The following is a 237152-nucleotide window of genomic DNA, read 5'->3' on the forward strand; positions in this document are numbered from 1 at the left end:
TCGCTTCTGAAAAGAATTTCACCAAAGCAGAAAAAAGGTATCCATCCACACAACTTAAATAAAATGGTACATTTTTTTTGTCAGAGACATAAATTCATTAAGTCCAAAGTTGGAAAAACCAAACTTAAGAAGGAGAAGGGAAGGTTGAAAAAAAAACCAGAGGGCCGGGGCTAACTTCGACCGCGTCAAAGTTTGTATACCCTTGCAACTTTTTTGGTAACTTTTTTCTTACCTATAGCCATCAAAGTGGAAAAACGTTTAAGCTAAAAGGACTAATGTGTCCGAAAGAACGGCCTACAATCTTAGTTTTTCTTCTGCATAGGAAATAACGAAGATATTGATCAAAGTCACTGTTTTCCACCGATCGTTCCTATGGGAGCTATATGATATAGTTACCCGATCCTTATCAAATTTGGCACAGCCATTAACAGATATATTAAACTATCAAATGTTTAATTTGAAAGCAATCGCGTCAAAAGTAACGAAGTTATTGACAAAAGTCACTGTTTTCGAAAGATCGTTCCTATGGGAGCTATATGATATAGTCACCCGATCTTGATCAAATTTGGCATAGTCGTTTATATGTGTAATTAACTCACCAATATTAAATTTCACGACAATAGCTCAGAAAATAACGAAGTTATTAAGAAAAGTCACTGTTCGTGACTTTGCCATTTGTATGGGAGCTATATGATATAGTGATCCGATCCGGCTGAATCCGAGATATACAACGCCTGCAGTATATACAAGCCTACATGCAAAATTTCAGCTCTGTAGCTCCAACGGTCGAGGAGGAGTTTGCGTTGATCCAGACGGACGGACGGACATGGCTATTTGAACTCGTCTCGTCGTGCTGATCAAGAATATATATACTTTATATGCTCGGAAATGCTTCCTTCTATGCGTTGCACACTTTTGACCAAAATTAATATACCCTTTTTGCAAGGGTATAATAACTGAGCGAACGAGATTATATTATCTGAATAATTTAAAGGTAGGAAGCAAGGAATTTAAAACTTAAATGCTATTTGGAATTTGCCTAAAAATTAAAATATCATTAATAACTCGTTTATATCATTTTATGCCTCTTATATGAAATACAAGGATCTTGAGCTGAAAATGAGGCAAGTATTTGCCTCAATTGCGATTTGATATAAAAGGATAAAGGTTTTCAGAGACAGAGTAAGGACATGATGTGTAACGATAGTACATAATTCATATTGGACTTTATATTTTATCTACATATCTGTAAAATCTTATAATTAAGTCGCAAAAATTACTTCTTATAGGCCACATTAATTTAAATTTGGTATAGACATGTGTTTAAGATTTATTCAATATCTTATTCAATTGATTCAATACCTTTCGTGGCAATTATTTTTGTGGGAAAAATCAGGAGGAGCGAAAATAGTTCTTGGATATTAAAATTTGACCAGTTTTAGAAACAAAATCTCTATTTAGGAGAGGAAGCTTTGTGATTGCTAAAATTCCAAGCAAATAAACCAAATTTACTTTTAAAAAATTGTCTGAAACAATCAAAATTAACTAAGACCCACGCAAGATCTAGACATGATTATCACGGTCCAAACAAAAGACAATCGCCATGGAAAATGTGAGCCTGTTGAATCAATTTTTCTACAGTTTCTACGCCTAATGTTTCACTTGTCATAAGAAAAGAAAAACAGACAGCTAAACATTAGATGAACAGAAGAAAATCAGCCAAATAGAAACATAACAGATGTCCAAACAACTTTACACAGACCGAGAAAGAGTCGAGTCAAGTTTACTTAGCATCGAATTAATACGCTTTCATTAAAAAACTGAATGCTCGATTAGTCAATGAGACGAAGAAATGTGAGAGTTGACGGGGCACGAGGTACGAAACCGAGTTAAATGCCCACCTTTGACACGTGTGACCCACAAAGGAGAAAAACGAAAAAAAAACACCGATTGCCATAGACGTGTGCCTTCAAGTGTAGAAAATTCGTCTTTTGACAAATGTGAAAAGAAAAACCAAACACAAAAAAACATTTGTAAGTCTTCTGTTTGCTCAATGGACAATTCAATCAACCAAGCGTAAAACATCCAGAAAAAAACGAAACGAAAAAAAAAAAGAAAGTCAGCCTTGTAAAAGGCTTTTGGCCATATATGTATATACTTACATAGTTGTTTGCTGCCTGCCATGTTAGAAATTTATAACCGCAAGCGCTGCTCTTTAATTACAAACGACACAGAATTCATTTCGAGTGTCTCAATTTTGACATTATTAATGTTTGCCATGCCACCCAATATGCAAAAAGCGAGGACCGTTGTGGACCGATTGGAGACTGGAGGATGGATGAAGCCGGTTTGCCATACACACACAGACACATGCTCGATCCATACAAATCAGAACATGGCCATATGCGAGCAATAAGACTACGTCTCTGATATACGATTTTGGCTTAATCTTTCTAGAGCATGTGCGTTTGGGTCTCTGTCTCTCTATGTGCGTGTGTGTGTGTGTGTGTGTGTGAGACACGTTCAAGATTTTGCAGTTATAGATACCAATGCCACGCACCGCACAAGTGCAACACTACAAGAGAAGGGACCTCCCCCTCCCTCTTCTCCGCCAAAAACCAAAAAAAAATGTATACATATATCTGCATGAAAAAGAAAACGTAAAACGAAAAAGAAATATGGAATCAAGTTTAGCCAGCCTAGCCTTTATGCTCTCTACCCAATATACTCAGTGCCCAAGTCCACCTCCTCATCTCCTTCATACAGGCAAGCGGCACGTTGTGTGTTACTAGAAACCATAAACCGTTTCAATATCGAACCAAGCAGCGGGAAACGCTTAAAGATCCATCGGGCCAATTCTGAGTGCGATTGCCCAGGCAAAGTAACTAGAACACAGCAGGATGACATTTCCATTCAGCTGAAAGTCAGAGCCCTCAGTCTCTTTCTTCCTCTCTCTCCCTTAATCTCATTGCATCTCTGTCTGACATTAAGTAATGCTGTGGATGTATAGACAACGAGTAATGATTCTTAAATACCCTGTAAAAGTAAACAGTAGATGATAATAAAACAAATTAATATAAATAAAAGTTGTTCAAAGAGTTGAACTAATAAATGTTCACTGAGGCAGTACCAACTGATGGGTGAATTCAAAGAAAAGATCCCTGACTTGACAAAAAATACTATAACGTAAATAGTTTTAAATGCAGAAAATTGTGAAACATGCTATCTAAAAAAAATATATCCTTCTATTGGTCAGTTCATAACCTTTTTTAAGAGTAAACCAAGATTAAGGCTTCTACTATCATTACAATCTATAACTGTCTATAACTACAAAAGTTAAAAGTCATTTGGTCATTCAGAAGAAATATGAAGCCAATAACGATATCTCTTTAATTTATCAAGTGGAAAGAGCGAATCTTTGGCAGAATTGAATATAATATCTGTTATAAACGAAATGAATATACATAGATATAAATATATTTATTGCATAAAAATTTGTGTTTTAACTTTGATAATCTCAACCCAAATTAGACATTTAGAAAGTCTTAAAGTCATATGACTCGTAAGGCCTATCAAAATAACACAAATAGTTTATCGTTTTAATAATTATGTTCACTTTTAAATAAGCCACACTTCATAAAATTTATTTTCTTAAAAACAGGAAGAAAGGAAGCTTAAAAATGTAAGCAATGTTTTAGAAGTCTGTTATTATTAGTTTAAGTACAAAGTATTTTATCTTATGTTTAGAGTATATAATTTATCAAATAAAAAAAAACTATTCAAACTGTAATTTTTTAGAGATCATCTATAATTCTGTGAAATATTCTCAAATACATCATAATTATTTTTGTTCTGTCATAAGAAACAGTTTTTCTTTTGAAACTTTTTCAAGAGCTTATCTGCAAACAGATGAAACAAATAAAAATCTTTTACAAAAAAAATTTTGAATTTGAAGATAATAAAAACTTGTGAAATTTAAAGATAGCTTTAAGAAAACTGCTTTTTTGGTTAGGTGTAATCATAGAAAAAATAGTCTAAGCCTTAAACACCAAATATGGTAAATTTTAAAATAACAATGATGATATCTATAAATTCTATTGTAGGCAAAGTCATTGGAATACTTTTACTATATAGAGTATATAGTAGTTTTCAGGCATAAGGCAAACTAAGCAGAGAAGATTCTTCTCTTTTTTTTGCTGCTGCTCTTGCTGCATATTTATGGGCTGCAGTCGCAATAAAATTTATGTTCTAAAAGTGCAAAATATATAACACAAAACACGCGGCTTAAACGAGCAAAAAGAGATGAGCAAGACAAAAAATAATGGCAATCGCCCACCCAAAAAAAAAAAAAAAAAACATAACAAAGCATTAATGGCCATGAATGAAAGAAGCATTTAGCCAACAACAAAAACTTCAACGACGACGACAACCACGTTGACGATGAGTACGAGGACAAATGGCCATGTCCACATAGAGAAAATTAAGACCTCCTTGGCCTCATGTGCAACAGCCAACAACCAGCACCTTTTTGTGCCACACACACACACTCACAACAAAAAAATTTGTACAAAAAGCACATACAAATATATTTACGTACATTTATATACATATATAGGAGGAATATCCATTTTCTTGAGCACATTTTCCAATATGTGTGTGTGTGTCTTGGAGGCCACGAAAAACGTTTGATCATTGCCGACACACGCGTTCATTTACAAAAGATGGACAAGCAATTTTTCTCAAGTAATTGATACTCTGCTGCGTCGCATCCCATCGCATCGCATCGCATTGCCCCACATCCCATCGAGCTCTAGCTGTCCAGCCAGCTGTCAGGATGTCCGACTGTCAGTCAATGAGTTGGTCTGTCTTCTTGTACGATTCCGTCCGTTACCGCGTAACAGTCTGCTGCTGCATATTAATGACTTTCTTTAATGTCTTTTACTCATTTATTTTAAACACGGGCCACAGCCACGCCGAAAAAAAAAAATTAAACATCCAAAATGTAACCGGGGAAATTTATTTTGTGCTAAAGTTTGCTACCTTCAACAGAATTTTATGCATAAGTGTAAAGTAATTATAGTTGTAAATGGAAAAATAATAGTTTATTGAATCATATTCAATCAAATTGTGGGTCAATTAACTTCTTTTTTAGAAGAAGAATAATAAGACAGAAATAAGAACAAATAGTAAAATAATGAGTCAACAGTTATAGAAAACTTACTGAAATATTGTACTTTAAATATTTAAAAAAAAAAATGCTTTAAAAATGATAATCAACTATGCATTAATTTCTAAGTACTTGAAATGTAAAAGAAACCGAAAAAAAAAAATTAAAATGTCTTGCATGAAATATGTTTGAATTTTTAAATGATTTGTAATTTAATTTTTTCAAATATCTGTTTAAATTACGATCTTTATGATATTTAAATGAAACATTGATTTTAAAAGTATTTGTTTAAATGTTTGTCAATTATGAACGTTTTCTTTTTGAAAAATCTTTCCCAAAGAATTAAAATTAAACGAATTAATTAATATCTTTCGTTGAGTTATACTTTTTTTATAACCATAATGTTACAAATGATATTATGAAAATATCACATTGAAAGTGAGCTGATTTTAGTTTGCCGTTATAAATTAATACAATTTTATTTTCAAAGTGAGAAAATGTAAAATTAATTGAAAAATTGCTTTCAAAATCTTATACGTCTTTATTTTGCTTTACCATTCGTAAAGAAATTCAAATTAAATAATAAACTTCTTATAATAAACTTCATTAGTAATTTCGTTCAAATTTATGTAGCTATTACTGTTAATCAGAATTAATTAACTTTAATTAATAGAAATAAATACTTAATACTTTTAAAAGCCATTATTTTACTTGAGGAACAAATTGTACTTAAAATAAAAATATTAAGATTCTACGTAAAATTTAAAAGCAACAAAAACTACAAAATGTTTTTTAATTTAATACATCTCTACATCAAAATAAACTAAATACCTTTAGTAAGTTATTTAACTAAGAAACCAATAATTATTCTTTTAGTTTGTATTTCAAGTTGTAGGCAAATATTTAAATCAGTAGTTGAAGTAATTAAGCTGTTAAAGAAGTATGTAACTTAACTTAAAAACCAATTAAGTAAGGAAGTAATTATATTTCAAGTATTTGATTAATATTAAAGTCAATACACAGAATCAGCTAAAGACTATTTAGACTAATTATTATAAAAAGCATATAAAAGAAGCTTTAGCTAAATGATTATTATTATAAACTCTTTAACAATTTATATTGCTCCTAGTATATAACCGCCTGTTTAAAAAAATATAACCTACAAAGATAGAATTCTTGGAAACAAACGCATTTGAAACAAATTTAACTAGGCAGAAATTTCTAAGAATTATTTTAAAAAAAGATGAAAGCGTACTAGGAAATCGACTTGGGCAATTTTGTGGTAATTTTTTCCACTGCTATACCTGACTTTAAGCAATGCTGTGTCGGCAATTTGCCGCTTGGTTTTTCACAGTGCACACACTGTAGATGCCCGGGACCACATCGCAGGCCACCCAGATCCAGTGGCTATACCAATAATATCCGCCAGTTTCATGGCACTTGCACTTAAACTTTACGGCATTGCTGATGCCGCTGCTGCGGGCACGGTTACAGCAAATTGAGTTAGTATAATTAAATATGACATTGGCAAGCGTATATCCGGCAGTGTGTGGGTTGCCTGACAATTGAAATGAAGTGTTGACGCCCTCTCTTTCTCTCTCGCTTTCTGAGTGTGTATATGAGGAAAGAGGTGGATAAAGGGTGTGGTGGAGACAGTTGACGCAGTCAGGCGACAAATATCATATGCATATCATGTAATGAGCGGAGACGACACTGAAACTCCAACACAAACAGCGACACCATCACCAACTACCGCCACATTCATTCGAGTGCACAGCATAAACGCTTCACTACCGCCGCGCGCAATTCTCAATTAATGCATTCCATTCAGGGCAGCCGACCAGGCGTCCACTCAGCCACTTCGGTGGTAGTATTCAGATGCATAAGCATTCGAGACGTTCGAATTCATGCAATTTGCTGCGTAACTAAATCAAAATTCAGCTACAACAACAACAACAATGACCTTATAAAATTGGCACTCTTAGACTGTGTGTGGCAATGGCAGACACAAAACTAGGGGTATTCAAAGAAACTCCCAACTCTAGAGATAGGCAAATACTCATATCAAATAAGCAACAATTGAAAGTAAAGTAAGTCCCAAAATTAACAAGAACAAATTTTAGTTATTGCTTAATTTTAAAAACTTTATCTAATCGAATTCGAAATCGACAGATAAGAAACAGATAGGAATTACTTTATTGTACGCAGAGAAGGAAACAATTCTGACTCCATACTTAAGTATAAATATGTACAAACTTTGTATATTCTTGTTTAGCATGAAAAGTTGAGTCGATAACGATTTTAATATGACTTGCATTATTATTATTATTAACTTCTAGTTATTTATTCAACATTCAACGAGAGTTTTAAGTTACTTTTGTTTTTAAAACCACAAAAAAATGTTTCCAAAATCGCAATTGTATAAAAATTCCGTTCAAAAAAGAACGTTTAAACTTTATAACCTTGTATTAAACGATATCTTGTTCTTAACATGAAATGTTGGCCCTTTTTGAAATTTATCGGTTTACAAGTTTACATAGTTTTGTAAGTTCTATGTTTTAGCTTATCTTATAATATATAAAATAAAACCTCATCGTAAATATAGCGAACAAAATAAGAAACATTGTTAATTTTCGAAATGGATTATTAAATTTAAATTTAAGTTAACCTTTTTAGCAAGATCTTAAGCTCAGTATTAAATGCTATAATTCGATAATTGGTAATATAAATATTTTGTTATTAACCAACTTAAGTTGAAGACTCTTGCAAGGATTTAAAATTGACAAAAGGCTTTTTAATATGACTAAAAAAGATCAGCACTGAATGGAGTGATTAAGAAAACAAATTAGGTGAACACTTTTCGAGTTGAATGATTTACATTTAAACATTAAAATAGCTCATTTAAAATGTTAAAGAGTTGCCCATTCGGTTAATAGATATCAAATCTGTGTATATAAATACGCAATTCATAACTACAACTTAATAATATTATGATTTCAAACAATTTCTTTTTTTTTTTATTGTTGAGTAAAAAAAAAAGGACACAAAATTAAATTTTGAACTATTTTTTTTTTATGCAAAAATTCGGAAAATCGAATAGCAATGCCATTATCTCTTTGTTGCACTCCAAAGAGAGATAACGCTTTTATAAACGATTTAAACCAAATTAGCTGCCATTATTTAGACTCTATTAGATAGTGCAATATTTTAAACACAAATAGGTGAATAAATGAAATAGCATGCATTTCCCTTGCCCCAAAATGAACGTTTATCAATTTAGCTCGGTGCCCCTGAAGCGGAACTATTCCACTGAACACCCCCGCACACATGGACCCCTTGGATAGAGACGAACACACACAGCAATGGGAACATTAAGAGCAAATGCAAAATGCATTTGCACGCATTTTTCAGCGACAATTTCTCTCTGCAATTGTAGATGCAACATCAGCAGCTAATGCAACACGCCGCTGCATATGTGCGCTTCATTGCTGTTGCTGCAAAAGCGCCAAGGGGAACCAAGAAGGTGGAGGAGCCAGCCAACAGCACAGGCAGCAGCTCTAGAGAATAGAAGGAGCAGGAGCTGCAGCAGGATGACAAAGTCTACAATGATGCTGGCGGCAGACTAGGAAAACTTTTCCTCAACAGGGCGACAGCTGTGAAATATGCCGTCAGACATTTGAATTTTGCATATCGCACGCCTGCCGTGCAATTCTCCTCAGTCACAGTGGTACCAAATTCAATGAATATAATGAATACAAATGTGGAAATTAGTGACTTCAAAACAAAAAGTATGTTAACTCCCAAATACTTACATTGGTGTATACCAGATTCAAATTTTTTGTTGAGAAATCCTCTCCATGGGAAAAGCTCAACTGAAACTAGTCAAAAAAAAAAGTTCTGAGTCCAATTAGAATAACAGGAAATCTTACAAATATGGCTCAATATCTTACAATCTCAAGGGCTTGTCATTAATATGTAATCCATTATTTAAAATTATAATCTTATTCGTTATATGCGTTACTTTTCAGCCTATTAATTTATTCTAACAAGCAAAAAAGTTAATTTTATTCTTTTAAGCTTTTATCTGTAAGAGACAGTGTTTCGCAGAGTATCCTTTCCTAATTTTATCTAAATTGAGTGCGTTTAAGTCGTCTCGAGATCATACCCCTAAACATTAATTATTATTTAAAGAACGACTAATTGTAAGTTTTATCATCAGTCGACTTTTTTTCAGAAATTTTAGGTGAAAAATTTGACAGCTGTTTTGAAGCTTGGAAAATATAAGACAGATGAAATTGACTTCGATCCAATTTTTCAGACTTTTAAATAAGTAATAAAAAATCTTTATTAAAATTGATTATTGTTGTCCTTTTAAAATTACGATTGTTTATTAAGAACAATATTCTAGGTATTGGAAGCATTGACCTCTCTTTTAAAATACGTTTTAAGGACTTTGTCCTTGCTGCCAGAAAATGAGAGCTAATCGTAGCTTTTAGTGCCCACTGATGGAAATTTCAAGCATGTATATTTCAATTTTTGGCACTAAGTCTAAACTAAAGTAATAGTCCAATTTATCTATTTGAACCACCATTTCGAAACCCACTATACACAGGTCTACGATCTAGTCTTTATAAACAAAGTGTTTAACCACAATCTAATTAATTTAAACAATTCTAAAAATATAAACAAAAGTATTTTTAAGTAAGTATTTTTATGTTCCTTATAACATAAATTTGAGTAGTAATCAATTTCATTAGGACCTTAAACTATATAAAACTTTTACTGTATACTTTAAGTTTATTAGAAATTCATTCAACGATTATGTGATGATTAATAGAATCAATAGTTCCATTCTTGTCTAACAGTTGTCCTTCCCATTTTCGATTCAAACTACCTACACACTTGGGTTAAATGTCTGCTTTTGCTTTCTAAACAATTTATGGTTTAATAACAGAATCAATATCAAATGCTATTCAATTGAAACCACTGTGTGTTGGTGGTGTGTGGCTGGTCGTCGTCGTTGCCGCCAACGATGATGCTGCCTGATTTGTATGCAATCATATTTTTGGCGGAGTGCTGGAGTTAGTTTTTGGGAGGGATAAGCTACGGGATGAAACGTAGAGTACCCTACTCGCCTCGCTCGACTTGATGATACTGTTGGATTACATTTAGGATTGTTTATGTTGTCATCTCCTCCGCAATTGTTGCCTGTTGGCAAACGTACATCACAGAAAGAGAGGGAAGGAGAGTTGCAGTCGCTGTGCCATGATATATAATGGCGACAACAACAACGTCGACAACGGCAATGACAACGACGACGATGATGACGATGACAATGATAATGATGTTGCCATGGCGACATGAAATGCGCGTACAACAGCGCCATTTAGGCTGCCTCAGTTACCCTCAACATCCCACATGGATGGCAATGGGATACAGATACAAGAAGGAAGCCACTGCATTTGGAAAATGGACCAATTTGCTGCCTACTGTGCATTCTCCTGCCTCACTCGCTAACTGACTGACTGACTCTGACTCTGACTCTGAGTATAGCAAGCATCCATCCAAAACACGTGGGCGCCTCCCGTTTTCATGTTGCATTTGATCATCGGTCTCAGTTGCAGTTGCTGTTGCAGTTACTGTTGCACAGCTGCAATTGTTATTCATAAATGCGAATTCAATTTGAGAATTGCTTTAATTCAACTGCCCTGTCATCACCTACAGCATGAAGTCAGCCATTTAAAGATATATATATATACGCTGTGTATATATATATACATAAACGAATCGGCAACGAATTGTCTCGCTGCGGCAATTAGCATTTTATGTAGAGAAAATTGCAGAGAGAAAGAGAACTCTTTACTCACACCAAATGGCTAATAGGCCGGAAGGCAAATGTTTTTTTATGTTTATTCATTGTTGTACTTTCTGCAATTGCACCATAAAATTGTTGTATATTCGACCAGCTGTTGCATCTTTAAAGGGATAAGCTCGTTGTAGGTGGCGTTTTCCCTCCCTCCGATAAAGCAATATTTAAAAGGTAGTTTCATTTATTAATTTTTTTTTCTTTTAGATTCAAAAAATTTAGTTTTGATTACAAAAAATGCTAAAGCAAAATTTATCATCGTTATACGAACGATGCTAATTCCTATAATTTCTAAAATCATACAAAAAGATCAGCTAAACTTTTTTTGTTTAAATAAATTTAAGCTTTGATTTTTGTTAAGATTTAACTCTAAATAATGTAAGTGTAAGTTTTTTTGTTTAAATTTAAGCTAAATGTTTGAAAAAAAAGTTTTTCTTATTTTTTTCATTCTTACAAAATAGAATTGAAAATTTAGGACAAGAACAATTTTTTTTAAAGACTTGTATAGTATCATTTGTATTCGATTTTCTTTACCTAATAGGGTACATACTAAAAAAGATTTTTGAACCACAGTTTTAGGTAAAGTCCATTTCTCAGTTTTTTCAGTAAAATAATTTGAATAACTAAAACAACGGGAAAAACGGTCTCTTTCATCCTATTTTAGAAGATGCTTTAAGTAAGCATTTAAGTTAAAAAAAAAAAAAACGATATTGGTGGACGAAAATTACATCCCCCCAAGGATCCGCTACTGTCCTCTTTTCTATGTAACCAAACCTTACTATGTAAACAGAGCAAGGAAAAAAAAAAAGAATATTGACGCAAAACCTATGCTAAATATTATTACATAGCTATACAATGTAAATTTACACATTGCCTTTGATGCGTAAAAACAACAGATGGTAATTTTTTTGTTAAAGTTTTCCATTATTTAACAAAAATTTAAATTCGTTAGTGTTTGTGCTTAAATTAACAGAAACTGATGGTCAATGGCCAGCGGGTCATTTTGTCGCTCACTGCGTTTAATTCACTGTTCACTACGAGATGTTTTTTTTTTCCTTTTTTGCCTGCACTTGTTTCAGCATTTAACCGTATCCGTTACTGTTTTATTTTCATGCCCGTGTATCTGGATACTTACAGCTCAGCGCATTTGAAAAATCTGCATAAAATAACCGTGCAGAGGTTTCTGGACTCAGGACAGAGTTCTGTCTGTAAACCTGTCCTATGCCACCAATAGCTGGCTGGCATGGGAACCTGCTGAACAGATCTCAACTGGATTGTACGCTGACCACACGCAGCACACACTCACAAACACACACACACACAAAGAGAAAAAATGTAAAAAATTATTTTTCAATTTCACGCTTCAAATAATTTACTAATTAGATTTGCATTTAATTTTTTGGCAACCCGCATATGGGCAAGAGATGAAGTTAAAAACTCGCCACCAGCTCTCCCGCTGACTTAGCAAGTTTGTTTCGGATGAAGAGGTTGTTGCAAAAAAGTTTAGTTTACTAAATAGTTGGTTACAACTTTCTCAACTATTAACTTTTCATATGAATGAATGTACAAAGATGTAATTGCCAAAATAACATCGACAATGGGAGGTCTTTTCGAGTATACACATATATATGTGTATGAACATATTCTAGGCAAAAAGAAATATTATTTTATGATGAGGCTTTGAATAGTAGTAACTTTGTACTTTAAGCATGCTAAAGCTAATCGTTATATCAATATATCAAAAAAGGAGTTTATATAGTATAAACTAACTACATATCTATGTATATAATATCTAACTGAAAATCAAATTCTGCTACAAGGAATTTTAGGAAGTCTTTTTGATATGGTATGTATCAGAATCTTGATTTCTGCTACTTTTCAATGAGTGAAACTATTTTCTAACTTTTGTTTCCTTGATAAAAATAGTTTTTTAATAAATGAAAATAGAATGAAGCTAAGACTGTTTGCGCTGAATATTAGACGTGAAATCCTATTCAGTTTAAAGATAAATGTCAAATATCGAATAAAAGATCAGCTGGTTTCCTTTATCCTTAGAACTCTAAACTCTAAAGAATTTTCAGTACTCCAGTAAATTAAAAGTCTATTTTATATCCCTAAAACTGAATGACTTTAAGCCTAAAAAGAATGATGGCAGCAAATAGCTGAATTGGCCAATAAAAAATTACCAAGAAATTAGAAGATCAATGATTTAAAATATTTATAAATTATAGCAAATTTTCGTTAATCAAAATCAATGTATATAACAACCTTTTAAAGATATTTACTTCTACCAAATCTCGACAATAGGTTTCTATGTCGACTAACAACTTTTTTGAGCCAATTTAATCAAAACTTAAACGAGACAAAGACAGACAAGCCCTCTTTGCATTGGATGCAACGAAGTTAGGAGAGAGAGCGGAGATAAACGGAAAACTTTGGAGCAAACCAAGAAGACATTTAGAACGAGATTCCCATTCAGCGTAAAGAGGAAAGGAGATGAGAGACTTGGTTAGGCGGCATTTGCATTTTGAGAATCTTGACAAGATACCTGGACCGCTGCTCCATTTCAAAGCTCACAACTGGCAAGACAATGATGCGGCTGTGACTCTGTGTGCGACTGTGATTTAAAGAAATTCATTTAGATTTTGTTTTGGTTTAAGTTTTTTTTTTTTTTTTTGTATTTCTGCTGTTATTTTGTCTTAGCGATCGATCTTTCAATCAATGACCGAGAGTACAAAGCGTGCAATGGCAGGCAGATGACGATGACTGCTGACTCAGAGCCATGGAAATCGTTTCATTTGCCCCACTCGAATGGAGGAGGAGGTACAACAAATCAACAATCAAAATTAAGTTAAAAGCAATGCTGCAACAACAACAAGTCATGAATCATGGAGGTCCTAGAGTTACTCACTGATTCCTGATTTCCACACATGTGTGGGGGCTCACGTCATTTTAATTAATATGACAGATCAGGAGATGCCAGAGACCACCATCAAATGCAAATGCTAGAAAACTTTGACTCTATTAACTGGGTCCCAACCGTTAGACATTGCTAATTTGGGCAGGAACTGAAAGAAATGTCACCATTAGTAGCAGCCCAGTCAACAGACAAAAAAAAAAACCCCCCAAAAAAACCTAAAGTTGACATTTAAGCAATTTCAAACGTTTTGCTAACAAATTTTACAGCAGCAGCAACGGCAGCGGCCGCGGCAGCAAAAGAAATCAGCAAAAATCAGCATTGACCTTTTGACATATGGCTCTTTGCTCTTGCTTTGGCTCTGTGTCGCTTGGCCCTCCGTCTCTCTGTGGCTCTGTGTGACTTCTTAACTTTGTCGTCGTCGTCGTTGTCGACGTCGTGCCTGGCACTCATATATAGAGCCACCAGAGCAATGCTGCCACAAAAGCGAGACATTTTACAAATGTTTTCAATTGAATTGCTCTGATTTTTGCCAAGTCCCCCGTTGGCAGTGCCCCGTTAAAGCCAAAAACCGCTGAAGCCACTGCCACCGCCGCCGACGCACAGTGGAGCAAGCATAATGAATGTAGATTAAAATTAAAAGCTTAATACTGTTCAAGTGAGAAATTAATAATTATAAAAAAAGATTTATTTTAGAGTAAATTTGATAGAATAATTTTTTTTTATTTCAAGTTAAGTATTTACCTCATTTACAATGTGAAGAAAACTTTATTCAACTTATACGTAATGAAATCATCATTTTATTTATCATAAAACTTTTGCGAAATTTGCAAAAATTAAAAATTAAAATAAGATCATGTACGTTTGTACACTGAAAAAGATTTGAAAAAAAAAAAATAAAAAAATATAACAAACATTTAAAATCAACGATAGTATTGTTAATTTTGGTTTCTTTAAAACCGAGTTCCACCTTATAACATTGGGCCCACTGTGCCGTCTCTCCACCACCGCCTTTGCCAGGGGCAGCGGCGGCAGCAGCTGAAAATGTCGTGATGATGGCAAATTGTAAATAGCTTAAATGGTCTAAATGGTTTAAATGATTTCAATAGCTTTCTGCTATTGGACTGACTGGCAGTAGCGGTGCCTGCGGAGGCGGAGAAGAATATGGAGGTGGCTTCTGCATCCAGCTAGCAATAGAAGAGCAACTGAGGGCTGTTAGCTTCTCCGTTTTGTCCCGGCTCGATTTCAATGGTAACAGTTATCACACAAACTAATGACACGAAATTAGGTATTGCCATTGCCTAGCTGGATCGCTAGCTGGCTGGTTGTCTCTCTAGGTCTCCAACTCTCCGTCTCCAACCTCGTTTGTCGTCGTCTGTGTCGTCTAACTTTTGTGTTGACTGTGCTCAGCGTTTTCCCCCAAACACACTTACATATATACTTGCATATTTGAAACAAAGCAAAGTTGTCCACACGATGTACGCCATGGTTACCTTTGAATTTTTGTACAGAATTATCACAGTTACACTTTAAAGAAAAACTTCTGCTTGTCTAAGAAATTACATAGACAATTGAAAAAAAGATTCATTACTAATTGTAAGTAAGAAACTTGTTAAACTTATTTAAAAACAATTTTTACACAATCAAAACTTTTTATGTTAGAATCGATTTGAAGGCATTTATATTAGCTGCCCGCAAAAGACAATTTGCCAATTATAGAAATTTGATTTAGGGTATGAATTCGTTTTTTCACTTATTATTATCGTTTTATTGAAAATTCAAACGGAAGTCATGTACAGGTTTGTATATATTGCGAAAAATTCTCATAATTTATTTAGTATAAAACACTTTTTTCCACTTTATTCTGAATCATTAATATATAACGCACAATTAAATGCTACTTAAATTTAATTAAGTCTTTTGATATTTTCCACTGCATTTAATTTTTAAATTGTCTGTAAAATAGTGTAAGCGATATATATTTAATACTAACAGGATACTTACCACATCCTCATGCTATGACAGGCGAAAATTATTACATTGTTGAGGCAGAATTTAAAAATCATCCATGGTGTCAGTACCCTATAAAACGGGCATGGCCGGTTGCTTAGCTCTTGTGGGTTGAACAATAATCTAGTCTAAAAGAGATAGTCCAAGACTGATTCATCAGGATGCAGTACCTACTCCAATCATTTTCGATAGTAGTTACAAGACTAGCCTAATTACAAGTCAACGTAGATGAAGACTAAAAACATTTAAAGGTTTGAGAGAGTACCGAAGATATATGTACATCCTAGACATTCAATTATTCAGTTCTTACAGCCGTGATCAATACTGGTCGATAGTGTGGCTCTTTCAAGCTAAGCATTGCATATGAATGACCAATCTGTAGTCCGCACGGACCAGTCCTGGGCTATTCCATGGTCAGATCGAACCGCTCTAATGACATCTACATAAAAAACAGAATTGGAAAATGGACGTAAATAGTCAATAGAGCAGTACCTTACCGTCAGTCAAAAGTGTACTCCTTGGAACTGCAAAACCTGTTACCAGTTAAACTTGGTTATGTTTATGAGATTGTAAATCTATAAACGATATATATTAGATTTAGATATTTTTATTGTATGTTTGCAAATTCGATAGTAACTCTATTTCTTTTGTAAGCAAAAATTTAATTGATTTTGACAAGAAAAAAATTAGAAAGTGAGCAGAGAAACTATTTTAAACATTTATGCCCACTACACTGATCTGCATAGCCAAAAGTATCGTAAGGGATTTTTAAAAGCAAATTACATTTTAATTTACATTTTCCAGTACTTCATATTCTTCATCCGAATGTTTCAATTTATGATGATTGTGATGTATTAATATATTTTTGTTAATCATATATCAATTGTCTTTCTTTGTTTGAATTCCAACTTCTCTAAATAGAAAAAAACGTTATTAAAAATTTAAAATGCTAACAAAAATATTATTGCTAAAAAGCTTTAAAAATTATATTTTAAGTTAAGAAAAAAAACGTTAGTTTTATAGGGTTAGTTATATGCTTCAATTAACTTAGGTAATTTATATTCACTGATGTATATATCTCTCAATTCGTTGAATGGTTTAACGACTTAGAATTTAGTTTAGAATTAACGAGAATTTGCTAGTTAAAAATTAAAATAAATCAGATTGATTTTTATAAAATTTTTAACCTAATACACTAGAGTTGCCAGGTTTATCGACTTTTAAAAGAAAAAAATTTGTGTTGAGAAATTATTTATTTATATTGACATTTAAAAAAAAAACAATCAGAAACATGAATTCGTTTCACTATCATCCTACAATGCTATATAGACTATGAACTATAAAATCATCATAGACAGTGTATAATAGACACTCAAAAAATTACTAAATAAATTTAGTAGTTACTATGATTTAGATCTAGGATATGTTATAGTCGACACTCGCTATAACTATTGCCAAAAGGCTTTATCTATTCATTTTTATATTTACCTAAAAATTACTCTTTGTATCCGTTTTTATTGATTTGTGCTACTACAAAAAAAGAAACACAAAAAATTGATCAGAGACAAAAAGAAAAGCAAAGCAAACGAACAAACAAACAAGCAGACTACGAGCTGAAGTTCATGATCTTGGGCACAAAACAATAAAACAAAATAAATAATAATAAATGGTAAATTTCAGAGGACAATTGTTCAAACATTTGTAATAATAGCCTGGTGAAATTTTTACAAAAAAAAAAAAGAAATTCAAATTTGGGTCGTCGCCCTTGTCGAAGAGGCATTGAGTTATGGTAGCTCATTAGGCGGGCGCCTCGTCAACTAAAATTTTGGATTTGGAATTAGATTTTTGTTAGGATAGAGTAAGACAGGAAATATGCCCTTTTACTTTAATCACGCGAAGTGAAGCGAACATTTTACAATATTGCCATAAAAGGCCCAAAAAAACAAGCCGGAAGAGTCGCAACTTTAGTCAGACGACGATCGACAAGGAGGAGTATCAAGAACAAGAGACCGTGAAATCTCAGCTGAGTTGAGAAGGCAATGCAAGAAATAATTTAGATCACGAATTTGTTGTCGTATGCAAATTAATCAAATGTCGTCAGGTAATTCAATAATGTCAAAACAGACCAGCGATACCGATTATTTAACGAAATGAGCAAAGGGAAATAGCTAAAAGAACATTTCTTTGGTTTTTTTTTTCTTGTCTTTGCTTTTCCTTTGGGTATATTAATTACCACAAAATAAAAGAAAGAAAGAAAGAAAAAAAGGAGAGATCTCGATTTCTCTATAACTCAACTAAACTAAAATACAATATGAATATGTTAGATAAAAAAAAAAAAAGAATAACAAGCCTACAAACATACGTTAATATTGGGGTTCTTTCTTTCACCTGGTGGTCGGATCATCGTCGCTTGTCCAGGAATTGAATGTTGCAGTTCCCCCTCTCCCTTTCTGTCTCTTGACTCTTCTGTTTCATTCTCTGTCTACTTTGGGTAATCCAAGACGGCATTTAACCAATTTAATATTATTATCTATGATCTTGTTTAGCATTCTCCTTGCTTGGGTTTCCCTCTCCACCACATTGTCGCTCAATTCTCAATGTCGGCTCTATGTAATCAGAGAACCCAGTCGAAAAAAGAAACAGCAACAAGACATGGGCATTTGCTTTGCTTTTGGCTTTAACCATTGACAAACGAAAATGAGTGAAATATTTTTCCAGCTCGTTCTAATTGGCGCTTGTTCTGGCCTAGCATCTAGTGTCTTGTTCTTGTTCTTGGCCAAAATGATCTTAGGTAAAAATCTCTACAGTGTTCTTCTTATCTTACCCTGAAATGTGCAGTTAAAGCATTCCATGACTGTCACAAGTCAGTGACCGTATAGTACAGAATATACATAAAAGACATTGATGATGCATGTTAATATCAATTGATTTTAATTTTCATTTTACAACCGAGAAATCATTCACTAATATTATCATCTTTCCCATTATTTTAGCTTAAACATTTTGTTAAATTTTGTCTCTTATTAATAGCTCTGTTTGTGGCATATCTGGTCAATTGGTCCACATTGGCCTGCTTATTTATCAGGCTAATTGATTTTTGGTCGACTGCCGTGCTATGTGTTCGACATTTGTTTGAATCGTAATCATCATTGTTCTAGTTAGAAAAATAAAGGAAAATTAAATCACAATTTTTTTGTTGTCATGTTTGTTTTATTATTGTGGCTTTGCTTTTTTCGTCTCTTTTGTTTTTTTTTTTGATTGTTTATTATTTTTGATCTAAAACTTTAATTGATTTTTAAAGCCAACTCTGCATGTGGGCTGTCAACCTCTCCCACACACACACATACACGTACATCCATACATATATGTATGTATATATTTGTGCATAAATGCATATTCTATGGCTCTGTGGCTTTTTTAGGGGTTTTGGTTCTCTCTCTTTCTTGCATTCAAAATGCAGCCACATGCAATCAATTCAGTCGGTAGTCAGCAGTTGGCCACACACACACACACACACATACACATTTTTATGCTGAATTATTCATTATAAAATGTTGATATAAGTAATTTATAGAATTTGCACAAGTATTTTTTGATTAAAACAAACAATTTTTAGCACCAGAATTGCAATTCAATGAGAATTATTTCTCAAGTCAAAAAATAAATAACCCAAAAGAAAAATGTACACAATTTGTATTCTTAATATGAAATATCAATATTCAGTTTATATGGTGAATTTTAAAGAAAAAGAAAAAATTTAACTGAAAATTGTTTATAATGCAAATGCAGTAGCAGAATTTTATTTTAATAACATAAGAAATAACTTAACAAATATGTAACTATTTGTTAAGAAAGTTTCAATTCGAAAAAACTAATCCAAGTTCCTTTTAAAATTACTTTAATGTATTTACATGAGTATTTACTAGTTTTATTAGATTGCTTGATCATTAGGTAATTCTTTTGAGCCTTTTAGACTTTAATAACGTTTAGTTTTTTGCCATGAAAAAGACACATAGCAACTGAATCTCCTAAGAGAAGGCGACAGATGGCCAAATTAAGATTTCTTATTATATTTTTTTATTTTTTTCCACATTTTGAGATATTAGATTGTTATCCGTTCTGCATAGAAAGTCGGAGAATTATTTAAAAAATAAATCTAATTGCTCTTTAAGCAAAACTTCATGTTAAACCAATCGGAAAAAGTTTATTTTTAAATTCAAAACAACTACAGAAAAATATTTTTAAAATGAAACATTGTATTATTCTATAAATCTCTAGAATAAGAAAAACAAGAAATATGTAAAAAAAAAAAAAATTTAAGAAAAAGATAAATGAAGTTTTAGTATCAATGATCTTATTAAAAAACTATTCCTATCACATTCCTGCAGAGTACACCAATTCAGAAAGAAAATCATTGGTGACATGCGATCATTCATTAGCGATATGGCCATGGATATTGCATGCAATTTTAAAAGTACGGAAATAAAATGAATAAGGAAAATGCTTTAAACGTTTCAAAGCGTTAATGTGGTTGAATAAGCAATAAAATGATTTAAATTTCTAATTGAGGACACATTTTAAGGAACAAATTTGATTCTTATTAAAAAACTATTCCTATCACATTCATTAGCGATATGGCCATGGATATTGCATGCAATTTTAAAAGTACGGAAATAAAATGAATAAGGAAAATGCTTTAAACGTTTCAAAGCGTTAATGTGGTTGAATAAGAAATAAAATGATTTAAATTTCTAATTGAGGACACATTTTAAGGAACAAATTTGATTCTTATTAAAAAACTATTCCTATCACATTCATTAGCGATATGGCCATGGATATTGCATGCAATTTTAAAAGTACGGAAATAAGATGAATAAGGAAAATGCTTTAAACGTTTCAAAGCGTTAATGTGGTTGAATAAGCAATAAAATGATTTAAATTTCTAATTGAGGACACATTTTAAGGAACAAATTTGATTCTTATTAAAAAACTATTCCTATCACATTCATTAGCGATATGGCCATGGATATTGCATGCAATTTTAAAAGTACGGAAATAAGATGAATAAGGAAAATGCTTTAAACGTTTCAAAGCGTTAATGTGGTTGAATAAGAAATAAAATGATTTAAATTTCTAATTGAGGACACATTTTAAGGAACAAATTTGATTCTTATTAAAAAACTATTCCTATCACATTCATTAGCGATATGGCCATGGATATTGCATGCAATTTTAAAAGTACGGAAATAAAATGAATAAGGAAAATGCTTTAAACGTTTCAAAGCGTTAATGTGGTTGAATAAGAAATAAAATGATTTAAATTTCTAATTGAGGACACATTTTAAGGAACAAATTTGATTCTTATTAAAAAACTATTCCTATCACATTCATTAGCGATATGGCCATGGATATTGCATGCAATTTTAAAAGTACGGAAATAAGATGAATAAGGAAAATGCTTTAAACGTTTCAAAGCGTTAATGCGGTGGAATAAGAAATAAAATGATTTCAATTCCAAATTGAGGACAAATTTTAAGTAATAAATTTGATTCTATCGCAACGATTTAACAAAATAGAATGAGCTCTAGCCCTTTATGCTCCTTTATTTATACCGAATTTTCTTGACAGATTCTGACAGATAAATGTCAAGGCCAGCTAGATGAGTGTATTAGAGATGGCAAGCCATTGATCCCGCTATCGATAGTAGGCGATAGCTTTTTCGATAATGCGTTAATAGGGATAGGGATTTTCTCGATTTTATCCCAAAGTTATCAACTTTGGAGTTGATACTTTATTTTCTTAACTTTCATTTGTTAATAGTCAAGGAAACACAATATTCCAATAACTCTTTCGGTTTTTTAATACTACTGTTTTTAAAAAGGGTAAGAATAACACCCAAAAAAATCACGGTCTGTCAAATTTTTTCCTTTATCATTATTTAAAAAGGTTTTCTACATTTTTAAGTCGATGGAATTAGCACTGAAAAATCTTTAACATATCTGATGTCTCTTTCATTTTAATCCTGACAGACATCATGCTACACAGTTTTCATGTCAAGCTATTGCAGTCTTAGGCAATTTGTAAAGTTTTTAAAAATTGACAGATTTCATTGGCCCTGTTTACGGCTTGTTACATGGAATTTAAATTGAAGCAAAATTGTGCACAAATATTTAAACAGACATGGACATTGAAATAAAGTTGCAGATGAAATCTGAGTTGCATTCAATTAAAAGGATTTTCGATTTTACAAAGTGCGTTTTGTCAGCCAAATGTATGTATGTCCATGTCCATGCACATTCCCCCTCAAGGACGGCAACGAAGGGGGCGTTGATGCAACTGAACTGAACCAACAAACCAACCTAGCAACTGAACCGAATTTGGTTGAACTGAGTCAATCCGGAATGGGTTTTGGGCTTTGGGTTGACGGTGGTGGTGGTCATGGTGATGGCAAAAGGTAAATAAAAGAAGGCATGTTAAGCATTTTGTACATGACAACTACCTAGAAAACAACTACAAAGACAGCAATTTCTCGCATAGGCCTCGTCTCGACTACAGTTGGACAATGGCAGACAATTTAAGAGTTGGAATTTTAAAATAGATGAGAGAAATGAAACAAAACTAAACCAAGGAGGAAAGGAGAAAAAATGCGAAACAAACCACAAAAAAACCTGCAAGTAAGACAGAACAAATAAGGTAACTAAACTCGGGTCAACAAAAAGAAAAAACAAAGCAAAAAAAAAAATCTGAAGGTAAAAATGGAAAACTTACATTGAAAAATTTACCATTTCAAAAATTGATTAGAAGCCTTTAGCCAAGCGAATGATGGAGGCGACCAAACAGAGATCGTTTGCTAGGTAGGGTGAGAAAGTGCTTCAATAAAAAAAAAAATGTCTAAAGTCCTTGTCTAGGACATGCGGGAAGTGGCAATAGTGAAGGAAATACAACTAGCGTCTGTAGCTGTCGGCACAACCAAGTCCTGTGAGTTGTGTGTGTGTGTTTGTGTGTGTAAGTAAACGTGTTGCGGACAGCCCTAGCTTAAGTTGCAAGAAGATTTCTGTTTGTACATGGGCAAGTTGGTTTTTTTTCTGTTTTTCGTTTCTGTGTTTGTTTGTTTGTGCCTCAGCTTTGTTGCCCAATATCGACTCTGGCCAGAAACAAACACATCTACATATACGGGCCAAGGGATAGGCGGTGTTCACGGATATGTACTGTCTGTTAACTGGGTCAGTTGAAGAAACAAGGTACATATATATATATGCATGTATTTGGTAGTAAGGACACAACGACAATGACAAGCCACCTCACGTAGTGGCAACTATCTGAAAATGACGCCAAATTACCAATGCAAAAATATCCCATTTACCTTGCACAAAAACAAAAAAAAAAGACAAAATATAAGAAAATGTAAAGAAAACTAGAAAGAAAATGAAAATTCAAACATTACGCCCCAGTTACCCGTTTTTACCTTAACGTAAAAGCTCTAAAGGTAAGAAAATTCGCTGCCATTTAGGTTCTCATTTTCTTTTTCCATTTTAGTTTTTCCATTTGGCGGCAGCAGCTGCTGTCGATGGCTTCTGTTGGTTTGCTATTTGGCACTTTGTAAGACATTTTCCCCCACGCTCAAATGTGGCTCACATTGTCACAACATTGTTGGGCTAACACACACACACACACACACATGGAGATGGTGGTCTTGAGTATGATGAAGTTATCAGAGATGGATATAGAAAGGTATTCTCTACTTATGGATAGATTCTAAAATAATACACAATGTTGCTGAGCCCCTAAGCCACATCATCACATTCTAAAGGCCAAGTAAAATTCACTTTAGGGGTTAAGCAAGAATTTTATTTATATAGGTACATTTTGTCATTTTAATAAACACTGACTAATACTATATCTACATATATATTTGTCAAATTATGCTTTATGGGCAATTGGTGGGACAGTTCTTTACAGGGTCCGGCACTCAAAGTGAAACGAATTAAAAAGCCCACAAATTTAGTTTGGAAAATTAACTAAATTTAACTAAAAGTGAGTATAGTGCAAAATTTAGAATTAATTAATTGATCCTTATAACAACCTTTTGCCCAAATATAGGACTATAGTCAGGGCAAAAGGTGGGGGGATTTCGTAAGCATTGAAAAGGTCGACCAAAATCTATTTTAAATAAATAAAAATGTCTATAAAGAACTACGAAATCTGGACTAAATATATTTTTCAAAATATGCAATCTTTTAATAAAAAAATTGTATTTGCGAAATTCTAAAAAGTAATTTACGATCAAATAAAAGAAGTTAAATAGGTGTTCTTCAATGCAACGATGATTTTTTGAGCTACTGCGCTAAATCTCCTCTTTTCTTTATCACACAAACACGTTAATAATAAATTAAAAAAATTAAATAAATACCTTACTGTACCAAAGTCAATTATTCTTAAGATTCTAAAAGATTAAGAAATGGAAAGGATGCAAAAATAACTTTAAATTACTTTACTTTACCTTTAAAAACATAATGTATGGAATTCCATAGATGAAAAACATCTAAATTGTAGTAAATTGTAAATTGCATTGCTAACAAGTTATAAGCTTCTTTTAAGTTATAAAAGTAAAGACTATTCGTTATGTCAACCTTAGAATCAACAATTTCATGGCTAATAATTGCCATTAACATAGTTATTCAACCAAGTCGTGGCAAATTCAAATATAAATAATATAATGCCATCATTTGTTAAAAAATGTCGTTTCTATATAGACTTGTTTTAATATTCTGTGGTCTTTCGATCACATATGCAAACTCATTGCAACAGGACTATTGTGACTTATCGCTGTGTCCAAAAGGCAAGCATGTTGCATGTGACAATAACCTAAAAGTAAGTAAATTAACAAGAAAAAAATACCTCATTAAATTCCTAAGCAAAAGTCAATCAATTTGTAGCACTATGGCCAAAATTGTACAATGGATGCAGAACTTTTAGAAACACCCGAGAAACTTCGCGACGGAATTGTGCTACGAATGAATGAATTACGTAATCAATTAGCAGGGGGTGGATTTTCAGGTTTTACGCCAGCTGATCGCATGGCAACTGTACAATGGGATGATGAACTTGCACATTTGGCAAAATTTAATGTACTCAAATGTATATTAAAGCGTGATAGATGTAGGAATACACGTAAATACGGCCATGTTGGACAGACTATATCATATCGAGGATATAGAAAAAGGATTCCACGACTGGATAAAATCGTATTAAAACAAATTAATAATTGGTTTAGCGAACACGAAATGAGTTCAATGGCCGACATATTTGCATATAAAGGACCAACCCATGGGTAAGAAAACGAAAACAAAAAAAATTAAATTTAACTTTCTTTGTTTAGAGTTAATGGAAATTCCTTTCAGCGTATTCAAACGGAATTTCCTTCAAATATCAGAGGGAAAAAACAATCGCATAGGCTGTGCATTGCTTCAACAGACTCAAAACGAATGGTTACAGACCTTCCTAACGTGCAATTATGGCCATGCGCCAGTTGTGGGCAAGGATGTGTATACGAGCGGTGGAGTAGCTGCCAGTAGGTGCAAAACTGGCAAAAATCCATCATTCCCTAATCTTTGTTCAATCGATGAAGTCTATAGGAAAGATGAAGGCTACGAAGATGAGATTGAAACTAATACTAAGCGAAACCAATCAAATGTCACTAGTAGCACAGCAGAAGGTTCAACAAAAAATGTGACCGAAACGATAAAAGATTCAACCACAAAACCAACAGAAGAGAAATCTACTGAAAAACCTGCAAATTCTACTGCCGATAATAAGGAAACAAATTCCGATGGGTCACTTCAATCTCGTACATTTAAAATTTTACCAAGAACACAAACAGCCAACAAAACGGAGACTTCGGATACAGTAGCAACTAATATTACAGAATCTTCCGTAACCCCAGCATCGAATGAAACTGCAACTCAACCAACAGTGCAAGCAAATAGTACAGAAATTTCTACAACCTTGTCAACAAATCAATCGTCAACTGTAACAACGCCCACTACTACTGAAACAGCAAAATCAACTACACCAAAGCCTAGCAAAAATGAAACGGTTAACGAGAATAAAAATAATGTTTTTTATCGTTTCACTCGATTCATAGTAAAACTTCACGCACTCGCGAATAAGTATCAGATTAAAATCATTACCCAAAATCATGAGGTAGAGAAGGTTATGAAAGTCTTAAGCAAAGTTACGAAAACTCGAACGGAAAATATCTCTCGCCGTGAGAAGCACGTTGGCGATGCGCAACAAAATCGGCAATTAAGAATGAGGAGTCGGGGCATACGCGGAAGGACAATGAAACAAAAACACAAAGAAATGTGGCGATCAAAGCGTCATCAGAAAGATCTCAGCGATGGTTTGGTTAAATGGAGGACTATTTGAGCAACTTTTAATTCAATTTAAAATTACTAAGCGTGAATTGAGTCCTATTGTAGTTTGATCTACACAAAATAAAAATGCTACCAGTCCTTGAATATAAATAAAATATGTTTTTACTTTTAACTTTTTTTTTTAATTGTTTATATTTGGTTGTTGTCGTGTTCCAGAACAAACAAACTGAAATCATCGCGATCTGTAAATTGAAAATGAAACTTAGAATTTGAATAGTGGTTGATAGAATAGAAACGCACTTGTATAGAGAAGATGGATGATTTGAATGGATTGCATGCCTACTCACCTACAAAACTTAACATGGCATGTCTTCAAGTTCATTAAAATCTGAGGGAAAAACCTATACCCTATAAAAAATGTTGTCATTTTATCGATAGTCTATTACTAATAGCCGAATCCGTTGCAAATTTATTTGAATTTTGTTTCTTTCTGTTGTGTTTTGCCATTTTGTGAAGAGCGAATTTACATTCGAAAAATATCGTTAAAAAGGCCAATCGAAACGCCTGAGATAGGAAGGTCTGTTCTTAATGGTGATATGGATATTAAATTTCGGCACGGCAAAACCTTATGCCATCTCCTCTAAAGAGATGGTGCATGGTCGACTGTTTGCAACGCAGAGATGGAATTTTTTCCAACCTTATAAAGCATATATATTCTTGATCAGCATCAACATTCATCTGTAAAATCATTCTCACGCTTCGAATTCAAGATCTGATAATAAGATAAAGAAATGAATCTTATTATTCAAGCATGAACATCTTAAAATAAATTTTTTTGGGTTATTCAATTTCCCGAAAAATTTATTGCAAATTTACAATTTAACTATAGTTTGATTGTACCTATTCAGATATGTCTTAACTATTGATTTCAATTGTAAAAGCATGCATTAAGATGAAACCGCTTTCAAAAGGGGTTCCCTAGATAGTTTACATATATTTTTATTCATTTATTTTCCATGTAACAAAGATAGCTTGAAAAAAATTTAAATTGTAAACATATTCGTTGAACTAGTGTCAATTTTACTTAAAGTCTATATACAATATGCAAATGCTTGCTTCTTTGTCCCTTAAGTTAAATGCGCGCAGGAGTAAATAATTTTTTACTTTTATTTGATTTTTATGCATACACATTCTCAGTTTAATTAGACCAAATTAAGAGTGCACAAAGAGTGCACAATGAGCAGTAGCAGCAGCAGCAGCAGCAACAGACAAAAGGGACAAATGGGACAACGAAACAGTGAGCACAAAATGTTGTGCGCCAAGTAAAAGAAGAGAGTAGAATGAAACGATGCAATGTGGCGGTAGTTGTAAGCCAACCAAATGACTTAATCGCATTTCTGTGACTTTGTTACTTTACTATCTCGCTCCCCTATCTCTCCGCAACCGTCTCACGGCATTAAGCTATCTCTCTTTCTCTCACCCTCTGTCTCCGTCTTAGTCCAGACATTTGCTATAAAAATGCAAATGAAACATTCAAGTATAATGCAACGATGGAGCAACCAAGGAAAATGTTATTTCGCAATGTTACCGAATTGCTGATACCCTCTACCAAAAACTCTGAATTCTAGTGCTATTATAAAGTAATTTTTTTACCTCCTTTATAATCAATAATCATTTACCACATTTTTATACCATGCCTTCATAGGGTGAAGTGGTATATTAAATTCGACAAAATGTATGTAACAGGCAGAAGGAAGCTTCTCCGACCCCATAAGGTCAATCTCTCGATTACTAACCTATCGAGTTAGTTTCACTGATATTGTTCGCATTCCTACATGCAAATAAAATTTCTTATTGCGAAATCTACATAGGAAAGGAATTACCATTTGCATTCTTACAGTAAGTTTTAGAAATTTGTGAGATAAAAATTCAACAAAATCAAATAAATCTAGAAATGCCTTCTAGAACTAGAAAGTGATTATCACTTTAACTATATAGCAACCAGCGCCATAAAAAACAATGAAACGGGTGTCTTTAATCATTTTCATTAGATTTTAGTAGAATTTTAAAGAAAACTGATGTTAAGAGGTATTAATTTAATGAATTTGGAAAAGGATTTAATGCTGTATAGCTTGTTAAACAGATATTATACGAATTATTCAATTAAAAACTGTTCAAAAATTTGTTGTTCTTCTCTTTTTCAAGCCATATTTTATTTTAATTAGTTCAGAGTCTATTTGCAGCACACAATACAATACAAAAGAATCATTATATGTATTATCTAGAGTTCATAATATATATTCCATATAACTCTATAAAACATTTTTAGTCCAGGGTATTTGCATTTTTTTTTTTTTTTTTGGAGCAAAATGTACAAGCCCCGCGAAGAAGTGATGAAGTGCAAGAGTTACGCCATATCACGATGTTGTCTCTCTGTTTAGTTAATGCCATGGCTAATCCGCGTCCGTTACCTTAATCCCCAACGAACCGAACAATTTTGTTAACAAACGAACATCAAAGGAAATAAAATGTGCAATAAATTTAATTTGTACTGCAGAGTTCTTGGATTATCCAGCTTTCTGAATCGAGCAGAGCACTAAATGAGCACTATTAACATATCTGTATACAAAAGTTAGCAGGGATTTGGTTTGAGATTTCGTCTCAAAAGGAGAAAAGGCAAAAACCAGACCAAAACCAAAAAAAATCTGCCATGCCTTACGTTCGTTGTTATCGTTTACTTTTATCGGTCCAAGTTGAAGTATTCAAAAAGACAAACTCCCGCCCAAAAAACTAAAACACCAATATGGGAATAGTCAGCAACAACCGTGAGCTGACAGTGTGGCTTAAACGGACTTGGACTTGTAGCAGTGTCTACTCTCAACACTTGATCAAAATGCCACAAAGCGATTTGCATATTTTAATTAAATTCGCGCTCTGCTCCGGAACTAAAAAACAAAAAAAAAATGAAAAAAAAAATGGGTAAAAAGAAATGAAAAGTGCAGAAAAAGAAAAGCGCAACACGGCGGCGTGGGTGTCAAAGAAGGGACAGACGGGAGTTAAGGTTGTGGGTGGGGTTTTGTGGTGTCGCCTCATGCTGTCTTTGCCATTTTATAAATATGTAAAAAAGAGTGCAACACATGTGACCACAAGCGTATTAAATTTTGTGCGCGCACTCAACAAAACGAAGAAATAATAATAAAATAAAAGCCAACAGCCAGAAGCAAATCTAGCCCACGAAAAAAGGGCTAAGTGGGATGGCCTTAAAACCCCCAAAAAAAAAACCGTGTTGCTGTGAGGAAGAAAGCCTTTGAATCGGTGGGGTGCAACATAGATATGATTGGGTATGAGTTTTTGTGTGTGTGTGTGTGTGTGTGTGCCAAAGGTTGCCAACTAGCAAAGCCACAAAGCAACGGCGACTGCAAAAAGGTCACCAAAAAATACACTGCAAAATAATTACATATATCAGTTATCAGTTTCAAAAATAGTTGCAAAGCAATTAAAAAAAAATAGAATATACGTACATAAATCGTGGAACCTCGATTTATCAGATCTGACGGGACTCACAAAATGCTTTATTATATTTATTGATTCGCTATGGTATTAATACTTATTAGTTATACATAAGTAGGTAAGTATAAAGGAGATATTCTTGGTTGTGAATTTTTTTTCAAATTTGTTTTTGTCGATATTTTTTGATGCAATTTTTAGAATTTTGGAGTATTGGAAATTTTGTTATCGTTTGTTTTGAAATCACTATTCCAAATTTTAGGATTTTTTACAATTTTTTTTAAAGCGTTTAACAAGAAGATCGCTGACAGTCCAATTCAACTCCGGGACTGTATATGTATATACATACAATTTACTATATTAAAACACTTGATAGCCTCAGTCAATGTATATCAATAAAAAGAATCGCTCTATAAATGTAATAAATTAATACAATATTTTTTAACATATTAGAAGGTCAACCATTTTGTTCAGTGTAGGCGCCTAAAAGAACTGACCAAATTATACGAGAGGTAAAGAGGTACAGACTACCATATTTTGCCGCTGTTGCTTCCTACAAACCATGTTTGTACCCTTTTTGCTGCAATACCTGCTGCTGCTGCTGCTGGTGCTGTTGCACCAGAGCCAAAGCGCAGTGCAGCATAAAGTGTTAAATTGGATTAATCCACAAGATTTACGCTGCGGGTGATATCAACATGGTAACATGGCAACCAACCAGCCACTACAGCAACAACAATAGTATATAGACGATGGTATAGGAAGAGTTTAAAGCGAGAAGCAGCCGCTGACAACAGCAACAACATGTTGCTGCTGCTGCTGTGCTGCACAAACACTTGAGTAGCTACAGCAATTTATTAAAACCGGACGCGTGCTTTTACACAACCGGAAATACAAAAGCAACAACACATTGCACACACACCGAGTCACACACACACATACTCACATGTTAAGTGTGTCAATGTGGGTTGTTGTTGTTGGTGCTGTTGGTGTTCCTTCTGCTCGACGTCAACAAACCAGGCAAATTTCAATGCAAAATTGGGATTAACGACGTTGCCAACAATTGAGAAGCTTCAAGCTGATGTTCAGGCAAAATGATGGTGAGCAACAACAGGAACAACAACAGCTATAACTGCTGCAACAGCAACACAACTAGAGGCGGTTAATAATGATGCCTTGACAGCAGCAACAGCAACAGCAACATCAACAGCAACATTTCTGCAAGCGCGTTGATTATCCCAATCAGCAACACTTTACCAGCGTAAATCTATTTAATTTGCCATTGGCCTATGCATACCCCTCCTCATCCTTCCTCCCCCTAGAGACTATCTACCTACTCCCATCCACTTTTTTCGTATGGTGTATACCTAGCAATCAGCTGTTTTCACCGCATCTCTTGTTAAATATAATTGAACCTGTTCTTAAAGTTTTGTTTTGTAATTTATTATTGGCGCATGGATTTCAACTCGAATAGCGAAAATAGCTAAAGTCAGAGAGTTAGAGATAGAGAAGCTTCAAGCTGAAATGGAATGGAATGATCATGATGATGATGATCGAGCGGCATGGCATGCGAAGATCGCGCGCGCTCTTTTTTTTTTTTTCTTAGCCAAGATCGTGCTCGACGCGTAATTGATTATTACGAGAGTGTAAGACGATGCACAGGAAAATGCCAGCATAATGATGTATTAGTTAAACTTGACCAACCAGCCAACCGGTTGGCATTTCGGCCATGAAATACGGTTTAGAATTAGGACCTCTGATTACATGTTTCTTTTCTTTTTCTATCTCTCGGCAGTAGAGAAGTGCGTTGAAATTGAAAAGAAGTGGGCAACATATTGCTTAGGTTACCAGCTTCTTCCTCCTCTTCTTGTTGTCGGTTGGATTGCACTTTTAACAGCTCGAGGAATGCTGTGAAAACTCTTCTTGTCGGTTCTTATGCAAAAATGTGATAGATAATTGTGAATTGTGGTTCCTATATCCAATTCCAAAGCTCTGCGCTCTAGTCAATTCTTAAGTAAGTGTCGAAATGATCAATTGGTTTAGCAATAAAAAGTCATCTATTTAGAATTCTTTGCCATTAAATTAAGTTTTATTACTAACCATGACATTTGATTTACGGATTAATGAAGAGTAAACAACTTTTTGTAGAAACTCGAAGCCAACAGTCATAATATTAGCACAGATAATGAAAAAGGTTTATGAATTTTGGTCAAAAAGCTTAAAAGAATATTCGACATAAAACAATGAATGCATATTTCATTCACATTTCCGGTCAAAAATGGAATCAACAACTCAGTTGTTTTAACGGCATTAACAAGAAACTAGAGATTTCTCATTGTGTTATACAATAAAACTTTCGAATCAAACGTATGTGAGTTCCAACTGCTATAAAGTTATCGTAAGAAAGAAACGGCAGAGAATTCAGTTTAAGACTTTAAATAACTAAGAAATACTGAGATAACCTCTAAAAGGAAAAGACTTTTAAAATAAAAGTTTGGGCGATTGGCAAATAAGGTTTGGAACAAGTACCTACATATGTTTCCAATGTGAGGATTGAGTTGGGCTGTTCAGACGAATTTTTGCTATATGAAAGCCGAGTCAAAAACGATCCCATCTAAGAGATTTATAGGAAATAGCGGAGGAGTTGTTCAATTTCATGTTCAGGTCGAGGAACCGGACATAGGACCAAAGTCGCAAGGCTGTGGAACAGGTTCTGCAGATTCAGCACAGAAGTCAAGGACTTGGGAAAACACTATCAGTTTTAAAACTCTTCCTGCAGCTTATAGCGGCCCTAGAACACATCCTGCAGTTTAAAAGGCCGAAGGAGTCAAGGTTTTGCACACAGGACTAACGATGTTGGCTTTGTAAAACTGGTTACAGCGTTCAAAGCTGTATAAGCCAAAGTTTTGCACACAGGGGGCAATCCCCCGTTTTGGCACTCGAGACAAGCTTTCCAATTCAAAAAGTAAAGGGGACACGGAGGAGTCAACCAAGCGCGAAGCCTCCTTGTTGTCGAAGATCGAAAAGGATCGGCCCGAAAAATAGTAAAAGCTTTCAGAAAACTCAGAGACAAAAGTAAGTATACTTATCTAAAAGATTATGCTCACTTCGGGTCTATGATTCAAATATTTAAATTCCCTCTGCTTTAGGAGATGTCGTAACTTAAAAGTGCAAAAATAGTAGCGTGAACAATTTTGTATTAGTGGAACACAAAGAGAAATACTATTCGAAAGTATTAATTTTGTTCATTTATTTTTTATTCTTCACTAAAATTATAGCAAACTGAAATTTGCATGTTTGTGGTGTTATTTATACCTTAACCCCCATAAAGTAAATATTTTTATAATAGGACGTTATTTTTCAATGGCACAGTCAACCACAACATGGCACATCTAATGCAGCCAAACGATATTGACAGAACAAAGTACGAAAAACTAAAAAAAAAAAAAAAAAAAAAGAAAAAGGAAAATAGAAAAAGTGAAAAATAAAAGGGCCGCAGACCTCATAACTCATAATGTGCTACACAGACAGCAAATACCAAAGAGTCACAGTCAGAATCAGAATCATAGTCGATGTATATACTAAGCCACACAAAAAAACTTCAATTTTAATTGCTCAACATTAAACGATCGACAACGACAACATGGGCATGGCGAGCACGGCGTAACTTTTTGGTACTGTCTGTATATGCCACATAGTGCCATAAAATATGCGACTGCGACCGTTTTTCGTTTGTTTGCCATTCATTGGTTTGCATATGCTTCTCTTAGAGCTAACTAAAGCACAGGCTGGGCATATGGACGAGACTGGAGAGACCAGAGACCAGACCAGACCCAAGCAGAAAGCATTTAGTGTACGATTTGGCGGCGCGAAAAAGATAAACTCATAAATTATGGCATTGAATGTCACTTTGGTTGCAGCAGCAGCAGCAGCAATAGCAATAGCAACACCAGCAACATTACGACGGCAGCAGCGGCAGTTGTTGCCACCGCAAATGCCAAACGCCGACAATGCCAACGACAAGAGGCTCTCTATATCTCTGTCTCCCTCTGAAAGCAAGCAGGCAGCCAGGACGTGCTATAGTGTGCGGCACCGGCGATAATGAAGCCCATTTTAAAGTCACTACCATTCAATGCAATTTGATTTACAATCCCATTTCGATTATAATCGATGATGATGTGTGTGCGCGCTTCGACCAAGCCATGAACTTGCATATAAATACCAATCTGTGTCGTTTGCCTCACCAAATGCTAAGCAGAATAAGCATTCGATCGGAATCGGATACGAAATCAGGATCGGGTCGTTGTCTGCTGCTGTTGCTGCTGCTGCTAATGCCTGATGCTGTCGTCATCAGTGGTAGAGAAGCGGGAGTCTCTAGCGGTTTTCCAAAGAAATCGAATTTGAAGACAATCTACCCACAAGCCAAAACTCATGCAACAGGATGAACAGTGACCACACAAAGCCATTCCAAGATTAGGATTTATGAAAGTACTTTCTCCCTTACTTTTATAACTATAAGACAATTAAAGACTAATAGAATCACTCTGTAAATGGAAGAACTATAAGAGTAACTAAATAAGTTAAGCAAAGTATTTTAAATATTTTAGAATCTCTATAAATCGATTCTCAGTAATTTAAAAAATTTAATATTCAATTATATAATGACTTATTTACACCGAAAAGTATTATTATGTAATAGAGTCGTCATAAGTCAAAACCTAGCCATCGAGTTGAGTTCTGTTCTTTTAACAGATTTTCTTATAGTCGTCGCACGTAAATTTGGAAACAATAATTTAAGTTTATTTGTTAATATTGGTTAATATACTAATAATTGAAATAGATAGTGGCCTTCTCTGAATGTCTGAATTTATCATTTGCTATACTCAATTTGAATTAAGAAAGACTATCAGCAACAGTTCGAGAATTATCTTAAACAAATCTTTTAGATCAGTAAAGTTCCTTTAGATTTTGGGGGAAAAAGAATTTTTAAGGTTAGATTTAATATATGTTTAAATGTATTACTTAAAAACCTATGTGACTCATTTAGTACTCCTGTTCCAAATTGAAACGCGAAACATTTCATGGAAGTACTCCAAAATATTTTAAAAATTTAACAAATAAATCACTTTATAAATCATTTTCACTATAGCTTCCATTACATCGCCAAGAAATGTCCTGACAAAAAACAAACTGACTAACTTTGTTAAAAAAATAAAATAACAAAATACACATTTTTCTCGTTACATCTTCACTTGAACATTCTTTGCTCACCTGGAAACACTGTGCCGTCGTCGTTAGGTAATGTTATCCAATATGATCGTCCCGTTGTCTTTGCTGTCTTCGCTTTACCTGTTGGCGCAATTGAACTTGAATACGATTTAGCTTTGGCGTTTTAGTTTAGTTAGACCCGCCAACTTGTCAGACAAACGAATACAAAACTAACGAACCTACAGCCGCCAAACCAAGTCCACACAAGTCGGAGAGTCTCATCTCTCTTGAAGTTCTCCCTCGCCGCCGCGACGGGCCGTTGTCGTATTCGCCACAGTGGTGGCAATTGTTTTGATGACTGTTGATAACTGAAGCAGCAGGGGATGGCCAACAGGATACCACCAGGGAATGATGATGCGCTCACAAAGTGCAAGGAAACAGAACAAAAAAACAAAAACCAAAAGAAACAATGGGCTTTATATTTTGTCACGTGTTGCCGCTCTGCCCTTGTGTTAACGTAAGTTTTATTTTTGTGAAAAAATGTATAGCCTTTAATTAAAGAAGCTTTTAAAAAATCAACACAATCCATGCTTTTTAAATAATTTTTTTTTATAACATTTGGTTTAAAAAAAAAAGAAACACATTACGTAGCGCACATCTATAGTATTAACTGTATTTTTGTCGGTCTTAAGGGTGTTCACTTATGAGAGAGTTGCTTCAATTCAACTTTTTTCTTTTTTTCCAAATTTTCTTGCAAAATGTTGATGTAGAAAAAAAGCTACAAATCGATTGTATACAAAATATTTATAATGTTTATATTGAGGACCAATTCCAAATACTTTTGTCCATTACATACATAAATACACAACGCTTCTAGGAGACGATCTAGATCGTCGACAGTTATTTTTATTTTTTTTTTTTTGGTCACTAAGAACGATGCAATCAGATATATACCATATTTATTATATTTGAAGAACTAGTATTTATTTTGTATTATTTTTTTATTTTTTTTTTCATAAAGAAATATAATTTTTGAAATATAAAATAAACAAAAATACCATAAAATCATAAAATGACTTAAATTTGGCTTGTTCACCACAAAAATCGGAATTATATAAAAGTTGTAACTTTATAAATTTATTATTTGAAATTTAAACTTACGCAACATAAATTACATTTTTTATTTACTTTTTATTCTCGATTGTGCAAAATTAACGAAAATAAATCTATTAGAAACTCTGACTTGTGTTTTTGTTTTTGCCAAACAAGATAGACACTATCGATAAAATTAAAGATGATAGATTAAGTATACTAAATACCATTGACATAGTCGTCTTATTCAGTCCCTTAGAGAAGTGTCGGATGCAAGGAGAAGACACATTTAACATGCAATGCCATTAGGACAAATGCAAATACATACAAGTGATTAGTTTAGAAAGAGAGAGAGAGAGGCTGTTAATGTAATGTTGCCGTCTGTCTCGCCCACTTGGAACAGCCCCTTCCAAATACTAAAAGCCAAGTTAGAAATGGCCTAAAATATGGCCAAATGCACTTTCCACACAGCCATAATCCATAATAATTTTACGACAAATTTGCAAAAGTCAAGAAGGCCCGAAAAAAGGGAGGCTATGATCATCAGAGAGCAGTCTGCACAGGCAAAGTGCAGTGATAAATCAAATTGTCACATTTGGTTTATATGCACCAACTGATGATAACGATGACGACGGCTTGGATTCACTTTTGCAGATGCAGACAGTAATTAGAATTGGAAATTAGATACATATATGTTGACATAATTAGCAAATGCACTCAAAAATATGTTTTAGATACACATATAGTTATTTTAGCAATAAATCCATTCATTAAAAAAAACTCTTGATTAAAAGTTCATTCTTGGTAAAAGTTTTGTCTATGAATGGAAAACATTGTAAAGCATTCTGGTTTATTTATTTTCCTTTTTGGCTACAACACACACATACACACACACACACACACACATACGCATTCTCTATTGTTGAATGAACAAAAACATTTCGTGTTGTTAAGCTAAATGCAACAAATGTATTCTTTTAATTGAACAATGTGTACATCAATTTATTAGACAATTAATATTTACAAGATTCATTACAATTGTAATAAAAGTACAATATCATCTAAATAGTTTCCTGCTGGGCGAAAAAGAGACATTCAATTACATCTGGACATGAAAGTTATAAATATTTTGTAAGCCTCAATGGGCGAAAGGTCAAACAATACATGACATAAGGAAGCTGCTTTTTCGTCGAAGAAGACATTTGTATTTTGATAGCTTGCACGGTCAAGTAGAATGCCAAAGACGAGTGCTATACGTCGAACAGTCATAAACGTATGCCAAAGTAGATCCAAGCCAAACTTCGATTGTCATTCAGAATCTTGTAACCTTTAATAAGATGTATTTTTATATAAACCTCCTAAACAATAATTATCTTGCAAAATAAAACACGACAAATACATATACATAAATAGGCAAATGCTCAACATTACAAACTATTGCACTAGCATACACCAAAAATCAACGTTCAAAATTAAGAAGTCGAAAAGCGCAATGATAAATCCGTTTATTTTTGGTTTAAATGTTTCTGAATTTCGTGTAAACCGTATTGCCTAGCTATTAAATCGACCATTAAAATGTCCAATGTGTAAAAAAAGTGAAATAATCAAAGCTTAAAAGAAAATTGCTCAGATTTTGTAGGCTATTCGATTTTTAGATTTACTATGGCAATCGTTTGACTATCGTGAATCATTAGATAAACAAAGGATCAGCTATATATAAAAGTCACTGTTCGTTCCTATAGGAGCTATATCTTTGTATGATTTAACGATCCGACCCTGAAGAATCTGAAATTTACAAGGCGTTGTCCACTTCCAAATCCTGAGACGAGTTTGAGTTGAACTAGACGGACCGTCATCGCTATGTGAACTCGCAAGAATATGCTTTCCTCTATGCGTTTCCGCCAAATTTACTATCCCACTATCTGATCCCACAAGAAATACATAGTTAATTAATTTGTCTTATTTTATTGTTTTGAAATGTTTACTATAATGATCTGTTCTTTAAACTTTCCATTTATAATATTACAGAATGTCAGGAATTGAAATTCATCAAGCACTGAAGAAAGAGCAGGTTTAATCCGAAGTTACTACCAAATTGTCGTACCAATTCCTTGCACAATACGTTGGGCGAAATATATTGCAATCCAATTTAGATGAAACTCTTCAATTCGAATATCGCAAAGTTAACATCAAAAATATTTAAAATTAACTTGTCGATTCGAATTAAGAAATCATCTTAATTAAATTACTTTCTAGTAGTTCTGTAAACGTCGACTATTGGCGGTGACTGTGAGTTTCTTTTCTTTAAGATTTTTCCGGTTTACCGGGACTTCTTGTTTGGCTTCCTCCTCATGCAACTGTCTGGCCGAATCAATGCGAGCCACACATTTAGCTGGTAATGAAGTGGCCATTGTGTCCACCGTATTGTGCCAATTGGATGGCTTAAGCTGCTCCATAGCCTTCCCGTGACGATCGGCAGAGTATGGCTCAAAGACAATATAATGAGCATCATCGGTTGGTGGCTTGTCGTACATATGCTTTCTGCTAAACACTATGCTCTCTTCCACACGCTTGATGTACTCCATACGGTTTTTCGATAGTAAATTCAATGCTTCCCTATTATGGACTTCGTTCAGTGTGACCGTATCGCCACTAGGTGTTTCTGTCACAGAAACGCTACCCTCAGGGTCGGAGAAAATGGTCTGAATATACTTTAAAATATGCCAAATGTGATGCTGATCCTTTTTCCATTCCCTAAAACAGGGCGTTAGATCCAATGATTTGGTTACCGGACAAATGTGAGGATGGAAAACCTCCGTTTGAAAGATAACCGTTGGCAAGCTAACGTCCTCGGGAAAATGATCGGGAAGTAAAATGGAAAAGCGAAACATACTTCCAGCATAGATGCCGCTATGTATAAAGATAACTCCAAACCAATGCAGTCCACTGGCATAGCTTGGTAGGGCATAGATATTTTTAAGTTCCGCTTGTTCAAGTAATTTATATTCACCCAGAACCCTATAACCTTGGTTGATCAGTGCCATTTTCTGGGCATTTCTTAGTGTTCGCCACATTATTGACACCTTTCTCCTGCTTGGGAGGGTTCGTCACATACAGGAAACACTGAACTCACCACAATTTTTTTAAAACTTGTTAATTTACATAAGCGGAAAATCTATAAATGAATTTAGAAACAGCCGGTGTCAGTGGTATGGGTGTAATATGTTGAAAGTCCGAAGACTGAATATTTTTTAAAAGTGGTGACAAAATATACGAAACCCACTTTGTTTTGTGTTCTGTTATTAATTTTTAAAGGTAAAAAACATAAGGCATTCTAATAATATTCCTCGTGCTCTAGGGACCTGCCAAATCATTGGCTAGCGGTGAAATTCTATTCTACTCGATTCTTACATTATAAATTGGAGCATCTGGGAAAGTCTATTCACTTAAAACATATAAGAATGCGATTGGTATATCATGCACTACATAGGAAGGAGGTTTTTTTAGGCAAAACCTGAAATGGTAGGGTTTTATCGGTATCGATTTATTTCCATGATATCGAAAATGAACTATCACGAATGACCGGATATAATAGCAGTCTTCGATGCGATAAACTATTATTTGATCATGACTATAGTTCATAAATTTAACTAATGAGCAATTGTATGCGGTATGCAGACACTCGAGTGCAAAATAAAATTTATTTTACTTACATATTTTAGGTACTAAATGAAGTTGTTAAAATTTTTAAACTGATCATTATGATTAGACAAAAGCGATAGGTAAAATCAATGAACTTACTTATGTAAGTCAGTACTTATGTACTTATAGAAGTAACATTACTTACTTACTTGCATTACTTATGCAAGCTAAAATTTGATATGCTAAGCCCTATTAGTCTTAGTCTCATATATGTTACTTCTATTTGCAGCAAGTTCAACTTACTAGATATATATATATATATATGAATGTATGTAGATAAACCCAAAAAAAAAAGAAAACGGTATGTGCCCACGTCTCTGTAGGAAGAAAGAGACAACAAAAAAATACAACTATGTCCAACCGCGCACAACCCAGCACCAAACAACAAGAGACCAACAAAACTCGAGTATCTCCTCCTCGGTTCTATGGCCGTGGTGGTAACCGCTGTTGCAACTCACAACTGGTACTCAGCGGCATATTCAATCATGTCAAGTGTAATAATTTTACGAATAGAGCAGATATGGATATGGATATGGCCTGGCAGAAAACAACCAGCATACACGCATGCACTTAGGGAGAACTCTGATGCTGCATGGACAACGGCACATTGGACATTGCAATGCGAGGGTTAATCATAGAGTTTCAAGTGCTATCAGTTGCTGAGTTCATAAAGTTAAAAAATGTTTTGTAAGTCAGGTAAAGGTCTGAAACTCCAAAGGTCTACAAATGTTTTAGATCCGAAAAGAATTTTGGTTTCCAAATAATCAAAATAATTTTTAGCCCAACAATTTATATAATTTAGTTTGGAGAAAAATAACAACATAAAAAGAACTCCTCGTACTTAGAAGTTTTCGGACAACCCTCTTGCAGAAATTCCATGACCGTTTGTAGATTTTTGATTTATTGTTGCTGTGATGTTGTGATGTACGGTTCTTTCACGCACTTGCAACATAATGTGGCATTATAATGTCGCATGTTTTGAGCAAAACGCATACGCCAAAGCAAGAGAGAAAGAGAGAGAGAGCTAGCTAATGTGTGCGTATGTGTGTGTTTGTGTGATTTGTTCTGAATTTATTATGTGACGGAAGTGTCGGTGGTCGCAGCTTTATAAACTCCAACTGGTTCAACAAAGGGGGGTTTCTATCTGTCCCCCTCCCCACCCCAGTTTGTATTTTTCTTTCTCTTTTTTTTTTTTTGTTTTTTGCATACCAATGAACGGACGTTGCTGCTAATTGGCAGAGTGCGCACCTTCCTCTGACATTTGGCTTCAGAAATGCCACAGGGCAAAGTAGCAAATTAACTTTTGATATTTTTTGGCATTTTTTGTAATTTTTTCAGCAAACATATCCAAAAGACACACTCTGACAGCGACAGACGGACAGGCAGACAATGACGCTTCTTTGATAAGTTCAACCCAGAATATGAAAATCCAAAAAAAAATAAGAATTCACGAAAAATTGTAAATAAACGTGCAACAGATAACAGCAAACAGAGAAGGGCAACAGGAAGAAGAGAAAAAAAAAACTCGAAGAATTAAAATGAAATAAAATTTTCGTACGTTGGTTCGTTCTGCTGAAATGCAACTCATTAAAAATTATACTCTGTTATGATATGATATGATATGATACGTTATGATTCGTTCGCGACCAAAAGGACCAAAAGAAACTTTCTTTCCTTCTTCTTCTTCTGCTCTTTGGCGAACGTTGGTTAACGCCAGTTGTCAGATCATTGACATGGGTGTAACACCCAGGCGTGGAAAGGGTTATACCCACATGCAATCCCAGGGGGCGATTGCCTTTACCTCATCTTCACCTACACTAAAAACTGAATGTTGCGTGTGTGTGTGTGTGTGTGTGTGTGTGTGTGTATTTGTGGGCGAACTGTAACCCATGTCAAAATGTTTGGCCAATGGCAATTGCTAATACAAACACGAGGTAAGTTCTTGAAGTAAGTTGGCTTTAATCTATGTCAACAGAATCTAAAAACAACTCACATTCTTAAAGGAAAAGCATTTTCAATGTTAGGAAATGCAATTTATATCCTCAATTTTGCACATTCTTTTCTTTAAATGGTTTCTTGAATGGTGTTCCATGCTTCGGTTATTTTACCGAATAATTGGAATCGTGGTAATAATATTTTCCTAAACTTAATTTTTATTTAGAATTTTTATATTATTTTTATATTCAGAAAAAGCATGATTCTGACTTCAAGACTAGGATACGTAAATTTAATAACTGTGTTGAATTATTGTATTGACTTTTAACAATGTATAATGTATTTTTATCAAAATGAGAGTTATAAGGCCTAACGTATGTATAACCAACAAATAAAGCTAAGGTAAGAAGTAATTGAAAAGTTTTTAAAGTCTTAAATTAAAACTATAAAAAGGTGAATTAATAACAATACATCATGACCAACTACATCTGAATTTATAAACTAAGTACAAAGTTTAACAAAGTGTTTGAATAACTTAAAATTAAATTAATTACTTCTCATACACACCTCGTCGGTGGCTTCGTGAATTCGTGTTCAAGAGTTCAACCGTTCAAGTTTAGGCAGCACCTGTGCGAAATTGCTTGTCACCTGGATGGGGCCAAAACGCAACATTCAATTTTAGCTGTTAAGTATTTTACCTCAACCTAATATGCGGGCAGCAATATTTCTTTTTGCCCTTTTGCTTCTTATCAGCTTTCTTCTTTATTTATGCTACGTTGCATTTTGGGTTTCGCCTTTTGGGAGTTGAAACAACGTCGCCCCCTTCGCTCAGTTGCCCCATCGCTCCTGCTGAGACTCCACTACAGTCCACTCCGTTGGCATTTTTGTAATACGGTGGCATATAACACTTAAGTGCTTGTTGTTGTTTTATAAGATAAACTTTTTGGCGAGGCGGCCCACATCCATATCCCTCCACATCTTCAGTGTGTCCAAAAATAAGAAAGCCAGTAAAACAGAATATAACGCGATGTCAATTTCATTTACTGGCACTTTCATTAAACCAGCACACACACACACACATACAGACAAATGAATAAAAAAGAAGGGATAAAAGAATAAATACACACGAAATGAAATAAAATTTAAGATGTGGCATGCTTTAACCATTTGGCTGGCCATTTCGTCGCTTGAAATAAAGGAAATTGCTTTATTGCAAAACTTTATGAATTTTACTTAATTGAAAGTGTGAATGTGTGTGGATATAACTGAATACATATTTATGTATACATCCTTTTGACTACCTACTATGAAATTATATTCGCAAGTCTTCTTAATGGGAATAAGCCAAGAATAAATTCAATTGAACGGCTTTTCAATGTTTGTGTAAGTTACAAGTAAAGTTTACTCAAATAACAAATTATTCAAATAACAGCACGGTTGGCGTCGATTTTAAGGACTCAATGGATTTAGAAACAGAAAAGAAAGCTTATAATGCTACATATAATATAATAGGGAGGAAACGATCTCTAAAATGTCGTGGATATATCAATCAAGTGGCAAGTGGTCCGAGGTATTAGGCGCACATTTATGGATACAAATGATACACCAAGTTTAAGTTTTAAACTAATGTCCCAAAGAAGAATTAGGAAATATGTAATGTTTTATATGTATGTATACGTACATATGTGAAAAGATAACTTAATCGTTACTTCATCCATAATAATAATTGTTAGCTTCCGTCTCTCATGCCATTAAAAAACCATTCCATCAATTTTACACTTTTGCTTCGAAATTTCGTAATTAAGAGTATATATAATATAGACAACTCAATTGTCAAAATATATTTATATGTATAGACAACTGCAATTGAGTGCTTTGCTTCGAAGAGGCACAGCTAGCGCCATGCTGCTTGTTTTAGCCTCTTAAGTTACATAGAATTATTCCATACCCACTGGGACAGACACAACGATCAGAAGTATTTCAATCAGTTCATTGGAGATTTCAAAAGGGAAATCTAAAACAAAGCAAGCAATTATTATAGTTACATTAAAAAATAAATCGAAACTGTTTTGATAAGGCAAAATTGGGCAAAAATTTGAATTTTTATTACTATTGTCTTCTGAAATAAAATCAATTTGTTAAGAACGGTTTATTCTTACTCTAATGACGGCAACAAACTATTTTTCTCGCCAGTCTTACACCTGTTTAGGCAATCTTTACATAACGTCATACTTCATCTTCATAATAGGAAGACCCAAAAATACTTTGCCCTTAAAGTATGCTATTTAGGATTTTTCGTATGCCTTGAAACGTAGGCAAACGTACGTACAAAGCTACGAGGATCACTTTTATACACAGGACATTCCAAAATTTCTATACTTGCATACTTTAGGGGGAAAAGTTTCTACATTTCTTAGTTTTATATCCGCCACTGCCCTTAGAACTGTTTTATTATTAAATAACTTGAGCAAGAGTCGAATTTAATCAAAATCGGATGATTACAAACAATTTATCGCCATCAATTAAATATTATTGGTAGTTTTTGTCAAATGATTTAACCCTTTTGAAGAAATTCAGTTGCAAGCTTGACAGGCCATAATAGATTGTGAGAGTTTGGTCTAACTACGTGACCGCTCAAGAAAATTTGTTTTTTTTTTATTTTGGTTTGGGCCAAAAATTCAAGTCGAGCGGCAAATTAAAATTGTTGAAGAAAAGCATCTTCAGCTGCAACCCCATCAACTACACACCCTGCCTTGACCGCGTGGTCTCAAATCAGGGTAATGGCACGTGCTTATCAAGCGTATCAGTTGTTTGAGTAGTTTGTACTCAAGTATTATGTAACTATTAAGAAGCTATCGAAACCGATTGAGGACGACGATAAGTGCGCTATAGAAAATTGAAAAGGAGGAACTCAACGTTAAGTGTGGGTATAAAATGGAATTTATAATATTGAACTGAAGATTCCCAATTCAAATAATCGTATATATACATATTGAACTGGGATGGGATATAGTGAATGCAGAACAATTATGCAATTGTTTGTGAAGCAAATAAAATCAAGCCAACCAGCATCCGATGGCCGATGGTCGATGGCAAATCGAAGTCAGCAGCGCTTGAAAACTCCAAATCGATATGCAAATAAAAAAGAATGAGGCGTAGACACAAATCGCAAAACGACCATCCTCCTCCTTGCCCCCTTTCGTTCCTTACCATCTCTGACCTCTTTCATCAGCCCCCGGACCCGCCAACTCTTCTCCTTTAAGTTCCACCTAAAGCCGTTTTAACCAAATTCGTCGCTGAAAGCCTAAACTGGCTGCCTGGCTGCTGACTGGGCCTAGTGGACTTTGGTGGTCCGCTCTTGGTCGCCTGGCCTTCATGTGTATTGGTTTCAGTTTGCTTTTGAGTTTTTTTTTTTTTTGTTTTCGTTTTTGTTTTTGCTGCAATTGCTACCAATTGTGCATGCAATTTATTTTTAAAGAAATAATTGCTTTGCCGCATGTTTCGCCTCCCGTTTGCCTCTTGTTTGTGTCCTGGCCTGATCCAATAGCGGCTGCTCTGTGCGATTATGCAAATATTAGGAGTTTTCTTTTGTTGTTGTTGTTGTTGTTGGTGCTGCTGTTTTTGTATTTCATTCCTAAATAATAATAAAGAACGGGCAAGTAAAAAGAGTCGCAAGTTAGAGACGTGGTCGGTGTTTTGCATAAATTCCAATTTGAATATGCCACACACAGAGAGCGAGAGAGAGAGAGAGAGAGAGAGAGAGAGAGAGAGAGAGAGAGAGAAAGAAAGAGAAAGACAAATTGTAGATTGTTCTATTCCGAACAGCTCCACCTCAAAGCCAGGGCAAATATTTCGCATAAATCAATTAAAGAAATAATTCATTCAAGTTATACGATAATATGTATATTTTTGTGACAATTTGATTTTAAAGGCGGAGCCTAAAAGTAGGCAAGAATTCTATCATTATCATTATCATTATCGCCAATCTGTTTTAAGCAACAATTGGACTAAATCTACCCAAAAGGTAGTTTTTTAATACTCATTTGCCACTTCTACTAGTTATATCGTGATGAAGATAAAGCGGGACACATGACCAAATTATAAAAGGACAACAGAACTAGTTGGTCAAAAATGATTCCCAGCACCATTCTTGTTTGTACTTACACTTGCATTGTGCACTTTTTTGAATGTTATAAACGATTTGGACCTGTTTGCCCAAAATTTGCATCACCGAATTATCGGGCACGTGACAGATGTTGGCGGTGCTTTAAAATTGGACTTAAGGTTTTAGAATCAAATTTAGATCCAAAGTAATTCTTTTTCAAGTCGCACTTCAATAAAAAAAAAAAACTATTTTTATCCAATCTCAAAAAATGTGAGATGCTAAGACGAATTACAAGAATGATTAACATTGTTCATAGAACAGTGTCAATTGAAAATTAACCTATATATCTATCAATCTATCTACCTATTTATCTATCTATCTAACAACCAAATTTAGCACAGCTCTGAGAAAGTTGTATTGTATTGGTTTAACATAAAGAAACTAAGGACCTATAATAACTGATATTTCATTTTGTTTTATTAAAAAAATCGCAAAAAACAAAAAAAACAAGAAAGAAAATTTAATTTAATTTGTCGAAAAATAAAAATCAAACAAATGGCTTTTACTTTTATTTATCCAAAATTAAAGTCAAACATGACCTTTGTCAAGGTTTTCTTTTGACACCTGTAAGTAAGTAAAGCAGAATACCCTGTTTGGGGTAAAAACCTTAATAACAATTATAAATATGATGCTGAACCTGTGGTCGAGAAAAATATATTTTACTAAAATAATAATTATTTGGATTATAAATTTCCATTATAAGGTAAAAAAAAAGTTGTACATATTTGATGAATAATATAGAAAGATTAATGGAATAAAATAGAAAAATAATAATTATTATTTAATTTTCAAAATTAAGCTCAACAATTAAAGAATAACGAATTCAACTCACATTGTTTTAATATTATAAAACAATTTTATTATCCTTTTATCACAAGCTCCAGTAGCCCAATGGTAGGGCATCGGCCTTCGAAGCCGGGGGTTGTGGGTTCGAGTCCCATCTGGAGTGAAAATTAAGTAATTTTTTTTAATTCATTGATATAATAAATAAAAAAACATACCACGACGACGCACATGACATTTGCACTCACTTTGAAAATTCTAAAAACAAGAATCTTAATATTGGGATGAGTGCATTTTTGAGTATATATATATTCATATAGTATAGTATAATATTCTACAACTTTAAAGCTTTATGACCTTTATAATTTATTTATACAATTACTCTAGATATCCTGAACTTCAGGACCTAAAATAATGATAACCAAAATATCTTGACCGTGAAAACTCTAAATAATAATACCTCTTAATTTGTAGTAGTCGGATAAAAAGGTTTCAAAAATAGATTCGTTTGTGGCATAAAATTAAAAAACTCCGATATTGTGAGATGTTTTGTAAATTTTACAAGACAATTCTCTTTTTAGACTCGTCGTTAAATTCCTAAAACAGTATGATCAAATATGTATATATAGGTGTGTTATATATTTCACTAATTAAAGGCTTAATCTTTGGGTTTAAAAAAATAGTTTGTAATAGAGAATGAGTTCATGTCTCGTTTTGTGCTTTTTCAAAAGACATTTCATTTCAACTGGAAAACAATTTAAACAACCACGAGCAGGGAGCTTAAAATTTTGCAGCTTGTTAATAGCAATTTTGTGCAACATTAGTAAGTTAGTATGTCCAAAAGTGAGGTGGATAGTTCAACCCCCAGAAATAGCTAAAGTTAGGTTGAGGTTGTGAGCCCTATAAGTCATTCATTATGTCAGCTCAGTTTATCATGTTCGTTGTTGACATTCGCGCGGACGCAAATGAAGCAATTTTCCTGACATGCAAAACGTGCAACAGTTGCAGGCAGCAAAAAGGAAAATAACAAAAAATGCAATCGGATTTGCAATTGGGCTTGGAATTGGAATTGAAGCAACTGTTGTGTGTTGTGTTGCAGTTAATTTTCGTATATTTAATTCGCTTTAAATTATTGTTAAGCCACATGGAGCGACCGCGACCAAGACATTTGCCATAGATGAAACTGGCCGCGCTTTGATGTACTCGCTGCTCCCCATTAGCTAAGCCAAGACAAGCAAAAGCCAAATCAAGTCAGACCCAAAGCCAAAGACGAGACGTCAAAGGTAAGAGAAGCAGCAGCAGCAGCAACAGAAGTTACTTTGTCTCCGTTCATTGATTTGCAAGGCAAATCAAAGGCATAATGAATTCATTTCAATTAAACACAAAAAATAAATAAAACCAAAGCAAAAACCAAAGACGAATGCCACTGATTGTGAGATGGTTTAGTTGGTTAAAAGATTTGGCATTTGAATTGTTTGCGGAGAGAGAGAGGGAAGAGAAAATCCCGACATAGCAGTAGTAGTCGTAGTTGTAATAGAAGCAGAAGCTTCTTAATTGATTGTAATCTTTACTCTGTAAGATGGAGCAAAGATAATGCTGACAACAATCGAGAACCTGAAACTGTTGGTATGCAAAAAGGAAATCTTAAGTTTTTAACTGTCATTTTAGGAATTGCAGTGGAAATTTGATTGAAATAATGATCCTTTTTTAATGTTTTCTATTCCTTGATCTATGTATGTCAATAATTTAATAACAATGAATGAAACCATTTACCAAGATTTATTTTTATACCCTTGCAGAGGGTATTATAAAATTGGTCAGATGTTTGTAACGCACAGAAGGAGACGTTTCCGACCTCATAAAGTATATATATTCTTGATCAGCATGAGAAGCTGAGTTGATATAGCCATGTCCGCCTGTCCGTCTGTCCGTCCGTCTGTGCGAATGCGTTTTACTCAGCCGTCTTAAGAGCTATCGGGCTGAAATTTTTTCGGGGTTTTTTATTACCCGGGAAAAATAAAGTATGAAAACCATCAGGATCGGACCACTATATCATATAGCTCACGAAGAACTAGAAGAAACATTTTCATAAAAATCGGAGTATGCTATGAAATTTACATATGTGATTGTAAAATAATAGTAAAATGGAGAGTAAAATTGTTTTGTTTGTACATTGATGAATTGAGTTGCAGAAAACAAATTTTGAACATGTAAAATTATTATTACCAAGGACTGCAAGGGTATATAAACTTCGGCATAGCCGATCTTAGCTTCTTTGATATTTTCATTTAATAATGTTATTTAAAATTTAATTTTGGCTATTTAGTGGAGATTTTGGGTATAAATGGATAGATTTGGGTATCTAAATATCTCAGATTTATGGCAAAAAGAAAATATGTATATGAAAGAAAAGCGTAATACTCAAAAATAATATGGCTATTTCATTTTTAAGCTTTTATTATTATTTAAACTTTTATAATGAAAAAAAAACATTATATGGGAAACAGAAGTCATTTGAAAGATCAATGTCATTTAGTATATAAGTCAATCCAATAAGTTTTATTTTGATAACAATTAATATAAAATTCATAAATCAATTAACTTACTTCTTAGTTTCGGTTTTTTATGTAGAGGTCATGACCTTACGGCAAACCATTTTTAAAAGATTTGATATATTTTGTGTTTACTGTACTTTTCCTAATACAACATAGTCTTTGTGATTACATTAAAATCTCAAGGGTATAGCAAAAAATTTCAATCTGTTGCAGGTTCGTTTTTATTTTCTTAATGATGAAGGAGATTTATTTCTCTCTCTTTGTTTTTGTACTTAAATTGCATATCGCATTAATATCAATTTTTTTTGGGGTTTGCTCTCAATTTCCAGCTAAACATTCCACACTCTCAACGGGATAAATTTATGTGCATGTGAGAGGGTCAATCACCCAAAATCTTCACCCTACTTCCTCACTTCTTTGCTCTTCTCTCCAACAAGTTTTCTGTTTGGCGATAAGCCTTAAGCTGCTTAATCGATTACCAGGGAGTTGTCAAAAAATAATTCACAGTAAAGGTAAATACAGGAAGACAGTTCTGGCGTATAGGTAATGTTATCTGTTGTCCAGATCTACCCTTTGGTGCATTAAATGCTCCTCTTCGATGGGTCTCCCTGCCAGTTAAATCAGAGTGGCCGCAACGCTCCTTGGATGGAGCCCTTCTTCTGCTGCTTACATGAGAAATATTTTAGCGTACAATGCAAAAATGGTAGCAACTTTTTGAAGACTTTGCTTATCAGCAGCAGCAGCAGCAGCAGTAAAGAGGAAACAAAGCAAACAAAAAGAAACTAAAACCAAAAAGAAAAAATAAAACCGAAAGGAGAAGAGATAATGCCACAATGAAGACAGCATAACGCGCCGCTGTTGAAAAATCACTGCCGATGGAAAGATTCAATGCTTGAGTGGAGGGGTGGAGGGCAGGACCGCCAATCGAATCAAGATAAATGAACGTGCGCCTTGTTTACTTTTTGTTGTTGCTGAAACGCAGAAAAATCAAAGTTAGTTATTATAATGCATAAGTAATTTGCAGCAGTTGTGGCTATCAAACAAAGCCATCAGCCCCAGTGACCAAAAAGAAAGCAGCTCGTGCCAACAGGAGGACAGGTTGTCTCTTGTCATTACCATTAACAACATTAGTTAATCAAAGTTATTTCAGACAAAACTTAATTTAATGCAGCTACAGAATGAAGAACAATTATTTCAATAAAATATTATTTATTAGTTTTAAATCAGATAATATGGAGCTTCTGAGAAAGAAATTTAAAGGCGGATAGTGGCAGTTCCTGCTGAACTATCTAATATGCAAAGAAATTAATAATTATCGAGACTCGACTGTACTTTAAATTAGCATTATGGGATTACCAAGAATATTATTTTTATTGGTAAGATTAACCTCGAGCGTCGTCTAATACCCAAGGTTGGGTAAATATTTACGTTTAACACAATTTCTCGTAAATATTCCTGACCTTAGGCTGTATTTGACTGAGTTAAAGGATAAGACTTTGACTGTCTCTTAAAGAGACAGCAGAAGCAATATTCGCATTTACTTAAGTGAAATGCAAAAAAATTACAAAAAAATATTACAAAAAGTAGACCATTAAAAATATATAAAATAAAAAACATATAAACTGATATGCAAAAAAAAAAAGTCCCCGAATAATGCTTAAAGAACTCATTACATAAATATTTTGTGGACCGTTTTCCTGGCACACAAGTTGACTTAAAAGGCAAAACAATGATCAGATCAGATTCTAGCTACCACTAAACAACTTGGTTAACTTATTTTAGGGTCAATCCAAAAGAATGCCGCAACAGCAGCAGCAACTAAAGACAAAAGAAGGAAGAAACATGTGAACTAGATTTTCCAGTAGCCCCATCAACAAGTAGTAGAGAGAGAGAAAAAAAAAAGAAATCAGGAAGTGTATTATATAATTTTATAGATACTAAAGTCAACTTTGACACAAATCGGTTGAGTGCGGTCGGTTGGTCGGTCGGTTGGTCGCTCTGTAAACATGACATTTACTGTACACGACGAGAATCCAACAAGGCAACTGAACTGAACTGGCCAATACGGATATGTTAGCCCGCTTTGGGCCGCATCTTTACTTTATAGATACACAGTTGCAGCAGTTCTCTGAGATGATGATGCTTATCGCAAAACGTTCAATTATTTTATTTGGTGCAGATGTGGCCAGCGATAAAAGTGTCTGACGACGACGTCGACGACCATCGACATTGCGACAATCGCGAGATGTAAGAGGGAGTTGAGGGGATTGGTGGGTTAGAGGGGCTGGCAGGCAACTCAGAATGTATGTATGTGTGTATCGCCGGGATAGGCCAAGTTAATGCCGCACTTGTGAGAGAGGACAAAGTTGCCCTAACTACTGCAAATACTCGTACTGCCTGCCGCTACTTTGTATATGAGATTGAGATTCAATTAAAATCAACAGCAAACCAACAAAAAAAAAAAGAAATAAGATGCAGCAAGTAAAAACAAAAAAAAAACAGAAACTAAACAGCGGAAAAAGCTAAATAATTGACACAAGAAAGAAATGCCGCAAATTTGCCGACCAAACAAGAACAACAACAAGGCAAGCCAAAAAAAAACGAAATGCAAAAAATTTGTGTCATGCAATAAATGTATCTCTCTCTTGATGGTCAATCTCATAAAATGTGCTCCAAACTAGGAAAGAGGAACCCTAAAAATTCTAGAATTAAAATCTTAGTGGTTTCTGGTTGAAAAATTTAAAGAAAATTAATAAATTTATATGAGGGAACATTGATTAAACCGTTATTTGTTTCTTTCTGTGTGTTTTATTAATTTAAATTCATTTATTTTTAGCCAAGTTAATTTGTTGAATAGGGCGTCGTTAGAACCTGAGACCCTAGACTTTGGATTTGCATATGTACCTAATTTTATTATTAACATTTTAGCATTGAGATCTAGATCGGACTTTAGCAAAGTCTTGTGATAATAAAACTTGGTTGTTCTTGAAAAAGCTACACATACAGGCAATCTGCTTACCTGTTATATATGTCATATTTACTTATTTTGATAAGAATAATTGGTATAAAAGCTGTCCTCGGTAGATGAGTTGTCTAAGTGGCCTAGTCATTTAGTAGTCAACTGAACAACGAGGATCCGGGTTCGAATCCCAGGCTGCTAGTGTATGGATGTAGTTTTCGTCTAAGCCGAAGGCCTTAGTTGCCACTGCTTGAAAAATATAGTTAGGTTGATAGTTTTCAACTATATCCTATACTTTAATACAATACAATACAATTGGTATAACACGAAATTTCGATTAAAATAACGAAATTATATGATGGACGTCTATGTCTTTTATTCATTTTCGTTTCGTACTTTTAAGAAACTGCAATTATTCTGTCTTTCAATAATAAATGCAACTTCAAATATTAATCTAATCGCCAAAACAATGCTTTTGGGTCCCTTAAACCACTGTAATTTTGAGGTTTTCCTTAACAATGATTAAATTAAAGATGAAAATTATTGAATTTTTTAAATATATGTGATATTCTGTCTCAATATTTCTATGTTATTTAAATTTAATTTGTTCTTCTTTATTGATTTCTTATGTAGTAGCAAAGGAGCATTCATTTTCAACCCAATTTAAAAACAAACTTGTTTAGTAATCGTTTCGGTTACACATTGTGGATTTCATAGCTGCTGTGTGGGTTGGGCATTGATTGTTTGGAGTCACTGTTGCCATCAATTCAATTGCCTTTAGATTTCGTCGCACACTAACTCAATAATATTCGTTTTTTTATTGAATCTTTTTACACTTTTCAAATTGTTGCTAATGCATAAAACACTTGAAACAAAATCCTATTTTGCAACCACTAAACAATTTACGGCAGACATAAAACTTCACTTCACTAGCAACATTTTTTGACGCAAAGTGTGTGGGGAGGGAAACTAATTTCATCAAAAACGCAATTTGAGAAGAATACGAAGGATACGAGAGTGCGATTCTCAACAAGAGTCAGGGGAGTGAATCCAGTGAGTGACTGACTACTGAGCTGACTCCTTGCCGTTCGGTGACATGGTGACTGCTGGTAGCTGGCGGCTCTGTGGCATACCTTTTGGCATTTCGAAGCTGTTTGAAAACGCGACAGCAGCTGTCGCATATTCCGTCACTTTGTTATTAACTGCGATACCTTTTTTTTTACCTCAGACAGTGAATTGAGAGTGTGTGTGTGGGTGGGTGGGTGGTGAGAGGAGAGTATGTTTGGGGCACAAATATAATTCACTTTCAAATGCGAAGGGCAAAATCTGTCAGTGCTTTTCCATGACAGATGCGATTTGCATGCCCCGCCATGAAGAGCGCGCTCTGAGCAAGACAGAGAGAGATGTGGATTCAACATCTGTCTGGTTGTCTAATTTAAGGTTGACTGCCATTCCATTTGGTGTTGTTTTTTTTTTTATTATTATTTTATTTTTTTTCTTTTTTTGCCAACCGCAAACAAACTAATCTAATACCAATTTGCATTTGATTGCGAATTTGATTCGATTTGGCCGTTACGCGTGGAAACTTTTAACAGCAACAAATCTTGATGACAAAACCATAAAAAGAATAAATAAAATGACAGGGGAAAAACAATAAAATGGAATAAAAGAACAAAAATGTTTAAGGCCAACAGAACTTCAATTTAAATGACTGCAAACTGTTTCTTCCTCTCTCTCTTTGCCTCTCTCCCTCTCTCTGTCAGAACTTGCTGTGGTCTTTCCTTGTTTTATATGCTCCAGGAGATTTGACCCCCCAAAAAATAGAAGGAAAAAATAAAACACACTATTTTCTCTCTCTCTCTCTCTCTCTTTCTGTCTCTCTCCAAAGTTGAAGCCACAAACTGCGGCTTACTCAGTTCAGTTTTAGTTCACTTCAATTTTGTTTTCTGTTAAATAACTAAATCAAGCTGCGGCTATTCAGTCCACCCACACCCACATCCACATTTATAGACCCGCACATAATGACACACTTTCCGTTTCCGTTTTTGGCCAGAAAACAAAATGGCAAAGTTGGCAACTTTTCCTTTTCCTTTGCCTTTTGCATTCTATGAATGGCCCCTGCCGCCCACCCCCTCCCTTCACCACAAATGCTGCGAACGATAATTTTTAATTGTGGTAACAAACAATATCAAACAAATTGCAGCCTCCCCCTCAATATCGCCCATTCCCCAATGTCTTCCATTGCTTGTCCTCAATTCTCAACATCAGCGCTATCCACAATATCCGCTACTGGTTAAATTGGAATGATGTTAGCTTTATGGTCAGTTCCGCTCCTAAGCTCACAACTATTTTAATTGCAACTTTTGTTGCCAACTGTACCAAACTAAAACCTCTTCAACTTTTGCCAATTGGCTTTCATTCAATTGAACTGCTGTTGATTGGCCAGTTTTGCTTATTATTTTATAAGATTGATATATTTCATTACAAAATGGATTATGTTTGACCAGGAACGAAGCTTTTTAGCTTTTAAATTAAGGCTCTTCAAGTTGTTGTTTGTTTCAATGAAAATTCTTTATAATTTTCATTTAACCAAAATAAATTCACTTTATGATAATTTTAAAAATATTTAATATCTTGCTTGTAATAAAATTTTCTTAGTTATTGGTGTGTTTCTTTTTAGCTTTACATCACCATTTCCTTTTAAAGACTTTTCATGGGAAAACTAAAGTAAAACTATGAGCTCTGATTGAAGAATAAATTCTATCGCATTTGTTCTAGATTCTTTCGTTTGCTGTACACTTACATATATTGCATAAGATTTATATATTTCTAAATAGATTAACAAAAGATTGTATTACTTAGTGTTTGGCCCTCTTTCAATAGCAATCTCTCTCTTGGTTGATTCTTTTGTGGCCAATTGCCTTAAGAACTTATTTGCTACTGATTTGGTAAGACACAACCAAACCCAAACCCATCGACCCAATCCAAGTGCAACTCACTCAGTTGCAGTTACCAGGAATCGGTTGTTCATTTATATACTTATATGTATGTATGTATGTGTAGGAGGAAAAGAGTTTTGGTTGCCTCGACTTGTATCTGGCTTCTATTCGGTTTGCCTGTGGATGTTATGCTTTACTTTTACTTCGTTGCACACAAAAGGCTAAAGAATAGTGCCATTGACAAAATCTAAACAATAAGTTTGTTATTTTTGAGCACAACCAACGAACCGAATATGTCCTCCTCTGTTTCTCTGTGCCCCTCTCTGTCATCCTGTCACACCCTGTGGCTCGTTATGCAATTTGCTTAGACTTTCGTCTTTGCCTCTCCGATACACACACAGAAAATTTCAACTTTGGTTTTGACATTTTTCCTCTTCTTTTTTTTTTGTTCTACGCAAACTTAATTGATTTTTAGAATTGAAATTTTTTGGTTAGCAACTTTTTTTGAGCCTGCTCTAACCACATAATTTAACTAATATTTGCAATTGTTTCAAACTCTAGCAAACACTAATTGTTGCAGACCCAAAAAAGGAGAAGAAGCAGAAGTTAAAGTCGAGCATATGCCACATCCAATTACAAGTAATATCAACCATAGGAAACCTTGAAAACAATCTTACAATTCCAAAAACTATGCAACATTCTGTCCATTCTGTCTGAAGCCAAAAATTTGCATATTTGACAGTCATGTCAAGGTGGTCATGGTCAGAAGTGGTGGTGGTTGGTTGTTCAGAAGACTAGCCCAACAATTGTCAAATTGTTTTTGCATTACATTTCTGCTCTGCTTATGACATTTCAAAACCAGCAACAACAAAAACTATTAAAATATTAAACAAATATTTTGTCATTTGACTGACAATCAGTTTTGAATGCAAAAAAATAATAAATAAAATAATAAATTCAATACCATAAATAATGTTCATTCAATCCAATTTAAATGTATGAGTATTTCAATATATATATAAAATAGCGAGACTTATAAGTATCTCAGCCCAGGTGGATAGGGCCGGCGAATGACTCAAATTTGCTTTGTTTTTTGTGGTAAATAAGTCTTTAATTGATATTTAAGGTAATGGACAATTGTACACCTATCGGGCGCGAAAATGTGTTTTTTTTATAGACTTACAGTCTTACAGGACTAACATAAAAAAATGTTAAAAATTATAAAAAATAAGAAATAAATTTATTTGTATTGCCATATTTTGTCCGCAAATTGATAATTAGCTGGCAAAAAATGTAATAATAATACATAAAGTAGGCAAAATAGACAAAACTCACCTGATCATTAGATAAAACCACTTGAAACCAATTGACGTCAACAACGATAAAAGCATCCCAGTCCAGTTTAACTTACCCTGTAAAGAAGGGAATCGTAATCATATATAATATATATTATTTTGCACTACAATTTCAATAGTTCAAAGAATTATTTTTAGCAAATTCCACGAATATACCAATTGTAAGGTGTATACCAAGAAACAAGGCAGCAGTAATGCTAAATCGTTTAGTAGACGTCGATGAACCCAACTCAACTTTACATGATTCAGTATCATAATTTTTTTATTTCATTGACATCTTTTTGCCATGAATTTTTGAGAACAAGATGAAAGTGTTTTTTTTTCGATATTTAAGTCCAAGTCTTAGCTTAGTTAAAATTCAACATTTATCGCAATTTATTTTATCTCAAAAATGTTCTTAATGTAGTGATTTAGTGAGTGGAGTGGTGTTTATTTCTATTCGAACACCATTCTTATTGACCTCAAAAGCTAAGGACACTACGGACAAGGAATTCGTAAATTGCTTTTGGTATTTGACATCTACAATGCTTTTATTGAAACACCGTAAGAAAATTTATGCAACTTAATATGGCGATACGGCAAATTATGTACACTTCATTTCATGTACATACAATAAGAAAGGGAATAGCATGCCATATATTAGGCACACCCAACTTCTCACACTCCTCCACACCTGAACTTTCTTAGACCACATACACAAAAAAAAAATGGGGGGGAAATGGGCAAAATGGAAGGAAAATCGAAAGGAAAGAAGCAAATACACATCAGGTGCATGCAGAAGCTGACATAAACTGGACTAGAGGTCAGTTTATTGTTTGTCTAAGCAGCAAATACGAAAAACTGTGGACGTGCGAAATTGTTTAGGGGGGTGTGGCATTTTGTGGGAGTTAGTTTTTGGCCCTTATGTTTAGGGTGCGAGCTCGACAAATTCGACACAAATGTGAAAATGCGACAAGATTTATGCTAAAGTAATAAATATAAATGCGGTTTTGAGTAGAAAATAGAATTATAGCAACCACGTTCCAAATACAAAGGTGCGTATACATAATATATATACATATATATATATATGTGTGTGTTTAGGTGTGTGTATGTGTAGCTGGCTTGAGGCAGTAAATCATTGTGGTTGGCTCGGGCAATTTATATTTATTGTTGCTGCCATCCTCTTTAGTTGCACAGAATCACCGACCACTACTACCTTCCCCACCGCCTCCCCCGTCTCTTGCTCTCAGCCCTCTGACCATTCGTCCATATGTTACGCTAGCGTAAATATTGAAATAACTTAAGGAAGTCGGCTACAAAAAAAAAAAATCAAAATAAATAAAGAAATTCATCCAAGACCTACCATGTTAGTGGACATCGCTGGACGCCTTAATAAATCACACACACAATATACATACAAGTGTATGTACATATATATCTATTGGATTTGCACCCCTTGGCGTATACGTAATCTATTTTAAAATGATATTTGGCAAACAGAATTCTGCAAAATGTACACATGCAATCGAATTGGTGGTTAGAGCTAACCTAGAACACAACGAAAACTAAATACTCTCAAAAGTTTATCCTTCACGAAACCCATTTCGAAATTTTTAAAGTCATCCGATGGATGTTTGTTTGTTTTGATTAAAATAAATGGCAAAAATGGCGTTCCACAACAATTAAGTTTTAGTATTTGAGTACAAGAAAAAGCAGAAAGCAAACATTTTTTTGCTCTAATTTATGTACTTAACTTTTTTCTTCCAAAGAAAGCTTTAAGGCCCAGTGAACTTAGCGAGAAACCCAATGTAAATACTTCAGTTTCTTATTTTCCGAATTTCCTAAAATATTGTCTACGAATTTTTAAAAATACAAAGCAATGAAACAGAACAAATTCCGATCCTGTGCTTAGTTAACATTATTATTGTTTATATTTATTAATATATTTGTTTTCTTAAATTAATACAAAAAAAATGTATAAGCAATTCACAAAACAGTGATGAACTTTGCACCTAAGAGTATGCAATAAAAAGTCGAAGATGTATTTTTTGAAATTTAAAAGAATTCTTGAAAAATTATTTGGTAATGTTTGCAAGAAAAATCTTCTTTTTTTAACAGTGCATTCTACATTCTGCCAAAAATAAAAAAAACAAATATACTTTTTCTCTATGGCAGATTCTCAGATTTCACAAAATCTGATTTTGATGGGCGAAACCCGAATTTATATTCAGAATCAGCGTACGCTAATTAGTTGGGAAAACGACGTTGCTCTTACCAAAATAAATATATCCTTTCAATAAGGGTATGGAAATAAAACAAATTTGTATAAATTTCTTTTCCTTTTCCAATCAGAGTTACAGTTTTCCACCACCCACCTAGAAACCCTCCTCCTCCATCTCCTTGTGCATTCCGAATCGCACTTCATTTCAACGTCGACAACGACGACTGCTAGCAAAAATATGCAAAATTTGCAGCTTTTTCGAATTTATGGTTATTTGTGTTGCACTCTTAATGCTATTGAACTTGCACTTAACAAATGGCATCGAGCCCAACCACCACCCAACTACCACCCACCCACTACCCACTCAATGGGCTATCCAATCTTCTGCCACCCAATTTTTCCCCTCAAACTTCTCGTCATCCTCTTAGTCATACTCTCCAGCTGCTGTCCTGCATTTAGACGATGAAATAAACGTTGCAACTCTCTCTCTCTCTCTTTCTCACTTTCTCACTTTTTACTTCTCACATTCCGCTTTTTCCTTTCCTTTCCCTCCCTTCGTGCTCACAATCCTTTTTTCTTCTCTTGCCTTTTTCTGTGTTTTTGGCTGTCTTTCAAAACATTTTTAGTTACATTTTGTATATTGCATTTTGAATATGCGTTTCTGTCTTTCTCTAGCTCTCTCTCTCTCTATCTTTTTGTGATGCATGTCGATAAATTGAAAAAGCAAACCAACAATCGAGTTTTGTCTGTTTTGTCCATCTATTGGTAGACCGCAAAGTCGAAATATTCTGGGGGTAAATGCTAGAGGAGAATCTCTTTAAGATTTAACAAACAACATTTATTCCACACACAACAACACACATACACACACACATTCAATGTGTTGAATTGTCAAATAAACTCAATGATCAAGATAACCAAAATCAAATGGCAAAAATTCAATAATTTTTCAAATTTTCAAGAGCAAAATGCATTAAATTTAAAAGGCAAATCAATTGACAAAATCTTCAATTCAATTGAACCAAGATTAATTTAAAAATACGAGTTTTTCCGTGTTGTTATACGGAGAATATATATGTTTTAAGTTATAAATTTGTTAATTAAATTAAGCCATTTACATTTAAACGGAGTTTAATATTGTAATTTGTATCGTGTCTTAAAACAAGTAGATAAGTTTTGTTCATAGTCTTTTAAATTTTTGGTTTTTCAATATTTTGAAAATATCCTAGATTACCTCATAGCCATAGTTAGAAAATTAAAATATTAAAAAAAAAAAAAATAAGTAAATTTATGATAAATAGTTGTAAGTTCTAACTTTTAACCCTTCCATAAAGGAAAATTAAAAAAAAAAAACAGATGAAAGAAAGGTTCAATCCGTGGTGTTCGTAGGTTGCTTTTTAGAAGGTTTGCTTGGAAATAAACTTTATATTAAGAAATCAGAATCAAAATTAGTGTACAAAATTTAATTTTTTATGGTCATTATACTTTTACGAATTTTTTACGGGTAAGATTATGCTGATCTGTTCTAATCACCAAATCGGTGATCTGCTCTAATTATGTGTACTATCTAAAACAATACATACAAGCATTTATATCGTTCCGATGAAAAGTACAAATGATATCGAATAAAAATATTTCCTGTCGAAAACAAAAGACAAATATTAATATTAATGACTTTATCTTAAAGAATACTTACACAGTATTTATAGTGACGAGTATACAACATATGATATATAATAATGGATGGATGTACATACCTCGTGCGTCATTAATTTCTAATTAAGTAGTTAGCGACCATTTGAATTGGATTAGTGTTTACACTTTATTGGAAAAATTTTGTTGAGTTTATGCAAGCTAATTACACACACGTTTTCACACCCATCCAATTACGTTTATTTACTTGGGGCACAATGTTTGAAAAATTAACCTCGCATTATACATAAATCGTCGAAATAGTTGCACATCTAATGCGTAGTAGACTGCTGTCCCTGCTTAAATAATCCCTTCCCATGTTAATTAAAACCCATATGCGCCAGCTAACTGACAATAATTAGCACACAAATGCTCGGCGGATGATGGCGGAAGGGCAAGGGGAGACGGGCCAAACAAACACACAATTAAAAGTGCATAAATATGCAAGAATTGTGTGCATGCAAGAAAAAGTTAAGAGAAAAGCTACACCGTTATTCTACATCCCTCTTCTTATCCCTCTACTCTTAATCATCCACATCCTTGGCTTCTTGCTCCTCATTAACATCCTTGTCGTACTCCTGCTCCCAATTTGGTTATAAAAACTAAAGGCATTATAATGTCAGGCATCAGCATGCGTCTTTATGGAAGAGTCAGGCTAATCGCTAATACAAACACACCTACGATTGTGCATATGGATGTATACGACATAGTAGCTCCTACAAATAAGTGTACATAAATTTTACTTTGCCTTTTATGCCGATCTAGTTGAAACTCCAGTTTTACTTCCAATTATTATGCCATTCATTTAGTTCAGTTCATTTGCCTACTGTCGTTTTTGAAAATTAATAATCTTTTACTTCATAATTATTTACTTCAATTTATATTTAAATCAAGATATGTATAAAAATTTAATAATAATAATAATAAAAGCTGGGGATTTACAACTGATCAAACAAATAAAGGTATTCGATAAAAAATGAATATTCCAGCATATTCTCTATTCTTATTCCAATCAATTTGGTATGAAAATGTTGAAAAATGTAAGAAAAACTGGACTTTATATTGTACGAAGAAATTGAAATGTTTACTTTTTACTTAGACACCTAAATTAATTCAATTATAAGACAGTTAGTAAATGGTGAACATTTAGTACTATAAAATAAAATCTGTTTATAGAAATAGCTTTTGTTTAATTAGCTTAACTGTTGTCCGATTATCAGATGAAGTCACTGTAAATGTATGTGAATGTGTGTTTGAGTGTGTAGACGGCACACACACAAATAAAACCATAATTGTTGTACTTGGCAACTTGACTTTCCTCGCTTTTTGTGTCACAGTCAGTCTGACAGCCAGACCAACAGACAGCCACCCTTTCCCGTTGTGGAGGAGGGCTATAAAATATGAATAATGTCAGTCAGTGTCAGAGTAAAAGAGGTACGATGTGTCGCGCTGTTTTTATACGTGTGTGTGTGTGGGAAGAGATTTGGCCTAAACCCCTTTAATGTCCCTTCCTCATTCTATGTTCATTCTGTTCTGGTTCACACCACTAATTTCGCTTAATTTGCCTGCCAGCAGGTGATTCCTTTTTTCCGTTACGCAGTAGTTTATCTTAGAAAATGTTTTGGGGTATTATTTTTAATGAAATGTTCTTGCCAGTCAGTCGCATAACTGCAAATTGGTGGTAGTTGTTGCCAGTGAACTCTAAATGCCACTCAAAGCCACGTGGACGCAATTAACTTTAGGTAGCACAGAGCCCAATGTTAGCCTGCTGTAGGTCGATAAGAAGATTTGACGCAGTCTTCATTACAAGTTTGATGGATTTAAGTTAAAAGTTTTCGAAAAAGTATTACTAATATATGGAAATGGAATTGTGTTTTGTTTGTTTATTGAGTCCACTACAGATAAAACTAAATTTTCTAACGAATCTCTTATTTACATATGTATGAAAGTGTTTACTCCAGTACAAATTTCTTCTTTTGTTTACTTCAGGATGAAAGTAAAACAATAAATATTAAGTATTCTTTTGCGATGAAATAAAAATAAACATTTATAACAATGCTGGACCCACAATGCTAAAGCCCTGGAGAAGCAAACATAAAAGCCACCGTAAAATTTTGAATATTATTGGTGATAGTTTGAGGGTGCATCCCCAGCAAAGTAGTTAGGCAATTATGTTTTAAAACACGATGGACGCCCATTAATATTTAGACATTTTACGTCAACATTTGGTAGGCAGTGCTAGCCAATTTGGTTTTTATCTTGATGGCAAATCAAACATTAAGTTCTAACAAGATAACGATCCTAAGCATAAGGCTAACAGTTTGAAGAGCCGGTTGCTTTACAACTGCAAAAAAGTTTTGTATACCCCTGCCTAGAGCTCAGACTTCAATCCAAAATACCCATTGACTATGTTCAAAACTTAAATAAATCAATGAATAGATCTCTGGATGCAGTTGTCAAAGCCAGCGGAGGCTACACAACATTGGCAACATTATTATTATGTTTTGTTTTGTTGTTAATATAAAATATAACAGTATATAACTATATTTAAAAAAATTAAAAAAACTTGTTTGAAGTAAAAAAACGAACAAATTTTTACTTTTGTAAACACTTTCTTGCCAAACTGTATCTCTTGAAGAAAGGAATTATTTGACATACTTTCTATAGAGTTATTCCTACAATTCTGCCGCTCTGCTGGCAACTTAAAACTAGTAACCGTTATAACCGCGTGGGAAGCAAATAAGATACTAACAATTTTTGAGGCCGCAATATGAGATTTTTCATAGGGAGCAAATACATACATGTAGTACATTTATTGTTGTTATTGCTTTTGTTTAGTTTCAATCTCTTTGATCAATGTCTCTCTTTTTTTTTGTCAGGATATCTCTATACATACATATCTACGTTTTGGTATAGTACTGAATACATATGTATGTACATATGCACATATATCGTATTCAATATATGTATGTATGTATTGTATTTGCAATTTATATGTTTTATGTTACATATGTACATATGTATGTATTTATGTACACACATACATACATATATGTACATTCATACATACATACATAAAATATGTAGGTGTCCAGATATATGTACATACATATCTCAAAAATATCTGCATACATATGTACATACATACCTACATACATGTGGACATTTACATACATACATACATATGTATGTACATACATAGTAGGGTAGGTTTTAGTGCGGTGAGGTGACCCCTAACCAAGGTCGATACCAAGTCCCACACTTTTCGGCTTTCAAACATATGTATGTACATACATACATGTATGTGGCAATTACTTTGTTAGGTGAGCTTTCAATTTTATGGTACAAGCAAATTGTTTGGACCTATACAGTAAAATAAATTCAACATGTGCCTATTAGTTAATATCTACAAATGAATAAAACAAATAAATGCACATTTCAATAAAAAATCAATTGTTACCTTTCTTTGCTACAAACTATAGGGATTTTCTCTCTCTCTTATACACTGCTACGCACATGCACAAACACATTCATAAATTTTACTTTAACTTCACTTGAAAAAAAACAACAAAAAGCACAACACACAAAAAGCAAAATATGAATTTCACAACACTAACTGAACGATCACTTTGAGACACACGCACACAAGCACAAATATTAGTTGTCTTCCGCTTGCACAAACGAAGAATTCCAACAACGAAGCGACATCAACGCCGACCCCGACTGCAGCAGCTTTGCGAGATTTTGCCTGTCTCTTCTTTTTCATTGTGCAATTTAATTATTATTCAATAATTTCGCGACAACCACTGAAACGATTTCAAAGCAAATTGCATTAAATTGAAACTAATTGCTTAAATTTTATGCCGATCTAATTTGTTTACAAGATAAAAAACTTTTAGCACGTAATTAAATAAAATACAATTAGCTGCAGACAATTTTGCGACCGAACGCGGCAAGCGGAAAAAAAAACTAAGAAGAAGCTGCAGAGAGAGTGGGCAAGAGAGAAGTTGTGAGAGCGAGGAGCGTTTTTATTTTGTGTTTGTTTTGAACTTTGTTCCTTTTGGTATTTATACTATTTCATTACGTCATTTTTCAATGTTAGGAACAGAATTGATTTTTGGAAATTAACTTTATATTATTTCAGTATGAAAATGTATATTTTTAATTAATATTACTTAATCCCTCTTTATACTCTTGTACAATTCTACATGAAAATATTTAAAATATTTATATACAAAAATTGATTTGAAAATTGCGGCGAATTCAAATCTTTTTAAAAGCTGTTAAACTATATATACATTTGTCATAAATAATATTATAGATTTCGATTTATTTCATATTCAATTTATTGCTAAAATTTATTTTGCCAAGTTCAGATAAAAAGCCAGATTTTTTGTATTTGAGGGGCATTTATTGACTAACGGATTTTCATATCTCTCATAATGAAAGATAATTTGTGCGCCCCTACCGAAATATTTTGTTTTGTATGCTTTCTCTTATCCTATTTATTCTATACAGTTAAAAAACCAACGAAAGTTATAGAATTTAGATTAATGTTAAGAGATGAACTTTAGGCTTCAAGAGAAATCGATTGAAAAAATCGAATTATCGCCTCCATTACAAATTAATGTTACTAATCTCATACGAAATTTCCTTCTTTTTCTGAGTTGTGATATATGTCTGTAAAAGGAAATATACCCCTCAAAATATGCAGTAAATAGGGTTAATTCTAACCCATTGAAAAACTATATAAAAGAAGTATACAACTTTTTTTTTAAAACTTTGCTTATAAAAAGTTTTTAACCGGTTAGCCATTTTAAAAGTTAAGTCAAGTCAGTCAGAATTTAGGGCTGATCTACTTCTAGTATATAGATCCATAGCCATTTCTATACAGATTAAAATTTCCATAAATGTTCTGGATTCAATAAATGTCATAGAGATAGATTCTAAGAAATGGAAATGCTACCCAAAATATTGTTTCATAAGTCAGATTCCTTTGAATTCAACCACTAGTTATGATCAGGATTCTTAATTTTTATTCGTTTCATAAGGTTATTCAGGTAAACGTTTAGTTACACAATTCTTTGCATATGTCTATTAGAATCTTTTAGTAATTGCATTTAAAAGGTTTAAAAGGCAATTATTCAATAAAATACGAATGTTTAAGTAGTGAAAACATCTTTATAAGATTCTGTTTATATCTGAAACATTAGAGATTTATTTTTCGGCTATAGTTCATACAATTCATTATCCAAACCTTGATATGGGCCAGAAGTGGAATCCATAAACCTTCAGACATCTTATTACAATTCAAGAAGAAGCCTAGTGGTCTGTATTTAGCTGTCTTATTGTTAGTCAAAGTGTTACTTTTTCAAAGTTTATTTGAAACAAATTTATACCACACATCCTTCACATATCCAAACATTTAAACATTGAAACGACAAAACCAAATAAAATGGATTTAATAATTTCAAAAGTGAATTAGACTGAAAACATTAGATTTTAATCAATGTGACATTTTACAAGGATATTTGAAATAAGGTAAGGCAAGGACCATTTTTATTTACTGTTACGATAAAGCTACACGTAAATGTCAATTATCTTTAATATAAGATTAAACGATTATAATATATATGTATATATACATATTTCTTAACCAAACTTGTCATTCATTTAACTCGTTCATGTTCAATATGATGGAAAACTGACTTTATTGTATATGTGTATACAAGCTTTTAATCATGGCCATTCATTACGGCAGGAATTTCACTTGAATGTTAAACATACTTAATGGTGAAATAAAATCAATTCCATTGAATCGACTTACCTATATGCATATATATATATATATATATTTGTGTATATACATGTGTGTCTGTATTGGGTAACTGGCAAATTGCTCAACCTTAATTACTTAATGGCTTAAAAATAAGCTCATTGAAGGCCATGTCAATTTAAGTTGTATGAGCCTGTCCACAGTCCATACATACCAACCGTTTCATAATTGTCTTTTGTAAATAAAGCCGATGGTCGATGATGGTCAGCAGAAGAAGCGGCAACAACAGCAGCAGCTGGCAAAACGCATGTTGCCAAATGAATTTAATTTTTAATTTACATGTTCTTCAATAAAGAAGAAGAAAAATGCAAAAAAACAACAAAAGCAACCAACTCGATTTAAATATTTCCGTGTTGTAATGAAATCCCTTTAAATGTTTATGAAAAATTCATGACGCGTGCAAATGGCGCGAAAACAAGTAACTTGTGCGGGTGTGTGTGTGAGTGTGCATATGTGTGTGTGTCCTGCAGGACGACAACGAGCCTTTATACAACACGGGTCACATGCATGGGTGAAAATGACGGCGCCTGGCTTTCGGCGTACACGCAGCATTGCATGCAAAATATGTTACGGTAGGAATGCAATGGCAGACATTGTATTTGTGTTTGCATTGTGTTCTTGTTGTGGTTGTTATAGTTGGGCTTACACGTGCAACATACACACACACATACATACATACGTATACAGCAGCCTGTGGCACCAATAAATGGCCAAGTTGGGGACTGAAACTGGACCCGGACGATTCGTCTCCGCACGTGATCACAAAAATGAATCCATTTGTTTGTTAACTCATTTTACTTCAATTATGCGCAAACAATGCAATATATTTACACATACATACATATATTCATACAAATGTGAAACCCCAGTAGGAAATGACTAAAAAGGTATACCATACACCTGTATAAAAAATGTATATTTCTTTTGAATTCGTGCAAAAAGTTGCAGAAACTGCTGCTAAAACAAGAAAATTTCTTCCAAGACTTGCCCTTAAGTAAGTGAAACTAGATTAAGTTTCATTTCTCACTAAATTATACCATTTTTAATTCAAGTCCTCGCAGTCCTTGGTGGATAAAGTAATAAAGATTAATGAACAGCGAGGATCAGAATCCTCCTCTTGGTTGACATATAACAGCCCATCATTTTATTCGCGCTCGCGAGTGTGATATCGACATAAAAAGTAGACAAAAACTATGCGTGAACCTGACTTCACAATGTGTCAAAATTTAAACGCAATCGGTTCAGTAGTTTCTGGATGCATAGCGGTGGTTGGTACTCACAAAAGAAGATAGAGGATACATATACAAGAAGATTAAAATAAATGAATATTCAAGTTTACTACAACCTTTTTAGAAATTCTTAATGCTTGGCTATTTTTGTCAATCAAATTTCCTAGATTTTTCTCAATATCTACAACTTTTTCCATGATAACATGTCACAGTATCAAAGGATCAACAAAATATAGTGGCTTATGCCTGAAAGATATACTGTTTTCTAGTCAATTTATTATTACAAATTGTTGAAAATTAAATTAAATTTTTCTTTGAGCTTCTCAATATACATATGTATGTTGATCTTCTTAAAGGACTATCTTTTGATACTTTCTTTGGCTTATACTTACATGGTTTAGCGAAGTGTAAAAATACAGGACAACATATCTAAATTTTACCTTTCGGAAAGCTCATTTAATTTTTACTCTTCGAATTAGTCGTACAATTTTGGCATCAAATACAATATCAGTAATTTTCTTCCTAAGCCTTTTAAAAACCTTATATTAAGTAATTGCTCTTTAACAATACGATTTTGCTTACCTGTAAATTCCAATTACCAATATCTGTTCATTGCATATCTCACTGGGTAGGTAACTAAAATGCAAATATATATACTTAAGTACATATGTATGTGTGGGAAGCAAGTGCAAATACAAATTGTGCACGTTCAAAAGTGTAGCATACTTTTTTGGGTTGGGCGTTAAACCGAATACTTTATACAATTTTTGTGAACGTTTCGTTTCAATACTAATGAGACTTTGTCAAGTGTTTTGCATAAAAAATATAAAAATAAAAAACCAATACCAGGGCAGCGAAAGCTGTTAACGGTTAACCGCACACACGCGTACACACACATACTCACACACCCACACACACCCATTGAAGTAAATGAAACTAGGCAAGCAACAAGAGGTCGTTCGTTTTCGGTAGTTGCAAGTCAATTTTTCGATAATTTGAAAAGTTTATTTAATACAAAACGTGATTCAATTACAAAACTGACCGAAAAATACACACGCACTATACTGAGCGAAAGAGAGAGAGATAGATAGAGAATAACTGACCCTAACAATTCTCCCACTCTCTTCTTTCTCCATCCATTCACTCGTAATGACCCCTGGCCGAAACTAGTTTTTCGCTTGTAAAGCGCAGCTTGTACGCCATATTTTGTTGTTGTTGTCGTTTTCTGTTGCCATTGTCCTTGCTCTTTCTGAACCATTTTGATCGGCGTTCGTGCCACACAATGGCGCTTTGTTAATGTAACGGAAATGTAGCAACATCGCCAGGTAACAGTGGAATGGGAGTCCATGTGAACATCCAAATAGCACATGCTGTGATTGTGGTCATCGTCATCTTTTATTGAGAGTTGACTTCAATTCTTTCTGCCTTCGTTCTTTCCCTATTTTTTCTTCCTTTTCTTTTTTGTTTTGCCTTGTGGTGTTGCAGGTGCTCGAAAAATAAAGAAAAAATGAAAACTTTTTCCCGCCGAACATAATAGAAAATTGATATTTAAATTAAGTCTTTTTTTTTGCAGTTTCTTTTGCTTTCCACCTTCACTTTGTTTATGGAACGCATGGGTAAGGGGAAAGGGAAAAAACTTAATCCAAACACTTTTCATAAATGGGCCAACGATGGGTATATTAACTATATAAAGGTGAAAAGACGAATATGTAATAATAAAAGGACTATAGAGAGGTAAAAACCTATTTTTTTCCACTTCTAAATTAAATATATATGCCATCCATATGCTATTAAGAGGATCTTTTATTACAAAAAAATCGTAGTTAATTCATCGAAATAGCGGAACGAACATATTATTAGTTATGTAAGAATCCATGGTACAGCTACTCACTTAAACAAAGAGAAATGTGTTCCAAGAATCGAAATAAAGTATGCAGTAAAAAAAATATTTAAGCCAACTTAACTATATTATATAAAAATAAAAGGTAATAATATGTATTTTGGTCAACAAAGTACTAAGTTTAGTAATGTATCTCTTTTTCGAAAAGTTAAGTGATTGGTCGCCAGTCAATAAGTCAATATATTGACTTGGCCAATGACACCATACATATTTTCTAGACCTTTACGAAATTGAAAATGATAAAGGGTGGCTTAAACAAGAAGAATTAAGTTGTAGGTGATTTAAAATTGCCCTAAAATTATATTAAAAATAAATATGTAGAAAAGGGTAACGAAAACTTAGTCCAATACTGTTGTTACATATGTATTAAAAAGTCTAAAAAAAGGGCATTCAGAATTCGTTGATAATCTAGATTCTAGAATGTATTTTACCTGTTAGCATACTGCCTTTACTTTCTATTCATTTTTTCTTTGTTTTTTTCATTTTTTTGGCTGACAACTTGCCGCCAAGCCAATGAATTTTTATGCAAATTGCAGTTCCCTTGCAGTTGACAACGCTGGCGACGACGCACTCAAGATAACTTGCCACCAAGACGTCTTACCTCTACTTACTCATCCCCGCCCCTCTGCTGCCAACGATTGTCTGGCATCAAACACTTGAGGCACTTGCCATAAATCTTTGAGCAGTATTCACACCCTCAAGTACAAGAATTTCTCTCTCTCTCCGCGGCCGTTTGCTGTTGGCCTTGTTTACCTTGTTAGCTTTAGCCGCGGGGCTGTGGGTTTTTGTTGAAAGGGTGGGTAAAGGTAGGTTGGGGTGGGCGTTGTTTGAAAAATACTTGGCAATCAGGATGACATTTGCATAATTTGACAATTGTTTTCAAATTGCAATAACAATTTTAGCTTAATTGTTTTGGCGAAATATTCAGTGGCTGCCTTAATTTCCATTCATTTGATTAGTGCATAAAAGTTGCTCCATTTCCACAATTCTATCTCCTGCTCCAGCATTTCCAGTTCTTTCTAAGGGTTCCAAACTGCCACATACAGAAACTTTTTCAATTCAATTGTTAAATAAATATTTTACAAATAATTGCAGTCATTCCCAGAAAACATTGACAAAAAAACAAGAGAAAAAAGCATCCCCAAAACCAGAAAAGTTTATATTTTATATGGGTTTTTTACAGATTTTTTTTGTTTTTTAATGGCCACAATTTGCTGTGTTTAGCGGACAAGAGAGAGATAGGGGAGATAGATGAACCGCAGCTGCTGCACAATTAAAATGCATGACTATTTTTCGGGGCAAATTGCAAGAACGAGATCGGAGGAGGGTGATGTCCATAGATTGCTGTGACAATGGCAGAACAATTGAGTTAAGGGTCGGACTATTTGGGCTGATATCTATATATGTGCACGGGGTGGTTCTGATTGAGCTCTGTCCTTTTTGGGGTTCATGAAAAGTTTTTTTTGTTTATTTTTCGAGGAGGCGTAGGATGGGAGGACTTTAAGTTATCCATGTAACCATCAAAAACTTTTTCAAAAAGCAACAGCTGTGCCTTTGAAATTCATTGTCGAATTCTTGGTAAAAGTATCGCAAAGTTTTGCATTATCTAAAGCAAATCGAGGACACTTTTGTAACCACAAATATTGGGGTTAAGATGACTTAGGCATAAGTTAAACTAAGACTATGTTAGATCTAACTGTTTTTAGTTTAGCTCCAAACCAGAATTTTGAAAGAGTTGTCGAATTGACAAAAGCGTTAAAAAAATGTTGGAAAAAATTAAAATTAAAAAAAAAATTGGTTTAGGCTTTTGTAATTCCCAAGTAGTTTAAGCAAAAGCAATCTCGAAGACCCTGAAGCAAAGGTTGCCTAACAATCCAGATTTTTAATGGCCATACCACAACTTCAAAGCTAAAACTAGTTGGGAATTTTCACGAATTTCAGGACGAAAAAGGGCAAAGGATTCCACTGCAAATTTAAATATAAAATATTTAAGTTCATTTTTGTTTGGAAATATTAAAGATCTTCCTGTCTGGCAGCCAGATATTACTTAACCCTTAATAATCTAATTATTTTACAATGACAATAATAAGACTATATAATATTAATTATAGTTCACAAATTGTTATAAAATGTACATATATGATATCGATAGACCTTTTTCTAGACAATATTTAGTAAGGATTCTGGAATTATCTTTTCCAATCTTAACATTGAACGTTGATGAACCTAGGTCAATCTAACTAAATAATATTAACTAAATTTATGAACCTGTACACCAATTTTTATATTTTCAAATTTTATTCGTACATTTCTCTCAGAAAAATGCGGACCTGTGGATATTTACTTACATTTCTCAAAATTTCTGCCAGAACTTAACGAATAATATTCAGGATTTTCCTGCATTTTACTTTACTTTACTTTTTTGTATTATTGTATTGTACAAAAAGTTATAAACTTCTATGGTAGCTTTAAAACTGTTAGCTATTTGGCTAGGATATTTACCTTTAGCCTAAGTTCAGAACAAATTTGTAACATACAATTCCAAACAACAAGTTTAAAAAAACATAAATTTTACTAAACATTTATCGACTTTAAGTGTTATCGAAGTGACTTTCAAAAAGTTTTACATTTAGAAATGATATGCAATTATATTGCAATTGCCTAACCACAGAAACAGGAAAAATCAAAGTCATGCCATGTCATTTCTGGTCTTAACTAAGGAGAGGATTGCCAAGTTAACGTAACCCCCTTACACACACACACATACACTTGACTGTGGGAAACAGCTGCTGTCGCTGCGGGGAATCAAGTTGCAGGTAGCAGGTTTTGCTAGCTGCACGTTGCTCCTGGGTGCAAGTAATTAAAATGCTGCAAATTATACATTAAATGCCTAAACTTGGCAACATCCGATGACTAAACAATGGCGCCTGAAACAGCTCGCAAAAGTCAAGCACCTGACTGAAGCTAACAACAACAACACTAAATGGAGGAGCTAAACGAGGAGCAGGAACTAAGGAACTGGAAGTCAGAGCCAGAGCCAGAGCCAGAGCATGGCAAAACAGACTGCGAGTCCTTGGCTGAGCTTGACTAACCAAGCCAACGAGCAACTTCCTGTTTTACAGTTTTAAGCTGCCGCCGGCACACAAACACACATTAATACATATGTGAACATATATTAGTGTGACTATGTGGGGGAAGGTGTATGTGCAGATTCAAAATATGCACACGAAAAAGCAAATTCAGGATAGCAAATTTTCCCTATTAGAGATGGCAAGGTGATGAAGGAAACAACTCTCAAAGTCAAACCTCTAGAGATAGAATCAATCGAATAGGTGTAGAGCTAAACAGAATAATAAAACTTCGTTAAAGTTTCTTACAGCACTTTAAGTAGATAAAAGGTCTTAAATTAATGTTTTGTCTGGCAAGAACTTACCACAAATCACGTCTAATTTACTCTCTATCCTGCAGTGCTCATTTCATTAAAATGACTCAAATAAAGAAGTAAAGACTACTTCCTCTTTTATCCTGTATGTACTTCAGTTATTTCAAGTGGTAAAGAATTAGTGACATTACTATGTTTTCCCAAAAACCGTTTGTTTTTTTTATCAGCATGAGAAGACGGCTTGTATAATCTCAACGGTAAAAAATAGTATATATTTATTTAGCTTCCTTTTATTGTTGTTCTTTGTTTTTATTTACATTTGTTTTAAATGGAACTATCAAATTATTTCTGTTTGTCTATTTTTCTTATTTTTACTCTGTTTTTCTACTGCCAGTTCTTTAATTGTCATTTTTTGATCCATTTAAGCAAAAGTTTCGATGTTTCATTTGTTTAATTTACTTAAAAACCTGCGATCTGCTATAGTAGTATTAGTTATTACCACTTACAGGACTGTAAGATAAATATTTGCGATAAATTTAATGCATTGAGCAACTGAAATTATCAACTTATTTAAAATTGTTATAGATATATAATTTTTAGAAAGATTTCTACTACTTCTTTTATCTTTTCTTATAGATAATATTTAATCAATAAAACAATAAATAAATAAACAATAAATCTTGTATGTAATTTTAGTATAATAATAATAATAGGAAAGATATTTAGTCATTTTTAGAACATTTTAAAATATATTTTTTAAGGCAATATTTCTTTCAATGAGGTTCATTTAAATGTATAAAATAGAGGAAGAATACATAAAAAATATTACTGATGATACCCTTCTAGTGAAGACCCATTCATAAATCAGCATATGTTTCTGTGAACTTTTTCTCAAAGCTCAATTTATTATGTTTATTTTATATGAAAGTATTTGGATTACTTTTTGAGATAGAAGTAGAGAAAATTAAAGCTCGGTGATATACTCTTCGATTAATATTTCCTAAAAACTCCTGTCTAGTTCATTTTTTATAATTGAATAACTTCTGAAAATCTCTTAATGTAGCAGAGTTCAAAGCAACCTTTAACCATCCACAAAGTTTTCTCTACACTCACGTTGACATCACTAAACTATTTTGGTTCACTTATAGAGTTAGCATTGAATTTTAGTTTGGCCCGGCGGCAAAAGTAACGAATTGCCACTAGGCAACAAGACATGAATTCCACCTATCCCTGTCTCCTCTGTTACTGTCAGGACTACACACACACACGCACACAAACTACAGCGATAACTACACGACACACAGGACATCTGTAACAACGACTATGATGAAAATAAGGTTTTTGGGTTAAACTGTAAGTTTTTGTTGACATTTAAATTTGCATAGTAAGATTGTTGCTGGTTGTCTGTCATATTTTTTTTATTTGATGTTTTTCTTTTTCCACTTCCAAAAACCAAAAACGGAAATGTGGACATGTGTTTGTTTGTGTGTGTGTGTGAGTGCATGCATGTGTGAGTTAACTGGTTTTAAATTTGTTTTAATTAAGGCACAGTTGCACATTGTTTCAGCTCGTTGGCGTTTCCATTCCATATTTTTAGCGTTTGCTTATAAAATATTCAACATATTTTTAAGTGCCTCGGCCTGGGAGGTGCGAACAAAAAGAAAACATGAACAAGAAATACCGTCTGATCCTAAAAGTATGCAATGGCAGAAGATAACCATATTGTGCCGTGGAAGTAAAGAAAACTAAAGAAAATTGCAAAATACCTTTTTGCATTTTTCTAGAACGGCAACTCCCCATCAACATAAACAGCTGTTTCCGCTAAGTATATATATCTGGGATGTGAGTAAAAACCAACTTGGTCTGTACGAGTAAAAGGAAATGACAATGCTTCTTTCTACAGGAGGCAGCAATGGCTGTGAAGTGGACATGGCAAAGTGGACACTGGACAGTGGAAAATGGACAATGGACAACGGTTAGTGGATAACAACCAGCACAGTTGGTGGCATTGTCAAGGCGAGGACAATGACAACATTTGGTGGCCTGATGGAATTTGCCATCTTACTACTACTTGGAAAGAACTTGGCGTGCTTAAGTGGTGTCAAATGCCAAAGGCAAAGACAGGCCACAGGATTGGTATGTACCATTACCACTAGCCACTACTTCTAACTACTAAACACCACCACCATTGACCTCAACCACTCACTAAAAATATCTCAAACAAGCCAAAACTCTAAACGAAAAAAAGGAAAGCAAAATAGACGATAGAATTACTATAAAAGGCTTTTGACCAAAAATGTTTTACAAATTTTATGTATTTTATTTATATATGAATATATGTAAATATACATATATTAAAAGAAATAGCTAATCAGAGTCAATGATTGAATCATGTGCCGGATTAACGGGCTTGGGCCGACCTATGCCGCCCGAGAGATTGATTATTGCTCATTTTTTTTATCAAAATAAAGTCTAAAAATAAGTAAACTAACAAAAATTAAATTTGAAAAATTCCAAAAATTTCTCAAAAACTTTAAACTTTACGTTTCTGTAACTTAGGCCTATTTTAATCGATTTTTCATAGTCTAGTTTCTGATCTATTTTCATATGTGTTCTCGCTTTCACATTAAAAAGTGATCTTCTAATCTGCATTAAAATATAAGCTCCTATTTGTATTAATTGTAAGAATATTAAAGCTTAGATTCCAAGCACCTTTTAAAAAAGTGGGTTTTACCCTTTTAATGTTTCCCAATTACTTTGAACCGGCCAAAGTTTATTTGAACATAACAAAGTCACCAAAATTGAGAAATTTTTTCAAACGTTTTTAGTTGGACTTACAGTAAGGAAAAAAACTATATCGAAACACTATTTGAAAAAAGTGCAATGGCAGGGCATAGCTCTCTCGATATCTTTTAATTTGAAAAGGTTAAATATAATTTTTGGGTGAGCAAGTTCTCTCAGGATCACCTATTGATTACAGATTATGGATCAGGACACTTTTTTTACTATAGAGCACAATTTAAACGTTACAAAAATGGATAATAACTATTGCTAAAATCAAGTAGCTTTCTTTGCAAAAAGTTGCTTAATGATAAGCTTTCCGATGACATATTTCATTTCAAATTTGGCCTCGCAGTCTTTTATAGGGTCGAAACAAAACTAGAACCAGAAACTCTCCCTTACTTGCTTCTATTAAAAGGCAACATATTAAACGATATATTCTATTATACTAAATTTGAATAATAAAACTGTTAGGTTATCATAAAGATCATGAAAAAAGTATTTTAATTCGATATTATGATGGTAAACAATTTAAATGCGAATCATTTAAATGATAGGACAGGTGTAAACAGATCTGATAATTATGATGTTCGTTTCAATATTTCCAGACACTTGGTATCGAATCGCTGCTCAAAACAAATCCAAATAACACGGCTGTTTATTTATAATTAACACCTCAACACACACACACACACACACACACACATCGACAGAGTGATCGCAACAAGTTGCCCCAATTCTATGCCACATTTCGTTACAAAGGCCCCGAGACCTTGCCCAAGACGCCGGTTTCTAATTATAACCAAAAAAACGAAAAAGCAAAAGCTACAAATTATTAACCAAAGAAAAAAATGGGAAAAAGCACTGACAGATAGGCAGAGAGACAGCAATTACATGTAGGATGCGAGAATCTAACAATTTCGAAAACTAGAAACTAGAAAACTGAAAACTGAAAATTGTGCGTGTTTTTTTCTCTTCTTTTTTTCTTTTTTTGTGCTGTTTCGTTTCGGTTCTCGAAAATAGCCAACTGTATCGGGCAAATGGACGGCAGTCGTGGGCCAAACGCGAAGCGGTTGAATGCAATGCCCGGCACGGTCCGATACCAAAAGTAGGGAAGAAAAACTATATACAAACGACAGCGAGATATAAATATATATAAATAAATAAATCGGATAAATAAGAGACACCAAAATAAAGAACGTTGTGCCAAAAAAAAAAAGTAAATTTCAAAACTCAGAGTGCATATAGTTTTGTGCGGCATTTTGTTCTGTAAATATTTTGTTATATCAACAAAAATTCATAACAAATAGTACAACAAAAATAGGGAATAGGAAAGCAAAAAAACAACAATGACTTCATTAACCGCTGGAAACAGAGGCAAAGCCGGTGGATTAGAAGTTATGCAAAAGGCTGGCTGGAAAATTGATGAGAATGAAAAAGGTAAAAGAAAAACTAAGAATTGACATAAAATTTGTTTATAAATGGATTGATTTATTTTCTCATGATTTCAGCCTGCTATATAGACATTGATGAGGATGATGATGACGATGATGGGACCAAAAATGGATTGGATCACGTCAAAAGAGTCTATTCAAATTGGTGTTATTTACCCGATTTAATACTTGAAGAAGTCTTTACATATCTATCGCCCAAAGAACGTTACTATGCCAGTTTGGTAGGTATCAATTTCTAAAAAGCAAAGACTGACAAAGAATAATCTGCTTCAAATTACACCTTAGTCTTGTGTATATATACATAGGTCTTGAGTACTAATAGTTTTTGATTCTGACGAATCGGAATCGAATAAAAATGTTATGTTCAAATGAAGCCAGCTTAGATCTAATTCTTAATTTCTATAGATCTACAAGTTTTCACCATAATTTATTCAGTTCTAAATAATATTTCATAGGTATATAAAGGAAACTCAAAAATAAATAATCAAAATTTTATTCTTTTGATAAACCTTTCACTCATGTTTTATCACTACATCTGCAAACCTAATGTAATTTTTGTAGTTGTGATCTATGTTTTTTTTTTACGCTTTATCTAGTTATATTTCCCAATTAGTTTTAACATTAGAAGTGATAGCGAATACTGCTGTGGAATGCAAATGGCAGTAATTAAATTTCATAAAAATTTCTTACCAAACAAAAACATTCATCTTGCTCATTACAGAATTAAAATCAGTATAAATTCCCCAAAAACCTGAAACTTTTGGTTTCCTCAGCTACAGCAAAGTTTTTTCCTTCTGTGGATTTTCAATATGTAGTTTGGAAAACTTCTAACACTTGATGAAACAAATTTGTAATTCACATTTTGCGCACTTGCAAAATTTGTCTTTGATTCATTTAGTTTTATAAACAATTTTCATTGCTGACATTTTTAATCGACAAACATGCCAAAATTAGAGCTTGTTTAGAGAAGTTGTCAAAAATGTTTTTATTCAACATTTAATGTGCATTTATTATATCTCAAACCTTTGTTTTTGCTGACCCTTCAAAAGAAAAACAACAAATTGATATATATAATATATATAGCTCATACTAAATATAGGAATTCTCTACGTAGATATGCATACATAGAAACTAGTTCATAAAGGAAGAAAACTTTAGAAACAAACTATGAACTTTGATGAAATAATGTTAATAGCTCGTCATGGCTTTGATTCAATAATTCTAAAATACATATATTTAGGTACGTCATCCATGTAAGAACTTTTAGCAAACATCCTTGCGATTTGAAGGTCTTAACAATACATTCCTTTCATTGAAAATTCATTTCTTTTGTTAAACGAAAATAATGCTTCTTTTTACGAAATATTTTAATTTTTGGTACTGGTTTTTAGGTCGCCCTAAAGTTCTCTTAACAAAGAGTAATATTAACTAATTTTTAATACGAGCATCTTATATGAACGAGAATTTCAAAAAAAAAAAAATAATAATATTGCAAATCCACACTAAAAGTAAGTTTCTCATGTGGAATTTTTTTAAGGCTTGCAACGATTTTTTTTTATTTGATCTTTTCTTTTTTTGTGTACAATGTTTATAATCTCCTCCGAATCGTTTAACTCGAACTAGTGAAATAAGATCCCATACGAGAAACGATAGAAGTACCTTTAAGGTAAAAAGGTAAACATAGTGATCTAATTTTTCTGTAAAGACCTTAGTTACGCATTAGAGAAAGAGAAGATTTTCATATATGTATGAAAATCAAAGGGATAGAATTAAACTCAATTTCGTAACTTTTTCTGGAATTTGTTTTCTAAAATTGTGTTTTGTTGATATACTACTTGATTTAAAGACCGTTGCCTAAGTGAAATATTGAAATATTGGAAAGAGAAAAACTAAAAATATTTGGAGTTTTTCTTTTCATGACCTAGAACATGCTTTAATTTATCTTACAATATATTTTCTCAAATCTGAATCGACTGACGGTAATAGGAATGCTAATTTTATAAAAACACTGACCCTTTAAATTATTTTTTTTAATATTGAAATTAAATTCATATATTACCTTCCTTACTCTTTTGTAGGTCTGTCGCCAATGGTATAGAGCCTTTTATTTGCCCACAGTTTGGAATAACTTTGTGGTCGACGATCGAACATTAACCCGCCCTAAATATAATTATTATTCTGGTTGGCAATATTGTTTGGATCATATGCGAACACAGAATTGTTTGGCCAAAATTGGGAAACATTTGCGAGGTATTGAGTTTCGTCCATGGCATAGTTTTAATAATATCTATCAGTTTATGACTATGTTATCTTGGAGCATGGATAAGGTAATGAAATTTTATTATATATATTTTATTTGATTGTAATTGGGGTTTCTTTTAGGCTAACGAGGCGAATCCACAAGCAGATCTAATCGGAATGGGTCGACGTATACGTGCTCTGGTCTATAATTTTCCCTGCAACATGTCACAGCCCAATGATCCGGAGGGTATTAAGCTCTTTGGCACTGGAGGACAATTGCTAAAGGGTCTCAAGGAGTTGTTGTTACGTTTGACTGATTTGCATACATTGAAATTGGTTGACTTTGTTTTGGAACGTTTCGAGGCTAAGCATTTGCTTGATGAAGTCGTCTGCAGTTGTTGCACCAAAATGCGTGTCCTTAATCTAGTCAATGTGACGACAATGCATTGTCCCATTATGCATGTTGGAATGTTTCTCAATTTACAGGTAGCTGTCACATGAAGCTCTCTCTCTCTCTCTCTCTCTCTAGATTGTCCTCTAGCTTTTGTAATCAAACAATCTCTTTGTCCCGCTCCGCTCTTAGGTGCTGACCATTTCACCACAAAATATTGATGACGATGTGTTGTCCTTGCTGGCGGATACAAAACTGCGTCATTTGCATTTGCTGCAAAATTGCTATACACCAAATTATCTGACCATCAGCGCCTGTGGAGTTAAAGCCTGGCGCAATCTGAAAAAGACCAATCCACGTTTACGTGTCCATTTGAGGCTAGAGAATATGACCGATGGCGAGGTAGTCCTGCAGCCCGAGGCTCCAGTTCACAGTATCACATATTGGGCACCGCAGGCACGTGTTCGTGCTGACCTTCTTGTTCGCATGGTGGATCAATATAAGAACACTCTGGCTGTCTATGGACATGAATTACTGCCGCGTTTTACCAGTCCAAAACCGTTTCACAATCGCATCGATGGCCTGATTATGCTGATGTGTCGCCAGTGTTATAATTTGGACACATTGGTGAGTGTTTTTTCTGTACCCATCTCTATCTATATACATTTCTATGACAATGTCCTTCATCCTACAGATTATACGGGAAAAAATCTCTACTGCAACTCTCCTACTAATTGCTCGTACAGCAAAAAATTTACGTAATTTACATGTTAGACGATTTGCTGTTATTTTGCGCAGCGACTGGCCTCGCCATCCCGAATGGAGTGATGAATTCTATTTGTGGCTTAAACGTAACTCCCGTTCCTATGAATCGATGGAGAGGGAAATCTCTCAGATATTGGGCTATAAATGGCAATTGCTTAGCGATCGAGATTTTAAATTGTTGACAGTGAATGTTAAATCGGGAATGTAAAATGAATCTTTCCCCTCCCCACGAAATTGAACTCTTGTGATAAACGGTGTAGAGCTTTACTTATTTTGAACATACAATTTGCTAGCAACAAGAATAAAGCAAATTTTCTATATAAACTAATGGAGTTTGACATGGATTTTGGTGTAGCAAAATTATAATACTTTTTTTTTTAGCATTAAGGAAGCATTCAGGATTCTATGAGGTATTCATATGTGTATATATTTCTGATTATTTTCTGAAACTATGATTGTCAAAGAAGTTACTCAAGTTTAAACGACAGATTAATTCGTTTATGATTAAAATTGTATATAGGACCTTTATATTACGAGTATGTTGCAATCAACAAAACTGGAAATCTTTAGGTGTTGACACTCTACCAAAATATGTATTAACATTTAGAATCGTGCTTTTAAGGTAGGCGCAGAAGATGCCCAAAATAGCCATTGCAGTTCCACTTTTTGAGCCCATATAAGTCCCTAAGATAAGTCCAAACCTAAGACAAATGCTACAGTATTGCATTATTTTTTTCGAGATTTGTTCTTTGTTGAAAAAATATCATGTCTAATATTTTTCAAAACAAATTTAACGGCGTTATTCAACAGAACTTCATATTATGAATATTTTGAAAAATCATAAAAAAATTTTTTTTTTAAATAATAAAGTTTCACTTTCACTTTATTTTAAAATTCAGTGCATTTAGCAGAGCTTAGAAATACACCTAGACCTCGCTTTGCGTCGTTTCGTTTTGCGTTTTTTCGAAGTTGCGTCGCTGCTTTATTAGTACTAATTTTCACTGTGCGTCGTTATATTTTCGTTGTTGCGTCGTTTCGAGTTCGAGTGTTTAACTTTTTTTTTCTAAATCAGCCATTGTAACGCCAATATCAACTTTTACCAACATTGGCTTCGAATTTTTGGCAGTTTTACGTTTTTCAACATTGACATCTAGCTTACCTACTTTTGTTTATAATTGCGTCTTGCTATCAAAACTCGTTGACGGTTAAGTAGAAATGTTCGAAGAACAGTGTTTAACTTCTAAACAAATTTCAAATGCGATGGACTTGATTGACGAAGCAATGGTGAACGATCCTGGCAATGAAAGAAGTTTTAAGGTATCTCAGGCGGTTGCTGCAAACATCAACTCTGGACTAATTTTTGGTGAACGAAGGCACTAAAAACTCATAAAGATAAAATAATTGAATAGGTTATTTTGATTCTCTTTTTAGAAATTAGTATTTTCATAGCCCGGGAACCTATCTTTGATCTTTCCATGGTTGCCTATAGAAAATCTTAATTCACTTTGCGTCGTTTCAGTTTGCGTCGTGTTTTTTTGGAACGTATCCCCAACGCAAAGTGAGGTCTAGGTGTATAAAGAAAATATATCTAACTTTGCAAATGAAATTTCATAGTTTTAACTAGATGCTCCGACAGATATTGTTTTAATTTAACTAGAGATCTAGTCCTTACTGATTGAATCAATTAACAGTAATGTGAAATTCGAAGAATGAATTTTTTGGCAATTTGTGCTCCTAATTAAAACAAACATATACACTCTACGACAGTTTTGCTAGTCGACGCTTCAGAAACTAGAGGGAGCACTAAAACCTAGACACCTTTAAGAACCGTATCGTACTTCAAACGATATTCACACCTTTGACTTTCTAGTCTCCTGTGTAGTTCACCTTCTTAACTTTGGTAGTCTTGTGGCCTCGGTTACGGTCCAATACAAACTCGTCGTTCAAAACCACTCCATAAAATAAAGAGATTTTAGATTTTGAGCATGTATTCCACAACGAAAAATTGGTCGGAATTCAACTTAAATCACCTCTCGCTTTGACATCGTTTATCTGTTAACATTTAAAAATTAAAAGCGAATAAAAGACATAACAGACCAGAATATTTCCAAAAATTAAAAAATATTTTTGAAAGTTCTAATTCAACGACTTGAGCGACACGACGTTAATTTTCTGACACTAACATTTGGTTTGACTTAGCTAGGCGTTAAACCATTTTTTTAGATCAGCCAAGACATCAACCCATCAACGGTTACCATTTAGAACAAAAGTTAACCGAAAGCTTAATTTTCCACAACGACCTTGAGGCTGCAACACAACAAAAACAATAACAACAAGAGCGGCAAATCAATGCACACTGAAAATTCAATGTCAGTGGCAAAAAAAGCTTATCCGGCACATTTTGGGCCGCCTTTCCAGTTGCAATTGCATACTTTGAGGCGAGCGGCATACATTACGTATACGTAAAAATAAATGTACTATATGCAAAACGAAAGTTGTATATATTTATATTTTATATTATTTTTAAAACAAAAGTGTTCGAATTGATTATTTGAAAAGTTACAAGACGAAACCGAAAACAAAATATTGACAGAGGCGCCAAGTGAACGGTGTTTGCGTGTAAATTGCGAAATGCAAACGTAAAAAATACAAACTGAGACAATTTTAGCCAAATGAAAACTTTGAAATTTTTTTTTGGCTGCCATAGCAGAAGGGGCAAACTGTTGCTATTGCCGATTTTTTTTGGGGACTGGGGCATTAGTTTGTGTTTGGTGGGTGATGATGCCAAATGTTGATCATGACCGCGTAAAAAATATATATAATTAACAAAGACAAAAACAAAACTTAAAATACAAATAAAAACAAATATATGTGTGGTGTGGCACAAACAACAAATTTCATCTAAAGAATTGTGTAACGACGCTATAAAAATGAATAAAACCATATTGCATTGGAGTTATTTGAATTTCAAGGATGTACCCATGGACTTGTTTCTATATGAGGATCTCGAAGAGGTTTATCTCAAAGAGAACTATATATCAGTTATACCCAAATGGCTATTGAATATAACCACATTGAAATTCATTCATTTGGCTGGTAATAATCTCTATGAATTACCTGTGGATATCTATCTATTGGAGAATCTTGAGTTTTTGGATGTCTCTAACAATGAGCTCAAAGAACTGCCCTCGACATTGGGTCTTTTGTTGCGTTTGCAACAATTGAATGTATCTGGCAATCAGCTGAGCGAATTGCCAGTGGGTAAGTGAATAGAAACATCGATTGGTCGATTTATCTTACCCATTAGCTATTTCATTTTAGAGATGAGCAGTTTGCGCAATTTGGAACAACTGAACATTGCCAAAAATCAATTTCGTAGACTTCCTCTGCAACTGAGCGAATGCATACGACTCAACGAGTTGAATGTGAGCGATAATGAGGATCTTATTCATATACCCGATCGCATTTCAAATCTACCTATGCTGCAGTCCCTCATCGCCGATCGTAAGATGAACTTACACAGAGAGTTGAGCAAAAGTTATTAATTGATATCATTTTAATTGACAGGTTGTTCTCTCATCTATTTACCAGCAGCTCTATCCAAGTTCATGAACCATGTGAGAATTTTTCACAACACCGCCGTCAATTATATACCCATGGTCTATGAGAAATTCTATCAGAATTTCTATGATAACAGACAAAGAGTTACGCCCATGTAAGCCAAAAAACTACCTTAATTTTGATTTGTGGTTCTTATCTGTATGTACACACAGCTAATATATTGTCACCATAAATTCGTTTCTATCGATTATCTGAAAGATTTATATTCATTCTTTCTTATTCGACCATTAGATTGGATTTTCATAAATGACTTATTCAAATTTAGCCAATATACTTAATCTTTATTCATATTTGGGCCTTCTTGTTCCAAAAAAACACAACGCAAATCGAAACGACGCAAAGCGAGGTCTAGGTGCATTAAAAATTTTCAAAGCGTTATTCTTTCATTTATGTCCTATTCATTATTTTTGTATACCCTGTGTTGCACTTGAACAGCCCACCCGGAAATGAATATGTCATGAACTGTATTAAACTGAACTGCTCTCAAACTTATTTTCTTAGAAAGTTGAATACATAAACTTATTTAACATAAATGTTTCTTCTTACACGGCTAAACTAAACTAAACTCATAAGTCATTGTTAAAAAATTATGAAAACATGGTTTCTGGTTTTAGTTTTACCAGTATATTCAAGTTTATTAATTTTTTTATCGATTCCTTTTTGTCATGATGGAATCCTTTCTTCCTTTTGCAGGTCATTAATATTTCATTTCCCATACTAATTTTTCAGTTAACATATGTACATAGGTGTCTTCTAAATTCATTTTTCGTTTATCTTTTTTTATTTCTTTTTTTATTTTTTATTATACCTATATTTAATTTTTTGCTTTAATCTATTGCCAATATTTCCTTCAGTTATCTATTATTGTATTTGGTTTCTGCATTCACAGGATTCTCTCTTCTCATATTCTTATTTCCTAGATTTTATAGCCCTTAAACATTTTTGTTCTTATTTTGCTCATTATTCTATTTTTCCTTCGTTTTTCGTTTTTATTAAGCCGAACAAGCTGGTTCTCTAGCTAATTAATCCATGCGAAATAAGAAAAATAGCCGCCATACGAAGTATGCAATTGCAAGTTTAAGAAGCATTTTTTCCAACAAATAAATATATTTATGGAGAATATGACAACTTGTTAGTTTAGACCTTAAAAAGATCCTTGATAAAAATATTCTTTAAAGAGATCCATTTTTTAGCTGCACTTTATTTCAAGAAAATAATTTTTGAAAACAAAAATCATCGATTTCCAACAGCGAAATTAAATATATTGGTTAAATCTTAAAATCATGATTTTTTAATAGGACCCAAAATATTGTGCATTTTTCATGTGTATTCTTCCATTCTTTTTCAAAAAATTTACTCATACATTTTTTTAATATTCAAAATTTTGCCTATAGCCCTCTTTGAACATTTACTTCATTTGAACTCTTTACTAACATTTACTCCACGAATTGGTTCTCTTTTTCTACCTTTTATATGTATTTCCCGCTTGTCATTCTTTTGCCAAACTTTACTTACTCACTCTATCTCTGACATCGTCTTTTATAGAAAGATCCGCCGCAAAGGACTATTCTGGGTGCGAGAACTCGAGACAAATACACGACTTCTCTTGCCTGTTGGTACTCATCGAATCTATCCAATTCCTTCGGCTGAAAATCGTGTTACCCTTTACGATGATTGTTTGCATGCATTGCAATCGCTTAATCGTCATTTACCCGTCTACGAGAATTTGGCCCTACATCGTCAACTGCCGGAACCCTATATGAGTGCGCATATTAATAATGGTGCCATTGCCCGCTGCACGACTTCCAACTGCTCGAGATGTCTGTATACAACATATTACTTTATGGTTGTCAAGAGGTAAGATAATTTACCTACGACTACTATTTCTTTTTTTTAATCCAGTTTAACCGGATCGAGTATCTAGAGCAAATTAGATGGACCTATCACAACCACAAGAATCACAGTTAAGGTTAATTATTAATAGACACTTTGATGATGGAAGATGTCAAAGCAAATTTAGTTCATTAAAGTTTACTCAAGCATAGTTAGCAGATTGCAGTGACGTTCAAACTTACTAACTAATGAAATCTTGAAACTCTTTTTACTATTATTTCATTCGTAGACGTGGTAGCACTTCCAAACAGATCTTCACCTGTAATTTTTGCACACAAAATTGTGCACTTCAATGGTTATCTAATAATACAAAGAAATACTATCAACTCGACTGGAAGGTTTCTGATGATGATGATGATGACGATGATGATGAGGATCTAAATAAATAAAGCTGGATTGATTTCAAATTGTAAATGTTGTATATAAAAAATTATTGTACTTTTAATTAAATTTTATAAATGTTATTCAAAAACAGAGATTAACAAATATGTTTTCATTGGCAACCGGCGCCTTTTGTTTCTACGAACTAAGTCTATAAATTGTTTAAACAAAACTTTGCGTTAAACCGCGTTCATATACATGAACATAATCATCCAAAAGACAATAAGAGGCCTCGGGAAAAGCTTGACGACAATTCACTCCATGTCTGCCCATCTGATAGGCATCCACAAATCGAGCATCCAGCGATTTGTGGGGTCTACAAGATAATCTTTAAGTTAAAGAGTCTAAATAGGTTAACTTTAAAACAAATTACCTTAATAATCTATGCAACAATTGGGCATAGAGTCCAGTATGCTCATGAACTTGACCATTCTCACAGATAAGACGCTCTAAACAAGCAGTTCCATTCTGTCCAATTTGATTCATATAGGATTCAGCAAATTTATATAGTAATAATTGTGGTTCATCTACCACTTGAGAGTTCTTGGGAGCAGTTGGTATGATTTTTGATTTTTTTAAATTACGTGCACTATTGCTACTATTCCAGAGATTCCACCAATATATAGGTGTCTGCGGCTCATTGAATTGATAATGAAAATTCATAAGCCATACCAATTGACGCCAGGCTTTTTTCTCTTGAAAATCCACAGGAAATGCACAACCAGTTACCAACTGAAAAACAAAATATATCATAAAACAAACACTCGTTGAATTTGTTTTAAGTTCTTGCCTTAACAACTCCTCCATTCTGATAGATAAGAAAACGTTTTTGTCTGCGATGATGTCGCCAAGAGGTAAGATTTGCACTCATTCCCTGTACAGCTTCCAAGACCAACAGCAACCATGAGAATAGGACTCTAGAAAAAAGGAATTTTTCTCTATTACAAAATATTTAGAAGATTTAAATAGAAACTCACATTAATTTCATTTTACCGCGCTGTGGATATCTGCGTCATTTGTTGGCATCTGTGAACCGGAGCTGTTTGTGACTAAACTCAGAAAAGAAAACAATGCAGACTAGACTCTAAGAAACTAGTGTTCGAGAGGTGTGATAAAAAGAAAAAGAAACAAAAAAAAAAGCACGTGCTTCTGCGGGTTCCCTACTTTTTGTTTTTTACATGTCAACCCAATTAACACACGTAACGTCTGCACCGAAGAACAGATGTAGACTCTCTAAAAAATCATTAGGACTTGAGCTTACTTTCAATCAGAGCATTATTTGTAAGTCGCACTATGGAAAGATAGGTGATTCATTTTGGTTTTTAAATAAAGCTAAGATACACGATCGATGGCGAAGAAGTGACCTTCAAAAATATTAATTTCCCTAATATACTTTAATATTTGTCCTATCTAGAGGGGAGTAAAGTTAAAGAAATTAAAATTTTTATATTGGTAATTGGTAGTTATTTCCTCTTAATTTTATACTTTAAAGAATGGAGAAAAAAGGATTGTAAGTAATCCATTTGAGATCGTTGTTTGATTAACAACTAATTTCTAGAATTTTCTTTGATAGAAAAAATTTGATAAAAACTAGAAAATATAAATCTTTTATAGAAACAAGATATTTTTATATTTCTTTATTGTAAAATTTGGAAAGTGAAGTAGTATTTTGGATCGTTTGTTTTTATGGCAAATATATCTTATAGTGATCCGATATAATCCCGATCAATACTAATTAAGCAATAAAATGCTTTTATAATGCTTATATAAAATATAATTGAATAAATTTTCTCTGAAGTTTTTTGTCGACCCTTTTGTTTTTACACTCCGCGTTGGACGAAAATGACGATGTGGTAAAAATAAAAGTGTAACTGCTTAAACCGAGTTTCTTTTAAGTTGGACGTAAACTAATATGTTGTAATACAGAAAATGATAAGCGCGGATTTAGATAGGTGATAAACCTGCCATGGAATTAAAGTATGGTAGTTTATATTAGAGCTTATCAGTAGTCAAGGACTGCTTCCCTTTCACATGAAGATAACATTCAATAATAACATTTGATATTTAAACTTTTGTAGCAAGTTAAAAACTAAACAGAGAGTTTGGGTTACAAAATATGTGCAGGTGAGGTAAGAAAAAACAATTCTTGATTGGTTTCTCAAAGGACTATTGTGATGTCTTTTACAAACACGTTTGTCTTTTATAACAAAATTTCTCTTCACCACTCTCATTTTGAGATATTTGCTTTGTTTAAAAAAAAAGTTATAATGTTGGTCGATGTATATAGATTATTGATGTTAAACAAAATGTATTCTATTTACTTATTTAATTTATAACTGAATGTTTTTATGACTCTTAAGAAACAAAACTTTATTATTTGATTATTTTCCAATATATTAAATAACGAAAGCATTTCAGAGCTTGATTTGTTTGTAATACATACAATATCTTAACATAATCTTGATTTAGGGCAATGAAATGGGTGCACATTTTGCCCATTTAAGTATGCAATGAATTTACTTCTTGTGTCTTGTGGAATAAAACTGTATTAAGTATATGGAAAATGTTTTCGTTTTAATAAAAATAACAAAGGTTTCTCTGCAAAACTTAATAAAGACAAAACACTTTATATTTATTCAATGATGAATAATTTCATGAGATTTTAAGCAAAGCAATTTTACATTTAAGATTCTCTTGGTTAGTTTAAAATTAATTTCAAGTTGTTTTGGTTTACATTTATCCTGAAATGTGTTTTTTGATATATATGATTATCATCATCACAATTGTTTCTGGAGTTCCAGAGAGGCACTGTTGCATTTTATCGACAATCAAACTGGAATCACTGCATTTAGTTGCCCCTAAATCCGGAATATGAGATTCAAGCGTTTTGATGAATTGGAAAAATGAAGTGTCATTGCAGTCACAAGTCCATGGATTACCCGACATGAAGAGTTTTAGTTTGTATAACGATGAGTTTGATCGACTGATCAAAGATTCTCTTAGATTCTTACTGAGTGTCGATATATTATTGTTTCTCATATCGAGGTAATAAAGACTGCTCGATTCGGGCAATAGAGGCATTTCAGTTAAGCCACTATCAGTGCAGTTTACAATAAACATTTGGCTATCATCATCTTTGCAGGAAAGGCACTTGTCGGGGTATTCGATTCCTCCACTGCATCTTTTGACAGCAGCTTTATATTCAACGGGACGTTTCCTCTTCAAGAAGTCCAGAAACTTGGTATATTTACAACTGCATTGCCAAGGATTATCAGACAAATTAATACTAGTCATATTCGATATGAATTCTGTCATATTGTCATCAAGGAAGGTTTACTTATTGTTGCTAATATCCAGAATATCAACATTAGGAGGCAATTGATCGATGGTTAAAGTTTTTAGAGCATTGCCAACCAGAGAGAGATACCAAATATTCTTAAATTGCTCAAACGAGATTTCAGGTAATTTTGTTAATTGATTAAAGTCCAATTGCAAAGATATGGCACCTGTGATTGGTAAAGGCAATTCTAGATTTTGTGGTATCTCTTGTAATGAGTTGCAATTGATGATTAAAGAGCCAACAACATCACAAATGCAATTCTTTGGACAACGTTTGCCATTTGTACCGATATTAAATTTGCATCTGCCAGACTTGTCGCACACGAAGGCCTTTGTATTGGTATTTGAAACATCTAGAAATTCATCTGGTGCCTTGATATACTGAAGCTTTTTATAACTTTCAAAGTAGCTGATGTTAAGTCGTTTATTACTATTTTTAAACTCCAACAATTCTAAATTGTTTTTAAGAGCTAGCGAGCTGAAATGAAAGAATTAGATTAGGAAAAAAAAAGAATAACATACATATATTACATAATACGAACTTGAAAATATAATCATTTTCCAAAATACAGTGGTTTATCGTCATCTTCTTTATATTTGTCAAGTAGTCTAAGGTTTTTGGTTTGAGATTTCGCAAATGTAGATTCTTAAATTTTAAAACTTCTAATTGGGAATTGTGCACATAAGTATTATCGTAGAAGTTTATGATCTTTTGTTCACCATCGTTTCGGTAATCATAAATATCTAATGTAGTTAAATTTTTCATGTTCATTGATAAAAAATTATGATAAATTTCTGTATCTGGTGAATAGGTACTTAAGTATGCAGTTTGTGGTCCATAGTTAACATCAACATAATACTCAGCTATTTCATCTGGACGCCACTCCCCACCACTACACCATCTAAATTGTATTAAACTATTTAGATTAAGAGCTTTCATGAAGCCAATTGATCGAAAAGTTTCATTATAAAAGTCATATTCTCCGTATATCTTTAAATCGTCCACTTTGAAATTGTTATGCTCGATATTTAACTTTTTAATATATTCCAATTTTAGTCGGCCTCTTTTGCAATCCAAAGTTATTAGTGAATCTGCAAGTTTGATTTTATATCTGTCAGTTTCTATGGTGTTTCCATCCTTGGTGCAAGTTTTAGGCCAATCATAATACCCAACCACAGGCTTGTTACACTCATTGGCACAATAGTCCTCGCAGTAGTCGTCCCTGATGTTCATTAATTCTATATACTGGTCATTATCGGGTTTGCATTGTACTAAAGCCAGAAATAAGCACAATAGTTGAATTATTTGTTTTAGAACCATTTCAATGTTCACTCAGATTGCAAGTCAAAACTCTACTGATATAAGCTTTAAAATTTAGAAATATGTCAAGCCTCGCTAAATAAGTAAATTTATGTTCAAGGTTTAACTAAAAGCGAAGAAATGGATAAGAAATAAACAGTGTCCAGTATAATACAAATCAACAACGAACATGTATGTTTCTTATCTTTTGAACGCAAAAAAAAACAAAAAAAAACTAAAAACATAAATAAGTACATTTTTATGCCCTTGTAGAGAGTATTAAAAAATATATATTTTCTTGATCGATCAGCTTTAGAAGCCGAAATATAGTCATGTCCGTTCGTTCGTCTGTGTGTATAATTTTCAAAATCTTAAATATCATGTTTGATTTCAGTAAACTTGATATTTAAGCTTTTTATTGTCTCATTTCGTTAGATCGTACTTCTATAACATATAGCTGTTATATAGAAACCAACCATTCAAAAAGGCAACTTTATAAGAAATGTATGAAATGTTGAAATATAAAAAAAATCTTATATAATTTAAAAGTATTTGGAAATCCGAATACTATTCCAAAATAAGTTTATTAAACGATTTTTAAATGGCACCCACTACAAGGGTATAGGAAATTCGGCGCAGCCAAAATGAGCTTAATTCTTTTCTATTTTTCTAATAAATATGTATGAAACTCAGATAGTGATTTTTTAGTTAATATTACACTAGCTTACACTGCAAATGAACCATTAAAATAAAAACATCTTAACAGCAATTTAATGTGGAACACGATGTTAAGATTTTAGCAAAGATTTTAGCTAAAAAATTTCTAAATATCTTGTGAAAATATAGATAAACGTAGATAAAAGAAAATATTTAAAGACTTTTTGATGTTTACATTAAAACATCTATACCCCTTACCCGATATTGATGATCTTATGCTCCAATTACTTGTCCAATTCAAATTTCAATTTCAAATTGTACTTAAAAATCCAAAAATTCAGAAAAATAAACAGATTTTACTGTCGAGTCAAACAATTACAAATTTTTATAAAGAAGTCCCATGTTCTTGTAAACCAGTGTAATATTTGCAATCTGTTCTTATGAATTATATAACAATTATAAATTTCAAAATAGGCAGTCAAATTTTTGTGGTTTTTTGGTAGTTCCGGTCGAAAAAACCGACCAAGTTTGAGATATCTCTAATACCACTCTTAGATTATTGCCAAAAAAAGTTTATTTTTTAAGAGTAAAGGTAAATTTTATAGATAGATTCAGGATTTTGACTCTTATTGACTTTTAAAACCTCTAGACTTTTAAGCCTCTAGACAACTTAATGATGTGGAACATAATTTTCTAGTTGAGTCGGATCAAAAAATCAAGATTTAGTTTAGTAATTTTCGCTAGAGAAATGAGGTTTTATCAAAATGAATTGATGATTGAAGAGTCCAAATTATTTGAAAGAGCAATGTCACGGATATATTAAAAACCCCCATTAGTCTGGACCCACCCCCATTAGTTTGGATTTAGGCTTGTTATTCTGTATCATCAGTTTTTGGCTATACGTATAATGGTCAATCAAGCTTCTCTGTGAATTTGGGTAAGAGTCTTTAATATGTACATTTATGCAATACTCAAAACATAGCGACGATTAAGATTTTTTCCTCATTTATTTGGTATACACACTCAAATAAATTGTAAATAATATATAGTACATACACAGATTTATTTGCCGAATCACATAAGATCTATTATTTGCAGGCTTTAACCTAAATACTAGTTGAGTATTCCAATAACAAAAATTAAGAGAAGATTAGCAAATACTCCAATACTAAAATGCAACTTTTCTGGAAATTATTAGTCGAAATTTAATGAAGCCAAAAAAGGTAATTCATTACAAAATTGAATATTTTACAAACCAAAGTGGAGCGGACCTACATGAAATGCTTTAACTAATTCCAAACAACAATTTAAGGAATTTCGACCATTGTTTAGTTAAACTCTCCATAGCTACCGCAACTAGTTGCAGGCTGCCATGGTAAGGATTTTTAAATGCCAGTTGTTTGTTCCATTTATCGAACAGCTGCGGAAATGTCGAAACACTTTTCACAGACCAAAATTCAGCTGCATAGCTTTAACTGCCACAGATTTTCATATTTTTAATATAAATGTAAGCAAAAATTTCGGAACTCAAAATTACGCGAAAAACAATACAGAAAAAAAGGTTTTAGAAAATTGCAATATCAAAATTAACTGTCAAAATGCTACGACTTCCGGGAATGCCTCTTCTGCCTGGAGCCCAATTCTATGACGTGAGTTTCAGCCAAAGAGTTTTCAAGTTAAACCAAATGTTAACAATTAGCATTCCATCATTTAGTATAGCAAACGACGTCATCCGCGACAACAGTCCTTGATGCATTATCAGGGCATACAAATGCTTTCGGATCGCCGTGAACCTGAGTTGGTTGAACCCAATGGCATTTTGGTCGATCCCAAATGCCCGCCAGCTCCTTCGCAAATGAACACATTGTGGGCCCCAAAGGTTATTACCAAACTTCCACCCTGGTTGGCATATGATAAGCAGGTTTTATGCTTCAGTGCCTATTTCAAGGAGAACTTAACGGAAATCTATCATGCCCCGTATCAAGTGCGCAAGGTTAAGATCTATTTCTACTTGGAAGATGGCACCATGCAAGTGACCGAACCGAAAGTGGAGAATTCTGGTATTCCACAGGGTTGTCTAGTGCATCGTCAACGTATACCTAAATCACCGCCAACTGATCGTGAATTTATATCGATATTTGACTTGAATGTGGACTCTGATGTCCAGATTTTTGATCGTAATTATCATATAAGCGGTTGTGACATCTTCACTAGGCAATTTCTAAATCGTGCTGGCATCGCAGTCCCCGAAACGCAACAGGAACCCAAGTAAGTACAGAGATTTAACTTTGAAATTAGAGATGGAAATGGAGTATTAAATGGGTATTTTTCTTAACAAAATTTCTAAGCAAGTAGTGTTAATATATCAACAGATTCTACGATTAATAACACCAAAGCTAGTTGTTTGTAAGTTTTGAAGTTTTTAAATTCTCTATATTTAGTTAATAAGAATTGAAATTCAAAACAAAAAGTAGGAATTTTGATGTATTTATGTCGACATCCCAAGATTAACTTTTTTCAAATAGAATGGATAGATTGAGATAGAGAGTATGGAATATTAATCGGAAGTTTCTAGTGCAAACGTTTTTGGTATATTAAATTAAACCAAAGTACCATAATATTTAATATATTTCTCACATTTCTCTCTCTCTCTCTTTTTAAATGAAATACACTATATACTGTAGTTTCGATTGATAAGTCAGTACTACAATGACATCAAAAATTAGCTAAAGTTATTTCAAGAATTCCTCAAAATCGTGTTCCCTTGGTTAAATAGTCATTCTCCGTTAACCTGGCCTTGTAATCAATAATAAACCAAATCGCAAAAACCCAAAAACACCAATAAAAAGCCTAAAAGATTGTGCTCTTATCGCAGAGAATAGAATTCTTTAAGAATAGTTGTTGCTTTTTAAATGTATTAAATATCAAAACTGACCAATACTTAGTTAATCATAAATGTGTTTTTGCTTTCGATTATGAATAAATTTGACAAAGTCTTTTGTGTTGTTAAAGTTATCTAAATCCTCAGACAGTACTAAAAGCCAGCAGACAAAATTAAAATTTTTTTTAAGTTGAAATTTTTAATGGGATTTGCGCCAAATTTATTCTCCAAATTGTTGGGCTATAAAAAGTTTCTCATTTTTATCAGATTTTAATGAAAAATATGTCATTCGGTAGGAAATTCCATTCACTTTTTTTCGTAGTTGAAGGAAAAAAGTACTTTAGTTAAAATTAGTTTCACAACATAACTCCAAAAGACCAAAAACTTCCATACGAAATTAAAATTTTCAATTGGCTCCAAATCGAACGTTGGGGGTAAATTGAAAATTTGTGGTATTCAGTTTATCTTAGTTTTGGTCTAGGTTTACAAATTCTTTAAAGAGTTCATACTTTTATCTATAATATTAAATATTTTAGCAAATACGTCTTAAATATTTGACCAAATGCACCTGTAACAAAAACGGATATTAGAACGAAATTAGAACTGAAGTCAGAAACAAAACCTTATAAATTCGTGAATGAACGACCACTTAATATTTCTTAAATCAAATAGAACAGATACATTCCTTCAGAAATTTCAAAAATCGAAGTTTGAAATACACGATTTGAAATCTATTTCCTCCAAAAACTTTGTTCAAATTCAAATTTATTCCCATAAGGCTATAAGTTTTGCTCTTTTTCAATGTAAAATAGTGTTTTGGCATATTGTCAGGATTGTCGATACTTTCTCTTGAAAACTACGTTACAGTTGGTAGAACATCTATATCTTATGCCAAAATATTCATATTCGCTATGAATTGCAAAAATTCTAGAAAAAAACATTACCTTTAATTAATAGAAAAAAACATTACCTTTAATTCATCATATTGGAATTCCAATTAAAAATCAATATTTAGAAAGAAATTTATGATCCAAAAATACTTCTTGTCAATCGTTTACCTACTATACAGTAAAACTTCTTACATAACTTTGTTCACCCAGTGATCCCACGACAGAAATCCGTAAACGTTCTGGACTGAAGCAAACGGGTAATGCCAGCGCCAGTGCCCTACCGAAACGTCATTCGTTTGCTCAATTCTTGGAGTTCGATAGGCACGTATTGAAATTTCAAGGTTATTGGAATGATCGCAGTGAATACGGAGATGTACGTAAATTGGAAATATGTTATTATCTGGCAGACGATACTATAGATATAAAGGAGAAATTTCCCAAAAATTCGGGACGTGAAGGACCCAGTACTTTTCTGCGACGTGGCAAGTTGCCAAAAGAATTCACAGGACTCCAATTGCCGGGTCAACAGACATCGGTTACCTTGCTCAATGTTTTGGGCAGCAATATGCGTGATGTACGTTATGTGGCCGATCCATTGAACACGGGCAAAAAGCAGATCAACTATTATACCGATCAGGATCTGCAAATTGGTGCCGTATTGAATGTTTTTCGACGTGCCGTAGTTATCACCAGTTGTGATCAGTTTACCCAAAACTATTACAGAGCGAAAGTAAGGAAATCGTTTGAAGTTTTTTTAGGCTATCAAGTCTACTATCTTTTTGTTGGTTCTTTTCAGTATGGCATTCAGGATTTCACACCTCAACCGCTGCCAGAGTTCAGTGATGTGCGTCCATCTACCCAAGGTGGTGTCCTTAATCGTCGTTTGCCTCCTTATAATGGCTGGGGCAGCTATGAAGATTCCGAGGGCAATTGTCTAACTGTGGAGCCAAAACCACCGCATGCCGACTTTAAGAAACTAATGCAATTCGACGGTTGCATTTTACGTTTTGGAGCTAAATTGATATCCGCCATAAGGGAAAATTTGGAACGTAATTTCATCATTAGTTACTTTCTGGCCGATGACACTGTCCAGATTTATGAGGTGGCGCGTCGTAATTCTGGTTTTCTTGGCGGTGAATTTCTGAAGAAGGCAAGGGTTCCGCTGCCAGGACAAGAGAAATATAGCTCCAAGCGACCAGAGTATCATAAGGCTTATGATTTCTTTATTGGCTCAACTTTAAGTATGAAGGATCACATTTTTCACATAGTTTCGGCTGATGAATTTACCCTAATCTATATGGAACAACATCCCAACGAGGTGGGTTACCATCAACTCGATTCATTTACTTTCAGCCTTCTAAAATGCATTTCCATTTCCTTTTCTTGCAGTTTCCCGTGGCCAATATTCGTTCAATTATGCAAAAAATACGCGATGCAGTACGTCCGGATTATAAGCAATTTGTTTTGTCCTGCAAACCAGAAGGTGATCTTGGTGAATATTCCACAATTGGCTACGAGGCTTTGAAGAGTGCATTGCTCTCGTATCTGTCCAAGGAGTCGCTGCTCAATCATGAAATAGTCACCGTGTGTCGCTATTTCTCGGCTGAGCAGTCACCGCCTCCAAGTTGTGATAGGAATCGTGTACGAGCTGCTGCCCATTTGGAATTGAAGCGTGCCCTCAGCAACAATGCCCAAGAGATGATAGCCTTAAATTTTAGTCACATAAATCCCACGTGTAAGCCATATTTGTCGAAAGCACAGATTAGATCTACGTTGCGAGGTTGTCGTTTGCCATTTAGCCTGGAATTGGTTGAGGATATTTTGCAAGTGCTGCAAAGGAACAGTCAGGGTGAGATTGAGGTGCGAGATGTTTTGGATTTCTTCAATATGAATGCCAATGATGTCCCAGACATAGCACCCCTCAATATTGCCTTTGAATTGTGTCCCAAATTGCCATTCCTGCACAAAGGAAATCTTGTGGATTTCACTTGGTTCTTGGCCTACTTGGGTCTAGAGGAGGAGCTAAAAAAGTCGAATAATTAAAAAATTAACACACAAACACATTTCGCACATTTTTTTCTATCAAAAATTGCATGTATATACAAGAAAAATTCGTGGCAATAAATTTTTTGTTTATAAGGAATGCTGGAACTTTGTGCTTAATTACTAATCAATCGATTGAAATTATCCTACAGCTTGGACTCTGTGAGCCAATTAAAGGATTGCGGCTTACGATCCGATGATGGACTAATGGCCACATTGATAATGGTGGGCCTGTCCGTTAATTGATTGGCAGCCTTAATGGCTGATTGTAACTGAGCGATCTCGGTGCAGAAATATCCTTGCATGCCAAACATTTTCATCATTTCCTCATAACGCACCTGTACGCCCAAGGCGGAGGGTGGAGTTCTGAAAAAAAACGAATCAAAATTATAAGAAAAACAAAATCCAAATGAGTTAAATCTAAACTTACATTTGCGTGAGATCACCTTCGCTGCGTATGGCCTCAAATGTATCCTTATCGAAGCCACCATAAATGCCATTATTATTTACTATAACAATGGTCACGGGTAATTTATATCTGACCATTGTTTCAATTTCCATGCCCGAGAAACCAAAGGCACTGTCACCCTCGACGCACAGCACACGCTTGCCGGGTGCAAAATCGCGACAGTAGAGAGCAGCAGCCACAGCAAAACCGGGTCCAACGCCCATGGTACCGAATGTACCAGCATCCAGACGATGCCGTGGCTGCTCATTCAATAGCATTGAACGTCCAATATCCATGGTATTTGCGCCCTCACTCACAATGATGGTATCTTTGGGCAGGAGCTCACGCAAATGATGGAAGACCGCATAGTAATTGAGCGGTGTCGATGTATTCAGTGACATCTGTTGGACTGTATCACGATTCTGTTTGCATTTGGCGGCCAATTGCTTCCACCAGTCCTGTTCGTAGCCAAAACGGAAGTTGACCGCATTCATTTGCTCGAATAGCTGCTCCACGAAAGGACGTATATCCGATTGGATGGCAACCGAGGCAACCACCGAATTGTGCAACTCTTCAGGGCAAATGTCCACCTGAATGAATTTGACATTCTTGTCGTAACGTGGTGCACGACCAAAATGCAAAATCCAATTGAGACGAGCACCCAAAAGCAAGACAACATCGGCCTTCTGGAGAGCCAATGTTCTGGCTGATGAAACGCATTGGGCAGCCGTATCGGATACCACACCCTTGCCCATGGGTGTGGGCAGGAAGGGCAAATTGGTGTTCTCGATCAAATGTCTCAATGTATTCTCGGCATGAGCATAGGCGGCACCCTTGCCCACAATAACCAATGGACGCTTGGCCTGACGAAGCAACTGGGCGGCCTTGATAACGTCATCATGTGGCGGATAGGCCAGTGGGGCAGCTGGATGTGCCAAAGATTTGTAGATACGCTCTTCCTGTGCCTTCGATTGCAAAATATTGCCAGGGAAATCCAAATAGGCCACACCCGGACGACCATAAGTGGCATAACGCACAGCCTTTTCCACATGCAATGGAATTAGAGCTGCAGTTGGTGGGCGAGCAGCATATTTGCAATAGGGACGCGATAGCTCAACTTGTGGGCACTCCTGGAATCCACCAATACCCTCATGATCCTGATTTGTGGCTCCACCAATGACAATCAATGGCCAGCAATTGACCTGTGCATTGGCCATGCCACCTAAAACAAAGGTGAGGAGACTAAATGAGTTAAATTTCAAAGAGATATTAAATGGCATTTGTTAATTCACCTGTCACATGCAACAGACCGGGTCCAGAGACAACCAGGCATACACCTGGCTTGCCTGTCAGATAGCCAATGGCTTGGGCTGCATAACAAGCGGCCTGCTCATTGCGCATTCCAATGTACTTCAAGCCGGCGGCCTGAAAGGCCATCGAAAGCTCAATCACGGGAATGCCAATGATGCCGAACACATAGTCAACACCCTACAAATAGATAAAGCGAAAGATTAGACATTTCAATGAAAACCTAAAATTATTTAGAAAAAGGGGTTAAGCAGTCTTACTTAATTGACAAGAAATTATCTTTATGAATTTTATCTTAAATATTTGTGAGAGAGTTTTTTATCCGAAACAAAGTAACCACTTCGTAACGAAATTAAGTGAAAAGTAATGAAATCATTTTAGACAAAAAGGTAAAGATTATCTCTTATCTACAAATTACAAAGTGTTAACAAAGTAATTGTTCTGCCATCAAAGTAAAAATTCGCCTGAACTCTTAATTTTTGTCGATTTTTTTAAACTCTGTCTGGAAGGTTTGATGTAACTCTATAAGATAGGGATTTAATAAAGAATCTTAATTTGAGCTATACTAGTTATTGAGTCTAAATCAAAGTGAATTACTTAAGACTTTATTATAAATGAATTAGGAAATAGAATAAAAAATTAAAAAAAAAAAAACATGAAAACTCTCGATTATTTTGGATTCTCTTTCAATCAAAAAGCATTTATATTCCTTTTTTATATTACTTTTAAAGTTTCGACAATAAACTCCAATAAAAATGTTTGATAAATATGTCAAAATTTTGTTTCAACCAAAAGGCATTTAAAAAAAATATTATAATTATAAAAAAAAAGTTTTTATTCAGAACATTTAGCAATAAAATTGTAATATATTAATATTTTTATACATCCTAATCTTGAGAATCCTATATAACATCGGAACGGGTTTTCCCAACTCCGATCTTATTCTAAAAATACAATTTTTTTATATTTTTATTTATATTTTTTAAAATTTTATTGTTTTTTTTTTGTCAATATCACTAGATCCTTTTTTTATATTTTTATACTTTCCATTATTGTTATTTAGTGGTTGATTAAAAAGTTTGCCTAAAACATTTTAAAATAAATTCTTGTTGCAAGTTTTTTCAGTTAGATTACTAAACACTAAAAAATCAAGAATAAACTTTGGCTCAAAAGCAGTTCCATTTTTTTTAACCTGCTTGAACATCTATTTTGAATTTGATCCAGTTCAATAAACATTTGATTGAAAATAACGACAAAATAGAGAAGGGAAAGGCATTCATGCTGAATATTAGAATAAAATATTTATGTTAATTTGCTCCAAATTGAAAACAAGCATTTCAATTGCCTAACGACAGGAGATTCTACATAGTATAAGATATATTTATAGAAAAGAAATAAACAAATAATCTTATATCTATTTGTTTGCTAATGCTGATCAAGTGTCTATAAATAATTTTTGCCCTTTAACCCAATGTGCAATAGTTCCAATGGTCACCGAATTTCCTAATATTGAATCAACTAAACGTGCAAATATTTTTCCCCTTTGCTTGGTTTCAGGCCATCTAATCCGGTGCTAAATATAACCAAAGATATGTATGTTTAATGAACATGATATTAGTCTTATCAGTGCGAAGTTTTCCAATGGGATTAACACCCTAAGGTGTTTCATTTAAACACGTTTTTGGCTGCTGTTTTGTGTGCAGGGAGGTCGAGAGCACTATTTTTATTGATTTTAATCGGCCCACCAACAAACACTAAAGTTATCGTTAGATTTACAATCTTAAGTTCGCTTTTGGCCACGGTTTTAAAACCTTTGGAACAACATTTGCTTTATCAAAATCCGCTGCTTCGTATCTACATTGTATTTTTTGTTGTTGTTAACGTTTATTAACAAAACAGCTCCCAGGTAGCAACAACAACAACAACCTGAACAAGAAGAAGAACTTTGAGTGTTTTGAACTTTGCACAAGCAGTTGCCAGATAAGACTCCAATTCCTCTCTACCTCGCGTTACCTTCGATCTGTTTTGGCATCTACAGTTATGTCCACAGTGCACTATGCATTTTCCTTTCAACAACAACAAAAAGCCCGAAAAGAGATATAGGAAAAAGTTGAAAATTTTACCTGTTGCTTCAATGACTCCGCAATAATCTGCACTGCTTCAACTTCGGACATTTTCCGCGTTTATTTAATGTTGATTTGTGCTGTGCGTATAAATGTGTGATGACCGCCGTGTTACTTTGCGTTCTGCAATTTAAAAAAATTTGTTTAACAAATTATAAAATAAAAATGTCTGGGACTTGCGGTCCAGTATCGAATCGATACCATCGATAACGATAGCGATATAGAATATTGCTCGCAAATGATGCTGTTAAATTGTTAACAGTGCTTGGTAAATTTTTAAATATTAGAATTTAATTTTAATAATTAACTTATTTATTTTATATGGAAATTAACTATAGCTAATCCTCGTGTTTATTTCATTATCACAGTAATAAAATTCTAGAAAAGTTTAAAATAAACACAAGAAAGAAATAAATAAATCGTGTGGATTCAACTTAAACTTTATCATCTGCTTTCCATAGCTATTGAATGCAAGTGAATCCCAGCTGGAGTCTCCTTAATGGCTTTTTCCATCCTTCGGTTATGGTCCACACTTCAGGGTTCTAGATTTTTAAGAATTGCTTTATCATTTGAAATCCCACAACCTTAAATAAGTTTAAATTAATAAGAGAAAAAATATATAGTACCTAGTATATTTAAATCCATACTTGTAGAAGCTGGTCGTTTATAGTATGATGCCTCCCAGTGAGCTGCTGTCGGCCATATAATAACATGGTCGTTATAGTCAACAGATTGCTCCAATACTAACTCCTCGACCCACTCTTGCTCCTGGTCCATGTCTGGCGCCAGCTCCCATTCTCTCTCTTCGTCCAGGGGTAGGTATGTTTCCAAATTTAGATTCTCCTGCAACTCAGCATCCTTCTCCAACTCTAATTGCTGTTTTATTCTCAAATTGTGTTCCACAATTAACTCTTGCTTCAAATCTAGATGGTATTGCAAATTTCGCTCTTCTTCAAAATCTGTCTCTCGCTCTGAAGGCAAGTCAAGGTTCTGATTTTGCACTGGCTTTGGCTGGTTTTCAGTTTTCTGACGTTTCCGAATCTTGACAACGACTCCTTTGCCACCGTGAACCACACGTTGATGGCGCAAAACATTATTGCGCCTTGCCGTTTTGTAGGCACACAGTGAGCAACCATTTCTACCAGCCTGTTGTTTTTCATGAACGGCTGAATGGCGCCGAAGGTTGCCTGGCCAAAGGGTTTTGTATTTACACTCGGTAACTGAACAAAAATAATGCATATTTCTTTTTGAAATAAGCTCTTTGAAAATGAATTAAAAAATTTGTTCGAGTTAGAGTTAACATTGACTCATTACGACACTGTTAAAGGAACATTCACTGCAGGACTGCCAACTTATGTAAATGTAGCGCTAATAACATCAGCTCGACAAGAGGGGGTCGCATATTTATAAACCATGACCGGTAAAACTCATTTCAGTTAAAATTAAAATAAAAACTTAAGCTTGTTGGGAAGCAGTAAATATAAATATGAAAATGGTGAAATGGATACAAATGGGGTAAATTTATTTAGGCTAGTTAGTTATGTTTAAAATTACACTAATATTTATGAAAAATTAAACATTCATTTATGTAATTTTTTTTTTTTTAATTTGCCAAACGTTTTAAAAGTTGAATGTTTGCGAAAGAACAGCCTACAATTTTAACGAAGTTTTTGAATAAAGTCACTGTTTACCACCTATTGTTGCTATGCGAGCTATTTGATATAGCCATCCGATATTGGTCAAATTAGGCACAGTCCTTAATATCTATATTTAACTGAGAAATATAAATTTTTATGACATTTGCGCATTCACTGTTTTCGACCGATCGTTCCTATGGGAGCTATATGATATAGTCACCCGATCTTGATCAAATTCAGCAGAGTCATTAATAGTTATATTAAACTAAGAAATATTAATTTTAATGACAACTTTTTGCGCCAATAATATGTATGTATGTAAGTATATCGATTTCGAAAAACAAAACGAGGAAAACCAATGGAAGTTTTCATCATTTTAAAATATACGTGTCCAGACAGCCAAAAAGTGACACTAAATGAAAGTGATGAGAGTTTAGAGAACGCTTCGGAGTCGTAACACGATGCTTGCGGTGTGGTTAGATGTGATATGAAGCCCAGAGATCCATCTCCTGATATGGATGATGAAATAACAATGCCCCAGGAAAAAGGAACGGCACCTCTCCTAACTTCAAAACAAAAAATTAGAAGAAAAAAAAAGTTCAAAAACAAACAATGAATTTAAAAAAATTATCAAAATGACGAATGATGAGTTGTTCTATATATTAGCCGTCACCAAAAGTGCTATAAGGTAGCAGATCTTTCCAAGACTTAATCGCGGTTGCCCAAAAATCGTGTCTTTCCTGACACTTTCGAAAAATTTACACATATCAATTATCTGAGGACGATTTGTTGACATCGGAAATTAAAATCCTTGGTCAATGTCGCTGGTTTATTACAGGAGGTTCACTTTACTATCCTCCTTAGTACTCCATGAGCAAACGTATAATTCGTCAGGTCACATCCGTTGCATGTCATGGTATAGAACATAATATACCGACAATTCATTTTAAAAGTGATCAAATTGTTTTTGGGAAAGTAGAAAATCCATTAGCATCTCTTTCACTCGCTTTTATTTGCGTGTAGAAATCGCACAGTGCATACACTAACACTCTTTTTAGAATTTCAATTCAATTCAATTTTAGGATCTTCCTTTCCGCCATCAGCATTTCTCAGCATTTTCTTTGTCTAACTTTGGAGGCCTTAGAGAAGCCAGAAAAAATATTTCATTTTGATTTGTTCTGAACATAACATAAGAACATAATCTTGATAGCTCTTTCCGTTTTTAAACAAAATAAAAATATTAGGCCACAGGTAAAGAAATAGTAATCATTAGTAATAGTATTAAGTAAATTAACAATAAATTATTGTCAAAAATCAATGCTATCGAATTTGTCTATTTTAAATGAAATCAAATATTGTTATTTTTAGCCTCACACATTAATTAAAAAGTTTTATCGTTGTAGGATGCCACGAACAAATTAATTAAAAATTTATTTATTCCACTTTCAATTTTCCAAAAGTAGTGAAGATTAAATATTTAAGTTTAAATTAATTGATATCAAAACAAATAAATATTATTTAAACAATATTACAATAATTCAATAAAGTGTTAAAATTCAAATTCCCTTTTTTTTTATTAAAATTCAGTATTTTTTTATGGAAATACATATGGAAACACCTTATTAAATTTCGGCGAAAAAAATTTCGACCAATATCTATCTATCTATATTTTCGTATCTGGTAACGCTATTCGGAGTGCTTTCCAACATTGTAGTAAAATTTGACCACACTATTTTAGCCGGAAACATCTATATTTAGCTAAATTCCCGCTAAAAAATTAAATTTTCTTTTGTTAATTACACAAAAACTACGAAACAAATCTCCAAGACTCACCTGAGTCCTTTCGTTTGAAACCAATATCAGTAGCTTAAGTAAATATATATCTTTTAAAATTACTTAAAACTTTTGACTCATTCTGAAAGGAACTCTAATATTTTAAAAAGCCCGCTTTTTGTTATATCTGGTATCATGTGAAATCTGGTAACGCAACGTTGAGTAGTTTCCATCACTAGACATCGATACTTTCCCGCCAAATGTGTCAATTTAGTTTTTATAATTACAGAAAAAATAGACTAGGAATCGTTAAAGTTCATTCGCAGTCGCAATTGTAGATGTTTTTCCTGTCGTTTGATACTAAATTCGTGTACCATTTAGTTGTTTTTACCCAAATTGATTTAGGCAAGCGTGCAGAAAGTTCCAGAATCTGTCACAAAACGTCTAAGGGAGGGAAACGCCGTAAATGCTGTCTGTGAAAGGGTCACACTAAGCACAGTGGCTCACAGCTTATTTGACCACCTCATATTTCAAACTTTAGAGCAACATTGGTGATATTAGCAAAAATTCAATGCAGTTATAAACAGTTCACTTGAATTTTAAGATATGGTTAACAACTAATTAAAGTGTTTATCACAATTTTGTTTGAAATATGTCGTATGTTTGTTTTTAACAATGCTCAAAAGTATTTCCAAGTGAACTTCGCTTTCGCCGTCAAGTGAACGTGAACGTGAACCTTCGCCTGACGCCGCCGGCGAAAGGGCAAAAATTTACGGCGAGAAAGACGAAAAAAATGGACGCCACCACGTGTAAAAATTCACCACCGAGGGCAAAAATTTACGGCGAGAGGGCAAAAATTTACGGCAAGAGGGGCACGAATTTACGGCGAATTTACGAATTTACGGCGAATTTACGAATGGACGCCACCACGTGTAAATTGACGCACCGAAAATTCTAGAATTCTGTCGGCAAAAAATTGTGAGAGGGTGAAGTCAACTAGCGGAAAAGAATATAAGCTAATATTTTTTGTAATTTTTTTTGAAAAGGAAGAAAGGAAAAAATTTGAACAAGATGCCTGAGGAAACTGAAACCTTCGCTTTCCAGGCTGAGATTGCTCAGCTTATGTCGTTGATTATCAACACATTCTATTCCAACAAGGAGATTTTTTTGCGTGAATTGATTTCGAATGCGTCAGATGCCCTCGATAAGATCCGGTATGAATCATTGACCGATGCCACCAAGCTTGAATCTGGTAAGGAGCTGTTCATTAAGCTGATTCCCAACAAGACGGCCGGCACATTGACCATCATCGATACCGGTATTGGTATGACCAAATCCGATTTGGTTAACAATTTGGGTACCATTGCCAAATCTGGTACCAAAGCCTTCATGGAAGCGCTGCAGGCTGGCGCTGATATCTCTATGATTGGTCAATTTGGTGTCGGTTTCTATTCCGCATACTTGGTGGCCGACAAGGTGACCGTAACCTCCAAAAACAACGATGATGAGCAATACATTTGGGAGTCATCTGCCGGTGGTTCCTTCACTGTGAAGGCCGATAATTCGGAGCCTCTGGGACGTGGTACGAAGATTGTGTTGCACATTAAGGAGGATCAGACCGATTATCTGGAGGAGAGCAAGATCAAGGAGATTGTTAACAAACATTCCCAGTTCATTGGCTATCCCATCAAATTGCTGGTTGAGAAGGAGCGTGAGAAGGAAGTCAGCGATGATGAGGCTGAAGATGAGCCCAAAGAAGGTGAGGATAAGGAGAAGAAGGACGATGAGCCCAAGATTGAAGATGTCGGTGAAGATGAGGATGCCGATAAGAAGGAGGGTGATGGCAAGAAGAAGAAGACCATCAAGGAGAAGTACACCGAAGATGAGGAACTGAACAAGACCAAGCCCATCTGGACACGCAATCCCGATGATATTAGCCAAGAGGAATACGGAGAGTTCTACAAATCTCTGACCAACGATTGGGAGGATCATCTAGCTGTTAAGCACTTCTCCGTTGAGGGTCAATTGGAGTTCCGTGCCTTGCTCTTCATTCCCCGTCGCACGCCCTTCGATCTCTTCGAGAACCAGAAGAAGCGCAACAACATCAAGTTGTATGTGCGTCGTGTCTTCATTATGGACAACTGTGAGGATTTGATTCCCGAGTACTTGACCTTCATCAAGGGTGTGGTCGATTCCGAGGATTTGCCATTGAACATTTCTCGTGAGATGTTGCAGCAGAACAAGGTGCTGAAGGTCATCCGCAAGAATCTGGTGAAGAAGACCATGGAACTGATTGAGGAGCTCTCTGAGGATAAGGAGAACTACAAGAAGTTCTACGATCAATTCAGCAAGAACTTGAAACTGGGTGTCCATGAGGATAGCAACAACCGTGCCAAATTGGCCGATTTCTTGCGTTTCCATACATCGGCTTCCGGTGATGATTTCTGCTCCCTTGCCGATTACGTTTCCCGCATGAAGGAGACCCAGAAGCACATCTACTTCATCACTGGTGAATCCAAGGATCAGGTCAGCAACTCGGCCTTCGTTGAGCGTGTCAAGGCTCGCGGTTTCGAGGTTGTTTACATGACCGAACCCATCGATGAGTATGTCATCCAGCATCTGAAGGAATACAAGGGCAAGCAGTTGGTCTCTGTCACCAAGGAGGGTCTGGAGTTGCCAGAAGATGAGGAGGAGAAGAAGAAGCGTGAAGAGGATAAGGCCAAATTCGAGAGTCTGTGCAAACTGATGAAATCCATTCTGGACAACAAGGTCGAGAAAGTTGTGGTGTCCAATCGTCTGGTCGATTCACCCTGCTGCATTGTCACTTCTCAATTCGGTTGGTCCGCCAACATGGAGCGCATCATGAAGGCTCAGGCTCTGCGTGATACCTCCACCATGGGCTACATGGCCGGCAAGAAGCATTTGGAAATCAATCCCGATCATCCAATTGTAGAGACTCTGCGCCAGAAGGCCGATGCCGATAAGAACGACAAGGCTGTCAAGGATTTGGTCATCTTGCTGTTCGAGACCTCTCTGCTGTCTTCTGGCTTCTCACTGGATAGCCCCACTGTCCATGCCAGCCGCATTTACCGCATGATCAAACTTGGCTTGGGCATTGATGATGATGAGCCCATGACCACCGAAGATGCCCAGAGTTCCGGCGATGCTCCACAACTGGTTGAGGACACCGAAGATGCTTCTCACATGGAGGAAGTCGATTAAGCTCAACAGATTTAGCAGATACAACATTAAAATTACACCCACACACACACAGACACAGTTAGATATATATATTGTGTATATATATTTTATACGCTTAGGTACTCAGTTGTAGTCTCTTAACAAAACACACATTTTTTGCAAAATTCATTCAAAAACTTTATATATTCATTTCTTCATACATAATGGAAAAGATTCAAGCAGTTGTCGTCGTCTTTTTGAACTTTTTTCCTTCCCCTCTCCCCCCCATTTAATCCAAGTCATTAGCATTTTATATAAGACACATACAAAACACACACAAAATACAAGAAAATGTTTGATTTAAGAAATGATCGGTTCGATAATACAACATATATATATATATATAAAAAACCTAATAAAATAGTAACTATCCAAAATTTTTAAGTGTATTTTCTACTGTAATTAGATAAAAGTTAGCTGGATAGGTAAGTATAAAGTTTTTAGCATTTATTGTTAATTTCTCTATGAAAATATGCCAAAGAAATGTATTTTGCTCTTTGTATGAGAGAAAAGTGACGCCCATGCACGTGGTTCGATCTCAAGCCTAAAGAAGGGTCGTAAAATGTTCATTTGTGGGTAAAGGGACGCTCATAAGAGAGGGTAGGAAGCCAAAAAAGGTTAACGACCCTTGCAGTTTGCTTTCACTTTCCTCCCTTAGCCTAAAAATTGAGAAATTTTATGCATTCAACGCATGACTAAATATTCTAGTAAATTCCATACATGACCTCAGTATGACTCACTTACACAAAAAAAAAGAATCTTCCAGAATTAATATAAAGGTTTCTAAACAGTTTGGCAAAATTTTATGTAGAATAATTAAAGCAAATTAACTTGATTTTAAGACTTTCCTATTTGAAAAAACAATGACACCATGAAATGCTTAATTCAATACGCCTAAAATTAAATGAATCATTGGATTTTGGACATTGAACAAGGTTAAATAATAAGAAAATAAGTTAGCCAGTCGAGTAAATTGATTAAAAGAGAAGGTTTGGGTCAGGAAATATATCATCAATAATAGTTACCCAGATCTGCTAATTGTATTTACTACTTACTAATTACAACATTGTATAAAAAATAAGAAAGTGAAATAAAACAATCATATAAAACGTTATCCGGGTTTGAATCCTAGGCTTGTCTATGGATATAGTTTTCGTCTAAGCCGAAGGACTTGGTTAGTTAGATGAATAGTTTACAACTATGTCATATACTGATAAAAGATTCTTCAAAATAACGCATTTCAAATTTTGAAAAACTCTTGAGACGATATTCCCAATGCTCCAAGAAATATTTGAAGCTAGAAACTCATATTATATCATTGGAAGCTATCGAATATTTTCTTAAATGGTTTGACAAAAAGAAAGTATTTTACGTAAGGAAGGTTTACTCATTTAGTATTAGTATTTGTAATACCTAATTATAATAATAAATAATAAAAAAATAAAATATGTTGTTATATATGTCAGTGTAGTTAATAGGAATAAATAAATACAGTCAATATTACATAAAACATAGTTTACTTATTTTTACTTTATACACAATTCACATCTTGTAATAAGATGATGTTAGGTTGGAAATACATATAATAAAATATTGGCCCAGTCATTCAGGCAACTGAACAACGAGGATTCAAGGCCGTAGTTGACATGGCTTGTACATCAAAATCCTTAATAATAGTAATTATAATGAGATGTCTATGACTAATATTCTAAAACGATGACATGCCTAATTAGACATTAATACGTTATTTACAATAGTTATATTACAATAAACTTGTCCACAATTAGAATTAACTTCTTGAATATTAGTATATGTAATTGGGAAGCATTGCGGCTGGCTCATACATGGAACACTTCGATGGCAGGTAAGCTTTCGACTTATTTGAAAACCTTTTTGACGCTGCAAAGAAAGTACTTTTGATTGCACTTACCTACATCCGCTAAAGCTCTTGTTTTACTTCTATCTCGTCCTGGAACACTATTTCATAGTCCACATACTCCACATCTGGCTCCTGTTTGACATCTATCTTCTCCTCAAACTCTGTGGCATCCTCCCACTCTGGTTCGTGAATAAACTTTGATTCCTGCTCCCATTCTGGCTCTTCCTCCCACGGTGGCTCCTGCTTAAACTCTGTATCCTCCCATTCAGGTTCTCGATGCGATTCACATTCTTCTCTTTGTTCACAATCGAATTCCTCCTCCAATCCGGTGCTAAGATTTAGACTCTCCTCAAACTCTGACGTATTCTCCCATGCTGGTTCCTGCTTAAACTCTATCTGCTCCTCCCACTCAGCTTCCCGATGCAACTCTGAATTTGGGTGGAACTCTTCCCTTCGTTCTAATCTTGAATTTGCCTCCAACCCGTTGTTGAGTTCTAGCTTCTCGTTCTGTTCCGGCTGCAGCGGAGCCTCGGTTTTATCAAATTTCACCAAGGACCCTTTACCATGGTGGATTGCCTGCAGATGTTTCATGGCATTATTATACCGATCACTCTCGTACCAGCACTGTGAGCATTTATATCCCACAATCGGTTTCTTTTTCTCTTTCCGTTTCGGCTGTAGCTGAGCTTCGGTTGTCCCGAATTTCACTACGAACCTTTCACTACCAGTTTTATCGAATTTTACTATGGACCCTTCACCACCGTGGATTGCTTGAAGATGTTTCATTCCATTATGATACCGAACACTCTCGTACGGGCACAGTGAGCATTTGAATCCCTCAATCGATTTCTTATTTTTGTCCTCTTGTTCCGGCTGCAGCTGAGTCTCCGTTTTATCGAACTTCACCAAGGACCCTTTACCACGGTGGATTGCCTGCAGATGTTTCAGTGCATTATGGTAGCGATCACTCTCGTACGAGCACTGTGAGCATTTGTATCCCTTAATCGGTTTCTTCTTTGTCCTATGTCGTTCCGTATGCCGCTTAAGATTAAATGTCCGTTCCGTGTGGTAATTACAATCATCATATGGACATAAAAGCATTTTCTACCTTGGCGAGTTATTGTTTATTTTCGTTTAATTTGAATTAAAAGTATAAATTTTATTTTGTTACCTGGATTATAGCCAAAATAATTTCTTTCAAGCTAAAAAAAACAGCTGTCTAATTTCAAGTGTTGGAGGCGACGTTCATATGTGCTGCCAGGGATGCCACATTTCGGGTACAGCTGATTGTGAAGTACGCGGGCTTTTTGTAAAAGTTGTGCGCTCTATACTCCATCAAAACAAAATGAGGGATTAGTGATTAATATATAGATTATTATATAATATTCACCTGCCAGAAAATTATATTTATTTAGTGAATATTATTTTTGATTATTGATTCTGAAGAAAACAGAGGATCTAATTCAAGTTATAAAACATCAAACATTTGAAGTGACAGAATTTAAAAATTAACTATATTTTTTAAATACATAAATATGTATAAAATGTATCGGATGACTCTGCTTTCTTCTTGTTAGTTAATTGTATTTTAATCTTGCAGTAGTATAATTAGTTATAATTTTACAAACAATAGCAAACAGTATAGAAATTGTGCGATTTCTGCAAATACATAGTATTGTTTATAAGTTTCTTTCTACATTCACAGGTAAAAAATAGACAAATCGTAAAAGTTTATTTATATATGGCTAAATCATTTTAACTGGCCTAAAATTAGACTCTTCTGCAGCATTTATATTTTATTTTAATATTTCTGTTAGCTTTAAAACGAATAACAAAAGAAAATCTTACAGCTATAGCAATTTGGTTAGTTTTTAATTTTTTCATATACCCAAAATCTGGGAAACGAATTTAAAGCCAAAATCAAAGTCAATTTGGGCTATTTTAAAAAGATTTCTCCATCAAAGTAATCAAAAGTATTCGATTTGCATATCAATAAAACCAGTTCTAAAATGGGGATTCACTTAAATGTGGCACATAAATCGCACAAGACAATTGATTGGTTTTAAAAACAAAAACTTAGGGTCAAGGTTGATTTTGACTGTAACATGCTAAATTTCATATAAATTGCTAATGCTAATTTTCGTAATAAAGCAATACAAAAAATATTGATTTATTAAACAAACATCCTTCATTAAATTGCTAATTTAATTATCAATTATTAGAAATGAAATTTCCACTAGCGGCTAACCATTCAAAAGATCAATCTATACGAGAGGTTAGGCCCCCTTTTTTTTGGAGTGTATAAACCAAATTTGTATATATATTTTGATATCTTGTATTTTTTTAGAAAGCACACTTGACACACTAAAGTCATAGGCCGAGGCGACCATGATGTTAATGAATTAAGAGCCAGTTATTGTATGAAAAAATCCAACGGCAATGTTCGGTTCTTGAAATTGATTAACACTTGACTAATTGTCATATCAATTTGCAATATTTTTTTTTGCAGAAAAACCGCAACCAGTTCTATGACGGATTTTATATATTTGGTAAAGTGTTTCCCCCTCGTGTCGTGTCTAAGGTCATGTGATTAACTAATTTAACTGGTTTCATTTGGAGTTTTTTTTTTTTTTGTAAGATTCAATAATTCATTTTATAACAATAAATACAGAGTTTTATTTGTAATAGGACTCGTTTTTTCACATAAAAAAAAATGTATATATCATAATTATGGCAACTAATACTAGAGGAAAAAGTATATATATTTTAGGTATGTTAATGATTAAAACATCACAGAACAAATTTTATAATTTTGTATTGACAATATCCTCGCGTGATTCGGTGGTTTGAACTTCATTCCATTTTTGTATTTTACCCGAACCAAAGATCCAGAAAAATATAGCAGGCAATATATAGGCAGCAGCTCCAATAATAAATATCCAATGCCACTGATCGATGGTATTCTGTTAATATTTTCCAAAAAATAAATTAGAGACACTTTTGAAATTAATTTTTTAATATTATTCTTCACCTGTTCTTTGGTAAAGGCAGCCACAATCAAAGGTGAGAAAATTCCAGGAGTTGTGCCAATGCAATTAATAATGCCGTAAAGAGTTCCGGCATAGTTTGGAGCCAAATCCTGTGAGTTGGCCAAATTGGAGGCAGTTGCAGCGCCATTGAAACCCAATGAAATGGTCATAATGGCCACACACACATAAGGATCACGTCCAAAGTAGGCCAAGATAATGAGCATAATGCCCGGCAAGATGTGTGCTAGAAAAGAAAATAAAGTATTTAATATCGGTCTTCTACTTTTCAAGTGATCTTTCTACTTACATGGCAAGCAAAAGGCTTTACGCATCATTGTTACTGTCCACCAGCCACGTGAACGTATCCAATCGGCCACAGAGCCGAAACCAAAGGCACAAATCAAACGTGCCACATGTGGCAAACTGGAGAGGAACCCGGCAGATGATAGATTGAAGCCCAGGACTTCGCTAAGGAACTTGGGTGTGGCCGTAATCAGGAAGAAAAGACCCCACATGCTGCCATAATGCAAAAGCATCAAGGACCAGAAGGGCAAGGATAATATCAACTCCTTATATGGTGGCCATTTCTGTTGAAAATCATAAAGAATTTTAATTAAAATATTTCAGTGCCTTGAATTGAATGAATCATTACCTTCTTATTGCTTAGAGTATCGCCCAGACTTGTTTCAATATATTCGCGTTCTTTAATACTGATCGTACTATGTTGAGCCGGCGTATCGGCAACCAAATAGAACCAAACGGCCACCACAATCAGCACGAATATACCCACTATATAGAATGCCCAATCCCAGCCCATGTTCTCGATGATCAGTCCGCTGAGAGGCCATGTTATGACAGTGCCAAATGTTCCACCCATTAGGGAGGCAACAAACTTGCCCTTCTCCTCGGGCGGTGACCACTTTGAGACCAAATTGTGACAACAAGGATACACAACGCCGTTCATAAGGCCGATAAGGAAACGCACTGCAAACACAGCATATTTATCCCAGGCAGCAGCGGCGGGTGTAAGAGCTGTCAGAATGCCAGCCACCAGGCAACTGTAGCCGGCCACATTGCGTCCACCCATCATTTCGGCCAGAGTTCCAGCCGGCAATGAGGTGATCATATAACCATAGAAATAGGCGCCCAGCAGTAGGGCCTGATCCTGTTGCGTCCAATTGTAGCGTGGACCATACTAAAGAGGGAAAAAATGATTAATTAAGAGTTATAACCCATTTACTTCAATGATCTTAATAAGTAATTAAAACTATTTAGTCTTTAACAATTCAAGCGAGAAGTTATTTACCAATATCCTTTACCTAAGTTATATTAAAACTTTTGCAGGATAAGAAAATATTTAAGTGAGACAATTAAAATTTATGCAAAGCTTACAAAATTGGTAACCCTTTTCTTGAAAGTTCTAATTATGAGAAAATAAACAAAAATCAAAGAACAAAACAAAAAAGTAAATCCTTAAACTTTACTCCAGATGGGACTCGAACCCACAATCCCCGGCTTAGGAGGCCGATGCCTTTCCATTAGGCCACTGGAGCCTGTGACAACGGGCTTATTATATACACTTTTTCAAATGCCTCTAAATATGAGTTTATAATGTTATATTGAATAAATCGATTAAATCCCTTTTGTACTTATTTTCATATGCATGTACTTAATATGTGAAGAATGAAAACAATGAAGCATCTTGGTAGAAAGAGGTCATTTTCTGGTTTAAAATAAACTCCCTTTTAACCAGTATCAACTCAACCGTTGTTAGTTTTGAAAATTACACAAGGGTCACATCCTATCATCTATTGTTTTTAGACCAGTTTGGCTGTTTGCTATTATTTTCAATAACTATAATAACTATAATAACTATATAATTTTTACAACTGGTGGATACCAGATACTACGGATGTAGAACCTCTACGATACAGACTGCCTCTACTTTGAATATCTTTGAAAACACTTATTTTTAAGTTTCTTTTTTTTGAGAAGTTAAATGTTTTACCAATTGTTAGTAGACTTAATATTCTTTAATATTTTAATACCTTTCAAAAATATAATTTATATTCTTGAACTTTATTTTGGCTTTACTTTTTCTTGTTTTTTGAAAATATTGAATACATCCCTTTACTTTGCAAGCTTAGGATACATTATTTAGATGATCCAGCTATTATATGATACCTTGAAAAAAACAATCAATCCCATGAAGGGTATACCAATTGTCACGACAAAAATGAGCAAAGGTCTAGGAGTTGCATTTACTCAAAACTCTGTAAAAATATAACATTGACAATGGTAACCTAGTGGGAAAGATCTAAATCAGTCTATAATTTTAACTCATTGCATTAAAAACAAATCACTAAAATGTTTTTAAAAGTACTATAAATATATTGAATTGATAATAGGATATGCATAAACTAAAAGGTCTTAAAAAAATTCAAAGCGTTGTGGACTTATGAATAAAAACTGGATAACGTCTCAAAAATCTATGAAATTTTGATACTTATAAATAAATTCTATTATTTCTACACTCAATTTGAAGAAATATTTTAAACATAGCTTTATTCTATTTAAGAGTATATTGTAACCTAATGTTTGTGATACAAAATGTTGCATCTTAAAATCAAATTTTGGCTTTTCTCTTACAAATACTTTCTAATCTTTAAATATAAATTTCGAAATAATTTATATGAATAATTATTATTTAATCTAAGAAACTCTATTCCTACTGATAACAAATTCGAAATACTTACATCGGGAAGAGCTGCTGCTCCTTCGGTGCTATTATGACTGGCTGAATCCTCGACCATGGCAATTATATTAATGGACAAATTGACTCGCATCATATAGCTCAGCAGGCAGGCCATAAACAACATTATAGCCACATTGATCCGCTTGGGAACATAGACTGCAAACAAACGAAAATAATTGACAATAAATATTGATTATTTGCGAAATCATTATTGATAGTTTAATTTTTATTTTTGCGATTCGAGCCCCTCGCAGCACATTAGAGCAATTAGCAAATTATACAAATGGCTATATAAAGATCTACTACATCTATTGCAAAGAGAATTTGCCCCACGCCTCGTTTCATGATCATGACAAACTTTGATCGGTAATAAACGGCGCATGCTCAGCAGCAGCAGGTTTGTTTTTTTAATATTTGAGATTGTTATTTTCGGGGATTTCATTTGCGATTGGTCATAATTGGTGGAGCATCACGTGAAATTTATTTATATGGCATTTTTTGTCGTTGTCGTTGATGTTGTTGATTCCACTGAAATGAGAGGTTTTCGATAATTTAAGTTTGGGATATACTAATACTTACAACACGGCATGAAGGCCATTTTGGCAGCTTTTTATTATGGATTTCGATTTCGTTTTCTTTACTTCTGTCTGCGTCAACTGCGAAATGAAGGAAAAGAAAATAAAAATTTGGTTAATTATTTAGGAATACTTTAATAATAATTTAAATATGAAATGCAAATACTTTTCACCCAATTTATGTTAGATATCTTTTGAGAATCACTACTGACTTTCACTATATCATGATATATAGTGTTTCGGTATCAGTTTTGTCCATGTTTATAAGCACGTTTCATTTGGCACTTTGGCCCAGCCACGTGAAAAACATTTAAACCAAATTAAGTCATGAACACAATATTATAAATCAAATTATTTTGTCATCATTTGTAATGAAATTTTTGCACTCTTACGACACATTGATATGTGTTATAGAAATTATTTCAAAAATGAAATAAATATAATTTGTGAAAGATGATTTTCGACTTTACTAAATGCAAATTTAGACACATTTCAAACCGTTTCAAAGTATTCTTAGTTTTTTAAGTTTTTTTTTTTTAAAGAAGAAAAGTGAATATACAAAAATTAAGTTGGTTTTATTAGCTATTAGTAACTCAATCATTTTTTGTAGCTTCAAAAATTATGAAAAAAAACTTTCCGCAGAATATGTTATCAAAATGTTTGTTTGGCGCCTGGCAAAAAATGGGTTAATAAATAAAATTGGCCCATAACCGAGATTTCACCTCTGAAACTAGTCAAATTTTCCCTTTAAAATGCCCAATTTTTCCCACAAATTATGAGCTGGAACTGGCACTATGTCTATATCTATAAAAATATATTAATCATAAGCTCAGGAAGAGATAAAATTGAATTTTCAAAATCATCTTATATAGGCGAAAAAGATTAAAATTTTACTCTGAAAACTGTATTAGTTCATCACCAACCACAATTAGAACTTTACCACCTACACGAGGAGTTCAAAAAAAAAAAAAAATATTATGACTAAAGAAGATGATGTCAGGTGTCAGGTTTTAGCCAAAAGGGTGAGGTCTTGCATTGTGTGGTAGGATATTTGGTATTATAACAATTTTGTATTTCTAGTCAGAGTCATAGGTTTTTCACTTATCATAAATACCTATTCGTTTTTTTAAGATAATCTTCTAAAAATAAGTCTGTTCTTATAGTTTTGTAGAAAAGAATATTTAAAACATTTTGCATTATCATTTAAGGCAGATAAATCAATAGCAAACTAACCTAAGATACTAACTAACGAATGAGCGCTAAGTTAACTCACTGCTGAGATCACAAAAACTGAAAGTTTTTGTCTAGACAAATTATAGAAATTATATCATTTTTTCCCACTCGTAAGTGGAATCTTGAATGACCCTTCTTTTATCTGTTTTTGTCTTTGGCATTTCTGTAGGCTTAGCTTTGCATTAGGTTTGGCTAAAATATCAATTCTAATTGTAAGTGTTAGATAGAATTGTCTATTTTAAAAAAAGGTCTAAAATAAATCGATCTTCTAATCGGTTTAATTATACCTAAATACGTAGCTAGTCATTTTTTTCTTGAAACTTCATAAGTTTTGGCGGTGACTCATCTTTGGGTAGTCTAAGACATTGTCTCTATTGTCAGTATTACTAAGTATTACTGAAAATTTGTACTAAAAATTGCTTAAAATAAATTGAAACACTTCTATTTAATATCTCATTTTTATTTTCAACTAGATTTATATAATAATCTTACTATAGGCTTAGAGTTCTACTTAAGACTTAAGACTTTAAATTAAACAAAACTAGAATTTTCACTTTCACTTTAAGTTTAATTAAATTCCTCTCAAAGTACAGCCATCTCGACATTCTGAATGTATCCCTTTAAAAGAGTATAATCCATAACAAATTAACTTGTCGTGCAATTTTAAAGTGTTTTAAATTTAAGAGAGCCGTCCATCATTCCCTGTCATTTCCCGGCCGCTTGATAAGGTAATTGTTCAGCCACACGCTAGACCGATTTCCAAATTTCATCAATTTCTAAATGATAGATGCAATCGAAAAGCTATAGTAAAATAGTTTACATTTAAATAACCTCGCCCTTGTCTCATCTCCCAGCAATGTGAATTGCCCGGCTTTGGGGCAATTTTACAATTTAAACAGCTGCCTACTACAACAATTTATACTACTTCGTTTTTTATTCAACAAAAGAGACAAAATGTTTGCGCTGCTGCATTCAATATTCCGAATGGTCTATAATATTCCGATACATATATATTATAGACCAGACAGTTGTATACATACTACTAGCTGATTGGAAAGAAAAAAGAGAAAATTGTATTTAATACGTTGACACAGATTTGCAAATAATCAGCAAACGGAAAATTGCAATCGTAAACAAAATGAAAAAACATTTAATAGATCTAATAACATATATATGTTGCCATATATATTGCTATTTTTGGCGCCTCAATAAAAAAAGTGTATTGTTTCTCTAAATCATTGAACATCACATAAACAAATAAACTTTTAATTGATATTGACCATTCCGAGAAATAAGTCATAAATTGTATTAAAGCCGTCTTTATAAACTCTCTTTGTTTGCTGATAAAGCTCAGTGAAATTTCTCAATGGAATAGAAAAATTTCCCAAAATACAAGTAGAAAAGCAAACAAAGGTCTGATAGTATAAAGTTCATCTAAACTACGAGTATCAACACGCTTATTAGACATCTTATCATAGCTTATTGCAATCAATCTAGACACTAAAAGCTTAATACCTGAGCATTTAAATGGTTTGCTCCGCTATTAAACTGATAAGAAGTAATCAAACTTATCAGAATCTATAAAGTGGGGTTTTCTCAATCTTAAAATCGAATGGAATAGCATTTAAAAAAATTATTATATTAGAAATATGTTTTTTTTTGACAAATCTAATGTATGAAGATAATTCTGTTTTATTTAAAATTTGTTCAATATACAATTTTTTTTTAGAACCGGCCCTGATATCCGGATTTTTGTAAAAATTTCTGAAAATTATTAGAACAAAGTCCTTAAGAAAATTTTTTTTTTTTAATGAAGGTCTTGATAAATTTTGATTAAGAAGTTCTCATTTGGAAAAGAAGCCAAAATAATAGGTGTGAGCCTGAGGATTTACAAAATTTCCATATAAAAATTGTGTGACACGTTCTACTTTCAAATCATCATACTATCATCGAGTAAGTATAAAATGAATAATAAAATTTGATTAAAAAAATCTCGCCTATTTTTTACGTTTTATATGTGTTAAAAAATATTAAAGAAACACCTAGTAAGTGAACCTTTTTAGGTCGTTGTATTTACAATTCAAAATTAAGTAATATTATATGCTATCTCGTTCACTCTTGTAAGCACAAGTGGACTTTGACCTCCAAATTCACCTGTTTTCATTTTGATAGTTGTAAAATTTGATAGACTAAGGTATTTTAAAGAGATTGAAGTTTTCTAAAAAAAACATCTTTTACAAAAAAATTTACCAATTACGAAAGTCGATATGCAGAAGGGGCGTGGTTGAAAAAAAAAAACACTTTTAATATAGCTTTACAAATATTGCATATTTTGAAAACAAATAAGTATACGACTGGTAAACCTTTGGCATTTCAATGTCCAAAAATTGTATATACACATCAATTAAATTTGAATATTTATGCATAAAAACCGGCATTTGTCTTTTAATCTCTTTGTGGGAATAAACAAGTTTCATCTGTAAAAAATTGTTGTCTTTCTGGATCTAATTGTAGGTAATTGTATATAGATTGCTTGAAAAGACACTTAAGTACTTCATAAAGTTTTTTACATTGTTCGAGACTGACACCAGACATTAGATATGTCCAGATGGACTGAACTGCTGGCCTGCTGATATGATATAAAGAGCTCAGTACCTCTTACATCACAGGGTCTAGTGGTGATATTTTCTATACAAACACATATATGTCAAAATTCCAGTAAGAATTGTCGAGCTGAAAATACGCTTATTATTAAAAGAAAGACTATCTTATAGTTTTAATTCACTGAGCGAAAAATGAAATTGATTATGAATTATACCAAGACGACAATTTAAAGAACATCTTAAGATGGTTTTAAAGGAATTGTTATGTATAGGTACTTCTTTATATATTAAGATAAATACAACATCATTGAATATGAAAGGCACTTTTTTCTTTTAAAGAAAGTGTTAAATAACTGACCGGCCTAAATAATGCATTCTGTGTTAAAACGGGGCACCTGGTCATAAAATAGCGAAATGTGAGATGAAAAAATTTACGATAAGCATATAATCGGAATACTATAACTAACAATTTTATGTTTACTAACAAATAAGACACTTAGGAGTCAAGAAAATCGGAATCAAAATACGAAAATACATCTTAAAGTCTTGTTTTTTTTTTGTTTAGTAAATGCTTGATAATTTTCCTCAAAGATATCGCCTATCGGCCAAATTCAGGGAAAATACGTTTTCCCCCTCAATAAATATTTTCTTACTTAAACAAACTCAGCTCAGATTAAAAGTTTCCAATAAATTTATTTTTCCCCGGTTTTCTGCATTCTTTAAGTTAATCTCTCAGCAAACAAAACACAATGACTTAACTTAAATGTTAAAGCTGATAAAAAAAATAGTCGAACCAGCTCTTTGTGATTAAAATAGTCATAAATGGGCTCGCTTTCTGATCATTAATGATATTTTGTCGGTATATAATCATGTCCTAGCTACAAATCTTTTCCCAAATAATACCTATAATCCCTACTTTTAGTCAATTTTATCTTCTATTCTTTTACATAGGCGATTTATTTTGGAATCATGTTTTGTAATACTCATTTAACGACTCAATTTTGAATCTGTGTTTTATTGAAAATAATCAGTTTTTAACCAAAACTGGCTTTAAATAGACTCATCAAGGTGATTTCTTTAAAAACAATCTATCAAATCGTGGGTGGAATATTATGTATAACTTTTCCTTTGCTTTTATATTATACTTACTAACCTCAACTATAAATATTTTTTGTTACTCTTCACTATAATAATAAACTATAATAAACAAAAGTTAGCTGAGCTCTCTTGTAGTTCTTTATATCTTCTTTTTCTAGTTGTTATACCAAATTTTGCTTACTTATTTGTTGTATAAAAACAAAAAAACAATTTGTTAAACAGATGTATTTATGCTTATGTAACTTAAAATTCAACTTATACGTGCCAATAATTTGAATATAAAATCTGCCAACTATATACATACGTGACATCAACTATATGAATTACGTTTGGCCATTAATAAGACTAATAAGGCAAAGAATTTAAAAGTATTTATATAAAAAATTTCATAAGTCATTAATATGAAGAGCCACTGATACTTATGAAGTTTTAAGATTTTAATGACACTTTTAGTCATTAACTATAATTTAAGAGTTTATTTGAAACTTCTTTTCCCTGGATTAGCATCAAATATAATGTTTACATTTGAAACTTGTCTTATTTTAGTCACTCTCATCAACACGGAAATTATCTCACAATTCTTCAAGTCTGTCCGAATCTCAGGTAAAACATCTCGAAAAAGTGCTACTAATTAATTTGTCGTCAGCTTCTTCTCTAATCTGAGGCATGAGGCTTTTTATCATTTTCAGAATTTATGACACTTTATGAACACAGAGTGAATATTATAAAATATATATAACCAGTAAGATCTGGCAGGCGATAAGATGTGCAACTCACATCGTAAACTAACTAGCCTTCATTATAGTCAGGTTAAACGTCCATTAGCCCATAATCATTATCTTAATTGTGGTCAATATAAACATGTATTAGTATTGTATGTTTGTATATAGAGAATGCTGCATCGATTTGGGATTTTTAGGTGTTTCTAATCATAAAAGATTTGATTTATGATCCAAGAACCATAACAGTTTACAGTTAAACACTGTAGGTATATATATATATATATATATTATATTTACATATATATTTGAGTGAAATCGGAATAATACCTACAAAATTGTATAACCAAATCACGCATACTGGAACTATTTTACATAAGACTTGGCATGATTTGGTAATTTCTTTTCTGTTTTTTTTTTGTGAACGTTTAAACATTATTTTGTTTGTAGTGTTTTTTGCTGTTTTTTTGTTTTTTGTGTTGTTTGCTTTGGTTTTTCGATTCTGCAAAGTAATTCAATGGCAATGAACCGTATCTGGGAATTCAATTGTGTTTAGTTTAGTTTAGTTATTTAGTTCGGTTCTCAGAGACAACAAAATTTTGCACTAATTTTCATTTTCATTGAAATTGTAGCAGTGTTTTTTTTGTTTTTTTTTTTGTGCTTCTTTTTGTGATTTAGAATTTTTGCACGTTATAATTAACATTTAAATAAACACCAAACAGCACTTGCAAATTAAAAAAAAAAAATAATAAACCTGAACTGCAATTACAACGATTCGAATACAACAATAACAAAAATGCAAATTATTTTTTGTACAAGTATGAGTATTAAAAATATTAATTGTTTATTTCATTAACAAGTCGAGCTAAAATGTCTGATCAATACGCGAAATTACACGCTCTAATGCCAAAATCAAATTTGGTTGCATAAACTGAGAGAAACTTGACTCACTTTTCAGTACAAAGTTGTTAGGAATGAAAAATATCGAAAAAAATGTATATAAGTCTTTAAAAATTAATTAAGTCAAACCAAATAAACAAGGGAATAATTTTGGTATAAGTATTAAGCCTGTTAAGACTTGTATAAAAAGTTATGGAAATCTTCATTTATTAATTATTTTGACCAAATGAAATATAAAGTTTCAATTCAACTTTTTTAATAGATAAGAGATTATATAGCTTTTAATAACTGATCTGTCATTACTTGGAATCTAGTTATAAATTGAAATAAAAATTCTTAACACACGAAAATTTTAATATAGGTCAGAAAAATTACTTTTGGGTGGAAAATTGACCTAATTTCATTCCACAATAATTTTGTAAGTAAAGTTCACATCATTGATTTTAAATATACTTAACAACAAAAAAAGAAAAAAAGGTAAAGTTATGGGATTAAATCTTTAATTCTAAAAAAAACTATTTAAACTGAAACATTTTGAAAGATTGCTTTAGAATGTTTTTAAGGAGAATATTGACACCAGAATGAAATATCCAATATATCCCTTTCAATTCTAATTTTTTTATTTCATTCATGGATTTAGTACATAAAAGCCTCAGTACATCATTGCGATTCTAGAAGCCCTTCGTGACCTCTGTGACCGAAGTAAGAGTTCTTGTTAGCCCCTTTCTAGGCACTGAATTTGAAATATGTTTTATAAATTGGTATCAAACATTGAGGTCATCTTTTTATTAGGAGATATTAATGTCAGAATTTTGACACTTTTATATTTTCCAATTCAAATGTTTATACTCTCAAACAATTTTGACAAATTTGATTAAATATCTAGGACAAACAAACAAACATTTGGAGCAAACAAACAAACTATTTTTAAAGCTTCGATGCAATTATTATCAAAGTGGCTAAAACAATATTAAATAATAATAAAATTTGCGTTTGTTTATTTAATTTGGTTCAAATTCTAAGGTAATTTATGTGGAATTTTTGGTTAACAGGTTTGTTTTTGTAGCTTAAAGAATGACTTGCTAAAGTCCTTAAATAATGGAATATATAATTGTCAGGGTGGCAAGAATGTATTTCCTTCTGTATATTATAAACCTATCATGACTACTTCTATATTTTTATTAAATTTGTAGAGAAACGTGAAAGATATCTCTCAACTAGGATAAAAGAATGATTTCAGGATCTTCAAGTAAGCAATATGTACTTTTGTTTAACATAATTCGGAATAAGTTAAAGTATTTTATGTATTTTGGATTTTGAAATAAAACTTTGTCCCAAAAGGGTTAAACAAGCTTCTGACAATTCTCCAAAATGAAAAAATTTAATAATTGATATTTAGATATATAAGTAATGTTTGCTAGAAATAGAACAAAAATCACAACATGTTAGGATCATATGTTTTGTATATACATATTTTTTCCTTCAAAAGAACTCTTCTGAAACTTATGCAACATGTGCATAAATAAATTAAAATTTCAGTTAACTAATTAATACATCCCAGACTCTTAGTAGACATTACTTCTTGAAACTCCAACAGACATTTGAATTATGCAACATGCCATCGTAGCCGATTCAGTTTCTAATTATATACCACAGAGACAAATTAGTTCTGGTTTTTATTTGTCCTCAAGCTAATGAGTTGGTTTGTTTAGTTAAGCAAATTTTTATTTATTTCTTTCTTTGCATATTTGGATAAGAAGTAGACATAACTCAAAATATTTTGTTTTATTTGCTTTGGTACTCTTTTCTACATTCTAATAATTGCAAATACTTTGGATAAGAAAAAAAGTCGTTAAATTATAAAGATTTTCCACAAATATGGCAAAAATCTTTTTTAAGAATATCAAAACGTATTAAAATAATAATTTGGTTGGAAACGGGAAAAGACTTTTTAGCCAAAAGTTGATGAATGACATGTCAAATTCTTCTGCTCTTTTTATTGAGCATAAATTTTTGATCTCAATTCTCTATTTAATTAATTTATATCACTTTTATAAACATAACAAATTTGAGCGCATATTTATATATAATGCAATAAGGTAAGGTAAGTTAAATCATTTCTATTTAGGTAGAAATAGTATGTGATAATTTTGCAAAGTTTTTGAAATTAGTTTTTACTCTATCCATTTACCTATCACTTAATGCCAGAATTTGTTTATTTTTTAATGATTTTTGCCATGGATAAAAATGTTTGTTTATTAACATTTAAAATTTAAAGTTTATTGTCCTCTTAATAGTACTTACGATATAATTATACTTATTTTAAAAAAGTATTCACGTGTTGCAAATGAAAAAAACTCATAAAAAGTTTGAAAAATTTGGATACAAATATAATTTATAAATTATGAATGATGCTTGGAACAAATTATTTTGTTTTTTTTCGTGTTTTGGTTCAATGAATTAAAGTCAATAACAGAAACCAGTTATTATTCAAAATGCAAACTTTTTAACTAAAATGCAAATTGTCTTTTTAAAAATAACTCCCAAAAATAGCAACACACACACACACACACATACACGGGATGGCACGCACGTTAGACTGTTTTTTAATTTATTTTTTAGAGGGCACGTCTTTGTATGGATCGGATCGGATAAGAAAGTTTTTAACATTGACCAATCGACCAATGTTGAGATTTTCAAGTGAAAAGTTTTTCAAATTTCATAATTCACTGAACACCTACACACACTCGCCACACACACACACTCTTTTTTTATTGTTTTTTGGGTTTTTGTTTTAATAATTTTTTTTTTACTTTTTATTGTGACACACTTTTTGGTCATTAACGAAGTTTTGCATAAAACTTTTCCATGACCAGGCCCAAAGCATTATTGATTAAGAGATTTTGATAAGCATCTCCTTGAGATCGAATGATGATCGTAATGATGATAATGACGATGAGATGGGACGGAAAGATTGGAGGGGAGGGCACTTTCTCACTTATCACTCACATAAGAGATTCTCTTGGTTTTATTCCGCTATTGTAAATCCCTTGTCTGGAGCTGGAAGCGCCGCCAGCTGAGAACGTCGCGAAACGAATGAAGCTAAATCGCCAACTGCCAATGGTATATATGTGCACAGGTATATATATCTACATATATATATACCCATACCTACCTACCGTCGCTTTGGCCGAGCGATGTTTTTAGCAGCAGCAGCAACAGCGATCAACAAAAAAAAATAGAAGCAAAAACGGTTAAAAAATTGTTGAAATTATTTGTTGACAGTTGAACGAAGCTCTTTCCACCCGTCGTCGTCTTTTGCTAAAAACTACAAAAATATGAGAGCTTGTTGTTTTTGTTGTTATTGTTAATAACAATATCACAAAATCGTGCTAAACTATGAATCAATAGTAAAAATTGTGCTCCTACTCCTGGCTACTGCTGACTAATACTTCTTAATTGAAAACGAGCAAAGCGTTAAACAAAATGGTTATAACCAAATTTTTTTTCAAATAATTTTTATTTGTTTTTAAAGTTAATTTGTTATACCATCACTGGCCAAAGCTATATAAAAAGCAATCAAGTAAAACACCTTAAAGATTAATTGATGTTTTCGAAAACCAGAAGTTCAAAGTGAATTTGTCCAATCATACGAATATCTTTATACTCTACTCTGTTGATACTAGTTGAAAGAAATGTTAGTAGTTGGTCTTAGCCTCTCAGAGTTTTCGAATCGTTTTCCAATAAAAATCAATTTAAATTGCAATTTTTTAGGAACTCCAAGGAACTCCATTTTAAACTGAGTTTTTTAAAAACTCCTTCAATAATCTTAATATTTACAATATTTGGAGTTTCCAAACAGATATCACAAAAGTTCTTATTAAATGCATTACCGAACAAATGAATCTGTATAATGAAATGAATGTATTACTTAAATGTTAAAAAAAATGATGGAGTATTCTGAAAATTTCTAGTCATATGTCTAATTTACCCCCTCCAATGGCCGGAATTACCCTACCAACATTTATCAGTCAGATCGGCCACTGTAATCGAAACTGCCCAATATTTGTTAATTTATATAATAAGTATGTACTTATCAGATTACATTAATTTTGGCAAGATCATTTTAAATATAATATAAGCAAATTAAGAAACTAAAAAGTTAATTAATCACTCTTATTTCTGTAGTTATTAATTCGCATTTTTAATGATTAATCGCTTACAGAAAAGGTATTTTTACGGTCAAACGAAAAATTTTAAACCAAATTATTTAAAATAAAAATCTAACAATTGCTACAATCATAAGACATATTCACTCAAAATGTCTCTATTGATGTTTAAGGCTCTAGAAATTTTAAACCCGTTTGATAGAAAGTTATTCTAAGTTAAAGTAATTACGTTTTGTAAAATCAAAATTATGTTTTAAGTTCCTCAATTAAAGTAATATACTCTCATTGAAGGACAAAATAATATGCAAAATTGTGAACCCAAAATATATCTAAACACGTGCGGCTTCTGGTGCGAAAAGTCAGTGTACCTTCAAGATGCGAGGTGTGCACTTTAAATAAGTCAAAGTCTGGTTTAAGAATTTATTTACATATTATGAAAATTTATTAGCATACCCAACTAAAAGTTTCACATTTAAAATTTTAACAAATTGGTATTAAATTTAAAAAAAAACGTCTGCTCACCTATTTTTAAAATAAATCAATGAAACGTGATTGGATTTTTAGCAGTATGATTAATAGAATGTTTTTTTTTTAATACTTTTGTTTACCAAAAGCTTTGTAGGGGGAAAAAAAAGAAGAAATAAGAAGCATAAATGTTATGCAAATAAAAATATTGAACTTGTCGACCTAAAAGTAGCTTCTACAGATAAAATTTTATTCAAACATTCATTCCTTTTTGTTTTTTGATAAGACTTTTTTATTATTAATTTAATATATTATAATTAATTAAGAAAAAGAGTTTATCTGTTTAATTGCAATTGTTAAAAAAAATTATTAATTTTTTCGAAAATTGTCCAAATTACGTTCTGATGAGAAAGTTAAGACGTTGAGCATATCAAAGAGGGGTTAATCTTCCACAAAAAATCCACAACCCTTAATGTTTCATACGAAAACCTTTCAAGAATTTTTTATTTCAATCTATAATATGTAATAGTAAATTCCAAAATTAAATATAAATTATAGACGTGACTCCAACTGTTTTTTGAAATATCAAATACTTTCTATGAACTCATTCTATGAAGTCATTCAAACAAGTAAAGTGAGTTGTCAGACCTTTTACAAACTAAATGTATTCATGCAATGCTCAGGTGAATAAACATTCAAAAATTCTTAAGACTTTTTGGGTGGTTTTAAGACAATTGAAATCGAACCGAATATCAAAATTAGTAACTAGTCATACGATTTTTGGATATAGTTAAAGATATTATTGTACCATGGAAATCGATTTAAAAGATGGGTGTTGCTTTCCTGTGTTGCACAACTCGATGTCTTATCATTAAAAAAATAACCCATTTTTAGCTGTGTTGCAAAGATCTTAAGAGGAGCAATACAAGGAATGCAAATCTGTGGTCAATTAAATTCCACCTACATATTTTATTTGTGGCAGAAGACACTCTTTAGAAATTCGATTCAATGGTTCGTTGGCTTTTTTTTATTGTAACCTGTATTTAATTGGTTTTAATATCTAATTTTAAATTAAAATTATTTTTTTATTGCAAAATAATTTTTTTTTTAACACTTAACAAAACAAACCAACTAACAGCATAAATCTCTTTGATTTAAATAAAATACAGAATTAATAAAAACATTTAAAATTTACTTATTAAAGAGTCGAGCAATGGCCCAAAATGGGTTAAACTTTTGCTATATGCATAACATGTACCTCGATTCCAATTCCGAATGGTTGTTACGGAGTCAGATTTGAGTCAGACTTAAGCCAAGGTCTCAAATCGTTTGCCTTTAAGTAAGTAATTTCTAAATTTAATTATTTTTCTATTTATGTGTAAAATGTAGAGAACAATTCCAAGTATAAGTGGATAACTTAGTTCCAACCATTAATATTCAAGAATTATTTTTAGATGGTAACAAAAATTAAAATTTGAATCCCATACTCCAAAGATTTTAATACAAAATGCTTATGACAATAGTGTAAAAATTAATTTCATTTGCCAGGACTAAAATCACAAATGAAACCCAAGTTATTCAAGAACCGATAATATCTGAACTTTACTATGTGTTCGATTTTACTTTCATTTTTGATCCATTTTTTGTTTCAAGCTATATTTTTAACGTATATGTCAAGTATAGTATTCCTTTTTATCATTAATTCGGCATGTATTTTAAGATTACCCAAAAATTTACTAAACCATATATGAAATAAATTATTTACGAAGGATTGACGACGACTAAGACGACAACTTATACTCAAAAAGGTTTGACCTAACTCTCAGCATTTCATTTGGGTACTTTGAAAACATATAGAGCAATTCAAAGAATATTATTTTTTAGAATATTTGAAAATCCATAACGACTTCACTTTAATACAGTAGTTCAAACACACCTCTCGACCATAAAAATTTCATGTTTAATTAGCGCACCTGACAAATGTTTGTTAAAATTCAGAGAAGCAAAAAATAAAAAAAAAAAAAAAGAGCGCACTCTTAATATAACTTTTTAGATTTCCATTGCTGATTTGGCGTTACATTTTAATTGTTTAGCTAAGCAAGATTAGGTCTAATATTAGACACATCTTGTTGGTTGTATATATTGACAGTAACTTTCCAGCCACGTAAAATTCAAGTCAGTCAAAATAAACCATAGACCATTATTATCATCGACGGTTCTCTGATTGTCATTGTGTACGTGTGTGTGTGTGTGTTGCCAGGTAATTAGTTTTATTAATGCACATTTGCTGCCTGTTGTATGTTAATGATTTAGATAAGCTTCTACTACTTTGATAAAAACCTGTAAATGAGTTATCACAAAATGTTGAGAAAATTTTTAGTAGGTAGCTCATCTATTAATATGACAATTTAAGAACTATAACAACGTGATAGACTATATAACTACATATTTAAGATTACATTTGAACAATATACAAACAATTTATCAATTTTTACTGAGTATTATATTTTATAAAGCTGTATTTTCATGTTTAAAAACTGTTTTAGCTAAGCTTAACAAATGGGAGAAAAATAAAAACCAATTATTATTACAATTTAAAAAAAAAACAATTTCAAAGAGGTGTTATTATTATCATAACATTTTTTTTTTATATGATTTATATATCACTTTACGTAAATCATGCGTAGGGCACAGGTTTTGCCCACCAATTTGCTGTATTCAATAATCACATCGCGTTCACTATCAAATCCACAGAGCTGCCAAAGAAATGAAATTAAATGAAAATGTTTAATCCATCTCCATTTAAGTCAATTGATTTGACTGACCTGCACAAGACGACCATAGGTCGTAAAAGATTTGGCATCACGCAGCAACATAACATTATTCAAATGTTCATCTTCCAAAAACTCATCAACATCTTTGACATCGGGATCTGGACACAAACGTTGATACTTGGTTTCATCTAGTTTCGCACACATATCTAAACAAACAAACTTAAGTAAAATATGAACTGATATTTATATATAAATATTTACCATTAGTTAGCTCTAGCCAGGTATAGGTCTCGGGGCAAAGCAAATACGAGGCCGATAGTTTGCCCTTGTAACGCATTTTGGGACAGGAGTGTATATAAAATCCCATATAATAATACTTTAATTCTGGCACCTGGGCAGCAAATGATTGTACCAAGTCAATTTCTCTAAAAAATATATATATATAACAAATTAGTTAAAAATGTAAGCCAGTTAGATATTTCTCCATATATTTATTTCGTCTAACTTTCTGTATTCATAAAATTTTTAAGCATATTTTTGCTTTCGATTCTGAGCCAAAGTTCACGGTGTCAAATCGTTTGCTGCCTTTCTTATATGTTCAACGCAGGCTATAATTCGTTATAGCTGGATTCTACTGTATATAGTTTATTTAGTCCTAAAACGTTCATACTCTGCGTCTCATTCTGATCAAAATTATAATAATACTCTCTCTGTAATGAACAATTGTAGAATCTGCGACTTCTTCTAGAAGCTTAACAGTATATTTACTTCGAAACGAAGACTAATTAAATATAATTCTCTAACTATAACATCAAAGAATCAAGATTCCCCTTTTTAACCTATTTTTATCTTGGTTTAGTTATTTGAAAGCATTTTTACCTCAAAGATCCATACGTTCCCAGTGACAAAAAACTATAGTCAGGATCATAGAAAAAGTACACAGAGCTAACTGAACTTGGTAATATATCGATTACGCCAACAGCAATTAGTTTATTATCTAGCCAATATTGTTGATGAAATGAGCCATAGCCTTTATCTGGACCATCTGATGGTTGTTCGTGCTGCAACAGAAAAAGCGTTAACATTTTCATTTAGTTAAGTTTATAAATTAAAACAGCAAATGGATTAAATTTGAAATTGATTCAAAGTTTTTGTGCTTTTTTTGGTGAGCAACCTTCATGGGTGAAACTTGCAGATGATCCTGGTAGGCTTGACAATTCTTGGGCGGATCATTGTGTATGGTTATCTGATATTTCTTGTACAATTCATAGCTCTCGGCGAGAGTACGTTTAAATTCATCGCCATGAACGTTGACCAAACGCAACTGAAAAAGAAAAGGCATACGAATAAGTTAAACATTTGTTTAATTACCTTGAGGGGGGAATTAACCAAAAAGCGCTGCATACTAGCTAGTGTAAGTCGTGCGGGATTATCATTATGAATGGCTATTTGATATTTGCGGTATAACATATGCACTTCATCCGAACAAGTGCGCTGTGTGTCTGACGAATCGACCAAAACTATCTGCAAGAACACAAACAGCACAAAGACAGGGGCGGGATTCAAACACAAATACATGCATTCGAAAACATTGGAAACTCAAATTACAAATGGTAGGATAACAAAACGTATATATGCATGTATGTATATGTTTGTATATAAAATAAATACATGAATGTGTACATATGTATGCATTTTGTAACATTACAATGAAAGTTTATGTGTTTTAAAGGTGTTAAAATCCAAAAAATCGATTTTTTGTTTTTAATATTAGTTAACACACAATTATCTGAATCTATTTATTGCAAACTTTGGTTGATTATGAATCAATGAAGAATCCACAAAGTGAAGACGATGGAAGTTTTTACTCCCAAGAATGATATTTTATCTCTGAAGTTGTTAAAATTTCCAAACCAAAACCTAAGATCTAATTTACCTCCTAAAACAAGCGATTACATCCCTCAAAAAAACTATACCTATACACTTTGTATCCATTTTTTCTTGTTAAAATTTTAAATTCTTCAGATGCTTTTGCGACAACATAAAAAATATTCGAAAATTTATAATTACTTTGAGTTTTAAAAACATATTTAAAAATACATTCTGGTTAATATTAGGGAGTATTTTTAGATCTTTGTGTATTCTCTTGAAATTGTAAATTAGTCTATTTAGCCTTAGTAATGAAGAATGTTATATTCAACTTTTTGAAGGTCAAATTTCTTAAATTGTATCTAGAATCGATTTAGCTTTGCTGGCGTAACTTTTGCTTACATTTGATATGTGTATTTACCAAGTTATTCAAGGCAAAGCAAAATGCTTCACATGATTACTTCAAGCAATAAATTTGCTTGCGTCTGCAAATAATTTTGTGACTCACAGTCACTCGACTTATCTAATAAGGCTTTTTTCATTGCAATAAGCGTATGAGTGTTGTATGTTTATAAATTTTTTAAAATTCAAGGAATACATATAAAAACTGCGCTTTACGATTTACTTTCTATTCCTGTTTCACTGAATCTAGTACACATTTGTTATTCACTACATTTGAAAGATAACATCATGCATAAGATTGATGGATTTAAAGGTGAACATAACTGAACTGTATGATTTTGATGTAGCTTTCTCTCCAAATGTCCTAAAAAAGCTTAAAAATTCCCTTAGCTGCTTACCTTTAGTTTATGTTTATCCGTGTCTCTGGGAGTATTCAAAAAGTCGCGCAAACTTTTCTCGGCTGTAGCAGATTTGGGTTTCTCTAGACGTTCTGCATTTGATCCCAATTTGGCTTGCCTTCGCTCCAGACGCATTTGTTTGGCCTTTTTACGGGGCGGATTCGAGCCAATACCACCAGCTAAGAGAAAATTTAGAGTTAACAAAGGAAGTCGAAAATATAATGACTCACATTTTGTAGATGCCACTGATGATCCACCGATGATGGCTCGTTCTGCCTTCTTTAGTTCTTCGCCAGAAGGTTTTTCTTGGACATTCTTCTTCTCTTGAGCCAAATTGGTGGCCACCTGCTCAACATCTATGGCAGTGGGCTTTCGATCGGGCAGCTGAGGTTGTGGTTCGCTGATATTGACGTTACTTCCCTCATCACAGGTTGCATTTGCCGAGGCCGATGGGTCAAGGTCATCATCTTGTTCCTTTGACTCTCGCTTGCCATCACGTAAGAATTTGTTAATGCGGCGTAATGTACGCTTATTGGACTTGGTCAGTTTGAACTCCAAGGCATCGCATTTGATGGTGTAGCAGGGGCAACAGGTTGCATCATTTATCGGCTTATAGCAGTAGTTTCCGCATCGGCGCCATCCACGATCAATAAGATCTTGATAATCTTGACAATCCAAGCGATAAGCATGCATACCTTGAATGACGCACAATACAAAAATTAATTATACATACACACACTATTTGAATGTAATGTAATTCATTGATTTACATAGGGTCATTGCACCAGGATAATTTAGTTTTTAATTCTTGTTCTTACCGTGAGATTTGCTACAGTTAGTCCCCGTGCAGTAGCCGCATTTGCTCTCCTGCTCGCCAAAGTACTGCACAATGCTAGTAGCCATTTTGTTTGATTTCTTAACTATTTTTCTTAAATTCCTCTATTTTTATTTCAATCCATTCCATTTAAGTGCAAAATTCAATACAAAAAAAAATAAAAGAAAAAAAATTAAACCTGACTGATATTGCGAAATTTTGCCACTATTTTCATTGGCTGCTCATTTGTAAGCACTTAATTGCTGGTCACATTAAAACTATCGATATAAAAAGCACATTAATCGATATAAATTTTGTATATTTTTCACATCACTTACGGCCTGCTAACAGTTTGGGAAAACCAAAAGTTATTATTATGTTTACAATAATTTAAAAATTTATTTAAATGGCTTAGTTAAATATGCACTAGTTTGATTCGGACACGCATAGCAGCTGGAAATACATGGAAAGAAAGTTTCGAGACGAACAGGACAAGTTTTTGAGTAAGTTTCTTACATTCTACTGCGTACTTGGAATAGCAAAGTGAAAGTTTTTTTTTTTTTAATTTCTTTATTGCATATATATATACATCTGTGTTGCATTTAATATAATGCAACTGTATTTACGGTACACGTAGTTAAATTATTAATTACATTTTTGTCGTTTTTAAAACATCTTTTATGGTTGTCGCTGAACTTAAAGTTCACTGTACTTTCAAGTGTTCCCTTTTCCCATTCAATACTTAACAGTTTATAAACAATTGATCTGCTTGGTGTTCCAAATCAATGTAGATTGTTTTTTTTTTCTTTAATTATTCATAGAACTGGCTATACATATGTACATATGTGTGCATATGTGTTCTGGTTTATTTATTTTCCCATTCATTTGTTTGGGTAAGTTCCAACAATTGAATTGTTTATAAAATTGTTTGATGCTCTGATTTTATGAATGAGACACTTAAATCCATCAATTATAAATAAAAGTTACCAAAGGTTCAATGTTCAATACAAAATGATCACATTTATGTATTTTGAAATGATGTCAGAAAATATTTAATTACAAAACGAACCAATTCTATGCAAAAGTCATTTTATAAGATTACTTGTATTAACAAATACATGAACAATAATAATGTCAATTGATTTTATGCTATGTAGCATTTTTTATTTCTTTCCCCTTAAGTATGTGATCTTCATGACGCTTTGGTCCAAGTCCAAAGCAAACAGACTTCTTAATAACCTCTATAAAAATGGAGCTTAATTTTTAAGTTTTAAATATTAAACACACAGACGGAACTTATAGGTCAAAAGTCCTGAACTAAACCGTGGGATTTACATTTATGTATATATTTTATATCTTTGTTGAACTATATATACGTGAGATTAAGTTTAAACGATTTGTCCAGTATAATGAAGTATTTTGCTTAAATTAGTCTATAAAGAGTCCGGATATAATAGAAATGTTTAGAAGTTGTACACACAGCATTACGTATACTTGATATTAATGGAAAATATAAAATTTCCCATTAATCATCTTCATATAAGAAACCTTTAAATTAAATCAATTTTAAAAATATTAACTGACTAGAGAAAAGTGCAAAAGGTGATACTCTCGTCTATTTTTAACATTAAATAAATATGTTTACTCTTAAACTAGCTAATAGTTAGTCTAAATGTCAATTAAGAAAAGGATAGTCCAAAATCGCTTAAATTAGATTTTAATTAAGGTTTTGATTGCCTGAATTTAAAACCTAGTATATTTTAATTGATATATTGTAAACTAATGCCTAATACTAACAAGTAAATGATTTATGAATGAGACCTTTTAGGTGCCTCTAGGTGTAAAAGTTGAGAAAAGAGGAACCCCGGGGACGAAAGTCTTTTACTTTTTGCTTTAAGTAACGAAAAAAAACAGCAAATCGAGATTGTTTGGCAATGTAATGTTTATTTAAAATTGGGACATCTACTCAATATAGATTAGTTGGATTATACTATACATTTAATTACTAGAGCTTCCTCCCTCTCTCTTGGCATCATTTTAGCACCACCATGATTGAGGCGCCGCCTGTTGAACTGGGCCATGCCCAGCAGCACAATCACACCAACCACCACCACTTTGATGACAATCTAAAACTGGCGCACGAGGTGACCGAGAATGGCAATGGCAAAGATGCCAGCTATATCTCCGACACCCACACGGACACCCAAACCTCCTGCATACCCGCCGAATTGCAAACAACGTATCGAAGCCTTTATGCCGCTTGCCTCGAACATGCCGCCTACTTTGCCAAGGATCCGACAGAATTTGGTCAACGTTTGCATGCCGCACATGTTGCATGGCAAGACTTTATTGTCCTAGCCAATCGATTGGTACTGCAAATTGAGGAATTTGCCCATGAGTATGATTTTGACGCAGATACGCCAGGGAATGGCTATCGGAGTTTCATCTATGTCACCAATGCCTGCATTTCGCATGGCAGTGGAATATGCAAACAACTTTTGGCCACACGAAGCACTCTCTTCTTTCGAAAGAAGTTCTATGTCAAAGAGGTGGAGGCTTGCTCCCAGCTGCTGTCTTCATTGTGCACTTGCCTGCAATATTTATTGATATTGCGTCAGTGGTCGGCTAATACGGGTGACCTGTTCGCCTGTGGCCATCATACGGCCGAGCAGCTATTCGAATTGGGTGACACCATCAATCAGTATTGTTTCTATGGACGTTGTTTGGGTTTCCAATATGGGGATTCGATACGTGGCGTTCTACGCTTTCTGGGCATCAGCATGGCCAGCTATTCAGAGTCCTATTACTCGCAAGCGGACGATGGCAACATAGTGAAGACGACAAGGAGTCTTTGGACAAGTGGAAAGTATCTTATGAATCCCGAGTTGCGTGCCCGTCGCATTGTAAATATTTCGCAAAATGCAAAAATTGATTTTTGTAAATCATTTTGGTTTCTGGCCGAATCCGAGTTAATGCACAAATTGCCCAGCATTGTGGGCTCGTCGATTAAAGTGAATCGTTTAATTGAATTGCCAGCCGAACCATTGCAACTACCACAACGAATGGATAAAGACGTTTTTATTGATATTCCCGTACCCAGTGCCCATTTGGGTCCGGGACTTCCCGTTTCGGTTCGTTTACTTAGCGCCAAGCGACGCGCCGGCATGCTCGGCGAGGGTCGCTATAGAGGTTGGCATAAACCACTTGCTGCCAGCCGTTCCATACTCTTTCATTGTCATGGTGGCGGATTTGTGGCCCAATCTTCCAAATCTCATGAGCTCTATCTGCGCGACTGGGCTGTGGCTCTGGACTGTCCCATTTTGTCGGTCGATTATAGCCTGGCACCGGAGGCACCATTTCCCAGAGCCCTGGAAGAGGTCTTCTATGCCTATTGCTGGATGTTGAAGAATACTTCTATCCTGGGCACCACGGCGGAAAGGATTGTGTGTGCCGGTGATTCGGCTGGTGCTAATCTATCGATTGGCTTGGCACTGAAATGCATTGAGCAGGGAATACGTATCCCAGATGGTCTATTTCTGGCCTATTGCCCCACACTTGTTAGCTTTGTGCCAAGTCCGGCTCGCCTGCTTTGCCTGATGGATCCACTTTTGCCATTCGGTTTCATGATGCGTTGCCTGCGGGCCTATGCGGCTCCGGCTCAAGAACAATTGCAAGAGAATGCCAAGCATGTGGAGGAGCTCGCTCTAATACGCAATGCCCAGAAGGCAATAACAAATAGTATTGGCAGTGCCAATTCCAGCCGACGAACTTCAATTAGAAGTCCACTGGAAATCACTCCAGGCGCAGATAAAGATGGAGAAGAGGTGGAAGAAGATGAAAGCAGTGATACATTTGCCAGTGCGTCTGCCTCGTATCACAGTCAAACGGTGGAGCGGACAGATTTACCTAACACCGATGGCGACAATAGCTCCTGTGTCTCCTTTGAGGATGACTCACAGCCCATTGTTCACTATCCCATAGAGATAACTGCCGATATTCCCAAGGAGCCGGCATCAGCGGCCTATATTGATAGTTTTCTTGACAAATATCTCATTGACACGGCCACCAAAGAAGCCACGGAGAAGGAGGAAGAAGAGGAGCAGACTTTACCACAACAACAACCAGAATTGGCCAATGGCTATGTCAAGACTAATTGCTCCGATGAAAACATTTTGATCGAGACGGGACGTGACCTTATTGCCTTAGACACACTGCAGGGACGTTGGCAGGAAGCAGTCAATAATATAACAAATACACTGAATCGCTACACACAATCCTATGAGATCCATGGCGGACATTCCGCACAGCAGGATGTACGCAATATGGATGCCCTCATAGCACGTAGTCCCAGTGAGGAATTTGCCTTTGATGTGCCTAAAGATCCATTCCTATCGCCCTATTGGGCCAGTGACGAGTGGCTTTCCCAGCTACCAGAGACTAAAATACTTGTGAGTGACTTATATACATATATAGAATTTCAATTAACAACTTTTTAATCTCTTGATAGACCCTCAATATGGATCCCTGCCTTGATGACTGTGTAATGTTTGCCAAGAAACTGAAACGTTTGGAGCGTCAAGTTAGCTTGGAAATACTAGAAGGATTGCCCCATGGTTTTCTCAATTTTACAATGGTAAAGGAATGCGTTTACTCTTGAATTTCAGTTGGTATTAATTAGTTAATTTGTGCCCTTTTCTTGAAATACTGGGGATGTATAGTATCGACTTTCCCATATAGTCCAGCATTAAAGGATTGAGGAACTATGCCCCCTAAACTATGCAATATGCAAGTCAATAATTCGCTTTTAACGTTAATTTCAAAATTTCCTGTGTTTATCAATTATTCTCAAAGAAAACATTCTGTAAACAATTTTTAAGTTACCAGGCATATGAAACGGTATAAATTGGTTGAAAACTATGAATACTTGTCCAGCCTATTGCATACTTTAAGGAGTAAAGTTCACCATTTTTCATTCCTAGATCCGCTTTTGTAGTCTAGAGATTTTAGGAAGTTTTTTTAAAATATTAAGGTTTTTTAAGACACTTTATTTTAATGTTTGGAAAGTAATTAGATTTTTACTCAACGATACTAATTAGCACAATTTGATCGTTTGTTTATATAGCCAGCATAATTATTTAAAGTATTTTTGAGTTTTCTTTGAATCCTAATCTTAATTGTAATTCTAATCTTAATCCTAGGCCTTTTCAGTTTATGTTTCGCTTAAAAAAATAGTGAAGAACCACCTCATGGTTCTTTAGAATATAATATAAAACAGGATTTAAGACTGACTGCCCTTAGATGAATCACATAGATTTCTTTTAAATATGTTAAAAACTAATACATTTCAAGTTAGATATTTCACAATTAACAGAGTCACAAAAAACATTTTTTAGGATATTTGCTTTTAAACAATATTTCATAAAGTTTAAGTTTCTTTTAATTTACTTAAAACATTTTTTTTGGTATTTGCATTCAACAATATTTCATAAAGACTAAAAGTTTCTTTTAATTTACTTTAAAAATTGTCTATAAAAACTACTCTACCTTATAAAATGCATATATTATAAAATATTTGTTTAACTCATAAAATATTCCATTAATAATCAAAAGTATTTAATTTTTCTTTCAACAGCTCTCTAATGAAGCTATGGAAGGATCCAAACATTGCATCAGATCATTGCAGTCGCTGCTCCAAATGAAGAATAAATAAGAGACCATAGGCAACGAATGTGAGTTTACTTCGAATCCCAGTGCATGATGGCTGTTCCTCGACGATTTAGGATTAATAAAAAGTGGTTACCACTTGAACTTAAACCTCTCAAAAAACATTAAATAAAAAAATTAAAGTGGAGAGGTTTCATTGTTGATATAAATTTATATAAAGTTTGTTATATGCAGGACAACAATTTGTTGTTACCGGTGATGAGCACATTTCTTGCTTTATTATATATATATATATAATTTATATTTTGCAATCTCACGCGTTTTTTATACACAGCCATTTTGGTTTTGTTTTTTTACATATACTTATAGAATAAGAATTATGTATGCAAAATGCATAGGCTAAAGCTTTTATTTGTAAGACAGGCCAATAATTGAAAACGAAAAAGTATTCGAATCGTGTGACAACACATTCAATTTGATATTATATTCGAAATCCCCAGGCACAATGTTCCCTATATCCCTTCCACGTACACCAAAAGCTGTTTAATGCAAACTCGATTTTGTGCCTGCCATTTATGTAATAAATAATATTTATATTGATTATTACAAACAAAATATAACCATTTGTATTTGTAATAAGCCTATGTTCTATATTCTCGAATAGTCTGTCCACATTTTCGACAACTATGGAGGCTAAAACAAACAAAAACAATATTCTGGGAATATTATTTCTGTTTTGTTTTCAACTCTGTGCTATATACACGATCATATTTATACTATATAATATATATATTCCTAAGTGCATTTTGGTGTTTTTTATAATATGATTTATTGCTTCTACTATATAACTATATATATTGTTTTATCTATGCCAACTATCTTAACCAAATATACCCAATATCCTGTGTTAATGCTTCTTGTTGTTGAATGGGATATATTAGGGAAATTATATATTTATATATGTATGTAGATACATATGTTGTTTATCTTTGCAGGGTCTCATCTATAAACATTACTTGATTAGAACTTCTAACTTAGAAGTTCATAAATACTATTAAAAATTGTTTTTTATATTTTACCAAGTGCGCTTTCGCATTCAAAATTCATATACAAATTATAAACTTGTTTTCATTACACAAAATTGTGGAACAAAATGTACTGCATGAACCTCTTTGAAAGTGAGAACAAATTCGTTTTCCTCTGCATATATTACCTTATTGGGGCTTGTATTTTATGTAATTGATCAACATTTGTTTCTATATATTCCACACTAAAAACTTGTGACACATTGCGTTTATAATAAAATAGATAAAAACGTAATAGTTTTGACTATAAAATCGTTTTGAAACTTAAAATTTAAATTATTTACTGGTTGTTGAAATACTTTTTCTGCTTATGGCTGGGGATAAACTATGTAAACGTCATTTTTTGCATACTTTATAGTATAATTGTATAAAGTTTTTGCCAAAAATAATTTTCCTAATAACATTAAGGTCGAATTTGTTGATTTTATGTCAGCCTTTTTTTTTATTCTTAGTCTTTCTAGAATAAATTTTTCTTCACAAATCAATTGTTATTTTCATGGTGAAAATTAATATTAAAATTTATCAAAATTTCAGTTTTTTTTAACCCTTGTGGAAAACTTAATAAGAAAACCCGAAATATAGAATTATTAGATGCCATTCCAACAGTAAATAGAACAATGAAAAGTTACGTTTTAGCTTATTGTAAGACAAAATTCATTAAAAATTAAAAATAAACTCTGCAATCTATTTTATAGAATTATGGCCCGATTCGCAAAATTACTAAGCTAAAAATATTGGTTTTTTGATTGCATAATTTTCGAAGATTTTTTCTAGATCCGTCCATGTATAGAATGAATACGTCAGAACGACCACAAAATGGCAGATAAATTTCAAACAAAGAAACTAGAACCCAATTATTTCGATTCTTTGATATATTTTTAACGCAAATAAAGATTTTTGAAAAAGAAAAAATAAAATTTGTAAAATTTGAAGAGTGCTGTGTACAAATTTTATGTAAATCTGAGCCCAATGACAAAGATATATGTAAGTATATATAATTAATTGGACTTCAGTGAAAATGTGCAATGTGTAAAAAATATTTTGTCGATTTTTTTAAGAAAGGAATTTATCAAAATTACTTGATGTAGTGTGTTAAAATAATTTACATTTTTTACACATTTTTGTGATAATAAATTTATAAATAGCATTTTTTTTTTCATATCATATCATATCATGGATCGAAATATATACATATGTAGAATTTAAAATTTTGCCTATGATAATTTAAATGTCAATTAACAATATGTACATATATTAAACAAAAATTCCCAGATTATTAAATTTGCACTAAATGTTTTTGAAAATGTACCTTTTTTAAGCTATATTACCTTATTCTTCCTTAAAAAAATGTGGAAATTTGGAGTAAGATCATATATGAAGAATGTTAGTAGCAAGTGCTAAAAAATCTCTAATGTCAGCTTTTACTCTATAAGTAGACAAAATTAGTCCCCGATCAAATCAACTCATTAAGGATACATTGATTGTTTTGCTTTTATTGGAAAAGAAATTTGTTGGAGTGTTGAATCTTAAAAGATAGAGGTATAATGCTTATATTTGTGGCAAATGGGATGATGATGCGGATGATATAAATATGGGTTATACAAATAAAAAAATGTAAGACACTCTATGCCTATGTCTCATTGTCCTCGATTTTGGGCGCCAGGTAGTAACGAATGTAGCCCAAATCTTTGATGGCATACTCTACAACAAGTGGGACATCGGCACACATGGACAGCTGCACTTGGGTAGACAGCGGTGTGGCCTTGGTGAAGGCATTCAGGTAGCGACAGGCAAAGGTGAGAGTTACGGGCTCTTGCATATCAATGCTGACAGATTCCTCTTCCTTGTCAACAGAGCCAGTTTGCGCCAGTTTAATGTTGGCCGTGCCAACATCACCGCTGGCTGTGAATTTGACGCCCTCTTTGGTACAGCAAATGACCACAGATTCACTGAATTGAGCCAAATCACGGCAGATGCGGGCAAATTCCATGGAAGGCATACGCACCACACATGAATATTCAGTTTCCGGGATACCCAAATGCTCTTGATCAAGGTTCATCAATTTCATCTCATAGTCGGATACCTTTTCTTGGTTGGCAGATTCAAACATAATGGTCACAGTGTCGGCATTATCTTGAGCCTTCATCGTGACATTGTCCTCGTTGTTGGCGCACTTAAGAATCTTGGCCATGCTGCCCAGATTCATGCCCATGGAAATGTTGCGATCACAGCGGAACTTATCGAAGCCATCGGATCGCAGTGTCAATGAGACCAAAGACACATGAGAATTGTCCATGGCTTGCAGCTGTAGGATGAACAAAGGTTATTATATTATATTTAGACAAATTGGTTAAGATCGGGAATAGTTGAAGATTTAAATTACCTGAATGCCGGAATCGCTGCAATCAAAGGTACCCTCAGTGAGCAAATCCTTGATGGCATCCAAAATCTTCTTCAGAATGGTAGCTTGACCTAGGCGTGCCTCGAACATGATGGTTTTTTGTATTTATAATTCGTGTTGCTCCGACAAAGATTTAAAGACGTGTGACGATATTGTCCCGCAAAAGAATTGTTGGCGCAAGAAATGCGCGGGATAGTGATGTGCAAAGCCACGATTGAAAAATTCTCAAGTTATCGATATCATTTGCCGAACTGCCAACTTGTTGCACCAATGTGGGGTATTTAGTATTTCTTATAAACATTTTTATTTTCTTAAATTATTGTAATTACTTCTTTGGATTTTACTTATGATAGCGATGTTTACGTTGTAAGATTCCAGTGGGTTGGGACGAGTGCATGATTTTCTTTGAATTAGCCTTGTTCACCATTTGTCGCAATTCATTAATATCTAAGCCTAAGAAGTCAAAATAGTTAAGTTATTTCATATTGCCCCACATAAGGCTATCTTTTTGACCTACCATGGACAGTTTGAAGATCATGAACACCAGCAGGATCCATCTTTTGAAAATGCAGTTCCAGGGTATAGTGCTGTCGCATTACGGCTACAAAAATTGCCGGTATAAGCGAGGATAAGTTGAAATCCTTGTATGAACGCCGACGTAGCAATTCATGTACTAGCGGTAGATGCCCCTCGTAAGTGGCCAATGTAAGAGCATTTTGACCAAAGTAATTCACAGCATAGATATTGGCTTCCAAATCGAGTAGGGTGCGAGCACACTCGAGGCGCCCCAAAAAACAAGCTTTCAGCAGGGCAGTGTTTCCATAATGATCCACTTCTTCAATATTATACTCCTGGGGTAAGGAACAAATGATGCGCAAAGAAACCACATCATCCTGAGCAACACAACTTAGGGCTGGAAAAAGGATATTCGATTTAGCTTTTCTGTGGATTTGATAAAAAAAATATTACCATTCATTTCAGTTTGCAAAGCACCGTTAGATTGGCCAGTATTACCTAGTGTGATCAAATATTTAATGAAGAGCGGTCACTCTCATCCAGGGCCGCTCAAGCCGATTAAGCATATCGATTGGCATTTATCGATAGTTTTGCAGCCCTAATAATAAATCGGGAAAATTGTTTCCTTTCTTTTTTACCCGTGGTGCGTGTTCGACACGTTGTTCGAGTACTGATTTACTTGCATTAATTTAGAAGTGCAAATCATCAAAATGGTACGTATCTCAAGCCCAAAACAATAGCAATTCAACAACTGCAGTGAAGGACAATAATTTTATCAGATGCATTTAATTGAAATAGCCCCTGCAGTTGTTGGTTGCCTCAACCTAACCTCCAAATCAATTGCGACCCTCGCATGGTTGTGTTAAATGCATTTTTCGGCTAGATTAATGAATTTGTTTATGTTTTCTTGCAGTCTCTCGTTATCCCTGAGAAGTTCCAGCACATTCTTCGTATCATGAATACGAACATCGATGGTAAGCGCAAGGTAGGAATTGCCATGACTGCCATCAAGGGTGTGGGTCGCCGTTACTCCAACATTGTGTTGAAGAAGGCCGATGTCGATTTGACCAAGCGTGCCGGTGAGTGCACCGAGGAGGAGGTAAGATCAAATACAAAACAAGCGCCAAATTTGAATAAATGATCTAATTAAATCTTATCTATTCTCCAGGTTGACAAGGTGGTGACCATCATCACAAACCCCCTGCAATACAAAGTGCCCAACTGGTTCCTTAACAGACAAAAGGACATCATTGATGGCAAATACTCGCAGCTGACATCCTCCAACTTGGATTCCAAGCTCCGTGATGATTTGGAGCGTTTGAAGAAGATCCGCTCCCATCGCGGTCTGCGTCACTACTGGGGTCTCCGTGTCCGTGGTCAGCACACCAAGACAACTGGTCGTCGTGGTCGCACTGTCGGTGTGTCCAAGAAGAAGTAAGCTGTAGCATTTGACGTCGTCTTTAAAAGTGAATTTGCTGGATATGTTACTTTTTTGCTACTATCAACCAACAACATCAACAAGAAAATAAATAAAAACAGAAAAAATTCCATAATACTGTGGATTACTGTCTTAGTGAACTTTCCACCCCAAATGAAAATGCCGTAGTGAAAATTTTGTGAAATTCTAAATCTCTTTTGTGGGCTAAAATGGTGTGTAATCAAGAAACAAAATATATCTTCCTGTAAATTTTTAATTAACCCGTTTCACAATATTTGCGTCATGTGGAAGTGAACGGTAGTGTAACGGGACTGGCAGAACGTTGCTTTTATTTTACAACTAATTGAAAGGCTCCTTCATCTACTTCCCAAATACTAATTCTTTATTCAAAAAAGTGAATATATTTTGAGTTGGTTTAGGAGTCTGTAATTGAGAATGGTCAATAACAAATTTAAAACTTCTTATTCTGCGAATCTTTTGTATATCTCTGATTAAGAATTACAGTTTAAATTTATGAAAGCGTCATATAGTAAGAACAACTCTTTCTTTTCTTTGTAATTAGATTTAAACAAAACCAATTAATTTTTGTATTTATTACATTCTTATTAACTTATATTGACTCACTGAACATTTCTTATAAAGTCTTTTTTCCACTCATTGTTCATTTAGTACTTAATTCCTTACCCTTAATGCAGGGAAGATTTTTTTATTCTTTGTTAGAAGTTTTTCAATTTAGAGAGCCAATTAGGAATTGGTATGACTTTTTCACATTATAAAATGCATTAGAATGAATGGCAACACAATCAATCAAATAGTTTTTATGTTAATCAACAAATTCTAGCCACTGAGATTGAATTATGCTATAAAGCAGGGCCAAATACAATTTGAATTTGTAGATCCCAAAAGTAGGCTACGAATAACTAGCTGAGCGAGTTAAAAATTTGCTGCATAAATATTGCCCCAAGAAAAATAATAACGAAAGCCTTTTCAAATGATAATAACAAAACATTAAACAACCGGAGTCAAAAACTTAATCCGGAAGCAGTTATTTATTGTTATTTACCTACTAAAGTTTAAACACAAAGATTTGATTAATAGATTCAAGAAGTTGATCCAGAAAGAACTGTCACGTAAGTATTAAATGTTCTTTTAGAATTCAATTAATACGATTTATAATAGTCTAGAATCTTTTATTCATTCAATGAAGTATGACTCTATATAACTCAATAAATCAAAAATGACTTAAATTTTGCTAAAACCGAAATATATGGTAGGTACATTATGCTAACTTTTCTTTATTTTCTTATCTCCTTTAGGTGTGATAGGGAAATTGATATTTTTTTATTTTGCTTTGCTTATTTACCAGTGCAAGTGTATTTGATAATAAAATTTCAGAAAGGTTGCGGAAGAACCGCAGAGAAGTGACCTTTGGGTATAATTGAACTAAACGATAGAATATGAAGCAAATATCATCTGATCAAGAACATACATATGTACATAGTATAATTCTTTAAACCTAGTATCACGATGGTGATACTAAACCATAACAATTTGCCGCGTCAGCATGAAAGTTATTTATAAATAAATCATTATTTATACCTTTTCTGTCTATTCTACATTTCGTTTCTACCGTGTAGCTATGGGAAATAGTAGGTATGTTGGTCCACTTAGATATCTGCATGAATTTACTCGCAGTATTAAAATGAATTCACTTGAGCTGAATTGATTTTAATAAGTAGTATACAAAGAAAGAAATGAAGGCCAATGACTGAATGTTTTTGTTAAGTCTGTAAATATACGTAGTTCAGTTAAATGAGTGGAAAATAACACATGACGACATTTTTGACGTCATGAAAAACTGTTTTAAGTTCAATAGGTGTCTTATAGTAATTGGAGGATGCTGATCACGACCCTGTGCATAGTTTTTGTCCATCGGGTCAGGTTTGGAAAAATTGCTTTTCAGATTTTTTTTCTTTATTTCATTCAATCATTTTGGGTCAATCGTTTTGAAGAAAGTTTTGGCCAAGCTTAACGACTAAACTTCATTAATTTTACTGTTGGTTGTTTATGGCTACCTTTTTAATTGATATCAAGATTTTTTTTCTTAGCCGGCTCGAAGTTTGTTCCAATGATTAATACATCCAAAATTTTCATATTCAAAAAGGTCAGCAGGTTGTATAGCTATTTCAGAAAACACCAAGTTCTATCATCCATGCTCAAGAACTTAAGAATTGCAATAGCCGTACCTACAACGCCTAAACTCATCGAGAATTGCAACTAAATGAAGCGAAAAAAGATTCCTTAGCTTTAAAAAGTTCTTGCCAGAAATCGTAACAATTAAACAACCAAAAAATACAAAAATATAAATCCGGATTTTAATGTATTGGATGCAAAACAGTTTCAGTAATGACCAAAAAGTTCCGCAACACCTGGATACGTCCCTGAGCAATACAATTCAATTCCAACTCATTAAATTTGTTTATGTTTCATTGGAATATTGTGTGACTGAGTCTTACATCAGTTCACTCATTCCATCAAACTCAAATTTCATTCTCATTCAAGCCATTTTGAAGATTATTCATTAGAATTGATTGTCATCTCTGAAGCTCTTTAATAGAATTTCTCTAATTTCGAAATCGGCTCATCAATCAAGTTGTTATTTTTATTTTATGATAGTTGGAATTTAGCTTTAAAGTTCCCAAGTTCTTAATCCAAATATGCGACCGCTTCGGTCATTAATTCGAGCTGATTAAGTGGGTTATAGTTATGGCATTATTCATAGTTGACAAACACGTTCCAACGTTTATCAGTTTTGCAATTTTTTCTTTACAATTCAAACAGTGATAAAACTACAAAGAAAAGCACTTTACAGTTTAATTAAATGGATAGAAATTATGCAACAGGGTATCTCATGGTCGTAGCCTCAATTAAAAGAACTAAGTTTGCTACTCGACTTTTTCTTTTGGGTTTGGGTTTCTTTCCACAGAACTTTCATAAATTATGAGAGGAATTGGCACTCTGAACTCTTGATGTTAGACAAAAAACAAAAACTTTCCACCACCAAAACAAATAGAAATTTGAGCATGATCAATTAACGATTGACGGCTCCAATTGAATTGTTGATCTTTGCATGTTAGGAAATATTCATGTGTTAACCTTTTTGTGGGCAAGCAATTAAAGTAATTTGCAGCTCTGACAATGCTTTCCACTTAATGGGACTTTGTACCCAAATGGCGCAATGACCAAATAGAAGAAGTTACGAAATAAAAATAGAATCTTAACCAAAAAGAAAAAAAGGTGAGGTGAGGTAGAGGAGAAAGCACACTTGCTGATAACGTCAAAATTTGCTTATCGAAGCGAAGCTACTCTACTCACTTTACTCTATACTTGTGATGAATATGTTGATTTTTAATGTGTAGTCATGGCTTTTATTTCAACTGCGGCCAAAACACTTGAACCCATTTCACGTGTTTGCTAAATTAAACTAATTTGTTTTTTTTTTCTTAGAGTCAGCTGTTGTTTTTGCTTTAATTAATTATTGTTCATTGATTTCTAACGTCACAATATGCACAATTTACAATATACATACATATATATAAATATTTCGTAACTAGAAACTTGGATGCAAATGAATTTCAATTAAGTATAGTATATAAACATATGTGTATGAGGTAAGATAAGACCTGACTCTAAAATACCCTGAAATTTTACAAATATTGTTTTAAAAATAATTACAAAAAATACTATTAATATAAAATGGTAAGAAATTAATCTTAAAAACTTAAATTTAAACAAATATCAAATATTAAGTTTATAATTGCAAAGAGCATATAGGCTGATAATGCTCATTGCAATATATTTCTAGTAATTTTGAACAATATTTTAAAGTGTTTGACATTAAATTATATTAATTTGTGCCAAGTGCCTCCAGGACTTTTTGTTAATTTGAGTAAAATGAAACAAATATTGACAAATTGCAACTTAAACAAATTCAAGGTTCTTAAATTTAAACAATTTCATGTATATGTATATTATATGTATGAACATTTCTATTTGCTTTCAACAAGTTTAGTTTATATGATTACATCAGATTCAGCTGGTTAAATTTAGCTACGAGGTAAGTTTATGTGTTTTTTGGTTGGTTTCGTTTCTTGTAAAAAGTTCATGTGTATACATATATATATATATATATCATATTTATCTTATATGCTGTGTATATAGTTAACAATTAAAGTATTTGCAAAATGGAAGACTTTCTCAATGCGCTCGCAGGTATACAAATAGGTCACACTGTTTATATGCAGGTACGACCAACAATTAACTTATACTATGATTATATATATAAATGTTGCTAATATTTTCATTTTTTTATCTACTAAGTAACGACACCAATAAAATGTGATTAATTTAGTTTTGCCCCTCAATGTCATGGTTTTGGTTTTTATAAATAAATTATTTGTAGTCTTAGTATATAGGATTATTTCGGGCTCGTCACCTCCCAATTTGGTGGATGGGTAAGCTTGGTTAGAGTCTCATCCTGGGCAGCTTGTAGACGCTGCTGGTCCTTTCGTCGCCAACGACGTGATAAAATTGGTGCAAATAAATCATAATCCAGTTGTTTTGCATATTTATCGACATAGATTTGCGAATTATCAGCCCATTGGAAATGTTCAAGAATAATGCTTAAGAAATATCCAACTCCTATTGTCAAAAGGAATCCAAGGACACAGTACCACAAATAGGAGAGTTTATAGAGCCAAAAAATGTCCTCGGAATCAGTGGGATTTCCACCTGCCAAGCTGCTCTCTGTTGTGAGGCTGTGAGCTTCGGCTACTAGAGTAACATTAGCACAGCCCGCCGTACTGAAACTCAAGGGCTTGGGCTGTGGCTTGGATACACCGAAACCAATATAGAAGGAGAAAGCTAAGCCAATTGCGAATCCCCAGAGGACTCCGCGTTGATTTGTTCGCGTAGTGCAGACTCCCAGAGTAAAGATCGCCAGCAATGGGCCGCCCACTACACCAAAAATGGTCAGTGATGCTTGGAGTACACCACCCAGAGAGCCGGCAACAAAAGCCAATCCTATGCAGAGTAGTCCAAAAATGCAGGCGACTATTTTGGTGGGCAGAGTAGACTTGGAATCGATTAAGGTACGTTTAAAGACTGTCTTGTACAAAGGCTTGAGGTAATCCTCCAACGTCACAGCTGAGAGAGATGTCACGGCGGAAGAGATTGTCGATAGACTGGCCGAGAAAATGCCCGAGACAAAGAGTCCACACAGTCCAGGATATTGACCTGTCGCCAAAGACAAAGAGATCACATATATAAGTAATTTGGTAAATAAAATATATGCTATCTATCTCTTACCCATTGTATCGACGGCAAAGAGTGGCATTAGCTGATCTCCGGTCTTGATGCGTTCTTCCAGCATTGGATCACAGTCTCTGTAGTAATAGAATATTGCCAAACCACTGAAAATGGTGCTAAAGCTCAATAATCCAAGTATAGGCAAGTTCCACCAAAGCGCTGACTGAGCACTCTTCAGATTGTGGACACTCAAAAGGCGTTGAACTTGGGTTTGATTGACACCATAGAGTGATAAATAGGTAACCATGCCGCCGATGATCAATGACCACCAAGTGTGGCGTACCGAGAGATCCAGCGAAAAGTCCAAAAACTCGACACGTCCTCGTTCCACAGCCACTTGCCAAATAGCACCAAAGCCTCCAGCCTTGACAGCGGATACAAAAATCACAGCATATATGGCGGCAAACATTAGGAACGATTGAAATACATCCGTTATCAGGACGGCCTTGAGTCCTCCCAATGTAGAATAGAAGGTGCAAACTAATCCAATTACCAATATGGCCGTATTCCTAGGCACTCCAGTCACTGCCTCCAAAGCGAGAGCGGGAGCATACAGAGCAATGCCCATATAGAGAATCATTTGAATGGTAAAGGCCAAGGAGGCGGCGAGACGTGTCGCCTGACCGAATCGACGCTCCAAATACTCATAAACACTTGTCGTTCGCATGCGATAGAAAACCGGCAAAAAGATATAAGCGGCAATTGGCGTGCTGATCCAATAGGCAATGTTTATGACACAAAACATTGTGCCAAATTGATATGATTCATTCGAGACGCCCATTAGGGATATTGCTGACATGAAACTGGCCATCAGGCTAAAGGATACCGGAAAAGTGGTCATACTCTGGTCTGCCATTAGATATTCCTTTGTGGTTTTTTGTTTGCCACCTGTATAACGATAATAAATGCCAATCAATGCGGATATAACCAGAATACTGGCCAATACGGCCGTATCCCAGGCATCGAAAGTTCCTCCACTGGCAGGCATTCTGAATTTCCCTCCCTCTCTCTCACACACTTCCTTCTCACAATATTATGCCAATTGGATGTTGAATTAAAATTGATTTTTTCACAAATCCAGTTGTTGTTGTTTTTATTTGTTCGCGCGTAATGACCTTTGTCGCTGTCAGTGCTTCTTAAAGTGTGCGCAAAGTACTTTACGGACAAAAACACCAGCGCAAAAAAACACGAACAGATTTGTAAAAAAAAAAAAACAAAATCATCCGACGCGAAAGCACACCTCACACGCAAAGTTGAACCGTTAAATAACAACTGATTTCACCAGTCAGCTGTTCTTAACAGTGTGTACATATTCTATCGAACTCAAAAAGTACAGCATGCTGCAAGCAGAGCTGCCAACTTAAATTTAATAAGTCAAATCAGTCAAAACAACCGTTAGCAGTTCATATTTAAACTCAACTTTTATTTTATTTGTGTTTCAATTAAGTATAGAAAATAAAATTTACATATTTTAATTTAACGAGAGACTCTATTATTTTACCTTCGCCACAATTGGTTTCAAATGTATATATAACGTCTACTTTATTATATCACGTTTCTGACTGAAAAAAGATTATTAGTGGCACATTATAGTACTTCCTTTTTCATGTTTTTTAAGAGTATAACAAATTGTATTATTGTTTGAGTAAGAAAATACCTAGTTATTGTTTTAGTTTGCATATAGTGAGATGCGCTCGTTTATCCTTACGCTTGCAAGCAACGCTGCAGTAAGAAGCGGAAAAGCAACAATCGAAAATAGCTTCCTTAAGACAGAAGTAGCACCATTTCCTACGTTTCACATCTTCCAAATTTTGTTGCACTATGGCCAGCTCACTCTTACATTTGAAGAGTTCCTCTTGAGTTGCTAAAAGCTCCGAAGCCAACTGATGATAGTCCCCACTGCTGGAAATATTTGCATTTGCTTCGTCAAAGTATTCTCCTTCCATGTCAATGGAAGCGGCTGATGTAACTGCTGCTGCACTTTTCCGATGTCTGGTTAGGTATGCAGGAGTCGAAGACCGTAAACGCTTGGCAAAGGGTGCCAAGATGGTGGGTTCCCGCTCTTGGAGATTCCTCTTTCTATTTGCTGGAATAGTTGTCGGAGTTGGAGTACTGATAAAGCGATCTGTCACAAATTCCTCTGCATAGTGACGAAGGGCGTTTTGAATTAGTTGTTCGCCTACTTGAGGATTGGAATGGTATCCAAAAAACGATGCCGAAAAGCGCGATAACATTTCATGACATTTTAGCTCCTGAACAGCAGCACTCAATGCCCGCGAATTCCTCTTTTTAAGGTGGGCGGAGATGTCTGCATCTATGGGCAGGATATCCCGTGCAGCAACTAGAGCACGTGAATGAGAGCCGCCAAAGAAGCGAACGTCATATTTATTCGGTTTGCGGGATAAAACTCGTATGACCTTGGCTGGCCAGGGAGGCGATCCCGACTGCTTGGCATAGACTAGTTCATGGCGTTGCAGGCAGGGCTTGGCGAACCAAAAAGTCGAACGATTCGCCTCACTTGAGAACCGATAACAGTCCGGACAACGACGTATCTCCCGAATATCATGGGTTACATCCCGCAACAGCCACTTGGTGTCATTATATTCCTGACATTTGGTGCCAAAGAATATTCCGATATTGTGCTGTAAGTCAATCAGATCGATTAGTAATTCCGTCAAATACTTATACTTCTGATTGGAAATCTTTTTGGTGATGTCACTGAGGCCAAGAATATCATTACGAAAAAGCAAACGCTTGACCAAGTTCCCATCTCGTCTGCTCCAGTGTTTTGTTATATATTTTCGCACATCCATTGACAGCCAACTTTGATGACTTTTCCAAGAATAGTCTAGCAGACAGTTTAGCTCCTCTTTACCCAAGTGCGGAGGATTGTGTAGAGCGGCAAATTTTTGCAGGCGGCAAACAGTACAAAGCTCCAGTTCCATATCAACATCTGGTATATCATTTAGCGCCTGGAATTCACTTTTAATCTGGCTTTGTCTTCGACGTCTTACTGAGGCCGGCTGTTCGCTCACAAAGAAAACATCATCGTCATGCTCGTGCTTGAGAAACGAATCGGCATGTGGATTGAGATTAACATTACTATTGTGGTCAAGGGTTAGTTCGCTTTCCGGAGAAATTATATTACTATTGTCATCGTTATTTGTATCACTATTATTATCTTCCAAATCTGTATCAGATTCATTGACTGGCAATTTATAGGTTTGCCCTTTGTATGATGGCACCGAATAGTTCGGTTTGTGTGGATCTTTGCGATGGCAGGCAGCATGAAAACTGCGTGCACAGGTGAGGCAATGCTGCAACTCAGATTCAGATTCAGGTTCTTCTCTTTTCGTTAAATGGCACTCCAAACAATATTCATCCTTCAATGAACCAGGTGCAGTAGCCAATTTTTGATAAAATCTTACTTTAGTTCCTTTACCTCTTCCTCGCCCACGTCCATTTGCATTTACCACTTTGGGAACTAGAATGCCCAAATTTAAAGCAGTGTTCACTGCTTGGCTAGCTTGATCTGTGATATAAAAACAATTGTTTATTTTGTTTGTTTTTTATTGTTGTTGTTGAGCCTCCTCACCTGAACTTATTGAGAGCGACAGCAAGCACTTTTCCAGTTTTGTTATAGTCACAAAAGCACCATTTTGAAGGAAGAGAGACATCCAAACCCTTATTACTTCGGGTGGCAAAATGTTCGTCATATTACAAGCCAATATTTAATAGGTATATGTACAAGAGAATGAAATTTTAACTAATTTAAACCATGAATTAAAGTTCTAGTTTTAACTTGGCTGACGATTAAGTAAAACGTATATCGATAGCGATAACTTTAGAGATTACAAATAATGTGATTTTTATTCTGCGCACTTACCAGATTTTCCAATTAAATTTAATTATATGCAAATTTGGAGTAAGCAGATATTTATTATACTAATTGTTTTCTATATTATCATTTTGGAATTAAAAAAATTATATATGTTTGGCCATGTATATATTGTTTATTTTTTTTAATATGAAATAACAAACGCGAAATTTGCAAACCTATGCTATCTGATTTGGTGTTTTTTTTTTTAATTTCAATTGATTAACGCATAAATTAAAACAGTTTCCGACTAAAGTCTTGAATCATGTCATTTCTTATTCACAGTCACAGTTAGTGTGTACAGTCGCAGTTATCACACTAAGACAAACATATCGATAACAGAGACAGAGAGAGCTATAGAAACCAGTTATCGGTGCTGCAAGCGTCTGAAAAGACGCAGGAAAACATTACATTTTTAATGTTGTGACCTAAAGAGGGAGTGAAAATCCCAAAACTAATGCCATAAACTGCAAAACAATTGTACAAATTATTATCAAAACGCGGTAAATGAGTTTTTTATGTGTCAACCATGCCAATGCCAAGTCAAATCAAGAGAAGAAGCAACGAAAGGGCGAAAGCGGAGCTTCAGTTCATCAAGTCCAATGCAAATTACGAATACGTTTGTCGCTGCTGTCTCAAATCGGACGCGGATTTCATTCAACTGGATACGTTGATGGTATCACGAAACTTGGAGGGAAATGATGAATCGGATAAAATCCCTTTATTGCGTTGCTTACTCTTTTGCATACGCACGGATAATAAACCCGATTTGCCACAATTAATCTGCACGGAGTGTAGCAAGACTTTGCAAATCTCTTACTATTTTCTGCAAAATGCTTTGCGTGCCCATGAGATTCTTTGCCGTAAACTATGTTCAGATAAGCCAACACATTCGCGGCTTGGAGTGCAGCTTAATGGCAATTTTAGACATGAGGTGGGTATTCGTTGGATGTGTGTGCGTGTGTTTGTGAGTGTGCGTGCGTGGATGTGGGGGGTGGCTGACGCATATATATATGTATGTGATGACTCTTTTTTTAGACGGCGCCAAAGGAAGTCCCTTCACCAGACAGCAAGGCGAGATCGCAGAAGTCGGGCAATATCCGCCATGAATGCAAAATTTGTGGCACAGTGGTACACAATCGTATGGAACTTAAGCAGCACATACGTCTGCACAGAGGTTGGTTTCCATTCATAATACAAGTTCCTTTGATTCCTAAACAGTTTTCTGCTTCGATTTTTAGATACAATCATTCAGAATTGCTCGATGTGCATTTTTAGTACGATAAAGCAGAGCCATCTAATGGAACACTATCGAGTGATGCACAATCTAACAACAGCTCAGGCGGAAGATCGCATTAATTTGGAACAACTTGAACAAAAACTGCAAGAAGGTCCTAAAGTTTGCACTCTAGAGGATATTGAAATGCTTATACCGACTGTATTGACACCCGAGGATTATGCTCAGCCAAAAAGTGAATACAATATTGAGCCACACTCGATGCCCAATAAGGAGACAAGTGCGAATAATGTTAGCATTGGCACGGAATTCCTTGTCATGCCTGATGGATCACTACAACAAGTGAATGGTGGTGGTAAGAAAGAATGCTTTCAGGTCTTAAATCTGTCATAAATTGATTGCATTTTCTATTTTTTAGGAGTCCTTTTTGAATATATCGATGACAGCAAACGTAATGTGGCACCCACGAGCAATTTAAATTTACAAACTCTTCTTGGAAATGACAACCTATCCCTCGATCCCATGGATATAGATATTAATGACCTTATTGTGGAGGAAAATCTACCGCAAATAAAAACCAAGCCAAGACCTGGAAAAATGGCAGCTGCTACTTTCAAGCACAAGTGCACAATTTGTATGAAATCATTTCCCACTTTGGCCCGCTTAAAATCTCATCAATTAACCCACAGTAGTAAGTGAATCCGTTCATATGGGCCATACGAATATGTTTCATATTATTTCCGTTTTGTGTGTTTTTCTTTTTTAGATTTACCCAAATTTCATTGCGATCAGTGTAATTTCTTTTCGCTGCTTAGCTCTGATCTTGCCTATCATCATAAAGTAATGCATCAGGAGCCGCCGACACCGGCCCCGGTCCCAGCCCCGGCTCAAACATCGACTGTAGAACAGGGTGAGATATTATCATGTGATCTGTGCCTGTTCGAGACAAGGATATCAAATGAGCTGTATGACCATTATACTGACAAACACATGGTTCGTCCCACAGAGGTGCAATTACGCCCCTGTTGGTCTGGTGGCGCGGAGACAGTGGTAAACACGGCAATCCCTCAATTGCCGACGGATCAAGGGCAAAATATTGTTAATCCTTGTAAGTTATATGAACTATATATCGTTGAGTAGCTAACAATCTGTATCAATTATACGTTACAGATCCAGTGCCTGTACAGCAAATTCTTCCACAAACCGCCACAAATATTATTGCGCAGCAGCCGGCACAGGCGAATACAACAGCAACTATAACACCAATGGGCGATATTAGTGTGGTTGTTGATGCAACACCATTATTTTTCCCCAATGGCACGCAAACAGCTGTGACTACAGTTGTCCCACTAGCACCACCACCACCACCACCACCTGCACCAGCACCACCATTGCAAGCTTCCACAGTTCCTTCAGCTATTGTGGATAATAGCAATATCAATTGTACCAACACCACCACCAACACATATGTTGAAGCATTTCCAGAAATCTCAGCCAACGAGAATCTTGTCCAGACAACTGAGCAGACAACTATTCCGCCAATCCCGAATCCAAATTTACCAACAACTTTTGGCGATATGCAAGACTTTATCGATAATACAGATGTGGCAGCCATATGCACCATACCAGCGGATGGTATGCCCGTTGTTGATGGCGATGATATAGTTATTGATAATAATAATATAAGCTTAGATTTTGATGCCGAAAATCTCTTTGGTGAATTCGAAGAGGAGGAAGAGGGTGGTGGAGAGGCAGTTGTTGGTGCTCCGAAAGATGTGGTTGAAGAGGAAGCCGAAGAGGTGGAGGAGGAGGAAGAAGAGGAGGATGTTGATAATGATGATGAAAATGACAACAATGATGATGCAACTGATCAGAATCTATTGCTAACCAGTGATGACGACGATGTCGATGACTTCGATGATGAGCAGTCGAGACATTTGCAAAAACCATATTGCATCTATTGCAACAAAAAGTTTACCAGCCAATACAAATTCGAGAATCATATGTTTGTTCATAGGGGTACGTTTGTATCGATCTCTCGTTCAGACCAAAAACGCTAATGTATGTATTGACACAGGTCTGGCTCCCTATCGATGTGAATTGTGCACAAATCTTTACAATATGAAACGTCTACTTATACGGCATTACAAGACCGTACACAAACGCATGCCCACCCGCGATATGGTCCAGGCAAAGGGAGATAAAATAACAGTAGCTCGTTCTAATAAGGAAACCATTCAGGTTGATGTCAATAAAGGTAAGAAAAAACAGAATATTAAAAAGAACTATCTTACGTTTTTCTCTAAAATTAATTGTAGATCCAATGCTTATGTGCGCCAAATGTCCATTTGAGTGTGAGTCGGATGCGGATATGAAAAAGCATTTAAATGCTCATCATGGCATAAATGATGGTGGTAAGCAAATTCTAATTTTTTTCAAAACTTTAACTTTGCTTTTATTTTGCGAAACATTTTACCTTTAAGTACAATTATATCTTTTATTAGATTTTAAATTACTTTAGTGTTCTCGTTTCCGAGTCGATTTTAATCATAAATCGAGATGAATTCCGCATCGTTTTTTAAGTTCAAAACACTTTTGTTGTCTTTACTATATCCAGTTGAATGAATCGATGTGCTTTATAATTATTTAGGTATAAATTTGTTTTTGAGTGCAATTCCTGACAAATCAGCTTTCATATGTTATTCTAGACCTGGTTATCGAATTTAAGTTTTACACCATTTTAGCCATATATTTTACATCGAAATTTATTTTTCTTTTATTGTCATATCTTTCGAGTACGAGAGAATTCCATTTCGACTTTATAATTCTTGTAAATTAATGGTTGAAACAAAATTATTTACTAATACTTAGAATTGTTTTCAACATATTACAGATTAATAGAAAAATATTTAAAAGCCGTAATATTCATGAATTCAGATAAAAATTTTGGATTAACTTCCATACTTCATTCCACTGACTCAAGGGCAAATGATTTGGCTCCGAATCGGAAGCGACAACGGATCTTAAACCCGATTTCGACAAAAACATTCGAAAACAGTCCTGATTTACTTTTCTTTTCATTAATAATTTGATATCTTGATTAGGTGCAGGGCTTGTTAGGATTTGTACTACTTTTGTTTCGTGCTTTTTTTATATCAATTATAAATCAATTTTCGTTTCATATTTTCTTTCTTTTCTTATCTTATTTTTTGTGTTAGTTTCCGTACATGCCAATGAAGTGTTTATTATACGTAGTAAGTATTTGATGATATTAATAATTAGTGGGCAAGTTGCTAATGTATTTTGATTTTATCTCTCTAGAATTGCCATTTGAGTGCCCACGTTGTATACGTTCGTTTGCTGCCAAAAGGACACTAACACGTCATTTACAACGTAGTCACCTGGTGGACACCATAATTGAGCTAACAGGTCCAGCCGCAACAATACCATCACCAAGCCAAACCGAAACCAATGCGGTGGCAAACGAAATCGTGCCATTGAACAATGCCGTAGATGCCACCGCAGAAAAGGAAGCTGACACACCGGTAGCGGCTCCTGTTCCTGATGACACAGCGATGGTTCCCGTTGCTGCTGACACATCGATGGGGGCTGCTGCTGCTGCTAATGCTGGAATAGATGGAATAAATGTCACCGAATGCGGTAAGATGGTCAAGAATTCCCTTCCAACATTATCCTACAATTCAAATTCCACTTCCAACTATACTCAATACATGCCGCTGTTGTTCAATCATTCATCGTCTAACCAACAAAAACAACAATCGACATTACCATTTCATGATAAACAATGAACAACAAAAAAAAAAAAAAAAACTCAGAAACCACCGATACACTCGTTCAAAGTGAGAAAGAGGCTGAAGGTGAAGCTGCTGCTGCAACAGTGGAAGAAAATGAACCTGCGGCTTTATCAACAGCCAATTCGGAACCATCTACTTTGGAAGTAAAGCCAACTGAAGTTACTACTGCTAACACCACAGCAACTACAACTACAACAACAGCGGCTCCGGCAACAGCACCAGCTTCACCAACAGTAACCACAGCTTCGACATCTTCAACAATTTTTAATACACCAACACACTTCGATTTCGATTATGATTTTATGGGTGATAGTACATCTACGCCCAATGGTAACATCAATACCCCAAATCCCGATTCTAACAATACCAATCCCAGCAGTACTACCACTACTACAAACAATAACAATAATAACAACAACAACAACACTACTACAACAGATGGTTATACACCAGCAGCCGAAGAGCTTCCCAGTCATGTACTCAATGGCAGTGACAAGTTATTAACTGCCGCCACCATGGAGCCATCACCCATTAAGGACGGACGAACGCGTCTTCCACGCACCCCGATTTTTGTATGCAAATTGTGCAATAAGACATTTGATGAACTAAGTAAACTCGTTAAACATGAAACCGAAATGCATTCTGGCGGAGAGCCGCGTCGAGTTGCCTTCCAGCACAAGTGTTCCACATGTCATGCAACGTTTCGTACCCTTACATTGCTAAAGTTTCACATGAAACGACATTTGGCACGCCGATTTCAATGCAACCGCTGTCCCAAGTGCTTTATCAAGAAGCCGGAATTGGAGCGACATATCTTAATGAAGCACGCAGAAAAACATGACACGAGCAGCAAAGATAAAGCCTTCAGATGCTCATTGAATGGTTGTACGAAGACGTTTAATTTTAAACATCATATGGTTCGTCATCAAAATGCCGTGCATCTGAAGGTTCGTCATATCTGCAATATTTGTGAAAAAGAGATGATAAATAGTTTCAATTTGAGAGTTCATATGCGGATTCACAGGGGCAATGGACAGTCGTACAAGTGTCCGAATTGTGATAAAACCTACGTGCGACGCGGACCGTAAGTGCAAATAAATGAACTTTGATCGATCAGTTTGTTTTTGCTTTTTTTTATCGAGCGAATTCTTCTTTTCCAATTTCAGGCTTCGTCTACATGCTCGTCAAGCCCATCAACTTGAGCTAACTGAAAGCGATTGGGCCGGAATGTTATGCAATAATGTTCGCTCCAACAGTTTGCACGTGAAAAAGCCTTCACGTAAAAAGAAAACTTCAGAGGCACCAGCCGGCGACTAAAAAGAAAAGCAATTTTGAATAATAAGCACAATCAATGAATGTATCTTTTCACTGTACAAAAAAAAAAAAAACAAAAACACATAAACTTTTAAATGTAGTTGTAGTTATATGTCACGAAGTTGTGTTGGCGCTAATGGTATTCCAAAGTTTTCCACTTTTTATCTCCCTAATTTTCGTAATGTAAATAAGCACAAGCACTCTCTTGGCATCAGAAATATAGTCATTGTAAGATGCTGTTTAATCATTAAGGGTACTTAAGATACACACAAACACTTAAGATACGTTTTCATTGAAAAAAAAATATTTATCTAACTATTGGATTTGTCTTTCTTTTTTTTTGATATCTTAAAATACTAGTTAATATCTAAGAATGAAAAGTTTAACCACTTTTAAATTAGTTAAGCAAAACAGAATTTCTGCTTCGAGCCGATGTGGTTTTTTTTTCAAATATTTGGCATATGCATTAAATATTCTCATCCATATACATATATAAGAAATGCAAATGCTGTGTAATAATTAGTGCCCTAAAGAGTAGCTAACACTGAACTCTAGAATTAAGATAAATCAATTATTAAATAATAAATATTTTTTTTTTGTTCACATGAGAGATTCAAAGATTCTAATTTTGTGTGTTGAAATTTAATAGTATTATTTGCTACTTTGCGACATTTACTTTTCAGTCAGACTTAAGGATAGTTTTTATTAAAAAATCATTGAAGCTGTATTTTTATTAAGTTGTAAAAGTAAAACGGATACATGAAACTCATATAAAAGACAGATAATCTCTTCGTTTAAAAAATAACAAATGACCGTGTTTTTTTCGATTTAAAATAAATTTATGAAAATCTAATACTTTGTTTTAAAATTAACTTGACAAATATTGCAATATCCTATTCAAAAACTACTTGGAAATTAAGCAGAAAGCAAGAATAATATTGAAAGCTATGGATTAAATTGATAAAGGCACATAATAAATTACCCTTATAGATAAATGACTTGATTTTATGATATGTATATTGTTTTTTTTTGATGATGATATGATTGAGAAATAAAATTATTAGATAATTTTTTTTGATTGTCCTGCGACTCCATTTTCAAAAAATTAAACATTCGATTTATATTTATATTTCTCCAAGTTATATGCATTTACTAAGTAGAAATTGATAAAAATTGTAGCGCTCGCAAAAATTTTCGAATGCCTTTCTTTTTTAACATAGATGGAGCCACAATGCCGTTGCAAGCATGTGGCAATCGGTTAGCAAAAAATAGGGTGCCGAATAAGGGTGACCAATGGTATGCTGTGTGCCTAAAAAGCGGTATAAAAAATTGTTTTAACAAAAAAAAATAAATTCGCAAAAAAAGGAAACGAAAAGAAAAAAACACGCAAATCAGTGAACAGAAACATTGACAACGCCTTGGAATTAGTTCGTGTGGCGACTACTACAACAACGACGGGCTTTAAATGGATTCCACATCGGTTCCGCCGCCGGCAGTGTTAACACTTAACAAGGCTAACAAAGCTAACCAAGCGAAATGCCGAGCTTGTCTCTCTGTGAACCGTAAGACTGTGAAACTGGACGCAAAAATGCCAGATCTGCAGAAGCCCAGCACCTATGGTCAGGGTCTGCGTCGGTGTACCAATTTGGAACTGAGTGTTAGTGTCACCGCCAGTGGCTATAAATTTCCAATGCAAATCTGTATCCGTTGCTGTCGAGCTCTTGAGGTGGCCATGCATTTTGTCGAAATGGCTTTGGACTCACATAGCAAGCTTTATGCCGAATCCCAGAGAATCAAACCATCTGCATCTACGGCTGCGGAAACTATAGTGGGTGAACTGAAGCGAAAGGCCAGCGACGAGTTGTTACACTGGAATCAATTTAGTCAGGAATTTGAGCAATTCGTGGAAAGCTATGACGGAGTGCCAGGTCCCATAGAAGAAAATGTTCTATATATGCGAGGAGCCAAAATGCCACGTTTAGATTCTGATGTCATGAGCAGCAGCAAGCCGCCAAAGGAGGATGACAGTAAGTTAATAGCCTCCAAAAATATCAACTTAATCCTTATAATTAATTCTTCCTTCTAGTCATATTGTTTGATGTCAAATATGATACCAACAATCAAGATGCAGAGGATGAAAACGATGGTTCCGATGCTAAGAACAATGAAACATTCTTTGAAAATAGTATTATAAATGGCCATGGAGAAGTTGATGTAGAGTCAGGAGCTGCCAGCACCAAGAGCAGCGAGAATAACAACAACAACAATAATAATAATTACAAATTTAATAATAAAAATGGCGACATGTCTGGTCTGCCTGATGTTGAATGTGATTTGATCGAACGTGCTATCTACATGACACTCAACGATGTTCCCAATTCAGATCAGAAGGAAGAGATAAAATTCAGCGATACCATGACAAATGAATCTAGTAGTGCTACTCCCACACACACAAAAGGTAAGTAAACGGGAATTGCTTATATAGTACGCTTCTAAATTCTTTGTTTTCCAGGCTCTGACAATCTGGATGAAGCCATAAAACCAGCTTCACCTCCCACGCAATTGCCAACATCTTCAGCAGTTTGGACGCCACTGCATATTCCACTTCTTAGTTGCAATATATGCAATTATACGCACAAAGAAGCCAAACAGCTAAGGAATCATTACATGACTGCCCATAACTTTGATATGCACGAAGATGATATAATTGGTCTGACCAAAAGTGAGTCACATATAAATAAAATGTAAATAATATAATCATTTCACAACTTGCTACTTACAGATCAAAGCTTCAAGTGTCGTCCTTGCAATAGTTATGAGACAAAAAACCGTGCAGATATGCAAAAGCATCTAATTGATCATCATAAAATTGACGGCGATTTTGGTAAGAACTAAATTAGATCAGAAGGAAGCCTAGATAATGAGGTTACTTTAAATTATTTTTAGAAATGTTTTGCTATGTGCAGCAGAATTGTCCAGCCTGTGCACGCGTCTTCAAGGATCAGCGCTCGGCCAGAACGCATTACACAAGAATGCACACACAACCACATAGTGAAATCTCAGAGCAGCAGCAGATATACAAATGCACTGCTTGTGATAAGGTTTTCAATCAAAAGTACGGGCTAAATGCCCATCAGCGATTCTGCCAGGAAAAGGAACCTGTACAGTGTAATTTCTGTACGGAACAATTTACCAGCATGAGGAGGTATGAGGCCCATTTGCAGCAACAGCATTCGGTGGATACATTGCATGAGTGTGAGATATGTCATAAGAATTTCAAGAATGCCGAAACTCTAGCTATCCATCGTAAACGTCATTCGGAGCGACATTATCAGTGTGACAAGTGTTCACTGAACTATATCAATGCGACTGAACTGCGCACCCATTATGAACGTGCTCATGTCCAGCATGAGACGCTGGTCAGTTGCCAGAGTTGTGACAGTAAGTTTCCAAATTTCGCCCTACTACGAGAGCACGAGCAGAGGAATCATCAGAAGCAAAAAGTCTGGCGCTGTGACAATTGCAGTTTCGAGACCAGGACTCGATTCCTTTTGCGTCAACATCAGTTTGAGCATATGGATTACCCTTATAAGTGTATTAAATGTGCCGAGGAATTTGTCGATCGTGGAAAGTAAGTGATGGCTATTGACTAGTCATTGCAATTAAATTAATATTAACACTTGATGCTTTTTTTAGATTTCGTTATCATTCGAAGAAGTTACATGGAATTGACCTAACCGATGACCAATTGGCTGAGATGTTTCGCGAACGCACTGGCTATACAAATCGTTACGATATATTCAACAAGACGAACAATTCACTCGAAATTCCCGGATTTAGCGACGACTGTTTCAATGAACTGAGAGATCTAGGAGTTGACTACGATGAAATCACGAATGATCTCTTTGCAAATTCCGCTGCCCTGGATAATCTGCTCGATCTTATACCATAAACTGAGAGAGAGAAGGAAAACTAAAAAGGATTCTCCTACCTGAAGCAACAAGAGCTAGAAGACTGGACTAAACTGAAATGAACTGAATTTTACACACCACAACCACATACAAAACCGACTACATTTTACATCTTATGTTTTAATCTGTAACCTTACTCAGAGAATTCACACCAAACTGTATACAATCCAAACTTACTACAATCCATGGTAGTTTAGTTTTGTTCTTTGTTTTTGAAGTGCATACAAACATCCATAGAAAAATTCCCAAATAAATCACGAACATAATCAAGCGTTTCAGAAGCGCAACAAACTGCCTGCCGTGTTTCTCGTTTTACACGATTTTTCATATATTTTAAACACTATTTCAAATTGTAAAGAATTCTAATTAACGCCCTGAATGAATTTTGAAAGGAAGTCCGTGGGTTTTGGTTCTTGCGATTCCTTCCAGTAGCGCATAATGTGACCCTTTTGCTTCCAAATCTCGACAGATTCTTTCAGCTCCATTTGGCCCTGTGAATTTGTTAGAATGAGTTGTTGTTGGTGGTGTCAGTTCAGTATAGGGATTCACTTACCTTGATGACCAGCATATCGATCACGCGTATGTCGCTTACATGGCGATTTTTAACAAATTCTTCGCGCAACTTATCCCGGCATTGCTCTACGGTCATGGGAATGTCATAGTCCATAACTAATAATGAAAAATGCATTTGTTTATGGAACAGAAAGATTTGATGACATAACAGACAGGAGAAGGAACATACCAATGTAAGGAATTTGACGGTACCAGGCCTTGTAGAGATTAAGGGCACGCTTTCGTGCTTCCTCGCGGTCCACGGAGAGAATGGGACGCACTTGTTGTACGGCGCGCTTGACGGCTTCACGTCCGGCCATGGTTTTGTTTCGAATTTGGTTTTTCTTGATCCCACAAAATTTGCCAGGTAAAACAGCTGATTGCGGAACAGTATGACCAGACAGCAACGAAGCAATTTTTGAATAGTGTTGGCTAATGCCTAGGCAATCCTATCGGTTTTTTGTTTAAGTTTAATAAACTTTCAAAAGATTACTATGCTTTAAAACAAAAATAGATGGTTGCCCTTATATGTACATATAATGCATATAGGCTTGCGGTAAACTATAAAAATTAAACAATTGCAGTAATTTTTGCAAATTGGTTTCCAATATGTATGTAATTTGCTTTATCTCAGACTACAGTTTGTTTTTGTTTTTGGGTTCCATGACCCCAATGCCTTTGACATTAAAACATAGATTAAACATTTATATATTTAAAGCTCTCTAAGCGACTAGTTTCTTGGCCTCCTGGTAGCGGCACGAGATGTCATTCCAATTAGCAATATCCCAAATGGCCTCAACATACGAAGGGCGCACATTTTTGTACTGCAAATAATAAGCATGCTCCCAAACATCAATTCCGAAAAGTGGAATCAAACCAGTTGATGCCTCAAGTGGATCCTGATTGGGCAGAGCAGCCAACTGCAATTTGCCTGTCTTCTTGTTGTAGCCCAACCAACCCCAGCCAGATCCTTGAACGCCCACTGTCAAGGCGGTCAGTTCCTTTTTGAAGTCGTCAAAGCTCTTCCATTGGGATTCGATGGCTTTTTTCAGATCCTCGCTGGGAGTGCTCTTCTCAGGTGACAGATTTTGCCAGAAGATGGTGTGATTAATGTGGCCTCCGCCATTAAAACGTAGAGCCGAACCCAATTGAATTATTTTTGTGGTATCGCTCTTGCTCTTGGCGTCTTGCAGTTGCTCTTCTGCAGCGTTTAGATTGTTGACATAGGTCTGATGATGCTTCTGATGATGCAATTCCATAATCTCACGGCAAATAATGGGCTCCAGAGCGGTATACTCATAGGGCAGCTTGGGAAGCGTGTGCTTTCCGCGCACAGCTAGGCTGTAACGGTAAATTAATATGCGTTTATGCATTGATAGCCTCAATTCAAGTTCACGGCCTGGCCATGATTGCCTTTTATGTAATAATTCGATGCACCACCCGGCATCGATATGGACTTTTTACGTATATTACTGCACTTACCGTGCTGCTTTGGTTACGTTGCGTGCTACAAACATATTGACTTATAAAAAATCGATAAAAAAAAGATTTTTGTTATTTTTTTAAAATATTCTTCTTAATTTTTTGTTGGTCGGTCGATTAAAAATATTTATTATTATATTTAGCAGAGAATGACAGCCGGACAAATGAGAGTGAACGAGTGAGAGATTGAGAGAGAGAGCTACACGCAGAAGCAACAGTGTTACCAACTGTAAATTTGTATTTCACTTAAAAATCACTGAGACTACTAGGGTCTGCTTTTTTTTTTAAATTAAAGTAAATTAAATATTGGAAAACAATAATTTTTCATGGCAAACAATTCACATCAAAAATAAGAATTATTATATTCAAATCGAACTATGTACATATATTTACTACTAAAAAGAATTGACAAAGAATAGAAAACACCCTCGTTGATAAAAAAGCAAATGGTGTGCCCTAATTTTATTGGCTCTTTAAAATTATAACGGAAAATAAGCGTAGTTTTTTAACTTTGATTTTGGTTTGACTTATTTAAGACCGTAAGATGGTCGATATATGTATACCATTTTAACAATAATGGATCTCCTCTTGCTTTTGTTACTAATCAAAATTAAAGATATTTCAAAATGACACTTCAAATGACATTCGACCAGGCAGCAATCCAGACACACAAATACACACAAATATAATATGTCTAGATTCTTTGTACCTTCTCAAATTAGAATCGATTTATCCGATCAAAGGGCACAACAAATTATATTTAAGTCACTCAATATTCGTAAGTTATAACATGCCATCCGAATGTAGTTTATCAATGAAAATGTGTTCCATACTATTTATTAGCCTTTGCAACTAACGAAATGATCGTTCAAGACGATACTGAACTATCTAGCAAGGGAATTGTTATTGACAATGGTTCAGGAGTATGTAAAGCTGGTTTCGCAGGTGATAAAACACCTCGTGTGATATTCCCCTCCATTGTGGGCCGTCCACGTCATTTAAACGTTCTGTTGGAATCTCGCCTTGAAGATAGTATCATTGGCGAGGCAGCTTCTATTAAAAGGGGAATGCTAACACTTAGGTATCCCATTGAGCATGGCATTGTCACGAATTGGGAAGATATGGAAAAGATCTGGACTCATACCTTTGATTTGCTACGCATAGAATCCCACCTAAATCCTGTCCTACTCACAGAGGCACCATTAAATCCAAAAAAGAATCGCGAAAAGATGACCGAAATTATGTTTGAGACATTTCAGGTTCCAGCCTTATATGTGGGCATACAGGCGGTGCTCTCACTCTATGCCACTGGACGAACAAGTGGAATTGTACTTGACTCTGGAGACGGTGTGACGCATACGGTTCCCATCTACGAAGGCTACGCCTTGAACCATTCTGTCAGACGTCTGAATTTGGCTGGTCGGGATTTGACTGACCATCTTGGTAAGTTGCTCTTAGAGCGTGGATACAAGTTTAGCACCACAGCCGAACGTGAGATTGTTCGGGACATAAAAGAGAAACTGTGCTTTGTCTCATTGAACTATGAGGAGGACTTGAAGCTTAGCCATACTATGCAGAACCAAATCTATGAGCTGCCCGATGGCCAAAGAATAACCTTGGGTAATGAACTTTTTCGCTGCCCCGAAGCTCTATTTAAGCCATGCCATCTGGGTCAAGAGGCACTCGGCCTGCATGAGGCCATTTATGAATCTATACACAAGTGTGATATGGATTTACGTAAGGATATGTACACTAATATTGTACTCTCTGGCGGTACAACTCTGTTTCCAAATATTGAGCAGCGTTTGCGACAGGATTTAATTGCATTGACGCCCACAACTATAAGGATTAAGATTATAGCCAATCCGGAGAGACGATTATCTGTTTGGACTGGTGGTGCTGTATTAGCTTCACTATCAAGTTTTCAAAAAATGTGGATCGATGCGCAGGAATATAATGATGTTGGTTCGTCTATAGTGCATCGCAAGTGCTTTTAAAGTGAATTTGTGTGTGGTGTCATTAGTATACATATGTAGTTACTTGCCAATCTGTTGGATTGTGTAAATATATTTTTTTTATGAATTAACTTGAAATTTATCCATACCTACATACATTTAGCATTCCACTCAAATCATGAAGCTCATCAGTAGTTTTGATTTTAATTAATTGCGAATTTCATTTACCTACAAAATTGACGCATACAAATGAGCATTGAATTGCATTGAGCACTTGCGAAAGATGCAGTAACCTTAACTTCCTTACAATTCTAGTTCCAGTCGGCGCCAAAAACTCCAATTCCAAATCCAGCTTCAACTCCAAAATGCAACTCCAACTCCTAGGCTCTCCATCACACGTGCAGAAGAGTGCAACAATGCAACGTTTTACCTTCAACATAATCATAATCATCAAAACGGGCTTCATCATTTCAACGTTTTTATACCATGCACATCCATTGACAAAAATGGTATATTAAGCTCAATGAAATTTATGTAACAGGCAGAAGGAATCCTATAACTTCAAACCTATCCTATAGCCGTTCTAGACATGTCCCTTTGCTAGTGTATAGATAGAGAATTCCAGATAGTATACTTAAGGAGATTTATGTTTCTCTTGTGCTATTATTATCATCTTAACTTAAATTTAGTACACTAATATTTAATATCAATATCGATTGGTCCACAAAATTTCATAAAAATTGTCTAACAATTAGCCAAGTTACTTTCCATAATTGGTTTTCACTATAAGAACCAAAATGTTGTTGTTGAGGCGCCAAAATGCTTAAGTAGTTCTTTGAATGAGCGAGATAGCCTATGGCATGTAAAAAACGCTTTTACTCATATGTATGTAGTTCCCCTAATGCATGGTATACTAAAGTCGATACGATCATTATTTCGCTTCACTTTTTTTTGTGTTTTTGTTTTCCAGCTGCACTTGAGGCTCTTTTGTTGTTGTTGTTGCTAGTACTTTAATGCACTTCACTTGATTTGATCACGGATCTACACGACAATAGCGCGTGCTCGTGCTCCCCCTCCCCCAGCGCCCACCACCCACTAAAGAAACTGCAGTTATGCAGCTGCATTAGCCCTTCTAAACGCATCAGCCAAAAGTAATCGATTTGAAATCTTTTTCGAATTTTGAAGTGTAAAGTTCAATAAACTTCCTGCATTATGTGTGTGTTTTTTGGGATTTTATTGCGAATTCAGTCCAAATTCTATTTTTATATGCATTGTTCAACCAGATGAGGCGTGATGCCGCCGGTGAGGCTGATGCTGAGGCTGAGCCTGAATCAAACTGACAGCAGCTTTGAAGGGTTTTGTTTTTTTCTTGTTGTTTTTGTGTTATTTCTCCTCGAAACTGTGCCAAACAACTTGCTGCTGCTGCTGCTGCTGATGTTGCTGCCGCATGTGGTGACTGTATGTGTCTTTCGTCTCCAAGGTTGCGTAAATTTATCACTTCACTTTGCCAGCGGGCGGCGATTTGTGTAAAGATCAGCGCGGGTCTAGGGATCGGGATGGCGGGGAGTAGGTTAGAGGATGAATGGTTGGAGGATGCAGAGGAGTGGGAGTGGATGCTTGCTTCATGCTACTGCAATTTTTCGAAATTATTTCCATTGGGGTCATTTTTTATTTTTTTAATTTCATGTTTAAGCTTAAATTTATATATCAGTTAAAAAGGTAAATACATAAATAAAACTCGTGAAGCCATAAATTTAAAAGGGACATCAGCATTTTTACAGAAGAGAAGGCTCTATTGTGTCATGAACTGTGAAAAACAAACTCATGAGTTGTCATTGCGACTAAGTTAGATATAAATTTGTATACATATATATTTATTTATGTACATATAGTTCATGCCTTTGAGAAGATGTCTCCTCGTCTGCTAATTTTATATGTATAGTTTGGATGCAGTGAAGCATAACTCGAGGAAAATGGAAGATTGTGGATTGTTAATATGGTGAGAAATTCATGATAATGTTGTAAGGCTAAAACATGAGAGTTGAATCCATAAATGATGCAATTTATTTGCAGTTGGGGAAAGTTTTTGGGTTGTTGGATATTTTAAGGTTAATGTAAGCAGATTATAATCATTTGATATGTATCATTAATTTAAGTTTCAAAAACTTTGTCCTGTGAAATTAGAAAACAGGTCCATTGGGTGGCTTTTGGAAAACAGGGAATTAAATTTAAGTTAACGAATGAATTGTATTGTCGGAAAGTTGTGAAAATTTAGTGCCGAAAAATGGCATTAAGGGCAAAAAAGATTATTAAAAATTTTGAAATTCCACGCGGTTTGCTTCTAGTTTAGAAAGCTTTTGGTATAGGGAAAAACGAATATGTTGTGATGAAATGATAAAAATTGGATGTGTCGTAAATATTTACATCTTTATCTTAAAAGAAAAAGGGGTTTCCCCTCTGGAAGGATATTTAGGGGTATCGTCAAAACTTTAACTATACAGTGTTTCTTTTTTTTACCGTTTCTTCAAAATCCTGTAGATTTTGAACCGGATCGGAATAATTATGGAACAGTTTTGTTAAACTGTATGTATGTTGATTTTAGTTTATTAAACTAGTATAAATCTATATACCAAAAATGGACCTATGATGTTGTATTGTTTATCATATTTATATGCAAGGTCTGATTTCGGGATATGAAATGGCAAAAGTGTAGCCCATAAAGTATGCAACTGATAGTTATCTCTTGAAAATAAAGAGAACTTGTATTTATTTGTATAAGTAAAAGTAAGTAAAAGCAAATTAATTTCATTTAAAAAACTATCAAGCCAAATTTAACCATTTAGGAGAATCTATAAAGATCTGAATGAGATAAGAAATCTTGGGTTATTCTAATTAAGATATTTGCAGAGTTTTCATTAAAAGCCTTTACACATGTCCTATGTATGTCCTTACCACCCCCAATAAATTTTCATTACCTGTTGATGTCAAAACAGTTTATGTCACTATATAAATAGAACTAATGACGTCAGCAATTGGATTGGATGCTGCGCAGATGCTGTTTAATTTTAGGGTTGTCAGATAGACGGCAATTCCTTAACTGAATCCTTGGGTACGTGTTTTAGAAAAGCAAGTTGGCATCCCTGATGCTAGCAACCTGTTGTCAACAAGGACAATTACAATTTCATTTCTCTTTCCCACCTTTAACTAACACTATGAGCGGCATTTTAGTTCCATCAGCAAATCGTTTACGTTTCCTTTGTTTATGTGGACTAGCCATATCGATATATTCTCTATATATTAAGATTCAGTTGGATAACAATGAGAACTATAGAGCAATGTGTGATATAGCAGAGCAAATAAGTTGCACAGCTGTCTTCAAATCTGAGTGAGCTAGATATTTTTAAAAATTTCCATATACATATATAGAATTCTTAATCTTAATTATCTTAGTTATGGACGAGGCTTTGGTCTTACCCGGCTGATATTTGGCTCATCTTCAACTTTTTTAAATCCACCAAATGGAGCAATTGGTTGTGTTTATTATTTTTTATTCTTGGCCAGTTGTAAGTGCATAACTACTAAATAATTGCCTTAATTATTTATCATTTTTTATTGTTGTTCTGTTGTAGCCTTCTATGAATGCCGCTGGCTTTGCATATTTCAACTTGTGATCTCCATTTTAACCTTGATTCTATGCTGCTACTTGGGTGGACTTTTACTCTTTGTGCTTTACGATTTGTGTATAGTTTGTGTAATTATCTATGTAATACATGTTTTACTCCTCTGGCAAGTCTTTGGACGCTATAAACATTTATACCTGAGAAAGTTGGCAACTGAATGAATAAAGATTATCTGATGATCAAGATGAGCCATGATGAGGATGAGTTATGTTTGGGGTTAACTTGGCGACGTGATGAAGATCGGAGATCGGTAGCTTTTAACCCCCACGTCTGGTAAATTAACTGACGCAGGAGGTGGAGGAGGAGGATGTGGTGCCTCTTGAAGATTAGGCACGTAGTGTAGCAATTAATTCCTTGGCTTCCATTTGGCTTATGGTAGGCGGATGTGTAAATTTAATTCAATTAATTTCCCATCAAATTGAAACAATGTATGCGTAGGACTATAATTGCAAGGAAATGTTAACTTAAAGAAGATGAAAAATTAAATTATATAATAATTGTCTTTGAAAGTCTTTATCCAGAATGAGTGTTTTACTTTTTTTGTTTCTTATTGAATCCTTTGGTCTACGGTGTGCCAATCCTTCTATGCCCATTGAACGCAATTTAATTTGTCTATACCAAAAAAGACTCTGTATCAATTGGGGTCGCCTGTGGCACGATCTTCTTCAATTTTTTCTTTGACAAGGTAAACACAAAAACGTAAAGTTTTGGAGCTTGTCACAAACGCCGACGCCAATGCCGATGCAGATGCTGATGCTGATGGTGAGGCAGATGCCGACACATTCACCTCGCATGCAAGTAGACTACTTTGTTCCAGAGAGGGGCCCCAGCACAATCACTTGCCTCGAAGATGTGTGCGTGTGTGTGTGTGTTTGCCACAAAAGAAGGCAAATCAGCTCTTGGCAACACACACAGAGAGACTGCGATTCGTTCACGTACGATCTAAGCTAGAGCAGAGCGTTGATTGAGATGGAGATTTGAGTTTTAGGTTCGTTATAGAATGCAGCTGAGTTGGCGCCTTTGAAGATGATCGTATGTGGCAGCAGCAGCAGCAGCGGCAACGGCAGCTGTTCGGTGTGGTTGCCACCGCCACCACCACCGCATCATAGTTGAGCATAGATGATTCGGCCAACTCCTAGTCACTTTCAGTTTCGTTTTGTGAGTTGAACTGAAATTGTGCTGCCATATAAATATACGCTGTCATTGTAGCCAGAGATCAGTCAGAATTCGGCAGTGCTCCAAGATTCAAGTCAAGCTAGAGCTCCTCGAAAAGGCCAGGCAAAAGCAGGGATATTTAAATTGTGTGGAATATGTTTAAGTTATTGGGCCTAATGCTCTTGGTGACGGCGGTTCTGGCACGTCCTGAACCGCCAGTGAACTCATATCTGCCGCCTTCAGATAGTTATGGTGCTCCAGATGCCAACGGTGGTGGTGGCAGTGGTGGACGTCCTTCTGATTCTTATGGTGCTCCTGGCAATGGCAATGGCAACAACGGAGGTGGTCGTCCCTCAAGCAGCTATGGCGCTCCAGGACAAGGTGGACAAGGACAGGGTGGCTTTGGAGGCAGACCCTCGGATTCGTATGGTGCTCCCGGCAACGGCAATAACGGTGGTGGTCGTCCTTCAAGCAGCTACGGAGCTCCAGGACAAGGTGGACCGGGCGGCGGTCTAGGCGGCAAACCTTCGGATACTTATGGTGCTCCCGGCAATGGCAATAACGGTGGTGGTCGTCCATCAAGCAGCTACGGTGCTCCAGGACAAGGTGGACAAGGACAGGGTGGCATTGGAGGCAGACCCTCGGATTCGTATGGTGCTCCCGGCAATGGCAATAACGGTGGTGGTCGGCCTTCGAGCAGCTACGGAGCTCCAGGACAAGGTGGACCGGGCGGCAAACCTTCGGATACTTATGGTGCTCCCGGCAATGGCAATAACGGTGGTGGTCGTCCATCAAGCAGCTACGGCGCTCCAGGACAAGGTGGACAAGGACAGGGTGGCTTTGGAGGCAGACCCTCGGATTCGTATGGTGCTCCTGGCAATGGCAATGGCGGAGGTCGTCCTTCGAGCAGCTACGGAGCTCCAGGACAAGGTGGACAGGGCGGCGGTCTAGGCGGCAAACCTTCGGATACTTATGGTGCTCCTGGCAATGGCAACAACGGTGGCGGTCGTCCTTCGAGCAGCTACGGCGCTCCAGGACAGGGTGGACAAGGACAGGGTGGCTTTGGAGGCAGACCTTCCGATTCGTATGGACCTCCTGCTTCCGGCGCTGGCGCTGGAGGTGGTGCAGGCGGCAACGGCAATGGAGCGGACTATGACAACGATGTAAGTAGTTTTGGGTAGCTTTCCGGGTTGGTTGATCATTGCATCACCTTCACTGAAAACTTTTGCTCCGTGTGGATTGCTTCTCTGCCCTAATTGCTGCACCTGCTCGCCTTAGGTCTCTTGCACTGCCTTCGTTTTTGCTTACGCACTTTCTTCCCAATCTCTCAAACTGTCTCTCTCTCTTTCTCTATTCTCTATCTGTCTCTTTCTTTCTATTTCTCCACACGCTGGCTCGACCCCTGTAGGAACCCGCTAAATACGAATTTAATTACCAAGTTGAGGACGCTCCAAGTGGGCTCTCATTCGGGCATTCAGAGATGCGCGACGGTGACTTCACCACCGGCCAGTACAATGTTCTGTTGCCCGATGGAAGGAAGCAAGTAAGCGCGAAGTTGGCTTCGAGGAGGGCATCACAACACGAGAGACGAAGATGATCACAATATTAACGGCTAATTCGTTTTTTTTCTATTCTCTCTATTATCTCATCAAGATTGTCGAGTACGAAGCTGATCAGCAGGGATACCGACCACAAATCCGTTATGAGGGCGATGCTAACGATGGTTCTGGTTCGGGATCAGGAACTGGCCCTGGAGGTCAGAGTCTGGGTGCCGATGGCTATTCAAGCGGTCGTCCTGGCAATGGCAATGGCGGTGGTGGGTATTCTGGTGGTCGCCCAGGTGGACAGGACTTAGGTCAAAATGGGTACTCCAGCGGACGGCCCGGTGGTAATGGAAACGGCAACGGTGATGGTGGCTACCCCGGTGGTCGGCCAGGCGGACAAGATTTGGGCCAAGGTGGCTACTCCAGTGGACGCCCAGGCAGCAACGGCAACGGTAACGGCGGTGATGGCGGTCGTGTGATCATTGGTGGACGTGTCATTGGCCAGGATAACAACGATGGACAGGGCTACTCAGGCGGACGTCCAGGAGGTCAAGGTCAAGACTTCGGGGCAGGTGGTTATTCCAGCGGTCGCCCAGGTGGACAAGGACAGGATCTGAACGGTCAGAATGGCTATTCCAGTGGTCGTCCTGGCGGTCGATCGAATGATCAGGACAATGATGGCCAAGGCTACTCCAGCGGCAAACCAGGCCAGGGACGCAATGGCAATGGCTTCGGACCCGGTGGCCAGAACGGTGACAACGATGGCAGTGGCTACAGATATTGAATGGAATCCACCCACCCACCAACATCCACAGACAAACGATTACAGGACACACTCACACATCTTAGATAAACTTTAGACATTGAAAACCATACCTCTATTTTAAGACTTTTCCAGACAATTATGGAAACCCGACTTATCGGGTGCCTATACCTATCCCTGTCCCCTGTCAATCCCCATATACCTAATGCCAACCTCAAGCCCCACCAATCTTCATCTTATGCTATCTCATATGCTATCTTCCATTTCAACACATACATAAATATTTCTTAGACCATTGACTTCTATATTAGTTGTATAAGTTCATCTTATTTTAAATGCAAAAGGCAAAAACAAAACCCAAAAAAAGTTAGAGAAAATAATAATTATGCCAGATTTGATAATCTTAAGAATTAAAATAAATAAATAAACAAATGATATACATATTTTAGACTTTTGCACTAATCAAGATTAGAAAGATCTTCACTATCGAGTGTGTCTGGTCTTTATAACCAAAGTGGTTCCGAACATGTCTGAGGGGCCCATTTTGGTGCCTCCATCTTACTAGTAGAACCCAGGGAGTAAAAGTCGAAGCAAAAGCAACTGTTTGTGATATGACCTTTTTTTCTGATAATCGACGGCAAATTTATGTATGATGCTTTGAAAAAACAAAATTCCGCGCGAATACACAGAGCCGTTGAAAAAATGGCGGAGATTTTAGGGCGGAGATGATTCTGGAAGATCAACACATGATTCTACGACGACATATTATAAGAATTAGAGCTTCATGAAATTAAGGTTCATTGGAATACCTTGCGATTCTTGGGCATTTTTCTCGGCTCGCTTCAAAAAATAACGTGATAATTAGCGTTAAAAACATTGTTATTTTTTATAAAAAGGAGAACTAAAAGTCTAAAAATTCATAAATTTGTATCCGGCACTGTATTTAGGCACTATTAGGTACTATTTCGCTGTAAGTACAATTTCCTAGGCAACTAGAGAGTTCATTATTGTGCGTCAATTGTGATTCTCAAATGTGTTTTGACTGTAAGTACAATTTCCTAGGCAACTAGAGAGTTCATTATTGTGCGTGAATTGTGATTCTCAAATGTGTTTTGACCACTATGTCGTTGTCGATAGTATTATAAGTGAAGATAGGTGAAAGCAATTGTGGTGGATTTTCCTTTTATATAGAGCAGTAGTTTGAAAATTTATCCAGATAGACTTCACAAGAGGGAAACAAAACAGGGGAACATGTATGTACATATATTTATAAGCTACATTAAAAATTAAGAAGATTTAATATAAACAGTCTTTACAGATTGTTCCATTAACATGCTAATATCACCCAAGACATTATGATTATTTATTTTGGGATAGTCACCAAAATTCGTCCATGTATAGTTCCAAAATTTGGGATTACCTCGAGGATCATCGGGTAGATTGGAAGGCGGAATGGCAGTGGAATTAAAATGTTTCAACTCTGATAGCAGAGAATTGAGCACCAAAGGATATCTTAAATCAAAGATGAAAATATTCAAGAGTTTCCATCTAAAGTGTAAATTAAACTAAACTTACTGTGTGGCCAAGTTGTATTGCTCACAAGGATCATCACGTAGATTGAATAAACAGGGTGTTTGCAAAGGATTACAGACACTGCCCTTTTGGGTATTACTCTGTTGATTCGGACAGTTCACCGTGGCAGCTGATCTCAGTCTCTGCTGGTCGGCACGACTTGGTAAAACTTTCAACTGAAGCATAGCCTTGCCAGCCAAACTTTTGGCTACCTGTTGCCAGTTATATAGTTGTGGATCCCGTTCACCGGCTGGACCGTACCAGCCATCCCAGGCTCCTTTGTAGTTGGTTCCTTTGATTAGTTTCCAATCGCCCACAGTTAAGGCTGAACTATTCCAAATGTCATCGATATTGTGCAGAACACTTTTACGCGGAGAAGCCTCATCTTGGACAAGGGCTTGCCAAATGCTTTGACCATCGAGGGAAGTAGTAAAATTGGCCAGGGCTTCCTTGCCACCGGCAACTTCAACAAAAGTTGGCAACCAATCTGTGATATGCATCGTTTGTTCAGCAACTCGTGGACGCTTCAGATATCGCTGCGACCACAAGAGACCAACGCCACGAACACCACCCTCCCATAGCGTGTTTTTCACTCCCCTCAGTGGATAATTCGAGGCAAAGTTCAGGTTGAAACCCTCGGCGGCTCCACCATTGTCTGTGGCAAATACAATAATCGAGTTCTCCAGCATGTTGGACCTTCGCAATTGATCCACAATAATGCCCACAGACTCATCCAATTTGCTAACCATGGCTGGGATCAAAGAGGAATCATCATTATCACCCTCAGACATGCAATTGCTGGTTGTGTGTTTGGCAATCTCTGACATGGTCTGGGAACCACATCTCTGATTAATACTCACCCGCATACCTCCGTCTCTTATAGTGCTCAATGCGCCCTAATTTAATTACTTCATCATCGGCCACTGGCAGCGGATTATATGGATTGCCAGAGTGTGCTGCCGCATGGGCTACATAGAGAAATAATGGTCCCTTCGATACCGGATGATTGGCTATCACATCTATCGAATGTTGCGTTATCACATCTGTTGTATACTGTCCATGCAATTCGTAGGCAACTCTACTGCCATTTCGCATATCCAGACCCCAGAAACCATGCTCAACTGCTGTATGATCGTTGTAGTCGTGATGTCCTGTCCAGTAGCCAACGTGACTATTAAAACCACGTCTTAGCGGTGTGTAGGGCATCTTCCAATGGCCAAGATGCCATTTACCGGCAATGTGTGAGGTGTATCTAAACGAAAAGCAAGTTATGTTTATGTATATATAACTGGGTCTTTAATAAAACAATATAGTACATCAAACGACTCAAAAATTTGTAAAATATTACTCATACAACATGTGAAACATTCAATTGTTGGAAACATTAAAGTCTTTGTCTTTAATCATACATCAAATATTTGTTGAACAACGTGGCATATAAATTATATAATGTCTTATGCTGTCAATGGCTGATTCAGGGTGGTCTGGACACCCCACGAAACGTGAGTGATACAAATAATTTTTCACATTTTTCGTTTCTTAATACCTTCAACTAGTAAGTCTTTGAAACACTCACACTAAAAATACTCTACGAAAATATTTTCTAAATACTTCCATTTGTTAATTTTTCTTAAAATCACAATTAAATATTTGTTTTTAATTAGTTTCCTAAAAGAAATACACGTTTATTGAGTATTTTTGTAGAGTTTGTGGCGGAAATTATTGAAAATAGATAGATAGATTGGACCTTATATACTGTAAGCCCTTCTTAAATAGATTTCATTTTGTAGATATTTCCAAATCAAATTTATAAAACAAATATTCTCTAGTATTAGATGCTTAAACTTTAGTCGTAAACGAAACATTTTATAGTATAGCTAGCGACTTGTAATTTTAGGTAGCTTTTTACAATTTAATGCTTTATCGAATATATAAAAAAGTTCAAAGAAAAACCTGGGATAGGATACAAAAATTCAAAATTATTCACCTTACTGAGCACTGTTGGGTCTGGCCAGACACCTTTACAAAATGTATGAAATCATATCGAATTTTTAGCATTTTAACTAATTTGCCTGTTTTGATCTTCTTATGGAAAATCTTCATGTAGACTATATTTTACGGTTCTTTAGTTCACATGCATCAGCTAATAATGACTCTTATAAAAAAAATTAAATAAGAATTAAAATACATCTATAGGAAAACACATGAAGTTTTTATTTTTTTTCCTAGTTCTTTTTAAACGTTCTTTTAAAGCTTTACTAACTATTAACTCCTCTTTTCGTGTTACAACAAAAGAAAGTATTTAAATTTTGAATCGAATGAGATATTGTCTAGTAATATTGATTAAATATTGAAAGACTTGTGTACTGTCAAAAACAATAAATTGGAAATAAATTCATTAATAACATTGTCCATCTCGTTCCCTTCTTAGCTTATATAGAGAAAAGAAGAAAAAAAATATACACTTACGATTCTTATTAATGAGTCTAGACTACCTAAAGTTCTTCACAACATTGTATTTGAAGCAATGTTATTTAATTAAAAATGTATATTTAATACAAACTTGTTAAGCACTTATTTCATAATTTTGTTATCTCTATAAATATTTTGAAGGGGCTAATTAATTTTATTCAACTTGAATTTAGTTTATTTTAATTAAAAATATTTCAGAGAGACAAGTGGCAATCAGTCGCATCAATCGATCTGCAATTGTATAATCTTCTATATAACTTACCCCAAATCGTTGAGATATTGCGGTAAGAGTTTCTCCTCCAATGGCAAACCTCTTGGCTCTGCCCCATATAAAACTGTATGTTGCATACCTAATATATAGAATTTTCAATTTAATTACTATATTTGGTTAAAAGAATTCAATTAAACAAACCCGTGTGTATGGCATATTTTCCTGTCATCAGCGATGATCTCGAGGGTGTACAAATTGGTGCTACATAGTAACGATTAAGTATTAAACCCGAATAGGCCAAGGCATCAATATTGGGTGTCGGTATCTGAGCAGAGCCATGAAAGCCCACATCATTGAAACCCTGCAAAAAAAATACAGATATAATTATTTTCATCATTTTGTGACAATGCTGTGATAATTATGTGCTTACCAAATCATCTGCAAGAATATAGATAATATGAGGTTTGGGGGACTGCTGAGAGGATACCGAAATCACCATCAGCGGCAGCAGCCATAACCAGCAACGAAGCATCATCATCATCCGACTGTGAACTGAAAGATGAGACCTCATTATCTGACTAATTGTTAGGTATATAGAGATTGCAGAGATTTGCCAGTTGTTGGCTGTTGTTGTTTTTGTTGTCTATGCCAAATGCCTCATCCGCTCATCTAGACAAATGCAGTCGAATCTCAATTGATTGCCCATTTACCCATTGTCTCTATTCCAAGTGGCATTGATTTCTATTGCAATTTACAAAAACTGAACTGAAAATACAGACGATAAAAAAATTGCCAATTCATTTGCTGCTATGGCTATGGCTATGAAAATTGGAACTGAATCAGCATTTAGCACACTCAGTTTAACTCAATTCAAGAGTCTCACAATGCTGCTTCAATGTCTTGATGTCAAGTTTGTGCTTTCAATTTGTATATGCCACACACTTCAATTTGATGGCAAATATCATGGTCTCTCTCTCGATACAAAATGTTAGAACCCGGTCATAGAAACAATTCCAAGAGCTCACACTTAATTAGCATGCGAATTGAATATCCATTCCACTGCCCATTGTTAAAGTCATGTTACCGTTAATAGGTCAAAAAACGAAACAAAAAGTCCGGTTTATTTTATACATTACCGAAATATCTACACCCTCGTTAATTATCATACACATTATCACCTATATATGTATGTACATTGAAAAAGATTTATTGGTTTGTGTGTAAAGCAATTCCATTGTTTAATTTACTTAGAAAGCGGCAATTAACACTTTGACGATTATCAATGAACATAAATATGTCTAGATTTTAGATTCAGGTGATTGCCCTAAAGAAGTGATTCTTAAACAAGCAATTATTTGAGTACTTTAGAGTGTTTAGGGGTGTTCTTGACTTTTATAACGAATAAATTTGTAATCAAAGGTTATTTTTGTTCTCACTTTCGTTTCTCATTAAATTTGTCAACTTGATTTGTTTTTAAATCATTTGCCCTTTAGACAGAATATCAGCTCACAAATATTTTAATTTGAATTGGCAATTCTTAAACGTTTCGAATATATGTAAAATCGAGCTATTATTAAACTAAGTTTAATTCCTAAATAGAGATGATAATTAGTAACTATAAAAACTTTTTAGTTAACGTTGAAACATTCTTTAGTTGATAGTTTTAAAGAAAAAGATTAATTCCGAACTTAATATTTACTTAAATAATCATAACATATTAAAAATATATATGTATTTAACATACCCATTACACGTTAGGGTAACCAAATAGTCATGGTAGGCACATTGGAATGTTGAAAAAAAAAAATAAACAACGAAAAGCAAATTTAAAGCCATGAAACACATATTTTGAATACATATTTTTCTTCTTTCTTTTACAACACAAACAAAGCAAAACAAAACATATAATTAAACTTCATTTACAAGTCTTTTGTTTAACCTTACCCTTGCAGTTTGTTTATCAACTGAAATGGTTAAACAATTGTCAGGTTTTGTTTATCCAGACACGAAATGTAAATGTTTTGGTTGCGGATTTTTTAAATTGAAAATAATCTCACATTGGCCATAATCAGATTACGCTTCATACATGTTCGTTATTAATTTGATGTATGTATGTATATTTATAATAATTTTCCACTTGACAGTAAATTTTCACAGATTTATAATTAAATGAATGAAATTAAGAACTTGATTATTGTAATTTTATTTTAATTAAATATTCCGCTCGATGGTTTTTGCCGATTAAACCTTTTCAATTCACGCGCCAAACAAGACTGACCCAACGGTAAAACCGGACAGCGTTGCAAGAGCAGAGCAGTGAAAGTGGCTTCTCCTGTTAAATAACAGTGATCATTTCTCTTTCCCTGCGTCCCACACGCACTTCTCTGTAAAGTGGAAGGCTCGCTAAAGCACTTTTTATTTTATTTTTTTAGATCTGCAAAATGGAAATGTTTGAACATCAATTGACATTAATTGCATTTATTTGCTTTTTCTTATATATTTTTGGATATACATAGTGTCTACATTAACCAGGTTTCATGTGTACAAGGTGATGAATGAGGGGGGTGTGTGTGTGTATGTGTGTTTGTCAAAGACTCTTAAACCAAACAAAAAAATATACATTTAAGAGACAGTCAAAAGTACTCACACATTTTTGTCTTACTAATCGTTTTACATATACTTTTGACTGCTTTCGCATGTTTTACAATCTTTACAGTGCACATTTTATGCTTATTATCTAAAATAGAGTTAAACTTGAAAATACAAAGTCAATAATTATATGTTACACAGGCAATAATTTCAAATATGCAAAGCACCCGGATCACCCAAAGCTTAATTTTTTTTCTACAATTTCAATTTAACAGACAACCAGACTAAGTACATAGATTGCTTAGAGTATTTCCAAATCGACGTGTCGGATTTCCGGGAATTGCGCCTGGGAAAAAAACGTAATAAGATGAAATCGAAATCAAATATTGGCATAGTTCTCTTACCCGTAAATTCAATTCAATACGATCAATTTCACCGCCCATTAAGTCCACAATATTTTCACCATGAGTTAAAAGAAATGCTTCCAACTCTTCTGTATTTTGGAAATTGCGAACAGTCTAACAGAAGGAAACAATAACAAATTATTATATAATTGTAATGGAGTAAAACAAAAGCAGTGCTTTGATCGACCTACCGTCAATAACTTGCCAAGATCCTGCTTATCGAGATATGAGCGTGTTAATTCTCTTCCATCGAAGTCCAGTTCAGCCTATAGAGAGAAATAAACTTAAATACTTCATTAACATTTGATTCTTTATGTCTTCTACCTTATAACGCACTCGCGCATTGCCAATATCAATGCCCTTAACATCATATATAGCTCTAATCATAACATCAGCCTCTAAAGCAGAATTAATTTTCTCAATGCGATCTGTGGCAATGGAAACACCCACCAAAACATTCGCATTCGTATAAATAATAAATGAAGCCACTGCTCCAAGCAGAGCCCCGATCACCAATGATCCAGCGGCATCAAAAAGTGGAGATCCCGTATAGCTGCTCAGTCCCATACAGGTGCCGGCTACCACAACGCCCGCAACGGCAGCTGCATCTTCACAGAGCACCACATTTACGCAAGGATCCTTGCCAGACATCACTGTTGGAAAAGAGAAAAACAGATTAATTCGTTTTTCGTAATGTAAATGACAAACTATACCATATTCTTTGAATGTCATGTTATTCACCACAGCCGCCCGCTTCAGCTCATTGACGGCCACAATCAGTGTGGCTCCTTCTGACACAAGGGAACCCATTAATATGCAGTAGACCCAAAATAGATCTCCTATTGGCTCTGGATGGATGATGCCTTCAATGCCATGATAGACAGATAGACCACAGCCCACACAAAATATGCCAACTCCGGATATAAGTGAAGAAACATACCGCATGTTCATATAACCATACGGATGATCAATATCCGGACTCTGTGATGATTTATATATGCCGAAAGCGAGAATTAATTGATTTACCAAATCCGCTAGCGAGTGTATAACTTCAGCGAACATGCTATGTGAACCGCTATACAACCAACCGCCAAATTTGACCAGTAAATTTGCTGCATTTCTAAGAACAAGAGATTTAAATAAATTAAAAGCTTGATAAACCAATAAAAATGAATCTTCTTACATGGCAATAGCTGTGGCAACCACTTGTCCTGATTTTGCGCTATCAGCATGATTGTCGGCCATCACTTTGGTACGGGATCCCATTTCACGGCGATAGTCGCGAAGTCGTCGCTTCACCGTAAACATATCTGTATAGTCAAGATGATTAGCTCTCATATCACAAGCCAGATATACAACGAAGTTTCACTCACTCTGCTGATACTGCTTCCTCTCCCCCTCCTGCTTGAGACGCTCGCGTAGCATATTTTCCCGGGATCCCCAAACTTCTAATGCTTTGGCTTCGACATCCCGCCTCCAATAGACTGTCATAGGGGGCTCCTGCTCGTATGGTGATCTTCGTTTAATTTTTGGCAAACTATCCAGATCACCTGGTTTTAGCATGAAATCAGCAATGGCTCTGGACGGGGTGACAAAGTTGCGTTCAAGAGAGGAACGATAATCAAAGCGTGGTCGCTTAGCTGGAACAGTTACGGCAGCATCAGTCTCAATACTTGCTGCTGACGCGCTGGGACTTTTCAAATCTTGGGGTGGCGGAGACGGTGGTGGAGCTGCGCCAACAGTTGGGGGTATTATAGTTTCTGCACTGGGTGGTAAGGAGACATTGCCTCCGTCTAATCCTCCAGCTGGCTGTATGGGTGGTATGTTTGACATTAGATTAATAGCAGCAGCTGCTAGAACCGGTTCCTTTAATTTTGCTACTGGCGATAAATCCGATTTTTCAAATACAATCTCATTGATTTTTGAGTCCTCAATGGTCGTCGTGATGGTTAAGATGCCCTTGGTGGTTTTCACCTCGAAATTCTTGGTGGTCACCTCAGCGGATTTGTCAGCTACCGGGAGATCAGCAACTCCCACGCCTGCCAATAGTGCCGGCTCCTTCTTTTTTCCAGAATCGCTGCCACTGCCACTGCAGAGTAACCGCATACCGAGACGCATACGTCCCGGTAGTTTAGGCGCAGATATGCAAGAGAGCTCATGGTTCCATTTCCATCCGCCAATCTGATGATTATGACGCAGGTTACTAACTACTGCTCTGTGGAGCTGGAAAAGCTGGACACTTCGTACTAACATCCTGCGCTGCCTTTCGCAGCAGCAATCTGTAGCAAATCAAAATTAATGTATTAAGTATTATTTGCCGGGTTCATGGCCATTCATATTTCACAGTACTTACCAGGAATGATCTCGTATCGAGCAGTTGTTTTCAATTCCCTTTCGTTCTGCTTATTGTTGTTGCTGCAAGTGCTATTTGTGTTCCCATGTAACGCAGCTGTAAGATTGTTTCAGCCCTCCACTTTGGGGTAAAGCTATCCGCTTTGGCGTCTGCTTTATTTGTAGGAGCCAACAGCGAATTGTAATTGCTAAAAATTTGGTTAAAAAGTTTTTTTTAGAAATTTTACTAAGAATTTAATCATCACCGGTCGAGGTTTGGACTTATCGATAAATTTTTGTTCGATACCACCAGGGCTGCAATATCAGTGTTTCAATAATAATATAGTGGGGTCTCAGAATAAAATACAGCGGGTAATTTTGATCAAAATAAATTATGAAAATCTACAAGTTTTCAAAACATCTAGTGGAATAAATTCTAAATATTATATTGAATATATTGTGCTATCGGCAATCAATCTATGATTATATCACCCATCTCTAATCAGCTGTTTTTGCCGGTGTTTTGTAACCAGTTTTCGTTTTTATCTTGTATAATTTGTTTTCTAAAGATAATTTTTAAATTTCTCTAAACATGTCTCTAATTTTGAGAGGAGCTGCTCGCCTAGTTCGACCCCTAGTATCAGGCTCATATTCCTGTCCAAGTCGTCACTATGCCGTTGAGGCAGATTCTGTTGGAGATGGCAATGAAGGTAAAATACATTACAACTCAATGTTTGTTTCCACCTTCACTTTGCATTAATTAAACATTATTTATTTCATGAAAGTTCTTGTGGAGCGTTTGGAGGGTTCACAGAAGGGGATTACGGTGCTTGGACTTAATCGACCGGCCGCCAAAAACTCATTTAGTCGCGGGATGGTCGAGACCTTTGGTGACATCCTGGAGGATATTAAGCGAGATAATGGTTCTAGAGTTGTGGTACTGAGAAGTCTTAGTCCAGGAATATTTTGTGCAGGTGCCGATTTGAAGGAACGTAAAGGTGAGAATGTCCAAAGTATTACCAAAGGTCACTTTATCAAATGTTTGTTTTAGGCATGACCACGGACGAGACAGGAGAATTTGTGACCAAATTGCGCAGTCTGCTCGTGAGCATTGAACAGCTGCCAATGCCTGTAATCGCAGCCCTGGACGGAGCAGCATTGGGTGGCGGCCTAGAAATGGCTTTAGCCTGTGATATACGGACAGCATCCTCGAATGCCAAAATGGGTCTAGTTGAGACTCGATTGGCCATTATTCCCGGTGCCGGAGGCACTCAACGTTTGCCCCGCATTCTCTCTCCCGCTTTGGCCAAAGAGTTGATTTTTACAGCCCGCCTTTTGGATGGTGCAGAGGCAAAGGAATTGGGTCTAGTCAATCATGTGGTACAACAAAATGAAACCAAAGATGCTGCCTATCAAAAGGCCATCAAATTGGCGGAAGAAATTCTCCCTAATGGCCCAGTGGGTGTGCGCATGGCAAAACTGGCTATTGACAAGGGAATGCAAGTTGATTTGAGCACGGGCTACTCCATTGAGGAAGTTTGCTACTCTCAAGTTATACCCACTAAGGATCGTCTTGAGGGATTGGCAGCTTTTGCAGAGAAGCGCAAACCGGTCTACAAGGGAGAATAATTACGAATTAGACTAAAGACCGTACATATATTTTAAGCCGAAAAGTGCATTTATTAATTATTTTGTTTTTGTTTAACCAAGAGACCAACCATTAAATTGTTTTTATCAACTGCCTAACAACTTTAGTTGTATATATGTATATTATCTATTTTATTTTGCTTTTCATTTACCAGCATGTAAAATTCGCTTTTATAATGCGCCGCAATCATACAACTTATTAATTATTTGTTATGCATATATTAAAACAAATTGATTTTATTTACAGATGTTTTAATCTAAATGAAAGTTCGAATACTTAAGGTAAAGATATAAATGTTTGTTGATAAATCACATCATAAGAACAACACAATTAACTTTTTGCCTGTTATTTACACCATGAACGATCTATTTCATTTAAGTTTGGTATCATTTCGAAAGTAATGTTCTTTCAAAAAGCTATTGCAATCAGCAAGCTATACCTTAGTATGCAACAAATTCATACTGGGGATACTCCAATTTTTATGAAAATGTTTCTTCTAGAGCTATATGATATAGTGGTCCGATCCTGACAATTTTACTTTACCTGCTTCGGGCTAATGATGGTAATAATGGTACAAACGGGAAGAAAAGTTTGGGAGACTACCCAATATTTATTACAATTTTGTTAGATAAGTAATTTAGTGTAATATTTTGTTTTTTTTATTTTAATTGCTCATATTTTTTTCAGAGCCGGTTCAGAAAAACAGCGGTGGCAGTCCGGCAAAGAATATATTACGAACTGCAATGCGTTCTGCCAAATATGCAATTATTAAAATGAGGAGTCGGAGTAAAACCTGAAAATTGATACTGATTTAATATTGGTTGGGGTGATATTTGTGTTGGGAGCTAGGAGACAGTAGTGGGAATTATATTTTACTAATCTATATTTAAAATTTATTTTATATTTAAAATAGCTATGTATATAGACAACCTGCCTACGATATGATTAACTTCAAAAAGGTTTGTTTAACTTTAAATAAATTTTAAAAATTCAAACAACTTGGCTTTGTTGGTTAGGCCCGAATATACTCTATGTTTTTGGCACGCGACAAAGAGAAAGAAGGAGAGCAAAAACTGACAAAGTGAAGATGGAACTTCGCTGTGTTCTTTTTTTTTACCGTTTCGGCACCCGCCATTTAGTTGTTTTCATTCATTTATGTATTGTATGCCCTAGCAAAAAGCGCATTCATTCATTTTGGTCAGAAGTGTGTGTAAAATGAAGAATCTCCGACCATATAAAGTATTTATTTTCCCAATAATTTTGCTATTTTCATAACTATTCAAGTAAATTTAAGTAATTTTATTCATACAAATTTTTATCCGCTAGTGTGATTGTCATTAAACTAGATAATTAACTTATTTATGTCAACTATAATCTATAAATCTCGAAACTTTTCTTCTTTTCTGTTCTTTCGCTAAATTAAATGTTAGTTGAAAGGGTAAACAAACTTCGGCATTGCCGAATATGCCTTTGCAATTGATTATCATCAGCGCAAAAGTGTTTCACCGTGTGAATTTCCAAATTTTCCTTCTTTTTTTTCTTCTCAAGTTTAAATAATAAATAAAGGTAAGTGTCCTGTGAATAATGTTTAAATATTAATGTGTTTAAATTAGTAATGATTTTGTTGGCAAAAAGTGATAAACTCTTGTTTTGGTTTTTTAATACAACACTATGTGTTTAAAGTGTTTGCCTACATTAACATATCGGTAAATAAACAAACAAAAAATTAATTTTGTTAAATATACATACATACATATGTATGTATTTGGATACAAACCAACGAAACATAATGCAGTGAAAAAGAAATGAAATAAGAAAGCAAAAGCAAAAGTAAACAAAACATTTTGCCAACAAAATTAAACATTTAAACATTGTTCGACCCCTGACCATGCCAATTCAATAAAAATTATAAAATTTTTGGTTTTATAAGTCTATTTTTTTAAATTAATAAATTTTTTGAAATGTTTTGCTAAACCCATACTGAGATATATTAAAAAAAAAATAAAATTTTTTAAGTGCTAATTTTAATTGAAAACTGACTGTAGATTAAACTTCTTATTAAAATTACTTTTCTTTTATTAATTAATAACAAAAATTAAAAATAATTACAAAATTTTTTTATGAAACACTCACGTGATTCAAATATTCTGCAATCGGTCAACGTCGAAAAAATTCAATAATTCACAAATCTTTTCTAAATTTATCTTATATTTTCTTTTTCTTTTAGAAAGCCTGTTACAAGGAGCCAAACAGCCAAGCTCGCGTCTGAAGAGCGCCAAGAAAGTAAGTATTAAAATTATATCTGAAAAATGTTTAATTCCCTCAATATTTTTTATCAATCATTTCAGCCCCTAATATTGATCCCAATGTTGTCGCCAATGTTGACGCCAACGTTGTTGCAGTCAACAACAACCTGGCGAAGGAAGTTGAAGATCTTCGGGTGAAGATGAGCAATGTCGTGGCGGACATGGCAGAGCTGCGGGAAAAGGTTGACTCCATTGTCGCGGATCAGGGCGCCATAAAAGAGGTCTTGATTGCGCAGACCGCTTTGTTGAAGGCTATAGTCCAAAGACCGGCGGAGGCTGTAGTCCAAAGACTGGCGCCCGAAACATCCTATCCGCTAAAATCTCTTGCGGAGATGCGGCATTTGGAGTCAACTATTACTCCAGATAACCAAAGATCCCATGTAAGTATTATTATTTAAAAATTTAAACTGCATAATTTGTAAAATTTTGGTTATAATTTATATTTATTATACTTCCAGGTCACTGAAATGTCGCGTATTTTGAGTCAAGCACATCTAAGGAGGTCCATACGAAAGGTGTTCTCCGATGAGATGATTGATGCGCACAATATGGACGGGACACGTGGCAAGTCCAGGTTGCGAAATTACCCAAGAATTATGGAATGTTTACTGGGTAAGTAATTTAATATAACATTTAGCTCCTTCTTTTATTTTAAACGTTCATATTTTTCATATTTTCAGAAGCGGTCCAGTTAAACTGTAATGGCGGGCGGGCAATAGATGAACTGCGAGGAGCTTGACATTCAGCCAAGAATGCTATTATACAGACGCGGAATAGGCATAGAAGATAAATAAATATTTAAAAAAAAAAAATATGTGTACAAATTATTTTTATGGTTGTGTTGCTATGTTGTCGCTAATGTTGCTCCCAATGTTAGCACCAACGTTGTTTCAGTCAACAACGACCTGGGGAAGGATATTGAAGATCTTCGGGTGAAGATGAGCAATATGGTTGCAGTCAACAACGACCTGGCGAAGGAAAATGAAGATCTTCGGGTGAAGATGAGAAATGTGGTTGCAGTCAACAACGACCTGGCGAAGAAAAATGAAGATCTTCGGGTGAAGTTGAGTAATGTCGTGGCGGACATAACAGAGCTGCGGGAAAAGGTTGACTCCATTGCCGCGGATCAGGGCGCCATAAAAGAGGTCTTGACCGAGGCTGCAGTCCAAAGACAGGCGCCCGAAACACCTTTTCCGCTAAAATCTCCTGCGGAGATGCGGCATTTGGAGTCAACCATTACTCCAGATAACCAAAGATCCCATGTAAGTATTATTATTTAAAAATTTAAACTGCATAATTTGTAAAATTTTGGTTATAATTTATATTTATTATACTTCCAGGTCACTGAAATGTCGCGTATTTTGGGTCAAGCACATCTAAGAAGGTCCATACGAAATGTTTAAGATTAAACATCGTGTCCATCTGAAGCGGCTTCACCAAATCAGATGCACCAAGAAATATACACAACGAAACAAAAACATAACACAAAAATTAATCATAAAGATTCATATGACAATTATTGCTTAAAACCAAACAAAACATGCGTCCACACTCTGTGGGAAAGCACTCAAGATTTTAAGAACGGCGCAATATCAAGTCGCCAACGCTGTGCATGATATAAACAAGCATTAATATAAACATTAGAGTAAGCATTTTTAAGAACAATTGTCGCCTCTTAGAGTCTAAGAATTCTTTGATGTACACAAGACGTTTGTTAATAAAATCAGTTCATATTTTGAATTCAAGTGATGAAGTTGGGCTTTCAGTTTTTGCGGTGCTGAACCCCTATTCATTTTAGTCCTTCGAGTAAAAGGAACTCTGTAGTTTTCCCCCACCAGTGGTAAGAGACTCAGAGAATGAATCAGCTCCTTAAGGTCTGAATTCTTATGATAAGATCAGATAAAGGTAGCAAAATAAAAAAAACTCTTGTTTTCCCCCACCAGTGGTAAGAGACAGAGTATAATATAAAAGCAAAATATTGCTTAATAAATAAAAAGTGCGTGGAGACCGAATATATAAAGGCAGTTTGGCTAGTCGAGCAACTGCAATAATTTCGGCGGCGGTAAAAAAAAAACGAAATAAAGTTGGTGTGTGGCTAATTCGAAGCCCATATATATATAAAGTGAAAAAAAATATAAAAATATAAAGTTGGTGTGTGGCGTATTCGAAGCCGTAATATCGAAAAAAGTGAACTATATGTAGTTGCAAGTCGGCAACTACCAACAGCAGCAGAGCAACAAGAAAGCTGCAAAGAAGAAACTGAAGAACGTGCAGTGGCAGTATAAGAAATTCTGGTGCGATGTCCGGCACCGGTACCGCCTGAGCCCATAGGCCCTGGACAACAGCAGCTGAGCGACGACACAGTAAAAAAAAAAAACGGCAAACTCTACCCATTGGCGGACAAGCAGCAGCGAACAGGATCATCAGATAAGAAATTAATTAAAATAGTTATAAGTATTTGCATATTTACATATTTTATTAATTTCATTATATAATTATATCGATATCCTATAAGATAAAAATGTTCACTAATAAGGCTGCAAAAGTGTTGGAGAAGCAGGCAGAGTTACATACCAGGTTAAGGCAGTCAGAAGCACTAGACCCTACAAACATAACTAGCAAAGTTGTAGAGGAAGTAAAAGAGATAAGGAATCAATGGATACCTAATAACAAAAAATTGATCCAAACTGCTCCAAATTTCGATCATGATTATTTCAGAAATAAAATACATGAAGAAGCATTAACGATAGTTGCCAAAATTATAGCCATAGGAGAGGCAGAAAAACCACGCACTAGTAAGTCAGTGTGCGTTGAAGCGGAGGCAAACATGTCAGAGATAGTTGATGATAGCATAGGAGAGTCGCGCGGGAATGCGGCCTCCAGTAATGAAAACCCTACGGTTAACCAGGAGATATTTATGGATAGAGTCCGACAGCTCCACGAATATTTGGAGGTAGTAGAGTTGAAGTCAACAGGCAATGGGACATGGATATTATATATTAATAAAATTAACTATTTATGGGAGAAAGTTCAGGCATGTCAAGTATTAACAAGTGATGCAAAAATTAAGAATATTATGGATGATTTACAATTTGATGTTCGAAATTCATTGTCAATGCTAGAAATGAAAATGAGCAATAAGGAAAATGGTAAGATTGAGAATGTAACCGTGAGAGGCGAACTACCGGTGTTGCCAAAGATTCAGGTACCCACATTCTCTGGAGAGCCAAGAGAATGGGACCTGTTTGTAGAGTTATTTGCAGAATTAATTGAGAATAGAGAGGGTTTAAGTCTTAGTCTTAAATTCAATTATTTAAAATCCGCATTAAAGGGAGAAGCAAGGAGCATGGTAGCTCATCTGTTGTCAGGTTCAGCTGACAACTATAGTGCCGCTTGGGAACTGTTAACCAAGCGGTATGAAAATAATCGGAGGGTATTTTCCGAACAATTAAGTCGGATCGTTGATTTACCGATGATCAACAATGAATCCGCAAAAAGTGTAAAAGGAGTGATTGACATAGTTAATGAGTCAATACACTTAATTAAAATAAAAGCAAATTCATCCGATGAAGTTGACGTAATATTCGCTCAACACATACTTCGAAAATTTGATAGAGAGGCTCTGCAATTGTATGAGAGCCAAATTAGAAAAACAAGGGAAATTCAAAAGCTATCTGATGTCATGGAATACTTGGAGCAAAGATATTGCTCGTTAAGTGCCATGAGCAAAGAAGAGAAAAAACCGCTAAATTATGCGGAATTCGAAGCTAAATGTCCGATTTGCAAAATTGCCGGGCATAAAGCGTATAAGTGCTATAAGTTTAAAGGATTGACACCTACAGAAAGGTATGAAACAGCCAAAAAAGTACAGCTTTGCACAAGATGCTTGAATCATTCAAGCAAAAAAGTGTGCACTAATGAAATGGTCTGTTCATTGTGCAGTAAGGGACACCATACCTTACTCCATTTTGAAGAAAAACAGGAGAGTATTAATACTTGTGTAACGGCACAACCAACACTGTTGGCCACAGCTGTAATACAAGTAAAAAATGTAAATGGGGGATATAAGACTCTAAGAGCCCTTATTGATTGTGGTTCACAGAGCACCATTTTGTCCGAAGAGGCCGCTCGAATATTAAACTTACCTAAAATTGAACAAAATACAGAAATAAGTAGCGTGTCCTCAATAAAAGCCAAAAAATCAAAATATAAGGTAAAAATAGATCTAAAGACGCGAAATCCCTGGAAAAAACATCTTAAGGTAGAGGCAATTGTGTTGCCAAAGTTAATGGAAGCTCTTCCATTAAAAATAGCAATCGTAGATATGTCAAAATGGCAAACTTATGTGCTAGCTGACCCTACCTTTAATAAACCGGGTAAGGTTGATTTAATAATGGGGGTAAGCGTATATACGCAAATCTTAAAAGGAGGAATTACAAAAATTGATGGCCTGCTAGGTCAAAACACTCAATTTGGTTGGATCGTCTCGGGATGCACCAAATCAAATCAGAATAAATCTGTAGTGGCAACGACAATAGATGTCACAGGTTTTAAAGAACGTTGGGAGAACAAAAAAGGTAAATGTCAAAATAAAAAAAATACAATGCCAAACAAACGCAACAACAAAACTCAAAAAATAAGTTTATGGCCCCCGGCAGGTAAAGTAAAAACTGGGGAAGAAAAATTATATATCCCAGAGCCAATACAAAAAAGGAATGTTCCAATGGCAATGGTAGAAATAGATAAAGATAATTTAAAGAATAATGTCAAAAAAGATTCCGTTCAAAAATTGTCCGAGTCTGTATTAGAAAAAGAACAGGTATTGCAAAATAAAGGGACAACATTAAAGCAGAATAACCGCTCAAAGTTCAGCTATCAGCGAAATGTCAAAACAGTGGAGCAAAATCCAGATTGGCTTAAACCGATAGGTAGAAGTGGTAGGTCTTTAAAGTGTACACCATATAAAAAGGCAAGAAGTCAACACAGTAATACACATCAGGAGTGGGTAGATATCCAGAAACAGAAATTGTTAAGCATTGGGCGATATTACTAATTTGCCAAATATAATATAAAATACAGTCGAAGCCAATTTAGTAAACCATACGGCAGAATATGAAAGAATAGGAAGTCAGTTCAACATGTAGCTTTTATGCTTCTCTAACAACAATTATCTTACTAATGATAATATTAAAAATAATAATTTGTTTAAGACAACTTAATAAAAATAAAAGTATCCAAATCGTCGCATTTGGCTGCCCTTTGCAGAATGTTTAAGATTAAACATCGTGTCCATCTGAAGCGGCTTCACCAAATCAGATGTACCAAGAAATATACACAACGAAACAAAAACATAACACAAAAATTAATCTTAAAGATTCATATGACAATTATTGCTTAAAACCAAACAAAACATGCGTCCACACTCTGTGGGAAAGCACTCAAGATTTTAAGAACGGCGCAATATCAAGTCGCCAACGCTGTGCATGATATAAACAAGCATTAATATAAACATTAGAGTAAGCATTTTTAAGAACAATTGTCGCCTCTTAGAGTCTAAGAATTCTTTGATGTACACAAGACGTTTGTTAATAAAATCAGTTCATATTTTGAATTCAAGTGATGAAGTTGGGCTTTCAGTTTTTGCGGTGCTGAACCCCTATTCACGAAAGGTGTTCTCCGATGAGATGATTGATGCGCACAATATGGACGGGACAAGTGGCAAGTCCAGGTTGCGAAATTACCCAAGAATTATGGAATGTTTACTGGGTAAGTAATTTAATATAACATTTAGCTCCTTTTATTTTAAACGTTCATATTTTTCATATTTTCAGAAGCGGTCCAGTTAAACTGTAATGGCGGGCGGGCAATAGATGAACTGCGAGGAGCTTGGCATTCAGCCAAGAATGCTATTATACAGACGCGGAATAGGCATAGAAGATAAATGAATATTTAAAAAAAAAAAAATATGTGTACAAATTATTTTTATGGTTGTGTTGCTATGTTGTCGCTAATGTTGCTCCCAATGTTAGCACCAACGTAGTTTCAGTCAACAACGACCTGGGGAAGGATATTGAAGATCTTCGGGTGAAGATGAGCAATTTGGTTGCAGTCAACAACGACCTGGCGAAGGAAGTTGAAGATCTTCGGGTGAAGATGAGCAATATGGTTGCAGTCAACAACGACCTGGCGAAGGAAAATGAAGATCTTCGGGTGAAGATGAGAAATATGGTTGCAGTCAACAACGACCTGGCGAAGGAAAATGAAGATCTTCGGGTGAAGTTGAGTAATGTCGTGGCGGACATAACAGAGCTGCGGGAAAAGGTTGACTCCATTGCCGCGGATCAGGGCGCCATAAAAGAGGTCTTGACCGAGGCTGCAGACCAAAGACAGGCGCCCGAAACACCTTTTCCGCTAAAATCTCCTGCGGAGATGCGGCATTTGGAGTCAACCATTACTCCAGATAACCAAAGATCCCATGTAAGTATTATTATTTAAAAATTTAAACTGCATAATTTGTAAAATTTTGGTTATAATTTATATTTATTATACTTCCAGGTCACTGAAATGTCGCGTATTTTGGGTCAAGCACATCTAAGAAGGTCCATACGAAAGGTGTTCTCCGATGAGATGATTGATGCGCACAATATGGACGGGACACGTGGCAAGTCCAGGTTGCGAAATTACCCAAGAATTATGGAATGTTTACTGGGTAAGTAATTTAATATAACATTTAGCTCCTTTTATTTTAAACGTTCATATTTTTCATATTTTCAGAAGCGGTCCAGTTAAACTGTAATGGCGGGCGGGCAATAGATGAACTGCGAGGAGCTTGGCATTCAGCCAAGAATGCTATTATACAGACGCGGAATAGGCATAGAAGATAAATGAATATTTAAAAAAAAAAAATATGTGTACAAATTATTTTTATGGTTGTGTTGCTATGTTGTCGCTAATGTTGCTCCCAATGTTAGCACCAACGTTGTTTCAGTCAACAACGACCTGGGGAAGGATATTGAAGATCTTCGGGTGAAGATGAGCAATTTGGTTGCAGTCAACAACGACCTGGCGAAGGAAGTTGAAGATCTTCGGGTGAAGATGAGCAATATGGTTGCAGTCAACAACGACCTGGCGAAGGAAAATGAAGATCTTCGGGTGAAGATGAGAAATATGGTTGCAGTCAACAACGACCTGGCGAAGGAAAATGAAGATCTTCGGGTGAAGTTGAGTAATGTCGTGGCGGACATAACAGAGCTGCGGGAAAAGGTTGACTCCATTGCCGCGGATCAGGGCGCCATAAAAGAGGTCTTGACCGAGGCTGCAGACCAAAGACAGGCGCCCGAAACACCTTTTCCGCTAAAATCTCCTGCGGAGATGCGGCATTTGGAGTCAACCATTACTCCAGATAACCAAAGATCCCATGTAAGTATTATTATTTAAAAATTTAAACTGCATAATTTGTAAAATTTTGGTTATAATTTATATTTATTATACTTCCAGGTCACTGAAATGTCGCGTATTTTGGGTCAAGCACATCTAAGAAGGTCCATACGAAAGGTGTTCTCCGATGAGATGATTGATGCGCACAATATGGACGGGACACGTGGCAAGTCCAGGTTGCGAAATTACCCAAGAATTATAGAATGTTTACTGGGTAAGTAATTTAATATAACATTTAGCTCCTTTTATTTTAAACGTTCATATTTTTCATATTTTCAGAAGCGGTCCAGTTAAACTGTAATGGCGGGCGGGCAATAGATGAACTGCGAGGAGCTTGGCATTCAGCCAAGAATGCTATTATACAGACGCGGAATAGGCATAGAAGATAAATGAATATTTAAAAAAAAAAAAATATGTGTACAAATTATTTTTATGGTTGTGTTGCTATGTTGTCGCTAATGTTGCTCCCAATGTTAGCACCAACGTTGTTTCAGTCAACAACGACCTGGGGAAGGATATTGAAGATCTTCGGGTGAAGATGAGCAATTTGGTTGCAGTCAACAACGACCTGGCGAAGGAAGTTGAAGATCTTCGGGTGAAGATGAGCAATATGGTTGCAGTCAACAACGACCTGGCGAAGGAAAATGAAGATCTTCGGGTGAAGATGAGAAATATGGTTGCAGTCAACAACGACCTGGCGAAGGAAGTTGAAGATCTTCGGGTGAAGATGAACAATATCGTGGCGGACATGGCAGAGCTGCGGGAAAAGGTTGACTCCATTGCCGCGGATCAGGTCGACATTAAAGAGGTCTTGAAGACCATAGCGGAGGCTGTAGTCGAAAGACCGGCGCCCGAAACATCCTATCCGCTAAAATCTCTTGCGGACATGCGGCATTTGGAGTCAACTATTACTCCAGATAACCCCGGATCCCATGTAAGTATTATTATTTAAAATTTCGGTAATAAGGTCACTGAGTTGTCGCGAATTTTGTATCAAGCCCATCTCAGAAAGTCGATCAAAAAAATTAAGTGCAACGAAATAATTGATGGGCACAATTTGGGCATGGGGTAAGTCCAGACAGAGGATGATCAGCATCAACAGCCGAGCCTTTCTAAGCATTTTCGTTTGTCCTGATGAACACGTAGATCTTGGACATTATACTAGTCACCAGATTGGGTATGTAAAAAGCCACCGAATTCGGTACGTACACTTGTTTAGTATGATGATAAATGTTCAACATTTTTGCCACGCTCACATTCGCCCCCAGAATAAGAAAAAACAAATTTTCGGTGACTATCGTAATTAAATTTGGGACACAAAATAGTTCTATTTTTTTCTACCAGCACATCAAATTTTTTTTTAAAATCGGACTTAAAATAGTTAAGTTATGCATATTAATGTTTTTTTTTAGGTGTGCCATAATAGCGGAGTTAGAGTTTGCGTTGCGGCTTATGCATACAAACATTTGGTCTTCGAAATCAAAAATAATTTTTAACTTTTTTACTTTCAATTTAGTAAAACATTGAAAAAGTTAAGTTGGTCTTACCAGGATTGAGAGTCGATGAATTTGTAAGATTTTGAAATCATAGGCAGCACAAAAAATGGTGAGGAGCTCTATCATAAACAGACTGCTAGAAAACTGTGGGTGGTAGTGGCCATCCCATATCTTTAAAGCTAAAAGTATTTGGGAATTCAAATGGCAAACTTGCAACTACCAATTCCACCTACTTTTATTTGCATACTCTCTGGCGCTATCAGTGTAAATTAATTTCTCCTCAATTAGTGTAAAAAGCTTCTTTTTAATTATCTATATAATTAACTGACTTTTGTGTTGCCTATTGTTTATAACATTTTAAATTAAAAATAATTATTAAATACCTTTAATTAACTTTGAAAAGGTCCAAAAATGTAGGCAATAATTTAAAGAAATTCATAAATATCCAAATAAGTATTGACATAATTGACAAAAATAATAAAAAACGTTTCAATTAAACTCCAGTTCTTGATAAAATTAAAAAAAAAATTCATACGGGACATATTACAAATTTTTTAAATTGGCACCGCCAGGAGTCGAACCTAGGATATTTAGGTTTGTCGGCATAATGTTTTTTTCCTTTTTCTATCACTTTTTTATTTTTCGACCCATGACAGCAATAAGAAATGGTCATCCGATCTTAATGTTAATGAAATTTGGCGTAGTCATTAAAAGGTATATTAAACTGACAAATTTTAATTTTTATGACAATGGTTAGCAAAAAACTATTTTTCGTTAGCATTGAAGAAAACAAATTCTGTTGTCATTAGCGTCGAAATTAAAAAGTAATGCAAGATTTGTACCTCAAATTAAATTAAATAATGGTAATTTTTTTTCTCCCAATGTTATTATATTGTTTTCTAGCTTTTACATTTTTTTTTCAAAATTGTTTTTTATTTTTCCTTAATTTCAGAGACAAGGAGTGAAAAAATTGTGTTGGTCTGCGCTAAATATATTTGAAAAACTCTACAGATCCTTAAAAACTCTTGATTTTGCGACTCTGTAACTTTGCCAAATTTAGACCGATTTTTAAAAGTTATGCTTTTAAAATTTCAAATTCGAATTTTATTCTCGTAAATTTTCAACAATCTTAATCTCTTCAAACGAAGCAAAAAATGCTAAAGAATCGCAAAATATTTCAATAAACCTTCACACATGAATTTAATCAATTTTTGGCGTATTTGAAAAATTGAAACGTTTGTTCTCAAGTTAGAATAATGCCTTTCAATCTACATTAAAATCTAAATAAATGAATTTTTTATCGATTACACTGAAAATTTTTATTTTTTTGTACATTATTTTTTTCAAATATCCAAGTCTTTTTTGAAATATATGTATGTACTTAATTCTGATTATAAGTCTAATAGTCTGCGCCTTTCATGTTTAGAATCGGTGAGAAAATGGCCGACATACAATCTAAAAACCAATCCAGAATGAGCAAAAATTCATGTTTGAAAAATTCTAAATGGCTTAATTTTGCATTGTTTCGATCATGCCGAAGTTTGTTTACCCTTTCAAGTAACGAGTCATCTAAAAAGTCGCATTCCCGCGAAAGAACGGATTATAGAACAGATATATAATATAGTTATCGGATGTTGGCAAAAGTTTCAGGACTAATAGATTATTATTATTATTAATTAACTTATGTACATATGTATTATCTATTTTGGTGATAATCGCAGTAGAATTTGTATGAATGAAATCACTTAAATTAAGTCAGAAGTCAGATAAAGCAATAGAGAAATTTATTAAGAAATTGAATATGAGGTCAAGACTATACAATATATGTATGTACTTTATATGGTCAGAGATGGTTAGTTCTATTCGTTGCACACTTCTCCCCAAATTAATGTACCCTTTTTTGTAACTGCATAATAACAACAACAACAATGCACGGAAAATGAATAAACAAAATGGCGCGCGCCAAAACGGTAAACTAAAACAACAAAGATTTAGTTTTTTCTCTCCTTCTTTCCCTTTCTTCGCGAGCCAAAAACATAGAGTGTACTCAGGCCTAACCAACATTACCAAATTGTTCGAATTTTTTATAATTAACGTTATATAAATACATGTAACTAATAAACTTACAATTAGAATATTCTTCCCGCTTAAGTCATCATTATCCCTTGAGGCGAATTCCCTTGGAATGGCAATAATTTAAACTTTATTGAAAATAGATTAGACTATGGAACACTAAATACTTTAAGCCAAAAAGTGCATTTTATAATTACTTTAATTTTTTTTTAATAGAGAGACAATCATTACATAATTTTAATCAAGGTAAACGATTCTATCAAGTTCCAAACAACTTTAATTGTTCATATATTTGTATTGTGTTTGTTGCATCTGACTAACTAATTATATGTTATTGTTGGTCATTGTCAATTTTGTTGTAATTATATAAGCACCTAAAGGTAGATAAGCATTGGTATTTATTCTATTTTTTTATCACAGTTTCTAGCACTTAAAATAATGAAAATTTATATAAATTTATTTAGAATTTTAACAGAGTTACGGTTTTAAAAAGTAACAATTATTGTTAATTATTTGTTATGCATATATTTGAATACTCCTGGATGCCAGAAGCCAAGACCAAGAATTGAATCATTTGTTAGTCTGCGCCTTTTATGTTTGCATGGTCAATAACCCACTAAAATTAGTTCAAGCTACTTTTAGTTTAGTTCATTTGTCCATATTTATTTGTCTAACAATATAGTTAGCGTCAGAAGAACTTTGTTTTCATTCATTTATTGTTTTTATTAAAACTATATTTTTATTAACTGTTCATTTGTTTGCGACTGAAATGTAAAATCAAAAATTTGCATTTGATATGTAAAAATAGAATTTTAGAAAATATTCTTTCATTTGTTTTTATTTTACAAATGATCGTCATTTATATCGTCTTTCATTGATACCTAGGCCTAAACATTTAAACAAGTCAGACAACCACTAATTATACGTATATGTACTACATTTAATGCCGTTTTGTAAGAACGAAACCTGACTGCAAGTGGCTGAAATAATCTCACGCCTTCCTCTTCCTTGTCTGTAATGGATTAAAATACATTTACATACCGACCATATCGTATTCGGTAGTGTATAGTTTTGTAAAACAATAGTGAAATGTCTTTAAAATAAACTAACGGAATCAAAAACTTCAATATATAACAATGTAGTCACATTATGTGACACTATCGGCCTTCGTGAGGTGCCGCTTTTTTGCTATACCCTGTAACAATTGAATAAAGAGTTTATCCATGTCGTTTAAATTAATCTAACAAGGAAACTATTTAAGCACACAATTTAAGCCCTTTTACTAAATCAGAAAGATATCTACTTTTATATTAAATTTTAACGGAAAATAAGGAACTCGACGTGGAATTTTATTTACTTTCTTACATTTTTCGAAGAACAAGTTCTTTGCTTTAAATTGATTTCCAAGGAAAAGCTTACAACAATATCCGAATTTTAATGTAGATTTTCCAAAAATATTTTGAATAAATGTTTGGGAAGATTTTTTATTCTTTTGCACCTTTAGAAGGAACAGCGAAAACATTGTTGAAATATTTTATCATATTAATACATATATTAACCAATAAATTGCTGAAATTTGTTCAAAAAGTTACGTGGAAGTCAAGAAATCATTAGAAATCAAATCAGAGTATACCAAGAGTTATAAATTTTACTTGGACAATATTAAAACTGGGCCAGCAAATTTACCACCTATTATTTCATCATGTTAGGTTTATTTATCTATATCTCAGTGCCGGATTAGCCATATATTAAGATTAGCAAATGGCGGCGGCCTCTCAGCGCTGTTAAAAAATCTATGATCACTGAAAACTTTAATTTTAAAAATTGAATTTCTAAAAGAAATATTTCGTTTCAATAAATTTTAGTTTTAATTACATGAACTTCCAATTTAGTTAATTTTTGGGGTATTTAAAAAATTAAAATTTTTTATTTTCAAGTTAGAATACTGCTTTTCAATCTGCAGATATAACTTCTTAAAATTGATTAGAAATTGACTAAAATACAGTATAAAAAAAGGCAGATTTTTATTCATATTGAAAAGTTACTTTCTAATTTGCATGAAGAACTCGTCCTTTGCCTTAGCTAATGTATTAGCTAAATATAGGGATATTTAGTAATGAATTGCAGTAATGGTGGCGCAGTAAATAGGCTGGAATAAAGGGTATAGCCAAGTCGTTGCCCTAGCTTTCTTATAAAATACATATGTACATTTAGATTTGTACTTAAGTTGTATGGTTATGGTATCTAATTTCTATACACCTACGATTATAGTTATATATACATAGTAAGTACATATACATACATACATATATAGTTATGTATGTGGAAAACTTTATATGCCACCTCAGCCTAAAGGGTTATGTTCGTGCTCTATTGTATTCTGTTTTTTCTTTCGCTTTTTTCTAAACCACCGAGTTGGAACCAACCACTTTGGGTTTAACTGGCCTCAGACAGAAGAGAAAGACTAAGGCAATGCTCTGACATTGTTATATACTATAGTCTATAACACATGTGCATTATTTGTTGTACTCCGGTATGTATGTATATTAGAATGATCGTGATGAAAACGAATGTATCTTTCATTTGGGGTCCCCCACCTTCGGGTTGTCCTGGGTGAACGTGTGTTTTCCGCTTAATCATATCCACAGAGGGCCCACTGAGAGATAGCAGAACACAAAAAAGTAACTGACTATTCCAAAGAGAAGCGTGGGGGATCACCGAAGCGGAAAGTCCAACCCCCAAATATTGCAGCAGCTGCAAAACAAACGCGTACAAGTGGCACGGGCTACAGTAGCTACCAAGTGAATTCGTGTGTGTCTCTCTCTGTGTGTATATGTGTGGTGTGCACACCACCTTTATGTGTGTTTTGAGTGTATCTTGCGATCAGCAGGCCGGCACACACTCTGTTGTTGGTTTGTGCTTGGTGGGTTGTTTTTCTTTTTTCAATTCTCTTCTTGCGCTCTTTGGCGACGCGTTTGGTCGATCCTCGCTGCGGCCAGAAAAAAGACATACAACGTTCAGTTTCAGTCGTGATATATCAGACATTTGTGCTTGACCATGCAGAGAGCACTCTGAAATTGTTATATGTATATGTACATATATAAACGGATTTGTGAAAGTTGTGCAAATAATAAAAGTGTTTAAAACTTAATTCAAAATGCTGCAACGTTCAATAGTTTTCTTTATAGTGATTGCCTGGATTCAAACAGGTACAAAAAAAATTCATTTCAATCAACCAAAAAAATTATGAATTATGTGAAAAGTTTTGGCAACCTATTTATAAATTAAGAAATGAAATCATTTCGCCGCGTGAATAATACGTACGAAATATATAACAGATATATACGTACACATGTACATATATGTATATGAAAGCTTTTGCACATAAACATTTGAAAACTAAACGAAAACGAAAAGAAAAACTGAAAAACAAAACGAAAATGTGAATTATATATATGTACATCGATCTATGTATAGAGTGATAACACGGACCTTCAAACAGTTTTCAAATGAATTTGCCACCTGTTTCTACAAAATCTTTCAAGTTTCGATATTCTGTGTTAAATCGAAGAAAAAAGTGTAGTTAATAATTTACTAAAACTGGAGAATATTTACTTGGCTTAAATACCATAACTGAAATGTGAATGTATACAATGATTTGTGTCTAATTTTAAATGTATTAGGCATCTGTTTTTGTTTTTTTGCACAAAAAAGTTTCTCTCTTTTCTTTATTTTCATTAATAAAAGCTTCAAAGTCAATGAATACATGTGCCAAATAGAAATTACCATACATATAAAACCATGTTCCATTTGAGTTAGATAAAAAATGTTCAGTTCATATAAGTAATACATCAAAAGGAAATTTTCCATAGTCTATCAGTTCTTTATGCTTTCATATGTGAGGTCATGTGATCGACAGATGAAGGACACTTTTGTATATTTCAAAATATTTAAATTTAGTTTCATTTTTTTGCATTTATTATACGTATACTAATGAGGCTTTCTGTAACAATAAAAAAACAAACACAACACGGACGCAGAAACGGTAAACTGGGAAGAATAATTTATAAAATTAACGATTAACTATTTGCCCCTATTAACTTTTTCTTGAATACTTTTAAATAAAGCTGATAATAAATTTGGTCATCATTTTTTAATAATTAGCAAAATATAGAAATATCTTACAACAAAAACGAAAGTGAAATCAGAAAATTGTTCTTAACAATAGCATAAGAACAATATACAATAGGATATATATATGTACATATATACTGTAAGACCCAATATCTAGTCAATGTACTTTTGTAACATAAAGTAGGCGTAGTATGTACCGTATGTTGTGTACTTCTTCATTCTATGGTCTTCCGATCTCTCGAATTTTCTGCTGTCCTAAACTTACGGGAGAGGCCGTCAATATGTCAATTTGTATACCATATATATTTACCCGGTATATTTATTTTGGCCAAAAGTCTGCAACTCATGAAAGGCATTTCCGACCATACAAAGTATACATATTATTGATCAGCACGAAGAGATCTTCTCTTAGACAGTATGATCTACAAAGCTGAAATTTCGTGGGCTTCTATATACTTTATTTGTATATCTCGGATTCAACCAGATCAGATCACTATATCCTATAGCTCCCATATAAACGGCAGTCACAAACAGTTACATTTTTTAAAACTTTTTTTGTTTTTAAGATATTGCCATAAAAATTAATTTTTTTTTTTGTATATATTAATGACTGTACCAAATTTGATCAAGATCGGCTGCCTATATCATATAGCTCCTAAATGAACAATCGATCGAAAACAGTGACTTTTATCGATAAATTTCATACTTTTGAAGCAAATGTCATAAAAATTTATATTTCTTAGTTTAACATAGCTATTAATGACTGTGCTAAAATTTGTTCAAACATTAGGCTATAGATAAGGAAAGAGTAACTAAAAACTTGCAATGGAATTCAAACTTTGGCGCGGTCGAAGTTAGCCCCGGTCCTCTGTTTTTTTTATATATTCTTTATCGAATTCTCTTTTACCCGTGACGGTAGAAAAAATCCATTAGGAATAAAGTCTAATAATTCGATTCTGCCCTGATCATATATTCTAGGTGCAACATATCCCAATCTTTCATAAGTGAATAACAAATTTTAATTGAAAGAAAACGTCTTATGAAATTAATTACAACTATTCATAAAGATTTGTTGGTTTTGCTTTTTGGTGTCAAGGTAATATAATAAGCGTTCTCAAGCTTAAAAGATTTTGGGCAACAGAATTGTTTATTAGAATTTTGTTTAGTCTCAATTGCTGTAAACATCCGCTGATTTGTGTACTTAAGGGGAGTGAAGTTGTGTGGATGTAAGGAGTGGCGGATATTTTCCTATATGACATAGTCCTTATGTTTGGTATTTCTTCTTACGAATGACACATGTAGCTTCCGAAATATCAGATAGAGAGACATATATCATAATATATTTCATGCTTTTTAAACTTAAAGTTTAAAACAACATAAATCTTTTATTATACCATGCACGCATACAGTGAAATGATTAAAGTCAATGTCAAAATGTGTGCAGGCAAAATCAAGCTTTTCCGACGCCATATAATACATAATTATCTATATTCTTGTATGCGCTTTGTGACTTCCAATGAGTTTTTTCATCTAAAAGAGTCATTTGTTGTTTATATTTTTATATAATAGAAGTACTTTTTTTTAAGTTATTAATTATTAGTATGAAACTTAGTCTAAATTACTTTTCATTTATACTAATTTAGGTGGATTATGCCTGCCAATCAGAGAAGAAGAGGAACCTGTGGTGATTGAATTACAAAATGAAGAGATGCAGCCCACTGTATTGGATTGTGATTACACCTTAAATGACACAGACTCGTTTTTGACAGTGAAATGGTTCAGAGATGACAAAACCATTTATCAATGGATACGTGGATCTCCGCCTGCTCCAATAGTATGTTAAATTGTAACTATATATTATCATGTTTTAAATATCTCTTTCCAACCCCTTAGCCGGATTATAAAAATGATATTGATAGCTCCTATGAAAGCTCTACGGATCCAAATAAGAGATATAGCTCTTTGGCTCTGATTAATCCAACTATAGACACAACGGGTGATTACAAATGTGTTGTGCAGACGGGTACGGAAACCATTACCATTCATCAACGGGTCCAGGTGATTGATGTCAGGAATTACACATTGAATCTATATCACAATAAGATACATAATGAAACTCAATTGGAGTGTAAGGTCTCAAATGTCTTTCCAAAGCCTACATTGACTATTACGTAAGTTACGAACTTGAATCTTGATCTGGGACAATTAAAACCTATCTTTATACTCTTTCTACTTGACAGATCGAATGATGAAGACGTCGTCAAAGTGGTGACCAACGATCCTCAAGAGAACGAAGATGGTTACTTTAATGCAACGACTGTTGTGGCTGTCTATGATAATGATGATGATGCCGATTCCTATCAGTGTGTGGTTTCCTTTAAGGGTTATTCCAAAAATTTAACTACCACAGAAACATCATCTTCGGATGGAAGTTTAATTGATTTCAAATTGTATCGATTAGGCTGGTTTTTATGCTATTTGCTTGCAATTCAAATAGCAATATTTTAATTATAAATGTGTTAATATTTGTTGTTTAGTAATTAATAACTCGTTGTTTTTTGTTTAGGCTTGGTACCTCATATATAATTTAAGAATTGGTACAGTAAATACATAACTATTAAACTAAATAAGTCCATATGCCTGATAGGGCTGTAATAAACTTTTCTTTCTTTGCGTTATTCACGGAATCAGTAGGCCAACTGGAACAACTCGTTTATTAAGCGATGCAACCATCCTAGACCCTTCCACCACACATTTTTTCTTGCTTTTCTTTTATTTCCGGATGTGTAGTCACAGTTTGGTTTGGTGACAATTATACATACATACATACATACATCACCACAGTGGCCCCTAATGATTGTTCTTTAAACTTTTTATACCATTCACGCATAGTGTGAAATGGTCTATTAAAATCGTCAAAATGTCTGTAACAGGCAGAAGGAAGCTTTTCCAACACCACAAAGGATATATATTTTTGATCAGGCAGAAGGAAGCTTTTCCAACACCACAAAGGATATTCCTGAAAAAGTCATCGATGTCATTTCTGAAAAAGTCATCCATGACATTTCTCATAAAGTCATCCATGACAATTCTGAAAAAGTCATTGATGACATTTCTGAAAAAGTCATCCATGACATTTCTCATAAAGTCATCGATGACAATTCTGAAAAAGTCATCGATGACAATTCTGAAAAAGTCATCGATGACATTTCTGAAAAAGTCATCCATGACATTTATGAAAAAGTCATCGATGACATTTCTGAAAAAGTCATCCGTGACATTTCTCATAAAGTCATCCATGACATTTCTCATAAAGTCATCCATGACATTTCTGAAAAAGTCATCGATGACATTTCTGAAAAAGTCATCGATGACAATTCTGAAAAAGTCATCGATGACATTTCTGAAAAAGTCATCCATGACATTTCTCATAAAGTCATCCATGACAATTCTGAAAAAGTCATCCATGACAATTCTGAAAAAGTCATCGATGACATTTCTGAAAAAGTCATCCATGACATTTCTCATAAAGTCATCGATGACAATTCTGAAAAAGTCATCGATGACAATTCTGAAAAAGTCATCGATGACATTTCTGAAAAAGTCATCCATGACATTTCTCATAAAGTCATCCATGACATTTCTCATAAAGTCATCCATGACAATTCTGAAAAAGTCATCGATGACATTTCTGAAAAAGTCATCGATGACATTTCTGAAAAAGTCATCCGTGACATTTCTCATAAAGTCATCCATGACATTTCTCATAAAGTCATCCATGACATTTCTGAAAAAGTCATCGATGACATTTCTGAAAAAGTCATCGATGACAATTCTGAAAAAGTCATCGATGACATTTCTGAAAAAGTCATCCATGACATTTCTCATAAAGTCATCCATGACAATTCTGAAAAAGTCATCCATGACAATTCTGAAAAAGTCATCGATGACATTTCTGAAAAAGTCATCCATGACATTTCTCATAAAGTCATCGATGACAATTCTGAAAAAGTCATCGATGACAATTCTGAAAAAGTCATCGATGACATTTCTCATAAAGTCATCGATGACATTTCTGAAAAAGTCATCGATGACATTTCTGAAAAAGTCATCCATGTCATTTCTGAAAAAGTCATCGATGACATTTCTGAAAAAGTCATCGATGACATTTCTGAAAAAGTCATCGATGACATTTCTGAAAAAGTCATCCGTGACATTTCTCATAAAGTCATCCATGACATTTCTCATAAAGTCATCCATGACATTTCTGAAAAAGTCATCGATGACATTTCTGAAAAAGTCATCGATGACAATTCTGAAAAAGTCATCGATGACATTTCTGAAAAAGTGCATTTCTGAAAAAGTCATCCATGACATTTCTCATAAAGTCATCGATGACAATTCTGAAAAAGTCATCCATGACATTTCTCATAAAGTCATCGATGACAATTCTGAAAAAGTCATCGATGACAATTCTGAAAAAGTCATCGATGACATTTCTGAAAAAGTCATCCGTGACATTTCTCATAAAGTCATCCATGACATTTCTCATAAAGTCATCCATGACATTTCTGAAAAAGTCATCGATGACATTTCTGAAAAAGTCATCGATGACAATTCTGAAAAAGTCATCCATGACATTTCTGAAAAAGTCATCGATGACATTTCTGAAAAAGTCATCGATGACATTTCTGAAAAAGTCATCCATGACATTTATGAAAAAGTCATCGATGACATTTCTGAAAAAGTCATCCGTGACATTTCTCATAAAGTCATCCATGACATTTCTCATAAAGTCATCCATGACATTTCTAAAAAAGTCATCGATGACATTTCTGAAAAAGTCATCGATGACAATTCTGAAAAAGTCATCGATGACATTTCTGAAAAAGTCATCGATGACATTTCTGAAAAAGTCATCCGTGACATTTCTCATAAAGTCATCCATGACATTTCTCATAAAGTCATCCATGACATTTCTGAAAAAGTCATCGATGACATTTCTGAAAAAGTCATCGATGACAATTCTGAAAAGTCATCGATGACATTTCTGAAAAAGTGCATTTCTGAAAAAGTCATCCATGACATTTCTCATAAAGTCATCGATGACAATTCTGAAAAAGTCATCCATGACATTTCTCATAAAGTCATCGATGACAATTCTGAAAAAGTCATCGATGACAATTCTGAAAAAGTCATCGATGACATTTCTGAAAAAGTCATCCATGACATTTCTCATAAAGTCATCCATGACAATTCTGAAAAAGTCATCGATGACATTTCTGAAAAAGTCATCCATGACATTTCTCATAAAGTCATCGATGACAATTCTGAAAAAGTCATCGATGACATTTCTGAAAAAGTCATCGATGACATTTCTGAAAAAGTCATCCATGACATTTCTGAAAAAGTCATCGATGACATTTCTGAAAAAAGTCATCGATGACATTTCTGAAAATGTCATCCATGACATTTCTCATAAAGTCATCCATGACAATTCTGAAAAAGTCATCGATGACAATTCTGAAAAAGTCATCCATGACATTTCTCATAAAGTCATCGATGACAATTCTGAAAAAGTCATCCATGACATTTCTGAAAAAGTCATCCATGACATTTCTCATAAAGTCATCCATGACAATTCTGAAAAAGTCATCGATGACATTTTCAGAATTGTCATCGATGACATTTTCAGAAATGTCATCGATGACTTTTTCAGAATTGTCATCGATGACTTTTTCAGAAATGTCATCGATGACTTTTTCAGAATTGTCATCGATGACTTTATGAGAAATGTCATGGATGACTTTTTCAGAAATGTCATCGATGACTGTTTCAGAAATGTCATCGATGACTTTTTCAGAATTGTCATCGATGACTTTATGAGAAATGTCATCGATGACTTTTTCAGAATTGTCATGGATGACTTTATGAGAAATGTCATGGATTTCAGAAATGTCATCGATGACTTTTTCAGAATTGTCATCGATGACTTTTTCAGAATTGTCATCGATGACTTTATGAGAAATGTCATGGATGACTTTTTCAGAAATGTCATCGATGACTTTTTCAGAATTGTCATGGATGACTTTATGAGAAATGTCATGGATGACTTTTTCAGAAATGTCATCGATGACTTTTTCAGAATTGTCATCGATGACTTTTTCAGAATTGTCATCGATGACTTTTTCAGAAATGTCATGGATGACTTTTTCAGAAATGTCATCGATGACTGTTTCAGAAATGTCATCGATGACTTTTTCAGAATTGTCATCGATGACTTTATGAGAAATGTCATGGATGACTTTTTCAGAAATGTCATCGATGACTTTTTCAGAATTGTAATGGATGACTTTATGAGAAATGTCATCGATGACTTTTTCAGAAATGTCATGGATGACTTTATGAGAAATGTCATGGATGACTTTATGAGAAATGTCACGGATGACTTTTTCAGAAATGTCATCGATGACTTTTTCATAAATGTCATGGATGACTTTTTCAGAAATGTCATCGATGACTTTTTCAGAATTGTCATCGATGACTTTTTCAGAATTGTCATCGATGACTTTTTCAGAAATGTCATGGATGACTTTTTCAGAAATGTCATCGATGACTGTTTCAGAAATGTCATCGATGACTTTTTCAGAATTGTCATCGATGACTTTATGAGAAATGTCATGGATGACTTTGTCAGAAATGTCATCGATGACTTTTTCAGAATTGTAATGGATGACTTTATGAGAAATGTCATCGATGACTTTTTCAGAATTGTCATGGATGACTTTATGAGAAATGTCATGGATTTCAGAAATGTCATCGATGACTTTTTCAGAATTGTCATCGATGACTTTTTCAGAATTGTCATCGATGACTTTATGAGAAATGTCATGGATGACTTTTTCAGAAATGTCATCGATGACTTTTTCAGAATTGTCATGGATGACTTTATGAGAAATGTCATGGATGACTTTTTCAGAAATGTCATCGATGACTTTTTCAGAATTGTCATCGATGACTTTTTCAGAAATGTCATCGATGACTTTTTCAGAAATGTCATGGATGACTTTATGAGAAATGTCATGGATGACTTTATGAGAAATGTCACGGATGACTTTTTCAGAAATGTCATCGATGACTTTTTCAGAAATGTCATCGATGACTTTTTCAGAAATGTCATGGATGACTTTTTCAGAAATGTCATCGATGACTTTTTCAGAATTGTCATCGATGACTTTTTCAGAATTGTCATCGATGACTTTATGAGAAATGTCATGGATGACTTTTTCAGAAATGTCATCAATGACTTTTTCAGAATTGTCATGGATGACTTTATGAGAAATGTCATGGATGACTTTTTCAGAAATGACATCGATGACTTTTTCAGGAATATCCTTTGTGGTGTTGGAAAAGCTTCCTTCTGCCTGATCAAAAATATATATCCTTTGTGGTGTTGGAAAAGCTTCCTTCTGCCTGTTACAGACATTTTGACGATTTTAATAGACCATTTCACACTATGCGTGAATGGTATAAAAAGTTTAAAGAACAATCATTAGGGGCCACTGTGGTGATGTATGTATGTATGTATGTCACCAAACCAAACTGTGACTACACATCCGGAAATAAAAGAAAAGCAAGAAAAAATGTGTGGTGAGGATTGTTGGTCACCACTTTGACGACGTCTTCATCATTCGATCTGTCAAGTAGAAAGAGTATAAAGATAGGTTTTAATTGTCCCAGATCAAGATTCAAGTTCGTAACTTACGTAATAGTCAATGTAGGCTTTGGAAAGACATTTGAGACCTTACACTCCAATTGAGTTTCATTATGTATCTTATTGTGATATAGATTCAATGTGTAATTCCTGACATCAATCACCTGGACCCGTTGATGAACGGTAATGGTTTCCGTACCCGTCTGCACAACACATTTGTAATCACCCGTTGTGTCTATAGTTGGATTAATCAGAGCCAAAGAGCTATATCTCTTATTTGGATCCATAGAGCTTTCATAGGAGCTATCAATATCATTTTTATAATCCGGCTAAGGGGTTGGAAAGAGATATTTAAAACATGATAATATATAGTTAAAATTTAACATACTATTGGAGCAGGCGGAGATCCACGTATCCATTGATAAATGGTTTTGTCATCTCTAAACCATTTCACTGTCAAAAACGAGTCTGTGTTATTTAAGGTGTAATCACAATCCAATACAGTGGGCTCCATCTCTTCATTTTGTAATTCAATCACCACAGGTTCCTCTTCTTCTTTGATTGGCAGGCATAATCCACCTAAATTAGTATAAATGAAAAGTAATTTAGACTAAGTTTCAAACTAATAATTAATAACTTAACTATTATATAAAAATATAAACAACAAATGGCTCTTTTAGATGAAAGAACTCATTGGAAGTCACAAAGCGCATACAAGAATATAGATAAATATGTATTATATGGCGTCGGAAAAGCTTGATTTTGCCTGCACACATTTTTACATTGCCTTTAATCATTTCACTGTATGCGTGGATGGTATAATAAAAGATTTATGTTGTTTTAAACTTTAAGTTTGAAAGCATGAAATATATATTATGATATATGTATCTCCATCTGATATTTCGGAAGCTACATGTGTCATTCGTAAGAAGTAATACCAAACATAAAGACTATGTCATATAGGAAAATATCCGCCACTCCTTACATCCACACAACTTCACGCCCCTTAAGTACACAAATCAGCGGATGTTTACAGCAATTGAGACTAAACAAAATTCTAATAAACAATTCTGTTGCCCAAAATCTTTTAAGCTTGAGAACGCTTATTATATTACCTTGACACCAAAAAGCAAAACCAACAAATCTTTATGAATAGTTGTAATTAATTTCATAAGACGTTTTCTTTCAATTAAAATTTGTTATTCACTTATGAAAGATTGGGATATGTTGCACCTAGAATATATGATCAGGGCAGAATCGAATTATTAGACTTTATTCCTAATGGATTTTTTCTACCGTCACGGGTAAGAGGATTCGATAAAGAATTTATAAAAAAAAACAGAGGACCGGGGCTAACTTCGACCGCGCCGAAGTTTGTATTCCATTGCAAGTTTTTTGTTACTCTTTCCTTATCTATAGCCGTTAAAATGGAAAACATTTTATCATTTATCATTTATGTTTAACAAATTTTTGTTTTTGTGTTTTAATAGTTTTATTTCAGTTTTTTTTTATCACTTATCATAAAAAAATATTTATTAGAAAAAAACCCAAAAACCCAAAAACCCTTTTCTGAAAAAGTCATCGATGACATTTCTCATCAACAAAAATTTTTTTAATATTCCAGAAACTTAAACTTAAATTTTTTATCTCTGTTTTTAATAGAGATTAAGAAAAGCGTACGTTTTGCACCAAGCAAAATTTGCCCAAGCCATCAAAAATTTTATTGCTAGAAATTTTCATCATGTCATTTCAAATGACATATGTACGTAATTATAAAATTTCTTATAGCTTGCCAGGGCGGTATTAACTATAGAAAAAATAGTGTAACACTTTCAAATTATAAATTCGTTTTCAAACTTGCCTATAAGATAGATAAAAGATCGTAATGTATAACTCTACTTTACTTTACAGACTAAACAAGGTAAATATGTACATGTACTTATTCATTTTAGAAATCCAAACATTATTATTTTTACTTTTATCAATGGTACACTCAAAGCAAAATAAAAGTATTTAAAATAATCCTACCGATCCAAGTATATTTAAAGCAGGAACCATGAATTTTAACCTCAAACATCAGACTAATCATTATTTAACTGTAAATTACGCCAAAACAATTACATTCACATGCAATATTTAGTCGAAGAATTGAATATAGAAAATAAGTAGTTTAATAAAATATCAACAGTAAACACATTTTCAGATTACTTAAGTGGGAATAACAAAATATTCAGCATCACAACCCGAATACTCACCAACCCAAGAAATTTTACTTGCAACTCCACAAGAACTTCCAATATTAAAAAGATAAAAATAATTTGTTTTTTTTTAATATTTATTTAGCTTCTATGCCTATTCCGCGTCTGTATAATAGCATTCTTGGCTTGAATTCCAAGCACCTCGCAGTTCATCTATTGCCCGCCCGCCATTACTGTTTAACTGGATCGCTTCTGAAAATATGAAAAATATGAACGTTTAAAATAAAAGAAGGAGCTAAATGTTATATTAAATTACTTACCCAGTAAACATTCCATAATTTTTGGGTAATTTCGCAACCTGGACTTGCCACGTGTTCCGTCCATATTGTGCGCATCAATCATCTCATCGGAGAACACCTTTCTTATGGACCTTCTTAGATGGGCTTGACCCAAAATAACAGACATTTCAGTGACCTGGAAGTATAATAAATATAAATTATAACCAAAATTTTACAAATTATGCAGTTTAAATTTTTAAATAATAATACTTACATGGGATCTTTGGTTATCTGGAGTAATGGTTGACTCCAAATGCCGCATCTCCGCAGGAGATTTTAGGGGAAAAGGTGTTTCGGGCGCCTGTCTTTGGACTGCAACCTCGGTCAAGACCTCTTTTATGGCGCCCTGATCCGCGGCAATGGAGTCAACCTTTTCCCGCAACTGTGTTATGTCCGCCACAACATTACTCAACTTCACCCGAAGATCTTCATTTTCCTTCACCAGGTCGTTGTTGACTGCAACCATATTTCTCATCTTCACCCGAAGATCTTCAACTTCCTTCTCCAGGTCGTTGTTGACTGCAACAACGTTGGCGTCAACATTGGCGACAACATTGGGGTCAACATTAGGGGCTGAAATGATTGATAAAAAATATTGAGGGAATTAAACATTTTTCAGATATAATTTTAATACTTACTTTCTTGGCGCTGTTCAGACGCGAGCTTGGCTGTTTGGCTCCTTGTAACAGGCATTCTAAAAGAAAAAGAAAATATAAGATAAATTTAGAAAAGATTTGTGAATTATTGAATTTTTTCGACGTTGACCGATTGCAGAATATTTGAATCACGTGAGTGTTTCATAAAAAAAATTTGTAATTATTTTTAATTTTTGTTATTAATTAATAAAAGAAAAGTAATTTTAATAAGCAGTTTAACCTACAGTCAGTTTTCAATTAAAATTAGCACTTCAAAAATTTTATTTTTTTTTAATATATCTCAGTATGGGTTTCGCAAAACATTTCAAAAAATTTATTTATTTAAAAAAATAGATTTATAAAACCAAAAATTTTACAATTTTTATTGAATTGGCACGGCCAGGGGTCGAACATGGTATAATTTTGTTGGCAAAGTATTTTGTTTACTTTTGCTTTTGCTTTCTTATTTCATTACTTTTTCACTGCATTATATTTCGTTTGTTTGTATACAAATACATATGTATATTTAACAAAATTAATTTTTTGTTTGTTTGTTTGTTTGTCTATTTAATGAATGTAAATATGTTATTTAGGCAACACTTTAATCACATAGCGTATTTGTTGTATTAAAAAACGAAAACAAGAGTTTATCACTTTTTGAGAACAAAATCACCACTAATTTAAACACATTAATATTTACACATTATTCACAGGACACTTACCTTAATTTATTATTTAAACTTGAAAAGAAAAAGAAGGAAAATTTGGAAATTCACACGGTGAAACACTTTTGCGCTGATGATAATCAATTGCAAATGCATAGAAAAACGAAAAGTGCAAAGCGATGTTAACTTTTGCCACACTGAAGTTTGTATACCCTTGCATGTATGTATTTTTGTTGCTCTTAACTACAGGGGTTCGAATATAGCATCCTATTTCATCCAATGTTTATATGGGAGCTATATAATTGTAGTTTTCCGATGTTGACCAAAAATTAAAAAAAAAATAAAAAAATCAATTCTAATGAATGCTGTTTTTAGTAGAATTAAAAATAAAAGGTAAAGAAATATTTTCATTTAATAATAGAAAATTTTCAACATTTGTTGTTTTATTTTTCCCAATGTTTTTGTTTTTTTCCCCCAATTCTTTTATTGTTTTCTTAATTTTTCTAATTATTTAAATTTTTTAATGATGTTTTTCAATGTATTTTCTTATTTCCCGTAGTTTTTTCTCATTTTTCTATATTATAAATTCTAAGTGTCCCTGATTTTTATTATTATGCCTATCAAATTGTATGTGCCACACGAAAAAATTTCATTACTCTTCATGTTCGATTCTGATAACAGATTGCATTAAAATTGATTTCTTTAAATTGTACTCGAAAAATATTAAAAACAAAGTCTAAAAACCTGTCTAGGGAAAATTCGTGTTGATCCCGAATGACGGAAAGCGGACACTGCACACTTCTCACCAAAATGAATAAACCCTTTTTGTAAGGGTATAAAAACAACAGCTTTATACAAAAACGAACATGACCAAGAGAAGCGCCGAAAAGGTAATGAAGAAAGAAGAAAGCAAAGTTTCAATATTCTCTTTGCCAGTTTTTACTTTCCGTCTTCCTCATTGTCGAGGAACATCAGTGTTTGTTGTTGTTTGAGTTTTTCTAACACGATGGCTAAATAATTTAAATAATAAATTTTAAAGTAAAATGTGAATCCAATTCCTGCTCAAGTTTGGGCAAATTCTTTTGGAGACGGCGATAAAGATTAACTTTAATTCTTATTTCCACCTTTAATTGTTATCAACTTTATATTTTTTGAAAGTTCTTGTGAAGCGCTTGGAGCCTTCAACTGTCAGCCAAAAACTCAACCAGTCGCGGAATGGAGACTTTTGGTGACATCCTGGAGGATATTGATGAGCGATATAAGTCTTGGTCCAGGATTTTTTTGTGCAGATGCCGATTTGAAGGAACTGACAGGTGATAACATACATAGACATACCAAAGGTCCATTTATTAATTGTTTCTTCTAGTCATGACCACGATGGAGATAAAAGAATTTGGTCAAATTGTCTGCCCGTCTTCGGTGCCCATTTTGGCCAAAGAATGGTGCGTTTTGAATGGTGCGGAGACAAAGGAACTGGGTTTTGTCGAATGACATGATTGTGTAGTACAGCAAAATGATACCAAAGATGTTGGTGGAAGAATTAGTGTATGGGTTTCCGCATGGCAAAACTGGTCATTTACTAGGGAATGAAAGTGGTATGGAGCACGCCCTACTCTATTGACAAAGCCTGCTACTTTCAAGTTATACCCACCAAGGATCGTCTTGAGGGCTTTGCAACTTTTGCCGAGAATTAGACTCATGTACTAGAAAGTGGCAATAATAGTTAACTATTTGTTATGCAAATGTATATACACATTTTTCGATTTACAACTAGTTTGGTGTAAATGACAGGTGGAATAATTAAGCTAGAAATACATATATATGAAGAATTGTTGGATCAACTTTTTGCCTATTGCTTACCACAGAAAAAGTGAATTTGTTCATATTTAATGATATACTTTCGAAGAGTATAAAACTTTTAGCGTTTTTTCAAAACATTTTAGCCAGGGACTCGACTATATAGCCAATTCTGCTAGCCGTATTATGCATATTATGCTTAGTTATGGGTCCTTCATGTTTGCATGGTAAATAATCCAATAAAAGTAGATTCAACTAACTTCGTTTGGTTCATTTGTGCATTATTGTTTGTCTATTCATAAAGTATATAAATGAATTCTTAGACTCTAGGCTCGAGACTCCAGGCGACAATTGTTCTTAAAACTGCTTATTACTTAAAAATTGTTTATATTTCATGCTCAGCGTTGGCGACTGGATATTGCGACGTTTGGTCTTAAGTTTCTCCACAGAGTGCGGATGCATGTTTCTTTGGATTTAAGCAATACTTGCCATATGAATTTTTTATGACTTATTTTGTTTATGTTTCGTTTTGTATATTTCTTTGGTCAATCTGATTTTGTGAAGCCATTTCAGCTGACCACGATGTTTAATCTCAAACAATTGTATGTACCTAAACTATTATTTATTTTCTACTTACTTGTTTGTGACAGAAATGAAAGATCAAAAGTTTATGGTAACTACATTCAGGCATCTTCTACCTATACATAGTACCTATAACTAAACTAACTAAATAATGATTTTTTACGAAAATTGTCAAAATTTTTGTTCTAGATTTTAATTTATTTTCGAGCATAATGCAGAGGTCTTTTGCTTTCGTAATTGCAATGGTTGACATGAGGTTATGATGTTTTAAATAAAACAGAGGATATTAGCTACAGTTTCAGCTTATCGCTTCAGGATTATAATTAACAAAATTCAAAAATCTTGTAAGATCAGTGCATCCTAATACAATTTTTACTTTATCATTTATAGTTTATTAAAGTTAAAGTTTAATTTTTTATCGTCCAAGTAATATCATAAAATATAATTATGGCTTTTCATCCGAAAACGCGAGCAAAAAATTTGCGTATACTTGTTTTGAAATCAGCAGATGCCAACATGGAAAAGGCTAGAATGAGAAACAACTAACGAAAACCAAATTGTTTTTTAGTTACTATTATTGGAATTCTAAAAATATATATTTCAACTCACTTTGTACTCAAATGCGATCGACATTTCAAACTACTTGTCTCTCTAACAAATCGTACGACTATTTGGGTTATGTTTAGTTTAATATAATACCGAAGCTAATTTAATTACACCTAACAATTAACCGCGTTAAATATTTGCATGAAATTGAAGTCAAGGTCAGTTTGGTACTTAGATCTGTCTATGACTATGTGGAGCATAAGGATAATGTCTTTGCCAATATTCACAATATTGATTTTTTTTTTCAATAAATAACACAAATTTTTTAACACGCTTTATATAACTTTTTTTATAATATGTGTATTTAAACATATCATATTTTTAGGGGTACGGCAGTTAACCAGTGAGAATTTTCATCGCGGTTTCACTCAGCTCATCTTCATCTTCGTCCGCATCCTCATCATAACTATATTTCTCTAGACTAAATAAAATAAGTTATTAGTGAAATCAAAAGTTAAATTTTATGCCTCGACGCACTTACCGGCCTGGAAAATTGGTTAAATAGGGCTGCATGGAATTCTCGTCCCATGGTTCTACACGCTTTAGAACCAATACCGCAGATGCGAAGCAGGCAAATGCAAGAATTACTAGCAACTAAACAAGAAAAAATATTGTTCTCAAGTTAGTATTTAGTAGCTTTGAGTCAGAGACTTACTTTGTAGTACATTAAGGCCAACATTTTAGACTGGGTTTTTCTCTGTCCGATTGACAACTATTTGGTTTATATTCAATGTAAATCTTTAAGAGAGCAAGAATAATTGTGTTATGGATTTAAGCGAGTCAAATTTAAGTCAAGGTAGATTGTACTCTAACCAAAATGGATTCAAAAACCTTTTACGTGTGTATTTTGAGAACTTTTTTATTGCAAATTCTTGTTCAATTGGTTATGGATTCGTCTTTAAGAATGTTGAAAATAAATTTTTTGCAAGTCTTTAGAAATACGAAAAGTTTCTTCTGAAATCTCCATCGTAGTTTGTTATTTATTATGTAATTAAAAAAAAAAGTTGGATCGAATAGTTGTTAAAACAATGTATTTTTAGAGTTATAAATCTTTTTTAAAAAAGTACAAATCACTTTTAAAATTTACTAAAAACAAGGCTCTATCCTTGATACATAAAACAATTTGAGGTATTTTTGGTTCTTTCCACTATTTTTATACCCTTGCAAAAAGGGTATATTAATTTTGGTCAAAAGTGTGCAACGCATAGAAGGAAGCATCTCCGACCATATAAAGTATATATATTCTTGATCAGCACGACGAGACGAGTTCAAATAGCCATGTCCGTCCGTCCGTCCGTCCGTCCGTCCGTCTGGATCAACGCAAACTCCTCCTAGACCGTTAAAGCTACAGAGCTGAAATTTTGCATGTAGGCTTGTATATACTGCAGGCGTTGTATATCTCGGATTCAGCCGGATCGGATCACTATATCATATAGCTCCCATACAAATGGCAAAGTCACGAACAGTGACTTTTCTTAATAACTTCGTTATTTTCTGACCTATTGTCATGAAATTCAATATTGGTGAGTTAATTACACATATAAACGACTAAGTCAAATTTGATCAAGATCGGGTGACTATATCATATAGCTCCCATAGGAATGATCGTTCGAAAACAGTGACTTTTGTCAATACCTTCGTTACTTTTGCCGCGATTGCTTTCAAATTAAACATTTGTTAGTTTAATATATCTGTTAATGACTGTGCCAAATTTGATAAGGATCGGGTAACTATATCATATAGCTCCCATAGGATCAATCGGTGGAAAACAATGACTTTGATCAATATCTTCGTTATTTCCTATGTATGCCGTTCTTTCGGAAACATTAGCCTTTTTAGCTTAAACGTTTTTCCACTTTGATGGCTAAAGGTATGGAAAGAGTTACCAAAAAAATTGCAAGGGTATACAAACTTTGACGCGGTCGAAGTTAGCCCCGGCCCTCTGGTTTTGTTGAATATCTGTTGCGTCCATTAAAAAAATGTAACTCATAACTTGTGAGTTTATGGATAATTTTCACAAAATAAGAAATTTTATATTTCCCATTTACGACTAAAAAAACTGTGTAATTCTTATGCAGAATCAGATATACATATATCATATATATAGCCACATGTTATAATAATGACTTTCAAATTTACTTCTTAAGGTGTGGTTAAGAATAAAACTTAAAAACTAAAGGTTAAAAACGAAGTATATACCTACTTAAAAGTAAATATGATCATTTTTTTTGAAATCCCTTGACTATATAAGACCAAACATTTTAGTACGTTTCCAAATATAATATTCATTATATATAGTATTTCGGTGAATTTAAAAAAGAATGACTAACGAACAGTATCAGTAAATTTGTTTTCGATTTTAATCTGTCTTTCTCTTTATCCTTTACTTAAATTCAAGGCAAGTTAATGTTTATAACTTTACTATTACACATTAATATGTATTTTGAAGAAGAAACTGTAAAAACTGGTCAGTTAAACGATTTTAAATGACCGCATCCTGCACGTATTATGAATTTTTAAAACTTAGGAAGGGGAACCGAAACCTTTCGTCCGCCTTAAATCATCTGGATTCTTATTAGTGGCACTTCCTTGATCCCAATACTTCAATATATTTTCCAAAATTTTTCGACATTACAAATACTTTAAAAAATTTATGGATCTAGTCGATCTAAGAGAAACTGTCCAAGGGGTATATATGTATGTGCATATATGTATGTATGTAATTCCTCCACATCCTTTTACAGTGTTAGCCCCCACAGGTTTTCAAAGTACAACCATGCAGAGCCGGAGGTGGCACTGTGAGCGGTCTAGTTGGTGGTGGTGCAAATGTGATCGGAGGTGCCGATGTAGTCGGAGCTGGAACTGTGTGGAATTGTGGTCCATAAATATATTTGGCTACATAACCATTTGCACCAGCCTTATATTCCACAATTAAAGTTCGATGGTCGTTGGGAAATTGATGTTTTAGGTGACCATTAATTAGCAGCTGTCCAGGTGCTACCTCATGGACAGTTTCTTCTCGCAGAGTTCCATCTGGGTGGGATATGCTATATACATTCATATAAAATGAATTATTACTGATATAAAAAATCAGATTTGATCTCTTACCTAAGTTTGTAGCCATCTTCGAATGGTGCCAAACGAAAGCCATTGGTATCAATATCGGGCACTAGGCTGGAAGTTGGAGCAGCAGATGCCAACCAGGCAAATGCTAGAATCACCAACAGCTAAAAATATGTACAGCTTAAGCGTCGGCTTAGAGAAGCACCAATTTTTACCCACCTCAGTGTATAATTCAAGCAGCATGCTGAACTATCTAAAAATGTCTGAATAAATTTTAATTCAGTTTAATCTTTAAGACTGATTGTGAGTATTTAAAGCGCTTCTTTATATATATACACATATGTACATATATATATAATATATTAAGAAACAAGTTTCGATTTCGGTGACCAAATTTTGACAGCTACGATCATAAATAGATAGACAAACAGTAAAATGAGCAATGCACATGTGGACATTGCAAACTGGTTTCATATTTTTGCAAGAATCTCACTAAATATTTTTTTTTTTCAAATTTAAATGATTTCACTTTCTTTACTAACCAATCTCTCTAAAGAAATTCTCTGAGCCATGTTCCTATTAATACTTACCAAATGACCAGCAATTCTTCTCCAGTCTCAGTTCTTCCCCCAAAAATTATGCTATAAAAATTATAAGCTCAAAAATCATAACTTTTTTTTCTTTTCAATGAATTATCTTTAAATTTTTCAACACGTAAGAGGTTTAGTTTGGGCAATTTATAATACTTTACAAGTAAAAACTTTTTAATTTAATGCTTATTCTACTTATACACAATATTAAATATTCACATTGTTCTTCTTAGAACTTTATTTAATATGTTTTTTTAAACTTGTTCCATTAAGCCTAAAGCAGAAACTCAAATTGTTTAATCTAAAATTAACGCTTATTATGTTTGGCAAAATAATTAAACATGTTATTCACACACTGACTTTTGTTTTTAGCAATAGTAATTATTTATATTTTAACAATTTGATTGCTACACTGAAGCCATTGGTTTCCTCAAAATCCAAAAGTTTTTTAACATAAATATCGCATTCTTTTTTCGCATTCAACTTATTCAAAATTTCTTTTAGAATCTCAGATTATAACTCTACATGAACTCTAATTGCCGATGACGAAATGGAAAACGCTGAAATCATTAACAGATAAGCAAGAGAATAAAATCGTTTTATTAAAAACAATTACTTACCGCGTTTGATAACTTACCCCACATTTCACTCTATTTTTGTAGAACTATTTGGATTAAATTCAACAACAGTTTATTTTTCATACTATTCAAACAAGGCATAGAATATTTTCTTTAATTTTATGTCACGGTAGATTCTTTTCAGTAACCGCAGGGGAAATAGTTTTTTACAACACAAAATACAAATACAAAATACTTTTAATCAATTAATCACTTTTAAGTATTACCCAAATCTTTTATTAATTCGACCTAGAGAGCTGCTAGAATGATAGAAGACTCAATTTCGAGGTAACAATATTAGAATCGAAATAAAAGAACCGATTGCCTTTTTTCAGATTTTACACAACAATGCACATTTTTTATCTAAGGATATGACAAAATTAGATTTTTGAGATCTAGATAATAATATTTTTATTTTTTCATTTCAGATAATTATTTTTGTGGAAACACTATTGGGCTGAGGTTGTTCTTTCAAATGAGTCTCAAAAATCTAATATTATCCCTAACAATTCTACATACTTAGAGATACAAAACCAATTTTTATCAAGTTGAATATTTAAGACTAAAAACGTTATGTAAAAATGTAGATACATGTCTATTAAGAGACAAGCTTTAAATTTAATGAGTAAATTCTGACAGTTACGATCATAAATTCAAAGATAGGTAAACGAGAGGGCAATGAATTAAGATTTTCTATAAAGTCTCATAACTGGTTTCGCATCTTTAATGAATTTCACCAAATGGTTTTTCAAAATCTATGCATTGGCACTTAATTCAAAGACTCTGGTCAGCTTTATTATCATTTTTTGATTGCATAATTTACACCTTTTTTGCCAATTTTGGTAAATTATATGACGAATAAAAACTAAGCAGCTAACAAGTTTTAAACTTCATTTAATAAGATTTTGATCCTCAATTCCTGGTATATTTACCTCTATCTGATAAACAAGCAAAGGTATTCCAGTTGATCTTGAATATTAAAAACATAATATAAAAAAGAAAAACCGCAGTAATATTAACGAAACGTAGAAGATCTAAGTCAGTAAAATATTTTTAGTTGTCCAATCATTGGGGTTCCCTTAGGAAAATGACATTAAACAATTCCAATTCAATTCTAAAACACAGATGGGACTGCACATTTTATTCTGTTTCTTTGCAAGTCTACAAATCATTTTGTTAATTACTTTTATATTTATATGTATGTATGTATATGTATTAGGCTAACATTGAACGCAAAATTTTTATAAAATAAATATTGCACATTCCTTATGGGTCCAAATCTAAAATATTCAATTTAATTTACACATATTCTTGTAATTTTATCGCTTTCAAAATACTCTCTAATAAAAGCGACTTAAAATACATTACATTTTTACATACATTACGAATAGGTTTTTTTTTTGGTTTAAGCATTTGAAATTTGAAATTCGACTTAAGAATTAAACAACAGTGCAGGCAATTGTAAATAAAATTTCCTAAAGAAATAAATTCTTTTTGTACTTGACAGAAAACGAAATAAAAACAAAGCTAAAAGCGGCACGGCACAAAGTTTCGTTATAACAAGATGAAATGAAATGCCATAAATAAATGAATTAAAAACTTCATTAAGTTTGGAATGCTTCTCAGTTCAATAAAAAAAAAAACATTTCTTGTCTTGTCAACGATGGCAAAGTAAGTTACAGCGGATGGCATAAATTTGGCATATTTTCTTTTGTTTTTTTTTTTTTTTGGCTAATCATGCGAGTATTTTATATATGTATATATATATATCCTTTGCTTATTTGTCTATTAGGTTTCTTGATACGTCTTCGTTCTCCTAGAAAAGCATATAGGAATGATCACGCTCCAGACGCGTCTTGGCGCGCATTTGTATATTCCCAATGGGATCCGAGGGCGGTGGTATGCCATTTATCTGATGGGTTGGCTCCTTATAGAAGAACTCTGTGCGTCCACATTTGTAGCCATAATAGACGGAATCATGGGAACTATATAAAGATTGAGGGATATATATTTTAAATATAAGTTCGTTTCTTTTGTTTGTTCCTATTGTGTTTCAACTCACCGCAAAATTAAATCAGTCAATTGCTGGCCTTTATCATGTGCGGCATGCATACTCTCTAATATATTCAGCTCTAAAGGATTCCAGGGACCATTACGCTCTAGGACATCCCATTTGGCATCAATGCACATAAAACTATAATCACTGCTATCCCGTTTATCGCCCTCTACATTAACATTGAGTGTCTGATTCAATTGAGATTCCATATGAGGGAATTTGGCCACACAAATATCGAACTGCAATAAAGAAATGTGTGAGTTTATGTAGACAAGTATTATATATGTATATAGTTTATACCATTTTCTGCACTATAGGCTGTTGTTGACTAGTGCCCTCCTCCATGAGCAGCAATAGCGTCATATTCTGTTGACCACATATATATAATTCTAAGCGTTGCAGGTCACCGGTCGTTTGATTTGTTGCTGGAGCAACTGTCTGAGATTTGTTATTATCGAGAGCAGTGAGGGCATCCACGGCATCTTCACATTTGAGAGAGCTGCGCCGTGGAAAGACCTTACTTGATGTCAATGGAGTTTGTATTTCAATCGGTGTTGTCTCACTGAGTGCCAATACCGAAAGTTTAGCCATCAAGGGAGTCAATGGGACCCCACCTGCACCTGATCGTCCATTTGCACGTTGATTAAAACTAGAAACGGCAGCCATTTCTTCACCGGCTGCCGATTTCAGGGGCAAACTCATCGATTTCTTATCCAGGGGCGTTTTCGCTGCCGATATATTGAGATTTCGATCTGCCGCCTCGGCTGCCTGTTGACGCATATGTTCATCGAGCTTTTGTATTTCCATGTTAAACTCTTGAAACTCTTCGACAAGGGCAGCCAATTCCGCATCCTGTTGAGCCTGTTCACTGGCCACTCCCCAGAGACGACGATATTGCTCTAAAAACTGCTGGAACAGGCTACGTGAGATCTGTTGGCCATTGGTGTTAAAAACGGGATAGGTGGGATCACTGATCGTACGGCAAGATGTTTTCTCTCGCTCCTCAACATCATCATTTTCAATAAAATCTGGTGATAAGCTGGTGGAGCCATCGCCATTACGATTTACATCCGTCTTAAAGCCTTGGGTAATGTGTCCCAGCTTTTTGGATATGCTACGCAGAGCTTCTTGCAAATCCGCAGAAGATTTACGTCGTGTAATTTGCTTATGCGGATTACTAATAAAATTCTGGAAGAATTTCTCTACATCCAATTTAAGAGAGTTACGTCTCGATTGCGGCTTGCCATTGGAATTATCATCCGGTTGTGGTTGTTGTTCATCAGGATTAGCACATATGGACATTACAGTGGCCACCGGCAGCACCTTATTCTCCGTCATGGGCGTATTACAGACACTAGTACGGCCTATAAACTCTGGATACGAATCGGTTTCATCAAAATTAATCGAAGCAATTCCCGATTCAGGTAACTCTTTGCTCTGCATGCTCTTTAATCTCAGCGGCAAATGTGTGGGTCTCATGGATTTAGGTCTGGCGGGTGGCATTTCACTTGTACTAGCCACAGTACTCTGTTCCGCGGCATGTTCCTCCTCTGGTATATGGGTGAAAATCAATGATTTATCCCGCTTTAATTTCCTTTTGGAGTACTGAAAGGGTAGACCACCGTTTTGGGATGCCAACTGAGATGTACTCATCATCTGCAGATTCTGAGCACGTTGCGCCTCGCCAGCCAATTGGCGATACTGCTGCTGTTCCACATAGACCACCAGCATTTGTACACCGTTTGGTATATGAAATTGTTGAGATAATAATTGCTCAGCAGTGGTGCGTACGTGACGTGGATCGGTAAGAACCAATTGTTTGGTAACCACATCACCCAATTGAGAGGCTACAACTCTATTAAAAAAGAGAAAAGTTCGTTAAGCCATAATCTTTGGAGAATTCTTTGATTAAATATTTACTTATTATGATAGAGTATAACACCACCCAAGATGCCCTTCGTCTGCTGACAGCATTGCAGAGTCTGTATGGCCTCCAAATAGATATGACTGGCGGTCTATCAATAAAAAAAAATAATTAAAGTTTGTTGAGATAATGGGAAAAGTTCATTTCTTTTTACCTTGGGCATACGCAATTTGGGAACATTCTGAAAAGTATTTCCATTGCGTTGTAGCATCGGTAAATATGTCTCAAATATATGATATAGTTTCTCACTAAGATTTCTACTGTTGTGCGGTTGAGCAGGTGTCATCATCGATGGCTGGGCATATTGATCGTATAATGTTTGCAGGTCCCGGTGAAAAAACTTGAGCAAAGAACTCAATAATTGGGCGCGATGTTCCAACAGTGGATCACCTATATTACGATCGGTGCCAACGGCCTGGAATAGACAATTTTTTATAGTCCTTGAGTACACTGAAAGAAATCTTTAACTTACCAGTGTAAATCTACCAAACTCTTTGAGAACAAATTTACCATTCTGTAGTGATAAAATGCGTGGCTTGAAGAAACAATCTTTGAGGAAATATGATGTGCCCATCAATTGACCACATAGAGCCACTTTTTGTGTGTCCGATACCCAACTGGGATGGAAATAGAGGACAGCTTGTATGGGATCATCGCTCTCTTCCTGAAGACACTCCGTGTCATAGACAAACACAATCATGGTCTCTCTGTGAAATCGGGATAAAGAAAATGAAAGTTAGTTCCAACAGTTTGAGAATTGATGGCATCACAACTGTAACCTCTCATTAGAATGGTTTTTCTTTCGTTGTGACAGCAATTGTTGTTGTTGTTGTTGTTGTGATGGCCAACGTTTGTAGCTGGGTTTACGCCAATCTTTAAACATTTTGTCAAGGATTTGACGTGGCTGTCTGGCTAATAGTATTAATAATAATAAGTCAACACGCCAATACACCTAAATGCCAACTGGTCTAGAGTCTAGAGAACACCTAGCTAGGTAGCTGGCTAGCTGTTGACTGATAAAAGTGATATGATTGCCGTCGATTCGAGTGTGTTTGTTTCTCTTATTTGTTAATAATTTTGCTCACGTTCGCCAGGTGGGTGAGAAGGTGGGTGGGTAGGTGGAGGGGGTGCTACTTAGGTGCTTGGTGCTGGTGAGGTGAAAGCCTCAGTTACGTCGTTAATTTATTATCGCTTGCGGTTGGTTCTATACTAAGTTGTGTGTATTTGATGATGTTTCTCTCAATGCTAAATGTATTGTTTACAGTTTGAAAGGCCTTGAGCTTAGTATAAGCATTAGCTATTAGATTAATTGAAGTATGAAAAATAATTAAAATTAACCTTTTTCTTTGGTTGGAAAATCATCGGGTTATTCAATTTATTTTAGTTTAATCTGTAACAAAAATAGTTCAGTCTATAAAAATTTACAAAAATTACCAATATATTAAACTTGAGTTAAGCTAATGTTAACTAAACCTTGTTGGAATTAAAAATTTCTTTGATGAATGGGTAATGGCAGGGCTTACCCTATGAAAACATACGCGCAATATATAAAGGATCCTAACCCTTAACTATTACCTATATCCTTTAAACAAATTTATGATATATTTATGAATATTGTTGGGATAAATGAACCGTCTAGACATTTGGAAATATCCCTACTACAAGTTTTCGTAAATTTGGTCTTCTATGGGAATGGAATATTTTATGTTAAAAACTTGCGCCATTTTTATATTTATAAAAACTGAACAAAGTTCAGTGTCGATATTTTTGCTTTAGAAAAAAGAATTACAAGTATTTGGTAAAAAATGATTTCTAATGTTATAAATCATTTGTAAACGCCGAAAACGCTTTTAAAAATTTGTTAAATCACACCCTTATACCTGAAAATATGGGGCAATTTAAAGTATTTTGTATTTGCCGTCCATATAAAAAATCAAACGAATATAAGATAAGAGTTAAAGTAGCATCAATTGAACTCCAGGTTGAGATATGAACCCTTTTACATTTCACTATAATATCTGGAGTTAAGTTGAGGCTATTTTGATGGGGATTTCACTTATATCTAAGCCGACACTTTTAGTAACTTGCATGTCTGAATTTAAATAGTCACTGTAACCCTTTTCGTTAATTACCTTATGATTAATAGCTAATTATTTGGCAATTAGAAACAATTATATTGCACTTCTGATTAAAAAACCCCAAAACCTCAATTAAAACTAACAATGATTAGATAAAAATTAGTATTTATTTAGCCAGTTGCTGTTTTCAAAGCACCGGGACTCAAGAATAGAGGAGGAACTGATGGAGGTGTTGGTTTGCCTGTGCCATAACTGTATTTGGCCACATAACCATTGGGTCCAGCCTCATAGGTGACTACCAAATGGCTTCCCTGGTCATCGAATGGTTGATTTAGTACACCATTCACTTGCAGCTGTCCAGGTGCAATCACTTGGACTGTCTCCTGACGCACAGTGCCATCCGGATTCCGTATGCTATATAATACAAAATGAATCCAATGAAATAATCACAAACTACCGCCACACACTGTCTCTCACCTTAGGAAATATTTATCATTGAGTGGTTCCAATTGGAAGCCATCGGTTAAAATACGCGGCACAAGAGTTGGAGCAGGAGGCGTAGTTGGCCCTGCCAATGCCAACATGGCAAATGCCAAATTCGCAAACAACTAAGCACAACAAAGCAAAAAATGTTGGTTAAACCCAAAAGGGGAACTCTTTAAGACTCACAGACTCACCATAACGTATAATTTAGCCATAATGCCGACTGACTATGACCTATCTCTCTGCCCGACTCAAAACTATCTGACCAAAATTCAAAGTCAGCACATCATTAAGACAAAATAAAAGTTAGTCCGTATCAAAACAAGTTTTGATTTTAATGGCTAACGTGAGACAACAAAAACAAAAAAAAAAAATCACATTTTATTTGTATTTTGAGGGACTTTCCTCAAACCTATCAAACCAATGATCCATCCACCCACAAATACATGTGCATACGATCGGTCTGGGTAGATTTACCCAAACACTAAAGTGGAGAGGGAATTCGATTGTTATCAAGTTCAGTCTAATTGAAGATGACAAAACTGGTTTTTCACTTTTTGAAGAGCCTCCACATGGCTTTAACAAACATTTGTATATTTTGCTTATGTCATAATTTCATTAGCATTTTAAACAAAATGTACTATTAAAATATAAATTATATAGTTGATGTCAATTCATTCATTGTTAAATCTCACGCTTTTTAGCTGTCAACTTTGACAAATTAAGAATTAATTAGTAAACTTTTAGAGTAAAATACAAAGTTGTATTATAATTTTCTCATAAAAACGATTAAACAACTAGAATTGCAGGGTTTAAGTTCTAGCCTAAACTATTAAAAACTGTATGCAGGGTATTTTCAGAATACACCAAAATAATATCTTTTTGAAGGGTAATCCTTGAAGTTAGGCAAGGGAATACATACTTAGTTTTAATTAAAAAGTTTTAATTTCCACAGTCGTATTTCCACAACTAGAAAAAAAAGATCGCTCTATTCGTGGTTTTGGACAGAGGACAGATAAAAAAAAGTCCTTGATATTGAAACATTTCTAGCCACATCATTTGATACTGAAAATCTATCTTAACGACAAAAAAAAAACCGTTGTTGATATGTTTTCTAGATTTGGATATAAAATAGCTTAGCTACCAAATAAAGTTGTTTTGCCCATAACTTACCTTAGATACATTACATTACATTAGATATGCAAAATATTTTAAACAGATCTTCGAAATAAAGATACATCTTTCTATGTTATCCTTCAACTACTAAACAAGTAAGCTTTGCCTCACCGTACAACCATGCGTATAAACAATATTCCCAACATTTGTAGATCTCTCTTATATGTGCTTTATATTTAAAATTTTTCCTAATTCCAAATTGCATATTAACCGTAAAACAAAGCATAAAATCCTAATCAAATTATTTATTTTTTTGTCTCAAAACAAACGATTCTCATGTTTAATAACAGGTCAGGTTTGATACTTGAGCATTTTGGATCGATATTAACATGTTTTCTCGGCTTATTAGATTTCTTCACTCATGAATATGTTTAACATGAGGAGGACAGAAGGGTTGATGTCACCGGGAGGAGGTCGGCGTTTAAAAAAAAATGAAAACAAACAAACACAGCAGTCGGTCGATCCAGACTCAGCTGCAGAGAAATTTGAATACACTTTGCAAAATTTGTAAACCGTTTAGTACTTTAGTACAATAAGAGGAAATCTCAGTTTTTATCAGAAGGCATGAGCAACTTGTGCCTTTTCCTTATCATCTTGTAAATTCTTTGGAAAAATTAACGACAAATTGTTTTAAATATTTCAAAATAATATATATTTTTCAATTTCCTATTTGAACAAAGTTATTCCGAAATTCATATGCTCTACTTTTAGCAGGGTACACAAACACAAATACCCCCACACACACGCACATACACATAAATATACATATATGCATACGCATGCACAGTACAGAAACCGCCCACACAAACAAATAACTTGTACTTACTTTGTGGCCATTATGATTGCAGTTTAATCTAACGTTTTTGATAAATTAACAATCTATTGCACTTTTATTTCAATCATTATACTTTAATGTCAATGTTATTATGCCAAATAAAATATAATTCATTTTCTATGTACCACAAAAACACGAAAACATAACGGAACGGAAAATCGCGACACTGTATGAATTTTTTACACCGAAACAGTGCTGCCAGTTTGGCTATTTTACCGCCACCTCTGAAATGCCTTAGCACTTCGATGGAAAAAGTATCGATAGACGGACTATCGATAGTATCTAACATTTTCTCTATCGATGTTGGCATCATTTACTGTAGCATCGATTAAAAAAAACATCAAATTTGTTTCCATCTCTAACGTATAATGTAGTGTGTATACACATATTTTTGTGCTCCGTGTTTTTTGCTTGATTTAAACATTAATTTGAATGTTTTTATAAGTTTTGGTGAGTTTAAAATCTAACTAAAGCAGTTAGAAAAGTGTGTGCGAGAAGAGTTTTTAAAAAAATATAATAAATAAAACAATAAAAAGTGATTACAAACAATTGCATCTACTACAAATCAAACCAAAACCAAGCCCAACCCCCGCCGCGCGTCTCTCCCACTATAGTAGACCTACACACACACACATATACACCCAGGCAGATAAAAGCAACAAACAGGTTTTTATTGTGTGTACAGACGTGTGTTACTTCTTCTTGCCCCTGTCGTCGCTCCGCTTATGCTCGGTTTTTTTTTTTAATTTATGCTCATACACATATAAACAAAAAAAGCAACAGAAAAAACAACCAAACATAAGAAACAAGTAAGACGAGATAATAAATGTGAGTGTGTATGTGCTATGATCGTGTAGTTGTGTTCGTTTGTGTGTGTGTGTGTTAGTGCTGTAAGCAAGCAGCAGCAGCTAAGCTCTAAAGTCAAAGCGAGTCGAGTCTAAGTCGACGCGACGCTTCTTATAGAGCTAGAGCTACAGGTGAATTGGACTTGTTTTTCATCGAGGCGGTGGCCAAAAAGCATAGCCAAATAGGCAATTATATGTCTAAGAACTGTAAAACGAGTTTGAGTGTTGGGAAACCAAAAAAGTTGAATAAATTAACAAACAGCATAATCAATTTATGGCAACAAAAAAAAAATTGACAATCCTAACGGTAAAGCTTTTTCTCGGCCTCCGCCTGTCTCTCCATCAATCGTTTCTTCGCCGCTCGGTTCTAAATGCGTTTCAAAGTGTTGGTCGGTGGTGGTTGGTAGTGGTAGTGTAAGTGGAAGTGGAACATGTCCCCAAAATGCAACTGCAACTGTGTAAACTCTTTCTAATGCCCTATTTACACTGCATACAGTAAAATGTGATGTGCGTGATGAGTGTGATGCATATGCGGCCTATTTACACTACAAATTTGGACATTTCAGTTGTTGTTGTTGTTATATTGGTTGAAGACCAACAAGAATCTCCCACGCTCTTATACAATTTTACGCCATTTATTCAACATTTTGTTTAATTCTATGAATGAACACACAAAACTTGTCGCACCATATTTGTAATGCTTCATTTAAGCCAGGTTTGTTATTTTCATTAGATTTGCTTTAGTTATTTTAGCTGAATCACTTTGCGCTTCCGTTGAAATGAAAAGAAAAACAAATCAATAAAATACATGTATAAAACTGGTTTTAAATGCTCCAAAAATTATGATTCATACAATCATATGGAGTACAATATATCGGAAACACGACCAGATAACTCTTCTACACCATGATAGTAGCTAAAGAGAACAGAACCATACTAAAGCCAATGAACTGTGCACAGTAAATGATAAGAAACTGTAGTAAATAAAAACACATCAGGAAGAAAGAAAATCGTCACTTATCAATCTCTAGCAGAACGACAAGCAGCCAGTCTGTCTCCACAAAAGGCACAAAACGCAGCCATAATTCTTCTACCTAGCCACCTGTTGCCACTTTATAGCAACGCCCACCGCGCCAGCCAGCACTACAAACGGGTTCTCTCCACTTTTATTGAAATCACGTTTGTTCTTTTTCATCTTACTCGTAGGCGAACAGTTAGCGTTGTCTCTTCGTATCTCTAACTACAAAAGAAAAACTTAACGCAGAAATCAATTTCTTCTAGAGCACGTAAAACTAGAAGAGTTTATAAAGAGTTTATCTCTAATTAACACGCTCGCTCATGCTACGTCTTCTTCCCACACTTGCTTACAAGGAGAGAGGGAGATAGGAAGAATTGATGCTATACAGACAGACACACACACACACACACACACACACTTTCTGTCAAATGCCAAACGTGACATACTTTTCACCGTTATCTTGATCAGTACACTAAATAATACAAGAGATGAAGCTGTGTGTTGTTGTTTTTATTTTTTTAAGTCGGCTTGTCTCCTATACCGTCTCCTATTCCTTCTTATCAACATGCACTCAATTAAAACATGTGTTGTTTTTTGTTGTTGCTTTGAACCTGTTTTCCATTTCATTCCAAACACACACGAAATCGAGACTTTATTAATTTATGCCAGCAGAATTTAGAAGCTGTCAAAACCGGAACGGACTTCCTGGCATTGAGCCAAAAGCCCGCAACTTATGAAATATGAGAAGCAAGCTTAGGAGAGAAAAGAAACAAACTAAACGAATATAAAATACACTTAACATTGACCAACTATGAGATGAATTCGGAGTAAATTGAGAAATTGTCATCCAAAATCAACATTAAAAATCTAAAGAACTAAAGAATTTTAAGTAAATGTTCTTTCAAATAATGTTCTCACTTTTGAATTGGTGTTCTCATTTCCGAATGATATTTTTATAATTAGGTTGAAGTCGATTATTTAGAAACGGAAAATGATTAGTTTTTCTAATTGTCTCTTAGGAATGTCAATTGAAATTGATAAGTACGCCTTATTTTTATTTTAGAAGGTGAAGTGAATTTGGCTTACCAAGAAAATGGTCAATTACTTTACTTATGCTTTAAAACTAGATCGAAAACGGAAGCAAAACAGGTCTTAATATCACATCCACCGAAATTTACTTGGAATCGGAAATGTGAAGAGGTCTGTAATAACTAACAAAAGGGAAACGAGAGTGAGTCTTGAAACCAGTTGAAAAATATGAAAGAAAGTAACAGAAACAGGTAGCTATTCCTTTTGACCGAGGTTAGGGTTATTTTTTCTATTATGACTCTTAGGTAAACCTAAAACATATCGTAATTACTTCAATTATCTTTAAAAGAACTAAAAATATGTATGTTATACCCCTTTTCCATCCCAATTGCCCAAAAGATCAAATAGACCGTGCTATATAATTTAAAAAAAACTTCTAAGCATATTGCCTCAACATTTTATATCCATCCACCCTAAGTTAATCTTATAAATAAAGTTGAATATGGCTTCACAACAAAAAAAGTGTCTACAGTTAGTAAAGAGTTTAAATAAAACATCTGTTTTAAAGTATCGTTTGCTAAATAATAAACCATTTTGGTTTCGGTTTCATAAACTAAGCAAAAAAAATACATACATACATATAATATGCCCATAACACAAAAGGGTAGAAGTGGCAATCCATACATTAATTGATAATAATACCTATTTAAGTATTATGCTCATTTTAATGATATTTCATATACATATTCTTAAGGCCAACTGTGCATGTAAAAGCCCCCATAATTTTAACACCATTGGGCCATTTGACCTGTGACTGACTGTCTGGCTTTTGGAAAGATGATACCCACCACCAGAAGAGACACAAAAATTTCATTGACGAGCCAACCAACAAGTTGGCTAAGATGGTTGACCTTCAATTGGCCAATAAAGTAATTTATTGAAGATCTGTCAGAGCGCGTAGGTAAAAGTTGTTCGACTGTGACCCGCAAGAGAGAGAGAGAAGAGAAGAGAAGAGACCCGTAGGCACCATCAACACCGGATGCGTGAGAAAAAACTGTAACAGCATTTTAAAATTTTCTCCTAAAAAGAAAAAGAAAAAAAAAACCTGAAAACCCACATGGAAATTACGTGTGTGTGAAACACCACTTCACAGCGTGTCAATGTGTGTGCTCGCTGGACTATGCCACTAAGGGACCGCGGTGATGGACCTAAGGTGGCAATGTCACGTCCTGATATTCTAGCTGTTAATGCTGATTAGGAGTAGGGACGGCAGTTAAAAGATTGGCGGAAAATACCGCACGTGATTTCCAACAATAACAGGAAAACCTAAATGCGAATGACTCATAGAAATGTCCATTGAGTATATGCACAGGATATACGATTCGAGAACACGATAGGAAATTCTCAATTCAAAATGCTACTGACACTGTCTAAGTCGACTACCAGATGCTCTCTACTTGAGTGGGGATTTCACTTATATCTAATCTAATTTGGAAATTTTTAGGTTATTGCTGTATATTCCCAATTATACTATATTATATCGACTGATTTAAAACTGATCTAATTGTATGATACATAGAAGTGAATTCAAAGAACCACCAGGTTTTTGTTTGCTTTTCAAAATGTCTTTTCTCTAGAATCTTTGTAAAATTTTTATTTTATGATCAGAAATCGAAAATAATCTCAGAAACTATTGATTTTTCCGAAAAATAGTCGAATCATTAAGCTCTTCAAAGTTATGGTAAAATTTTGATATATTCTCAAACTGACAAAATGTCCTCCTCAAAATCTGCTGAATTTTCCGAGCCAAAAATTTCCTTATTTTGATCGGACACCCCTGGGAAATACTATCTAGAATCTAGATGCCTCTTTAAAAGAGAGCTTCAATAATTTACCTAAGATCTATTATTTTCCATTTAATTATTGTCAAATTTCTAAATATTTCACTAAGCTCTTGGAGATACATAGAGACGAATGTTACGGTTATAAAAAAAGAAAGAAATAAATTCAAAACCCACCGATTTTCTCATCACATTTAACGATCTTTCTTTAAAATTGACTAAATAAAATCATTTAAAATTGTGACTTCCATTCTCATATTTCTCATATTCAATTCATTTTTCTTTTAATATAATCTAACTATGACTAAAGTGAATTCTAATTTCCAATTTGTAAATGGTCATATTTGGTAATTTCCTTACTACCTTACCTGTTGGCCATGTTCTTCTCACCTTTTGGCCAATTGTATATGCCCTTTGGCCTTACCTGTGGTTTGCAGGGTATGAAAAAAAAGGTTTTCAATTCGTGACATATGTCAAGCGGAACGCGCCTCTAAGCGCAAAAACTCAAATGACATAGAAAGAGAGAGAGAGAGCGAACAAGAGAAACGGAGAGGGCTCAGAGAAGTAAAGAGAGTAAACCCAGTGGCTGTCAAACCGTACATACATATATAGCGGGTGTAATTATTATTTTTGTGTTTGCTTTTCACATTTTTCGTGTTTTCAGTTTCAGTATTTAATTCGACTAGCAAACGTGCGGTTCGGCTACATTTTGTGGACTAACACTCAAAAACTATAGCAGTTACGTACCTTTTCCACCTACCCCGCCCGCACTTCCTTTAAAAAACGCAAAACAGAAACGGCAAAGAAAGTGTGAACAATTCGCAAAAGCCGCGAATGTTTCTTGATTATTGTTATATAAAAAAAAATACAAAACAAAACAGAAATAAAAGTGGGAATTAATTATAGTTGCAAATGTGTGTGGTAATGAACAATAAAGGAAACATAAAGAA

At 34.5% G+C, this 237152-nt stretch overlaps 35 protein-coding genes, 1 long non-coding RNA gene and 2 other non-coding genes across 45 annotated transcripts; 17 read left to right on the forward strand and 21 right to left on the reverse strand.

Annotated features, from left to right (window-relative positions):
• Positions 1 to 15793: 15793 nt before the first annotated feature.
• LOC124459923 lies at positions 15794 to 16650 on the reverse strand. The gene is made up of 3 exons (XR_006953876.1): positions 16458 to 16650; positions 16271 to 16399; positions 15794 to 16195 (listed from the first exon to the last, which is right to left on the reverse strand). It is a non-coding gene; the product is annotated as an uncharacterized LOC124459923 (long non-coding RNA).
• An 8041-nt stretch (positions 16651 to 24691) lies between these two features.
• On the forward strand, positions 24692 to 26485 carry LOC111518422. The gene is made up of 3 exons (XM_023175055.2): positions 24692 to 24831; positions 24897 to 25291; positions 25362 to 26485. The coding sequence occupies exons 1-3, from the start codon at positions 24697 to 24699 to the stop codon at positions 26386 to 26388; spliced, it is 1557 nt and encodes a 518-aa protein (XP_023030823.2). The 5' UTR covers positions 24692 to 24696; the 3' UTR covers positions 26389 to 26485.
• Positions 26486 to 38089: 11604 nt separating this feature from the next.
• LOC6640712 (protein crossbronx-like) lies at positions 38090 to 39404 on the reverse strand. Its single transcript, XM_002063829.4, has one exon. The coding sequence runs from the start codon at positions 39212 to 39214 to the stop codon at positions 38393 to 38395; it is 822 nt and encodes a 273-aa protein (XP_002063865.1). The 5' UTR covers positions 39215 to 39404; the 3' UTR covers positions 38090 to 38392.
• Positions 39405 to 46819: 7415 nt separating this feature from the next.
• Positions 46820 to 46891, forward strand: Trnar-ucg. The gene has a single exon. It is a non-coding gene; the product is annotated as a tRNA-Arg (tRNA).
• Positions 46892 to 76460: 29569 nt separating this feature from the next.
• On the forward strand, positions 76461 to 80735 carry LOC6640714 (F-box only protein 39). The gene is made up of 6 exons (XM_002063830.4): positions 76461 to 76996; positions 77068 to 77231; positions 79089 to 79337; positions 79393 to 79737; positions 79835 to 80269; positions 80337 to 80735. The coding sequence occupies exons 1-6, from the start codon at positions 76906 to 76908 to the stop codon at positions 80613 to 80615; spliced, it is 1563 nt and encodes a 520-aa protein (XP_002063866.2). The 5' UTR covers positions 76461 to 76905; the 3' UTR covers positions 80616 to 80735.
• A 2520-nt stretch (positions 80736 to 83255) lies between these two features.
• On the forward strand, positions 83256 to 86312 carry LOC6640715 (leucine-rich repeat and death domain-containing protein 1). The gene is made up of 5 exons (XM_002063831.4): positions 83256 to 83668; positions 83729 to 83911; positions 83975 to 84122; positions 85574 to 85885; positions 86151 to 86312. The coding sequence occupies exons 1-5, from the start codon at positions 83338 to 83340 to the stop codon at positions 86308 to 86310; spliced, it is 1134 nt and encodes a 377-aa protein (XP_002063867.3). The 5' UTR covers positions 83256 to 83337; the 3' UTR covers positions 86311 to 86312.
• A 152-nt stretch (positions 86313 to 86464) lies between these two features.
• LOC6640716 lies at positions 86465 to 87318 on the reverse strand. The gene is made up of 4 exons (XM_002063832.2): positions 87296 to 87318; positions 87093 to 87219; positions 86676 to 87034; positions 86465 to 86618 (listed from the first exon to the last, which is right to left on the reverse strand). Exons 1-4 carry the CDS (start codon positions 87316 to 87318, stop codon positions 86465 to 86467), a joined length of 663 nt encoding a protein of 220 aa, XP_002063868.2.
• A 5753-nt stretch (positions 87319 to 93071) lies between these two features.
• Positions 93072 to 97512, forward strand: LOC6640895 (EF-hand domain-containing family member C2). The gene is made up of 5 exons (XM_002063833.3): positions 93072 to 93247; positions 93313 to 93866; positions 95580 to 96099; positions 96166 to 96687; positions 96759 to 97512. The coding sequence occupies exons 1-5, from the start codon at positions 93197 to 93199 to the stop codon at positions 97410 to 97412; spliced, it is 2301 nt and encodes a 766-aa protein (XP_002063869.1). The 5' UTR covers positions 93072 to 93196; the 3' UTR covers positions 97413 to 97512.
• Positions 97429 to 101496, reverse strand: LOC6640896 (2-hydroxyacyl-CoA lyase 1). The gene is made up of 4 exons (XM_002063834.4): positions 101292 to 101496; positions 99153 to 99348; positions 97843 to 99082; positions 97429 to 97778 (listed from the first exon to the last, which is right to left on the reverse strand). The coding sequence occupies exons 1-4, from the start codon at positions 101340 to 101342 to the stop codon at positions 97559 to 97561; spliced, it is 1707 nt and encodes a 568-aa protein (XP_002063870.2). The 5' UTR covers positions 101343 to 101496; the 3' UTR covers positions 97429 to 97558.
• An 84-nt stretch (positions 101497 to 101580) lies between these two features.
• LOC111518438 lies at positions 101581 to 102616 on the reverse strand. 2 transcript variants are annotated; one of them, XM_023175111.2, is made up of 2 exons: positions 101939 to 102616; positions 101581 to 101875 (listed from the first exon to the last, which is right to left on the reverse strand). In XM_023175111.2, the coding sequence occupies exons 1-2, from the start codon at positions 102528 to 102530 to the stop codon at positions 101826 to 101828; spliced, it is 642 nt and encodes a 213-aa protein (XP_023030879.1). In that variant the 5' UTR covers positions 102531 to 102616; the 3' UTR covers positions 101581 to 101825. The 2 variants fall into 2 exon arrangements, with proteins under 2 accessions (XP_023030879.1, XP_046865748.1); XM_047009792.1 differs by having other exon boundaries at positions 101581 to 101833; positions 101918 to 102616.
• A 2983-nt stretch (positions 102617 to 105599) lies between these two features.
• On the forward strand, positions 105600 to 108070 carry LOC6640897 (heat shock protein 83). The gene has a single exon (XM_002063835.4). The coding sequence runs from the start codon at positions 105773 to 105775 to the stop codon at positions 107921 to 107923; it is 2151 nt and encodes a 716-aa protein (XP_002063871.1). The 5' UTR covers positions 105600 to 105772; the 3' UTR covers positions 107924 to 108070.
• Positions 108071 to 109389: 1319 nt separating this feature from the next.
• On the reverse strand, positions 109390 to 111007 carry LOC124459935. Its single transcript, XM_047009793.1, has 2 exons — positions 110992 to 111007; positions 109390 to 110924 (listed from the first exon to the last, which is right to left on the reverse strand). Exon 2 carries the CDS (start codon positions 110919 to 110921, stop codon positions 109881 to 109883), a length of 1041 nt encoding a protein of 346 aa, XP_046865749.1. The 5' UTR covers positions 110922 to 110924; positions 110992 to 111007; the 3' UTR covers positions 109390 to 109880.
• Positions 111008 to 112467: 1460 nt separating this feature from the next.
• On the reverse strand, positions 112468 to 125832 carry LOC6640899 (sialin). Its single transcript, XM_002063837.4, has 7 exons — positions 125742 to 125832; positions 116184 to 116260; positions 115606 to 115760; positions 113502 to 114044; positions 113157 to 113436; positions 112852 to 113093; positions 112468 to 112783 (listed from the first exon to the last, which is right to left on the reverse strand). The coding sequence occupies exons 2-7, from the start codon at positions 116200 to 116202 to the stop codon at positions 112625 to 112627; spliced, it is 1398 nt and encodes a 465-aa protein (XP_002063873.1). The 5' UTR covers positions 116203 to 116260; positions 125742 to 125832; the 3' UTR covers positions 112468 to 112624.
• On the reverse strand, positions 114331 to 114402 carry Trnar-ccu. Its single transcript has one exon. It is a non-coding gene; the product is annotated as a tRNA-Arg (tRNA).
• A 4014-nt stretch (positions 125833 to 129846) lies between the features above and the next one.
• Positions 129847 to 133848, reverse strand: LOC6640913 (arginyl-tRNA--protein transferase 1). 4 transcript variants are annotated; one of them, XM_002063838.4, is made up of 8 exons: positions 133628 to 133846; positions 133040 to 133504; positions 132810 to 132988; positions 131315 to 131464; positions 131020 to 131201; positions 130402 to 130565; positions 130192 to 130346; positions 129847 to 130122 (listed from the first exon to the last, which is right to left on the reverse strand). In XM_002063838.4, the coding sequence occupies exons 1-8, from the start codon at positions 133710 to 133712 to the stop codon at positions 130030 to 130032; spliced, it is 1473 nt and encodes a 490-aa protein (XP_002063874.2). In that variant the 5' UTR covers positions 133713 to 133846; the 3' UTR covers positions 129847 to 130029. The 4 variants fall into 4 exon arrangements, with proteins under 4 accessions (XP_002063874.2, XP_015034134.1, XP_015034132.1 ...); XM_015178648.3 differs by lacking the exon at positions 131315 to 131464 and adding an exon at positions 131512 to 131664; XM_015178646.3 differs by having other exon boundaries at positions 132810 to 133504; positions 133628 to 133848.
• A 102-nt stretch (positions 133849 to 133950) lies between these two features.
• LOC6640914 (hormone-sensitive lipase) lies at positions 133951 to 140198 on the forward strand. The gene is made up of 4 exons (XM_002063839.4): positions 133951 to 134126; positions 135665 to 138071; positions 138131 to 138256; positions 139256 to 140198. Exons 2-4 carry the CDS (start codon positions 135672 to 135674, stop codon positions 139331 to 139333), a joined length of 2604 nt encoding a protein of 867 aa, XP_002063875.1. The 5' UTR covers positions 133951 to 134126; positions 135665 to 135671; the 3' UTR covers positions 139334 to 140198.
• Positions 140199 to 141845: 1647 nt separating this feature from the next.
• LOC6640915 (proliferating cell nuclear antigen) lies at positions 141846 to 142955 on the reverse strand. The gene is made up of 2 exons (XM_002063840.4): positions 142756 to 142955; positions 141846 to 142677 (listed from the first exon to the last, which is right to left on the reverse strand). The coding sequence occupies exons 1-2, from the start codon at positions 142861 to 142863 to the stop codon at positions 142003 to 142005; spliced, it is 783 nt and encodes a 260-aa protein (XP_002063876.1). The 5' UTR covers positions 142864 to 142955; the 3' UTR covers positions 141846 to 142002.
• Positions 142956 to 143012: 57 nt separating this feature from the next.
• LOC6640916 (DNA replication inhibitor plutonium) lies at positions 143013 to 143820 on the reverse strand. The gene is made up of 3 exons (XM_002063841.4): positions 143743 to 143820; positions 143291 to 143686; positions 143013 to 143226 (listed from the first exon to the last, which is right to left on the reverse strand). Exons 1-3 carry the CDS (start codon positions 143747 to 143749, stop codon positions 143114 to 143116), a joined length of 516 nt encoding a protein of 171 aa, XP_002063877.1. The 5' UTR covers positions 143750 to 143820; the 3' UTR covers positions 143013 to 143113.
• Positions 143821 to 143905: 85 nt separating this feature from the next.
• On the forward strand, positions 143906 to 144842 carry LOC6640917 (40S ribosomal protein S18). The gene is made up of 3 exons (XM_002063842.4): positions 143906 to 144002; positions 144203 to 144388; positions 144458 to 144842. Exons 1-3 carry the CDS (start codon positions 144000 to 144002, stop codon positions 144725 to 144727), a joined length of 459 nt encoding a protein of 152 aa, XP_002063878.1. The 5' UTR covers positions 143906 to 143999; the 3' UTR covers positions 144728 to 144842.
• Positions 144843 to 148243: 3401 nt separating this feature from the next.
• Positions 148244 to 151361, reverse strand: LOC6640918 (putative sodium-dependent multivitamin transporter). Its single transcript, XM_002063843.4, has 2 exons — positions 150095 to 151361; positions 148244 to 150022 (listed from the first exon to the last, which is right to left on the reverse strand). The coding sequence occupies exons 1-2, from the start codon at positions 151080 to 151082 to the stop codon at positions 149205 to 149207; spliced, it is 1806 nt and encodes a 601-aa protein (XP_002063879.1). The 5' UTR covers positions 151083 to 151361; the 3' UTR covers positions 148244 to 149204.
• A 135-nt stretch (positions 151362 to 151496) lies between these two features.
• On the reverse strand, positions 151497 to 153923 carry LOC6640971 (zinc finger MYND domain-containing protein 11). The gene is made up of 2 exons (XM_023175012.2): positions 153690 to 153923; positions 151497 to 153626 (listed from the first exon to the last, which is right to left on the reverse strand). The coding sequence occupies exons 1-2, from the start codon at positions 153808 to 153810 to the stop codon at positions 151756 to 151758; spliced, it is 1992 nt and encodes a 663-aa protein (XP_023030780.2). The 5' UTR covers positions 153811 to 153923; the 3' UTR covers positions 151497 to 151755.
• A 410-nt stretch (positions 153924 to 154333) lies between these two features.
• LOC6640972 (ras-responsive element-binding protein 1) lies at positions 154334 to 160949 on the forward strand. 2 transcript variants are annotated; one of them, XM_023175041.2, is made up of 12 exons: positions 154334 to 154905; positions 155010 to 155148; positions 155213 to 155563; positions 155627 to 155899; positions 155975 to 156316; positions 156379 to 157227; positions 157286 to 157465; positions 157527 to 157622; positions 158427 to 158462; positions 158530 to 158868; positions 159045 to 160107; positions 160190 to 160949. In XM_023175041.2, exons 1-12 carry the CDS (start codon positions 154501 to 154503, stop codon positions 160338 to 160340), a joined length of 4224 nt encoding a protein of 1407 aa, XP_023030809.1. In that variant the 5' UTR covers positions 154334 to 154500; the 3' UTR covers positions 160341 to 160949. The 2 variants fall into 2 exon arrangements, with proteins under 2 accessions (XP_023030809.1, XP_023030810.1); XM_023175042.2 differs by having other exon boundaries at positions 159462 to 160107.
• Positions 160950 to 161612: 663 nt separating this feature from the next.
• On the forward strand, positions 161613 to 164599 carry LOC6640973 (zinc finger protein 782). The gene is made up of 6 exons (XM_002063846.4): positions 161613 to 162364; positions 162424 to 162795; positions 162850 to 163059; positions 163120 to 163221; positions 163284 to 163968; positions 164034 to 164599. Exons 1-6 carry the CDS (start codon positions 161803 to 161805, stop codon positions 164287 to 164289), a joined length of 2187 nt encoding a protein of 728 aa, XP_002063882.1. The 5' UTR covers positions 161613 to 161802; the 3' UTR covers positions 164290 to 164599.
• LOC6640974 (NADH dehydrogenase [ubiquinone] 1 alpha subcomplex subunit 6) lies at positions 164582 to 165269 on the reverse strand. Its single transcript, XM_002063847.4, has 3 exons — positions 165051 to 165269; positions 164862 to 164977; positions 164582 to 164799 (listed from the first exon to the last, which is right to left on the reverse strand). Exons 1-3 carry the CDS (start codon positions 165178 to 165180, stop codon positions 164671 to 164673), a joined length of 375 nt encoding a protein of 124 aa, XP_002063883.1. The 5' UTR covers positions 165181 to 165269; the 3' UTR covers positions 164582 to 164670.
• A 302-nt stretch (positions 165270 to 165571) lies between these two features.
• Positions 165572 to 166442, reverse strand: LOC6640975 (superoxide dismutase [Mn], mitochondrial). The gene is made up of 2 exons (XM_002063848.3): positions 166343 to 166442; positions 165572 to 166201 (listed from the first exon to the last, which is right to left on the reverse strand). Exons 1-2 carry the CDS (start codon positions 166375 to 166377, stop codon positions 165583 to 165585), a joined length of 654 nt encoding a protein of 217 aa, XP_002063884.1. The 5' UTR covers positions 166378 to 166442; the 3' UTR covers positions 165572 to 165582.
• Positions 166443 to 166944: 502 nt separating this feature from the next.
• On the forward strand, positions 166945 to 168435 carry LOC6640945 (actin-like protein 53D). Its single transcript, XM_023175113.2, has 2 exons — positions 166945 to 167120; positions 167186 to 168435. The coding sequence occupies exons 1-2, from the start codon at positions 167033 to 167035 to the stop codon at positions 168337 to 168339; spliced, it is 1242 nt and encodes a 413-aa protein (XP_023030881.2). The 5' UTR covers positions 166945 to 167032; the 3' UTR covers positions 168340 to 168435.
• Positions 168436 to 171449: 3014 nt separating this feature from the next.
• Positions 171450 to 172165, forward strand: LOC6640946 (vitamin K epoxide reductase complex subunit 1). The gene is made up of 3 exons (XM_002063850.3): positions 171450 to 171682; positions 171748 to 171860; positions 171927 to 172165. The coding sequence occupies exons 1-3, from the start codon at positions 171510 to 171512 to the stop codon at positions 172136 to 172138; spliced, it is 498 nt and encodes a 165-aa protein (XP_002063886.1). The 5' UTR covers positions 171450 to 171509; the 3' UTR covers positions 172139 to 172165.
• Positions 172166 to 173287: 1122 nt separating this feature from the next.
• On the forward strand, positions 173288 to 175740 carry LOC6640947 (pro-resilin). The gene is made up of 3 exons (XM_002063851.3): positions 173288 to 174295; positions 174541 to 174675; positions 174786 to 175740. The coding sequence occupies exons 1-3, from the start codon at positions 173288 to 173290 to the stop codon at positions 175458 to 175460; spliced, it is 1818 nt and encodes a 605-aa protein (XP_002063887.1). The 3' UTR covers positions 175461 to 175740.
• Positions 175741 to 176686: 946 nt separating this feature from the next.
• On the reverse strand, positions 176687 to 181710 carry LOC6640948 (arylsulfatase B). 2 transcript variants are annotated; one of them, XM_023175039.2, is made up of 7 exons: positions 181639 to 181710; positions 180125 to 180239; positions 179896 to 180055; positions 179746 to 179833; positions 177872 to 178263; positions 177015 to 177762; positions 176687 to 176951 (listed from the first exon to the last, which is right to left on the reverse strand). In XM_023175039.2, the coding sequence occupies exons 2-7, from the start codon at positions 180233 to 180235 to the stop codon at positions 176726 to 176728; spliced, it is 1725 nt and encodes a 574-aa protein (XP_023030807.1). In that variant the 5' UTR covers positions 180236 to 180239; positions 181639 to 181710; the 3' UTR covers positions 176687 to 176725. The 2 variants fall into 2 exon arrangements, with proteins under 2 accessions (XP_023030807.1, XP_023030806.1); XM_023175038.2 differs by having other exon boundaries at positions 180125 to 180246.
• A 446-nt stretch (positions 181711 to 182156) lies between these two features.
• Positions 182157 to 185433, reverse strand: LOC6640949 (zinc transporter 9). Its single transcript, XM_002063853.4, has 9 exons — positions 185285 to 185433; positions 185041 to 185227; positions 184061 to 184966; positions 183871 to 183997; positions 183401 to 183807; positions 183012 to 183340; positions 182879 to 182953; positions 182688 to 182801; positions 182157 to 182629 (listed from the first exon to the last, which is right to left on the reverse strand). The coding sequence occupies exons 3-9, from the start codon at positions 184938 to 184940 to the stop codon at positions 182585 to 182587; spliced, it is 1977 nt and encodes a 658-aa protein (XP_002063889.2). The 5' UTR covers positions 184941 to 184966; positions 185041 to 185227; positions 185285 to 185433; the 3' UTR covers positions 182157 to 182584.
• Positions 185434 to 185533: 100 nt separating this feature from the next.
• On the forward strand, positions 185534 to 186975 carry LOC6641016 (methylglutaconyl-CoA hydratase, mitochondrial). The gene is made up of 3 exons (XM_002063854.4): positions 185534 to 185728; positions 185804 to 186016; positions 186070 to 186975. Exons 1-3 carry the CDS (start codon positions 185611 to 185613, stop codon positions 186645 to 186647), a joined length of 909 nt encoding a protein of 302 aa, XP_002063890.1. The 5' UTR covers positions 185534 to 185610; the 3' UTR covers positions 186648 to 186975.
• Positions 186976 to 188337: 1362 nt separating this feature from the next.
• LOC111518431 lies at positions 188338 to 189752 on the forward strand. Its single transcript, XM_023175084.2, has 5 exons — positions 188338 to 188372; positions 188894 to 188949; positions 189015 to 189352; positions 189431 to 189584; positions 189653 to 189752. The coding sequence occupies exons 1-5, from the start codon at positions 188338 to 188340 to the stop codon at positions 189709 to 189711; spliced, it is 642 nt and encodes a 213-aa protein (XP_023030852.2). The 3' UTR covers positions 189712 to 189752.
• Positions 189753 to 195062: 5310 nt separating this feature from the next.
• Positions 195063 to 195856, forward strand: LOC124459837. Its single transcript, XM_047009584.1, has 3 exons — positions 195063 to 195449; positions 195528 to 195681; positions 195747 to 195856. Exons 1-3 carry the CDS (start codon positions 195063 to 195065, stop codon positions 195854 to 195856), a joined length of 651 nt encoding a protein of 216 aa, XP_046865540.1.
• Positions 195857 to 202956: 7100 nt separating this feature from the next.
• LOC6641018 lies at positions 202957 to 206648 on the forward strand. The gene is made up of 4 exons (XM_015178678.3): positions 202957 to 203187; positions 205756 to 205946; positions 206006 to 206283; positions 206353 to 206648. Exons 1-4 carry the CDS (start codon positions 203136 to 203138, stop codon positions 206618 to 206620), a joined length of 789 nt encoding a protein of 262 aa, XP_015034164.1. The 5' UTR covers positions 202957 to 203135; the 3' UTR covers positions 206621 to 206648.
• A 5072-nt stretch (positions 206649 to 211720) lies between these two features.
• Positions 211721 to 213915, reverse strand: LOC6641019. Its single transcript, XM_023175114.1, has 4 exons — positions 213855 to 213915; positions 212215 to 212405; positions 211878 to 212155; positions 211721 to 211808 (listed from the first exon to the last, which is right to left on the reverse strand). The coding sequence occupies exons 1-4, from the start codon at positions 213913 to 213915 to the stop codon at positions 211721 to 211723; spliced, it is 618 nt and encodes a 205-aa protein (XP_023030882.1).
• Positions 213916 to 214154: 239 nt separating this feature from the next.
• Positions 214155 to 219383, reverse strand: LOC111518433. Its single transcript, XM_047009794.1, has 8 exons — positions 219303 to 219383; positions 219129 to 219241; positions 218651 to 219068; positions 215720 to 215956; positions 215001 to 215056; positions 214577 to 214935; positions 214345 to 214498; positions 214155 to 214276 (listed from the first exon to the last, which is right to left on the reverse strand). The coding sequence occupies exons 5-8, from the start codon at positions 215053 to 215055 to the stop codon at positions 214179 to 214181; spliced, it is 666 nt and encodes a 221-aa protein (XP_046865750.1). The 5' UTR covers position 215056; positions 215720 to 215956; positions 218651 to 219068; positions 219129 to 219241; positions 219303 to 219383; the 3' UTR covers positions 214155 to 214178.
• A 4641-nt stretch (positions 219384 to 224024) lies between these two features.
• LOC6640951 lies at positions 224025 to 231666 on the reverse strand. Of its 2 annotated transcripts, none has more exons than XM_023174958.2 (7): positions 231461 to 231666; positions 227370 to 227604; positions 227052 to 227312; positions 226894 to 226988; positions 225274 to 226828; positions 224980 to 225212; positions 224025 to 224902 (listed from the first exon to the last, which is right to left on the reverse strand). In XM_023174958.2, the coding sequence occupies exons 1-7, from the start codon at positions 231469 to 231471 to the stop codon at positions 224734 to 224736; spliced, it is 2559 nt and encodes an 852-aa protein (XP_023030726.1). In that variant the 5' UTR covers positions 231472 to 231666; the 3' UTR covers positions 224025 to 224733. The 2 variants fall into 2 exon arrangements, with proteins under 2 accessions (XP_023030726.1, XP_002063896.3); XM_002063860.4 differs by lacking the exon at positions 231461 to 231666 and adding an exon at positions 227677 to 227795.
• LOC6640952 lies at positions 229124 to 229730 on the reverse strand. The gene is made up of 3 exons (XM_002063861.4): positions 229653 to 229730; positions 229453 to 229583; positions 229124 to 229389 (listed from the first exon to the last, which is right to left on the reverse strand). The coding sequence occupies exons 1-3, from the start codon at positions 229671 to 229673 to the stop codon at positions 229146 to 229148; spliced, it is 396 nt and encodes a 131-aa protein (XP_002063897.3). The 5' UTR covers positions 229674 to 229730; the 3' UTR covers positions 229124 to 229145.
• Positions 231667 to 237152: the final 5486 nt, after the last annotated feature.

This window comes from Drosophila willistoni (genome assembly GCF_018902025.1).
Source record: "Drosophila willistoni isolate 14030-0811.24 chromosome 2L unlocalized genomic scaffold, UCI_dwil_1.1 Seg168, whole genome shotgun sequence".
Classification (NCBI taxonomy): Eukaryota; Metazoa; Arthropoda; class Insecta; order Diptera; family Drosophilidae; genus Drosophila; species Drosophila willistoni.

Coding starts and splice junctions, on each gene's coding strand:
- LOC111518422 (XM_023175055.2), top strand. CDS start 24,697: ATGTCGTTTCTATATAGACTTGTTTTAATATTCTGTGGTCTTTCGATC. Junction 24,832..24,896: donor CATGTGACAATAACCTAAAA/GTAAGTAAATTA, acceptor ATCAATTTGTAG/CACTATGGCCAAAATTGTAC. Junction 25,292..25,361: donor TATAAAGGACCAACCCATGG/GTAAGAAAACGA, acceptor AATTCCTTTCAG/CGTATTCAAACGGAATTTCC.
- LOC6640712 (XM_002063829.4), bottom strand. CDS start 39,214: ATGTGGCGAACACTAAGAAATGCCCAGAAAATGGCACTGATCAACCAA.
- LOC6640714 (XM_002063830.4), top strand. CDS start 76,906: ATGACTTCATTAACCGCTGGAAACAGAGGCAAAGCCGGTGGATTAGAA. Junction 76,997..77,067: donor AATTGATGAGAATGAAAAAG/GTAAAAGAAAAA, acceptor TCATGATTTCAG/CCTGCTATATAGACATTGAT. Junction 80,270..80,336: donor GTTATAATTTGGACACATTG/GTGAGTGTTTTT, acceptor TTCATCCTACAG/ATTATACGGGAAAAAATCTC.
- LOC6640715 (XM_002063831.4), top strand. CDS start 83,338: ATGAATAAAACCATATTGCATTGGAGTTATTTGAATTTCAAGGATGTA. Junction 84,123..85,573: donor AGACAAAGAGTTACGCCCAT/GTAAGCCAAAAA, acceptor CGTCTTTTATAG/AAAGATCCGCCGCAAAGGAC. Junction 85,886..86,150: donor TACTTTATGGTTGTCAAGAG/GTAAGATAATTT, acceptor TTTCATTCGTAG/ACGTGGTAGCACTTCCAAAC.
- LOC6640716 (XM_002063832.2), bottom strand. CDS start 87,318: ATGACGCAGATATCCACAGCGCG. Junction 87,220..87,295: donor ACGCAGATATCCACAGCGCG/GTAAAATGAAAT, acceptor CCTTTTTTCTAG/AGTCCTATTCTCATGGTTGC. Junction 86,619..86,675: donor TTGTTGCATAGATTATTAAG/GTAATTTGTTTT, acceptor ATTATCTTGTAG/ACCCCACAAATCGCTGGATG.
- LOC6640895 (XM_002063833.3), top strand. CDS start 93,197: ATGCTACGACTTCCGGGAATGCCTCTTCTGCCTGGAGCCCAATTCTAT. Junction 93,867..95,579: donor GAAACGCAACAGGAACCCAA/GTAAGTACAGAG, acceptor TTGTTCACCCAG/TGATCCCACGACAGAAATCC. Junction 96,100..96,165: donor AAAACTATTACAGAGCGAAA/GTAAGGAAATCG, acceptor GGTTCTTTTCAG/TATGGCATTCAGGATTTCAC.
- LOC6640896 (XM_002063834.4), bottom strand. CDS start 101,342: ATGTCCGAAGTTGAAGCAGTGCAGATTATTGCGGAGTCATTGAAGCAA. Junction 99,349..101,291: donor CGGAGTCATTGAAGCAACAG/GTAAAATTTTCA, acceptor ATCTATTTGTAG/GGTGTTGACTATGTGTTCGG. Junction 97,779..97,842: donor GAAGGTGATCTCACGCAAAT/GTAAGTTTAGAT, acceptor GTTTTTTTTCAG/AACTCCACCCTCCGCCTTGG.
- LOC111518438 (XM_023175111.2), bottom strand. CDS start 102,530: ATGCATTATTTTTGTTCAGTTACCGAGTGTAAATACAAAACCCTTTGG. Junction 101,876..101,938: donor TAAACGACCAGCTTCTACAA/GTATGGATTTAA, acceptor AACTTATTTAAG/GTTGTGGGATTTCAAATGAT.
- LOC6640897 (XM_002063835.4), top strand. CDS start 105,773: ATGCCTGAGGAAACTGAAACCTTCGCTTTCCAGGCTGAGATTGCTCAG.
- LOC124459935 (XM_047009793.1), bottom strand. CDS start 110,921: ATGCTTTTATGTCCATATGATGATTGTAATTACCACACGGAACGGACA.
- LOC6640899 (XM_002063837.4), bottom strand. Junction 113,437..113,501: donor ATACTCTAAGCAATAAGAAG/GTAATGATTCAT, acceptor GATTTTCAACAG/AAATGGCCACCATATAAGGA. Junction 112,784..112,851: donor CTGCCTTTACCAAAGAACAG/GTGAAGAATAAT, acceptor AAATATTAACAG/AATACCATCGATCAGTGGCA.
- LOC6640913 (XM_015178647.3), bottom strand. CDS start 133,712: ATGGCTACTAGCATTGTGCAGTACTTTGGCGAGCAGGAGAGCAAATGC. Junction 131,665..132,809: donor CGGATAAACATAAACTAAAG/GTAAGCAGCTAA, acceptor GTGTTCTTGCAG/ATAGTTTTGGTCGATTCGTC. Junction 130,347..130,401: donor CTGGCTAGAGCTAACTAATG/GTAAATATTTAT, acceptor TTGTTTGTTTAG/ATATGTGTGCGAAACTAGAT.
- LOC6640914 (XM_002063839.4), top strand. CDS start 135,672: ATGATTGAGGCGCCGCCTGTTGAACTGGGCCATGCCCAGCAGCACAAT. Junction 138,072..138,130: donor TACCAGAGACTAAAATACTT/GTGAGTGACTTA, acceptor ATCTCTTGATAG/ACCCTCAATATGGATCCCTG. Junction 138,257..139,255: donor GTTTTCTCAATTTTACAATG/GTAAAGGAATGC, acceptor TTCTTTCAACAG/CTCTCTAATGAAGCTATGGA.
- LOC6640915 (XM_002063840.4), bottom strand. CDS start 142,863: ATGTTCGAGGCACGCCTAGGTCAAGCTACCATTCTGAAGAAGATTTTG. Junction 142,678..142,755: donor GCAGCGATTCCGGCATTCAG/GTAATTTAAATC, acceptor TTCATCCTACAG/CTGCAAGCCATGGACAATTC.
- LOC6640916 (XM_002063841.4), bottom strand. Junction 143,227..143,290: donor TGATCTTCAAACTGTCCATG/GTAGGTCAAAAA, acceptor TTGACTTCTTAG/GCTTAGATATTAATGAATTG.
- LOC6640917 (XM_002063842.4), top strand. Junction 144,389..144,457: donor GTGAGTGCACCGAGGAGGAG/GTAAGATCAAAT, acceptor TCTATTCTCCAG/GTTGACAAGGTGGTGACCAT.
- LOC6640918 (XM_002063843.4), bottom strand. CDS start 151,082: ATGCCTGCCAGTGGAGGAACTTTCGATGCCTGGGATACGGCCGTATTG. Junction 150,023..150,094: donor CTTTGCCGTCGATACAATGG/GTAAGAGATAGA, acceptor CTTTGGCGACAG/GTCAATATCCTGGACTGTGT.
- LOC6640971 (XM_023175012.2), bottom strand. CDS start 153,810: ATGACGAACATTTTGCCACCCGAAGTAATAAGGGTTTGGATGTCTCTC. Junction 153,627..153,689: donor GTCGCTCTCAATAAGTTCAG/GTGAGGAGGCTC, acceptor TTTATATCACAG/ATCAAGCTAGCCAAGCAGTG.
- LOC6640972 (XM_023175041.2), top strand. CDS start 154,501: ATGCCAATGCCAAGTCAAATCAAGAGAAGAAGCAACGAAAGGGCGAAA. Junction 155,149..155,212: donor GCACATACGTCTGCACAGAG/GTTGGTTTCCAT, acceptor TTCGATTTTTAG/ATACAATCATTCAGAATTGC. Junction 155,564..155,626: donor ACAACAAGTGAATGGTGGTG/GTAAGAAAGAAT, acceptor TCTATTTTTTAG/GAGTCCTTTTTGAATATATC.
- LOC6640973 (XM_002063846.4), top strand. CDS start 161,803: ATGGATTCCACATCGGTTCCGCCGCCGGCAGTGTTAACACTTAACAAG. Junction 162,365..162,423: donor GCCGCCAAAGGAGGATGACA/GTAAGTTAATAG, acceptor TCTTCCTTCTAG/TCATATTGTTTGATGTCAAA. Junction 162,796..162,849: donor TACTCCCACACACACAAAAG/GTAAGTAAACGG, acceptor TTTGTTTTCCAG/GCTCTGACAATCTGGATGAA.
- LOC6640974 (XM_002063847.4), bottom strand. CDS start 165,180: ATGGCCGGACGTGAAGCCGTCAAGCGCGCCGTACAACAAGTGCGTCCC. Junction 164,978..165,050: donor CCGTCAAATTCCTTACATTG/GTATGTTCCTTC, acceptor TTTCATTATTAG/TTATGGACTATGACATTCCC. Junction 164,800..164,861: donor TCGATATGCTGGTCATCAAG/GTAAGTGAATCC, acceptor ACAAATTCACAG/GGCCAAATGGAGCTGAAAGA.
- LOC6640975 (XM_002063848.3), bottom strand. CDS start 166,377: ATGTTTGTAGCACGCAACGTAACCAAAGCAGCACG. Junction 166,202..166,342: donor AACGTAACCAAAGCAGCACG/GTAAGTGCAGTA, acceptor TTACCGTTACAG/CCTAGCTGTGCGCGGAAAGC.
- LOC6640945 (XM_023175113.2), top strand. CDS start 167,033: ATGTCTAGATTCTTTGTACCTTCTCAAATTAGAATCGATTTATCCGAT. Junction 167,121..167,185: donor ATTTAAGTCACTCAATATTC/GTAAGTTATAAC, acceptor ACTATTTATTAG/CCTTTGCAACTAACGAAATG.
- LOC6640946 (XM_002063850.3), top strand. CDS start 171,510: ATGAGCGGCATTTTAGTTCCATCAGCAAATCGTTTACGTTTCCTTTGT. Junction 171,683..171,747: donor ACAGCTGTCTTCAAATCTGA/GTGAGCTAGATA, acceptor TAATTATCTTAG/TTATGGACGAGGCTTTGGTC. Junction 171,861..171,926: donor TTTTTTATTCTTGGCCAGTT/GTAAGTGCATAA, acceptor GTTCTGTTGTAG/CCTTCTATGAATGCCGCTGG.
- LOC6640947 (XM_002063851.3), top strand. CDS start 173,288: ATGTTTAAGTTATTGGGCCTAATGCTCTTGGTGACGGCGGTTCTGGCA. Junction 174,296..174,540: donor GAGCGGACTATGACAACGAT/GTAAGTAGTTTT, acceptor CGACCCCTGTAG/GAACCCGCTAAATACGAATT. Junction 174,676..174,785: donor TGCCCGATGGAAGGAAGCAA/GTAAGCGCGAAG, acceptor TATCTCATCAAG/ATTGTCGAGTACGAAGCTGA.
- LOC6640948 (XM_023175039.2), bottom strand. CDS start 180,235: ATGATGATGATGCTTCGTTGCTGGTTATGGCTGCTGCCGCTGATGGTG. Junction 180,056..180,124: donor ATATTCTTGCAGATGATTTG/GTAAGCACATAA, acceptor TTTTTTTTGCAG/GGTTTCAATGATGTGGGCTT. Junction 176,952..177,014: donor CAATACAACTTGGCCACACA/GTAAGTTTAGTT, acceptor CTTTGATTTAAG/ATATCCTTTGGTGCTCAATT.
- LOC6640949 (XM_002063853.4), bottom strand. CDS start 184,940: ATGTTAGTACGAAGTGTCCAGCTTTTCCAGCTCCACAGAGCAGTAGTT. Junction 183,808..183,870: donor GTTGCCACAGCTATTGCCAT/GTAAGAAGATTC, acceptor TCTTGTTCTTAG/AAATGCAGCAAATTTACTGG. Junction 183,341..183,400: donor CATGACATTCAAAGAATATG/GTATAGTTTGTC, acceptor CTTTTCCAACAG/TGATGTCTGGCAAGGATCCT.
- LOC6641016 (XM_002063854.4), top strand. CDS start 185,611: ATGTCTCTAATTTTGAGAGGAGCTGCTCGCCTAGTTCGACCCCTAGTA. Junction 185,729..185,803: donor TGTTGGAGATGGCAATGAAG/GTAAAATACATT, acceptor ATTTCATGAAAG/TTCTTGTGGAGCGTTTGGAG. Junction 186,017..186,069: donor CGATTTGAAGGAACGTAAAG/GTGAGAATGTCC, acceptor TGTTTGTTTTAG/GCATGACCACGGACGAGACA.
- LOC111518431 (XM_023175084.2), top strand. CDS start 188,338: ATGTGTTTAAAGTGTTTGCCTACATTAACATATCG. Junction 188,373..188,893: donor TTGCCTACATTAACATATCG/GTAAATAAACAA, acceptor TTTTTCTTTTAG/AAAGCCTGTTACAAGGAGCC. Junction 188,950..189,014: donor GTCTGAAGAGCGCCAAGAAA/GTAAGTATTAAA, acceptor CAATCATTTCAG/CCCCTAATATTGATCCCAAT.
- LOC124459837 (XM_047009584.1), top strand. CDS start 195,063: ATGAGCAATTTGGTTGCAGTCAACAACGACCTGGCGAAGGAAGTTGAA. Junction 195,450..195,527: donor CAGATAACCAAAGATCCCAT/GTAAGTATTATT, acceptor TTATACTTCCAG/GTCACTGAAATGTCGCGTAT. Junction 195,682..195,746: donor AATTATGGAATGTTTACTGG/GTAAGTAATTTA, acceptor TCATATTTTCAG/AAGCGGTCCAGTTAAACTGT.
- LOC6641018 (XM_015178678.3), top strand. CDS start 203,136: ATGCTGCAACGTTCAATAGTTTTCTTTATAGTGATTGCCTGGATTCAA. Junction 203,188..205,755: donor GATTGCCTGGATTCAAACAG/GTACAAAAAAAA, acceptor ATACTAATTTAG/GTGGATTATGCCTGCCAATC. Junction 205,947..206,005: donor GATCTCCGCCTGCTCCAATA/GTATGTTAAATT, acceptor CCAACCCCTTAG/CCGGATTATAAAAATGATAT.
- LOC6641019 (XM_023175114.1), bottom strand. CDS start 213,915: ATGATTAGTCTGATGTTTGAGGTTAAAATTCATGGTTCCTGCTTTAAA. Junction 212,406..213,854: donor CTTTAAATATACTTGGATCG/GTAGGATTATTT, acceptor ATACTAATTTAG/GTGGATTATGCCTGCCAATC. Junction 211,809..211,877: donor AAGCCTACATTGACTATTAC/GTAAGTTACGAA, acceptor TCTACTTGACAG/ATCGAATGATGAAGACGTCG.
- LOC111518433 (XM_047009794.1), bottom strand. CDS start 215,055: ATGCCTGTTACAAGGAGCCAAACAGCCAAGCTCGCGTCTGAACAGCGC. Junction 214,936..215,000: donor GTCTGAACAGCGCCAAGAAA/GTAAGTATTAAA, acceptor CAATCATTTCAG/CCCCTAATGTTGACCCCAAT. Junction 214,499..214,576: donor CAGATAACCAAAGATCCCAT/GTAAGTATTATT, acceptor TTATACTTCCAG/GTCACTGAAATGTCTGTTAT.
- LOC6640951 (XM_002063860.4), bottom strand. CDS start 227,780: ATGTTTAAAGATTGGCGTAAACCCAGCTACAAACGTTGGCCATCACAA. Junction 226,989..227,051: donor CCAAATTGCGTATGCCCAAG/GTAAAAAGAAAT, acceptor TTTTATTGATAG/ACCGCCAGTCATATCTATTT. Junction 226,829..226,893: donor GTTATACTCTATCATAATAA/GTAAATATTTAA, acceptor CTTTTTTAATAG/AGTTGTAGCCTCTCAATTGG.
- LOC6640952 (XM_002063861.4), bottom strand. CDS start 229,673: ATGGCTAAATTATACGTTATG. Junction 229,584..229,652: donor TGGCTAAATTATACGTTATG/GTGAGTCTGTGA, acceptor TGTTGTGCTTAG/TTGTTTGCGAATTTGGCATT. Junction 229,390..229,452: donor AATGATAAATATTTCCTAAG/GTGAGAGACAGT, acceptor TGTATTATATAG/CATACGGAATCCGGATGGCA.